Here is a 248,116-nt window from a genome sequence, read left to right on the forward strand (position 1 = left end):
CCCTTGAAGACAATGAAGAGACAGCCCCCCAAAACCAGAATGGATTGAAGGGGATCAAAAGGTACAAATTCCCAGGATAGTTAAGTCATAGGAATGTAATGTACAGCAAACACACCAACTGTAGTTAATAATACTGTATTGCATATTTTAAAGTTGCTAAGGGAGTAAATTTTAATAAGTTCTCATCACAAGAAAAAAATCTGAACTATGTATGGTGATGGATATTAACTAGACTTATTGCAGTGATTTTACAAAATAAAGACTGAATCATGTTGTACATGTGAAACTAATAGAATGTTGCATGTCAATTATATCTCAATGAAAACAAAAAAACACTGCTTCGGACTGTAATATTAAAAAATCTATTTGAAAATAACTTTTAATTGTAGTAATTCACCCCTCTGCACCGCCCCCTTGCATTGTAACAATTCAGTTTAAGGAAATATATCAATTCTTTAGAGTGATAATTATTACTGATTATCATTAGAGTGAAATTATCATTTCTAATTATTTCCAAGGTTATAAACTTCCTGAAGTTGGGTTCATACTTTCTACCCTTTGAGATTCCCTATATCATTAAGTATCATGATCTAAACATAAATGTTGGTTAAATTCAATTTCTGCATAAGTTGATAGCCTTTTATTTTCACCCTAAGAAAATAAAATTTATTAAGCTAAAAAGATAGTGTCTTTGAATTATTTTCAAAAATGTATTATGACTTCAAAAAAAAGCTCTTAGCAATAAAAAAGTTACATAGATACTAAACAATTATCTCAAGGTTCACTTTAGTTAAGAGGTAACTTTATATACGGATAAACTGTATATATTACCACATTTTCAAAAATAAAGAACTTGTATCAAATTGAATGTTAAAATAGAGTAATTAGAGATTGCCCTTAAAATTCTGAATTGTCTCCATTACAGGTATTTCATTAATTAACCCTTTATTCTTACCAGTAGAGGAGGTTAACAGTCAACATGTTATAATAATTCTCTTGCCACATGTAATACCATTGTGTATTGCACCAACTCAAGCAGTTGAATTAGGCCACACTGCCAGAAGAGCTAGAAAAGTACTGTTAACTTTAAAGTTAAAATACAAGTTGCTTTTTGTTAGGTAAGAAATATCAATGAGCAGTAAGAGCAAGGCCATCGTCTAGGAATCATATGACTACAGCATATGATATAAACAAGAGTGTACGTTCATTAGGTATCATAGGTATTCAATGATTCCAACAGTTAAAACAAGAGAGTATTCGATTAATATCAGTTCAGTTCAGTTCAGTCACTCAGTCGTCTCCAACTCTCTCTGACCCCATGAATCACAGCACACCAAGACTCCCTGTCCGTCACCAACTCCCAGAGTTTACTCAAACTCATGCCCATCGAGTCGGTGATGCCATCCAGCCAGCTCATCCTCTGTCGTCCTCCTCCTCCTGCCCCCAAGCCCTCGCAGCATCAGGATCTTTTCCAATGAGTCAACTCTTCGAATGAGGTGGCCAAAGTACTGGAGTTTCAGCTTCAGCATCAGTCCTTCCAATGAACACCCAGGACTGATCTCCTTTAGGATGGACTGGCTGGGTCTCCTTGAAGTCCAAGGGATTCTCAAGAGTCTTCTCCAACACCACAGTTCAAAAGCATCAATTTTTCGGCACTCAGTTTTCTTCACAGTCCAACTCTCATTAATATAGAGGTAAACAAAAATTTTAATCACCTTGTGACTAATGTTAATGACAGCAACAAAATCATGGTGTTTTCCATAGTAAATTTTTTTTTTTAAATCCTCAACAAAATCTTAGCCAACAAAATTCAACAGTACATACAAGAATTATGTACTTTGTGGTTCAAAACACAAGTATCAATTAGTGTAATACATCACAACATTAACAGAATGGGTAAAAATCACATGACCATCTTAATTGCTGCAGAAAAAGTGTTTGACAAAATTCAACATCTTTTCATGATAAAAAAACATTCAACAAACTGAACGGAAGGAAACTATAACAAAATAATAAAGGCCATACATGACAAGACCACAGATAACATCATACTCTGTGGTGGAAAACCAAAAGCTCTTCCTCTAAGATCTGGAAAAATTAAGGATGCCCACTTAAAAAATATTTATTGGATTGACTGATGTGGCTGCTTCTGGTCTTAGTGGCAGCAGGCAGGATCTTTCGCTGTAGTGCACAGGTTATTTGTGGTGACCAGGCTTTGTTGCTCTGTGGCATGTGAGGTCTTAGCTCCCTGACGAGCAATCAACCCCACATCCCCTGCATTGCAGGCAGATTCTTAACCACTGGGCCACCAGGGAAGTCCCAGGATGCCCGTTTTGGAGACTTCTAATCAAACAGTACTAGAAGTCCTAGCCAGAGCAATTACCTAAGGAAAAAAAAGTTAACCAAATTGGAAATAAACAAAATCTACTGGTAGACATAATCTTATACGTAGATGTGCCAAAAGACTACGCCCCACACCCACACGTTATAATTAGCAAATTTAGCAAAGTTGAATGATATAAAATTAATATGTAAAAATCTGTTGTATTTCTACGTGTTAACAATGAAAAATCCTAAAAGGGAATTAAGAAAACTATTCCATTTACAACTGTGTCAAAAAGAATAAAATACTTAGGACTAAAGTTATCCAAGGAGGTGAAAGAAAGACTTGTGCACTGGAAACTACACAAAGTTGATGAAAGAAGTTACAGAAGACAACATACAGAAAGACGTTATGAAGACAACATACAGAAAGACGTTATGTGTCTGTCCATAAATTGGAAGATTCTTAAGATGTCAATACTACCCAAAGTGACCTACCAAACCAATACAATCCCTATCAAAACCCCAATGATGTTGATTACAGAATAGTTCATTCTAAAATTCAAACAAAATTTCAAATGACCCCCAAATAGCCAAAACAGTCTAAAAAAAGAATTAAGTATAAGGACCCACATTTTCTGATTTAAAATTTTAATACAAAGCTACAGTAGTCAAAGTGGTGTACTGGCACAAAGACAGGCATACTGATAAGAGTCCAGAAAAAGACATAATAGACACACATGGTCAAATAATTGTTGACAAGGGTGCCAAGATCATTCAATGGGAATGGACAATATTTCCAACAAATGGTGTTTTAAAAACTAGATATTCACATGTGAAAAAAAAAAAAGGTGTATGCTTACCTTAAATCAAATGCAAGTTAACTCAAAATGGATCAAAGACCTAAATACAAGAGATAAAACTCTTATAAAAAAATGTAAGAAAAGCTTCATGATATCGGATCTGACAATTATTTCTCGGACACCACAGAAGAGCTGGCAATTAAAGAGGACACAAATAAACTGAACTACATCAAAGTTAAAATCAATTATGTGTCAGAGGGTACAACAGTGAAACTGCAACCCAAGAAATGGGGAAAAAATTGCAAATCTAATAAAGTTATCCAGAATACATAGAGAACTCTGACAACTCAACAAGGAAAAACTTACTTTTAAAATGGGCAAAGGATCTGAAAAGACATTTCTTTAAAGAAGATATCCAAAGCCCCCAAAAGAATACAAATGTTCAGTACTACTAATTATTAGGGAAATACAAATCAAAACTACAATATAATACAATCTCACATCTATTAGGATGGCTACTATCAAAAAAACAGAAAATAAGCGTTGGTGAGGATGTGGACAAATTGGTCCTGTTGGTGAGAATGTAAAACGATATAGCCATTATGGACAATAGTATGGCAGTTCTTCAAAAAATTAAACATAGAATTACCATATGATCCACCATTTTCACTTCTGGGTATATACTTGAAAAAACTGAAAGTAGGGTCTCAAAAGAAGTATTTGTATACTCATGTTCATGGCAGTATTATTCACAATGGCCAAAAGATGGAAGCAACCCAAGTGTCTGTCAACAAATGAGTTGACAAAAGGTGGTATATACAGACCATAGATTATTATTCAACCTTAAAATGAATGGTACAACATGGATGAACCTTGAGAACAGTATGCTAAGTGATCAAGTCAAAAAAAGTAATGTATGATTCCACTTACATGAGATACCCAGAGCAGCCAAAATTGGAGACAAAGTGGAATGGCGCTTGCCAGGCTAAGGGGAGAGTGGAGAAAGGAGTGACTGTCCAAAGGGTAGTTTCAGTTTTGCAAGCTGAGATTTCTGGAGATGGAAAGTAGTGATTGCTGCACAACAAAGTGAATACTGTATTGCCACCAACTGCATACTTAAAAACTGTCCTCTATGATGGCAAATTTTATGGGTATTTTACATATTCACACACAATTTCCCATGTTAAAATTAATCAATTAAAACTTGTTAACTGAAAAAATAAATGTGATTCTGCATCACTGCATCCATGTGGTCAAAGTTACCACTACCAACACGGGGACAAACTGAAGGTCCTTGTTTTGGAAAGAAATATGCTTAAGTATTTGGGGATCAAGAGACAAGCTGTAAGCAAGTTACACTTCTGTGATAAAGCAAACGTGGCAGAACATTATCACTTGCTGTACAGAGATGAAATGTATATGGGGTTTATTTTACCATTCTTGCAACATTATTGTAAATTGGAACTATTTCCAATTTAGAAAACAAGGCTATTCTTGACCAGTTTTGAGACTAAAATAAACCATGCAGCAATGGCCATTTTATACAGAAAATACTATTTTTTTGACATTTAAAATTTCTCAAGTATGATTATCACATTAACACCTGGCACCACACGAATTTTAACCCTAAATAGGTGAAATTTTTAGATGACTGGGATTTAACACTTTAAATGCTAGAATGGTACATCAATAGTTTTCAAGTCTTTTTAAAGTGCTACTTTACTTTTCTTGTTTAGAATTTTTAATGATCAAGGTCATCAACATCTGCTTCAGTAGATGGCTGTGCTTGTTCTCACAAGTGTTTCAGAGTATGATACAAAAATGACGCTGCAGATAATAGCTGTTCTCCCACCTCCACCTAGTGGTTAGTTATTACTTCTATCTTTACCTACCTTCTTTTTACAACAATCACATTTGTACTTTTAAATTTATTGAAAGGGTTTTATAAATGCACAAACTTCATATTTTGGTTGTTCAAGGACTTATATCAACAATCTCATGTGTTTCTGAATATCAAGTCAGATAACCCTTCCCCAATTTGTAACATAAGATTTCTATAATTAAAATAAATTATTCTTGCATTTAGTCATCTTGATTAATGAGATTTCTCACAAATAAGTCTGCAGAGACTATAAAAATGCCTTTAAAGTATCACAAAAATAGAACCATACAGCTGTAAGCTATACTATTCTCTATCTCAATTGCCTGGTTGCTCATCAGCAATTATAGTGATTTTCAACGTGTCCATGTTTCCTCTTAGATAGTACTTCTTAACCTTTTTTCAAATTGCAGGAAACCCCTTCCCCCAAGAAGAAAAGAAATTTAAACTAACTGAAATCAAGTCACTAAAAATTTCCTTAACAAGAGAAATACTAAGATGACTTTGTCAGTATTTTGTTTCAATCCCTACTAAGACATTGCCATTTGATTCTGACACTGACCAGCTGGAGTCAGAATCGGACTCCACAGGTTTAGGGTCTATCCTCCACACGTTACCCCCGTTTGAGATGTCTGAAAGTGGAGTCCTTCTCAACTTCTGACTACTTACAAATCTGGGGGTTCCCATAATTCCTGCACTTTCAAGAATTTGCCAAAATGATTCCCAGAACTCTGGAAAGCACTGCCCTTATAACTGGAAGTGAAAGTGAAGGTGGTCACTCAGTCGTGTCCGAATCTTTGCGACCCCATGGACTGTAGCCCACCAGGCTCCTCTGTGCGTGGGATTTTCCAGGCAAGAGTACTAGAGTGGGTTGCCATTTCCTTCTCCAGGTGATCTTCCCAACCCAGGGATCGAACCCGGGTCTCCCGCATTGTAGGCAGACGCTTTCACCGTCTAAGCCACCAGGGACGTCCTTATAATGAGTTTTATTATAAAGGATTCAAATGAGGATCAACCAAATGAAGACACATGGAAGATGCGGTAAGGTCTGGGAGGAAACGCAGAGCTTCTGCACCCTTTCTTTGTGGAATCAAGGCACATCGCCATTGCAGCACATCAGTGTTCACTAGTCAGGAAGCTCCACTGAGCCTCAGTGTTTCGAGTTTTTAACTGAGGCTTCATTATTTGGGCACGACTGATTACAACATGGGGCATTACAACTAGGTCAGGTCAATCTCCAGGGTCCCCACCCACCCACCATGGGGCCTGCCCCAAATTCCAACCCTCTGTGTGGTAGGTCCTTTCTGGTGACCAGTCCCCATCCTAGTTATCCAGGGGTCTACCATGACTCACCTCATTAGCAACACAAAGACATTCCTAGTACCCAGGAAATCCCAAGGGTCTTAAGAAGCGCACGGTGAGGAACACGGATGGAGGCCAAACCATACCGGAGTTGGAAGGTTGAACTCTGAAGGGTCAAACCACTGTAACAGCTGCAATTTTTCTTCACTCACCAAGAACCAATTTTCACCCCGGTAGAGAATGCACCCTTGAAGACAATGAAGAGACAGCCCCCCAAAACCAGAATGGAATTTTATTGTGTAAAGTTTATAGAAGTATGACTACTATTCTTCTGTACAAAGTGCACAACAAATGGTTTTAAATATAACTGAGAGAAATGTGAATCCTATGACATCTGATACAAGTTGAATCATTTACAGGTACACTAAAAAAGTTTTTAAAATATCGTCTTTCTCCAAAGAGTCCATAGCGCATTTCCTAAGAGTAGCGATGGGGAACCTCCCAGGCAGTCACAAGGGCATTTTATTGCCCTCGATGCTGATTTTTACTGCGTGTGCAGATCTGCTTTTTTTCCTGATGTCTGTGAACTTTCTCATCTGTTTATCCAGTCGACTGATACCCTTCTTGGAGGTCCCCTGAAACTAAGAGTGGGGTAAAAATTAAACAGCAAATTACTGATACATTCATACATTTAGTTTTGTTTTTAATCTTCTTTTATCTGAAAGTCATCAGACTGAAGAGTTCCCAGGTCTGGAATAACCAGAATAAGCTTTGGTGACCTCAGGAACAACAGAGCAAGTATACACAGCAGTGTCAGAAATGCGTATTAAGCTCTCTCAGAGAAGAATAATTTTGTTGTTATCTGTGCCGTATTTTTAAATTTCGCCTCAAGTCCACAGAAATTTGCTAGGAGAGAGAAACGGGGGAGGAATGAACCTAATTCATCAGATTACATTTTGACTGTATGCTTTTCCCTTTCAAACACCACATATGGAGGTGACCATTTGACATATACAAGTTCAAACAGTGTTGGCATAAAAAATTATGATCTTCTAAGGCAAGGAAAGTCATCGACAAAAAACCCTAAGCGTAACGAATGATATCAGAACTGCTAAGTGCTTGCTGGAGCTCTAGTTTCAGATTAGAAATAGTCAGGGTTCTATAACCCTGTGCAAATGATGCCCCTTGTCTGAATGACTTCCAGGACTGCTGGGAGAAGTGAATCAGGTAATAATAACAAATACAAGCACACAATCAGGGCTCAAAATAAACATCAGCTACTACTACTATTACTACTCCTTTGCAATCAGTTTGACACAAAAAGAAAAGTAAATTAAGTCTCTTGATCCAAGGGGCTTACTACTTCTTGCATTCTCTTTCTACTTGCCCTTTTATGGTTAAAGATTTGTTGTTAGGTAATTTCTTCTGTATTTTGAAAAGATTGTTAGGTCTTGAAAAAGTGTGGTCTCCAAGAAATTGACACTTTTAGGAAATGCTGAAAAGGTCTGCCATTTATGTTGGATCAGGGTAAACTCTTCTTGTTTGCTACAGTAATGCCAGCAATCCCAATCTTCATGAATGTTGAGTAGTTAAAAAGAGATGAGGTCTTTTAGTTCTTTTCCCTAGAAATTTACTACTGAATCACCTGTGAAGCTTAATCCAAAGAATGCTAAAATAAGGTAGAGACTAGGAAATACTTTAGGGCTGGTACTAGTGTGGTGAAGTTCTTTTGAGTTGGGGAACCCCTCCTAGGCTTATATCACCTTTAGATTTAGCTTCTACCTCAGATATAAGCAAGGATCTCTAATAAATCATTCTTAAATAAGAGCTACATTGATATCCATCCTAGATTTTCTATGTACATCCCAATTACAAATATTATATTAACATCAATTTTAGTATTTGGCACTAGCCCTGTGAAGGGGTGTAAAAATTCATTATCAGATGAGAAAGAACTATCGCCCTATGCAATACCCCAGATTTCTGGACAGTCCCAAGTATCTGACTTCCTTTCAGACAATGTGCTCCTATTTTCAGTATATGCAGTCAGTGCACACTGGAAGCCTTAGCTGCTCAGACCTCTGCCCACTGACCAACCCCCAGCAGCTCTACACATCAGCCTGGACTTCTTGTCCACTCCCAGCACATTCTGTAAGAATTTGAGCCCTCTAACCTCAGCAACTGGGACACACCAAGGCTGCACTGATCTACCCCTTGTTATAGATCATAAGATTCATAGCTGGCAAATGCCTGGTTACCCCAAGTCTGAAAATACACAAAACTGAGTACCTAGCATGTCAAATTCAGTAACTTCTCTCTTGATTTCTTAACCCTACACCCTAGGACAGTAAAACTGAATTGCTGCACCACTTTATCAGTGAAAAATCAAAAGTAGCCTAAAAGATTAGCAAGATAGGTTTGCTTTAAAAAATATGGTACAATCATATTATAATACAATATTTAGTCACTGAAGAAGGTTTACTCAAATGAATTTTTACCATGTTAAGTAAAACACAAACCTAACAAGGTATAAAAGAAAATGATCACAATTTTGTTTAAAAGTTAAAACACTACCACCACAACAAAAGAAACCCCAAACCAGTAATAATATGTTTATGCACACATATATATAAAGGATTAAAGAAATAACCCAGAATGTTAATATAAGGTGTGGTGGGATTACAAGTGACACTAAGTTTATTTGTGCTTTTTGTATTTAAAGATTTATATAAAAACATGCACTGCTTTGTCATTTAAATGTTATTTTAAAAGCATTCCATGGAATAAATTAGCATATAAACATACAATGTAGTTAGTGCAGGTTATTGATTTAGAAGTGAAAAATCAGAAACCATGAAGAATGAACAAATTATTAATATATTTTTACATGATAAACTTATGCAGCCATTACAAATGATAAATATATAAGGTGATTTAATGTGAGGAAGTGATCAAAATTATATAAATATAATTTTAATTATATTAAAATATCAATAGAAAACAAGGCAAAATTTTTGTCAAATTGCTTTTGAGTGGTGAGTGATTTTCCTTTTTATAATCTCAAAATTTTCTACAATTATAAGCAGGAAAAACTAAGTTTAAAACATTACTGAAAATACATGTAATACATCAAAATTGTTAACAGTGGTGCTTTACATGGAGGAAGAATAGAACTTTGGGGAAGGGGGTTTATTCTACAGTATATTTACTCATGTAATTTCAAAAATAAAATTACACTTAAAACAAAAAGAATTTCATGTGAAAGCCATTAGTTCACTCCAGTTTTTTCTTAGGAAGCATGTTTTCCAGTAACACTCATTAGTGTCTGTACAGTGTGAGAGCCTTGAGGGAGTATGTGAGGAATCTTAATAGGGAAACAGTGTCAGGACAATTTACTGAAATATAACATGGGAGGTGATGGTTTGTAGTTTAGTCGCTAAGTTGTGTCCGACTCTTGCAACCCCATGGACAGTAGCCTGCCAGACTCCTCTGTCCATGGGATTCTCCAGGCAAGAATACTGGAGTGGGTTGCCATTTCCTTCTCCAGGGGATCTTCCCAACCCAGGGATCAAACCCGGGTCACTTGCATTCCAGGCAGATCCTTTAACAACTGAGCTACGAGATCAGCTCCCAAAACATGCCTTATTATTATTTTTCGGATAGAGCTGTATAAGCCAGACAGGCCAAGATAAATAACAGTCCATTTTGATCTTGGGAATGTTGGACAAAGAAGAACTCTGAACTTCCCTCTCCTCATGCTGGTCATGTCTCAGTCTAGCAAGAGGCTGGGCTACCTCTTCCCACCTCCCCAACACCTACAGGGAGGGTGGGATCCAAACTATCAACACCAGCAGACAGGCACATGCCCTTCGAAAAAAGACAGGCCACTACGATTTTTCATTACATTTTTCTCTGCCCTATTGTAGATCCTGATTTTCTAAAATAAGTGTGCTGGGGAAGAAAATATAGTATGAAAGAGAAGAATAAAAGAAAGGAAGAGACAGTGAGAATAGCAAAGGTAAAGAAAAACAGGGGTGGTGGGGAGGAGAAGGAGGGATATCAAGGGAAACAGAAATAGAAGAGAAAAGGGAAAGAGGGGACGTCCCTGGTGGTTTTATGGTTAGTACTTCAGGTTTTCACTGCTGCTGCTAAGTCACTTCAGTCGTGTCTGACTCTGTGCGACCCCTTAGACAGCAGCCCACTAGGCTCCGCCGTCCCTGGGATTCTCCAGGCAAGAATACTGGAGTGGGCTGCCATTTCCTTCTCCAGTGCATTAAAGTGAAACGTGAAAGTGAAGTCGCTCAGTTGTGTCTGACTCTTCGCGACCCCATGTACTGCTGCCCACCAGGCTCCTCTGCCCATGGGATTTTTCAGGCAAGAATACTGGAGTGGGTTGCCATTGCCTTCTCCACAGGTTTTCACTGCCCGGGTTCAATTCCTGGTCAGAGAACTGAGACCCCACAAGGCACAAGGTCTGACCAAAAGGAGGGGTAGTGGGGAGAAAACAGGGAAGGAAGCAGAGATGAAAGAATTCTTAGCACAGAACCAGTGCTCTTCTACCCTTTATTTATTCTCAATAAAAAAGACTGTGTGCTTGGTCTTGATAGTAGCTTAATAGCAAAGTGAACGTGCAGGAAAGCGAGTGTGTCTGTGGAAACAGCTGCCCGAGCAGGGGTCACAGAGGGCAGAGAACACACTTAGACTCTCAACTGTCCACTGCAGCAGACTGCTGCTGGTAACCCGGGAGCACAGCAGGTCAGCGGGTCTGGCTTTGTGAATGCTCCAAAGTCGCCTTCATTTCGTATATCAGTTAAATTTATCTCCTAAGTATTCAGTGTCAGGATTTATGCAATGAGCCCTCAAAGGCAGGTTACTGAGCCACTGACAACAGGAAGCCACCTCCCTTCCACCTGGATGTTACTAACCAGCTTATATGCCTGTAAGGCAGACCAGCCACTCTGATTCTGGGCCCTGACAAAAACCTTTTTAATAAAAAGGGTACCAGGCAGAAAGACCAAAATATCTATCAGTGAGGTAATTATGTACTGGGGTACTGATAAAGGAAAGTGAAGTCGCTCAGTCGTGTCCAACTCTTAGCGACCCCATGGACTGCAGCCTACAAGGCTCCTCCATCCATGGGATCTGCCAGGCAAGAGTACTGGAGTGGGGTGCCATTGCCTTCTCCGACTGATAAAGGAAGGGAACCTCAAATCAATTTCTAAATATTCAGGACGACTAGAATGTCACTGGGTGCCTGGCTCGGTCATTATTTCAGAACTAAAGAGGTCCTGGCCTTTTCTGGTTAGGAAAGCACGCACACACTTGTTTCCACTCTAGCTGCTCAAGCCCATGCAGAGCATGCTTCCTTGGGGATACCTCCCAGGTAACGCTCTGGCAGGGCCCGGCCTACAGGGGCATCCTGTTGCCTTCAATGCTGAACTTGACAGCACGGTGCACTTTGCTGAGTCGTTTCTGTTCTGCAAATCTCCTCTTATGCTTTTCCAATCGGCTTAGGCCCTTTTTAAGAATACCAGGCTAGAAAGAGTAGTTTGAATGAAGAATAAAGAAAGATTACTGAGCAGCAATGAGGATCACCGAGTAGTATTTACAGTGATGGTGACAGTGTCTACCCTAAACACTTCATAACAGACTGACTTAAAAACAGCTAAACAGGAAGGGAGGGGTAGGCTGTAAAAGCAGCTGAGTTCTGTTTCTCAGGGTTCTAAAAAAAAAAAAAAAAGACTATATCAAAACACTCTAGCCTTCAAGGTTCAGTTGAAATAAAAGGAGTTAATATAAAGAAACTTCCCAACTGATAATGTTTCTTAAAATCTGAAGTAATGCTCACCAGTAATAATGGTCTTTATCTGGCTAGATAAAAGAGAAAATAGCTCTCTTCAAATTAGATAAACTTTTAAGAGCTGCTTAAGGGTTCTCAAACATGAAGTAAAAGACAGCAATCTGCATTTCAGATCCACCTTGCTGTCCCTGGACTGATTACTTACCCTGGATGATTCCATTTCCACATTCCACTTGGGCCTGACAACATAGTCCTTGTTCGAGGGCATGGGGACCCTTGCCCGGGCGCAGAATCCAGGATCTCCAGGTCTAAGAGCCCTAAGAATGGGAAGAAGAGCACACTGCTTATGCAGCCAGCCTTAGCTGGGCCCATGCCACTCATCTGCACATCTGTGTCAAACCTCCTCTGCCCTCCCCGAAGTCACCCCATCCACGTCCTGCTGTCTTAGATGGCTTCATCATCAGTCATACTGCTCTATCAATTGCTCAACTTTCCCCAAAACTTCCTCTGCAGGATTCCTTATCCCCTCTTCTCAGCTTCAGATATAATCGTGCCTCTCTCCTTTCTAAGGCTGGCTCCTCCATGAGGACTCTGAATCTCAATTTCTCTGGTCTAATGGAGTCACTTGCGTTCACTTGTGAGATGAAGTCAGGCAGTCAAAATGACCTCCCAAACTGAGTATGCCCATAAAGCGGTTTACATGCTTGTGCATATGCAACTCATACAGTAATCTTTTGGTCTGTTTCCTGTTTTGTTTAAAAAAAAAAAAAAAACTTGAGATACAGATTCACATGCAGTTTTAAGAATTAATACAGAGAGATCCAGTGTCTCTCTCAAAAAACAACATGCAAATCACTACAGCACACTATCACAAGCAGGATATTGATGCTGCTGTCACCCATCAACTTTTATTTACATTTTCCCGTTTTACTCGCACTCTTTAATCTCTGTGTATGTGTTTCTTCATAAGAAACCACCACACTATTTTCCAGAGTGGCTGTACCATTTTACCTGCAGCAGTGGATGAGTAATCTAGTTTTCATGCATCCTTGCCAGGATTTAATGGTGTCACATACAGTAACTTTCACATACAAATTTGAGAACTACCATGCTAGACTAAAGTGAGACTGCCATCCTTCCAAAGTAAAGCCTATTCAGTGTCTGGGAATTCGAATCTCTCAACTTTTAGGTAACTATCTCCACTGGTAAATGGAGATTGGATATGTGTGTATGTTGGGGTGGGGGGTGGAAGAGAAGGCTAAAAGATTCTAAACTGTTTCTATTCCCTTGTATGGTTTGCTCTATTCTTAAATATCAAGCTTCTATAACTTTCATATATGTGAATAGATTAACTGACTAGAAAATTTCCCACAACTCTTATTTCCCCCCTGAGGCCACTATCGGCAAACCTATCCACAAGTAAATGACACGTGCTCCCTCCAACTCACTTCCTGTTTTCCTTTTGTGATGTGGGTGCTGCGTAACTGCCAGCACTCACTGCACAGCCGCTCTGAAGTCTACTCTCCACCACAGCACCCTCCGGGGCAACCTTGTCCTTCTCTAGGTTCTCTTCCAATGTGTAGGATCAAAGCTCCTCACTGGCCTTTGGTGGCTACACGCCTTTTGAAAGCATTCAGTTTATTTTTTAATGCATTTAGGTGGTTTTTTTGTTTTGTTTTGTTGTACTGTGCCGCTTGCAAAATCTTAGTTCCCCAACCAGGGACTGAAGCCAGGTCACTACAGTGAAAGCACCGAGTCCTAACTACTGGACCACCAGGGAATTCCCTGTTCAGTTTATTTTTCACTCTGTTAATTTCATGATTCAACAATCTTTTCTAGGGAGATAAATATCAATGTCTCTAGCTCAAATTCCAGCTCTAGACCCAGGATATTTACAGGACTACCTCATTCACCTTCTATTTAATATGCTCAAGAAAAAACTCACCTATGACTTCACATCAACGCCTCTCCACTCTAGTGAAGGGTAACACCATCACCTCAGTTACTTAAGTTTAAAATTCTGGTTGGTATCTTCAACTCTAGCCAGCTCATCACCCACCAAGTCAACTCCTGGCAGTTTTGTGCCTGCGAATTCTCCTCAACTTTCTGCTTCTCCATTACAGTTTCAGTTGACCTGTATCACTACTTTCAGCTCTTCTGCCCTGCAACCCATCCCACAGCATGACACCAGGAGTGCATTCCAAATCAAATTTAACTTCACATCCACGCTCAGAAAAGTTTCTAGGAAACCAGAGAATTAAACATCCCTCATCTTGATTTAAAGCACTTCAGAGTTTGGTCAATATCTGCATTTCCAACCTTATCTTCCATGACTTCAGGCACTACAGTTACTGCCTGATCACTTCAACCTACTCAGTTCAGTTCAGTTGCTCAGTCATTTCCAACTCTTTGTGACCCCGTGGACTGCAACACACCAGGCTTCCCTGTCTATCACCAACTCCTGGAGCTTACTCAAACTCATGCCTATCGAGTTGGTTATGCCATCTAACCACTTCATCCTCTGTCGTCCCCTTCTCCTCCCACCCTCAATCTCGCAGAAATGAGTCAGTCCTTCGCATCAGGTGGCCAAAGTATTGGAGTTTCAGCTTCAACATCAGTCCTTCCAATGAATATTCAGGACTGATTTCCTTTAGGATGGACTGGTTGGATCTCCCTGCAGTCCAAAGGACTCTCAAGAGTCTTCTCCATCACCACAGTTTAAAAGCATCAATTCTGTGGTGCTCACCTTTCTTTATAGTCCAACTCTCACATCCATTCATGACTACTGGAAAAACCATGGCTTTAACTAGATAGATGGACCTTTGCTGGCAAAGTAATGCCTCTACTTTTTAATATGCTGTCTAGGTTGGTCATAGCTTTTCTTCCAAGGAGGAAGTGTCTTTTAATTTCATGGCTGCAGTCATCATCTGCAGTGATTTTGGAGCCCAAGAAAATAGTCTCTTCCTGTTTCCATGGTGTCCCCATCTGTTTGCCATGAAGTGATGCCATGATCTTAGTTTTCTGAATGTTGAGCTTTAGGCCAACTTTTTCACTCTCCTCTTTCACTTTCATCAAGAGGCTCTTCAGTTCTTCACTTTCTGCCATAAGGGTGGTGTCATTTGCATAGCTGAGGTTAATGATACTTCTCCCAGCGATCTTGATTCCAGCTTGTGTTTCATCCAGCCCAACGTTTCTCATGATGTACTCTGCATATAAGTTAAATGAGTAGGGTGACAATATACAGCCTTGACATACTTCTTTCCCTATTTGGAACCAGTCTGTTGTTCCATGTCCAGTTCTAACTGTTGTTTCCTGACCTGCATACAGGTTTCCCAGAAGGCAGGTCAGGTGGTCTGGTATTCCCATCTGTTGAAGAATCTTCCACAGTTTGGTGTGATCCACACAATCAAAGGCTTTGGCATAGTCAATGAAGCAGTAGATGTTTTTCTGGCACTCTCTTGCTTTTTTGATTATCCAGCGGATGTTGGCAATTTGATCTCTGGTTCCTCTGCCTTTTCTAAATCCAGCTTGAATATCTGGAAGTTCACGTACTGTTGAAGCCTAGCTTGGAGAATTTTGAGCATTACTTTGCTAGTACGTGAGATGAGTGCAATTGTGCAGTAGTTTGAACACTCTTTGGCATTGTCTTTCTTCGGGATTGGAATGAAAACTGACCTTTTCCAGTCCTGTGGCCACTGCTGAGTTTTCCAAATTTGCTGGCATATTGAGTATAGCACTTTCATAGCACCATCTTTTAGGATTTGAAATAGCTCAACTGGAATTCCATCACCTCCACTAGTTTTGTTCCTAGTGATGCTTCCTAAGGCCCACTTGACTTTGCATTTCAGGATGTCTGGCTCTAGGTGAGTGATTACACCATCATGGTTATCTGGGTCATGAAGATCTTTTTTGTATACTTCTGTGTATTCTTGCCACCTCTTCTTAATATCTTCTGCTTCTGTTAGGTCCATAGCATTTCTGTCCTTTACTGTGCCCATATTTGTATGAAATGTTCCCTGATATCTCTAATTTTCTCTAGTCTTTCCCATTCTGTTATTTTCCTCTATTTCTCTGCATTGATCACTGAGGAAAGCTTTTTTCTCTCTCCTTGCTATTCTTTGAAACTCTGCATTCAAATGGGTATATCTTTCCTTTTTTCCTTTGTCTTTAGCTTCTCTTCTTTGATCAGCTATTTGTAAGGCCTCCTCAGACAACCATTTTCCCTTTCGGCATTTCTTTTTCTTGGGATGGTCTTGATCACTGCCTCCTGTACAATGTCATGAACCTCCATCCATAGTTCTACAGTCACTCTGTCTATGATATCTAATCCCTTGAATCTATTTGTCACTTCCACTGTATAATCGTAAGGGATTTGATTCAGGTCACACCTGAATGATATAGTGCTTTTCTCTACTTTCTTCAATTTAAGTCTGAATTTGGCAATAAGGAGTTCATGATCTGAGCCACAGTCAGCTCCCGTCTTGTTTTTGCTGGCTGTATAGAGCTTCTCCATCTTTGGCTGCAAAGAATAGAATCAATCTGATTTTGGCTATTAACCATCCCTAAAATAGGCCTTAAGTGCTTACCCTACATCTTTGCTTAAGCTCTCCCCTTTGCCTCTGACTCCTCTAAAGACTTTGAGAGAATGGACTACTTTTAATATGATTCTGTATTTCTGGAGCCTAACACAGTTTATTATATAGCAAGTGGCAACAAAATCTTTACTCGAACTATTTTTCAATCTTCTTGTAGTCTCCAGAGCACCAATACAGTGTGGATATCCAATAAATGCTACACTAGAAATCATCCCCCACCACCCTGAACCATCATTTCATTTGCTATTTTTCTTAAGGCAGCAAGAACATTCACAATATCGTCTAAGAAGTAAATCAATACAAAAAAATCTTACTTTTCCTCTCCTGTCAGCACCTTTTCCAAATCTCTTCGGGGTGTCTGACCACCAGTGCTGGGAAAAAAGCAATTGATGAGATATTAGGAATGTTAGAACTTTACAATTAAGGGAAAAGAGCAAAGTGAAATATCAAACTCAGATCACAATTAGGTCCTTTATATTGGATCAGAGAAAATAATTCCTAATCTTAGTACTATTTATTTCAGTTATCATTTGCACATCAGGTTTCACTCACCTGTAATGATCTTGCTAGATGCAACTGTATCCAGTTTATGGATACAAATTTAACCAGTAATATCTTTCCCCCCTAAGAATCTGGAAAAGAGACTAAGAAAGTTGTTCCTGTAAGTGGTTGCAACAACAGAAGCAACCTCGAAAACGGTGGCAGACGTCAGATGCAACCAGAAAAGTCTTGGGGGGAGCAGGTGACAAGCTTCACTAGACACTACCCACATTTAAACTTAAATGGTATTATGAACTACAAGAGATAGCAAGCGGAAAGACAAACTCTTATCATCTTATGGGTTTCTTAATCATCTTTATTTACAGAAAGAAAAAACAACAACAGCAAAAACCCTGAGTTACCAGAGCAATAGTATTTACTTCACTTACTCATACCTGTTCCCTCATACCTGTTCATTCTTCGCCTTTGGGGCATCTGTTCTAGGTCTCTCTGCTCCCTTTCTTCTCTTGTCATTCCTTTGTAGTTTGAGGTAAGACCAAATATAGGCCGAGACCATTCATCTACAACAAAGGGAAATTAATTATTTAGTCAACAGAGTGGCATTCTTGAAATAATCACACCCTATGGTAATGTCATAGTCTAGGCATTCAGAATATTCTCTCCTTAAAGACACCATTATTTCAGGACCATTTATAGGATAAATGTCTATTTAAGTCTTCTGCCCATTTTCTGATTTTTTAAAAAATACTGAGTAGTATGAAGTGTTTGTATATTCTGGATATTAAGCCTTGTTGATCACATTGTTTACAAATACTGAAAACAGAAAATCTTTAAATTCTCTATGTTCTTATTCTAACCAAAAACAAGCTCCTTTATTACTTAGTTGTCAAAGTGGTTTAAACCTTTAAAAATTACCTTTTGATAGTGCAGACGTCGGACCTATATTCAAGCCTAAGAAAGCTGTTAACGAAAGTGCACACACAAAGATGTCCTACATGCACACTGTTTAGTCAGCAAAAGGCCAGAGGTGCCCTCTGATGTTTTTGTTCTTTTACTGCTGCATTATATGGACCTCCATGGTGGCTTGGAGAGTAAAGAATCTGCCTGCAATGCAGGAGACCTGGGTTCCATCCCTGGGTCAGGAAGATCCCCTGGAGAAGGGAGTGGCTATCCACTCCATATGCTGCTGCTGCTGCTAAGTCACTTCAGTCGTGTCTGACTCTATGTGACCCCATTGACGGCAGCCCACCAGGCTCCACCGTCCCTGGGATTCTCCAGGCAAGAACAATGGAGTGGGTTGCCATTTCCTTCTCCAATGCATGAAAGTGAAAAGTGAAAGTGAAGTTGGTCAGTTGTGTCTGATTCTTTGCGACCCCATGGACTGCAGCCCACCAGGTTCCTCCGTCCATGGGATTTTCCAGGTAAGAGTACTGCAGTGGGGTGCCATTGCCTTCTCCGACTGTATATGCTAGCGGTCCCAATCTTTTTGGCACCAGGGACCAGTTTTGTGGAAGACAATTTTTCCATGGACATGTATGTGCGTGTGATGGCTTTGGGATTGTTTAAAGTGCATTACATTTATTATGCCACTGCTAGTCTGACAGGAGGTAGAGCTCAGGTGGTAATGCAAGTGATAGGGAGTAGCTGTCAATACAAATGGAAGTTTTGTTTGCTCGCCAGTTGCTCACCTCCTGCTGTCTGATCTGGTTCCCCTGGTATACACTATCAAAACAATAAAGGACCTTTACAGAACACAGGTGTCATCAAACTAAGAAGGAAGGAAGGAGTCTCAGGGGGTCTATATCTCTTTAAAAACTGATATGCCTTCCCCATCTCTGGATTTAGAATCACTTGTAGTACATCATGGGTATCAGTAGGAACAGCCTGCTTCCCTCTGCCTAGGGCAAAAAGGTTGAAAACCACTGTATCAAAGCATCAAAAGTTTATTATTTAATAGGCAGTAAACTGCAGGTTAATAACAAGATGTCAATACTCCTCTAGTTTATTAAAAAAATTAAATTTCTTCTAAAAGTTTTTGATAATCTTAAAATAGCAATAGGCAAGTAACTACTGTATTCAGATATAAAGTAAAAGTGAAAGTGAAGTCGCTCAGTCCTCTCCGATTCTTTGTGACTCCATGGACTGTAGGCCACCAGGCTCCTCCATCCATGGAATTTTCCAGGCAAGAGTACTGGAGTGGGTTGCCATTTCCTTCTCCAATTCAGATATAAAAGTAGTTACTATTTCAATCTAGTCTTAAAAGTTTAAAAATCTTTCCAACACAAAGCACAGGAAGAATTAAGGAGGGGGATGAAGACACACACGGTGTTCAATATAGCAACTGATCAGATGAATTTCAGTTAAGACTTCTTGGGATTTCTCTGGTGTCATTAAGCAATGACACACAAAAGGCTTTGGAGATCGTTATAAAAGTGACAACAATAGCAGCAGCAGCTAACATTTCTTAAGGATTTACTGTATCCTAGGCACCATACCTTATATACATCTTGTCTAATCTTTAAGACAAACTAAATTAAATACACAGTTCTCTGTTTTAACAGAGGAAACCTGATTTACAGCTTAAATCACTAGCCCAAGCAGTAAGGCAGGTGGTAAACGGAAACCCAGGTATGACGGACTCTAGGGCCTATATTCCAATCTCCCTCTCTCTACATGCTCTTGATCCATAATTAGCAAATGCATTATTTTTTTTTTGTTATATACTGGGATAGCATACTTAAATATACTGAGAAGCATTTTAAGTCTAAGGATAAAAAGCTTGGTATCTATAGGAAGTTATCAAAAATTTTTCTACTTCATTTCAGACTCATTTTAAAAGAATACTGGTAAAAATATAGTTAGTTTATATATATATACATGTCTCTCTATAAACATAAACACAAGAAACAAAAAGCAAAATGTACATACTGATTAATTTCCCTGCCATGTCCTTGTTGGACCTTGATTCCTTGGGGTGTTTATAGAGATACATCACTGCTCGTCCAATCCCACTATGCTTCAGGGTCTCCTGGCTCACACTAGGTAGCTGGGGAACATAAACACATACACACATATTAATCATTAAGAAGCTGGGAGTCCTGTCAATCTACTCTAGTGGGCCTGCAACACCTGGTTCATTCATTCACAGCAGAACAAACGACAAAAAAGTTCTATTTTCAGTATCTATAGTCATTGAACACAAAGACATTCTGTGTTCCCATAAGGAGTTCAGAGTTCAGTACTACCACTGAGCTGAATTAAAACTTAACAGTGTGAGAAAGTGTAAACAAAGCATCCTCAGAGGTTGGCAGTTTAACAAATCGAGGGTCCTCTCAGGTCTCTGAACCAAACAGACCTACGTCTGAACCCACAGCCACTTGCTAGTTTTGTGACCTTAGACAAGTCATTGAACTTCTCTGAGTCTTAATTTCCTCATCTGTAAAATGGAGATAATACATCTATCCTGCAGGTTTGCTGTGAGGAATAAATGAACCTATACATTTAAAAAACATCTAGCACATAGTGGGTTACTCGGGAATTCCTTCAGAAGTTAAGCAGCTTGCCCAAGGTGTCACAGCCACATAAAGGTGGCTCAGACCAAGATTTAAAGGCACATCTGAGGCTGAAGTTGGTGCCCCTTCTACTTCAAGTGCCTCCCTAAAATACACCCACTACCATACTACTCTTCTCAGATATACCAAAGCTACTCCAAGATCTTTTCTCTTCAATACCATAGTCACAAGAAGTTTTAAAAGGCCTTCAAGTTCATTTTACTTGGTATGCTCCTAATAAACATACCTAATACAACTCTTCTGATAGGCTATGGCAGACAGAATACACAAATACAAAGTAAAATGCAGAGGTTATGATAATACAAGCCATGTCAAATAATCAATGAAGAGCAAACAAGTCAGATTATCTGCCTATCACCTCTTGCAGAATCCTCAGCAGCTCTTCTCGAATCTTCAGTGCTGGCAAACTCCTATCTGGTAGAGGGGAGAGCCATTCTTTGATGGCGGACATCACGCCACTGTCAATAAATGTTTCTTTAAGGTCCTGCCTAAAATAATAACAATAAAGGAAAAGAAGGTCAAGTCTATGAATACTGGTTCTACTGTAGCTTCCTTTGATTTTCTTATATATTTAGTGATGTTTCCAAAAACTGCGTTAAAAAAAAAATTACACATTTATTTACTGAGCACCTGTTCATAGATTTCAACAGCTCTATGAAATTTAGTTCCTATTTTCAAGAAACAGACATGATACGCAAGGAAAGATGATTTGTTAAAGATAACCCGTCACCCCCAACCCCCCAAAAAACACACCAAATTACACGAGGTAGGCTAATGCTGATATGAATGGTGCAGACAATAAGAATAATGAGTTTCAATTATCACCCTTAAAAAAATTATGTTGAACCTATGAGAATAGTGATCCTTAAACTGTTTCAAGTAATAGAGAACCCAGAATTTGCAGGCAGGAATACCACCACTCTCCCAGCAGAAAAAAATCACTATGAAATACTGATTACTATTCAAATCCCATTTTATGTACCAGATCAATTATGTTAACAGGGAACATGATATCATATATATGAAGTCTGGCACAGATAATTTTCTCTGTTGGCATAGAGGTGCCAATTTTCTAGTAGAAAGTCCTAGACCATGTGTCTGGCTAATTGGTGTACTAATACAAGGTAAAATTCATGATATAACATGATATAACAGGTTCAATACATCCTTCGAGTAGTCTTCCAGGATTTGCTCTGCTCTCAATCATTCTGGAAAAATAGACCAGTTTGTAGTGTATAAAGAAAAAATTAGTAGTTTCCAAGTTTTCTTTCATTAGCATCAGCTTGCTATTTGTTCTGTTTCTATCAGGCATAAAAGTTTAAGAAATATCTGTGAGAAAGTAATAATTTAGGAGATCCTATTCATTACTATTTTTCTGTAAATTGATAGAAGATGATCATTCTTTAATGTCTCTAGAACACCAATACATTGCGTGAATATCATTCCATTAAAAGGAAAGCTTTTTTTTAAGAAAAGAGAATACTTACTTCTTAAGGTGCATGACCACAGTAGGTAATAATGTTAATTTTTTCAGTGCTGGTTTTTTTTGATTATTCAACTGTCTGTCTTCCTATAGGAAGAAAAAGATTTTTCTAAAAAAAAGTAAAAAGAAAGCAATGGCTTTTTCTTTTTCACTTTTAAAAAAATTTATTTTTAATTGGAGGAAAACTACTTTACAACATTGTGTTGGTTTCTGCTATATATGAACATCAATCAGCCATAGATATACATATGTCCCCTCCCTCTTCCCACCCTATCCTGTTTCTCTAGGTTGTCACAGAACACTGGATTTGAGCTCCCTGAGTAATACAGCAAATTTCCACTGGCTATCTAATTTTGCATATGGTAATGTATATGTTTTAATACTACTCTCTCAATTCGTCCCACCCTCTCTTTCCCTCCATGCCCATAAGCCTTTTCTCTGTCTCAGCTGCTGCCCTGCAGATAGATTCATCGGTACCATCTTTTTAGATTCCATATACATGTGTTAATATACCATATTTGTCAGAGAGCAATTGTTAATATCAAATTATTAACACTATAATTCTAAGCTTTAGATATAACAAAGTAGCAATTTCTCTGAGACACTAGAGGTTTTCCTACAAGAACTACATATAGTAGAGGTATTTTGTAGAGCCAAAACCCACAAAATTGTTAGAATAATTAGTTTTAAGAACTACAAATCGAGAGTAACAATTTTAATTTAAAATACTGGCACAACTGTCAGATTTTCAGAGTTCATTCAATGTACAAATTATACATGGAAAAATTTAGTTTATCATCAAAAATAATATTCTGGCTATGCAGTTTGTAAGAAAAGAGTATGTTATTAAAAACGTTTAATCTTTGATATTTGGGTTTTTTTCCCTACTTTTTTTTTTGCCGCATTGCAAGGCTTATGGGAATCTAAAGCTTCATGAACAGGGACTGAAACCCAGGCCCTTGGCAACAAAATCTTGGTGTCCTAACCAATTTCCTCTGCTTTTTTAACTGTAGAAAATTTAAATTCTACAAACACAGAAAACAAAATTATACACTCCTGATACACACATTTCAACAATTAAACACACATGACCAATCTTGGCTTACTCATCTCTCTAGCTGCTTTCCCCTTCACCCTTGAGTTATTCTGGAACAAATCCTACACACATAGCAAAATACCTCAGCAAGTGCCTCTAAAAGAGCAGGATTTGTTTTTAATCATTGTATTTGGCCAATTTTTAAATTGGCTCAATTAAATTTGAGCACAATTTTAAAATGCAATGAATTAAATGTAATCTCTCAATCAGAGGCAAAAGCATGACACGAGTTAAAACCTACTATGCATAAATTTATAATTTTTTTGTATGTGAAGAAACATCACTTTGTGGCAAACTAGCCAAACCTGAGAACAAAATCATTCCTCCATTAAAAACGGCAAACCAGGGACTTCCCTAGCAGTCCAGATGTTAACATGCCATACTTCCAATGCAGAGGGTGCAGGTTTGAACCCTGGTTGAGGAATTACATACTATGTGGCCAAATAAATAGATAAAATAACAAAATATTATGAAAAAGGCAAACCAATTCAACCAAAAAGGCCCATTTTACTAAATACTCAAGTCTTCATTTTTTTCCCCTAAAACATACTACTAAAATTTTCCATGCTTAACATTTAAAACATTAAATGCTTATCTTAAAAAAATTAAGTAGATACTTATGTGTCTAATGTAAATGTAAATAAGCAAGAATTAAGCTTTTTTTTTTTTTTTTAAAGCAGGAATTCCCTGGTGGTCAAGTGGCTTGGACTTGGTGCTTTCACTGCCAAGGACATGAGTTCAATCCTTGGTTGGGGAACTCAGATCCTGCAAGCCACAAAGTGTGGCCAAAAAACAAAACAGGCTATATAACCAATTATGTGAGAGAAAGAAGGATGAAGCTGCAAGTGACTCACCTCAGCAGCTTCATTCATCTTGACAATCATGGCACTCACAACATCGTCAGCATCACTAATAAAAGTACCACCATCACGGTTACGTCTGCGCTTGCCACTCATGCTCTTTTTCCGCTGTAACATCATCTCAAAGTCTGACAGAAAGTCCATGCTAAGCAGTAACACAAAATCAAGTAAAATATAAATTCGCTTTTAAATACACATCTTCTTTTATGAGTTAAGAACCACCAATTTTTAAAACTCTAACTCAATGAAGTGCTACTTTTTTTTAAAGTACAAGTACTTTTAAAATTGTTTTCAACAGAACAAGTGATCATAAATTTTATGCTCAATTTTTCTACTATCCCAACTGTTACACATAAAACACATTTCAAATTTCAAGTTTTACCTGTCACTCCATGGTTTCATTTTAACTGCATTGCCTTTTGGGGGAAGGGAAAGAGTGGTGTTCAATCATCTAAATACTTCTGTCTTATACAGGAGTAACGAGGGAAAAAACTGCTGTTTCTTAGTAACAACAAATACATAATGTGTACTTCTCTCAAAACATAATATGACTGAGATAAAGATCAGTTCAGTTGAGTTCAGTCACTCAGTCATGTCCGACTCTTTGCGACCCCATGAACCGCAGCACGCCAGGCTTCCCCGTCTATCACCAACTCCTGGAGACCACCCAAATCCATGTCCATTGAGTCGGTGATGTCATCCAACCACCTCATCCTCTGTAGTCCCCTTCTCTTCCTACTCTCAATCTTTCCCAGCATCAGGGTCTTTTCCAATGAGTCAGCTCTTCTCAACAGGTGGCCAAAGTACTGGAGTTTCAGCTTCAACATCAGTCCTTCCAATGAACACCCAGGACTGATCTCCTTTAGGATGGACTGGTTGGATCTCCCTGCAGTCCAAGAGACTCTTAAGAGTCTTCTCCAACATCATAGTTCAAAAGCATCAATTCTTCGGCACTCAGCTTTCTTTATAGTCCAACTCTCACATCCATACATGACCACTGGAAAAACCATAGCCTTGACTAGACAGACTTTTGTTGGCAAAGTAACGTCTCTGCTTTTTAATGTGCTGTCTAGGTTGGTCATAACTTTCCTTTCAAGGAGTAAGCGTCTCTTAATTTCATGGCTGCAGTCACCATCTGCAGTGATTTGGGAGCCCAAAAAATAAAGTCTGCCACTGTTTCCACTGTCTCCTCATCTATTTGCCATGAAGTGATGGGACCAGATGCCATGATCTTAGTTTTCTGAATGTTGAGCTTTAAGCCAACTTTTTCACTCTCCTCTTTCACTTTCATCAAGAGGCTCTTTAGTTCTTCACTTTCTGGGTGGTGTCATTTGCATATCTGAGGTTATTGACATTTCTCCTGGCAATCTTGATTCCAGCTTGTGCTTCCTCCAGCCCAGCATTTCTCATGATGTACTCTGCATATAAGTTAAATAAGCAGAGTGACAATATACAGCCTTGACGTACTCCTTTTCCTGTGTGGAACCAGTCTGTTGTTCCATGTCCAGTTCTAACTGCTGCTTCCTGACCTGCATACAGGTTTCTCAAGAGGCAGGTCAGGTGGATAAAGATGGAAATATACAAATCTGCTAAGAGCCTCAAAAAGTCTTCCTAGCATTCAACTGAATCTTTACACTTAACAAGGGAACTAACATGCTCTCTGCCCTGATGCTGGGAAAGATTAAGGGCAGGAGGAAAAGAGGACGACAGAGGATGAGATGGTTGGATGGCATCACTGACTCAATGGACATGGGTTTGTGTGGACTCCGGGAATTGGTGATGAACAGGGAGGCCTGGCGTGCTGTGGTTCATGGAGTCGCAAAGAGTCAGACATGATTGAGTAACTGAAGTAAAATGATACGGTTTATATAATTTAATATCCAAAGGTACTGGAAACTCTCTCAGCTTAATTCTTGCATGTCACTAGGAATTAAGAAGAAAACTATCATTTAATATCGTGATACTGATATTACAGTATCATCTTTATAACCCTAACAGTAACTAACAAGTCTTTTCTATGTTTGGCACCTTTCAAGACACCAGATTTTTCTGCACAGATTCCAATCATCTCAACAAAAGTATGTGAAATACAATCAAGCAGTATTCTGTATCTAAAACTGTGCCCCCCCCCACTCCACCCCCCACCCCGGGATTCCTAAATCAGCTTTCTCTTTCTCAACGAACTTTTACCGGGCTACTTTTCAGACTGAAAAGTAAGTTGAGATATGAATTTAAAAAGCCTGACAACCAAATAGCTCCACAAAAATAGCTGAGCACCGGGCAAGTGAAAGAAAAATAACAAGTGCAAATAATTTTCAGGTAGCAACTGTATATAGAGAAGTAGACGGGAGAACAAAAATGCAAGATTCTTTCCTACACTTAATCAGGAACCAAAATAAGAAAAACAAAGTTTCTTAGTCTTCATCTCATTTTAAAAGTTCTCTTTAACAAAGTCCTTTAAAAAACAAATAAACTTACTGTTTTCCTCTCTTTATGTTATCATCAGAATCTGAATCTTCCGCTTCTTTTACCTGTGTTTCACTTTTTTCTTCTTCCAAATCTTCTTGGTTAAAACCCTAAATGCAGGGTAAGTTAGTCAGTTATCACAACCTCATTACAGATTCTTCCATGTAACTGCTTGCTCTTGGACACCAAAAAACATATAGCAAAAAAGCTCCCTCCCACCGTAGCCATTAGTGTTACTGGTTTTCTTGTCTCCTTCCAGAAACACTTATGCTTACAGAAGCACTTCTACTTACTACACTCTTTTATTATACACACTGAGTACAGAATACTGTTGTGCACATTTCACATCTAACAAAAGAATCTGGAGTCAAACTGATATTGGTATAAACTACCAAACAATCTCTGGCATACAGGGTAATATTCATTGAGTGAATTCTTTTGTTTTTCATTGGATTTGCTATTTTTCTACCATCTTGAACTATACTCTAAATTCATCTACTTTCATTCTCTCTAGCTTTAGTAATGAAAGTACTGACTTCTTTTTCAACATAAGAATTGTTTAACAAGTAAGTTTTAATTTTCTCTGGATGACAAGGGTGTTTTATTTGTTAATTTTGTTTCTGACTTTTAATTTCATTGCATTCAGAAAATGCTGGCTATGGTTTCTATGTTCAGCAGAAGTTTAAATTTTATTTGGAAATGCAAAGAACCAAGAAAAGTCAAGGCAACCTTTGAGAAAAACAAACTTGAAGGGCATAAAAAACCAAATATCAAGAGTTATGCATTAACAGTACAAGGACAGACCAATGGAACAGAAAAGATAATTCAGAAAAAGACTAGAAGACATATATACACACTTGATTTACGACAAAGATGTCACTACAGAGCACTGGAAGAGAATAATCTGGGTCAACTGGGGTGGGGGGGCGCAGAAATCTTGACTATCTCATACATATTGAGCTTGTTTGTTTTTTAGTCGCTGAGTCCTGTCTGACCCTTGCAACTCCATGGACTGCAGCCCACCAGGCACCTCCATCCATGGGATTTTCCAGGCAAAAACACTGGAGTGGGTTGCCAGTTCCTTCTCCAGGGGATCTTCCTGAACCAGGGATCTAACTTGTGTCTCCTGCATCCACAGGCAGATTCTTTACCACTGAACCACCAAGAAAGCCCACATACTGCACATAAAAACTCATTCTAGATAGACTATAAAAATTAAATGAATATCAATGTCTGACAAAACCCACTGAAAAATTAAAAAAAAAAAATTAAGTGAAAAGATAAGCAAGATTCTGAAGAATTACTCACAAGAATGTTTTTATAATCCTGGGAATAGGCAAAATTTTCCTATATTTCGAAAAACTTTCAACATAAAGCAAAAGATTGGTAAAGCGATTTACACTAAAAAACTTTTGCTCGTTAAAGACTCCATTAAGAAAGTGAAAAGGCAAGCCAATGAATAGAAGATATTTTTATCTTTTATAATATTCGAAGGGTTTCTCTATCTGGATTATATAAAAAGAGAAACTTCTCAGACTTCCCTGGTGGTAGAGCAGGTAAGAATCCGCCTGCCAATGCAGGGGACATGGGTTCAGTCCCTGGTCTGGGAAGATTCCGCATGCCACAGAGCAGCTAAGCCCATGCGCCAGAACTGCTGAGCCTGAGTGCTGCAACGACTGAAGCCTATGTGCCTAGAGCCTGTGCTCCCCAACAAGGGAAGCCACTGCGCTGAGAAGCCCACAAACCACAACCAGAGTAGCCCCTGTGCTCTGCAACGAGAGAAAGCCCCCATACGCTAACGGAGGTCCAGGACAAAAAAAATTTTAAATTAAAAAAAAGAGACTCTCTTCTATCTTTGGTGGTATTTTTTGGTCTGATGGTTCTACTGTTTACATTTCTTATAGAACTGTGCAATTGTCAATTTTTGCTTTGCATACACTATATGTATTTAAAGCCATGTTACTAAGCACATGGCTAAGTACAATTTTAAAACCTTTTTCCAATATAAAGTGACCCTCTTTATCTCAAACAATGGGTTTTGCCTTAAATTATACCTCTTTGATATTCATATAGTTACATCGGCTTTCTTGTGGTTAGTGTTCAGAGAGAGTATCCTTTTCCATTCTTTTATTTTCATTGTTTCTTTATCTTCTGTTTTGGATAAATTTTGAAATAAGTATATATATGCTCCTTTTAAAAATCTAGTCTTTTTAAATTTGCTCTTTAACTGGAGCACTTAATATATTTCAGTGTGATATTATCAAAGTTTATCTCTGCTATCTTACCATTTACTACTTTCTAACTGTCCTTCTGTTCCATATTTCCTTTATTTTTCTTTTTTGCCTTCTTTTGGATTGACTAGCTTTTATTATTTCATTTTTCCTTTCTATTAGGTTGAAAGTTTCACATTCCAATAGTATTTTTAGAGATTAAAATGTACATCCTGACTTACCAAAGACTACTTATCTATTTTTACATACCTTTGCAAAGACCTGTGAACATTTCAATTTCATGTAAATGCCCAACTTGTTACTACCATCATGTTTTAATTTTAAACACATTTTAAACCATACCAAACGTGACTTTGGCTTGCATGATCACTACCCATTTAGACTGAGCCACATGCTTTTGTTCCTTTTTTCCTTCCTGCATCCCTGACTTTCTGCCTGAGATACTCTTTCTGCGTTTATTATTTCTTTCAGTTGGCATTTTGATAAGATGAAATAAGGAGGGACTCTTCATTTTTGTAGAATACAAAAGAATCCTTAAGTTTTAGTTACTGGATTGTGTTACTTCCACTGACAAGTCAGGTACTAAAATAACTTGTGCCTCTCTGAGGGCTTCCCTGGTGGCTCAGACAGTAGAGAATCTGCCTGCAATGCAGGAGACCTGGATTGGGAAGATCCCCTGGAGAAGGGCATGGCAACCCACTCGTCTCTGAATGTACTGTCTACTGCCCTTTGGCTGCTTTCAAGACTTTCCTGCAATTTTATTGTGATGTATTTAGGGGCAGATTGGTTTGTATTTATCCTACTTGTAATCTGCAGAACTTCTAGACTCTATGATTTATGAATTGTTTCTTTAAATACTGCTTCTGATATACATACGTTTTTCCTTTCTCCTCCGAGGATTCCAATTCACCCTGTTAAACCTTCTCATTATGCTTTTTACATTTTCTACACTAATATCTCAGTATTTCATTCTACATAGTTCCTTCTAACTTACCTTCCAATTCACTCATTTTCTTGTCAAATGTCTACTCTTTTGTTAAACTCATCCACCAAGTTTTAAATTTCAGTTATTGTTATTTTCACAGTTTCAGAGTTTTTTTTTAATTAATTTATTTAACCACACTGCGTCCCAGTGTGGTTCATGGGATCCTTGCTGCATCACGCAGAATCTCTCCTTTCAGCCCACTGACTCTCCAGTAGTGGTGTATGGCTTCCAGAGTGTGCAGGCTCAGTAGTTGCGGCACACGGGCTTTAGCTGCTCTGCGGCATATGGGATCCCAGTTCCCTGAAAAGGGATCGAACCCTCATCCCCTGCACTGTAAGGTGAACGCTTAACCAGTGGACCACCAGGAAAGTCCCCAGAATTTCTACTTGATTCTTTTCCAAATATTTTTTAAAAACACATACACAACTATTTGCTCTAAGAAACTTTTTAATTTTTTATCTTGCTGAACATAGGTACTATCAAAAATTTCTATATCTAGAGCCCTTAGGTCTATTTCTACTGTCTGTTGCTACTACTGTTTGCTTTTAAATTGTTATGTGTGTATTATGTATTTGAAAAACTACAGAAATAATCTGAGGTCTATGATTATGTTAACTTTGTCCTGAAAGGTGTTTTTTTTTGCTTTTTTTTTTTTTTTAACGTTTTGGCATGAGGGATCTTAGTTCCCTAACCTGGGATAAAATCCAAGTCTTGTGTGGTGGAAACACAGTCTTAATCACTGGACTGCCAGGGAAGCCCCTGTTCTGAAAGGATTTCTGTTTGAATATATCAGGTTCCTGAGAGCCAGCCAATGGGCTAATCACTGTAATCAAACTTCTGAGACTGAGGTTCTCCATGTGCTAGATGACTCAAATGTAGCCTAAAATCTGAGCAAAGGCTATTTTAACTTCCAGTTCACCCCTAATCTTAGGAATCTCAATCCAGACCATGGGGTTTTCAGGGTCACCTAACCTCAGCAGGCCCTGACCTCAAAGTTTTGTCTCTTGAGCCTTGAGGCAACTGAAAATAAACTTACCCTTTCAGCCTAACTAGATGAATAGCCCAGAGAAAGCAATTCTAAATGCTGAGCTTACCTCTTTAAGGTTTCTACCTTTTGCTGGGTTTTACCTATTTTTAAGATGATGAGCAACTTTTTGAAACATTTTGTCTAGCTTTTGTAGTTGTCCTTAGCAGAAAGACAAATTACACTGCCTGCCATTGCTATAATTAGAAGTTCCATAACTACTGTGAATCTCTATCTTTAACATTATAAAGTGCCTTTCATTGTACTTTAATGTGTTACTTCCTGCCCTTAATACAATTTTGCCTGTTATATTCCTTTTATGTCTTTGTAGACCCTTTCATTTCACTTTTTGAATACCTTTTTTCTACATTATTCTGCTGGATACATCATAGTTGTTTGTTCTTACTTACTGGAATCTCTTAATAGAGACCCACTGCCATAAAAACAAAAAAAAAACATAAAGAGGAAATATTTCCATCTTATACTTACTGTAAATTCTTCCTCCTCCTCATCACCAGATTCTCCAAATATGTCTGCAATAAGATTTCTAGAAAAGAAATATAAACAATTTTCATTTGTTTTCTTCTCATTTGCATAGGAATCATGAAATCTTTTTCTACTAGGGTATAATTTACATATAGTAAAATAAGTAGGTCTCATATGTCCACTTCAATGGATTTTGACAAAAGCACACATTTATGTAACCCTTATCTTAACAGAACAACTCCATCTCCCAGAAAGTTCCTTTGTGACCCTTTGTAGTGAGTCCAATATATAAATATCCCAGAGGCAACCACCACTCTACCTACCATCAGATTAGTTTTGCCTGTTCTTGCACTTCATATAAGTGGAATTAGATAACATATCCCCTATACGTCTTTCACTTTTAAGATAGTATTTCTGAGACTCAACCATGCTGTAGCATGCAGCAGTAGCTGAGGAATTAAAATCCTACATCTCCCACAGCCATGCAATTAGGCAGGGTATACTGTATTATGCTTCAACACAGAATTTTAATGTAAGCTTAAAAAACTTGACACACTCCTCACTACCACCTTATATGAACCCTGGGAAGTTTAGGTTACACTGTCACTTACTCTTCTTCATTCCCTGACTCACTGTCACTCCCAAACAGGTCCTTCTCTTCATTTTTCTTATCAGACAGTTCTTTCCCCGCTTCTTCGTCACTGTCAGATGCTATCATCTTCTCTCTCTTGCCCGATTTGTCCGATATAACATCACTGTCAGAGTCATCTGCATCAGAGACAACACGACTCTTCTTTGCTGCTGTTGAAAAAGAAAACCATCATTAATCTTATTCACCATGGTCACTGCATTACTAAGTACAACAGGTGCTCTAAAATGGCAGTATGTGGCAAAAATCAAAGGTCTTATAACACACAGTTTAGAATTAAAAAAAACTTAAAGATTCACTCAAGAGTCATTTTACAATTAGGAAGACGTTAGGGAAAAAGAGGCAAAAAGATGAAGTTTTTCATCAAAATAAAGTGGGCATCAATAACTACCTTTCCTTTGGGGGAACAAAGAAAATAAGACTAGAATCTCTTCAATGCTGCCTAGTATTACCAGAACTCTTAAGGCTTGGATATTCTTTTGTGGAATCCCCGTTCCTCAATTATCCATCACTGCTAAATCTGGAATTTCAAACTGCACGTATGTTGCTCTTTTCCCTTCTCCTTTAATAACTGTCAGGTTATAAGGGAATGTCTTTTCCAAAGAAGATATTTCATAAAAAAGTAATCAAGTAGTAAAGATTGGAATACTCTGTGGAGACACCGAGTCTCTAAATAAGAGTACCTCACAAACTTCCCGGCATTCAATGATGTTTAACAAATGAAGACAGGTACCCGTGGGAGCTCAGTCACTGTATGGATGGGATGTAGGGCATTAGCTGTCAAAGAGACCCACGGCTAACTCTGGATACAGTTGAGTTTTCATGTAAACGTATTTCCTTGAACATTACCCTTTCTAGTAAAAAACAAACAAAAAATTTTCATGTAAACCTTTCATATTGCCATTGTCATGCAGTCTATCTTATCAACTTGAAGCAGTCAGAACTTAATACTGCTAAAACAATTCAAAGGAAATTTAATATTAAGACTTGCCAATGAGGGAATTTCCTGGTGTCCAGTGGTTAAGATGCTGCACTTTCATTGCCAAGGGCCTGAGTTCAATCCCTAGTCAGGGAACTAAGATCCCATAAGCCAGAACTATGCTTCATAGTTATAAGTTTAGACAATAAGTAAAACTACTGATAAACAGCCTAAAATAATTCCTTACATGCTTTCTCTTCATCATCACTATCAGAAAGTACAGCTGCTTTTCGCTTTGCTACTTTCTCCTCCTCCCCTTCTTTTTCTTCATCCTCATCACTGTCAATTTTGGCCCTTTTCGGTTCTTCCTCCTCACTGTCGGAACTGTTGAAGCGCTTCCTGTCTACATGGGCATCTGCAGGAAGGGAGTCATTCTGCACTTCTGTATCCTCTCCCTTATTCTCTCCATCACTGTCCTCATCAGACTCTGGTTTCTGTTTGTGTCTGGAGGCATCCTCAGTTTCTGAATCACTGGCAGGTCCCTTCTGAGGCTCCTCACTCTCAGAGTCACTGATTCGGGGTTTGGGAAGCTCCTCATTTTCAGAATCACTGGCCTGGTTCCTTGGGGGGTCCTCACTTTCCGAATCACTTATTCGGGGTTTGGGAAGCTCCTCATTTTCTGAGTCACTGGCTTGGTGCCGTGGGGGATCCTCACTTTCCGAATCGCTTATTCGGGGTTTGGGAAGCTCTTCATTTTCCGAGTCACTGGCTTGGTGTCTTGGCGGGTCCTCACTTTCTGAGTCACTGATTCGGGGTTTGGGAAGCTCCTCGTTTTCAGAGTCAGTGGCCTGAGTCCTCTGAGGTTCCTCACTTTCTGAGTCACTGATCCGAGGCTTGGGAAGCTCCTCACTTTCAGAATCACTAATTCGAGGTTTAGGGAGCTCTTCATTTTCAGAGTCACTGGCCTGGTGCCTCGGAGGTTCCTCACTCTCTGAGTCACTGACTTGAGGTTTGGGAGCACCTTCTGTTTCCGAGTCAGTGACAGGACTTTTGGGGAGCTCTTCAACTTCTGAATCACTGGCAGGAGGCTTCCTAATATCTTCACTTTCTGAGTCACTTGCATGCCCATTAAGCAGTTCCTCATTTTCAGAGTCACTCACAGGTAATTTCCTGGTCTCCTCACTTTCAGAGTCACTCCCATGGTGATTGACATCTTCATTTTCAGAATCACTGGCAGGAGGCTCTGCATGCTCTTCAGATTCAGAGTCACTGTCCTTTTGTCTCTGGAGTTCCTCACTTTCAGAGTCACTGGCATTAAGATTTGAGGGGTCATCATTGTCAGAGTCTGTCACCTGATGTCTTTTGTTGAGGCTATCTTCTCGATCACTAGGTTCATTCTGAAAAATCACGGGAGAAAAATTAGAAAAGTAAAAAAAAAAAAAGTTTGGTAGTAAAAATGTTCAATTTTTCAGCTATTTTTTAAAAAAATTTAGGAGTATGCCTACTTAAATGTAGAATTCTTGTACTATACCTATATAGAAACATCCCACTTTAAAAGAAGCCCACTGATCTGTGAAATGGCTAACACGGTTTAGACATCAAAATGAGGAAAGACAATCTGACTTCATGAAATCTGTAACGCATACCTACTCTACAGCACAGTTATATTTTGAAAAGCTAGATTAAAAAACAGCAACAAAAAATAAACCTTAACTTTCTCATATAATTCTAGTTCCTAAATAAATTCTTTAAATAAATATAGGCAAACATACATCCAAGTTCTTTTTTAAAAAGGAACATTCTTTGGTTTTATAAGGTTAAAGCTATTTTAAAGAAAAGAATTATAAAACTTTGCTTAAAGGGCCAAACTGTACATAGAGCACATTCTCCCAAGTCAATCTGAATAAATGGGGAGCAAGTAGCTCACAGAGCCAAGTATCAAGTCTTAGGTTCTCTCCTGATGGTTCGCTCCTCAGAACAAGGTTTTTCATGATAAGAAAACTGAGGTTTAGAGCAGTCTTGGTCATACATCCAAGTTACCCTGGCACAAAAATTTTAAGTTTTAGGGAAAACACTGACTAACCTAACAATACTAACATAACATCACGTGAAGTAATCTGAAAACCCTAGGGTATAAAGGTGATACAAGTATATTTTGGCTGTGCTTTTTTAAATGCAGAGAAAAATATATAAAACTAAATATATCAAAATACTAGCAACTAGAATGTGGGGAATTTTTTCCCTTCTAGTATCTGAACTCTCACTAATATGGTAATTAATATTCTGGCTTAAAAAGTAAAGTATTTCTGTGTTTGAGTTTTCCTCCTTAAAAATATGTTGAGCCAGTATTTTTCTTTATAATATATGATGAACATTACCTGGACTTACTTTAGCACAGATCAACTCTCAAGCAGCAAAGAAACAAAGTATAAGCCCACCATATCATGTGATGAAATAATTAAGTAGCAAGACAATTCAGTGACAAGATAAAAGGCTTATTTAATAAGCTTATAATATAAAAATTTGAGGGCTTTTCTCCCTCTGTATTTCACTGTCATCTTGACAGTAGAGTTCCAAAGATATAGTAACTGCTATAAATATATTCATTCAAATATAACACTATTCAAGAAATTTTTTAAAATCATAAACTTTTCAAATTTCCCAAAACTATTTTCCTTTTATTATCATGGGTCACTCACAGCATAGCACTGTATTCCTTGTCAGTCATACACCCTGTTACCCCAATAAAACTGGCATTTATCTATTAAATTAGGACAGAAGAAAAATAACAGAATTTTTTCATACCGTACAAGATATAGTACTCCATGTATTGCTAGAAGCTTACTTTTGGCTGTACTTCATAATTTAGTTTTTTATATTTTAAAAGAATATAGATGAAAAAATTAACTATCTAGAGTGTGACACCTAAGAAGGCAGGCGTTTTTTGGCCTGTTGTCTTCACTGAGAAGGCACACTCTGTGCTTCAGAACACAGAAGGGTGTCTGGTATACCCAAAATCATAGTAAGAATTTGTTGAATGAATAATAAGAATTAAATGTTAATAATTTAAAGTGAGGAATAATTACTCAATTAGTATTTGCTTCAATTCTACTATGTACAAGGTGCTAAGAATCAAGGCTGAACCTGTCTCAGTGCCTGACCTTAAGGAAATATTATCTAGTGAGCTGGCCAAATATATCATAACAATAGTATAATATACACTATTACAAAGGTGATAATCTGAAAGCTAGGAAGTGATTTATATGAAACTAAGCCATAAAAGGTGTGCAGACAACAGGTATTTAATTAATCTGTGATGACAGAGTTAAGAAGTTAACTACATTATTGAGGGTGGAAGGCAAAATATACAGGTACCAGCAGAGGTAACTAAAGCAGGAGGCAAAAGGGAAAATTGTTAACTGCCTTTTGGAATGGTTTCCATAACATACTTAAGACGTAACTCTAACAACATGATCTTGTGACTCAATTTATTTCAGCTGCAAACAACACAAATCATTTCAGGTTAACTCCAGAACAATCTTTCCAGAATCATCACGGGATGAATGGTTAAAAGCTCTAGAAGGGTAGGAACCAGGGCAGTTCAGAGAGCTCAGAAAGGAAACTCAAGGACCTTTCACTAGAGACTTAGCTCTCACCATTGATAAATTTTCGTGCCTTGGACCTCAATTTTAAGTTCCCAGAAGACATGATCTAACAGGTCATGGCAATAGAGGATGTCCTGACTCTGTGACTCAACGGGTTATAGCCAAAGCAGAGGTGCAGCGCTGGGAGACACTCCCAAAGAAAGGAGATGCCATGAACTGAGCAGTCATTCCAAAATGGATCTATTACACTTTATCCTGGACTTCCCAACCAAGGACATGACATGTAATAACAACTGTGAAACTTATATGAATTCTCATCAATTTTTGAGGAGATTTATAAGAACCTGAGTATTTACCCATCAGGTGTGGCACAATGGAGGAAAAGCAGGAAATCACTGCAGTAAGAAAGTACTGATTGATAGACTCAAGTTAGACAATGTACTTTGGTGAATACATTATAAGTCTTGGGAAAAGTATATTAGAAATTATATGATAAAACTTAGAAGTTATCAAAACAATATTAGAAAAACTTTAGACTGGTTTCAGCAATTAAATTGTAAAGTTAACCCAAAAAGTGCTTTTTAAAAGTCATATTTGATATCAACAAATAAACAGTGGGATTCCCAGGTGGCACAGAGGTAAAGAATCCACCTGCCAATGCAGGAGACACAGAGACGCGGCTTCAATCCTTGGGTCTGGAAGATCCCCTGGAACAGGAAATGGCAACCTACTACAGTATTCGTGCCTGGAGAATCCCACTGACAGAGGAGCCTAGTGGACTACAGTCCATAGAGTCGCAAAGAGTCAGACATGACTGAGCAACTCAGTGCACACACGTGCCATTTAAACACTTTCTTAATATAAAAAGAATCCCCAATTTTAACTCTCAGAGAAACTGAGCTCTCTGACAGTCCTTAGATGCTTTAGAGATGTCTATAACACCTCATATCCTGCTCTTAAAATCATTTACACTGTAGTTATAAACAACTACTGGTTACCCATAATGAATGACCTGGTCGTTCATCTCAGTAAATGGTAACAGATTCCTCAACGACCAGTGCCACAATATGCAGAGATGATTAACATTCTAAATTTAAAATAATTAATTAATTAAAATTATATAAAGCAAGTATCAATTTGTAAATTTCAAAGAAGTATAAGAATGTCAAATAGAAGTCCTTGAAAAGAACAAAAAAAAAAAAACTGAGGACAACTGTTTCCTCCTTATTAATTAAAAGAATTAAACTCAAAACAGTTGAACTTGCAAACTAACCCTTCATCATAAATTGGTAAAACATTCAACGCCAAGTCACATAGTAAATTCCATGAGGAAGTATTTACAGGAACATTTTCCAAAACATATTTCACTGGATCTCAGTTCAAGAAGATAAATTTTAAATCCTCATCATGGAGCTTTGACAATACATATCACTGTAAGAGTATAAGGAAGGATCTGAGAAATCCAGTTTTTATTACACAATGCTGTTAATCTAGTGTAACTCCCGAAGGGCTGCAAGGCTTTTGACTTTGTGAAACTCCAGCTTTACAGCAATCACACACATAATAAAATGAAGATATATACCTGAGTGTCTTTTGTCAAAAGCTGGTTGATCTTAGAATCAGTCAAAAACAAAAACACTTCTTCTGGGTACTAGAAAAAGAAAATGTCTACACAAAGTTTAGGAGTTTATAATGATGGGACTTTCCTGGTGACTCAATGGTAAAGAATCTGCCTGCCAATGCAGAAGACACAGGTTTGATCCCTGGTCTGGGAGGGTTCCACACGCCTCGGAGCAACTAAGCCTGTGTACAACTCCTGAGTCTCTGCTCTAAAGCCTGGGAGCCACAGTTACTGAAGCCGGCACCCCCTAGAGCCCGTACTCCACAAGAGAAGTCAGTGCGATAAGAAGCCTGCACACTCCAACCAGAAAGTAGCCCCTGCTGGCCACAACTAGAGAAAAGTCCACGTAGCAACGAAGACCCAGCACAGCCAAAAACAAATAAATAAATAAATAAAAATAAAAAGTTTATAATGATGAAGCAAACTTCCACCTACCTCTCCAGACTCGCTTCTGCCCTTTCACCAGCATCAACTCTATGCATTGCACCAGCAGTTCCCAAACTCTTGCATTAAGAATCACCTGGGAAGCTTTGGTGAAAACACAGATTTTTGTGCTTCTCATCTCCAGGTATTTAGACAGTAAATCTGGGGAAGGGGCCAAAGAATCTGCATTTTGACATCTAATCCAAGTGACTCTAACTACACATTAAAATTTTACTGCAGACACATGGAACTATAGACTTCACTACATTACTCCATGTTTTCACCTCACCTTATCCTTTTCATATCTCAACACAAGGTAAAAATACCCCCTTCCTGAAGCCTCTTTCATCCTTCTCTCTTAGGTAGAATGGATTTTGTGCAATATAATATGACAGTTCACAATGTGGACTTTAGAGTCTATTAAGATCTAGGCCATCTAGGCTCGTGGTCATCTTCTACTGTAAAATTTAGGGAAATTATCTTAATTTCCTAAAGTCCTCAATCTGACAGAGTCAGAAGTAGTATTTATAACTTAGAGGTCAGTCTATTCAGAGGACCAAATGCATGTAAAGCAATTAGCATGTGCCTATGAGCACTCACTATATGTTGCTAATCATCCATAACCAAATATTAATTATTAATTATAAGACATTCACCCTTGAAGACAGAGCTCAAATATATCATCTATGCAGGCTGAGCTGGTCAGTCATTCCTCCTTTCATGTCACCAGGGCATCCTGTGCATCTACCTCACTCAAAGGTGACTTTTTTACATTTATCTTCATAATATGAATGAACAAATGACCTTAAGATAAGAAACCATTTAAGAAAAGTAACCCAAAACCTATCTTTTACCTTCAGTAATACAAATAAAACAAACCCCACAAGATAATACTTAACAAAAAAGAACCAAAGCAAAATATGTTTTTCTCATTAATCTGGTAGACTCAAAGATAAAGGCTGAAACCTAACACAAAGAAAGGACGTGCAAATGGAATTGAAAGAAGTGCTAACAATTAGGGTAAACAAGGAGAGCAATGTCTAAAAAGAGTCTTATACTGGCTTCAATGTACTCCTCATGGGAATGCTTTCCTTACATTAGCACAACCTTTCTGTGGAAAGACCCAAATGATTGCAGACTGCTATCTCTTCTCAATGCAAGGTAAAGCTGGGGCTAATGGGGCTGTCACCAACTTCAACCAAAGATGGATACTCGTGCCCACTAGCTTCTGCCTACAGTCAGCAAAAAAGGAGAAGCCAGGCACCATTTCCAAACAACCTCTGTCTCAATAGCCCCATGCACTATTTTTTCCTGTGAGATACTCTAGAGGGGAATATTACTTTTCTATGTAGATAAAACCTACAAACTGGATTCTAAAATGCACATTACTTTCCATTTATTTTCTGTGGAACAAAAACCAGCTGATCACAATCCACAACTGATTTCATGCTGCTAAAGAGAATATTCAAATAAAACAACAAAAATTAGAACTGGCAACTAGTTGTGAGTAGGGTGCATTCATGCTCAAACTGCTTTATTTTAAAAACTGTGTTTATAAAGAAGTTAAACTGTCACTGTTTGCAGATGACATGAAGATTCTAAAGATGCTACCAGAAAACTACTAGAACTCATCAGTGAATGTGGTAAATTTGCAGGTTACAAAATTAATACTCAGAAAATCTGTTGCATTTCTATACATAAGAACGAAAGATCAGAAAGAGAAACCTCAAGCAGTGATTCTATTTATCACTGCATCAAAAAGAATGAAACACCTAGGAGTAAACCTACTTTCCAGCCATAATACTCACTCCTGAAACACAAGTCCTTCTCAGTTCTAGGCCTTTGAACCTGTGGTTCTCTCCAGCTAGGATTATCACCATCATCTCTAACCGGCTTCTCCATCTGGTAATGTCAGTCATTCCTCAGAGGCTACTTAGCCCACCCTTCCATCCTCCTACAGTCCTTTGTATGTGCCCTTTATGTGATTTTTAAATATATTTAGTTATTTGATGCATGCTAATAAAAACAGGTAACTATATAAAATGATGGGACAGTTATTCTAGCTATTGTCCTTTGATTTCAAATATTAATGTGCAAACACAGAAAAGTATATTAAAATCACCTTTAACAGCACAACCCAAAGATCACCATTATTCACATTTTTTACAAGGAATTTCCTCCCAATCTCTTCTCTGTGTGAATTTACTTTAAAACAGTAAATAAGGATCTAGAATCACACTGACTTCTCCCATTTCACAAAATATTTTTTTGGAAACAACTTTAATGGTTGCACTGCCATTCTTAGAAATGTTCTCTTTATACTTTAATTACTAACTGGTGGGCTACAGTCCAAGGGGTCGCAAAGAGTCTGACAGGACTGAGCGACTTCATTTTCACTTTCATTTTGTTGTATACTTATTGCTTCCTTTCTTATGTTTTCTATGCCTCATTTGTCCATTTCAGTGTTCTCAACCTGAGGGTGGTTCTGAGTCTTCCCCTAAGGAGGCATTTGTGAATGCAAAGGCCCTTAGGTTGGCAATGACTGGAGAGCATATGTTACTACCATTTATTTAATGCTTTGGAACCAAGATACTAAATGTCCTGCAATATAAAGGACTGCCTCTAAATGCCAACAGCTGGCTTACTCAGAATCATCTAATTACTAATTATCTAATTACTAATAACATTACCAATCATCATGTTTAGCACTGGCCAGCTCTCCGTGTAGGGGAGGCCACACCCACACACAATGAGATGAAAGAGCCAAAGGGCCCAGTAGAGACTGTGTTAATAGAGTAACAAGTAAAGCATCCTGGCTTCTTCTGGAATGTGAACCGGGAAACATAGCTTCAACCAAGTAGTAAAGAGAGGTAAAAATGAAGCTAAGTGAAAACTTCTGGTATGAAAATGAAAAGCTCTGCTAACCCACTCTACAGTGAAACCAGTTAGAAGCACTTAAAAACAACCATTCAAGGACTTCCCTGGGGGTTCAGTGGTTAAGACTCAGCACTTCCACTGCAGTAGGTGAGGGTTTGATCCCTGGGCAGGGAACTAATATCCTGTATGCCATGGGGTGTGGCCAAAAAAAGAAAATTGGAGAGGAAATAAAAAGACATACCTTTAAGTGTAAATAAAAACAACCATTCAAAGCCTCTGGAAATGGTACTAAAGACAAAGAGCAAATAAAGAAGCATCTATCCAAGATGGTCTACAAAAATTTGGTAAGAAAGGCAAAAACATCTGGTATTTGAACCAATACTACTCCTTACTTCCACCCTCAGAGATCAGCAAGAAAATGATTCTACTCCAGGCTGCTGCAGTCAAAAACAGGGTACTCTCTTCCTCTAGCTCCTGAGGGTGGGGCTTCTTCCCGGGAGAGGCATGATACCAGAGCTTCTCATTCTGCCTCCAGCTACCTGTTGTGTGGGTAAGTTCCCAGCAAGTGCAGCTGAAACTGGCGGCTGTCAATCACAGTACGAAGGCTCTACTGGGGGCAGAGCACACTAAGAATACCAGAGCCCTCAACACCTTTGCCCGAATTTGTGCCACAGTGGTTCCATGCCAAGAGAGGCAAGCCAGGAGCACTTCAGGTTGCTACCCAATTCCCATCCCACACTGAGAGTTCAGCTTCTAGAACTGGGATGTCACTCAGAGAGAAGCTTGCCATCTCCCTTTCCCTTCCCAAACTCCAGATCCCTGGCTCAGAGACTTTGCTTGGGGAAAAAACAGGCAGTAGGACTTCTCTGGTGGTCCAGGGATTTAAGAATTGGCCCACCGAATGCAAACTAGTACAGCCGCTATGGAGAACAGTGTGGAGATTTCTTTGAAAACGGAAATAGAACTGCCATATGACCCAGCAATGCTGCTCCTGGGCATACACACCGAGGAGACCAGATCTGAAAGAGACACGTGCACCCCAATGTTCATCGCAGCACTGTTTATAATAGCCAGGACATGGTAGCAACCTAGATGCCCATCAACAGATGAATGGATAAGGAAGCTGTTGCACATATACACCATGGAATATTACTCAGCCATTAAAAAGAATTCATTTGAATCAGTTCTAATGAGATGGATGAAACTGGAGCCCATCATACAGAGTGAAGTAAGCCAGAAAGATAAAGAACATTACAGCATACTAACACATATATATGGAATTTAGAAAGATGGTAACGATGGCCCTATATGCAGGGCAGAAAAAGAGACACAGAAGTACAGAACAGACTTTTGGACTCTGTGGGAGAAGGTGAGGGTGGGATGTTTCGAGAGAACAGCGTGTATATTATCTATAGTGAAACAGATCACCAGCCCAGGTGGGATGCATGAGACAAGTGCTCAGGCCTGGTGCGCTGGGAAGACCCAGAGGAATCGGGTGGAGACGGAGGTGGGAAGGGGGATCGGGATGGGGAATACATGTAACTCCATGGCTGATTCATATCAATGTATGACAAAACCCACTGCAATGTTGTGAAGTAATTAGCCTCCAAGTAATAAAAATAAATGGAAAAAAAAAAACCTAATATAAAAAATCCTTCCAATTATTTAGCAGTCTGATTGATTGTAAAATTGTCAATTTAAGAAATGAATAAATAAAATAATTAAAAAAAAAAAAAAAAAGAATTGGCCCACCAATGCTGGGGACACAGGTTTGATTCCTGGTCTGGGAAGATCCCACATGCTGCGGGACAACTAAGCTCAGACACAACCACTGAGCCTGTGTGCCTAGAGCCCACGCTCTGCAACGAGGTGCAAGCCACCAAAACGAGAAGCCCCTGCACTGCAACTAGAGAGCAGCCACCACTCGCCCCAACTAGAGAAAGCCTGCATGCAGAGACGAAGACCCAGCACAGCCATAAATACATAAATAATAGAAAGCAGGCAGTAAACCAGACAGCTTCTAATTTTTCCCCAAAGAAATCAAATGCATCTGTAGCCAAGCTTGGGGAAGTTCAGGCTAAGGCACTTCCACTGGAAGTTGTGGTGAAATGCACTTAGGAGGAGATTCAAAATATAAACTGCAGGCCAGCTACTTTGCAGGAGATAAGCAGATAATAATATAGGTGGGAGGAGTCAGACTAACTTGTTGAGCAATTTGTGCCATAGGCCAATGCTGAAAAAAACAGAGCCATTACTGGAGTTTTAACAGCTGATGATGGTCACAGAAAAAGGGAAAAAAGAGCCCTATTAATGCTACTATCATCCCAGGTGACAAGTCAGCATGTCCCAAATTGCACATCTGAGGATGCAACATCAGAGATTTAAAGCTGTGGGTGAGGAAATATAATCCACCCAGTCATTAAACAATTCAAAACATCCAGTTTCCAACAATAAATGAAAAGGCATGCAAAGAAACTGGAAAGTTGACCCATAATCAGGAAAAAAGCAGACAACAGAAACTGCCTGTGACAGCAACCAGATACCAGATTTATCAAAAAAGACTTCAAAGTGGCCATCTGTAAACATGCTTAAAGAAATAAAGGCATGATGACAATATCATATCAAGTACACAATATATATAGAAACAGAAATTTGATCACTTAAAACAACAACACAATAAGATTAACAACTGACTCCTCAATAGAGACAATGGAGGCCAGAAAGCAGTGGGATAACACATTCAAAGAGCTCAAAGAAAAACTGAGTATCTTTCAAAAACAAGTTAACACCAAAAAAAAAAAAAAAAAAAGAAAACTTTTCCAGATGACCAAAAGAGGAAAGAATCTGTCTAGCAGACCTACCGTACAACTGCTAAATGAAGTTCTTCAGGCTGAAAGCAAGTGACCTCAGTGAATCCACATGAAAAAAATAATAACCACCAGAAAAGGTAACTGTGTGATTATAAAATCTGTATTTTTTCCTTTCTTGATGTAACTGATTGAAACAACAGTGCATAAATATGTATACATTGTATTGCTGAACCTGCAATATATAAGAATATAATGTGCATTTTCCAATGACAGAGTAAAGAAGGTGGATGAGAACAAAGTTGTATTACATTAAGGAAAAACTTTAGCATGTACTTGAAGTTATCAGCTTAAAAGAGACTGGTATAAGATATTTTACATAAGCCTCAGGGTAAGCCACAAAGCAAAAAGGTGTAAGTAACCTTAGCATACTACTACAGAAAATCATCAAACCACAAAGGAAGAGAGCAGGAGAAAGAAAAAATGACAAAACAGTAAGAGAACAATGAACAAAATGGCAATAAGCCCCTAACTATCAATATTTACTTTAAACGTAAATGGACTCAGTTCTCCAACCAGAAGACAGAGTGGCTGAATGGATGGGAAAAAAACAAACTGAGCTATGTGCTGTCTACAAGAGACACTTAAGGTTTTAGGACACATGCAGGCTGAGGAAAAAAAGAGATGGAAAAAGATATTCCATGCAAATGGAAACCAAATGAAAGCACATGAAGCTATATTAGCTATATTTATAATAAGAGAAAACAGACTTTTAGCAAAAACTATAATAAGATACAAAGGAAATCAGTATATAATGATAAAAGAGTTACTCCAACAAGAGAATTTAACATTTGTAAATATTTATGCACCCAACATCACAGCACCTAAATATTAATATAGACCTGAATGAAAAAATAAGATATCAATGCAATAATTGTAGGGAACTTCAATCTCTCACTTTCAATAATGGACAGATCAGACAGAAAATCAATAAGGAAGTACTGGGCTTAAACCACATGTTAGACCAAATGCACTGAAGAGGCATTTATAGAACATTTCACTCAACAGAAGCAGTGTACACATTCTTCTCAAGTGTACATAGAACAAACTCCAGTATAAATCAGATGTTAGGGCACAAAATAAGTCCTAATAAATTCAAGAAGACTGAAATCATACTAAACATCTTTTCTGACCACAATGGTATGAAAGAAGCAATCAATTATGAGAAGAAAATAGAAAATTTCACAAATAGATGGAGATCAAACATCATGTTACTGAACAACCAGTGAGCCAAAGTAGAAATCAAAAAATATCTTTGAGACAAATGAAAATGGAAATACAATAAGCCAAAACTTATGGAAAACAGTAGAGCAGTTCTAAGAAGGAAGGTTACAATAGATGCCTACATTAAGCAAAAAGAAATAGCTTAAAAAACAACTTTACACCTCAAGGAACTGGAAAAAAAGAATAAATTAAGCCCAAGTAATTAGAAGAAAAGAAGTAAGAAAGATTAGAGCAAAGTTAAATGAAATACAGACTAAAAAGACAACAGAAAGATCAATAAAATTAAGACTTGTTTTTTAAAAAGATAAATAGGCAAACTTTTAGCCAGACTTACCAAGAGGGGAAAAAGAAAGAGGATGGAAAAAAGCTAAACTATAAAGGAAAGAAAAGGTGTCAACACTACAGTTGACACCACACAAATACAAAGGATCATAAAAACTAAAGAACTGTATACCAAGAAATTGGACAATCTATAAGAAACAAATTCCTAGACACATTCAAACTAAGACTGAATCAAGAAGAAACAGAAAATCTAAACAGATGGATTACCATGAAGAGACTGAATCAGTAATGAAAAATTTTCCAACATGGGAAAGTTCAGGATCAGATGGCTTCACTGATGAATTCTACCAGACATTTAGAAGAATTAATACCAGTCCTTCTCAAATGGTGCCAAATGAAGAGGAGGGAACATTTCCAAAATCATTTTATGAAACCAGCATTGCCCTGATACCAAAACCAGACAAGGACACAAGAAAAGAACATCACAGGCCAATATCCCTGATGAACATACATGTGAAAATTCTCAAAAAATTATTAGCAAACTAAATTCAGCAAGACATTAAAACAATCATACACTATGATCAAATGGGATTTTTTCCATGGATGCAAGGATGGCTCAATATCCACAAATTAATGCGACATACAATATTAACAAAATGAAAACTAAAAATCACATGATCATCTCGATGGCTGCAGAAAAAGAAAAAAAAGCAGACAAAATTTTACATCAATTAACGACAAAAAGTCTCAACAAACTGGGTAAACAGAGAATGTATCTCAACATAATAAGACCATGTGACAAGCCCACAGCCAACATCACACTCAATGGTGAAAAGCTGTAAGTTTTCCCTCTAAGATCAGGAAAAGACAAAAATGCCATCCCTCACCACTATTATACAACGCTGTATTGGAAGTCTTAGTAACTGGGCAAGAAAAAGAAATAAAAGGCATCCAAAACAGAAGCAACAGTGTCATTATTTGCAGATGACATAATATATAAAGAGAACCCTAACGACTCACCAGAAAACTGCTAGAACTAATCAGTGAGTTTGGTAAAGTTGTATGGTACAAATCAACATACAAAAAATCTGTTGCATTTCTTTACATTAAAAATGAACTATAAAACAGAAAAGATTAAGAAAGCAATCCCATTTATAACTGCATCCAAAAGAATGAAAAATCTAGGAATAAATTCAACCAACAAGGAGAGTACACTGAAAACTATGACACTGATGAAAGAAACTGAGGACACAAATAAAAAGAAAGTTAATCCATGCTCATGGATTGGAAAAATTGATATTGCTAAAACGACCATATTACCCAAAGCAAGCTACAGGGTCAATGCAATCCCTTTCAAAACTGCAATGGCATTTTTAACATAACTAGGAAAAAATAATCCTAAAATAAACCACAAAAGAACCTGAATAGTCAAAACCCTGAGAAAGAACAAAGCTGGAGATATCATATGCCCTGATCTCAAACTATATTATAATGCTACAACAGTCAGAACAGTACGGTACTGGCATAAAAAACAGACACACAGATCGACACAACAGAATAGAGAGCCCAGAAATTAACCAAAGCACCTATGGTCAAGTAATCTACAACAAATGGGTCAAGAACACACAGTGAGAAAGAACAGTCTCTTCAATGAATGATGTTGAGAAAACTGAACAGCTACATGCAAAAGAATCAAACTGGATTACTTTCACACCATATACAGTAATATTCTAAAAATCAATTAAAAACTTAAGTGTATAACCTAAATCCACAAAACTCCTAGAAGAAAACATATGTAGTGTACTCCTGACGCCAGTCTTAGCAATATTTTTTTGGACACATCTCCTCAGGGAAGGGAAACAAAAACAAAAATAAATAAATGGAACTATATCAAACAAATGGAACTATATCAAACTAAAAAGCTTTTGTACAGCAAAAGAAACTATCAACAAAACAAAAAGATTGCCTACTTAATGGGACAAAATATTTGCAAAAAACATATCTGTTAAGGGGTTAATTTCCAAAATACACAAAGAATTCACACAACTCAACATTAAGAAAACAAATAACCCAACAACAAAATGTGCAGAGGATCTAAATAGCTATTTGTCCAAAGAAGATATACAGATGGCCAACAAACACATGAAAAGACCACTCATCATCAGGGAAATGCACATGAAAACCACAGTATCAGTAGTATCACCTCACACCTGTCAGAAAGACTCTTATCAAAAAGACAAGAAATAACAAGTGTTGGCAAAGATGTGGAGGAAAGGGAACACCTCTGCACTGTTGGTAGGAATGTCAACTGGTGCAGCAACTGTGAAAAAAACAGGGCAACCAATTTAAATTCCTTTAACTGACAAAAGGATAAACAAAATGTGGTTTATCCAAAGAATGGACTACTACTGATCACAAGATGGAAAGAAATACTAACACATGCTACAGCTTGGATAAACATTGAAAGTACTAAGTGAAAGAAGTCGGTCATAAAAGACCACATGTTATATAATTCTATTCATATGAAATGTCCAAAATAAGGAGGGGCTGGGGGGTGGGAGCACAAGCTGGAATCAAGATTGCTGGGGGAAATACCAATAACCTCAGATGACACCACCCTTATGGCAGAAAGTGAGAAGAACTAAAAAGCCTCTTGATGAAAGTAAAAGAGGAGTGTGAAAAAGTTGGCTTAAAGCTCAACATTCAGAAAACTAACATCATGACATCCAGTCCCATCACTTTATGGAAAATAAATGGAGAAAGTGGAAACATTGGCTGACTTTATTTTCTTGGACTCCAAAATCACTGCAGAAGGTGACTGCAGCCAGGAAATAAAAAGACAGTTACTCCTTGGAAGAAAAGTTATGACCAACCTAGACAGCATATTAAAAAGCAGAGGCATTACTTTGCCAACAAAGGTCCGTCTAGTCAAGGCTATGGTTTTTCCAGTGGTCATGTATGGATGTGAGAGTTGGACTATAAAGAAAGCTGAGTGCAGAAGAATTGATGCTTTTGAATTGTGGTGTTGGAGAAGACTCTTGAAAGTCCCTTGGGCTGCAAGGAGATCCAACCAGTTCATTCTAAAGGAAACCAGTCCTGAACGTTCATTAGAAGGACTGATGTTGAAGCTGAAACTCCAATACTTTGGCCACCTGATGCAAAGAACTGACTCATTGGAAAAGCCCCTGATGTCGGGAAAGACTGAAGGCAGGGGAGAAGGGGACAACAAGAGAATGAGATGGTTGGATGGCATCACCGACTCAATGGACATGAGTTTGAGTAAACTCCGGGAGTCAGTGATGGACAGGGAGGCCTGGTGTGCTGCAGTCCGTGGGGTCGCAGAGTCGGACACGACTGAGCAACTGAACTGACTGACTAACTGGAAGGTGGGAGTGGTAAAGAGGTAACAGCTAAAGGGTTTCCTTTTGATGTGATTAAAATATTCTAAAAAGGACTATGTTGATGGCTATACTGCTGTGAATATACTAAAAATCACTGAATTGCACACTTTAAATGGGTGAATTGTATGGTATGTAAGTTTATCTCAATAAAGCTGTGTAGAAAAAAAGGTGTTATTTTTAAAGGTCAAATTTGACATATAAAAAAAATCCATGATGAACAAAGTATCAAAATTTAAACACTGGGATATGTATTACTTATTTTTCTTTGCTTCAGGCTCCAATATGGACCATTAAAGCACTGTTACTAATCCTGACTTTAAGATTTTGCTATTTTTTTCATCATACTGATTGTATTAAGTTTTAAAATATTATCTTGATCTTTTTCAACACTTTCCTTAGAGATCTAAAGAAACACATGCAGAGTGAGTACTACAGGTAAAATGAACTAAAAAACAAACAAAACCTTGCCTGTAAAACTCCAAAACCAAATGGGAAAAATATTATTTGGAAAATCATGTTGTGAGTACCATCTTGCACCAGGCAAAATAATGCCCCACAAAAGATGACCACAGAACATGTAAATATGCAAAAGCAAAGTATAGATGTAATTAAGGATAGGGAGATTATCCTGGATTACTTGAGTAGGCCCAATATATTATTAATTATAACGATCCTTATGCAGGGGAGGGAGGAAAGTCAGAGAAACAGACATATGAGGAAGTAAGCAAAGGTCTGAGAGATCTGAAGATGCTACAGTTCTAGCTTTGAAGATGGAAGCAGCCATATGCCAACCAGTGCAAGTGTCCCGTAGAGCTGGAGAAGGCAAGGAAGCAGATTCTCCCTCAGAGAAAGAACACAGCTCTAGTGAAACCCTATTTTAACCCAGTGAGATCCACTTTAGACTTCTGACCTCTGGAATTTTAAGAAACAAATCTCTGGGGTTATTTTTAGCCACTAAATTTGAATCCGGTTGTTATGGCAGCAGTAGAAAACTAATACACATCTTTCAAATTATGGGGCTATAATCTGGACCTCTTCATATAATGTAACTATACTTTTTCAAGGGTACAACTGCCACTCAAAACTACTAGTAATTAGGATAACCTTTCTGGAGGGGAAAATCTATGAAAAGCACAAAAGTATGTTCATGGCAGACTTCACTGACAATAGTTAGACAGTCTAAATGTTAACAATTAGGAAACTGTTGAATAAGTAATAGTTTATCCATGTTATGAAATATTAAGTAGCCATTAAAAATTACACTTAGTGAGAATCTTTAATGACATGGGGAAATACTTAAGTATTTAAAATCTTAAGTGAAGAGATAAAAATGTTATACAGACATGTAATATATATATATATATATTTCAAGTAACTTAAAACATATACATACATTCTATATAAGAATAAAAATGCAGGAGAAAAAATATAAAAAAGTTAATAGTCATTTCTGTGACAGGAGTATGCTGACTTTCTTTTTAAAATTTTCACATAATCTCTAAATTTACAACATGCATATTTATTTAGAATCCATCTCATTTAAAAAAAAAAGTAGTTGAAAAAAAGAAAGTGAACACTACATTTATAACACACTTATAACTGAAGCATGAAGCCATGAGTCAATCTCCTCATGCTGTTTTCCAAAATGGGAAATTAAGATGTTACACACTAAATATACTATAACAATGTTTATATTATCAAGTAATTTCTACCTATAAATTATATATTAATTAGAATTTAGTCTAAATGCTTAATAGTATACAAAAAACCAAAATGACACCAAAATAACTAAAAGATAAGCCCTCCTCCCACTTCTGATCTCATCTGCCCCATATTTACTCTACTGTAGCCACAATGGCTCCCACCTTAGATCTTTGTTAGGAGTGTTCATTCACTACATAGCCATGTAGCTATTCCTTCACCTCCTTTCATATCTTGATTCAAATGTCACTTTCTTAATGTACCTCCTTATTTAACACTAAAGCCTGCCCTGCATCCCGGCACCCTTCACTCATTCTTTCTTTCTTCCTTCTCCACAGCAGTTATCATCTTCTAACAAACTATAGAATTTTCTTTTTTTAAAGTATATTGTTTAATGTCTTTCTTTTGCTACTGGAAAACAAGAAAAAAAGGATTTTCGTGGCAGTAGAACCTCATTAAGTCACTCATATGTCAAAAGAGCCTGATACATAGCAGTTGCTCAATAAACATTTGTTGGATATATGGCTACACTAGAGATATATCAAAGGACAGAGTCAATAATACAATCTCTAACAATTGCATCTATTATTGCATGTAATAACCTAAAACTGGGCAATTTTCTGTGCATGTGTAGTTAAGCAAAATATATGGCATATTGGCCATCTTTATCATTCCTACTCTTCAGACTGTGTTTTACTGAAAACTTACAGCTAAATTTTTAAAAAAGCCTCAATTTTATTTTGTTAACATTGTGCAGTACAGACTGCATAACCAGGCAAGCAAATTAAAATGATACAAAGGTAATAGGTGATAACCCCCATAACTCTGTTTCCATTGGCATTTCTTCAGAGTACAAATCCTCACTGTCCCATTAAGACATCATTCTGGGAATGAGGAAGTCTAGTCAAATATCAAACACCTGACTTATTTTCTGAATCAATAAGCACAGTTGAGACTGCCTAATATCTAAAATGAGACTCAATCAGTACTTACTCCCTATGATTTCATAAGTAACCAGACTAGCCCTATTTATTTTTAAAGCAGTTCTCTATTATTTTTGAAGGGTTTGCAGCCTAGACCCTGTGACAGGGTCTCTACATCTCCTAAATAAAACAAGTTTCATAGAATAAGCAAGGGAAAAGCCTCCCCAAAGATGTTGTTTAGCCAATACCTCTGAATGACGTTCTACACTTCCAGTGTCTGATCCAGAGTGCTGCTCATTTACATCATCCTCAACGTCTGACCCTGAATCCCGTTCATCCTGTACTGGGGTAGCGCCACCATCATCTGCTTAAAAATAAAACAAAAACCCACTTAAGGAGTAAGATGGATGACATCCTCAACTGAAATGAACACAATAAATCAAGAATAAGGTAAGAGCAAAGGTCACCACTGATGAAGCATAACTAATTTGTGAACAAGTACAATACATACATAAATACTAACAGTCATAACCTGTACTGTTGACACATGTGGCAGTGAAAATATATCATTAAAGGAACGTGAAGCTTAAGAAATGCCACTAAGAACCAAGTCAACAAATTCTAAATAACTGTGTGCACTTTCAACTTTGTTAAAATAATGAAGTCTATTTTCTCCACAGCACTTACTTACCACCTACTAATGGACTACATGAGTTTCCAAGTTAATTTTGTTTAATGTGATTCTTTCCTCACTTGAATAGAAGTGCCAAAAGAGCAGAGATTCTAGTTCACTGATGAATCCCTGGAGTGGAGAACACTACCTGGTATAGTATTTGTTTATGAATGAAGAGCATACAGCATTCCATTCCAGAAATAGTGTATAAACTCCTGAAAGTAAAAGTATATACTACTATACTATTATAAAAAAAATTGCTACCTATCTTTAACCAATACTTTAAAAATACAAAGAAAAATTGTACTGAGAGGAATTTAGAGCTGTTGGAGGATACAGGAAGTCTTGGTTAAAAGTTTAATAAAAACAAAATTTAAAATATGAACCAGCTAACTACAGGGAAACCAAAAAACAAAAAAAGTTTAAGAATGAAATCACTATCATACTAGTGAACTATTCTACTCAGCTAAGGAGTATTGAATATACATATATTTAACCTTTTTATTATATGGTATATTAAAAAGCAGAGACATTATTTTGCCAACAAAGATCCATCTGGTCAAGGCTATGGTTTTTCCACTGGTCATGTATGGATGTGAGAGTCGGACTGTGAAGAAAGCTGAGTGCCAAAAAATTGATGCTTTTGAACTGTGGTGTTGGAGAAGACTCTTGAGAGTCCCTTGAACTGCAAGGAGATTCAACCAGTCCATCCTAAAGGAGATCAGTCCTGGGTGTTCACTGGAAGGACTGATGCTGAAGCTGAAACTCCAATACTTTGACCACCTCATGCGAAGAGTTGACTCATTGGAAAAGACCCTGATGTTGGGAGGGATTGGGGGCAGGAGGAGAAGGGGACGACAGAGGATGAGGTGGTTGGATGGCATCACGGACTCAAGGGACATGAGTTTGAGTAAACTCCAGGAGTTGGTGACGGACAGGGAGGCCTGGCGTGCTACGATTCATGGGGTCGCAAAGAGTCGGACACGACTGAACAACTTAACTGAATAAAAAAAAATTTGAAGTATAAAGAAAAGTTATGCTTCAACGGTCAGAATTGGGGTAAGGAGGGTCAGAAGAGGTTAAAACCCTGTCCTAGCATAATAGGAAATAATTACAGAATGCCTAAAAATGATGCAACAAGATAGCATAAGTTAGGAATACAGGGATAAACATCAAAAAAACGCTAAAAAAAAAAGTCAGGAAATTGCTAACTTTTCATGTCTTTCAGCATATTAAATTTAAAAACACAAATGAACTGACAACTATTTTGAAAACATGAGGAAAACGTTTAAAGCGAAACAGCAGAATATGTTTGGAAACGTGTTTGCAGTCACTGCTATTCGTCGTCATATATTAGAATCTATGTGAACGCAAAACAGAAAAGAAGGTAGTTATGCTTAGAAATTTATTTAAGCACTTCTGACAGACAATACTCACTGGAACTAGAACACAATAGGAAAGCAAAAGTAATGTTTTTATTCCCCATGAGGTTCTGCCTTATTCGTTTTGGGTTCCCCAGTGCCCAGCACTGCGTTAACAGAGTGGGGCCGCGTGTTTATAAACAGAAAAAGAAAGAACTTAAGGGAGGAGAAAGGGGAAAGATCTCAAGTTGAAGGAAAGGCACAAAAATCACTAGTAAGCCCCAGAGGTACACACCTTATTCTAAAATACGTATACAACTCAACTCCGATGTTTTCTTTAATGGGAGAAACTAGTTTGCAGGCGTAGTCAAACCAGTTTCAACTCCAAGTGAAAAGTCTAGGTAAGATCATGCACCCCCACTGAACAGCTAGCTCCCCGGGATTCTCGAAAATCACTCTCAACTGCTCAAACAAATTCCCTATCAAGAGAGGCCATTCCTAATACTTTGCACACAGTAAGCATTTGATATATACAAGGGGCTCCCAGTTCAGCAACATCCTTCGCCGATCTGAAAGACGGCTTTCCGTCCAGAATTCCCTCTCCAAGGTTCTAACTTCTGGGTCCGCAGCCGGGCTGCCAGCTCTCCCCGCTACGCCTCAGTCAACATCAGACTGAGTCCCGGGAGAGGTTTCTGGGGCTTCCTTCTCTTCCCCGCGGGAGTGCGTGGCCAAGCCCGATCGAGAAACCGCACCGCCCCCCAGCCCTGTCCCCTACGTCCCTGCCTCACCTGACTGGTCGCCGCTGTAATACTCCGAGTCCATCGCAGGCGGCTCTAGGCGGGGAGTGTCTGGGCCCCGCGCCGCCCCCGTCACTTCCTTGCCGGCGCTGTGACCACCGATAGCGCGGCCCGGGGCTCAGAGGCTCCCGCCCAACTGGAGCTTTGGGAGACTGCGGAGAGTAAGGCAGCAACGGCGGCAGACGCGCACACTTGGACCTACAAACGCCTGCAGAAAAGGCCGTACCCTGCTGGCGACCAAAGCGCGCGGGTCAGTGAGCTACTTCCCAGAAGCACCTCTGGGCCAAAATGGCGTCTGCCCCCACCCTCAAAAGAATGCAGTGCGCAGGCGCTGTCACATGACATCTGGCCAATGAGAAGACTCAACGGTATGACACACGGCATTGGCCGGAAAGGAAACTTGTGGGGAAATTGAGCGGGAGCCCCGACTGCAATTACAATCTTCTTGGAGGAATCTGGTCTGTTCCCCATGGAGATGAGTGTTACTTTATGGGTTCTCCGCCCGTGCTTTGTTTGAGTACCATCTGGAGTATTGTTCCGAAAAATGAAGACTCGCTAAAATTAAATTTTCCATCATACGGAAATTAACTATCGTTCCCATCAAGCAGCGACGCGCTTGATTCCCGCCCTTAGGACGGGAAGTGGCGCGTTTTCTTCTGGGACTTGTAGTTCGAAGCCTAGCGAGCTATGATGTGTTACTAAGTGACCTGATCAAAAGAGCCTCTTTTCAAGGCATTTTTCGTCCTTTCTTTTTAAAAAGTTACGACTTAATTTCCATCTTAAGAAACCATTTGGTTTACAATAGGAAGTACAGGTTTTTGCTTCCAGGAGGGTTCCCGGATGAAATCTTGCTGAAGTGAAACTGTTGAACTTCCCTTGAGCCCTACATGCTTGTGAGAAACAACAATGGTTGAGAAACTAGCATGTCAGAACGCGGACTTTAAAGAACCATCCCTCTTCCTATCTCTCAAGTAAAGGTTATTCTCCGCTCTTTTTCGTGAGACCTGTAAGACTTAGAGATGACCGCCTAGTTTACCCATGACAAGGCAGAAGACCTTTCCCCTTCCTTCTGAACCTGCTCAGATCTTGCAACTTTCTGTTCCTGACTTTGCCCCTCTAAAACTAGTGCTATGCTGTGCTTAGTCGCTCAGTCGTGTCTGACTCTTTGAGACTCCAGGCTCCCCTGTCCATGGGGATTCTCCAGACAAGAATACTGGAATGGGTTGCCATGCCCTCCTCTAGGGGATCTTCCCAGCCCAGGGATGGAACCCAGGTGTGCTAGCAGATTCTTTACCGTCTGAACCACCAGGGAAGCCCAAGAATACTAGAGTGGGTAGCCTATCCCTTCTCTAGGGGAACTTCATGACCCAGGAATTGAACAGAAGTCTCCTGCATTGCATGCAGATTTTTTTCCAGCTGAGCTACCAGGGAAGTCCCCAAATAACTAGATGCTGGAATAAACATTTTTCTGTTCTCGTTACTGTTTGAAACTTCTGACTGCAAATCAATCACAACTATAAAGCATCACACATTCCTTCCTAGGAAAGTCTCAGACAACCCCATGTCCCCTGTACTAGATACCCTGATCTTCATATCTGGTGTACTCTTCCTATTGCAATACCCTGACTAAAGTCGATTTTCTTGCTTTTTTTTGTCTTAAATGGAAAAGACAATATTACTGCCTTTAGATTGGAGGAAGTATAGGAAATATTCCCTAGGAGGTGTAGCCTTGCAGAAATAGGGCCTTTCGTTAGTTGGCAAAGCATACATCTTGGACTGGATTTCTAGGCATACCTAGCCTGCTATAAGGACCCATGCGGTGCCCTGAAAAGTCCACATTCTACCTTGGAGTTCAGATTTATGAATTTTATGATGTTAGCTATGTTATGCAGACAAGGCAATGGCAACTCACTCCAGTACTCTTGCCTGGAAAATTCCATGGATGGAGGAACCTGGGAGCAGTCCATGGAGTCGCTACAAGTTGGACACGACTGAGCAACTTCTCTTTCACTTCTCACTTTCATGCATTGGAGAAGGAAATGGCAACCCACTCCAGTGTTCTTGCCTGGAGAATCCCAGGGACAGAGGAGCCTGGTGGGCTGCCATCTATGGGCACAGAGTTGGACACGACTGAAGTGACTTAGCAGCAGCAGCAGCAGCTATGCTATGAATTCTCAGAATGTCATTAGTGAAACCACATCCCAGCTTTGATAATCCTGGAACCATTGTTAACCAGTCAGATTACTTTGCAGAACCCAGTTCTAGGCTACAGAAAAGGACATGGAAAGGAAGAGAGAGGGATGGTTTCTCTAGAAATTACCGTTTTCTTGCAAGAAAATTCATAGGCAGTCTTTCCCCTGTACATACAGTGGAAAATAGCTTTGAAGTCCCAGTATACCCCTTCAGCTGTAGGAATGACATCTTCTTAAGCTATTGTGAGAATTATAATAGCAAGGAATTAACAGTGCCTGGAACTAAAGGTAGAAAATTTAAAAATTCATTTCCTTCCATTTAGTAGAAAAGGGCCCAGGATCCACCTTTCTTCCAAAGAGATCAACCTCTCTTCTAAGAGGTTGTACCTGTGTAATAAGGTGAGTGAATAGGGTAGAAATCCAAGAAGAGAACCCACTGCAAATCCTGTCAATAAAGATCTTGTAGTTTCACCAACGTATACAACCAACAGCTATGAAAGTAATTGGGCTAAGCAATGCAATTACAAAAGGATAATGACTGAATTTTAACATAAAAATTCTAACTGTCCTGATGGTTTAGAGAATGGAGAAGTAGAAGCAGACTTAACAGAGCATAATGTGCAGAGAGTCAGAAGGCTGTAAGGAAAGTGTCAGATCTATGTTTTATACTCAAGAAGCCATTAACTTAGTGGGACAGGACAGGCTTTTTGAAACAAACCTAAGAGTCTTAGTTAAAGCATTGTGCTTGCAAATGCAAACACAGCTCCAGGAGAGTTTTCCAGAGCCCCATTCCACCAGGTGGCTGTCTTTCAGAGCCTCCAAAGGACAGATCTTGGAGCAGAACAGATAGGCTTTCTGAGTCTTGGTTGCCTTGCATTTTGAAGACCACCATCTCTCTCCACTCCTCGTTCCAGTCCCAGCACAGCTGGTGGTAGAGAGGCCACTCAGCAGGGAGGCTGTTTTTTCTAAGTATACTAAAGATAGAGAAGAGACATGAGAGACATGGGAGAAATGAGCTGTGGCAGTCCTGAACTCTGTTTCCCTTGACTGACAACCATGCAAGAATTATCCTTCCAGCCTTTTGAGATACTGCAACTTGCTGAATATTTCTGGGAGTGAAAAGTCATACAATATCAAGAGCAGCCTAGCAGTGGCAGAACTTCAGGCTTGGGGATCAGAAATCTGGGTTCTGTGTCAAGCTCTGAGCTTATTGTGTTAGATGAGGGAGTTGAATCAGATTTCAAGGCCCCTTGTTGTTGTTGTTGTTCAGTCTCTAAGTCATGTCTGACTCTTTGCAACCCCATGGACTGTAGCATGCCAGCTTTCCCTGTCCTTCACTATCTCCCAGACTTTGCTCCAACTCATCTCCATTAAGTCGGTGATGCTATCCAACCATCTCAATTTCTGTTGCCCCCCTTTCCTCCTGCCCTCCCATCAGGTGGCCAAAATATTGGAGCTTCAACATCAGTCCTTCAATGAATATTCAGGGTTGATTTCCTTTAGGATTGACTGGTCTGATCTCCTTGCTGTCCAAGAGACTCTCAAGAGTCTTCTCCAGTGCCACAATTTGAAAGCATCAACTCTTTGACACTCAGCCTTCTTTATGGTCCAACTCTCACATCCACATATAAGTCCTGGAAAAACTATAGCTTTGACTATACGGACATTTGCTGGCAAAGTGCTTTTTAATACACTGTCTAGGTTTGTCAAAGCTTTCCTTCCAATGGGCAAGTGTCTTAGTATCATGGCTGCAGTCACTGTCCACAGTGATTTTGGAGCCCAAGAAGATATCTGTCACTGTTTTCACTTTTCCCCCTTTTATTTGCCATGAAGTGATGGGACTGGATGCCATGCATGCTCTTAGTTTTTTGAGTATTGAGTTTTTAAGCCAGCTTTTTCATTTTCCTCTCTCACCCTCATCAAGAGACTCTTTAGCTTCTCTTCACTTTCTGCCACAAGAGTGGTGTCATCTGCATATCTGAGTCTGTTGATATTTCTCCTGGCAATCTTGATTCCAGCTTGTGATTCATCCAACCTGGCATTTTAATGGCATATTCTGCATAGACGTTAAATAAGCAGGGTGGCAATATATACCCCTGACGTAATCCTTTCCCAATTTTTAACCAGTCCATTGTTCCATGTCTAGTTCTAACTATTGCTTCTTGACGTGCATACAGATTTCTCAGGAAACAGATAAGGTGATTCAGTATGTCCATCTTTTTAAGAATTTTCCACAGTTTGTTGTGATCCACACAGTCAAAGGCTTAAGCATAGTCAGTGAAGCAGATCTTTTTTAGAATTCCTTTACTTTCTCTCTTATCCAATCAATGTAGGTAATTTGATCATGGATTCCTCCACCTTTTCTAAATCTAGCTACTACATCTGGAAATTCTTAGTTCACATTCTGCTGAAGCCTAGCTGAAAGGGATTTAAATGACATTACCTTGCTAGGGTGTGGAATAAGCACAGTTGTGTAGTAGTTTGAGCATTCTTTGACACTGCCTTTCTTTGAGATTGGAATGAAAACTGACCTTTTCCAGTCCTGTGGCCACTGCTGAGTTTTCCAAATTTGTTGACATACTGTATTTTAAGAGCACCATCTTTGGATTTGAAATAACTCAGCTGGAATTCCATCACCTCCACTAGCTTTGTTCGTGATAATGCTTCCTAAGGCCCACCTGACTTCACACTCCAGAATGTCTAGCTCTAGGTGAGTGACCACTATTTTCATTATTCTCTGTTTCATTATTATTTTATTATTCTCTGTGAGAGAAGCCGTCTCCAAGTCTGACCTGCCTTCTTGTGCTTGAGCCACTAGGGGTCCCTGCAGGTGAAGAAACAAATGAAACAAGTGCATTCTAAGCCTGCTTTCCCGCTCTCTGCAGTGTTCTCCCATCCCAGACTCACCACTCCCTAAGACACATGCAAGATTTGTCCTGTCACATCGCTCAGAATACTGAAAAGTTGGACCCACTTGAAAGCCCACGAGTAGTGGATAATGAATCATTAAATATCAATACCATGGCACACCACACCGCCACTAATACAATTTAATTGAACCTTTAGCCCTCACATGGAAGGATGGCCAGAATATATGAAATTAACAAAATAGTCATAGAGTACTGTAAATGGCAAAACTTTATGTGAACAACCAAAACCCCACCTAAGAATTCCCTAATAAAAATAGAGGGAAAAAAAAAACTTTCAGACAAAGATCGAAAAGCCAAAAGCCATAAAAGTCTGAAAATGTTGACTACACACAAAAAATTAAACATAATAGTAAAACAACTGTAAAAACATATGCTGGCAGAAACAACACACCATTAACAAAGCCAGAAGATAAATGACTAAGAATTTAAAAATTTTTTATTCAACTATCATAGAGCCTTCTCTATGTGGTTAAGAGAAGTGATTAAGACTTCACTTTCTAGGTGAAGTTCCATCCCTGGTCATGCAACTAAGATCCCACATGACTCCTGGCCAAAAAACCAAACCATGAAACAGAAGCAATATTGTAACAAATTCAATAAAAACTTTAAAAATGGTCCACATTACACTGGAGAAGACAATGGCAACACACTCCAATATTCTTGCCTGGGAAATCCCATAGACAGAGGAGCCTGGTGGGCTACATTTTAAATATGAATTTATTTTCCATTTTGTTACCTGGAACTTTTAAACCAGAGGGTAGACTTTGTATCATTTGATAAAAGGGAATTTCCTGGCTCAGGTCTTCAGTACTGTTCTGCTCTATTACTAACAGTACAGTACAGTACAATTCACTCAGTTGTAAATATCAACAGATCTATTACTAAGGATGATGTTTAACATTTCCGCTTGTGCTGAGCAAGAACCAGGTCAAAGTCAGGCCTCAGGCTGTTGAATTTAAATGTCTCATGATAAATAAGGTCCTACAGTGTAGCACCCGGAACTATATTCAGGATCTTGTGATAAACCATAATGGAAAAAAATATTAAAAAAAGAATGTCTATATGTTTATAACTGAGTCACTTTGTTCTACAGCAGAGATTGGTACAACTAAATCAGCTATACTTCAATAAAAAAATAAAATTAAGAAAAAAATGGTCCACATTAAAAAAATCTTTAAAAAATTTATAGAACAAAAGGTTAATCTCCTTTATGAATATAGAGACCCTAGAAATCAACAACTCAATAGAAAAAGACCAATAAACCAGTAGAAAAAAAATGGACAAAAGATATGACAATCCACAAAAAAAGAGAAAATATTAAGGGTTCTAAAATTCATAAAAGATATCCTAAAACAAGATCAAAGCAAATTAAAATTGTATTGAGATATTATTTTTCACTTCTCAGATTGCAAAAATCTGAGAGCATTCCACTGGTGAGGCCATGGAAGAAGAGGCCCTCTCCCAGGATACTGGTGGAAGTTTATTACAGCAGCCTTTACTTTCTTACTACTTGCCAGAAAGTAAGCTGACAATATTTATAAAAATTACAAATGCATATGCCCTTAGCCTAGTAATCGAACTTCAGAAAATGTATCCTACAAATACACGTGGCTATGTACAAATGATGTATCTACAAAATTACTTACTGCAGCACTAATTGAAAAATGCTGGAAATAACCTAAATATCAATCAGGAATGATCACAAAATTATGATACATCTGTACAATGGTATGTTGCATAGCCATAATGAAAAGCAAACTCTCTTACTGATACATAAAAAGATTTCTAAACTGTGAAAAAAGGCAAAGCGCAGAACAGAGTATGCTATCTCTTGTGAAAAGGGGAAGAAAACATATATTTGTTGTTGCTTTTAACTATGATTTTTTAATTTGAGATTGTATAGGAAACAAAGCATTGGTTTTCTGTTGAGGGAAGGAAGGACAAGGGAAAATGGTGCACATAAACTTCTAAGGTTGTTAAAAACATGAAACACGTAGTCTTGTTCCACATGATAACTTCTACTCAGCTCTGATTTTGTCATATTATACCTGTGAAATGGATAAGCAGAAGCCTCAATGGAGTCAGTAGGTCAGAAAGGGGAGTGCTAATGCTCTACCACTTCACATCGGTTACAGACCCAACAGAGAGAGAAGTATCTTTACATCTCCAAAAGGAAGAAGATTACTGCTCTACTACCCAGCAGGAGCTAGGAAGAATTTTTCCTGGGCTGGCAACCAACAGCCAGTGAGAAGCTGTTACAACTCAGCCAACGAAAAGCCCGTACACTGCAAATTAGAAGTTTCATTCAGTGGACTCTGTTTAACAGCCTCTCCCAGTGCCCCCTCCTCTATAAAGAAAATGGTCCTCTCTTTTGTTCTCTGGATATATCTGCAGTTCACCATAGATTGCATGTTGTGAACTGCAATTCTTTGCTGTTTCTGAATAAACCTTTTTTGCTGGTAAAATAACTGATTGTTTTAGATCAGCATATCAAATTGACTTCACACCCCACTAATGGGCTTACTACTCATAACCTGAAAACCAGAAGTGCCAGTCTCTAGTTGATCATGATGTGGAAGCTACCCAGATCAATTTGCTATGCTTGGGCTCCATCTCTAGGCCCAACGATCAGGCAGAGATATCTTCATGGATTCTGGTCTTGCTTTGTATAGAAACCATCTTTGTGTAGATGTGTGCCCTGTCCTGAGCACAGCCTCTTCAACACACAATTATGTATGTGGCTGAATAATTATTCAAATTACAAAAGGAAGGACGTCCCTGAAGGTCCAGTGGTTAAGGCTGTTCTCTCCCAATGTAGAAGCTGCAGGTTGAACCCCTGGCCAGGAAATGCCACATGCCATGCAGTCAAAATAAATAAATAAAGACTTAATCAACTTAAAAGAATTTTTTTTTAAGTTACAAAATGACTCTTTGTTTTTGTTTTGTTTTAGTTGGCTTTGGTTTTGGTTTGTGATAAGCATCACCTCTTTGGAAATGTGGGAGCTGAGACCGTCACTATGTCATAAAGGGGGTCAGCTGTGAAATCATGGTTGGACCAAGTGAACTTCACAGTCCTTTTTTAAGCTATTTTTTAATATTGTTAAAATATATATAACATAAAACTTGCCATTTTAAGTGTACAATTCATTATATTTATAATGTTACATGGCTGTCACCACTATTTCAAAAAATTTTCATCATCCCAAACAGAAACTCTGCACCCATTAAGCAGTAACGCTTCATTTTCTCTTACCCACAGCCCCTGGTAACTTCTAATCTGTTTTCTCGATGAATTTGCCTATTCTATATATTGCATACCATGTCTGCCCTTTTGTAACTGGTTTATTTCACTTAGCATATTTTCAGGGTTCATCCATGTTGTAGAATGTGTCAGAACTTCATTTTTAAGGGTTAAATAATATTCGATTGTCCATATATATGGATATCCATATTTATCCATATATACAAAGCACAGATATACTTTGTTTATCCATTCTTCTGTTGATGAACACTTGCATATTTGCCACCTTTTGGCTACTGTGAATAATACTTCTATGCAGATCAAAGTTGCCATACAAAAACAGCACACAAATGTTAGTTTTTTTCTGTACACTAGTAATGAACAATCTGAAAAGAAATTAAGAAAACAATTCTATTTATCAGAGCATCAAAAAGAATTAAATACTTAGGAATAAAGTTAACCAAAGAAGTGAAAGACTTGTGCACTGAAAATACAAACATCTCTAAAAACACAGAATATGTAAATAAAAAGATGCCTCACATACATGGACTGGGAGACGTAGTGGTAACACTGCCTCAAAACAATCTACAGATTCAATGCAATCCCTATCATAACCCCAACAGTACTTTTTTTTCCCCCAGAAATGGAGAAACCTGTCCTAGAATTCATATGCAATCACAAGGAAATCCTGAAGAGTCAAAACAACTTTGAATAAGAAAAAGTTGGGAGACTTTCACTTTCTGATTTCAAATTTTACTACAAACCTTCATTAATCAAAGCAGTGTGGTACTGGCATAAGGATAGACATATAGACCAATCGAATAGAACTGAGAATCCAGAAATAAATCTTCACATCTGCGGTCAACTGATCTTGACTAGGATGCCAAGACCATTCAGTGGAGAAAGAACAGTCCCTTCAACAAATGGTGACAGAAAACTGGACATCAACTTATCAAAACACTGGACCCTTATCTTAACAACATATACAAGAATTAATTAAAAATGGATCACAGATCTAGATGAAGAGCTAAAGCTATAAAACTTTTAGAAGTAAGCATACAAGCAAATCTACGTGCCTTAGAGTTAGTGATAGTTTCTTAAATATGACACCAAAGGCGTAGGTAACAAGAATAATAAAGTGAACTTCATAAAATGAAAAAGATCTGTACACCAAAGGAGCACTACCAAGAGAGTGGAAAGATGATCCATAGAAGAGAACATTTTTGCAAATCGTATAGCTGATAATTGCTTAATATTTAGGACATATGATGAACTCCTACAGTTCAGCAACAAGAAGACAAACAGCCCAATTTAAAAACAGGCAAAGGACTTGAATAGACATTACTCCAAAGATATACAAGTAGCCAATAAGCACATGAAAAGATGCTCAGCATGGCTGGTCATTAGAAAAACACAAATCAAAACCACAGTAGGACACCATGTCACATCAACTAAAATGGCTGTAATCAAAATAACAGAAACTAACAAGTGCTGGTGAGGATATAGTGAAATTGAAATCTTTGTACAGTTGCTAGTGGGACTTGTGCGTCCACTGTGAAAAAGTTTGGCCGTTCCTCAAAAAGTTAAACATAAGATTACCATATGACCCAACAAATCTACTCCTTGGTATGGATACCAAAGAATTGAAAGCAGAAACTCAAATGGACTCTTTGTCTTTTAAAACATTTTAGATTTTGGAATAATTTTAGATTTACAGAAAATTTGCAAAGAAGTTTAATTTCCATGTATCCCTCATCCAGTTCCCCCTAATATTAACAACCTATCTTACCATTTGTCATTACTTTTCTCAAAAGCCAGAAACTAACACCGATACATACATATTCTTAATTAAACTTAGTGAGAAATTTCATGGACAGAGGATCCTGGTAGGCTACAATCCATGGGGTTGCAAAAGAGCTGGACATGACCTAGTGACTAAACAACAACTCAAGAAGACTTTATTTAGATTTCAGCAGTTTTTCTACTAGTGTCTTCTCTTTGTCCTAGGACCCCAACCAGGATATATTATTGTATAGTCTCCTAAGTCCCCACTGGTCTATGACAGCTTCTCAAACTTCTCTTGTTTTTCATGATGTTGACAGTTTTGAGGCATCCTGGAAAAATGTTTTGTAGAATGTCCTTCAGTTTGGTTTGTCTGATGTTTTTCTCATGATTAGACTGGGATTGTGAGTTTGGGGGAAGAGTACCACAGAGATGAACTACTGTTCTCATCACAGACTGTGCATATAATGTATCTCAGGAAATGATAAATTTGATCACTTGGTATATTAGTTTGATAGGGATGCTGCACAAATACCACAGATTGGGCAGTCTAAACAACAGGGATTTATTCTATCACAGTTTTGGAAGTGGGAAGTTCAAGATCAATGTGGCAGTAGGGCTGGTTTCTTCTAAGGATTCTCTCCCTGGCTTGTAGGCAGCTGCCCTTCCCCTCTGTCACTGCTTCATCCCTCTTCATCTCTATGTCTTAACCTCCTAAGGACATCAGTCAGATTGGACTAAGCAAGGCTCTACCCTAATGACCTTGTTTAACCTTAATTACTAGTATTCTTGCCTGGAAAGTTCCATGGAAAGAGGAACCTGGCAGTTACAGTCTATGGGGCTGCAGAAAGTTGGACACAACTGAGTGTGCATGCACACACACACACAACCTTAATTATTACTTCTTTAAAGGTCCTATCTCCAAATGCAATTCCATAATGGGCTACCTCGAGACCCTAGACTTCCATTTGGCTCTAAAAGTCAGGATTTAAGAGGAGATACAAAGCTGGAAAGTTAATTATATTAAAAAAAAGACTTAGGAGAAGTTGGTAAAAGTAATCTCTGCTTTTGGGACTATGCAGGAAAAAAGGTTAGTTGTTTTTTTCCAGAACTAGTTTAAAGTAGCAGTGAGTTTTCCTGAATTATTTGACACCTTTTCCAGGGCTCCGGGTGGTAAAGACAGACAGCACTAAGAGCAAACCCTGCCCTGCCCTGCCCACAGAGCTGGCTTCCAGCTGGCCTGCAGTGGTGGGGGGTGACAATTCCTCTGCACCTGGCCAGCTTCAGGTACAAGCACAAATAAGATCAATACCAAGGTTCCCTGTCCAAAGCAGGCTGCAATTTAACTGGACATACAAGCTCACAGTCCTTTAACATCTATGGTTAAGATAGTATAATTATTGGGCACTCACTGAGTACTCAGGTTTCTAGGTGTGAATCCTAGCTCTGTCACTTTCTAACTTATGATGACCTTGCACAAATTGCTTTACCTCTCTGCGCCTAAACATCATCTATAAGCTGGGGGTAATAGTGATATTCATCTCATAAAGTTGTTATGAAATGAAATGTGTTTATGTATAAATAATGATTCCTGGGACATAATATATATATTAATTATTATCATTGTTGTTATTAGGAATTGTGAAGATACAAAAAACTGTAACATATGATTCTTGCCTTGAGAAACGTACCATCAATCAGGAAGTCCTACTCTGAAAAAAAATACATGCTAACAGGTAAGTTATGTGATGTGTGTAATGAGTGCCTTAGAAATTAAAAGGGGGGCAAGGCTAGAGTGGCAGTCAGGGACAAGTTCCTGGGAAGAGTGCTTGTGCTGGTGTTTGAAAGACAAAGGCAGATTTGGATGGCAGTGGGATTATGTTTTGAAGATGGTAGATTAACTGTTATAACAACAACAAATTTCAGTGACTTGAAATAAAAAATTTATTTCTTGTCCTTGTAAAGGGGTACTGGGGTCAGTGGTGGAACTCTGCACCCCAGAGTCATTCAGGAACCCAAGGTTTTTCCATATTGTGGCTCTACCACCCCCTAGGGCCCCAGAATCCACCAACAGAGAGGAAAAGAGACACTGTGCAGGCTAGCGCAGGAGGTTTAAATGGGGCAGGCTGGGAAGTGAAGCATATTACTCACCCTCATTCCATGGTTGATCCTAATCATGAGTGAGGCTGAAAACAGTATTCCAGCTGTGGAACCAGGAGAAAAAGAAACTGACCTTGGTGTACACAGAGCATTCCAATCAGTGGTAAGAAATCCATCCTAATGCTGCTGCTGCTGCTTCTTTTTTTCTTTAGAAATAAAGCTTTTAACAATGGGCCTCTCACCCTTAACCTTTTCCAAGAGCTGGACAAAGTGTTATCATCATTATCACAATCAGCATCATCAGCATCATTTAGCTGGTTTATTGAGTTGCCACGTAATCAGATTTTGCTGTTCCTTCCACTACTTCAACTCCCCAGGGCAATTATATTAGTCACCGGGATGCTATTGACTCTGGTCATGGGGCAGAGGTCCCCTTGTTTATGACCAGTAGCTGGACTTTAAGTTCCAGGGCCCAAGACCGAGATTTATTCACTGGACTGGATTTATTCACTGTTTTCCAGAGAGGAGAAAATGACATATTTTGTGCCCCTGTGGTCAGGTTACTCAAGATGACTGTTTTCTTGCTCTCTGTACATCCCCTGCTGGACCAGGGCCTCCTTCACCTACATCCTACTCATAGGACTGACCTTCCTACATATTTGCCACAGGCCCTGGTTAGTGATTGCTCTTATCAAAGAGGAAACAAGAGGCGTGTCCCTCTGCTGGTTTCCCTGGTAACTAATAAGTCAAACTGATGTCAATTTCACCCTATAACTGGCTGTCCTGTCCTGCCTGCTGTTAGCCACATCCAGTGGGGGTGTCGCTCAAGGACCTCGCTCTGACTCTGTCATCCATTAAACCATTGATATCGCTCTCACTGACTCCAAGCTCTTTCTTTGGTCTTAAAGCCAGGCAAGTGTGGGCCTTAGAGCAGGTTATAACACAACTGTGTCCCTCCTGTTGCCTAACCCTAACCCCAACCTTTGGACAAACCTCTGGGTGGGTCCTTCAGATGGGTTATGATAAAGCCCAATCAGAATGAGTCATTTCTCCTGGATAGAGTTAATGGACACCCCCCCACCCACCTCCAGACCATCAGGACTTGGGTTCTGAGATTTGCCCAGTCTCGTGATGGTGCTGATCCAGGGAGGATGCTGCACTAAGACTTCTCTGTTGATATAGGCATTTTCTTGGTGTGTCATAACGAAGATCCTCTAGGGAGCACCAGCCCCTTCCCTCTACCCTCTGTATCTTCTGAGCTGTATCTTTTTGCCATTCAAGGAGGCCAATTTTGGCATCACTTCTTCCAAGAAGCCATTCTGTCTAGCCCTTGCTGTCCTCATCTTTCTCCCAGCCTTAATTGTACTCGAACATATGAGCTATGTATTAGTTCTCAATGGGAGCTGATTTTCCCTTCTAGAGGACATTTGGTAATACTTGGAAGCAATTAATTGCACCACTGGGGGAGTGCACATAGTGAGAAGAGGCCAGGGATGCTGCTAAAAAAATACCACAGTGCCCAGGACAGCTCCTCCCAACACACCCATAAAGAATAATATAGTTTGAAGTGTCAATAATGCCAAAGTCAAGAAAGTCTGAACCACACAGATAGAATGTTTTCCATACTATGCACAGCTGTTTCCAGGGAAGCATTTAGGCTTGGTTTCTTCTCAGATAATTTTGTCCTAGGACATTGGTGATCACAGAAATTAAAGGATAAATTCTGTTTGGATCCTAGGCTAGGATGAGCAAATTGGAGAAGCACCTTCCCTGAAAATCTCTAAAAATGGATGTCTTATTCAAACTTGAGGGAGTCCAGGTTTGTTTGAAGGTTGGTGTGGTGTAATATAGTGCAGTGAGCCCTAGCCCTGGGAGTCAGGCAGACCTCCATTCAAATCTTGCCCTCACCACTTTTAGCCACATGACTTAAGCAAGTTTCTTAACTTCTTTGGTTTTAATTTCCTTACTATGAAAAGAGTTAGATAAGCACCTCTAATTTGTAGGGTTTTGATGAAAGTTGAATGAGTGGCATATGCCATGAACCCATTACATAGAAAGCAGTTATAAATGCTCATTTTCTTTGAGACGGAGAATTGTAAAACTCTGTAAACAGTAACTCAGTCACAGACGTCTGTGCTTACAGTTGTGCTATTTTTTAGTGTTAATGGATAACTTTGGCTTCGGTAGGCTGGATGAGAAGATTGGGGCCACTAGGAAACAAGCTGCTTCAGGTCGCTCTATGATGGGTTTGGCAGAGCTGAAATCAAATACTCTCTGTACATGGAACTCTTATATCTGCTCAGAGTCATATGACAGCTGGACATGGATATGGACATGTATACATATGGCCGAATCTCTTCACTGTTCCCCTAAAACTGTTACAACATTGTTTTTTTTTTAATTACAACATTGTTAGTTGGCTCTGCCCCAATACAAAATAAAAAGTTTATTAAAAAAAAGAAAAAAAGCAATGCTCACGGTGCTCTCTTTTAGTTGCTACGCAGATACTACAATGGGCTTGACCTTTGGACAGAATGGAATGGAACACAGGTTGTCTCATGGAAGCCTTTTGGTTCAAGTCAGAAACATATTTTTAAAGGTTAGCAGACTCTGCATCTTGAGGAAAATTGTGGAAGTAACAGTAGGCTGTGGGACAGTCAAGTCTGGCCACATGTGTGACAGGTAAGAGTTCTTAGGCTGCGGCAGGCTGAGTTCCCAGACTCTTTCCTTGATTCCCAGGACTTGGGGTGCCCTCAGCAACAGAAAACCCGAGGCTCTCAGAGGACTGCCCCTCAGGAGTTCCCTTTGAGCTCTACCAACTGATGCGGCAGTCGGACCAGGTCCTTGAAGTTTCCTGGACACTGTCTGCTTGGAGGGACCACTTGATGTGCTGCTCAAGAAAGGTTAGTGACCAAGCATTCAGGCCCCTTGTTTCAGTAAGTTCCCTTCTGGAATCTCCCTGTAATGACGTATTGCAAACAAAGCTGTGAGCACAGGTTCGTACACTGCAGTGTTCTGGGTGGTAGTGATGCCACCCCATGTCCATCCAGGGATGATGGTTACACAAATGACGACACATTTATAGCATGGACCACCATGTTGCCTTTTTTAAAAATTAATTTTTATTGGAGTATAGTTGATTTCTGCTTTATTGACTATGCCAAAGCCTTTGACTGTGTGGATCACATAAATTGTGGAAAATTCTGAAAGAGATGGGCATACCAGACCACCTGACCTGCCTCTTGAGAAACCTATCTGCAGGTCAGGAAGCAACAGTTAGAACTGGACATGGAACAACAGACTGGTTCCAAATAGGAAAAGGAGTATGTCAAGGCTGTATATTGTCACCCTTCTTATTTAACTCATATGCAGAGTACATCATGAGAAACGCTGGACTGGAGGAAGCACAATCTGGAATCAAGTTTGCCGGGAGAAATATCAATAACCTCAGATATACAGATGACACCACCCTTATGGCAGAAAGTGAAGAAGAACTAAAGAGCCTCCTGATGAAAGTGAAAGAGAAGAGTGAAAAAGTTGGCTTAAAGTTCAACATCCAGAAAACTAAGATCATGGCATCTGGTCCCATCACTTCATGGCAAATAGATGGGGAAACAGTGGCTGACTTTTTTTTTCTGGGCTTCAAAATCACTGCAGATGGTGATTGCAGCCATGAAATTGAAAGATGCTTACTCCTTGGAAGGAAAGTTATGACCAACCTAGACAGCATATTAAAAACCAGAGACATTACTTTGCCAACAAAGGTCCGTCTAGTCAAGGTTATGGTTTTTCCAGTAGTCATGTATGGATGGGACAGTTGGACTATAAAGAAAGCTGAGCACCAAAGAATTGATACTTTTGAACTGTGGTGTTGGAGAAGACTCTTGAGAGTCCCTTGGACTGCAAGGAGATCCAACTAGTCCATCCTAAAGGAGATCAGTCCTGGGTGTTCATTGGAAGGACTGATGTTGAAGCTGAAACTCCAATACTTTGGCCACTTGATGCAAAGAGCTGATTCATTTTAAAAGACCCTGATGTTGGGAAAGATGGAGGGCAGGAGGAGAAGGGGAAGACAGAGGATGAGATAGTTGGATGGCATCACCGACTCAGTGGACATGGGTTTGGGTGGACTCCGGGAGGTGGTGATGGACAGGGAGGCCTGGCGTGGTGCGGTTCATGGGGTTGCAAAGAGTCGGACATGACTGAGTGACTGAACTGAACTGAAGTTCAACTGAAGTTGCTTGTATTAAACTATATCTCCATAATGCACTTACTGATGCTATGGGATTCACCTCCTTGGATACAACTGAGCAACTTAGCTGAACTGAACTGAATAGTTGATTTACAATGTTGTGATTGTTTCTTTTATACAGCAAAGTGGGGCTTCCCAGGTGGCTCAGTGGTAAAGAATCCACCTGCCAGTGCAGGAGATGTGAGTTTGATCCCTGGGTGGGGAAGTTCCCCTGGAGAAAAAAGTGGGCACCCACTCCGGTATTTTTGCCTGGGAAATCCCATGGACAGAGGAGCCTGGCATGCTACAGTCCATAGGGTCAAAAATAGTTAAACATGACTGAAGCAACTTAGCACCCATGGAGTATGTCAATTACAGTCTCCCAACTTAATGCCCCCTCTCTTTGCCTGGTGGCTCAGCCGGAAAAGAATCTGCCTGCAATGCGGGAGACCTGGGTTTGATCCCTGGGTTGGGAAGATCTTCTGGAGAAGGGAATGACAACCCACCCCAGTATTCTTGCCTGGAGAATCCCATGGACAGAAGAGCCTGGTGGGCCACAGTACATGGGGTCACAAAGAGCAACCACTGAGCGACCAACATTTTGACTTTCATTTGTCCCTTAATAACTGTACGTTTGTTTTCTACATCTGTAACTCTATTTCTGTTTTGTAAATAAGTTCATTTGTACCATTTTTTTAGATTCTACATATAAGCAGTGTCATACGATATTTGTCTTTGACAATGCTGACTTGAAGACTCATGGTTAATATTTGCTATAGTGTAAGAAAATACTTATGATTTAATGTCAAATTATTTTTTTAAAAAGCAGAAGACAAGTCTGTAAGTATCCAAAATGTGTTTCTATCAAATTTTAAGACAGGCTCTGGAATAAAAAAGTCTTATGAATCATATTGTTCTACACAAATATTCTGTTCCACTATTTTTTTGGAAGAAGACAGTGGAATGAAGGCCACAAAGGACCCAGTCTGGTCTCAGGAGCCCCAAAGTAGGGGGCTCATCATTTCCAGGAGCTGCCAGGATTAGCAGCACCCATCCTGTGGGAGTGAAATGTTTCCCTTCTAAACCAGAAAAGCCACCTGCCACGAGAAACCCTCCCAAAGCAAGTGTTGACCCAGAAACTGGATGACGTTTTAGGGGCCAGGAAGCTATCCGGAGCCGGACAGAACGTGATCACAGCACGTTTGGGGAGTGGGTGGGAAGTTGATTGGATGCCTCAGAGCCCACGCTTCCTCCAAATGGCCCTTCCTAAGTCACCTCCCAATTCACTTTCCTACCTTTAGCATCTCCAACTCAATGGACATGAGTTTGAGCCAGCTCTAGAAGATGGTGAAGAACACGGAAGCCTGTCATGCCTCAGTCCATGGGGCTCAAAGAGTCAGACACGAATGAGAGACTGAACCTTTGTCCTGGGCTGGTTGGTTGTAAGGAACAGAAACTCCTTCAAGCTGTCTCAACAATGGAGTTTATAGCAGTAGGAAGCTAGGCTTCTGTGGAGCCCACAGCAGGACCCACAGAAATCTCAGATAGCAGGGGCCACTGCCTCTCTCCAGGGCTACATGATGTCTACCCCATGGCTCTTCAACTTTATCTTTTCGCTTCCACCAGCATTTGGTTCCCATCTCTCAAAGAGGCTCAAGGTCAGGGTTGGCCTCAGTCCTATTTAGAATATGATAGGGACTTCCTTGGTGATCCAGTGGCTAAGACTCTGTGCTCCCAATGAAGGGCGCCCGGATTCCACCCCTGGTCAGGGAACTAGATCCCACATGCTGTAACTGAAAGGTTGTTGTTGAACGATAAGACGCGGGATTCTTGGCCTCCGGAGGAGATGAATTCAATCCGGGGCCAGAGACGAGGCTGGATCGCTCAGAGCTTTTGTGTAATAAAGTTTTATTAAAGTATAAAGGAGATAGAGAAAGCTTCTGACATAGGCATCAGAAGGGGGCAAAAGAGTACCCAGAAGGGGGCAAAAGAGTACCCCCTTTGCTAGTGTTAGCAATGGAGTTATATACTCTCCAATGAATCCAAAGAATGTCTGGAGGTTGCAAAGACCTCACCAGACCCACTCCCATAATTTACATTTTAAGATAACAGAGTTGGCTAGAAGGTTTAATCCAAAGATTGTCCTCAGGCAGGATACATCCTTGTAAAGACCAGACCTACTCCCATAATTTATGTTTTAAGATGACAGAATTAGCCAGAGGGTTTAACCCAAAGACTGTCCTCAGGCAGGATACATTATTGTTATATAATCGTAAGGAATGTAGAGGAAAAAAAGTAAAAACGTTTGTCCTTTCTTCCTCCTTGAATATCCCAGACCTCTCTCTCCTTGGGGACCCCTAGACTTCTTATCAACCTGCCTAAGAAATGACTCTCATAACTACGGATCCCACACCCTACAACTAAGATTGAATGCAGCCAAATAAACAAACAAATATGACAGCTAGTTCCCACACCTCTGCCTGCCAAGTGCTGGGAAAGGGAAGGAACCCAATGGGCTCCTGCTGGGTCAATGATGAGTACCCCTGAGGCCTCTCCTCACCCAGGGAGTGTTGCAGTCAGCAGGCATCTCCCATGGACTCATTTCCCATCCACCTTCAAAGACCTCACTGTCACTTCCAGGGACTGCCTGTCCCCTCCAGCCTGGCCTCTCCCAGGGTGCACTGCTGCATGCTTTTTCCTTCCAAAGGATCTGTATTTGCCTTATCACAAAAATCCCCCTTTATTCAAGTCCCAGCACAAGTCAGCCCCCTCTGCTCCCAGGGACGGTACTGGGAATCTAGGTGCCCCAGTGGCCTTTAGCTCTGGTGCAAAGCTCTCTGGCCTCTCCTGTGTGTGCTCCCAACTAGGACAGGGGGTTTGGGAGTAGAACTCCTGCATAGGCAGCCTTGGAGTTCCTGTGATACCTGGAGAGATGCTCAGCTCCCTGGATGGATGGGCACCAGGGGATTTGTCTGGCTGTAGCAACAGGTGCACACAATCAAGTTCTCATGGCCCACAGAGACTGACGAAGAGGCCAGGGTTAAAGATTGGACTGCTCTGAGGCTCTGCTAGCTGGGGCCGCAGGAGCCCCGTGGGAGTGGGTGTGCCTGGAGCTCAGGGACAAAGTCCTGTCATAAATTACGCGGGCCCAGAGGACTCAGCCATTTCCTCTTGGGGCCCTTCCTCCTCTTCCTCCTCTTTCGTGCGCTCCGACACACCCAGAGCCCTGGCACTGGTTTCTGCCCAGCTTCTTTCAGAGGGCCTGGGTGGAAGGGAAGGCAAGCAACAAGACCCCTACCCTGACAAGGTAAGGGCACTTGCGGGGCCTTCTCCGTGGGCTGGTTGCCCCGAGCCTGCGTTCTGCCAGCTGGGAGGGTGGGAGGAGGGCCTTTGCGCAGGGGGTGGATTGGGAGTCACAGCCTTGGGAAGGCACGGCAGGGAACAAGATGAAGAGGAGGGAGCGCGAGAGCCCTTTCCAGAGCCTGGAACCCCAGCCCAGAGATCCATCCCAGCAGCTGCAGGGCTGCTAGGCCTGAGCAGGAGGAGGGGGTGTGGTGGGCCTCTGCTCTAGGAAGGTAGGTGCAAGAGTGGGGGGGGGCAGGTGTGGGGGCTGCCTTCTCCCAGCAGGGGGGCCTCAGGGGGCCTCAGGAGGTGTGGAGCCTCGGCCCCCAGGCCTGGGTACCTGGCAATGTCAGCCATGTCGTATGTGCCTTTTCCCCACACTTGGGGTGTTATTGCCTGTTTCATGGACGAGGAAACTGACGTCCATGAGAGATGAAGTGCCCACAGGAAGAAGCAAAGGGGGAATTGATGCCCAGGCCCAGACTGACCTGAGCTACCACCTACCTTCTTGGACAATTGTGGACCAGCGTGTTCATTACCTCTGATTAGCTTGCGCCCCAGAGTAAGGCAGGATCCTGCCTGCCAGGTCTCAAAGCCTCCCCTGGGTGGGGTGCTGGGCTGTGGCGGGATGGCGTTCTGAGAGGAGGAATACTCCCTGGCTCTCCCTCGAGCTGTCAGGGCTGTGGGCGCCGTCCTCACTTCTCACAGGAGGGAAACTGACACAGACACAGGCTGGGATGGGGCCCATCCTGAACCTCCTAGCCCCACAGCCAGGCCTTCCCCTCAGTCTCCACCCTTTAACTCTGGACTTAAACGTTGTTCAACCTGAACTCCATTCAGGGTTTTATTTTGAAGAAAACCAAAACTCTGTGCAGCTATTGACCTAGAGCACAAGCCCCCAAGGAAAGTTTGCTCACAGCCCCTCAGTTCAGTGTCACCCCTGCCTCTCTGAGCCCACTGAGAGCTGAACGCTGGCCCTCACTGCCTTCTCCCGGGAAGCTGTCCTTGTGGGTCTTGGGCCCTGCTGCACCCCCACTTCAAAACGCCTTACAGTGGGGGTGGGAGTTACAGCTCTATGTAAGGGTGACACAGCAGGGGTGCACATTTCCCAATTTCCCAGCTACTTTCTTATAATTGAGAGCTTTTCATGTCATATGAAGGCCCTTGCTTCTACATTCTCAGTCCCGGTGGCAAGCCCTCCAGGGAAGAACAGCAGGAATTATAGGACATTTTTCACAACAGAGGACATTGAGATGAAGGGTAAATCCTTCGCCCAAAGCCACTGGATATGACCACCTTGAGGGCACAGGTGGGACCTGCTCACAGTTTCTCTTGCCCCTGGAGGAGAGGAGGCCCTGGGCAGAGAGCTGTATGGAGGAGTGGAGTCATGAGTGACAAATAGAGGTTGGAACAAAGTCATGTTTTATAGTCGATTTTCATGTTACACTCTCTTGTCTTCCCCCTCAATTAATCAAGCAGCATGTGTCTCCTTTCTATACTATTGGGTGGGTGAGGTGAGGCTGTGCCAAAGAAAAGTCACCCACCTGGAGGCACAGACCTCAGGCATCAGGAAGTCAGAGGTGGAGGTTTCTGGGGCCCAGGATGGGTGGGGAAGGGGGAGGGACTGAAGCAGGCTGCGAAGGCAAGGATGGCTTGATGATGATGCTGGAGGGCTAGGATGCCCAGGCTGAGAAAAGAATATCCTGAAGATGCAGAGGAAAGAAAGTACAAGTCCAGCCTGGGCACTGCTGGCTCCTGGCAGGACCCTAGTGCAGGTGTAAGGAGGCTGCAGGAAATGCTCTTTCTGTGCTGAGAATGGCGTTCTCTTCCATACTGATACAGTAGCCACTGGCCACACAGGGCTACAGGGCCCTGAAAGTGCAGCCAGCATGCCTGGGGAATTTTAAATTTTAACTAAGACTAATTTAAATTTCAATGGCCACATGTGGCTGTGTGCTGTGCTGTGTTCAAAGTGTCTGACTCTTTGCAACCCCATGCACTGTAGCCTGCCAGGCTCCTCTGTCCATGAGATTCTCCAGGCAAGAAGACTGGAGTGGGTTGCCATTTCCTACGCTAGGGGATCTTCTCAACCTAGGGATAGAACCCGCGTCTCTTGCATCTCCTGCATTGGCAGATAGATTCTTTACCACTGCACCACCTGTGGCTAGTGGCTACCATTGTGGACCTCACAGGTCTAGAGAGCAGAGCATGTCAGACTTGGGAGAGAGGTGAAATGTAATAAACAAACAGAGCCAAACAAGCATGGGTTCAAATCCTGACATGGCCACTTACCAAGGGTGGCACCTGAAGCCTCAGCTTCTCCAACTGTCAGGTGGAACTACGTCACTTACCTTGCAGCATTATTGTACAGATTAAACTGATGAACTACTATTTGAAAACTCTAAGTATATTATGAGCCCCTACTCTGTTTTGGGGGCCAGGGATGGAGTGCTGAGGGGGTACAGAGAAAGCCCATGGCACAATGGGGTACTGGCATGTACATATGGATGCATCTGTCAAGTTCTCTCTCATCCATCTCCTGCCTTAATCAAAAGGTAAACAAGAGCCTTTTGAGATAGCTTACAGAGATACTTGTAACACAGAGGAATCAACATTGAAATGAGAAACCAAGATGAAGGAAAATTAAGGTAAATATGATGCAGCTGGAAAAAGTGTCATAAAAGGTTCCTGTCTATTTGCTAGACAAAGCTACCAAATGTATTCTGGGCTTTCTGGCAGATGATCAAAAATAAAATACAAGCAGTGACAAGAATAATAATGTCCTCAAGTTAAGAACATGACCATTTCTGAGAAGAAGCACTGATGAGATACCCGGAAGGGGATATCAAATGAAGAAATGCTATTGGTAAAAAAAAAAAAAAAAAGTAAATTCAGGAGGGCTTCTCAAGGGCCAACCCTGTTAAGATATCTCCAGACAGGCTGACAGCACCTTGCCAAAGTGAATCTCAAGAAAAGAAATGTTCTCTGGACAGGTATAAACAACGGGTTTCAATTCAGGGTGGTGAATGCCCTTCCTGAGGGCTGGCCAGGGTCTTCTGGGACCAGAGAGAGACAGATAATAGGTAGGGTGGCTGAGAACAGCATCAGGGAGGCTGCAAGGGGACTATTTTTTTTTTTAATGTTATTTTTATTTTAACACCTAAAATATTTTGTATTGGGGTATAGCCAATTAACAACATTGTGATAGTTTCAGGTGGACAGTGAAGGGACTCAGTCATACATATGCATGTATTCATTCACCCCCAAACCTCCCTACCATCCAGACTGGCACATAACTGGCACATTGAGCAGAGTTCCTTGTGCTGTACAATAGGTTTTTGTTGGTTATCCATTTTAAATACAGCAGTATGTACATGACCTTCTCAAAGTCCTTAACTATCTGCAAGGGGACTCTTAAGCCAGATCTGGAAGAGTGGGCTGGAGAGGCAGGGACTTCACCTATACCTGCAGGGACCCAGAGAACACCTGAACCCAGGTGTGAGAGGGGATGGGATAAACGTGGGGTTTTTGTTTGTTTTTTTATAGTTTTACATGTATTCCCCATCCCGATCCCCCCTCCCACCTCCCTCTCTATAAACGTGGTTTAATTCACTGACTCATGACTTTGCAGAGGACTGGCAGGCTTGGTGAGTTCCCCACAAGTGCACTGGCCCTCAAGAGTGGGAGCAGAGCCCTGCTGGGAAGAGAGATTCCCCTGAGAGCGACCCTTCAGCAGAGTCAGCCTGCCATCTCTGACTCCCTGGGAGGGAAGAGGACCCAGCCTCTGGGGGAGCCAGTTCTTGCATTGTCTCACACTGCAAGGGCTTTGGCAGTGGGGGTGGCCAGCCCCTGTGCCCACTAGAGGAAGATGGGAAAGAGGACTGAAACTTTATATCTTCACCCTGTGCCACCTGGGCAGAAGAGAAAGGCCCCTAAAAAGGACCCAGGAGGATCGTGTCTCCAGGTTGGGGCACCTCCATATACCTCCTGGGTGGCCAGTCACAGGTATTCCTGGCATCCTTCCATCAGCTCCTCCACGCCCCTCTGTCACTGAGCTTGGTGGCTGATCTTTGCAGGTAGTCATCACTGTGGGAAAGGGGTGGAACTGATTTCAGGCCCATGGACAATCCTGTGAACAGTAAAATAAATAACAAAAGCAATCTCTGGATGTGGAAAAACCCATCTCTCTCTGCTCCCTATCCCAATTCCCCTTCCAGGAAAAATCACTGTCAATGGCTTAACGTAATTACCTCTAAAAAGGATGTATCTTCCCAAAATATATCTTATATTTTAAAACAAAAATGGCAGTCTTGTGCTCATGCTCAGTCATGTCCGACTCTTTGTGACCCTATGGACCGTAGCCTACCCGACTCCTCTGTCCATGGGATTTTCCAGGCAAGAATATTGGAGTGGGTTGCCATTTCCTCCTCCAGGGGATCTTCCCGACCCAGGGATCAAACCTGAGTTGCCTGCGTCTCCTGCATTGCCAGGTGGACTTCTACTACTGAGCCATCTGGGAAGTCCATGGCAAAAATGGCATAATTGTATAAAATATAGCTTGTTTTTATTACACAGTCATATATCAATATGTATGTAGATGGAACTATATGAAACTGCTAATATTTGACTTTCTTAACTGTCTGGACTGGGTGGTCCAGCCCAGATTCCTTATCACCTGCTAGATGGTTCTGACTTCCACAGAGCAGTGGCCCTTTCTGCTTTCACCAGTCCATGCAGGCTTTGTTTTCCTTGGAGTGATGGATTCCATGCTAGGGACCTTAGGCTTGGGGTTGGAGGGGAGGAGTGGAGAATAGGCAGTATAGGCAGTTAGCTGGTGGCATAGCATACCTTTCAAGGTTCTCATTCTGTTAAACAATCCTTTCTGCCCCAAAATGCATGTATCCCTGCCTTGGGCAATGCTTTTTAGTCCTTCAGGAGAGGGCTCCTTCTGGACTGGCAGCTCATAGACCAGAGTCTCCATTTGGGTTTTGCCTTTTAGACCCCAATCTCCTGAAATATGCTCCCCACACCACCTAGCACACAGCCTCTTGCCTACTCTGGTCCTTTTTGGTCCCTGCAGCACTTTGATTTTCTCCCCAGGTCTACCTTCTCACTCACCTTTTAGCATTTCTTACCACTCCCCCTAAATACACTCCAGTTCAATGATGCCCCAGAAATGCATGTTGGTGGTGTGGCTTTAGACTTCCAAAAGCTCTGAGGAGGCCTTTGGGAACCAGCAGCTTATCCTTCTCCCCTCAAGTTATAGTCATCCCCATTCTGATTTTTAAGATTAGGCAGACCCTGGGTCCAGTGCAGGACACTGATCCCCACAGTCTCATATTGACCAGCCTCAGAGCTGGACAACGGGGCCTGAGCTAAGAAGAAACATCTCACTTCCAAAGGGCAGGGACTTGCAAATACTCCTGGGCTTCACCTTATAGGAAACCCCTTACCTGCCTTCCTGGGATGGGTGCCAGGCTGCTTCCATCCTCCTGGTAGCTATTCATCCACCCACCCATCCATCCATCCATCCACCCACTCACATCTATCCATACATCCATTCACCCATCCATCCTTCCTTCCATCCATCTCTTCATCCATCCATCCACTCATCCACACATTTATCCATACATCTAGCCATCCATCCATCCATCCATCATTCAGCAAACATTTTGTGAATTCTTTATGGAATGAGTGAGGCAAGGTTTTGCTCCTAAGTATCTCACAAATGTGGGAGAAACACATACAATGACACAAAAAGCAGAAGTAAGTGATGATACAGAAGGAGCTGCTGCATGTGAGATGTGTGTGCCTGTGTGTGAGTACATGTGTGCATGTATATGTGTTCCTAACTCATTTCGAATCAAGTACAGAGACATGGTACTTGACTCGGTCAGTCCCTCCCATCAGGAAGCTTCCATAAGCCTCTTACCCTTCTTCATCAGAGGGCAGATAGACTGAAAACCACAATCACAGGAAACTAACCAATCTGATCACATGGACCACAACCTTGTCTAACTCAGTGAAACTATGAGCCATACCATGTAGGGCCACCCAAGATGCATGGGTCATGGTGGATAGCTCTGACAAAATGTGGCCCACTGGAGAAGGGGATGGCAAACCACTTCAGTATTCTTGCCTTGAGAACCCCATGAACAGTTCAGTTCAGTTCAGTCGCTCAGTTGTATCCGACTCTTTGCAACCCCATGAATTGCAGCACACCAGGCCTCCCTGTCCATTACCACCTCCCGGAGTCCACCCAAACCCATGTCCATTGAGTCGGTGATGCCACCCAACCATCTCATCCTCTGTCATCCCCTTCTCCTCCTGCCCTCAATCTTTCCCAGCATCAGGGTTTTTCAAATGAGTCAGCTCTTCTCATCAGGTGGCCAAAGTATTGGAGTTTCAGCTTCAACATCAGTCCCTCCAATGAACACCCAGGACTGATCTCCTTTAGGATGGACTGGTTGGATCTCCTTGCAGTTCAAAGGACTCTCAAGAATCTTCTCCAAAGCCACAGTTCAACAGCAGCAATTCTTCAGCACTCAGCCTTCTTTATAGTTCAACCCTCAAATCCATACATGACTACTGGAAAAACCATAGCCTTGACTAGAAAAGGCAAAAAGATAAGACACTGAAAGCTGAATTCCCCAGGTCGATAGGTGCCCAATATGCTATTGGAGATGAGTGGAGAAATAACTCCAGAAAGAATGAAGAGACAGAGCCAAAGCAAAAACAGCATCCAGTTGTGGATGTGACTAGTGATGGAAGTAAAGTCCAATGCTGTAAAGAGCAATATTGCATAAGAACCTGGAATGTTAGGTCCATGAATCAAGGCAAATTGGAAGCAGTCAAACAGGAGATGGCAAGAGTGAATACTGATATTTTAGGAATCAGTGAACTAAAATGGAGTGGAATGGGTGAATTTAACTCAGATGACCATTATATCTACCACTGTGGGCAAGGCTCCCTTAGAAGAAATGGAGCAGCCATCATAGTCAACAAAAGAGTCCGAAATGCAGTACTTGGATGCAATCTCAAAAATGACAGAATGATCTCCGTTTGTTTCCAAGGCAAACCATTCAATATCACAGTAATTCAAGTCTATGTCCTGACCAGTAATGCTGAAGAAGCTGAAGTTGAATGATTCTATGAAGACGTACAAGACCTTCTAGAACTAACACCTAAAAAAGCTGTCCTTTTCATTATAGGGGACTGGAATGCAAAAGTAGGGAGTCAAATACCTGGACTAACAGGCAAATTTGTCCTTGGAGTACAGAATGAAGCAGGGCAAAGGGTAACAGAGTTTTGCCAAGAAAACACACTGGTCATAGCAAACACCCTCTTCCAACAACACAAAAGAAGACTACACATGGACATCACCAGATGGTCAACACTGAAATTAGATTGATTATGTTCTTTGCAGTCAAAGATGGAGAAGCTCTATACAGTCAGCAAAAACAAGACTGGGAGCTGACTGTGGCTCAGATTATGAACTCCTTATTACCAAATTCAGACTTAAATTGAAGAAAGTAGGGGAAACCACTAGATCATTCAGATATGACCTAAATCAAACCCCTTACGATTATACAGTGAAATGACAAATAGATTCAAGGGATTAAATCTGATAGATGGAGTGCCTGAAGAACTATGGACAGAGGTTCATGACATTGTACAGGAGGCAGGGATCAAGCCCATTCCCAAGGGAAAGAAATGCCGAAAGGCAAAATGATTGTCTAAGGAGGCCTTACAAATAGCTGTGAATAGAAGAGAAGCAAAAGGCAGAGGAGAAAAGGAAAGATATACCCATTTGAATGCAGAGTTCCAAAGAATAGCAAGGAGAGATAAGAAAGCCTTCCTCAGCAATAATGCAAAGAAATAGAGGAAAACAATAGAATGGGAAAGTATAGAGATCTCTTCAAGAAAATTAGAGATACCAAGGGAACATTTCATGCAAAGATGGACACAATAAAGGGCAGAAATGATATAGACCTAACAGAAGCAGAAGATATTAAGAAACAGTGGCAAGAATACACAGAAGTACTTCCCCTTCTCCTCCTGCCCTCCATCTTTCCCAACATCAGGGTCTTTTAAAATGAATCAGCTCTTTGCATCAAGTGGCCAAAGTATTGGAGTTTCAGCTTCAACATCAGTCCTTCCAATGAACACCCAGGACTGATCTCCTTTAGGATGGACTAGTTGGATCTCCTTGCAGTCCAAGGAACTCTCAAGAGTCTTCTCCAACACCACAGTTCAAAAGCATCAATTCTTCCTACCCAGTTCTGTGTATTAACAGACATAAAAAGAGAAACTGACAATACAATAATAGTTGTTGTTGTTCAATCCCTCAGTAATGTCTCTTTGCAACCCCATGGACTATAGCATCCCAGGCTTCCCTGTCCTTCACAATCTCCCAGAGCTTGCTCAAACTCATGCCCATTGAGTTAATGATGACATCCAACCATCTCATCCTCTGTCATCCCCTTCTCCTCCTGCCCTCAATCTTTCCCAGCATCAGGGTCTTTTCCAATGAGTCAGTTTTTCACATCAGGTGGCCAAAGTATTGGAATTTCAAATTCAGCATCAGTTCTTCCAATGAATATTCAGGACTGATTTCCTTTAGGATTGACTGGTTTGATCTCCTCGCAGTCCAAGGGACTCAAGAGTTTTCTCCAACACCATGGTTCAAAGCATCGCTTCTTTGGTGCTCAACTTTCTTTATGTTCCAACTCTCATATACATGACTACTGGAAAAACCATAGCTTTGACTATATAGATCTTTGTTGGCAAAGTAATGTCTCTGGTTTTTAATATGCTGTCTAGGTTGGTCATAACTTTTCTTCCAAAGAGCAAGCATCTTGATTTCATGGCTGCAGTCACCATCTGCAGTGATTTTGGAGCCCCCCAAAATAAAGTCTGTCATGCTTCCACTGTTTCCCCATCTATTTGCCATGAAGTGATGGGACCAGATGCCATGATCTTAGTTTTCTGAATGTTGAGTTTTCAGCCAACTTTTCACTCTCCTCTTTCACTTTCATCGAGAGGCTCTTTAGTTCTTCTTCACTTTCTGCCATAAGGATGGTGTCGTCTGCATATCTGAGGTTATTGATATTTCTCCCAGAGATCTTGGATCCAGCTTCATCCAGCCCAGTGTTTCTCATGATGTACTCTGCATATAAGTTAAATAAGCAGGCTGACAATATACAGCCTTGATGTACTCCTTTTCCTGTTTGGAACCAGTCTGTTGTTCCATGTCCAGTTCTAACTGTTGCTTCCTGACCTGCTTACAGATTTCTCAAGAGGCAGGTCAGGTGGTCTGGTATGCCCATCTCCTGAAGAATTTTCCACAGTTTGTTGTGGTCCACACAGTCAAAGGATTTGATATAGTTAACAAAGCAGAAGTAGATATTTTTCTGGAACTCCCTTCCTTTTTCAATGATCCAGCAGATGTTGGCAATTTGATCCCTGGTTCCTCTGCCTTTTCTAAAACCAGCTTGAACATCTGGAAGTTCACAGACTCTGTATCTTTCTTAGAGTTTTGGTCATACAGGAGTCTTCCTATTAGTCTCCAGTTAGTTTTCTGTGAGAATTTTCCCACACAAAGATGTATTTTTGGTGTGCTCATGGGGGGAGGTGAGTTTACTTTGCCATCTTGATTTGGACGCTCATCTCTTTTAATATAGTCTTTCAGCATTATAAGTTTCCTTCTAAGCAACTTCTCACTGCATTCCACAACTTTTAATACACTCTCATGTCTTCATTTTCTTTTAATTGAAAACACTTTAAGAATTTTTCTTGAGATTTTGATTTCTTTGTGTTTCTTAATCTCCAAATATTGGGGGATTTTCCAGCTATTTTGATTTATAGTTTAATTTCTTTGTGGTCTAAGAGCAGACATTATATGGGTTTTATTTTTTAAATTTGATCAAGAGTGTTTATGACCCAGAAGGTGTTCTATCTTGGTGAATGTTCCATGTGAACTTGAGAAGAAGGTATATTCTGTTTTTGTTAGATGAAGTATTCTATAAATCTCAATTAGATCCAGTTGACTAACAATCTTATTCATTTCAACTATCTCCTTGCTGATTTTATGCCTGCCAAATACATTAATTACTGATAAAAGCATGTTGAAGTCTCCAACTATAATATTGGATTTACCTTTTTCTCCTAGTAGGTTTTCCAGTTTTTGCCACATGTATTATGATGCCCTGTTATTAGGCACATACATGTTGGGTAACGTTATATCTTCTTTGGGAGTATGCCACTTTATTTTTATGTTATTCTTGTTTACATTCCTCATAATTGTCCTTGCCCTGAAGTCTACACTGTCTTAATTAAGTATAGCTACTCCAACTTTCTTTTGATTAGTTTTAACATGGTATATTTTTTCTCTGTCTATTTATCTTCAGTCTATCTCAGTCTTTATAGTGAGTTTCTTGTAGACAACATGTAGTTGGTAGCCTCACACTTTTAAAAGATGAAATCTTTGGATCTTAGCAATCATTCAGATATGAGGATTATAGGATGACTCAAATGTTTTCTTCAACAATTGATAATTTCATTCACTGAGATGAGAAATGAAAGGGAAAGAGCAGATTAGAAGACAGAGGAGATGTGTATTCATGTTGAGTTTGTTGTGCCCATGGCCTATCTGCTGGAGATGTCCAGGGATTAGCGTGTTGGTGGATCTAAAGTTCCAGGTAGAGATGAGGGTTAGAGACATTGAATTCAGTCAAGTGCTTTGATCCTGTCAGTGCCCCTGGGAAAGGGTGGGCATGCACAAGGGGAGTGGGCAGACTGAAAGAGAACAGAATAGGGACCACCAGTTTGATAGAATTCCTTGATTTCAATGACAGAGTCCAGATGACTTTGCTCAAATAACAAACTGCAAAAATGCAAACACAAAATTTCTGTCTTTGCTTCATCCCCTCTTGGCCTGCCAGGTTTATTCTCTCTTATCAGCTATTTTTGTGACACTAGGACCATATCCTCTGGCAGTTCTGGAACTATATTTCAAAACTTTGTGACTAGAGAGGAAAAACCATTCCCAGTTCCAATTCAGATCATTCCAGGGAAAGCCTGTGATTGGCCCTTGCTTGCCTCACACCCCATCTCTGAGGTACCATGATTCACGGTCCCTATCAGAAACATTTTGGGCAAAGGTAGGAGAATTTCCTGAAAAGAAAATAGAGAAAAGCATATCAGGCAGACTGAACGCATCAGCATCTCCTTCAGACACCAAGAGGTCAAAGTGAGGGGAAAGAGCCCTGGGAGGAGACTGAGGGGAACCCCAGAATAAAAGGAAGATGGGGAAATGCAGTCCTGAAGTCACAGGGGCGAGCTCAGGCAACAGGGCTTGGCTGAAAGATTCCTGGCACTAACTTGGGCAATGCTGTCCCTGGAGGGATCAGTGCAGTGTTGGTGGGTATGTACCTGCAACCCAAGGCTTGGGAAGGTGTGAAGGGTGAGAGAGTGGAGACAGGGCAACTGTTTCAGGCAGTTCAGCTATGGAACAGAAACAAGAGGAAAGCAATATCTGGAGGGGGTCAGGAGGCCAAGAAAATTCATTTTAAGATAATCAAAGCTTCAACTTGAAAATGTTGCTGACAAAGGGGTACTGTATTTATTTTCTGGTGGCATTATCGTGTCACTAAAGCAGGATTTTTGATTCATTAAAAAATTTTAAAGCAAAACAGAAGCTTAGATTTTAATCATATTTATAGGAGTTCTAAGTTTTGCTTTATAGAATTGCTTGTTTGCGTCAGCTGTCTCCTTCCCATCTCTACTCTTGGGGGAGATGGGAACAGGTCTGGAGTCCAAACACTTGTAATTTTGTATTCTGGTATCTATTCTCTGAGTACAAAATATTCCCTTCCTTGGTTAAGATTCCCGAATTTTTTTCTTTTATAATAAAAACAAACTCCGCCTTTGTCCCTAAAAAAAAAGATAGACAAAGCTTACATCTTTATGTAGGAAGGAAAAGTCAGAGTAGAAAGAAGTGAGAGAGGGGGGTGATTGTATTAGTTGTCTACTGCTGCATAACAAATTACTCCAAAATTTTGCAGCTTAAAATGACAAATATTTATTTTCCCACATAATTTCTGAAATCTAGGAGTGGCTTAGATGGGTGGTTCTGAGCCAGGAACCCTCATGAGTTTTTTTTTTTTGTTTGGTTGGTTGGTTTTTGCTGTTGTTGGCTGCACTAGGTCTTATTTGCAGCATGTAAGAGTTCTTTTTTTTTTTTTTTTTTTTGAGTTGCCACATGTGGGATCTAGTTCCCTGACAAGGATAAAACCAGGCCCACTGCACTGAGAGCACAGAGCCTTAGCTGTTGGACCTCCAGGGAAGGCTCCCTCATGAGACTTGTATTCTTTTTCTGGGGTTGCCATAACAAAATGCCACCGACTAGGCAGCTCAAGCAACAGACATTTCTGTCCTCACAATTCTGGAACTAGAAGTCCCCAACCAAAGACGCTGGGAGGGTTGGTTTTTCCCGAGGCCCCTCTCCTTGGCTATAGGCAGCTACCCTCTTGCTACTCTGTCCTCAGATGATCATCCCTTTGCACACACAGCTCTGGTATCTCTTTTTCTCCTTACAAGGATATCAGTCACATCGGATTACGCCCCACCCTAACAACTTCAGTTTAATTTCACCACCTCTTTAAAGGCCTTATCTTCAAATACAGTCCCATTGTGAGGCGCTGGGCTTAGGACTTCAACTTATGAACTTGAGAGGGGGAGTGGACACAATTCAACACTCAACAAGGCTGCAGTCAGGACACTGGCTGGAGCTCTGGTCATCTGAAGCCTTGATCAGGGCTGAAAGATATGCTTCCAAGATCACTGGCTGTTAACTAGAGACCTCCGTGGGGCTGCTTGCGTGTTCTCATGACATGGCAGCAAGTTTCCCCAGGCTGAGAAATCTTAGAAAGAACAAGGAGGAAGCCCCAAATCTTGGAAGCTATACTCTATCACTCCCATCTTATTCTATTTGTTAGAAGGAAGTCCCCAAGTCCACACCCATGGTAGGGAGAATGAATGAGTCTTCATCTGTGGAAGGGAGCAGAGTCAAAGAATATGTGGGCATATTTTCATCACCACAATAATCGATAAAGCAAAAGCCCTGATGGAGGTGGCCAGAGAGGGCAGGCTGCAAGGGTGAGTGTGGAGCTGTCAGAGGCCCCTTCCCTGGGCACCCCTTAGGTGCTCACAGGTATGGAAAAAGGCAGGGATTGAACAGAGCTGGAAGCCGAGGGTGACTTCTTTCTTTTTTCAATGATGCAGATCAAGGAGTTCTGCAGAGTGATTACTGAGAGGGAGCCTTGAATTTGGAAGGATTTTTTTTGCAGATAGAGCTGACTAGAGGCTACTCAAGGATCTCTAAGCATTTCTAAAGTCTTAGGGGAGGTACAAGTCATGAAATTTCCCTGGCCCCTTTTGTCAAGATGGTGAGACCCATCCTTGGAATGCTCAGCTCGGTGCTCGGACTTTGCAAGATGAGAGCAGGATACAACAGCAATCACAGGACAGGAGTGAATGTGGACAGAGGGGACCACAGAGTGTGCAGCTTCTTGTACCGCTTGTATTCCATTTATGGGTACCTACAAAACTACTCTGTTCCAAAAAAGATTTAAGTTCAGTTTCCAGGCTGGTTGAGATAGAAATGAAGCTAGGATAGCTGATACACTGGGGAGAAAAGCAACAGCCAAGGAGTTGTGATGAAATGAGGGAACAGTTGCCATTGGCAGAGGGCCTGGTGCTGGTCTGGGGTGGGGCGGGGGAGTGGCAGTTGGAGGATGTGGCCTCTGCAGTGGAAGCATGGAGTCCTAACCAGTAGACTGCCAGGGAACTCCTCGGAGGATGTGGCTTTTGGAGTGGAGAAGTTCTGGGTCATGGGAGGACCAGGGAAAGTTGTGGGAAGTGGAGGCAGTGGAGTCTGGGAGTCCAGGACACACGGCAGGTTCAGCCCCCAGGGATGGCAGGACTGGTGGGGAACACCTGTGGGGCAGATCCTGGAGGCTGGAGAGGGATGATGTCCATGGAGGTCAGGGGCATGGGTGAGGGCAAAGAGCGTGACAGAGCTGAAAAACACAGGTAGGCCTCAAACTCCTAGCTGGGGGGAGAAGTGAGGGACCTGGGCCACAGTAGGGAGTCAGAGGTAGAAAATGCCCCCTGCCTCTTCCCCACCTGCCACCTCACTGGGGTATGTGAGGTGGTAAGATGGACCAGCCTCTCTTTGAAAGAGCTGTAGCTCTTTCAAGGAATCTCAGTCTGATTATTGCCTTTTACTTTTTAGGTGCTCAACAAATGCTGGGAGGTATATATTGCCATAAACATGTTAATGCCCATGCACTAAGTAAAAAATGGAATGAGAAAATTCTTTGTTCAGCAGAACAAAGAGGCAAAGACTCTCTGTCACATTTACCCGTTGCCTACAACGGGACACTTTTCTCACCTCCCCACAACTGCTCAACCCAAACATGCTGACCTCGCATCCTCTGTACTTTTCCCTCTGCCTTTGCTAAAGTTACAGCATCTCTAGAGAATGCCCCTTTCTTTCCACTGTGAATTCTTGCTCATCTGACAAAGCCAACGTCAAAGGACACCCTCTCCAAGGGCTTTCTTCTCTGTTTCGCTGAACAGATATTTCCTAATTTCCTCCCAGGGGCGGGTCTGCATTACAGGAAGGGAGTATGTGACGAACAAAAAAGCCAGTCTCTGGGTCAGGATGAGAGGACAGGGCTGGTGGTGGGCAGGGGTTCTCCTGAGATCAGGGCTCCGCCTTCCCTCCCCGACTACGGGGCAGCTACTCAGGCCTGCCTGATGCTCCCTGGGTACCGGAAGCAGCCAGGTGCTGAGACAGGTTTGAAAGGAGGCAGGTCCAGACTGAATTTTCAGCTATGCTACTGATTAATGAGTCCCGTGAATGAAATGGGGGTATCAGTGTTTTGTGGGTGCATGAGGTTTAGATCAAGTATGTTGCATCTCAAGTTCTGGGGCTGGTTCCCTCAGCACTCCATGTGGTGTATGGTAATGACGGATGTTCACAGATGTCTGACCAGACACGGTTTGAGTTTCTGGGTGGCAGAGATGCTGTTCTGAGGATGTTCAGAACCACCCCACTCATTATGTTGAGCCCAGTGAGGAGTGCTAAATAGATGTTCAGTAAAGATGAGATAGGGCTTCCCTCGTGGCTCATCTGGTAAAGAATCCGCCCACGGTGCGGGACACCTAGGTTCCATCCCTGGGTTGGAAAGATCCCCTGGAGAAAGGAAAGGCTACCTGCTGCAGTATTCCGGCCTGGAGAATTCCATGGACTGTACAGTCCATGGGGTCACAAAGAGTCTGACATGACTGAGTGACTTTCACTTCACTTCAAAGATGAGATAGGAAGCGGGGCATTGGTGGTTCAGTGGTAGAATTCTCGCCTCCCAAAGATGAGATAGGACTGAAGAAACTGAGCAAGTCTCCTCTAACACTGGCCATGGGACTATGACGCATCCATCCATTCTTTCAGGAGTCCTTTCTTGGCCCCATGCCAGGCACTCAGGGCTACACTGATAAGCACTTGTGACACCTACCCACCAGGGCTCCAACTCATGGTCATGAAGACTGACATTTTGCTTTCTCTCTGCACACAGGCTGTTGGGAGCGGCTGCCTCAGGATGTCAGGGTTGAGACTGGTAAGAATTGCATCTCTTCCATCAAGGGGTTGTTCATGGGAGTTGCCAAACGCTGACTCAAACCACTCCCAAGGAAAGAAGAAGTAAGGCAATGTGACCTTGGAAGGAAAATACCAGACACAGGGAGTTTGAGGGAAAAGTCAAAGTCGCTCAGTCATGTCTGACTCTTTGCAACCCCAAGGACTGTACAGTCCATGGAAGTCTCCAGGCCAGAACACTGGAGTGGGTAACTGTTCCCTTCTCCAGGGGATCTTCCCAACCCAGGGATTGAACCCAGGTCTCACGAATTACAGGCAGATTCTTTACCAGTTGAACCACCAGACAGACTGTATTACCTAAAGAAAATGAGTTTGGCCAAACTTGGCCCTGGCAGGATGGCCATGTGCAGACAGTAATCCCTCACTTATACTCAGGGCTTAAAATGTGTTGACAAAACCCACTACTATATTTAAAATAGGTGTTCCACAAGGTTGTACTGTATAGCACAGTAAGATAAGATACTAAATATCTTGTAATAACTTATCATGGAAGAGAATGTAAAAAAAGAATTGTTGTTCAGCCACCAAGTTGGTCCAACTCTTTTTGACCCCATGGACTGCAACATGCCAGGCTTCCCTGCTCCTCACCATCTCCTAGACTTTGCCCAAGTTCATGGTCGTTTAATCGGTGATGCCATCCTACCATCTCATCTTCTGTCATCCTCTTCTGCCTTCAATCTTTCTCAGCATCAGGTCTTTCCCAGTGAGTCAGCTGTTTGCATCAGGTGGCCACAGTACTGAAGCTTCAGCTTCAGCATCTGTCCTTCCAATGAGTATTTAGGGTTGATTTCCTTTAAGACCGACTAGTTTGATCTCCTTGCTCTTGATCTCCAAGGGACTCTCAAGAGTCTTCTCCAGCACCACAGTTTGAAAGCATCAGTTCTTTGGTGCTCTACCTTCTTTATGGTCCAGTTCTCACATCTGTACACAAATATAAATGTGTGTGTGTGTGTGTGTGTGTGTGTATACACATAACTGAATCACTTTGCTACACATCTGAAATTAACATACCATTGTAAATCAAATGTATTTCAGTAAATTTTTTAAAAACAAAGTGAAAAATAAAAGAACCTAGAAAAAAATATCTTGACAACAGTATTTTTCATTTGTTGACTCCTCCATTTATCTAAATAAAGGCAGCCCAGAGCTACTTCTAGACCCATCTTTTCTCCTGTGGGAAGAAAAGACTGGTGGGTGGGCACATGGGACAAGGCATAGTGCGCATTTCAGCCAATGGCTGAAATAGCCAGCCCATCTCGGAAGACTGAGGATCAGGTCTCTTGGAAGTGGATTCTTTGTGTCTTTGAGATTCCTCATTGTGATTTCTGTCTCAGGCTAGGGCAGGAGCTCTTCTGCATCATGGGCAGAAGTCAGTTGTCAGGTATTTCTTATCACAAAGAGCAGTGAAGACCTAGATCCCTCTGCTTTCTGTAACTCATTCTCTATTTCTTTTTTAAAAATGTTATTTATTTATTTGACTGCACTGGGTCTTAGTTGAGGCACACAAGATCTTCGTTGCATCATGTGGGATCTTTACTTGTGTCATGCAGACTCTTAGTTGCAGTGTGTGGGATGTAGTTCCGTGGTCAGAAATGGAACCTGGGCCCCCTCCTTTGGAAGCTTGGAGTCTTAACTAGTGGACGACCAGGGAAGTCCCTCATGCTCTATTTCTTTTTTAAAAAAAATCATTTATTTATATATTATTTATTTTTGGCTGCGCTGGGTCTCCGTTGCTTTGTGCGGGCTTTTTTCCCCTCTAGTTGTGGTGGGCAGAGGCTATTCTTCATTGTGGTGCTTGAGCTTCCATTGTGGTGGCTTCTCTTGGTGCAGAGCACAGGCTCTAGGCAGGGGCTTCAGTGGTTGCAGCACGCGGACTCTAGAGTGTGGGCTCAGTAGTTGTGCTGCAGGGGCTTAGTGGCCCTGAGGCATGTGGAATCTTCCCAGGCCAAGGATTGAACCCTGTTGCAGTGGCAGGCAGATTCTTATCACTGTGCCACCAGTGAAGTCCCATCCTTTATTTCTTGATTCTCCATATAGACTTTACTTTTTTTTCCTGTAGCTAATAGCTTTTTCTTTACCTCTTCTTGCTCATTCTTTCCCTGATTCAGTTGCTTCTGCAGTCATCTTTTTCTTCCAGTGGAGTTCATAAAGAAGCTCTACTCTCTGCTCCTTGGTTTCTCATTTATTTCCTAGTAGAGCTTTGGCCAAATTGAGTGAATGAAAGTCCCATTACAGCTCTTTTGTTTATTCTTCTGGCTCATGTTGGGCTGACATCTTAAAATTCAGTATGAGTTGGAAATGGTCTCTCTCTCTTTTTCATCTCTGGTTAGTATCAAGCTTGTATGAGATGCCCATCATCTGTCTTTGATAATTTTCTCACTTTGGTGATTTCAGCAGCCGTTGCAGCAGCGCAGTGCAGTTTTCACACTGAAATTTCATCCTTGTAAGAAAACTTCTCCAGGTCTCTGAGGCTCCTGTTGTGATTCAGTTAGTTCACCAAAGCCAGTATGTTGTTCAGGCTGGTCCTCTATATCCTGTAGCAACTGTTTTTGCTGTTCTTTTTCATTTAGATTTCAGTTTTATACAGTTGTTATAGGCACACAGTTTAAAGAATCAGTCTCCCACTTCCTCTCCCAGAGAGATGACCACAACTCTCTGGGAGTTAATTCTTTGATGCCTCTCTCCATGTGGACAGGGCCACTTGAGTTTTTTATCCCAGGCATCATCTATTACTGATTTCCTACTGGGTGAGAAAAGCCTTAGCTCCTCACTCCTATCCTTGCCCACAGCACTCACAGTGTCTCTTTCTCCCCAAATTGCCAAATCCCAGCTTACAGGGTTTACTTCTTTTATGCTCCTCTCAAACCCAGCTTATGATCCTCTGGGGAAGGGTGGGAGAGGGATAGTTAGGGAGTTTGGGATTGGCATGTACACTCTGATATATTTCAAGTGGATAACCAGCAAGGACCTGATGTATGGTACAGAAAATTCTGCTCAATATTATGTAACAATCTAAATGGGAAAGGAATTTGAAAAAGAATAAATACATGTATAGGTATAGCTGAATCACTTTGTGATACATCTGAAACTAATACAACATTGTTAATCAACTATACACCAATATGAAAGAAAATTTTTTTTAAAAAAAGAAAATGTTCCTCTCAGTTGAGCCCTGAAATGTACTCTAAGTGCTAGACTGTAATTATCTTGTTCCCTATCTGCTTTGTTTTCTATGTACTTATCACAACATAACCGCCACCTCACCCTATCCCAGCCCAGCTTTCTCCCAGGTATGTCAACACCCTTGTAAAGTGATTCATCTGGGAGTTCAGTCACTGCCATCCTCAGGAGACGGTTTCTCCCAGAGCTGCTGACGCCATAGCTAAAGTCGTCTCTTCTACTCCTGAGACACACGTCTCAGGATCAGTCTCCTTCACAACCACCCCGGACAGGTCTTTTACCTCTCCTTTACCTGAGTCCCTTTTCTTGGACCCAAGCTTTTTTCCTTCTTGGTTTACTCCCTTGTTTTGATCAAGCACAACCTGTAATAGCTTCCTGAGATAGGATGCATATGAAGTAAATATTTTTAACAACTTGAACGTCTAAAACTATGTTTATTCACATTTGAATATCAGCTGTACATAGGATTCCATACTAGATACAATTTTCCCTGAAAATTGTGAAAACATGTACTCCTTCCGATTTCCAGCGTTGCTATGGAGAAGTTGGAAACCTTTCTAATTCTTGAGCTTTTGTATGAAATTTAATTTTTCCCTATGAAAGTTTTTGTGATCTTTTCCTTATCCCAAATATTTTGAAACTTCATGATTGTGTATGTTGGTGTGGACTTATATTCATTCTTGGTACTATTGACTGAAATTTGTCCCCTAATTATTTTTTCTAAAAGACTTATGAGAAAATATTCATCTTAAAAATATTTATATCTTCATATGGAAATGACAATTGGGCTGGGTAAAAAAAATTATTGGATTCTTTTTTCTATTTTTTTAATTATGGTAAAAAAAAATCACATTCAATTTTCCATCTGAACCATTTTTAAGTATACAGTTCAATATTGTTATATATATTCACAGTGTTGTGTGACAGATATGAGAACATTTTCATCTTGTGCACTTGAAGCTCTTCACTAATTAAACATGATTTTCCATCTGTTTTCCTCTAGCCCCTGCAACTGCCTTTCTACTCTCTGTTTGTGTGATTTTTAACTGCTTTAGACACTTTCTCTGAATGGAATCACACAGATTTGTCCTTCTGTGACTGGCTTCTCTTGCTTGGTATAATATCTTTGAGGTCCATCCACATTGTAGCATATGAGAGAATTTCCTCCCTTTTTAAGGCTGCATGCAATCTCAAAGTGAAGAGTTGACTCATTTGAAAAGACCCTGATGCTGGGACAGGTTGAAGGCGGGAGGAGAAGGGGACAACAGGATGAGATGGTTGGATGGCATCACCGACTCAATGGACATGGGTTTGGGTAAACTCCGGGAGTCGGTGATGCACAGGGAGGCCTGGAGTGCTGCGGTGCTTGGGGTCGCAAAGGGTCGGACACGACTAAGTGACTGAACTGAGCTGAACTGAACTAATATTCCATAGTGTATAGTATTTGCTGTGCTATATCATTTCACATAAGGTATTTGAGTATCTATGGATTTGGTATCTGCAGGGGCTTCTGCAATCAATCCCCTGAGGATTCTGAAGGATGACTGTATATTTTACATTTTTATTTGTTCATCCGCCAATGGACATTTGGGTTGCTTTCACCTCTTGGCTATTATGAATAATGCTGCAATTAACATAGAAATGCAAATATGTCTTTGAGATCCTGCTTTGAATTTCTTTGGAAATTTACCCAGAAGTGGAATTGCTGGATCATAATTCTATTTTTAGTGTATTGAGGAACCTTCATACTGTTTTCCCCAGTGGTGTCACCATTTTACATTTCCACCCACAATACAAGGGATCCGGTTTCTCTGCATCCTCAGGAGCATTTGTTGTTTTCTGTTCTTTTTATAATGGCCATTCTAAGAGCTGCATTCCTCTTTTCCTGAGGCCTTTGTAGGAGTTGTTCAGCCCTCATATATGACTTGAATTTGTCCTGAATTATTTCCTTATAAGAGAATTTGTCTTTTTATCTGCCTACCCCTCAAAAAATTAACTCTAGGATCAGTATCTGTCCTAGAGTTGATTTTCCTTTGTCATCATTTCAAAGAAATTATCATGTGTCTTCAACCCATAGATTCAAACCTTCATTAATTTCTGGAAAGTTGTCTTGAATTATATCTTTAAGTGATTTTTTTGTCTCCCCACCCCCCCCACCGTTTTTCTTCTTTGTGCACTTAAATTATTTGTATTTTCACCTGCCTTCAATATCTATGCTTTTCTGCCTAATCCTAATTTTTTTAATTTCTTTGTCATTTTGCTCACTTTTTTCTCCTGTCACCTGTGATCTTTACCCTGATTTTAGCAGTGCTTATTTCCCTGTTGTTGTTTCCAGTTTGCTTTCACTTCTGGCCCATGTTTACTTGTTTTCCTCCATTTCTCTTTTGAGCTCTGCCAATTCATGTCTCATCCTTTTTAGTTGTCTCAGTATCTAATATCTGAGCTCAGTAAATTTTTGGAAATCATGATGAAATACTTGGTTACAACTTTCCACTGTTCTGTGGCATTTTGTTTTCCCCTGGTAAGTGTTATTCACCTGCTCCTTTCCTCCTTTTACATTTCAGTGTCTTTGTGTGTAGACCTGTGCTTTTTCCTTTGGGATTACTCCTCTTTGAGTAGGGTGAGCTTTCTTGGATCAGAAAGAGGTTCATATGGGTTAATGCCATGTTGCAGGCCAGGAAGAAACCTAGTGAGATTTTAGTCTTTGCTTTCCCCTAGCCACTGGATTTGGGTACTAAAAGGCTATTCAAACAGCAGAGACTCTCTTTTTGCCCCTCATGGGGGACACTTCCCTGCAAAAACCAGGCCAGCGAAGCTTCCCTTGCCATCACCCATTAGCATCTTGACAAGAACTAGAAAGGCCTGGGGAGGGGTGGGTAGGAGAGAGGGAAGAAGAAAAATCATGAGGAGGAGGAGGAGGAGGAGGAGGAGGGGAAGCAGGGAGGACAAGGGAGGGAGAGCACATTCCAGTCACTTGGCATCTCTTGGTTGGAAGGGACAGCCCCCAGGGAGGTAAGCCTTGAGCAGGAAGGGGAAGGTGGAACATGGATCTGACCTCTCTGCCCTCCAGGGCGACCACGTGTGGCTGAACCCCACCTCTGCTGACAAGACCAGGGTGGCAATCGGGGGCATCATCAAAGAGACCAAGCCAGGCAAAGTTTTGGTTGAAGATGACGAGGGCAAGGTGAGTATGGCCACACAGTCCTCAGAGGCTCAGCCTTCTCAGCTCCTGTCCAGAACCCTGAGCCCCTCCCTTCTCTGGTGCTGCCCCCAACACCCGGGATTCTAGAACCCGAGTCTGGGAACCACGTGGCAGGAGAGACCAGGGGAGGCCTGTGTGTCTGTCTAGGGAACTGTCTCTATGGGGAAGAAGCAGGGGCCAGGTTGGAAGATGGAAAAATCAGACAATTAGGGGAGCAGGAGAGAGTGAAGTGGGAAAAGGGCTGGGGCAGAGAGGGGGAAGGGCCGGAAGCTTGTTTTCAAAGTAATGCAAGGTGAGCAGGAAGGACAAGAGAAGCGAGGGTGGGAGAGGTGCATGAGAAAGATGCCTGGAGGGGGGCCCCCAGCACATGAGGAGGGGAAGGAGACCCATCTCACATGAGCAAGGCAGCCCAGATAAGAGAGTAGGAAGCTCAGGATGACCTGTTGGGGAACCAACTCAGTCACCTGTCAGGCTGGGGAGGAGCAGGGGAGGGGCAGAGGGGAAGGACTTGAAGACTGGGGCCTCCAGTTGGTCACTGAAGTCCTCCCTGGACAGCCCTCTTTGCTGAAGGTCTGCAAAGTGAAGCATATAGAGACTTGGCCTCCAGGGAGAAAATTCTACAGTGTGACCTGTGAGTCCTATCTTATGGAAGCCAGTCAAATAATAACAATAATGTCTCCTATTTGCAAAATGACATAACATCATTTATTAAAAAAAACACTTGCACACTTTTATTTCAGCCATCTGTGAGACCCCAGCTGCAAGCTGCCCCGATCCCAATTGTAGCCATATCTAACTCCTGGCTCCACACACCTCTGACCCTGGTCTGAACTTCATGCTTAGCCCCAGTACACACTGACCCCTGGCCCTAGACACGTGCTGACTCCAGCCTTGGCTTGACTCAATCCTTTGACCTTCACCACAGACCAACCCTGGTCAGGTGTGGGCCACCAGGTCAGCTGGTCCATGGAGGACATGGAGGAGAGTTTGGCCCTCTCAGGAGAGCCTGTGCCCTTTGTTCCAGGAACACTGGATCCAAGCAGAGGACCTTGGCACCCTCAGCTCCATGCACCCCAATTCAGCTCAGGGCGTGGATGACATGATCCGCCTGGGGGACCTGAATGAGGCAGGCATGGTGCACAACCTCCTGATCCGCTACCAGCAGCACAAGATCTACGTGAGTCTCCCTTGGCCTTGTGTGCCCCCACGGCATGCTTGGGCCACACATGCTGACCTGGCTCGGGAAGCAAACCATGCCCATGCTCCACACGAGCAAGTGACCCTGAACTAAGGTCCAGGAGGACTCTGAGGGCTACGATGGTGGCCCAGCCTCACTGAGGCCCCTGTGGGAGGCAGCTGAAGACTTGCTCCATACATTCAGTCTAGTTTCATTGAGCCTCTTCTAAATACCAGTTCAGTTCAGTTCAGTCACTCAGTCGTGTCCAGTTCCTTGCGACCCCATGAACCGCAGCACGCCAAGCCTCCCTGTCTATCGCCAACTCCCGGAGTCCACCCAAACCCATGTCCATTGAGTCGGTGATGCCATCCAACCATCTCATCCTCTGTCGTCCCCTTCTCCTCCTGCCTTCAATCTTTCCCAGCATCAGGGTCTAAATACCAGACAGAGCGCTAAACATTAGCCACAATGTTAATGTTAGTGCTAAACAGAAGCCACTTCATTTAATGCTCTTGTGAAGGCATCCTCACCCAGGAGCTCTTGCTCTTGGTGAGCATCCTTTCCAGGTGAAGGATCTGAGCCGCCAAGAGTCTCATCTCTCAGCCCAGAATCAGTCCCCGCCTCCCTGCCAGAGTCAGCCATACCTGGCGCCCTTGCAGAGTGGCATCCGAAGTCGGCACTGATCCTCAGATTAGGGGCCACTAACCACCTCCTCCCTTCCCCAGACGTACACAGGCTCCATCCTGGTGTCGGTGAACCCGTTCCAGGTGCTGCCCCTCTACACCGTGGAGCAGGTGCAGCTGTACTACAAGCACCATGCGGGCGAGCTGCCGCCACATATCTTTGCCGTTGCCAACAGCTGCTACTTCAACATGAAGAAGAACAAGAGGGACCAGTGTTGCATTATCAGGTGAGGTTCTGGGTGGGCCACCCACCATTTCTGAGCGTCTCGTAAAGGAGGGAGCATCTCCTCTCCCCAAACCTCTCCAGACCAGCGTGTGACTTAGAGGCCCTGAATCAATGAGCTCCCCCTGCGTCTGGCACCTGTGGCCCCTCCACCCTGAAAGGTCCCTCCGAGGTGTCCTTCTTTCAGAGCCTACTCTTCTCCTATCATCAGGGACTGAACAGCCCCAGCCTTCTGTGAATGTTTTCTGAGACAAGGAAGAAACGTGGGGGTGGGTTGGTTTAGAAATGGGACCCAGGATAGGCACTTCAGGTGCAAGGATCAAACAGGTGAGATCCCTCAAAAACAACCTCAGGAGGACTTCCCTGGTGGTCCAGTGGTTAAGACCCCCTGCTTCTAAGGCAGGGGGCTTGGATCCAGCTGCTGGTTGGGGAACTAAGACCTCACATGCTGCTGCCAGAAATAAAAAACAAAAATGAAACAACTTTAGGCAGATCTCAGAGAGGATGGCTCTCAGGCTGCTGGACCCAGAAGGGATGTGTCCCTCTCCAAGTCCAGATGCTGATCCTAACTCAGAGAGAGACTCACTGCCTGGCCTGGCTTCTCTGCCTCCTGCCCTCCTGGTCCTCATGGAAGAGAGGCTGAGCAGGAAAGGAAGGGGTGAGGAAATGTGGCTCCAGGGCTCCTTGCTTGGGGCTCTAGTAAAGTCATCTCCTCATTCATTTGTTTATTCAGTCAAGATTCTGCTGTGTGCTCCGAATGTGTGTCCTTCTCTGTCCTAAGATGGCTAGACAGCGGCCAAGGAAAGGGACAAAAATCACTGCCTCGTGGAGCTTACATTCTAGAAGGGGAGACAGGCAATAGACAAATTGTTTTGGCAGATAATAAGAACTTTGAAGAAAAACACTGCAAGGAAAGAGGAAAGAGAGTAATGGGGTCACTGCCTTAGGTGGAAGGGCAGATTGGGTTCGCCTCTCTGAGGAGGGGCCATTGGAACAGAGATCAGGACGAGTTCCTACAGTGTAGGTTGTCCTATTTCATGTTCTCAGAAACTCTCTGAAGTAGATACTCCTATTCCTGTATTCCTGTTGGGGAGACCTCCCACCAGAGAGGTTGATATTCTCTCCTAGTGACACAGTTGTAAAGCAGAAACTTTAAACCCAGAGCTCTGTAAGAGGAGACAGGGAGGTGGCCTGGCCAGGAAGCTTCACCCCCAGGACCACAGGGCCGCAGAAGAGCCCAGAGCACCTGGGCCATGAGCGAGGCCCCCGAGTCCTCTGCCCTCAGCGTCATCTTCCCATGCAGGGGCGCCATGTGAAGCGTCACCCTTTATGTCACACCTTCACTTGTGTCAGAGAAGAGGAACACTTGTATCAAAACTTCTTAAAAACTTAATATTTTCAGATGAAAGCGTGTTTGTCTGGAGTTTGCTTCAGTATAGTACAAGAGGGATGTCCCTGGCAGTCCTGTGGTTTAGAATTTGTGCTCTCAATGCAGGGGCTGCAGGTGTGATTCCTGGTCAAGGAACTACCATCCTGCACAGTGTGGGGGAAAAAATTGTGCAGGGTGGGAATCAAGATTGGTCAGGAGTTGCAGCTGGGAATGGGACTCTAGGGGTTCATTAAGAAAACTGTAAAGTGCAGGAGTCCCCTGGGGATCTTGTGAAAATGCAGATTCTGGCTGAGTAGAGTAAGGGAGCCTTGACATTTGCATTTCCAATTAGGCAGCAGGCGCTGCTGGCATCTAGGCCATACTTTTATTAGCAGCATACTGCAGCATTCTGCCTTCATTTGTGATATTTGACATATCTGACATTTTCTATAATTTAAAAACGTTCATAAAAGCATTTCTCCCTTTATAATAATAATAGTGTTAATTACTGCAATCCTGAGTGTATGCTATGTGCCAAACATAAGTGTATTTTTCAATTTTAACACTCTGAGAAATTTTTATCTTTATACTGATTAATTATTTTATTGTTAAGGTTTAAAGCATGTAGTTTTATTTTGGTTTCCTCTTTAATTCATTATATTTTAGAAGAGTGCCTGTAATTTTTAAATATAAAAATACTTCCACCCTTTAACTCAATTTCTAATTTAATCACATTGTGATTAATATGTTCTATATGTTATTTACTCTGAAATACACTGACTTCTTTTACAACCCTATTACTTGGTCAACTCTGTGACTATTTTATGTCAGCTTCAAGACATTTACATGTTCTTTGTTAGCTCATGAGTCTATAAATAATTATTAGTTTGAGTTTATTAGTGCTTTTTATATATGCTTTAGATTTCTGATAAAAAAAATGTTTTAGAACCTCCTATTAGTTTCCACAAAGTTGGCTTTGTGTATTTGGAGGCTGTGTTATTAGGTGAATACAAATTTGTGATATTGATATTCAGGGAATGGTTTCTTTTATTATGTAATGCCCTATTTTTTCTATTAATGTTTTTTTCCTTGATATATTTTGTAGCAATATTTTCTCTATTTTTTGGTTATTTGTTTTTTTCCCAAACTCTGTGTGAGCATAGTGTTTTGGCTATTTTTTCTGATTACTATTTTATGGCATATATTAATGCTTTTTTTCTTCCAGTTTTATTGAGATATAATTGATATACAGTTAATTATAAGTTAAGTTTTGACATACAGTTAATTATAAGTTAAGTTTAAGGTGTATAGCATAATGAAGTGACATACATCATGGAATGATTATCACAAGAAGTTTAGTGAACATCCATCATCTCTTACAGATACAAAATTAAAGAAACAAAAATAAATGTTTTTCCTTGTGATAAGAATTCAGGATTTTCTCTCTTAACAACTTTCATATGTGATGTGCTAATTACATTTATCATGTTGTACTTTACATGATAAATGCTAGGTAGAGTATTTTGTGTTGTATGTTTTTCCTTCTACTACTTTAAATATATTGTGCAACTCCCTTCTGGTCTGCAGACTTTCTGCTGAAAAGTCAGCTGATAGCCTTTTGAGAGTTCCCTCGTACGTCACTGTTTTTCTCTTGCTGCTTTTAATATTTTCTCCTTGTCTTTAATTTTTGCTACTTTAACTACAATTTGTCTTGGTTGGGTCCTCATTGGTTGATCTTGATTGGGACTCTCTGTGTTTCTGTACTTGGATGTCAATTTCCTTTCCGAGATTGGGAAAACTTTTAGCTATTATGCCTTCAAATATGTTCTCTGCCCACTTTCTCTCCCTCTTCTCCTTTTGGGACCCCTATAAAGTGAACATTAGTATTCTTGATGTTGTTCCAGGAGTCTCTTAACCTGTCTTCATTTCTTTTCATTCTTTTTTTCTGTTGAGCATCAGTGAATTTCACTGCAGTTTCAGCTTGCTGGTCCATTTCTATATATCATCTGATCTAGTGCTGTTTCCTTCTCTTGTATTTTTTAATTTGGTTATTGTATTCCTCAGATCTGTTTGGTCTTCTTTATACACTCTAACTCTCTATTAAACTTCTTACTGTGTTCATGCATTTTTTCTGAGTTCTTTGAGCATCTTTACAGTCATTACCTTGAGCTCTGTCTCAGGCAGATTATTTGTCTCCACTTTACTTCGCTCCTCTGGAATTTTTTCTTGTTCTTCTGTTTGGGACACATTCTCCTGCTGCCTCCTTTTGTCTCATTTGATGTGTTTACTTCTGTGTATCTGTTAGGTTGGTTATGACTCCTGACTTTGGAGAAGTGGCCTCTTATAGGAGACAGCACAGTCTGACCACCAGAGCTCTGTGCTCTGGCGGTGCCCCCTATGTGAGGGACCTGGGTCATCCACTGTGGTGGGCTGACTACCAAAGGCGGTCTAGTAGGTTGCCAGGCCCTGCCTCATATGAAGGCTTCTGACAGCTGGCGAGGCCTTGTCACAAGGCTGCAGGCTGCAGGACCCTGAGGGATCCTGGGGCTAGTGGTGAGCAGGGCAGCGTTCTTGAATGGGTACTTGCCGGCCTGGGAATCCCAGATCCAGTGATGGCCCACTGACGGGCGGGGCCAGCTCCTGACATGGCTAGCTGCAGGGTCTGGCATGTCCCAAATCTAGCTTTGTCCTGTTGACGAGTAGGGCTGTGCCTTGGGGTGTCCTGGCGCTCGTGCTGGCTCACAGTAGCTAGAACTGGATTTCCAGGCTCTCTCAGAGCTGGTGTCAACCTGCTGGTAGGCAGGACCCAGGGGTTTTCAAGGTTGGTGTTGGCCTGATTATGGATGGGGACTGGAGTCCAGGGGGTTCTGAGGGTAGTGCCAGCTCACTGGAGGGTGAGGCTCTGTTCTGGGTCCTCTAGTGGACAGAGCCAGGTCCTGTCCAACGGTGTGCTCTGGGGTCTTAAGGCAGCAGGCCTGCTATGGGTGGAGCTGTGTCCTGGCCCTGCTCATTGCTTGGCATGTGGTGTCCCAGCACTGGTACCAACAGGCTGGTGGGCAGGGCTGAATCCAGGCTGAATAAGCTAGAGGGAGGATTCCACCCTGGCACTTTGGAGCACCAGTGTCCATGTGGTCAACAAGCTCCACAAGAAGGCTGCCCGCAGTGTCTGTGTCCCAGGGCGAGCTGCAGTTGCCTCCTGTCTCCAGGATGCTCACTAGGACCAGCAGGCAGGTCTGACCCAGGCTCCTTTCAAATCACTGCTTCTGCCCTGGGTCCTGGAGCATGTGAGATTTTATGTGCACCATTTACAAGTGGAGTCTCCATTTCCCACAGCCCTCTGGTTGTCCTGAAGGTAGGCCCCACCGACCCTCAAAGCTTCCTCACTCCTTGGGGAGAACCTGTGTGGTTACACTTCTCCCATTTGTGGGTCACCTACCAGGGGTATGTGTCTCGACTATACTGCATCTCTGCCCCTCCTCCGACTGTCTCCTTGTGACTCCTTCTTTTTTGCTGTTGTTTTTCTTTGTTTAAGTTGATATATTTTAACTGTGAGTTAAATATATTTTATCCTTTAAACATAATGCCATGTAACATTTAGTCCTGAGACAATGAAGTAAACATCTTTTGTTTGCTTTTTTGTTGTTGTTTTTGGTTTTTTAAATTTCTTGGAGTACAGTTGACTTACAATGTTGTGTTAGCTTCAGGTATACAGTGAAGTAATTCTCCATTCTTTCTCTGATTCTTTTCTCATATAGGTTATCATAGAATGTTGAGTACAGTTCCGTGCTATGGTTCTTTCTTTATGTATTATTTAAACATTTCTTTTCTGTTAGTCTTCCAGTTTTTGTCATCAATAATTTCTCTGTAAATATTTGTAACTTTGATGTGCTCATGGGAGGAGGTGAGCTCTGGGTCTTTACACATCACCATCTTGGCTAGTCCACTGACATAAGTAATTTTTAAAACTGTTTTTCATGTTTCACTATTATTAAATTAATATATATTCACCATGAAAATTTCCAAAATTTTCAGAAAAACAAATATTCTCAGAAAAAATATTGCTAGACATTTCTGGAAGAAAAGTCTTCCTCCACTCTCGTGGATAAATTTTACTTAATAGTACCTACATTTGGCACTTCACTTAACTAGTAAGCATTGCTCATGTTACTCCTCTGTGCAGACCTGTATTAAGCAGCTGCACAATATTCTCTGACTAGATGGACCACAATTTTCCACATTTATGTTACTTCCAATGTTCCACAACTGCAATGACAAAAAAATAATGCTTTAAAGAGCAGGAGGCATTTGGGGAGACAGCTTTTTCTGATTTTAAGATTCTTTCTTTAGACTAAAGGCAGGATAATTCTGAAGGGGTTTGCAACTATGCCAGATTGCTTTCCCAAAGGACTGATGCTATTTCCCTTCTGTCCAGCATGACCTTGCTGCTCACAGAGACAATGTTATATCAGGGCATGGCATCACCCAGTCTCGTTTATTCATCTACGGAGACTAAATACTGAGCCAGTGACCCTGAGATGAACCAGATGTCAGCAGGACTGTACAGTGGAGCAGAGGAGGAAAGATGAACACTCCAATAACTAGCAGAAAGTTAGCAGGGGATGTCAGGGAGAACGCAGTGCGATTTCTGCACAGTGAGAGAACACCTTGTTCAGACTGGCCCAGAAAGTGAACCTGTGGTGGGTTTGCAGGAGAGTCAAGAGATGTTGAAAAATAGTTGTTTCACTGACTGACATACCTGTATGCCTCTTGGCAGTGGCGAGTCTGGGGCAGGGAAGACAGAGGCCACCAAGCTCATCCTGCAGTTCCTGGCCACCATCAGTGGCCAGCATTCATGGATTGAGCAGCAGGTCCTGGAAGCCAACCCCATCCTGGAAGGTAAGCAGTCACCCACCATACCAGCCTCCGTCCCAGGCTGTGCAGGCTGGTACCTTCCTGCCAGCTGGTGCTTGTGGGGAAGGACAGGGTAAGCCATAAACTTTCAGCAACTTCTCAGGATTCCCCAGGACACAAAAGACAAGGATGGGGTGGATGGTAGTGTCGCGGCTCCCATGAAGCACAGAAAAGAAAGACTGATGGCCTTATTAGCTTTCACAGGTGTGTTTTCCACACACAGGATCTTAAGCATTCCTTTCAAAAAAGAATCCAAAATAAAATCAACTTGGGAAATTCTGGGAATGGATTATTGATACACAGAAGGATCCCAAATGTATTATGCTAATAAAAGTAGCCAGACCCTCTATTTTTTTCATTTACCTGTACAAGTGAGGATGTGTGCGCAAAAAGATCTTTCTTTATGCAGTCACATCATCAAACAGCTCTATGGAACGCACTTCAGATCATATTGCAACCCAAATGCCATCTGGTCTAACTTCCTTATCCACACCCTGGCTTGTGCCAGCTCTTGTCACTCTCCTTGCAAGCCTGCCCTCTCTAGCCTAGTCTCTGCCCCAGCCTGAGCAATATTTCTCAAATGCACCCAAACTCCCTCCCTCCCTGCTTCCCTCATTGCCCGTGGGACTAATTCTGAACTTCTTAGCTTCACGTTCAAGGTTCTTTGCTACTTGGCCCCACCTGGGAATGGTTCCATCCATCTTCCTCTGCTTTTCTCCTGTATCCTATGGTCCAGCCGAATTTCCCTTCCTGAAAGCACACTTCATGCTATCTCACCTCCTAACCTTTAACTGCACTTTGACTTCCTCTTAGCAAACTCTTGACAGGCACCACTGTCTGGTGTAAGCCTACCCATCCTTCAGTTCTGGACTTAGCTACCCTCTCTGAGAAACCTTCCCAGAAGATCTCACTAAAAATAAAATTTCTATCCTCTGCTCCCATCGTGGGCATCATCCTCTGGCCCTTAGCCTTTGGAAATGCCAAGACAATCCGAAATGACAACTCAAGCCGCTTCGGGAAGTACATTGACATCTACTTCAACTCCAGTGGGGTGATCGAGGGGGCACGCATCGAGCAGTTTCTCCTGGAAAAATCCCGGGTCTGCCGGCAGGTAAGGCCTCTGCCTACTACCCTGGCCCTGGGGAACCTCCCCTTGCTCTAGGATGGGAATCCGGGAGGCTTCCAAGAGAGTTCCTTTCCATCACTCTCATACCTCTCTCCCTCCTCCTGGGAACCCCACAGGCCTTATCTCACTGCCATTGAACCCTGGCCTGAGATGGGCCAGGGACCCCTAAAATTGGATAATGATGGTTCTTCCCCAATATTCAAGGAAATGATAGGATTTTCTGTTTTGAATTTTCCATCTATATAATTGTCTTCATTATTTGGTGTTTACTACTCCTCACCTCTATTAGAGTTAATTTTGAGGCCAGGTAAGTCCTCAACTGGAGGTGGGTATATCTTCAGATGTATTGGGGGCCCTGTCAGAAGGACCTAGATGACACTGTCCAAAAGACCACCTGGCCAGGAAATGAGGTGGCATATGGTTTGTTTTGTCGCATGGGGCCTCATACTCACAAGGACCCACATTTGGTTTAATGCTCTGTTGTCACCATCTTGAAATTCTTAATAACTTTTTTTTTTAATTTAATTTTTTTTTTATTAGTTGGAGGCTAATTACTTCACAACATTTTAGTGGGTTTTGTCATACATTGACAAGAATCAGCCATAGAGTTACGCGTATTCCCCATCCCGATCCCCCCTCCCACCTCCCTCTCTACCCGACTCCTCTGGGTCCTCCCAGTGCACCAGGCTTGAGCACTTGTCTCATGCATCCCACCTGGGCTGGTGATCTGTTTCACCATAGATAATATACATGCTGTTCTTTCAAAACATCCCACCCTTACCTTCTCCCACAGAGTTCAAAAGTCTGTTCTGTACTTCTGAGTCTCTTTTTCTTTTTTGCATATAGGGTTATTGTTACCATCTTTCTAAATTCCATATATATGTGTTAGTATGCTGTAATGTTCTTTATCTTTCTGGCTTACTTCACTCTGTATAATGGGCTCCAGTTTCGTCCATCTCATTAGAACTGATTCAAATGAATTCTTTTTAATGGCTGAGTAATATTCCATGGTGTATATGTACCACAGCTTCCTTATCCACTCATCTGCTGATGGGCATCTAGGTTGCTTCCATGTCCTGGCTTTGAAATTCATAATAACTTTTAGAGAGATTCTCCATGTTTTCATTTTGCACCGTGCCCCACAGATCAAGTAGACAGTTGTAGCTGACAAAGACCCCAAAGTATGACAGCCACATCAGCAGAGTTAACACAGCTTTGTTGGGGGTAGGATACTCCGCTCATGTAATGGTATAACCCCTAACACGTGTGAGTGTGCATAAGCATGCATGCACACACACACATGAAGTTTCAGAATGGGGACATGCCACTGAAGGGGCTGGAGATGTGTATGAGAACAGGCAGACACCTGGACACTGTGGCGAGCTGAAGGAGGAAGCTCACCTTCAGTGACCCCTACCTGCTGCCAGGTGTTTCCACTGTGTTATCTCATTAGATCTTCACAACAACAAGAGAGACAGGTCTCTTTGTCCCCATTGTATAGATGAGGAAACCGAGTCCAGGGTAACTTATCTAGGTTCCAGAACTAGTAGAAGATAGAATCTCTCAGACTCCAAAGTTTGCTCTCTCCAGAAGTTTATAGTTCTTCACATAGTGGTTGGTGAATTCACAGAATTTGGCCCTCATAGAGACATCCCAGAATGAACAGGAGACTTCTAAAGCAGATCAGAGACAAGTCCTGTCCGTGATAAGATTAAAAATTTTGCGGGGTGGGGAACTTCCCTTGTGGTCCGAAGGTTGGGACTTCATCTTCCAATATAGGGCATGCATGTTTGATCCCTGGTCAGAGAGCTAAGATCTCACATGCCTCGGGGCCAGAAAACGTATAACAGAAGCAATATCGTAATAAATTCAATACTTTTAGAATGGTCCATGTCAAAAAAATTTTTTTGGCGTGTAAGTGGGATCGCAGAGGCGGACATGACTGAAGCAATGGAGCATGCATGCACGCACTCTCAGTAAATGTACTAGTGATGTGTAGAAAGGACATCCAATGGTTCTGAGGGAGAAGAGGAGGTCGTCTGAGGAGTGGGAAGGTGGGGGAAGAGAAACTCCCCCTTTAACATTTTATACTTGGAATTGCCTGAATTTCACAACAGAGATGTGCTCATAAATAATGTTTAAAAATGCAGAAGACCCAGCTAGGTACACCTGTGGAAGTCAGGTCCCTGGGGGTCACCAAGTGATAGGAAGGCTTCGTCGTTGTTGTTGCTCAGTCGCTAAGTCATGTCTGACTCTTTCGAGACCCCACTAGACTCCTCTGTCCATGGGATTTCCCCGGCAAGAATACTGAGTGGGTTGCCATTTCCTTCTCCGGGGGTTCTTCCTGGAGGATCAAACCTGTGTCTCCCACATCTCTTGCATTAGCAGATAGATTCTTTGCCACTGAGTCACCAGTGAAGGCTTTACCTAGACTGTAGAGTCGGATTTTCTGAGTCAGAGAGCCTGGATCTGAATCCTGACACCTTGCTTTGCCTGTGACTCTGGACTGTGGGGGGCAGTCAGGCTACAGGAAAGTGCCAAGGAGTGACATTCTGGCCTCAGATGAGGACAGTGACCAGGCATGCTCATCCCTTGGGTCAATGCCAGAGCCCTGCTGGCTGGGGAGGAAGGAAACTGGGACAGGGCTGGGGCCGGGAGACAGTTCCGAGGACCCACAGCCTCAGGGAAGCTGCTTACAAGCTCCTGGAACTCCCTCCCTGCCAGGCCCCGGAGGAGCGGAACTACCACATCTTCTACTGCCTGCTCATGGGGATGAGCGCCGAGGAGAAGAAGCTGCTGTGCCTGGGGACGCCCTCGGAGTACCACTACCTCACCATGGTGAGGCTGTCTGCCCCCTCCCTGGCCCTCCTCCCCTCTCCCTTCCTGCCCCACCCCGCCTCCCCTTCCCACCTCTCCCTGCCCTGCCTCTTACAATGAGGAAGGAGTGAGAAGGGCCAGTTCTTGCTCGACGTTGGTTTACAGCCTCATAAAAGCCCAGACTCTGGGTAGGCCCCTGGGCGGGGACTGGGGGCTCCCTTTTCCCCTTCTCCACTCCACCCTTCTGTGTTTGGCATCCACTTTACAGCCATCAGAGGATTACTCTTGACCATCAGGGTCCTACCCTTGTCCTTGTGCTTCCTTGTTTTCCACAGAGCCTATAGTCCTGCCGCACAAGCCTCACCTTCCTTTGGTCCTAATGGACAGAGGGCTCCTGGCCACCCCGTAGCACCCCCCTCATTCCATCCCAGTCACCGTCCTCCTAGTTGCCCCGAGAACTTGAGCAGAGTTGTGTCCCCACGCCCGGAGCATTGCCAGACAATCAGTCTCACAAGTGGGGCTTGTGTTGTTGACAAGAGAATGAATGAGATCCAGCTCTTGACGCTCTCTCCTGCCTAACCCCTGTCTCCCCTGTCTCTGCCTGAGGCCTTCATCATCTCTTGCCTAGACCATGGTGCTACTTTCCTACTGGGTGCCCCTTCTCCGCAGACTTGACCCCCAATCTATCATCCACCCCACAGATCTCCCATACAGGGTGCCTGACAGACCGTATTCCTGATCACAGCTCTTTGCAAGTTCCTTGTGGCTCTTTGGCAAGGTTTCCAAGTCCCTCCAGATCCCACCGTCTGCCAGCCTCTCCTCCTCCACATGAGCCCAGCCTCTTTGCAACCTTCTTGCCTCCCATCTCACAGCCTAGCTCAAGCTGTTATCTGCCAAACCCTCCCTGTGCTGCTATAAAGCTCAACCTGTGGAACCAGCTCAGGTGCCTCCTCCGGGAAGCCTTTCCCCAGTTCCCAGGAGGGCTGGCCAAGCCCCCTTTTGTCTCAGCATCTGCAAAAGCCTATGACATAATCTTTCTGTCTCTTCTCCTGGATGCAGCAGCATGCAGAGCAGGGCCAGCTCTCTCCATTAATGAATTCCCAGTGAGTACCCCAGTAGGTACACACAGTGAGCCTTAGAAAGTGTTTGTTAAAAGAATTAACCCATGATATTCCCCCAAGAGACTGAGACAGGCATTACCATGGCTGGTTGACAAATAAGAGACTCAGAGAAACTGAATGACTTAGCTATGGGCACACAGCTATCAAGCTGCCATAGAGTTCTGGGTCTGTATCACCATAATTCTGCCTTTGGAAATGCCTTTGTGTATTTTATGAGCTTGGTCCTCCAGGTGGTCCCGTGGGACCCACCCAGAGCCAACGAAGTATCACTTACCAGGGGCCTTTGGCTGAGTCCCTGATACATCCCTGCCTTGCTGGCCCTACAATGGAGAAGGCCCCCAAAAGCTGATGTGTTCAATCTTTCAGGGGAACTGTACTTCCTGTGAGGGGCGCAATGATGCCAAGGACTATGCCCATGTCCGCTCGGCCATGAAGATCCTCATGTTCTCTGACTCTGAAAACTGGGACCTCAGCAAGCTGCTGGCCACTATTCTCCACCTGGGCAATGTGAAGTTCATGGGTAATGCTGTTTCCATCCAAAGTACACCCCTGAGGAGGAAGAATGGAGACTAGAGGAGGAAGAAATCCCTGTGGGTTCTCATCCAAAGGGCCCATCAGAGTCAAAATGTGTTGGAAAAGTACATTAGGAATTTTAGCTGTAATTTTAGAGGTCTTGTGGAGTTAGGGCAGAAGATGCCAAAGCTTAGGGCCCTCCAAAGGTGAAGACATTGATCAACCATCCCAAACATTTGGCTGGAAGCCCAAAGGGTAAACAAAGCCGTGCATGAAACTGCCAGCCATTTCTAAGCGTCCAGTTGGTCTGGAGACTCAAGTGCCCTGGCCTGTTTTGTTACTGCCCCAAGTGCCTGACAGAAATTACTGACAATCCTCTCTGGAAGAAAGCAACAGCAACACAGAAAGACAAAAAGATGGAAAATATAAAAGGGAAAATAGGAGACCTAGAAGATACAGTGAGAAGATATAGTATACATTTAATTAGAGTTCTAAAGGGAAAGAGAAACTGTGTGTGCAGCGTGGAAAGACAAAAAAGATGGAAAACAGGAACTTCCCTAGTGGTCCAGTGGCTAAGACTCCCTGTTACCAATCCAGGGTGTCCAGGTTCGATCCTGGGTCAGAGAACTAGATCTCACATGCTGCAACTAAGAGTTCACATGCCACAACTAAAGGACACGAATGCCATAACAAAGACCCAACGCAGCCAAATAATAAATAAGTAGATATTTTTTAAAAGATGGAAAATATAAAAGGCAGAGTAGGAGACCTCAAAGATAGAGTGAGAAGATGTAGAGTATGTTTAATTAGAGTTCTAAAAGAAAAGAGAGGGTTGGGAATTAAACAACACTTGAAGGGATTATGGCTGGCTCTAGATCTAATGAAAGACACCAACTCACACAGCAGTGGAAAAAAGACAGATTTTTCAATAAACTGTTCCAGAGCGATTGGGTATTCATGTAGAAAACATGAACCACTATCTCGGATCATATAAGGAAATCTACTCCAGCAAGCTGTAGCCGGGTGACCAAACCGGGCACTTCTGCCGGCAAAAAGTGGGTGCTGATAAGCAGGGGGCTTCAGGACATGGAACACTATCAAATGTGGTGTTGAGGAAATGAAACCAGGCAAAAGAAGGCAGAGAGCTCACACACAAAATTTAGACACAGATAAAATTAAGTGCTACAGGGCTTCGCTGGTGGCTCAGTGGTAAAGAATCTGCCTGCCAAAACAGGAGACTCATGTTCAATCCCCGATCTGGGAAGATCCCACGTGCTGTGGAGCAACTAAGCTACAACTGTAGAGCTTGTGCCCTAAAGCCCAGGAACAGCAGCAGCAGAAGCCCGCACACTGCAACTGGAGAGTGGCCTCCACTCTCTGCAATTAGAGAAAAAGCCAGTGCAGCAACCAAGACCCGGCACAGCAAAAAAGAGATAAATAAATTTTTTTAAATTAAATGCTACAGAGGAAGGCAGGTATTTAGATAACACATAAGTAAACAGGTAAAATTAAATGCAGTTTAGTGATTAAATCAGTGAGGGACAGGGAGGCCTGGCATGCTGTAGTCCATGGGGTCACAAAGAGTCAGACTTGACTGAGCAACTGAACAGCAACAGGGATCAACATATAGGTAGTAAAAAGACAAGAAAAACCAAGGAAGTGGTTTCTGTGGTGGTCAGGAAAATATTGCCTTCGGTGGAGGAGCTGGTCTGAGCAGGAAAGGTCCCAGCTGTTTGTGAAGCTCTGGGTTTGGCTTAAGTGGTTGCTTCAAAATGCTGACATAATAATTATCCGTTAGAACATACCTTTGGGTTTTATGCATTTCTTATCCATACGCTTTAGTTTACAATTTTTAAGTCTAAAGAAGAAAAAAAAAAAAAAAAGACAGAAACAGCTTTCTTTCCTCCCTGCAGCTCAGTGGCCCTAAAGGGAGGGACTCAAAGGGGAAGGATTGAACCAGTAGGTGGGTCAGGATACCTGCTGAGCTGGGCCCTGCTTCATCCTTTGCTGAATGAATGAACACACCTAGGTTTCTAAGGACAGCAGGGTGGATGGAATGAGACCAATGGGTCATCCTCTCCCTTGATAGACCCCAGCCGCCCCACCAGCACCAGACTTCTCCCTCCAACAGCTTCAAACTCCCCTTTGAGTCAGGATCTCAATCTGGGCAGAGGGGGACATACCCTATGAACAGTGGTTAGAATCAAAATGTTGATAGTCCCCAGAGAGGTCACGACTCTCAGAGGGGGCCTGGGAGAGGCAGTGCCCCTCACCCAGGAATGGTTGTCTCTGAGGCATGCATCTGGGACAGCCTCCCTGGGGCCTCTGTCCCATCCCTTCAGGCCACTTTGCCTCTCAGGGTCGTTGCTTCTCTCTGCAGCTGCGATCTTTGAGAACCTGGACTCCTCTGACGTGATGGAGACCCCTGCCTTTTCCACTGTGATGAAGTTACTGGAGGTAACTCTGCTCTCCTGTCCACCAGCCTCCTTTTTTTGTGAGCAGCCCCAGGGCCTGGGCTGAGAGCCCTTCCCAGTCTCCAGTTCCTGCCTCCCAGGCTCTCACTCACCCTCTCCCCTCCAACTTCCCTGTGGAGCACTGCAGGCCCTAGGGGTGGGAATTAGGTCCACGGAGATAATCATTAACGAAGTCCAGGAAATGTTCAGTTTGGCTTGAACATGTGTTTCTTGCCCTTTCCCCGACCTTCTTGCTCTTCTACTCAACTTTCTACCCCACCCATTCCCCAGGTTGTCCCCACTCAACCAATCTGAGGCCTTTACAGCAAGACATCCTTGCCTCATATCCTGGTCCCCAGGGCTTCTCCATGAGTTGTGCTCTTCTGGGCTGATGGAATGTACTCAGACCACTCACCCTGTGTGGTATTTTTGCTGTTGTTATTTTTTGGCTTTGCCACACTGCTGGCCCTGTAGGCATTTAGGCTGTGACCGCTGATACTTGTACTTTCTATATAACTTGCAATGCAGGAAGCTCAGGTTCCATCCCCGGGTCAGGAAGATCCCCTGGAGATGGAAATGGCAACCTACTCCAGTATTCTTGCCTAGAGAATTCCATGGGCAGAAGAGCCTGGTGGGTTATAGTCCATGGGGTTTCAAAGAGTTAGATGACTGAGTGACTGACACTTTCACTCTCACACAGCATGTGGGATCTTAGTTCTCCAGTGAGGGATGGAACCTGTGTCCCTTGCATTGCAAGCACAGAGTCTTAACTGCTGGACCACCAGGAAGTTTCCTCTGCACATTATTAAAGAGATCAAATAGAGCCTTGACTTGGAGGACAAGTGATGGGGCTTTGTAATCACACCCTACTAACAGATTCAGTGGGAAATTAATAGAATCAGAAGGGGAAAAAAGCCATCGCAATAGGTAGGTACATTTTGCTGCTAATGTTTTTCATGTGGTTGCAGGGTTCTTAGAAACCTTGGGGGTTTGCCAGCCAAGTCTTCTCTGTATGTGGGAGGGACTTCATCCAGACTCCTCTTGTTCATTTGGGCCTCCAGACTCCAGGCAGGAGTGACTTTGGTTGAGGTGTATTCAGATGTCAGTGGCCAGGCCTCAGAACCCTCCACGCCCACTGTTTTCCAGGGTCCACCCAATGGTGGGCCCAGTACAAGCAGGCCAGCACAAGACTGGTCAACCCAGCAGCCAGCATCCTCAGGGCCCATCCAGCTGGTGCATCCTTCCCTGACACTGATATCCCAGTGCTCAGACTGACCCTGGATCAGTCCTGCCCAGCATCCTGACTCTGGTCCTAGTCACAGGCATCTCCCATCCTCAGGCTTTGGGCATGGGATGTTTGGTCATGAGAGAGCATGTTGGCACCAGGCCCTCTCTATCAGCTGTGATGCCAGCCCCTACCTGCCTTCTAGGTGAAGGACCAGGCCCTCCGAGACTGTCTGATCAAGCACTCCATCACCATCCGCGGGGAGTTTGTCACCAGACCCCTGAACATCACTCAGGCTGCAGACCGGAGGGACGCCTTTGTCAAGGTGCAGAGTTGTGGGAGAAGGGGCCTACATGTCTATGTATTGAGTGTAGCTCCTTGCCTGGTGAGAGGACAGCAGGAAAGGGCAGAGAGCTGGGCAAGTCCTGACTCTGCCAGTCCCCTGTCTGGTGACCATGGGCTGCCCAGATTCTCCAGGGTGGTTTCTTGCCTTAAAGTAAGAGTGATCTCCCTCAGTAGGTCCAGTGCTTGTGGCCTTCCCAGATAAACTTGGAGAAAGCAGCAACCTTCCTCTCATGAATCAAAGCCTGTGGGTTCTACCCCATGTCTCTACAGGGCATCTATGGGCATCTCTTCCTGTGGATTGTCAAGAAGATCAATGCTGCAATTTTCACCCCACCTACCCAGGACCCCCAAAATGTGCAAAGGACAATCGGCCTCCTGGACATATTTGGTTTTGAAAACTTCCAGAAAAATAGGTATGGAGGTCCCTGCACCTGCTTTCAGAAAAATGAGAGATGAGCTAAGTCCTCCCTGAGCCAACTGGAGGGCAGCCATTCCTCTCCAGACTGGCTGGGAGCAGGGCCTCAACTCTGCTCACAGACACCAGGGTGAATGCCTCAGCAAGACTGTGTCCTTCCTCAGTGGGGCAGTTCACGCACATCCCCTGGCATCCACGAGCTGTCTAGGAAAGGCCATATAGCTAACAGCATCATGAGAGTCAGGCTGATACTCCAGCATTCATCACCCGTCTCAAGTTATCCACTCTTCTCACAAACTAGAATGAATTATCACATGTGGTTAAGGTGAAAGTGGAAATCAATAACACTAATGTGACTGCATCCTTAGGTGGGCTATCATAGTAGGTGATGGGGAAGGCAGGGGCTTTGTGGCCCATCCCCAATTTTTCAGTCTAACAAGGGTAAGGTGAGGCAGGACACTTCTGACCCAGTGTCCCAGCCTGGAGGCTGAAGAGCTGGAGAAATGAAGCAGGTCAGAAAAGTAATTCCCAGCTAAGACTGCGATGAAGACTGGGGTGGAAGTAGACAGAGGCAGCAAGGGGAGTCAGGCCCTGGAGCTAGATGAGGACAGGGGAAGTATCATCAAAGGGCCAGATGAGGAAAAAGGACGGGGGACAAGCAAGCAAGAAGTATCCTACATGTGCAACCTCGCTTACCAACGTGACCCTGGTTTATTTAAAGCCCTGGGTGAGACAGAGCCTGAGTCTAGCCCTACTACCAAATGGAATTCAGGTCTGCTCACCCAAAGCACAACAAAGCCAGTCTACTGATACCAGGTTGTGGTGAAGTAAAGCGTAGCACTTATTGCAGGAGAACAGGCAGCTCAAAATCCAAATTCCTTGATGGCTTTCAAGTAAAGTTTTTTAAAGGCAATTTTAGGGGTGAGAGTCACAGGGTACATGATCAACTTGTGGACTTTCTTCTCATTGGTTGGTGGTGAGGTAATGGGGTGATGTTTAGGGAATCTTAATCATCAGTGTTCTGGTTCCAACCAATCTGGGGTCTACATGCTTGTGACCAGCATGTGGTCACCATAGTCCACCTGGGCAGGGGGCCTTAGTTTCTGCAAAACAACTCAAAGAGATCCATTAAGTCGTATGCACATCTCTTGAGGAAGGACTAGGACTCTGTTTTATCACTGCACTACTGTTTCTTGACTGCATTGCTTCACTTCCTTAATTGATCTTGAGTCTGCTCTTAGGACTCAGAGATGTCATAGGAGACTAAAGCCTTTTGCTACAAATGGGGAACGAGGAGGGAGTTTTGTATCTAGGAGGGCCCCACAGGGTTCTACTTGGTTTCAGTCCCAAGTGGAGGTCTCTGGGCACTGTCAGAGGTGCCAAGGGGCTGTCCTGACCTTGGCATGCCCCTGCCCAAGGTCCTATCACCAACTGAAGGCTGAGAAGGCCCCTTGGTCAAGATGCAAGCCATTCTGAGTGCAAGCACATTGGGATTGCAGGCTCCTAGGATCAGCTCACAGTGGGCAGGTGGGATGGGGCAGGGCTGGGAGAACTCAGCCCAATATGACAGAAGCTCTAAGGAATAGTAAAGTAAAAAATGATTCCGATCATTGGTTTCTGGCCCTGAGAGGGGCAGCTGAGCAGACGGAGCATATCTTTGGCCACTGTGGAGGTGGATGAGTAGTTTATTTGGGGGGATCTGTCTATTTATTCAGGGACACTCTCCCCGCCCCCCACCCCCTGTGAAGGAGCCATAAGCTGGGTTTGTGGCAGGGCTGCAGTCTGGGGCCCACCTGAAGGAGCAGGGCCATGTCACTCAGCACCCAGTCGCTCACCCAACCTGCCTTTTGCAAGGGTGCACCGAGTACTCTTGTCAACTGAAAAAAAGTTCATGACCTAAAAGTTGAGACTTATGTTTTATTCAGCATACATTCCTAGAACTTCAAGCCCAGAAGACAGCATCTCAAATAATTCTAAGAAAAATGCTCTGAGGAGGCGAGGGTGGAGCCAGGATATATAGGAGTTTTTTGCAACAAAGGGAAGGTAGAATGTCAACAAATTATTGTTAATAAAAGAAAACTAGATATCTCAGGTTAAGGTATTTAGCACTTTTCTGTGCATGGAAAGATGCAAGAGTCTGGGTTCACTGAAATCATTCCTTTGATATGAATCTCAGATATCTGGGGCCAGCATTCTGTGTGTTCACATCCTGAGTTTCTTCAAGCTGTGAGTGGCTGCAATCTGATGGGACTTCCCCAATGGCTCAGCAGTAAAGAATCCACCTGCATGCAGGAGACATGGGTTCGATTCCTGGGTCAGGAAGATCCCCTAGAGGAGGAAATGGCAACCCACTCCAGTATTCTTGCCTGGAAAATCCCATGGACAGAGGAGCCTGGCAGGCTACAGGCCAAAGGATCTCAAAGAGCTGGGCATGACTGAGTGACTGTGCACACAGGCAGTCTGACGGCTGCTAGTAGGCCAGTAATCCTGGTCTCCATCCTGAGTTACCTCAGGGCCCATGCAGGGGTGGCTGCAATCGCTGATGGCTACAACATCACTCCACACTGTCCAGGCAGTGGGTTAACAGACCTGAACAATCAGTCTGAGGTACCATAAGGTTTTGCATAAATGGGCAACCCATCCTGAGGAAGAAATGCCTAAGTGAGACCCAAAGGATGAACCAAAAGAGCAGGTCAGAGAAAGGAGGGTCTCCATGTGTGAAGACTTAGAATGAGAGAAGGGCAGGGTGCCCTGTTGGAGAAGGAGGTGGCAACTCACTCCAGTATTCTAGCCTGGAGAATTTCATGGACAAGAGGAGCCTAGCAGGCTACAGTCCATGGGGTCACAAAGAGTCAGACACGGCTGAGCGACTATCATTCACAGGGTCCCCTGCGTCCATTCCCTGGCGGGGTTGGGCAGGCTTTCTACTGTATCACTGTCTGTCTGGATCCTGAAAATAATGGGAGCTCAGGTCCACAAGGATTCAAAGCAAGGGGAGAGCTGGCTAGGGGTGGAGATCAGATCTGCACATCCGAAAGCTCTGTCTAGTGGCCATGGAGAGTGGTTGGAGGGGTGAGGCTGGAGGCAGAGAGAGCCACGAGGCGGTTGTTACTGTGCTCCAGGTAGGAAAGAAGGGTGACCTGGATTAAGGGAGCAGCAGATCAGATGCTCTGTTGGAGAGAGCGAAGACCGGACTTTGACAACTGATTGGAATTGGGGAGGAGGGAGAGGTGTCAGCTATGATGGCCTGGTTTCTGACCTGAGCCAGGGGTGGTGAGTGGAGGGATCATTTCTAGAGGTGAAATGGAGCCCAGGAGGAAGAACAAGTGGGAGGATTGGGGGAGTGTGTCTGATTGATGCAAAGGAGCCCAGCCATCAATGACGAGTCTCCAGAAGCTCGTCTTACTACCAAAACCGCTTGCCCATGGGGCAGGGTAGCTACTGGACCCTTGGTCCCCCAGAGATTATCTCCATGTCAGGACAGGGTAACTTGGCAGAGGATCCTGCTGGGGACCCTTTGGAGTCAAAGTCAGGGCTTGATGCTAAGTGGAGCCTCCTCATTTCTCTGAATCTGTTTGCTGTGGGATGGAGGAGGGGAGGGAGACAGAGGCAGAGGAAGAGGGAGACTGTCTGTCAGCATGTACGGTGTTTGGGGGTGTGCTCTGTGGGTGCACATGTGTGGGGCTGTGTGCCAGGGGCTGGCTGCAGGGACAACCATGCCAACCTTGCCCCCCTGGGGCGGTGCTGCCCCTGCAGCTTCGAGCAGCTCTGCATCAACCTGGCCAACGAGCACCTCCAGCAGCTCTTTGTGCAGCACGTGTTCATGGTGGAGCAGGAGGAGTACCGCGCAGAGAGCATCGCCTGGGACTACATCCACTACACCGACAACCGACCCACCCTGGACCTGCTGGCCCTCAAGCCCATGAGCGTCATCTCCCTCCTGGATGAAGAGAGCCGCTTCCCACAGGTGTGCCCCTGGGCCTGCCACCCCTCAGGGAGAGACCCCATGCCTGGGAAACTCCACGGCTGCTGAAACCTCTGCCTGGGGGTTGACAGAATAGTCCCAGCCTTTCAGCCTTCCTCTCCTTCAAGGCTTGCCTCCTGGAGGAAGGCACCTGAGTCCACCCTCACTTCTACTCCTCCGCATAGATTATTTAGATTCAAGAACACACCCCCAAAGAGGGTTGGTTGAGCCTTGTGGGCCAAGGGCTGCACGGAGTGCAGGACAAGGCAACAGTTTCCTTCTTGCTTTGGGGGACTCTGCATGTCTCTGGGGAGATGGACTCTCACACGTAGTCAGTAAGAGCTCTGATCCAGAGAAGGGAGATGCTCTGCTCCCTGGGAAGGCTACAGCCAGCGAACTGGCATTCTCTTTTCCTGCCTCGGCCGTTGAGTGAGGGCACAAGCCCCTGCCCCCGACACATCTGCTTGCTGTCTGTAGAAAGGCTCTCAGTCATTCTGAACCCAGTTGCTTTGCCCTTTGAGAGAGCCCCTGAGACCTGGGGGTGTACCCAGTGGCTGGGCTCTGGGTCCTCGGCCCATAAGGCATCTGTTCTTCCAGGGGACAGATACCACCTTGCTGCAAAAACTGAAGAGTGTCCACGCTAACAACAAGGGCTTCCTACAGCCCAAGAACATCCACGATGCCCAATTTGGCATCGCCCACTTTGCTGGCGAGGTGCACTACCATGTAGAAGGTAGGTGAAGCTCCTCTCCACAGTCTCTTCCTTCCAAATCTGGAGCACCCCAGGGAGGCCATGGAAAGAAGGCTAGGTCATTTTACAGAGCCAGCAATGGGACAGAGGGAATGGAATGGACCAGGCATGTATGTTTGTGTTTTATTTTGTTGGTAATAGTTCTACTGAGAGATAACTCACATACTATAGAATTCACTCACTTGAAGTCTACAACTCAATGGTTTTTTAGTATATTCATAGAATTATGCAGCTGTTGCTACAATTTTAGAACATTTACATCACCCCTCAAAAGAAATCCCCATTAGGGGCTTCCCTGGCAGTCCAAAGGTTAAGACTCTATTCTTCTAATGCAGGGGCTTTCATTCAGAAAAACAAAAGGAACTCCTATTAGCAGTCATTCCTCATTGCTCCCCAATTCTCCCCAACCCCAGCAACTGCTTATTTCTGTCTCTATGGACTTGCCTGCTCTGGACATTTAACATAAATGGAATCATACGCCGTGTGGCCTTTGTGACTGGCTTCTTTCACCTGACATAGCGTTTTCAATGTGCATTCACACTGCAGCATGTTTCTGAGCTTGTTTCTGCCTACTGCAGTACCACCTTCCACAGCACAGATATGCCACTGTTTGTTTATCCCTTCATCAACTGATGGATACTTTTGGCCATTATGAGTAATGCTGCTATTAACACTCATGTACAAGTTTTTATGTGGACATATGTTTTCACTTCTTTTGGACACATACCTAACAGAGGAATTGCTGGATCCTTTGGTATTTCTATTTAACTTTTGGGATAAGCACCAAACTTTTTTTCAAAGTGGTTACACCATTTTACATTCCCATTAGCAATGTATGAAGTTGCCAATTCCTACAGCTCTTTACCAACACATGTTAATTGTTTTCTTTTTTTTTAATTGTAATTACCTTATCAGATACAGAATTTGCAAATATTTTCTCCTATTCTGTGGGATATCTTTTCGCTCTCTTGGTAGTGAAAGTGTATATGCTGAGAGAAGGCTGGGCATGTTTTTAAAGATTTTATTTGTCTGTTGATTGTGCTGGGTCTTCATTGCTGCATGTGGGCTTTCTCTGGCTGTGGCAAGCAGGGTGTCCTCTCTCCTTGTGGCGTGGTGTGAGGGCTTCTCAGTGTGGGGGCTTCTCTTGTTGCAGAGCTCAGGCTGTAGGGTGCAAGGGCTTCAGTGGTTGCAGCACGCAGGCTCAGCAGCTGTGGCCTGTGGACCCTAGAGCTCACAAGCCTCGGTAGTTGTGGCGCGTGTGTTTAATTGCTGCATAGCATGTGGGATCTCCCTGGACCAGGGATATAACTCATGTCTCCTGCATTGACAGGTGGATTCTTAACCACTTGGCCACCAGGGAAGTCCCAAGCATAGTTTTGATTGGAGAAATAAGGGGCTGAGGCGGTCAAGCTGCCGGTGTGCTTAGAAAAATGGGAGAGGTGGCCAGTGTGTGCTGCGATCGGGAAAATGAGGTGGAAAGCCATAGGTCACTCTGTGTGGCTTGTAAGGAGAACTGAGGCGCTACTGTGGTCTACTGGGAACTTGGAGTCAGGGATGCTCCAAGTCCACTTTTCAGGTGGAGGGACAAGGCAGTGGGAGAGGCTACTGTTTTCACACGGATGAAGGCAGGTGTCCAAGATCAGGGGATTATTTCTATTGGAGAAATGAGGGGGTAAGGGGGCTCCTTTGTAACTCCCACCAGATCCTGGCTTTGGGGCTTTTCCAAAAGCTGGGAGACCAGAGCTAGTGGGACTTCAGAATTCCAGAACACAAAGACACTGAGCACATCAACCTCCATGGGCTACTCAAGGCCAAGTTCTAGTTTTTGAAGTGATCTGAAACTTCCATGTATGCTAAGATTAAGGTAGTTTCTTTAGGCATTCGGAGTACAAAATTCTGTGAATGCTCCTTAAAACTGAGCCTGCTGGGTTTTTTTCAGTGCCCCACTATCTTCATGACTTAAGTCCTATTACTCTGTCTTTTGGCAGGATGGGGTGGGGGTAAGTTTGAGCCCAGGTGTGCCTCAATCATCCCCCCAAAAGCACCTGGGGCGGGGAGGCTCTGTCTAAGCCTGGAAGGGCCCAAGGTAACATCACGTGCCTGCTCGCCCCATCTGCAGAAGGCAGTCTTCCAGCACAGGGCTGGGAGAGGGGCTTATGTGCCAGCCTACTCTTCAGGTGGCCCTGGAGCCTGGCGAAGCAAGCTTGCTCTCACCACTCTCAGCTTGGTGAGGGTGGCTCGGTTCGAGCTCTTGGCCCAGTCTTCTCCTCTGACAGCACCTGCCGGCAGAGAGGGAATCAAGCTTCCTTCTTCCACCATTGACATGGCCTTCCCAGACCCCACACGAGGCTGTGCAGGCATGCACAGAGCACCCCACTAAAATGGGGTGACTTAAAGGGAGAAGACAAGTCAGAGTCGGGTGCTTGTGAGGTGCAGCCCTCAGTAGGCCCCCTGTCATCGTCTGACCTGGTTTTGAGAAGCAACCGTCCTCTAGTACCTTCTTCTTGCAGTTCTGTGCCCTGCCTCAGGCAGGTCCACTCTCTCCCACAGCGGGAGGGGAGACGTGCTATCCAGTCACCCCTAGACCCACACTGTCCACTGGCCAACATTCCTATAGCAAAGTTCCACAGAGAGGTACAAGAATGCATTTTATCACAGTTCCAAAGGCCAGGAGTCCAAGACAAATGTCAGCAGGACCGGTTCCTTCTGAAGTCTCTCTCTGGCATCTTTCTTGTTCCCGTGCATGTCTGTGTCCTAATCTCCTCTTCTTGTAGGACACTACTCCGACTGGATTAGGGCCCATCCTAACAGCCTCATTTTACCTTCATTATCTCCTCAAAGGCCCTCTCTCCACACACATTCTAAGGTACTATGGGTTAGGGCTTCAGCGTATGGATTTGGGGAGCAAACAGCTCAGCCCATACATGCTCCCCTCCCTAACTTCTAGAGGCTCACTCCTTAAGCTGGAGGAGCCTCTGGCTCTAGCACGTTGTTCCAAGGTCCCAGAGCAAGGTTGGTAGAAGGGCCTTGGGGCACCCAGGCCCTCAGGGTCTCCTTAATAAGCGACAGACATGCTTCATTCCCAAATCTCCTCTGTCCAGGCCCATGCATGTGTGTGCACACGTGTGTTCACTCAAGTGCTCATGTGTATGTGCACACACTGCCTGTGGGCACATGTTCAATTCCAAGACCAATGCAGTTTATGCTTATAATGAGGAAAGAAATATGTCTTAGGATCTCATAATCAGCAAGTCACCTACCCCTGCCCCCTATCCGTGAAGCCAGGAAGTCAAGTGGTGTTTAATTTCTTTCCTTTCCCCGTTTCGGGCTTCTAGGAAGAGTAAAACAGCTGTTGCCCCCCCTGGCTGGTTCCACAGGGACATGTGAAGCAGCTGCTCCCGCACAGACTGGCTGCTGGGCAATGGTGGGCCTCCCAGCAGGAGTGGCCAGGCCTTCCCGTCCAGATTGCAAGCCCCCTGGACGCAGCCAGGTTGCCAGACTTTCAGAAGTTATGGGGGTGGGCAGGCTTCTGCACTTTCTCCTTTCCCTTCTCTTCTGTTTTGACTCCTTTATGTAGACAAGCAGTTGGCTCAATCAGACTTGCCCAGGGTTCCCCAGAAATTCACAGCCCTGACGAGAATCCACGGGCACCACCCTCAGGGAGGTCTGAATGGACACTCCATCCGCTCTGCTGTTGGTGGGTTCCCAAGCGGACATGGCAGTGACAGCGGGGGCTGGGAGGGGAAGGGACTCGCTCCCACCCGTGGTCCACCCGGGGAGCTGCGGCTGATGGAACAGATGGGAAGGCCTCAGGCTTCCCTGAGCTGAATGACAGGGCCCAGGTGCAGGCCCACACAGGGCAGATGGGAGCCACGTGTGGGTCAGTAGGGCCTCCTGGAATAGATGATGCTTGAGCTGTCCTTGAAGCACAAGCCAGCATTATCCTGGAGGGCTTAGGAGGGAAGAACTCCTCAGAGATCTCTTGGGGGCCATAGGCCATCAGGAGAGGGGAGACCCCTGGGGTGGGGCACAGGTTCTAGGGAGGAGAGGAGACCCCCTGGGGTGGGGTGCAAGCTTGGATGAGGGAGTTTGGGGTGGGGATGGTGGGTTGTGGGGGCTGCAGGGTGTGGATGCGACATGACTTGGTGCTGAGCGGAGGCACTGGCTGCCAAGACGTGGGGAGATGGAGGCAGGCATGGTGGCCTCCTGCCTGCACCTCACCCTCCCCTCCCCAGTCTGAGCTGGCGGGGATTGGGGGGCTCTGCTTCGCCGCAGGCTTCCTGGAGAAGAATCGGGATGTGCTGAACAGGGACATCCTCGCCTTGGTCCACTCCTCCCAAAACAAGTTCCTGCGGGAGATATTCGGGCTGGAGTCCAAGGAAAGCAGGCGGGGCCCCGGGAGCCTCATCCGGGTGAAGGCGGGCAGCCAGCAATTCAAGGTGGGCTCTGGTGGCCCTGCTCTGCTCAGGGCCTGGGGGGCAGACAGGCCTGGAGAGGCCCCGCTGCCTGGGGTCTGGGGTCAGAGATTCTCAATTGGGGTGCAGAGGTAGTGAAAAGGGGGTGCGGTACTGTGGGGGTGGTGGCCAGGGGCAGGAGCACGGGACTCTGCTTGCTTCCCAGTGAGTAGTGGTCTCTGTAGGACTCACTGAGTTTGTTGATGTTATTTCTTTCTATATTGGTCTCTGTGTGTTTTATGGGGGGTGTGGAGTATGTGGTATATGCGTGCTTTGTGTGGTGTCTAGTATGTGTGTGTGGTATGTACAGTGTCCGTGCGTGTGTGTGTGATATGTGTGGGGTATATGTGTGTTTTGTGGGTGTGTGTGTTTGTGGGGGGGTATAGGTGTGTTTTGTGGGGGGGGGTGTGTGTAGATGGGGTGTGTGTGTGTGTGTAAGGTGTGGTGGCAACAGCCCTGGGCCAGCTGATCAGGGAGGAGGGAGCAGAGAGCCCCTGGCACTCCTCAGAGCAGCCTAGGACATCATGCAGGGTGGGGGTCTCCCTTCACCCCTTAACAGCAACTGTTCCAGAAAAGCCCTGTGAGCCATCTGAGGAGGAGCTCTCCCACCCCTGGGCCAGGAGATGAGGCTGGCACACTGGCACGGGAACTGTGGGTGCAGGCATAGGAACCCCCAGCCCCCTAATCCATGCTGTAGTCAGCTCTGGCCACACTGAGGTGCCCCACCCCCACCTCCACGGGAGCTCCTAACACTTTAGTGCCCAGGGCCCACAGCATGACCACACACAGAGCCAGCCAGAGAGGCACCAAGGAGCTATGAGGCTTATAGGAACTACCCAGGTCTGGAACCAGGTGGAGCTGAGCCAGACCCTCTGTCCTCATGGAGCCACACTGAACTCCACAGCTGAGGCCGGAGCACAGCCTGGTCCTGGCCCTCTGGGGCCTCCAAGGCTTGTCCACAGGTTTCACGGAGCAGGAACAGGAGGAAAATGCATTATTTTAAAACTGGGAGAATGCTGCCAATTGTTACTATACCTGCCAGGGATTCCATCCTATTCTCAGAGGCATTAAAGCATGAATTCGAGTCTCCAGACTGATGCAATTTGGCAGTACATATGCCAAATTGCTCAAGCGCATTTGACCTTGGAAAAAGTTTGATCAAGGAGCACACCCAAGATCAGTATGGAACAAAAACACACACTATTCTTAGCCCAAGGCTTTCCCGGTGGCTTAGTGATAAAGAATCCACCTGCAATGCCGGAGACACAGGAGACTCAGGTTCGATCCCTAGGTTGGGAAGATTCCCTGGAGGAGGGCATGGCCACCCACTCCAGTATTCTTGCCTGGGAAATCCCATGGACAGAGGAACCTGGTGGGCTACAGTCCATGGGTTCACAGAGTTGGACACAACTGAAATGACTGAACACACACTTACACACTCTTGGCCTGGGGCTTGGGTTTTTTGTTTTCTCTTGCATCCATTATTTTAATACATTTTTAAAAATCTGTATACATTTACAATAATGCTTACAATGTATAGTACATAACATTCAAAACAAGCATATAAAATCTACACAAAAACTGAAAAATGTAGAATGGCAAGGTAAAAATTAACATTGTCTCCTCACCCTGGTGCATCTCACTTTGGGGTCCCCACTCCTAGACAGGAGGCTTGCCCAGCTTTACTTGCCCACCTTTACTTACTTTACTGGGAACTGCAGGTTCCCATTATCTACAGGGTGCCTGCACACAGTAGGCACTTGGGGAACCTATGCTAAACGAATGGATGAGCGACTGGATGAATGTAGCCCTGCCCACCTGTGGGATCTCAGCAGAAGCCCTCTCTGTGCCATGGGTCAGCTGCGCCCTGGACTGAGCTCCACTTGTGCCCTGTGCTTCTGACTACAGTCTGTAGACTCCAGCAAGCAGCCCTCCACCTTGGCTGGCCAGTTCAAGCAGTCTCTGGACCAGCTGATGAAAATCCTGACCAATTGCCAGCCCTACTTCGTCCGTTGCATCAAACCTAATGACTACAAGAAGCCACTGGTAATGAGGGCAGTCTGGGGACCTGCACAGGACAAGGGGAGGTATCTAAGGGAATGAATCTGATGGCATCTGGAGTCATGTCACTCCCTTCACCAGTGCCTGGACAGCTTTAAAGCTATCTGCCCCCATTTTACAGCTGGAGACACTGAGGCAAGGTGGCCAGTCTAGACCATTTGAAGGTCAGTGACCTTCAAGGCTTTGGATCTCCCAGACCTCAACTGTCTTCACACTGCCATTTGCTTGCCATTGGCCAAGTGTGCTGCTTCTCTGAGCCTCAGTTTTCTCTTCCATAAATTCTGGATCTGCCGGCCTGCGGGGAGCAGCAAGGGTTGCACATGACTTGTGTGTGTGTGTGTGTGTGTCTGTGTGTGTGTGTGTCTGTGTGTGTGTGTGTCTGTGTGTGTGTGCCATATCTGCATAAGTAAACCACACTCCATAAAGGCAGCAACCAGTACTGTGATTTTAGAGGCTGACACCAACTACTGGTCACTGAGACCTGAGGCCATTAAACCCTTGGAAAGTGGCTTTATCTACTTATGTGCTGGGTGGGAGCCTGCTGCCTACCCAGTCCCTGGGATTCCAGCTGGGGAATCCCGCCCAGAAACTGCAAATTTAAAGGCTTCCAGACATGAGAAGATGCCATCTGAAAGGAGATAAAATGATTCTGAAAAAAAGTCTTATAAGAGAAAAAAAATATTAATTAATAAATTCCTTTTTTGAAAGTATAAAATTATATGAAATTCAGGCTGGCCCAGGAAATCCAGAATGCATCTTCCTTAAAGGCACAATGCACAGATGTTAGATAGTAACTGTGCTCCCAAAGGCCCTCTGCCACAGGTGAGGGCCTGAGAGTCATGCTCAGGTCTTGTGGGTGCCCCTGGCTGAAACCTCTGGGAGATGGCAGCTCCTTTGCAGGTATAGGGGAACCCAGGCTGAGGAGCCAGATGAGCTCAAGGTTGGAACTCTGGCTCTGCCACTTAAGAGCATGTCTCTGAGGCTCAGGCACCTCATCTTTAAATTGGAGCTAAGTACCCCCTCCAAATAGAGCTATTGTAAAGATTAAAGGATAAACAGCGGGTCCACCAGAAATACTAGACAAATGGAAGCTAACTAGTTGCCCAAAACTTCTGGGTGGTCCTTGACCCCAATAGCAGTTGCCTCGGTGGCCCTCCATGTTTCCAAGTGGATGACTGCCTGCTGGTAGGCTTGCCAGATTGGAGGGCATGCCCCTAGTCCACAGACATTCCTGGTTCCAGATGGAAGGGGCCCCTCTAGGGTGCCAGCCATGGCTGAGCCCCCATATGCTTGTGCAAAGCATTGTGACCAAACTCCTGTACAAATAGCTATCTCTGGAGGATGCAGAGACTAAATTGATTACAATATTTTCTGAGTCTAAGTAGGAAATGTACTTCTTCCTTCCACTAGAGTGGGAGGCATAATGGTGCCCCTGACGGAAGGATCTCAGGGGCAGTAGTCACCCCAACACTGGCAAGGTCAGGAGCAAACTGTGTTCTTTGGGATCACTGTTTGGGGGCAATTAACAATATTTTAAATGTGGCATATGCAAAAAAATGTTTCTATTCCTCATACTCTGCATATCCTTAAAATGAGGGAAATATTTGCTCTTCTTGTGGATGTCCTAGTTTGTATGTGATGGACTTTTATCTCCTTGGAAACACTTCCAGGACTTTTCAGTGACTCCAACCAAATAGCTCTTCAGAACAGAATTTTCATGAAACCAAGTGTTTGCTTCTTTCCCTGCCTTTGGGGACAGCGGCAGAGGTGGTGGCAGGTGGTTGGGAAGGGGGCGGCCCGTGCTCTCAGCCCCTCTCCCCTGCAACCGCAGCTCTTCGACCGTGAGCTGTGCATCCGGCAGCTGCGCTACTCGGGGATGATGGAGACCGTGCACATCCGCAAGACCGGCTTCCCCATCCGCTACTCATTCGAGGAGTTCTCACAGAGGTTCCGGGTCCTGCTGCCTAGTGCCGTGCACGCGGAGGTGAGTGTCCCCGCAGCCTGGCCGGCAGGCCCCAAAACACAGCGTGCACACCCTGGAAACCCGGGCGCCTCGGAGCGCCCCCAACCTCCCGGTTCCAAGAGGGCTCAGGGCCCCTTCTTGATGCCCAGGGGCCGAAGCTTTGAAATGACCCCTGTTTCTGCTTCCCTTCTTGGGAGGAGGCGCGCAGCTGAATATTTTGCTTCTAGCAGCAACCAAAGTTTAAAGCAAATACTCCCCTTTAGGGCAGAATGTCACAGAGGTGTGTGTGGCCAGGGAGCAGGAAGTCCGTCCTATCCTCCCCCCAAACACTCAGCCATCCTAAAGTTTGGGCTGCCCGTGTCCAAGGGCCACACTGAGACCCCACGGCCTTGGAAGCATCCTGGTCTCGTAATCCTCTGGACCCCATCCTTGGTCCAGGGCGCCGGGTGCTTGTGCCCTGGTGCCGTCACCCCTGACGGTGACTCCTGTGGGAGCAGAGAGACCCCGATCCCTCAGAAGCCCCTGAGGAGGGACCTCCGCCTCCTGTGTGACTCCACCGAGCCACTCCTGTTTCTTCTGGCAGCTCTGGAACAAGTTTCGTCAAATGACCCTGCGCATCGCCGAAAGGTGGCTGGGGACAGATAAAGAGTGGAAAATGGGAAAGACCAAGATCTTCCTGAAGGTGAGGGCCTGAAGCCTGTGTGGCTGGTCTGGTGCCCGTGGGCGCCTGCGCCATGCCTCGCCCCTGCCCTCAAAGGGCCCTGGTCTTAGAAAACCGTGCTAGGGGAAAGGGAGGCAAGGAGTCACCGAAAGAGCCCAGCCCAGCCTGTGAAAGCCCTGGCGGCTTCTTAGGGGAGGACGTTTAGGACAAGACCTAAGGAAACAGGCGGGCTGCCGCCAAGCTACTGAGCAAGAGCAAAAAGGGCCTGAGGGAGGTCTTCCACTGTCCCCCGGAGCAGTCTTTGCTGCCGGGAAGTCTGCAGTCAGTCCCGGGGAAGCCCCGCCTCTGCCTCCCTGGGGAGGCGGAGCTTCAGGGAAGGCGGCAGTGTGGACCTGCCCTCTGATAGCTCATCCTTGGCCGGGTGGGGCAAGCAGCACCACTCCCCACCTCCCACCTCCCTCTTCCCTCTCCATCACCTTACAGGGAGGCCCAAGGTCACAACTGAGGCAGCCCCCAGTTCCTGAGGCTGGCTTTCGGGCCCTCCAGGATTTTGAGTTGGGTCTAAGGGCGAGAGTGACAGTGTTTCCCAGCCCCTAGTGTAAGTGTTGGAGAAGGCAATGGCACCCCGCTCCAGTCCTCTTGCCTGGAAAATCCCATGGACGGAGGAGCCTGGTGGGCTGCAGTCCATGGGGTCGTTACAAGTCGGACACGGCTGAGCGACTTCACTTTCACTTTCCACTTTCATGCATTGGAGAAGGAAATGGCAACCCACTCCAGTGTTCTTGCCTGGAGAATCCCAGGGACGGGGGAGCCTGGTGGGCTGCCGTCTATGGGGTCGCACAGAGTCGGACACGACTGAAGCGACTTAGCAGCAGCAGTAGCAGTGTAAGTGTTTCAGCTGAACTTTGGGTAGCTCAGCAGGGTGAGGTGGAGGAACAAGAGAAGACCAGGGCCAGAATCAGGGCTCTGCCAGCCCACCTGGCACCACACCCCATCCCCACTGCCCCTTCCTGAGGCTTCCTCTGTCCTCTTACCCCCTGCCCACCAATCCTTGTCTATCCTCCCAGCCCCAGCTCTCCAGTGGGCCTATTGTCGATCCATCATTAGTTAGGCTAGAGCTGGGACTGTGGGGCTTAAAAAGGAAAGAAGAGGAGGGGCTTCAGACTCTACTGGGGCAGGTGACTCCACAGAGGGAAAAGGTCTGGGTAATCCCAGGGTGCTACCCAGTCGGGTGTGGTTTAAAACAGGGGTCCCCAACCTCTGGAATCTAATGCTTGATGATCTGAGGTGGAGCTGATGTAATAATAATAATAGAGATAAAGTGCACAATAAGTGTAATGCACTTGAATCATCCCAAAACCATCCCCCACCACTCAGTCCATGAAAAACCCAGTCCATGAAAATATTGTCTTTTCCATGAAACCAGTCCCTGGTGCCAAAAAGGTTGGGAAATGCTGGTTTGGAGAGTGGGGTCAGCGTGGACTCATGGCCTAGGAGGTGAAGAGACTGCCCGCCCCTCCATTCCTCCTTCTCCCTGGCTGCTCCATGAGGCCACAGACAGGAATCTAGTCCATCTCTACGTCCCCAGTACCAACCCACACATATACAAAGGGTCCCAGTACTTACTTGCTGTGAGATTGATGAAGGCAGGAAGTGCCACCAAGCCCGTGGCTTCTGCTCGTCACTTGCCAAAGGCCCATGATGCTTTCTGCTCTGCAAAGACAGTCCCTTCCTTCTGGACCTGGGATCCAGGGGGAGCATCAAGGTGAGCCTGGGAATGTCACCACTCAGGGATGAATACGGTCCGTCACCTCACACTGAATTCTCTGCAAAGTCTGGGGAAACATGTGAATATTGAAAGAAGCATGCTTGTGTATTACAGCTGAATGCATGTTTCACATGATTTTTAGGAAATAAAATACAGCTTCGGGGACAGTTTTTGCCCACCTCTTGGGTTCTCCAGAGCAGAAGTGAAATTTTCCAGATTGACTTAACAAGAAGAAAGAGCTAAAATAGGAAGTTCTTGGACTGAGGGGCTGGACTGTGGCTCTGGGCTCAGAGCCACATCAGTGGCAACTTGAGAGCAGGTCTTTCAACCTCATGTCTTTCAACCCCTGCCCACTCTCCCGGGAAGAGTCTGAGAGATTCTGACTTCTGGAGACAGAGCCCTGGCTGCAGGTAGGGGCTTGGAGGTGAGGCAGGGCAGTTATATGATGAGAACTCTTCTGTTCCAGGAAAACCAGGACACGCTGCTGGAGGTACAGAGGAGTCGGGCCCTGGACGAGGCTGCCATCAGAATCCAGAGAGTCCTGCGGGGCTACAAATACAGGTGCAGGCCCTTCCCCAAGCCCCTCCCCACCCACACATCCACACACTCTGTCCCCTGGGCAGGCCTGTACCCCTTAAACCAGGGTCATATGTTCCCTCTCATCTATCTCTGGGCGTAACTGAGGCAGAAGAGCTTTTGCAACCTCCTGACCAGGGACACTGCCGTCTGTGTTGGCAGAGAATTTCTAATACATGATTTGAATGTTTAGGGGTGAAGGGCAGAATCTACCAGTGTAGTTTCGACCGTATTTTGATTCTCCTTCAATTATCTTGGAAAACATATGGATTTGGGTTTATGAGGTGGTTGGTTTTGGAGGGAAGAAAAGAACCATCTTTGACTCAAGTCCCTGGTCAGTAAATAGGTAATGCTTGAATTTCAGCCCAGGTTCAGCAAATCAGCCGTATTACTGCCTCCCTTACCCTCACCATGTTCAGTGAAAGTGAAAGTTGCTCAGTCGTGTCCCACTTTTTGCGACCCCATGGACTATACAGTCCATGCAATTCTCCAGGCCAGAATACTGGAGTGGGTAGCTGTTTCATTCTCCAGGGGATCTTCCCAACCCAAGGATCAAACCCAGGTCTCCCGCATTGCAGGCAGATTCTTTAACAGCTGAGCCATCAGGGAAGCCCAAGGATACTGGAGTGGGTAGCCTGTCCCTTCTCCAGGGGACCCTCACCATGTTCAGAGGACTCTACAGATACCACGATGCTGTTCCCTGCTGTCCCACTGGCCTGTTACCAACCACAGGAAGGCGTGGAAACCCAGATAGGACAAAATAGGAGAAAGTGGCTGAGTCACAGGAATAGAGGCTGTGGGCACCTGTGAGAAGGGTCATGAGGCAGGGCAGTGTGGCTTGGAAGGCCATACAGGTGCAAGAGTCCCCAATGGTCTCCAGTGACATTGTGGGGGATGGACTGCCCATCAAGGATGACGTCCTGCTCAGCCTTTTCTGACACAATACAGATGAGGGTGGGAATCTAGGCTTTCCACTGGGCATTTTCTGGTGTAACTGGATGTGAGAGCCACAGTTGTTTAAATAGTGTTTCACTGGAGTAGACTGGTTATCATCTAAAAGTTTAGTGTCTTGCTAAACTGTCCCTTTTCTGGTCTTTTTACTACAGAGAGAAGGCTTTTCTTGGGGTTTTTTGGTCTGTTCCCATTGTCATTTCTGGATTTTCTACTTCTTCAGCTCCTAGTCTGGGGTTCATGAGACAAAAAGAAGCTCAGAGAAGTTACCACTGTCTGAGATCCTTAGCTTGTCTTCCTTCTCATCCTCCATCTTTCAGGGTCTTCTTCATATTTGTTTTAGGTATAATGTCTAAGGGTTTTTACTCATAGTTAGCAGGAGAGGTAAGGAAAAGTATATTTACTCCATCTACCCAGAAGTGATCACTATTGATAACTGCAGTGTTATTGCCGTTCTGGCCAGTGCAATTAGACAAGAAATTTTTTTAAAAGATAGAAATAGAAATCAGGGTTTCTCAACTTCAATACTATTGATATTTATTTTATTTATCTACTTATTTTTGGCTGTGCTGGATCTTCATTGCTACACACACACTTTCTCTAGTTGTGGTGAGTAGGGGCTACTCTCTGGTTGCAGTGCAAGGGCTTCTCATCTCACTGGCTTCTCTTGTTGCGGAACACAGGCTCTAGGGTGCATGAGCTTCAGTGGCTGTGGTTTGCTGGCTCCAGAACACAGCTCAGTGTTTGTGGCACATGGGCATAGTTGTCCCACAGTATGTGGAATCTTCCCAGACCAGGGATTGAATTGATGTCTCCTGCATTGCAAGATGGATTCTTAACCACTGGAACCCCAGGGAAGACCCACTACTGACATTTTGCTTGGATAACTTTTTGTTTTAGAGGGCTATCCTGGGCATGGTGGGATGTTTAGCAGCATCTAAACTCTACTTACTAAGATGCCAGTAGCATCCTTCTCCCCAACCTCCCAGTCATGGCAACCAAAAACGTGTCTAGACATTGCCAAATGAGCCTGGGGAGCAGAATCACCCCCAGCTGGTGAGGACCACTGGTACATCAGAAAAGAGACAAAATTTTCTTTAGACTATTCAGTTGTTTACTTTGGCCTTCTATTAAAATCATCATGTAAGTGTGTGTGCACATGCATTAAAAATATTATATGTGCAGACATATATTATTTGCCCATCAACAAAGATTCTGACTTAATTGGACTGGGCGGCACCCAGATATCAATAAATATTGAAGTTCTTCAGGAGATTTTTTTTCTTGTTTTTATCTCCCAGCTTTATTAAGGTGTAATTGACATACAATACCATATAAGTTTAAGGTGTACCACATAATACGGAGGCCTGGCGTGCTGCAGTCCACGGGATCACAAAGAGTCAGACATGACTGAGCAACTGAACAACGACAACATAATGATTTGACTTATATCATGAAACGATTACCACAGTAAGATTGTTGCTGTTGTTTAGTCACTAAGTCACATCCAACTCTTTTACAACCCCATGAATTGCAGCCTGCCAGGTTCCTCTGTCTATGGGATCTCCCAGGCAAGATTCCTGGAGTGGGTTGCCATTTTCTTCTCCAGGGGATCTTTCCAACCCAGAGACTGAACTCGAATCTCCTGCATTGGCAGGCAGATTCTTTACCGCTAGGTCACCAGAGTTATTATTGTATCCATCTTCTCATATAGATACAAAAACAGAAGAAACCTTTTTTTCCTTTTGATGACAATCTTTCTTAGGGTTTGATCTAACAACTCTCATATGTACCATAGAGCAGTGTTAACTCTAGTCACCATGTGAATTTCATCCCTAGCCCTTAGTTATAACTGGAAGTTTGCACATTTTGATCACCTTCATCTAAACCCCTCTGCCCCTACTTCCTGAGAGTGATTTTTAATATGATCAAGATCTACTGTTCTAAACCTAAGAAAATATCCTGAAAAATTATTAGAAGTGATAAGAAAACTCAGCTAAGTGTGGAAAGAAAGATGCAACCATATGCACCTCTGACTCTCCAGAGGCCAGGTTTCAGATCACCCCTCCGTTTTCAGCTCACTTCCCTTTCTGTTGGAGGAGGGCATGGCAGCCCATTCCAGCATTCTTGCCTGGAGAAAACCACAGGCAGAGGAGCCAGGCAGGCTCCAGGCCACGGGGTGGCACAGAGTCGGACACGACTAACGTGACTTAGCACTAGCACTTCCCCCCTGTGGAGGGAGCAGTCAGATGGCACTTGCCAGGCTGCCAGCGCCTAGGTGCTGCCCTAGGTTTGACCTGCTCCCAGAGAGGAGCTCTGGTACTAAGATTTCTGACCTGATTTCGGTAGACTCCTGGGCTAGTGGCCAGAGGAGGGGGCAAGGAATAAAAAGTTGGAAACCGGTTTTATACCTTCACAGATCTTTGGGGGTAATGAGGAAATTATTCCTCCTCATTCTAAAAACTGGACTGTCCTCAGAATTCCCTGGCAGTCCAGGGGTTAGAGCTACACACAGCCACTGCAGGGGGCACAGCTTTGATCCCTGATCAGGGAACCAAGGTCCCACTTGCTGCATAGCATGGCAAAAATAAATAAATAAAAGATAGAAGATAAATTTCATAAATAAATAACAGAAACTAGACTGTCCTCATTCACAAATTTATTTGTTGGCAGTAGATTTTTTTGTTTCTAACCTATCTTTCAGCCTATAATGTCTTCTGGAAAAGAAATATCACTTGTATTCATTTTTACCTGAATTTTGTTTTCTCTCTTCCCTTCAAAATCGGTTTCCCCCCACCCCCACCACTGATTTGCATTTCCCCTTCTAGGGAGGAGTTCCTGAGGCAGAGGCGGGCAGCTGTGACCCTCCAGGCCTGGTGGAGAGGCCACCACAGCCAGAGGAACTTCAAGCTGGTAAGAGAGCTCATGTGGGAGGCGGAGCCTGCAGGAGCAGGGGACACCTATCCAGTTAGAACAAACATGGACACTTGTTGACGAGTGTGAGACATTTATTTATGAATGTGAGCGCTGGGGCAAGGGGCACCACCGGTCACAAACCTCAGCACCCCACACTCTTCTTAGCAGCGTCAGGTCACGTGTTTGCAGGTTTCAAGTGTTCTCCTGCAAGATTTGAGGCATCTCCAGAGCTACAATGAGATGTCCTGCTCTGAAATGAGATGGTGGCTATTTTTTTCCCCCCCAATTTGCAGGCAGCAAAAGAAGTGAACAGATTGATTATTCTCTGTTTCAAGAACTTCTTCCAAATTTTTTCCTTGACCATAGGTACTGCTAATGAGTGTCTGCTAAGCAAACAAACCAGAGGCACCTGTAGCATGCCCTGCTGGGCCTCCTTGACTGCTTGCCTTGGTCATGGCCATGACTGTGGCTGAAACACGAAGATGGAAAGGCTACATGGGGCCTGTTGCTCTATGTGCATCATTTTATTTATTATTAAACCGACACTATATGTCATGGATCTGAGACAGAAAGAAATTAAGTCATTTTCCCAAGAGCATGCAGTCAGTAAGCTGCAGAGCTGGATCTGAGATGCAGGTCTGTGTGACTTGACGGTTATAAAATGAAGCACGACCCCACACAGACAGCACACAGCAGGGTTGGTCTTTGAAAAGCCAATAGAAGTCGGTCCAGAGACTCAGAGACCTCTGTGACCCAGAGTGTGTTTGCAGCATAGAAGTGGGTACTCATAGTTTATTTTTTCCTCTTTATTTTCAAGCTCCCTGTGAGGTGTTTGCTTGATGGAGCAGGCCAAAGGCCTCCGCCTAGGTTCACAGCCCCACAAGAGCTGACTGTACTTGGCTGCAGATGTGAAAAGCAGGACCTCTGCAATCCTGCCAACCATGTGACTTCCAGCCCCATTCTCTATCACTAGCCATCAGGAGACCATTCTACCATTTATGCCATTTTAAAGTACTTCTTTAGCACCAATTTCATGCCAGGCTCTGTTCTAACTGCTTTACAAGTATAACTCATTTAATCTGTTTGTGCTCATAAGTGAGCAAAATTTTAGCACGAGCACTTTGCCAAAAAGCATGTAACTGTAAAGCTAATTTGCGAGAATACCTTGCCTCTCACGCTCTGTCCCCTCCGGAAGCCTTTCTCTACTCTGTGCCCTGCGAGTCCCAGGCCCTCCTGAGGGTGTACACCCTTCTTGCCTCCACAGATCCTCCTGGGTTTTGAGCGTCTTCAGGCTATTGCCCGGAGTCATCTGCTGGCAAAGCAGTACCAGGCCCTGCGGCAGAGGATGGTCAAGCTGCAGGCCCTTTGCAGGGGCTACCTGGTGCGCCAGCAAGTCCAGGCCAAGAAGAGGGCTGTGGTGGTCATCCAGGCGCATGCCAGGGGCATGGCTGCTCGACGGAACTTCAAGCAGCAGAAAGTCAATGTAGGTGGTCACTGCCCTCTCGGGCAGGTGGGAGATGGCTGGGCCCAGATGAGGGAGGGCCGTCAGAAGGAGTGGGCAGCAATATAAGACCGTCATCAGACACTCCTGACCCCTCTGGGTCCAAAGTTACTACTGTAGTGGGCCCCCACCATCAGGCACACCCAGCTCATACCCTGGGTGCTGAGGATGCAGCCTGGGAGATGGATTATCTCAGTCTTATACCTGGAATCTGGAACTCGAGCTCTTTGGTCCCCTTCCTTTAGTTTTGGGATGATTTCTCAGCAGCACTGATCAGCCCACAGGAAGGCTCAGGAAACCAGGGTCAGCTGAGCTGTGGGAGGCCACAGATCCACAGAGGAGGGTGGAGGTGCCTGATTCTTGGGCGGGCCTGATTGCTTAGGGCAGAGAAATACCAAGAGGCAGGAGAGACGAGAGGGCAGGGGGCAAGCAAATGGCACTGAGATGTATATCCCTGCACTGTGACATTTCACCCGTGGGTGGTCCCATTCCCTCCATCCAGAGAGAAACCAAGAATCAACCTCACTCCTCAGAACTCACTCACTGGCAATGGTGATAAAGAAGGGGGGCTAGGATGAAATTCTCTCCTGCTCCATAGATAATATGAGTCCTCTGAGCACTGTACTGGTACAGTGGCCAGAGTAAGAAAGAGTGCAGAGCCTCAGACATGTCAGCAGATGCTCCTACACCTACATGGCCCCGGATGAGCAACAGACTGGGCAGGCCAGGGCCCTCTCCCAGGGGAGCCTCCTTGCTTTTAGTGAAGGGACCATGTCGGCCTGAGTGGGTTTTGCAGCTAGGTTCTGGGAATCTTGTGGGGTTTGGTGTGGTCCCATGTGGGGACAAGCAAGCATCTCCCTTCTTTACATTTTCTCTGAAACAAGAAGCCCAGGCTGGTTGATCTCCAGTCCCTCTAGCTATTGAAACCTAGGATTTTAAAGGGAAATGTATTGATTTGGACAAATACGGCAGCAGGTTTATTCAGCTCCGTAAGGGGCTTGCCCCAGCTGGGCTGGTGGTAACTGTGGCCCCACGGGGTGTCTGTGCAGGTGCCTCTGGTCATCCCAGCTGAAGAGCAGAAGAGCCCAAGCACTGTGCCCAAAAGGAAGCGTAAGTCCATCTACGACACCATCACCGACACAGAGATGGTGGAGCAGGTGTTTGGCTTCCTGCCTTCCCTGAGTGGTGGGCAGGATGGCCAGGCTACACCGCACATTGAGGTAAGATGGGCCCTGGCAGCCCAGCGTGGGATCTTGTGGGGTGCACCCAGTCCCAGCCCTCAGCCAACCTCTAGACTTTACTGAAAAGCCACCACTTGGCTTGGGGAGTGAGTTCTGTGGTCGTGGGCGAAAATGCAGAGAAAAGAGGAGGAAGGGTCTCTGTGGTCAGACCCTTTCAAGTTAAGGAGCTGTCTTACCTGCGAGACTTCCTAGAGCCTTTACTGTGCAAATGTTCTTGGGCTTTCAACTGAGCAGCGTTTCCCACCTGTATTTGGCCGCCATCACAGAGCATCTCATTGGCTGCTGCTCTGCAGAATGGGACCTGCGGGATTGAGGGTGGGGAGCAGAGCAGGAGGATTGGGCAGAGAGGCCAGCTCCAGGGCGGTCCTGTTGACTCTCACTGCATCCTTCCAGGTGCTCATGCCTGCTCCCCCAAGCTCCACCCACCCACAAACCATCTGTGTTGTGGGGGCAGCTGGGCACACCTCCCCTGGAGGAGCGCCTAAGGGAGGAGGCAGGAGGCAGCAAGGAGTGGGGGTGTCTGGGGAGCCAAGGTCTACAGGAAGAGGGCTCTGAGGGCAAGCTGCCAGGTACCTGGGGCTCTCACACCAAGGCCCATCCAGCACTTGGCAGCCCACCAGGGATGCACTGATGCATCCTGCCCACTGAGGGCGTGGGCAGGGGGAGGTCCCCAACACAAGGGGGAGTGGGTAATTCTGCACCCTGTCACTAACCAAGCAGGCCCTTCTTGGGGCTCTTTGGCCCCCCAAGATGCACACACTGGCAGATCACATCTGAGTGGAGAGTGGACCCTTGTCTCTGTCCCAGGATCTGAAAGAGATGACCCAGAAGCTGCCTGAGGTTGACCTAGACATGGTCCCCATGATGGAGGAGCCTGAGGATGACCTGGCCGAGTACACCTTCCCGAAGTTCGCCGTGACCTACTTCCAGAAATCAGCCAGCCACACCCACATCCGGCGGCCCCTCCGATACCCTCTGCTCTACCACGAGGATGACACTGACTGCTCGGTACCTGGTCCTGTGCTTTCTAGTGGCTCAGGCCTCCCGCTGATTCAGCGGGAGCAAGAAAGGGGCAGGACGCCATGGGCTCTATGCTGCATGGAGCTGGGTTCCAAGCAGGGGCTCTGTCTCCGTTTTCCCAGGCTGCCCTGGCTGTATGGAGCATCATCCTACGGTTCATGGGCGACCTTCCAGAGCCAGTGCTCTTCACCAGGAACACCCTGCGTGGCGGCTCAGTGATGCAGCAGATCCACAATGCCCTGGGCAAGGACAGCAGCACCCAGCCTCCCCAGCACAGCAGACCAGGACAGGTGCACCATGAGGGCGGCGCCAAGGGGAGACACCCTCCCAGTGTCCCCAGGCCCAGGGCCTGGAGAAGCTGGGCCAGAAAGGGGAGGTACAATGTGGAGTGAGGATCACCCCCTGGACCTAGGGGACCCTTAGGGTTTTCAGTCTTGAGTTGTACTTGGGAACTCATGAGTCAGGCATTATACCCAGGGCTTTGTGAATTATACAGTCATTATTAGAGAAGGTCCCCCAGGCGCCGAACGCTGGGTTTGATTTAGTCAAACTTGGTACTTAGTCACTCAGCTGTGTCTGACCCTTTGAGACACCATGGACTGTAGCCTGTCAGGTTCCTCTGTCCATGGGATTCTCTGGGTAAGAATACTGGAGTGGATAATCATTCCCTTCCCCAGGAGATCTTCCCAACTCAGGGATGGAACCCAGGTCTCCTGCATTGCAGGCAGGTTCTTTACTGTCTGAGCCACCTGGGAAGCCCGTCAGGATTCAAATGCATAGACCAGGAATAATAACAACAAATGTTACCGACTGTCAACATGCTGTGTGCTGGTTACTTTTCTTCAGTTAGTTTCCAGATGAGCCATCCCTACAAAGTAGGATTATTGAATTTATTGTAGCTAAAGAAACTGAGAAGTTAAGTGACTTGCCCCCAAATCACAGTGAATACATGTTACACAGCTGAGCTTTGAATCCACTCCACTGAATTCAAAGACCCAGCTGTTTACCCGTATTCTACCCTGCCCTCTGATGAAAGGCTGTTACATCCATTTTTGGTCAGAAGTCCTTCCTAAGGCCTCAGTTTCATGATGTCATCTTAGTGGAATTAACCAAGAATAGTTCAAAGGAATGACAGAGCAGTGACAGCACTTGGGCCCACCAGCAACAGGAGTCCCACAGCGGCCTGTAATTCTGACACCAGTTCCAATGTATATGGGTTTTTTCACTGAAAATTCTCAGCACCAGTTGGGTCTCCTAAAATTCAACTCAGGTTGGATACTATCTGCCTGGAGACAGTGTCCAATTCCACAGATGAAGGGCCTGGTCCTTCTAGATTACCCCCACTTTAATGCAAGTTCAGACTGGTCTTTATTTGCTGACCACCTGGCTTGAATCAGACATTCTCACACCTCCTCCTTGGGTTTGATTAATTTGCAAGAGCAGCTCAGAGAATTCAGAGTAACATTGTATTTACTAGCCTACTGGTTTATTATAAAGGATACAAGTCACTATAGCCAGATGAGAGACAAGGCATGAAATGCACAGGGACAAGATATGAAAAAGATTAAGAAACTTGCATGCCCTCTCCAGGTCCCACTCTTCCCAAATCTCCATGTGTTCACCAGCCTGGAAACTCTCTCACCCCTGTCCTTTTGGGTCCTTACAGGGGCCTCACTTCACAGATATGATTGAATAAATCACTGGCCATTGTGCCAGCTGAACTGTTTCATGCCCTTCCCCCTCCCCTTGACCACTAGCCACCAGCCCCCATCCTTCAGTTCAGTTCAGTTCAGTCGCTCAGTCATGTCTGACTCTTTGCCACCCAGTGGACTGCAGCACGCCAGGCTTCATCACCAACTGCAGCACGCCCTGTCCATCACCAACTCCCGGAGCTTACTCAAACTCATGTCCATTGAGTCAGTGATGCCATCCAGCCATCTCATCCTCTGTCGTCCCCTTCTCCTCCCAGCTTCAATCATTACCAGCATCAGGGTCTTTTCAAATGAGTCAGTTCTTCACCTCAGATGGCCAAAATATTGGAGTTTCAGCTTCAGCATCAGTCCTTCCAATGAATATTCAGGACTGATTTCCTTTAGGATGGACTGGTTGAATCTCCTTGCAGCCCAAGGGATGCTCAAGAGTATTCTCCAACACCACAATTCAAAAGCATCAATTCTTCAGCGCTCAGCTTTCTTTATAGTTCAACTCTCACATCCATATATGACTACTGGAAAAACCAAAGCTTTGCCCCCATCCTTAGGTGCTTTCTAAAAGTCACCTCATTAATATAAAAAGACATCTTTATCACAGGTGATTCCAAGGGTTTTAAGAGTTCTGTGCCAGCAATGGGGACAAAGACCAAGTATCTATTCCTTATTATAAACTGAAATATCACAGGCCCCCAAACATCAGGTGCTCAGATAGCAGAGCAACTGTACAGACATCTAAGTGGGTCTGCAGCCTGAGGTCACAAGGTCAAATCTGGTCCAGAGGTTACATGGAAGTTACCCAAGCTCAAGTCCTGACTCCCTGACCTCTAGAGATGTGAACTCTGCCTAGTGTAGTGGTCATCCATTGTTGTGCAACAAATGAACCCCTAGATGTGATGGCATGAGACAGCCCACATACCTCAGACACTTTTTGAGGATCAGGAGTGGCTTAGTTCGTTAGTTTGGGCTCCAGGTCTCTAATGAAGTTGCAGCCAAACTGTCACTTAAAGCTTGACCGGGTCCACAAGATCTGCCTCCGAATGGCTCCCTCACATAGCTGCTGGTGGGAGACCTCAGCTCTGGCCCCCGGGCCTCTCCACCGGGCTGCCTGAGTGTTCTCACCATTTGCTTCCTCCATGACGAGTGACTTAAGAGAGAAAGCAGGAAGGAAGCTTCATTGCCTGAGTGCCATAGTGGGTGAGAATGTCAGGAAGCAAGTGTCACTGGGGGTCACCTTGGAGGCTGGCCACCACTCAGGGAGGGGACATCGAGAGGTGGCCGAGCCACCGGCACCTCTGGAAGGTGGTTACAGCAAGCACTGGCTTCCCAGAGTCAGATCTCAAGCGTTCCTTCTTGCACGTTTATTAGGTGTGTGTGCCCCCAAGGAGGAGCAGTGGGCTTCGTGAGCCCTGCCCACCCTCGCTCACCGGCTAATGTATTTTAAACTTGGTCCCTGTGTGGCAAACCAGTTTTAGCCCAGCCAGAAGCCAGTGCCCACTTCCCAAGTGGCACTAGTGGCAAAGAGTCTGCCTGCCAGTGCAGGAGATGTAAGAGGCACAGGTTCGACCCCTGGGTCGAGAAGATCCCCTGGAGGAGGAAATGACACCGCCTCCAGGGTTCTTGCCTGGAAAATTCCATGAACAGACAAGCCTGGCAGGCTATACAGTCCATGCATGGGGCGGCAAAGAGTTGGACACAGCTGAGCAACTGAGCACACAGCATGCATACACGGAAGCCCGTGCCCAGCTCCAGACCTGGGCTCATTGCAGCCCAAGCCCAGTCCCACACTGAGCTCTGATTTTGGCAGCAACTTCTCATGACACCATCAGGACAGGCTGTGATCCCTGCCTACGGATGCCATCAGATCCTGATGGCTGGGAGTGGGCCCGGGCCGCAAAGTCTAGGCTTCTGATTCTCTAGCAAATCTCTGACCTTGCAGTGGGCAGAGTGTATTCCGGTTCATCCACCACGTTGTCACAGAGAATGACTGTAGCCTGCGGCTGTCCTGGGCACCTGCGTTCAGACCCAGCCCGCTTGGCTGGTGAGAGGTCCAGACTTTGGAAGCAGAGCAGTCCTGAGCCCTCACAGAGGACCGGGGTCTGGCTGAGTGGCTCCTGTCCAGGTCCTCACACCCTCTCGCCTGTTTCCCCGCCCAGCAGTGAGGATGGTAGTGCACACCCATCAGTGATGCAGGCTTGGTGGACATGAGAGAATGCACGGTGCTTTACAAGTCAGGTTGGGATAAGGCTCGGGAGCTAGAGACGAGCTCCACCCCAGGCAGATCTTGGGTTAGATTTGGAGGTGCTGCCCAGGCTTCACCTTCCCTCAGGGGCTCTCTCCCCCCACAGAGGCCAAGCCGCAGGGACAGAGGGACCAAGGACATCTCCTCCATGAAGCTGAAGCGATCCTCCTGGGTTACAGGCCAGGTAAGCCCAGGGCCAGGTGACCCAGGCTCGCTCCCAGCTCTGCTGCCCACTGGCCATCCTGCTTCAGTGTTCCAGGCTTTCACCCAGTTTCCTTCTTTGCAAATGGAAGCAATCTTAGTTGTCCTGACTGCCACCTTTGGGTTTCAAGGTGACCAGCCAGCTGAATATTGGAGAAGAGGCATTTGAAGAGGACGGCCCCACCGCAGACCGACCCATGTCCAACCTGGAGAAGGTGCAGTTCATTGTGGGCTACGCCATCTTGCGTCCTGGCCTCAGGTCAGTCCCCACCCCCATCGCGCCCCCTGAGAGCACAGCCGGTCACTAGCTCTGAGCCCAGGGCCCCATCCCTAACCTGCTCCCTACCCTGGAGCCTGCAGGCTGGCTCTCAGGACAGCAGACGTTACAACCACCAGGGGTTCTCTAATGCTCTGCATTAAAACCCCTGGGTAAAACAGTTTTAGGAAGACAAACTCATCATGGGTTGTTGATTCATCTTATAACCAGCCTTACTTCAAGACCCTGTAAATGGGCAAGTTCCTCATTTATTCTGTACATGTTTTGCTTTATATACAATTTGCTTTACAGAAATTGTGTTTTTTACAAGTTTTAAGAACTATGTATACTGCTTACAAAGACAGACTACTGTATTTCAGGGGTTCACATATTTTAAGTTATTACTAATACTTTTAACCAAATTCAAGGAATTAGTCATTATTTTTTTCAAATGTTTTTTTCTACTTCACTCTCTCTCTCTCTTTTCCTTTGAACTCTAATTAAATCTATAGAAGACTTTTATATTGTCTGTCACATCCCTAAAGGTCTGTTCATCGTGCTTTCTTTTTTCCCCTTCTGTTCTTTAGGTTAGATATTTTCTATTAATCTGTCTTCATATTCACTGATTTTTCTTTTGTCTTCCCCAGTCTGCTGTTATATCCATCCAATATTTTTTAAAATTTCCAATATTATATTTTCCAATTCTAGAGTTTGCACGTGACTCTTTTTTTAAAAAATGGTTTCTGTTTCCTTGCCAAGATTTCCTGTTTGTTCATTCACTATGAACATAATGTTCTTTATATCTTTGATCACAGTTATGGAAATTTTAAAACCTTTCCTGATAAATCAATATTTGGTTCATCTTGGGGTCAGTTTCCATTGACTGCCTTTTCTCTTGAGAATAGTCATGTTTTCCTGTCTCCTCATATGTCTGATACTTGATTATTATTTTCTCAGTAGCCTAGTACTTTTGGGTTGTTATCTTAGACACTTAGGGATGATATGTTTGAAGATTCTGGAATCTGTTACATTGTTCAAAGACTTTTCATTTTGGCAGGCAATTAATTCGGTTGGATTCAACTCTGTCTCCCTGTGGTAAGCAGCAGCTAGAATCCCCGTGTAGTTATTGTAGCCTTTGCTGTGCTTCCTGGAGTCTGCCTCAGACATGTGTAGATCAGGGGTGAGCCAGAGATTTAGGGAGATTTTATATACAAAATATAAGGCTCCTCCACTCCCCCAGAACCAGCCGCCAGCCTGGACTCCCAGCGCTCTGTGTCTTTCAGGGACGAAATTTACTGCCAGATCTGCAAGCAGCTCTCAGAGAACTACAAAACAAGCAGCCTGGCCCGGGGTTGGATCCTGCTTGGCTTGTGCCTGGGCTGCTTCCCGCCTTCCGAGAGGTTCATCAAGGTGGGGAGGGGCAGGGGCAGGAGCTGCGGGCGGGGGCAGCATGGGCCAGCCCGGGGCCCTGGAGCAGATGGAGAAGCCCCAGCCCGTGGCCTGGTTCTCCTGCTCCTGCAGGCCGGGATGGGCAGCAGTGCCTGGCCTTCTTTGGGCCTCAGTTTCACGTCTATGAAAGAGGATGCTTCTCTGGCCCCCGATCAGGATCTGCAGGGCCATCTCACCTGCGCTCTGTCACCAGAAGACAGTGAGGTGGTGGATGAAATGGGCATTGAAAAGACAAAAGTGTTTGAGGAATCAGCACCAACGAGAGGCTGGATGCAGCATCTCCCTCTAGGCCTTATAACGAACAAGAGAGGTGTTTTCAAGTGTTGGAGGCCCCAGGCTTCACGACTCTAATATACCTTTTGTTTCTGAATATAAAAGTAATATGTAGGGGGGACTTCCCTGTTGATCCAGTAGTTAGGAGTCTGCTCTTCCACTGCAGGGGGCACAGGTTCAATCTCTGGTTGGGGAACTAAGATCCCACATGCCTTGCAGCCAAGGGTGGAAAAAAAAGTAATGTGTAGGAAATGTAAAAAGTCTAAATAGAAAACAAAAGTCATCCTCACACCCAGAGGCAACTTGCATTACAGTTTCTGACCTTTTGTGGTGTGAAAGAGTCATACTTGTGATCACACAGAAAACAGTCTCACTATCTCTCATGCCTCCAGGGACAGCAGGAAGTCTGATCACCCTGGCCATCTGTCCTGGGCCATCTTTGACACCAGTAAATCATTCCAGGCTGCATCTTCTCAAAGAATCTCTCTGAGAGACGAAAAACTTTTCAACACCTTGTTTCAACATCTCATCGAACATATTTTGAACATTGGCTCTCCTGCAGCTTTCACTTATAAGCATCTTCTCAAGTCATAAACTGTCCCCAAATGGCAGCGCTAATGCCATTTATTAGTGTTCCTAATGCATATTCCACTTGTTGATGGACATTTAGGATCTATCTTCCAATTGCCCATCACCATTACCACCACTATGATTAAAAACTATATATCTACCTTTACTGAATTATTTTTACCTTTACCAAATTAGGTCAAAGAGTACACACATTTTAAAATTATGTACTATTTAAAACATATTGACAATGGCTCCTCAGAAATGTTGTGCAACTGATACTCCTCATAGTGTGACAGCCCCAATGTTAATGCATCTTTGCACCACTATTATCATTGTTAGCTTTTTTCCAGTTTTATTGAGATACTATTAACATATAACATTGTTCAAATGTAGGGTATACAGTGTTGTGATTTTATATAGGTGTATATTGTAAAATGATTGCCAAGTATTACATCCATCATCCATAATTACAATTAGTATCATATTCTAGAATCTGGACAGTAAGTAGAAAGTGGCCTCCGTTCTAAGTATCTTCATTGCCTTCCTCATCCACCAGTATCTGCTGAACTTCATCGGTCAAGGACCAGTCGGCTATGGGCCCTTCTGCGCTGAGCGCCTGAGACGCACCTGTGCCAATGGGGTGCGCACAGAGCCCCCCTCCTGGCTGGAGCTGCAGGTAAGGGCTGGAGGGGACGGGAGGCGGCCAGTGTGGGGTGGAGGCAGCCCCCATGACCCCTGCAGCACAGCTCATGGGGCTGCCAACAGGAAGTATGTGCTCTGGGCCCCTCCCCGCTCTTCTGGGCCAGTGGTCCCTGCGAGCCCCACCTGGGGTTCAACTTCCCCAGGCCCTGTATTGCAACCCCTGGGTCGGGAAGATCCCCTGGAGAAGGGAATGGCTACCCACTCCAGTGTACTTGCCTGGAGAATTTCACGGACAGAGGAGCTTGGCGGGATACAGTCCATGGGGTTGCAAAGAGTCAGACAGGACTGAGTAACTAACACTTTCTCTTTCACTTAGGGCCCTTCTAACTGAAGGGGAAAATCAGTCTTAGTTCCTTAGTTGCAGGGTGTGAGTGGCTGCTAACTGCCTAAAGCTTACCCCTCCCGAAGACACTTGCATTTTATATGGTCATCCAAGGTTGTCTGCCTAGGTGGCACTCTAGTTTGTGTTACCTGTGAGTTCTTGCAGGATCCTCAGGAACGGTACTTCAGACACAGGTGGGGTCTGGCCCCCACTGTACCCGTGGCTCCCGGAAGGCACTCACGCTGTATGCCCTGTGGTGCCCTATACCAGGACACAGAGAGCAGCTTCCACCAACCCTGTCCTGTCTCACTCTGCCACCAGCATCCACAGGACTTCCCTCCTCCTTCTTATCTTCCTGCTCTGCTCAGAAGCCGTGGAGTTGAAAGTGAACTTGCTACAGCTTTGTGGCCTGTGCTCAAGCCCTGCTATACAGAGAGTAACAGTGGCTTCCTCTGACCCAGAATGTTCCAGAGTCCACTCAGACACCTCTGAGAGCTTTTTGAGTTTCTGTGATCCTGAGTCACCCAATGTCGCCAAAGCTCAGGGAACTCATGTTAAAATGGGGCCTTCCAGTACAGGCCGCCTGCCCCACGGGCACGGTGCTTAAACAGCTCTTGCGCTGGCAGGCCCCTCAGTTCAGCAGCGATGTCTGTTGGCCAGGACTTCCTAAACGGCTAGCCGAGCTGGGCAGGGCTTCAGAAGGCCCTGGCTCCCAGAACCCAAGGGCATGCGCCAGCAGGGGCTGTGGGTTGGGGAGAGGGGCTGGTGGGCCGGCCTCCCATCGCAGAGTTCCAGGAGCTCCAGCGCAGACAGCTGAGCCGAGGGGCCTCCTGGGCAGAGGACCTGAGTCTTCGTCTGTCCCCAGGCTGTCAAGTCCAAGAAGCACATCCCAATCCATATCACCTTGGCGACTGGAGAGAACCTTACGGTCATGGTGGACTCAGCCTCAACGTCTCGGGAAGTCTGCCTGCACATCGCCCGCAAGCAGGGCCTCAGCGACCACCTGGGCTTTTCTCTGCAGGTCGCCGTGTACGACAAGGTACTGGCCAGGGGTCCCATCCACCGCCCGCCTCCTTCACACATGCAGGGCAGCACCAGCCCTTGTATCATGGCAGCCTGGGCACCACTCACCTTCCCGGCTGCCAAACACAGATGCGAACACAAACTCCCACTCACAGACGTGCCTCCTAACCAGGCAGCCTGCCTCCCTGGCCCAACACTCACACACTCAGCCTAGTATCTCACACACACACCTGGAAGGTCCCCTGCTGTGCCTACATCCTGCGCCAAGCCCCCCCACCCTGGGGAGCTCAGAATCCCATGCATCCATGTGGAGGTCACACCAGCACTGCCCCACCCTGAACCCCACATCGTCGCCCCACCCAGATGCCCTGATTCCCACGCTCAGAACCAGGTATACACATGCCAGTGAATCAAGGCATTCTAACCCAGTCACAGGGGCTTGAGCCTCCTATGAGAGGGCCCGGCAGGGGGAGAGTTCAGGGGTGTTTAGGGGTGAATGACAGGCCATGCCCAATGAGGAGGAGTCTGAAGGGTTCCTGTACTTTTGATGTCCACACCTCCACATGGGTATGGCAAAGGCAGGTGTCCCTGGGGAGCTGACACGCAGCAGTTACTCACCCCTGCCGCCCTGATTCTGGTCTCAGTTCTGGTCCCTGGGCAGCGGGCGTGACCACGTGATGGATGCCTTGGCCCAGTGTGAGCAACTGGCCCGGGAGAGGGGCGAGAGTGAGCGCCAGGCACCATGGCGCGTCTACTTCCGGAAGGAGTTCTTCACCCCGTGGCATGACTCCCAGGAGGACCCGGTCAGCACCCATCTCATTTACCGCCAAGTCCTCCATGGAGTCTGGTTTGGCGAGTACCCCTTCGAGAAGGTGAGGGGACCACAGCTCTCAGGGGACCACAGCTCTCAGGGCCCCAAAGACCCACCTCTCAGACAGCCTGGGGAAGGTCCCTGTTTCAGGGCAGGGACTTTGGGACGGCAAGGGCGACTGGGCTGTGGGCACCAGGCATGTCCCTGGGGAGGCCATGTGGACCGTGGAAGGCAGGAGGCTGAGGGAGAGGAGTGGGCCCAGATGCATCTGCGAGTACAGGTCCCTGAGGCCCTCTGGGAGCAGCTCTCCCTGCCCAGTAGCCTGCATCTCCTCCTCTAGCCACAGGTTCACTCAAGCTTCTGGGGTTTGAGGCACCTGCCGCTGGCAGCAAAGCCCACTCCCCACCCCCCCTTCAGCCCCAGGCCCACCTAGCCTCACCACAGAAGCTGCTTATGGAGCAGCAGGGCCTGTGGGTCAGGAACGCGGCCTTGGAACGTTAGGTCACCTCTCTGAGCCTCTGGAAGGCGCACTCACCAGAGCTTTCTGTGTGGTTGTGAGACCTCCTGGGCAATGCTGTGCCTGTTCAGCGGGTGCAGCCCTCCCTGGGCCTGAATCCAGAGGATACGCTGGGGATTGGAAACAACTGTGGCAGTCTTGGAGGCCTGCCTGGAGCAGGGCAGCAGGCAGGGAGAGGTGGGGGCAAAGGGGGCGTGGGGTCAGAGGGCAGGCAAATAGATGGCTGGGCAAGGTTTTGTCTCCTGGGAAAGAACAGGGCAGCCTGGTCTCTGTGGGGCTCCTGAAGCAGGGAACCTTCTGTGTGCTGGGCATGCTAGTGACTTACACAGGCTCCTGCCCGCAGGAATCCCAGCAGAGGCTCTGCAGGAATGATAGGGAGGTCACCTTTGCTCAGTGAGGGCTTGGGGAGTCAGGGTAAAAGCCTTGTCCACATGTGAAAGACAGGGAAACCTGGTGTCCTGCAGTCCACGGGGTCACAAAGAGTCAGACACGGCTCAGTGACTGAACAACAACACTCACCTTACTCAGACAGCAGTGCTGGGGCTCCACCCAGGCCCCAGAGCTCAATCCCACACACTCACTGGCTCACGAGGGCTGAACAAGGAGCATACAAGACACCCGCCTTGTCCTCCGGCTGGGCTGCTGGGAGACTCCAGCCTGCCAACAGGAGCACAGCCCGTGTTGGGCCCAGTCAGGGCACACAGGGGCTTTGCCATGTTGGAGAGCCACCTGGAAGCAGAGGTGGCTTCCAGGGGGAGAGTGGGCTCGCACATGCACACCCCACCCCAGCTCCCGCGTGTGTCCCTGGGCGGTGCAGGAGGAAGAGCTGGTGGAGCTGCTGGCCCAGCACTGCTACGTGCAGCTGGGTGCCTCGGCCGAGAGCCAGGCCATCCAGGAGTTGCTGCCTGGCTGTGTCCCCTCCAAGCTGTACCGGACCAAGACCCCAGAGAAGTGGGCCAGCCTGGTCACCACCGCCTACGCCAAGGTCAGCCTCCCAGAGCCTGTGCACTCTGGCGATGCAGCTCTTTTTGGGGGTGGTGGGCCCCTTGGTACATAGAGGGACTGGAGATCCCATTATGAGCCCCTACTCACTGAGGGGATGGAGACTAACCTCCCGGTCAGCATAGCCCTATGTCTTCAGGTTTAAACAATCTCGTTCAGGTTCGCCCCCCTCACAAGCTGGCGTCTAGGCTGGTCTGGGAGGCTCAGTCCTCCACTGGTCTCTACTGCAGGGCCAATGTGGGCCCTGGCTTTTGGGTGCAAGAAGGCATCCTCAGCTGCTGGCCGTGAGCACACCCTCACCTTGGCCCCAGTTCTGCCCTGGGCCTTCATGTCCCCTTGCTGGGCCCTGAATGCCCGGTGCTGGCCTGGACAGCAGGGAGGGCTGCCCCTCCTCCACCCCTGCTTGGTCAGCCTGCGCCAAGTGAAAGTGGTTCCTGGAGGCTCACAGCCTCTTCCCCGAGCAGACAGCCGTCTGACGTGGTCCCCCTGCTTCTTTTCCCCTCCCCACAGGGCTGTCCCAAACCACCCCTCCATCAGAGCCTCCCTCCTCACAGGCTGCTTTGCTGTGCAGTGTGTCCTGAGGGTGCAGAGTCATCTCTGAGGGGTGGTGGGCTCCGTGCTGCAGCTGCTGCTGCAGGAGAGCTGTGCATGGGGTGAGGGGGGTGGAAGGGGGGGGATAAAACCCTTTGGTTAATGCTTGTGTGTGTGTGTTAGTCACGCAGTTTTGTCCGACTCTTTAACACCCTATGGACTGTAGCCCGCTAGACTCCTCTGTCCGTGGAATTCTCCAGGCAATAATACTGAAGTGGGTAGCCATTTTCTTCTCCAAGGGATCTTCCCCACCCAGGGATCAAAGCCGGGTCTCCCGCTTTGCAGGCAGATTCTGTACCATCTGAGCCCCCAGGGAAGCCTTCCCCGGCTTCAATTACCCTGTTGCACTGGGAGCCAAGAAACAGCATGACAGGCAGTGGGCAGTCAAAGGCAGTGCAGTGCTGGTTTGTCAGGAGTTGACAGCCTAGCTGCAGGAGATGCGTCCTAGGTGCATGGCTCAGATGGCAGGGGTTGCCCATGTTCAGAGCGGGGCAGGGAGGATGACCAATGCAGTCTGCGTTCTGGTCACAGGAAAGGAGGTGCTCAGAGTGCTGTGCGTGTCTGCAGTGGGGGAATGCAGCTTGTTTTGTCCTGCTCTTCAGGAATCAGAGTGCACACCCTGAGGAAAGGCTCCAAGGAGCCCTGCAAGAGAGAAGCCCAATCGTTCTACCTAATATTTCTCATACAAGCTTGACCACAGAAGCTTTGTTCCCCAAAGTGGTCACTATCATTCCTTGGGGACAGTCCTTGAACAGGAATTTGGGGAAGCAAACCTTGTGGATTAGTTTTGTTGTTTCCCAGCCGGAGTGGATGTGTTTACAGGGGAGAGGCCATGGACTTTTTAGGGCTAGTACGAGGCAGAGGAGACAAGAGATGCACATGAACCCGAATGAACACGAGAAGAAGTGGCATCATCATTTTAGGAAAGGGGAGATAGGGTGAGAGTAAAGAATTAGGAAATTTACACCACTGTTTTTTTCCAAAGGGAGCATAAGTTTCACTGATTTTTTTTTCAGTAAACACTATAATGTGGACATTACCAAATAAACCGGAAAACAAGACAAACAGAAAGAAAAAAGGGAAATCACCAATAGTATCACATCAAAGAACTCATCCCTCTTAATGCTGTGGTACATATCCTTCTAGACTGCTTTGTTCACATGTATACAGTTGACATGTGCATATTATTGGAAGGCAAGAAACACACTTTTTAAAAAAAAATTTATTTTAATTGGAGGCTAATTACTTTACAATATTGTGGTGGTTTTTGCCATACATTGACATGAATCAGCCATGGGTGTACATATGTCCCCCATCCCGAACCCCCCTCACACCTCCCTCCCCATCCCACAGTGTCATCCCAGTGCATTGGCTTTGAGTGCCCTGTTTCATGCACTGAACTTGGGCTAGTCATCCATTTCCCATATGATAATATACATGTTTCAATGCTATTCTCTCAAATCATTCCACCCTCGGCTTCTCCCAGAGTCCAAAAGTCTGTTCTTTATGTCTGTGTCTCTTTTGCTGTCTCACATATAGGGTCATCGTTACTATCATTCTAAATTCCATATATGTGCATTAAAATACTGTATTGGTGTTTTTCTTTCTGACTTACTTCACTCTGTATAATAGGCTCCAGTTTCATTCACTTCATTAGAACTGATTCAAGTGCATTCTTTTTAATAGCTGAGTAATATTCCATTGTGTATATGTACCACTGCTTTCTTATCCATTCATATGCCGATGGACATCTAGGTTGCTTCCATGTCCTAGCTATTGTAAACAGTGCTGTGATGAACATTGGGGTACATGTGTCTCTTTCAATTCTGGTTTCCTCGGTGTGTATGCCCAGCTGTGGGATTGCTGGATTGTATGGCAGTTCTAGTCATAAGGGATTTGATTTGATTTAGGTCATACCTGAATGGTCTAGTGGTTTTCCCTACTTTCTTCAGTTTAAGTCTGAATTTGGCAATAAGGAGTTCATGATCTGAGCCACAGTCAGCTCCTGGTCTTGTTTTTGCTGACTGTATAGAGCTTCTCCATCTTTGACTGCAAAGAATATAATCAATCTGATTTCGGTGTTGACCATCTGGTGATGTCCATGTGTAGAGTCTTCTCTTATGTTGTTGGAAGAGGGTGTTTGCTATGACCAGTGAGTTGTCTTGGCAAAACTCTATTAGCCTTTGCCCTGCTTCATTCTGTACTCCAAGGCCAAATTTGCCTGTTACTCCAGGTGTTTCTTGACTTCCTACTTTTGCATTCCAGTCCCCTATAATGAAAATTATATCTTTTTTGGTGTTAGTTCTAAAAGGTCGTGTAGGTCTTCATAGAACCATTCAGCTTCAGCTTCTTCAACATTACTGGTTGGGGCACAGGCTTGGATTACTGTGATATTGAATGGTTTGCCTTGGAAACGAACAGAGATCATTCTGTCGTTTTTGAGATTGCATCCAAGTACTGCATTTCGGACTCTTTTGTTGACCATGATAGCTACTCCATTTCTTCTAAGGGATTCCTGCCCACAGTAGTAGATATAATGGTCATCTGAGTTAAATTCACCCATTCCAGTCCATTTTAGTTTGCTGATTTCTAGAATGTCGACATTCACTCTTGCCATCTCCTGTTTGACCACTTCCAATTTGCCTTGATTCATGGACCTAACATTCCAGGTTCCTATGCAATATTGCTCTTTACAGCATTGGACCTTGCTTCTATCACCAGTCACATCCATAACTGGGTATTGTTTTTGCCTTGGCTCCATCCCTTCATTCTTTCTGGAGTTATTTCTCCAGTGATCTCCATTAGCATACTGGGTACCTACCGACCTGGGGAGTTCCTCTTTCAGTATCCTATCATTTTGCCTTCTCATACTGTTCATGGGGTTCTCAAGGCAAGAATACTGAAGTGGTTTGCCATTCCCTTCTCCAGTGGACCACATTCTGTCAGACTCCACCATGACCCTACTGTTTTGGGTGGCCCCACATGGCATGGCTTAGTTTCATTGAGTTAGACATGACTGTGGTCCTGTGATCAGATTGGCTAGTTTTCTGTGATTATGGTTTTAGCGTGTCTGCCCTCTGGCAACACCTACCATCTTACTTGGGTTTCTCTTACCTCGGACGTGGGGTATCTCTTCACGGCTGCTCCAGCAAAGCACAGCCGCTGCTCCTTACCTTGGACGAGGGGTATATTCTCACAGCCGCCCCTCCTGACCTTGAATGTGGAGTAGTTTGTCTCAGCCCTCCTGCACCCCGCAGCAGCCACTCCTTGGGAGTGGGGTTGCTCCTCTCGGCCACAGCCCCTGCCCTCAGGCATGTGGTAGCTCCTCTCGACCGTCGCCCCTGACTTCGGAGGTGGGGTAGCTCCTCTCAGCCGCCGCTTAAATCAAATCCCTTATGACTATACAATGGAAGTGAGAAATAGATTTAAGGGACTAGATCTGATAGACAGAGAGCCTGATGAACTATGGATGGAGGTTCGTGACATTGTACAAGAGACAGAGATCAAGACCATCCCCATGGAAAAGAAATGCAAAAAGGCAAAATGGTTTTCTGAGGCGGCCTTACAAATAGCTGTGAAAAGAAGAGAAGTGAAAAGCAAAGGAGAAAAGGAAAGATATTCCCATTTGAATGCAGAGTTCCAATGAATAGCCAGGAGAGATAAGAATGCCTTCCTCAGTGATCAATGCAAAGAAATAGAGGAAAACAACAGAATGGGAAAGACTAGAGATCTCGTCAAGAAAATTAGAGATATCAACGGAACATTTCAGGCAAAAATGGGTTCGATAAAGGACAGAAATGGTATGGACCTAACAGAAGAAGAAGATATTAAGAAGAGGTGGCAAGAATACACAGAAGAACTGTACAAAAAAGATCTTCATGACCCAAATAATCACAATGGTGTTATCACTGACCTAGAGCCAGACATCCTGGAATGTGACGTCAAGTGGGCCTTAGAAAACATCACTACAAACAAAGCTAGTGGATGTGATGAAATTCCAGTTGTGTTATTTCAAATCCTGAAAGATGATGCTGTGAAAGTGCTACACTCAATATGCCAGCAAATTTGGAAAACTCAGCAGTGGCCACAGGACTGGAAAAGGTCAGTTTTCATTCCAATCCCTAAGAAAGGCAATCCCAAAGAATGCTCAAACTACCGCACAATTGCACTCATCTCACATGCTAGTAAAGTAATGCTCAAAATTCTCCAAGCCAGTCTTCAGCAATACGTGAACCGTGAACTTCCAGATGTTCAAGCTGGTTTTAGAAAAGGCAGAGGAACCAGAGATCAAATTGCCAATATCCGCTGGATCATTGAAAAAGCAAGAGAGTTCCAGAAAAACATCTATTTCTGCTTTATTGACAATGCCAAAACCTTCGATTATGTGGATTACAATAAACTGTGGAAAATTCTGAAAGAGATGGGAATTCCAGACCACCTGACCTGCCTCTTGAGAAGCCAGTATGCAGGTCAGGAAGCAACAGTTAGAACTGGACATGGAACAACAGACTGGTTCCATATAGGAAAAGGAGTACGTCAAGGCTGTATATTGTCACCCTGCTTATTTAGCTTATATGCAGAGTACATCATGAGAAACGCTGGGCTGAAAGAATCACAAGCTGGAATCAAGATTGCCGGGAGAAATATCAATAACCTCGGGTATGCAGATGACACCACCCTTATGGCAGAAAGCGAAGAAGAACTAAAAAGCCTCTTGATGAAAGTGAAGAGGAGAGTGAAAAAGTTGGCTTAAAGCTTAACATTCAGAAAACTAAGATCATGGCATCTGGTCCCATCACCTCATGGGAAATAGATGGGGAGACAGTGGAAACAGTGTCAGACTTTATTTTCTTAGGGGGCTCCAAAATCACTGCAGATGGTGATTGCAGCCATGAAATTAAAAGACGTTTACTCCTTGGAAGGAAAGTTATGACCAACCTAGATAGCATATTAAAAAGCAGAGACATTACTTTGCCAACAAAGGTCTGTCTAGTCAAGGCTATGGTTTTTCCAGTGGTCATGTATGGATGTGAGAGTTGGACTGTGAAGAAAGCTGAGTGCCGTAAAATTGATGCTTTTGAACTATGGTGTTGGAGAAGACTCTTGAGAGTCCCTTGGCCTGCAAGGAGATCTAACCAGTCCATCCTAAAGGAAATCAGTCCTGGGTGTTCATTGGAAGGACTGACACTGAAGCTGAAACTCCAGTACTTTGGCCACCTCATGCGAAGAGTTGACTCATTGGAAAAGACCCTGATGCTGGGAGGGATTGGGGGCAGGAGGAGGAGGGGACGACAGAGGATGAGATGACTGGATGGCATCACTGACTCGATGGGCATGAGTTTGAGTAAACTCCAGGAGTTGGTAATGGACAGGGAGGCCTGGCGTGCTGCAATTCATGTGGTCACAAAGAGTCGGACACGACTGAGTGACTGAACTGAACTGATGGCAATTCTATTTCCAGTTTTTAAGGAATCTCCACATTGTCCTCCATAGTGGCTGTACTAGTTTGCATTCCCACCAACAGTATAAGAGGGTTCCCTTTTTCCACACCCTCCCCAGCATTTATTGTTTGTAGACTTTTTGATAGCAGCCATTCTGACTGGCGTGAAATGGTACCTCACTGTGGTTTTGATTGGCATTTCTCTGATAATGAGTGATGTTGAGCATCTTTTCATGTGTTTGTTAGCCACTTGTATGTATTCTTTGGAGAAATGTCTGTTTAGTTCTTTGGTCCATTTTGTGATTGAGTCGTTTATTTTTCTGATGTTGAGCTGCATGAGCTTCTTGTATGTTTTTGAGATTAATTCTTTGTCATTTGCTTCATTTGCTATTATTTTCTCCCATTCTGAAGGCTGTCTTTTCACCTCACTTATAGTTTCTTTCATTGTGTAAAAGCTTTTGAGTTTAATTAGGTCCCATTTGTTTATTTTTGCTTTTATTTCCATTACTCTGGGAGGTGAGTCATAGAGGATCTTGCTGTGACTTATGTCAGAGAGTGTTTTGCCTATGTTTTTCTCTAGAAGTTTTATAGTTTCTGGTCTTACATTTAGACCTTTAATCCATTTTGAGTTTATTTTTGTGTATGGTATCAGAAGTGTCCTAGTTTCATTCTTTTACAGGTGGTTGACCAGTTTTCCCATGATCAGTTGTTAAAGAGATTGTCTTTTCTCCATTGCATATTCTTGCCTCCTTTGTCAAAGATAAGGTGTCCATAGGTGCGTGGATTCATCTCTGGGTTTTCTATTTGTTCTATTGATCTATATTTCTGTCTTTGTGCCAGTACCATACTGTGTTGATGACTGTAGCTTTGTATATAGTCTGAAGTCAGGCAGGTTGATTCCTCTAGTTTCATCCTCTTTCTCAAGATTGCTTTAGCTATTTGAGGTTTTTTTGTATTTCCATACAAATTATGAAATTATTTATTTTAGTTCTGTGAAAAATACTGTTGGTAGCTTGATAGGGATTGCATTGAATCTGTAGATTGCTTTGGATAGTATACTCATTTTCACTATATTGATTCTTCCAATCCATGAACCTGGTATATTTCTCCATCTATTTGTGTCATCTTTGATTTCTTTCATCAATGTTTTATAGTTTTCTATATATAGGTCTTTTGTTTCTTTAGGTAAATTTATTCCTAAGTATCTTATTATTTTCATTGCAATGGTGAATGGGATTGTTTCCTTAATTTCTCTTTCTGTTTTCTCATTGTTAGGAAACACACTTTTTTAAAAAATAAAAATGGGATCATCATTAGACAGTTTTCAACCTGCTTCTTCACTTTGCTTAGTAGTTTGGGCCCTTATTTCTGTGTCATTAAATACCAATCTGTTTTTAAGGGCTGAATAGTACTGTATTCATGAGCTACAATTCATTCACTGGTGAATTTTAAGGTCGTGTCCCATTTTCACTGTTAAAACAATGAAGTGAATCTCTTTGTAGATACAACTTTTATATGCTTGATGGTTATTTCATCAGGATCACTTTCTTTCTTTTTTTTTTTTTTATGATCAATTTCTTGAAAAGGGATTTCAGAGTGTACAAATGTTGGGTTTCCCAGGTGGTGCCAGTGGTAAAGACCCCGCCTGCCAATGCAGGAGACATAAGAGACATGAATTCAATCCCTAGGTTGGAAAGATTCCCTGGAGAAAGGCATGGCAACCCACTCCAATATTCTTGCCTGGAGAATTCCATGGACAGAGGAGCCCGGCAGGCTACAGTCCATAGGGTCGCAAAGAGTCAGACATGACTAAAGTGAATGAGCATGCATGAATGTTCTAAAATCCTTGATATGTGTTGCAAAGGGTCAAATCTCAGGATGTGTCTGTTTACATCCCCTGATTCAGTATATGAATGTTACCTAATCACCTTTTAAAGAAGGAACAAGAGAAATAACATTTTATCCAATAAACCATAACAGGAAAGCTCAATTGGATGTTACGGCCAGTGATATTACAGTTGGATGTTAACAGGTCTGTGGTGATGGGAAGAGCAAAGGGTGAAGGTCAGAGAGAGCCAAGGGTGAGGGAGGGAGGGAGGTGAGACAGGACTGGGGATGAGGATTGAGGTGAAGGTCCCTGAGAGACACCTCCCAAATGCATAGAAGAGAGGCAGAGTGCAGCACCAACAACACACAGACACAGGCACCAGCACAGGCCTTGAGCACAGAGCAACATGCAGCCCCAGGAGGCCGGTGTTGGTGAGAGCCAGTCGGAGCCCGCAGACACGTGCACGCACCCCTCATTGTCTCCCAGGCTTAGGCAGCGAGCAGCAGCCTGGCCCTCCAGCCCCTGGGAGCTCTGATTCTAAAGAAAGGATCAGAACCACCAGTGATGGGCCCTCCCCAGCCCACCAGAGTCCCTCACCTGACTCTCACTGACACTGGCCTGGCTTTAGGCAGCGACTTCACAGAATGATCCAGCAAATGAGCTCCCTGGGCAGTGGGTGAGGAGGTAGCTGGGGGATAAGTGATGGAGGTGACTCATCATCACAACCTCCGTGCAGGCACCCTACACCCAGAACCAGGCCAGGCCGCTGACCGTGCAGGAGCAGGTGGTGGACACTGCTTGCCTGAAGTGGCCACTGCTCTTCTCCCAGCTCTTTGAAGTCACCACACTCTCAGGTAATGGTGTCTGATGTGTAAGAGGGTGCCAGTGGGCCCCCACCCTGGACCAGCCCCGACTTCACACCCCTCTTTCCTTCTGCCAGGCCCCCGACTGCCCAAGACTCAACTGATCTTGGCTGTTAACTGGAAGGGTCTGTACTTCCTGGACCAGAAGGAGAAGGTGCTCCTGGAACTCTCTTTCATTGAGGTCATGAGTCTGATCACCAACAGGTGGGTGCTCCAAGGGAAGCCCCAAACCTCCATCTCCCCACAATCTTAGTCCTTGGGGCTCCAGGGGAGACAGGGAGAGGGGGAGACTGGCACACACTGCATCACACGTGTGGCATGATGGCCATTGGCTCAGGCCCCGCCATCCACTGTCCTGGGGCCAGCAATGGGTCTGCACACCACCGATTGCCCTCTCAGGCTTCCTCTAGAGCCCAGCTCCCCTGGAAAGAGGCACATAAGCTTGCAGCCTTCAAGGCTTCCATTCACTTATAGGTTCCTTCTCTTCTCACTGGTGGGTACTGCTCACGTGGAGGTGCCAGCAGTCCAGGAGAGGGAGCAAGGGACAGGCCTGTGTGTGCAGGGCATGGAAGAGAGTGAGGACCACCTTGCATGCCAGAAGTGCCCCAGACACCCCGCCTCCAGCTCTCATCTACTGAGAAGGGCTTCACACCCTTTTGGAAGGCCTGCCTGTGCCCTGCCAGAGCCCCGCCTTGGTTCAGACACACCCTAGTGTGGCATGACCATTATGGTTATTCCCAGTGTGTGCAGGGACCATTTACTGAGGTGGACTGTGCTAGGTGCTCTCTTCTATTCCAGTAAGTCCCCCCATCACCCCCACACTCTGCAGATGAATAAACAGAGGCGTGCAGAGGGTAGGTGCTTAGTTGCTCAGTCGTGTCTGACTCTTTGCGACCCCATGGACTGTAGCCCACCAGACTCCTGTGTCCATGGGATTTCCCAGACAAGAATACTGGAGTGGGTGGCCATGCCCTCCTTCAGGGGATCTTCCCTACCCAGGAATCAAACCAGGGTCTCCTGCGTTGCTGGCGGATTCTTTACCAGCTGAGCTACCAGGGAAGCCCACAGGGACTGGGTAGCTCACCCAAACTCACCCAGGCTGGCGCTCCATCTCAGCACCAACTTTCTTTGCAGTGGCCCCCTGGTGGCCCTGCATGCTAGCCACCGCCTTGCCTGCCCAGAGCTGACTCCACAACAGGCTTGGCACCACCACTGCCTTTGAAGCCCATAGAACAGGACCCTAAGCTCTGGCTCATCTGCCCACGTACACAGAAAGTCTGGGGCTAGGGCAGATCCATGCTCAGCCCCAGGCCCTGTATGGCTCCAGACACACTGGAGTTTCCTCATCTGTAAGAGGGCTTCATGGTGTGATGGTTGGCACTCCAAACTCTGTAACTTGGGCAGGTCACCCCCCTGAGGCTGTTGAGGGCTGACCCAGGGGGAGGGTGGGGCAGGCCTCTGGTCACATTGCCCCCTTTCCCCCTCAGGGAGGCCCAGGGTGGGCAGAGGCTGATGCTGTCCACGCTGCATGAAGAGGAGTATGAGTTCCGGTCCCCCAGCAGCGTGGCCGTCGCCGAGCTGGTGGCCATGTTTCTGGAGGGCTTGAAGGAGAGGTCCGTGTTCGCCATGGCCCTGCAGGACAGGAAGGCCACAGGTGCCCAGCCAGGCGGGGAGGGGGCACTGTGAGGGGCCACTCATGTGGCCGGTGGGAGGGCGGCTTGTTTGTGCCAGGTGCTGGTGGTCACAAAGCAGGCGGAGGGCAGGGACTCGAGCAGAGAGACGGAGAGAGGCCACAAAGTGCTCAGGGTCATCCATGGGCAAGGCCCTCACTTCTGCAAGATGAGGGCATTCAGGAGGGGTCTCAAATCCTCCAAAGTGAAGGGCACTGAGGGATGTCCCTCTTCTGAAAGCAAGGGAAGAGCCAGCCAGGTCAGCAGCCCATGCAGCGCACGTCATCCCCACTGCCACCCTCTTATCCAGTGTTGCAGACGAGGACTGGTGGCTCAGAGAAGGCAAGCAGCTTTTCCAGGGTCACATAGCTTGCGGGTGGGGATGGGGGCAGCGTGAGCCCTGGTGGTCTCATTGACAGCCGCAGCTTCCCTCAGCACAGCTGGAAACAGGCTTCAGAAAGTAGGGGGGCAGGGGAGGGCTGTGCACAGGGTCTTAACTGCCCTGGAAACATCAGCAGAAGCTTTGTCCCCATGGCCCATCCCATCCTCACAACCGCCCCAGGAGGGAGGGGTGATCGTATCCATCTTATAGCTGAGGAAACAGGCTCAGACAGGTCACTTAGCTCCTGGGCAGGCGTGGTAACAGCCTGCCGGCCCTCTGTTCCCTTGGTCCATCTGCCTCACGGCTCCCTGGCCACTTCCTGGTCAGGCCTCTGAGCAGGTCTCCCCAGCTTCTGCCTGCCCTGCTATGCCTGTCCAGGCTCCCCGAGTGCCTGAACTCGGGGAATCCCACCCCCAGTCACTCTCAGAGTGGCCGTGGGCCCCCTGCTCTGTGTCCCTGTTTCCTCCCCTGTCAGAGGGGACCACCCACAGGATGTTAGCAGGCCCTCTGGCCTCCACTGAACCCTGGGGAAACTGTCTTCTCTGTCTCTTTGTGTGTCCATGTGACCGTAGAGGATTCCACCCTCCTGCCCTTCAAGAAGGGGGACTTGCTGATCCTGACAAAGAAGCAGGGCCTGCTGGCCTCTGAGAACTGGACCCTGGCCCAGAACGACCGAACCGAGAAGACGGGGCTGGTGCCTACCTCCTGCCTATATGCCATCCCGACAGTCACCAAGCCCTCAGCCCAGCTGCTGGTAACCCACCTGCTCACCTGCCCTCAGCGGGGCACCCCTGGGCGCCTGGGGAAGAGGCTGAGATGCCAGGCCTGGGGTCCCAGCTCAGGCGCCCGAGCCCCACTCCCCAGAAAGCCTGGGCATCATGTCAGCCCTGCCAGCCCCGCCACCCCTCTGGGGGAGGCAGGAAGTGCTTGTGCAGTGAGTGGCTGGGACGTCACCTGGCACTCAGCAGGTGCTCAATCAGTGCGCGTCCCTCCATCCCTCCCACCAGGGAGCGTCCTAGGGGTAAACCCGTCTTGCCTCAATGTCGTTTAAAAACCCTGACCCAAGGGGGCTCAAGTCTCCCTACCCCTGACAACCACTCCACCCTAATCCCCAAGACCAGTGCTGCCCCTCCAAGGAGACAGGACAGGCCTCCCAAATGCATGTATTGAGTGCCAACTATGTGCTCTGCACCACAATACAGTACCAAACACAGTAGCATCTCCACCCTCAAGGAGCACTGGGACAAATGATGACTTGGTGGCAGGGGTACAGAGTGCCACAAGAAGCAGCACTGGTTGTTCCAGGAGCAAATTCTAGGATGGGGGCTTACTCTGTCCAGGAAGATTTCCCTGAGGGACAGATGCTTCCGTGACCAGGCCTGAAGGAGGTGGGTGGGCCAGGCCAGCAGAGCCAGGGTGAGAGATAGCCCTGAAGAGAAGTGCCCCAGGAGAGAGGAGCCTGGTGGGCCTGAGCACCCCCTGAAGAAAAAGGAAACAGGTTCAGAAACATTGAGTCACTGGTCCTGGGTTCCACAGCAGGTGACACAGGAGGGGTAGGTCCCAGCATGTCCAGCCCTGCAGCCCGGCCCCTCCCAAGTCTCTGAGGACACCTGGCCAGGAGGAGCCCGTCGGTGGGGCCTTCTGGACACTCATACCTATGCCCCACTCCACCCTCAGAGCTTGCTGGCCATGTCACCGGAGAAGCGGAAGCTGGCAGCCCAGGAGGGGAGGCCTACAGAGGCTCCCCTCGAGGAGCATCCTGAGGAGACCCTGCACACCCTGGAGGAATTCTCCTATAAATTTTTTAGGTGCCACCCTGCTTCATCCTGTGCCCCACCCTAACCAGCCCTTCTGTGCTCCCTGGGCAGGGAGGGGACCCTCTGACCCTGACATAACCAACCTGTTTCTTAGTGGAGTGCTGTGGGCACAGAGGGCATCCCCGTGGGGGCCCACCTGGAGTCCTGGGCTCTCTCTGCACTGTGTGTGCATGGCCCATGGTGGGTAGGAACAAGGAGCAGCACACACCCTGACCTTGGCCTCCATCCCCAACAGGGTCCCAGAGAAGGAGACCATCAGCAGAGCCGTGCTGCCCCTGGCTCGAGCCCGGGGGCAGCTGTGGGCCCACTCAGCCGAGCCCCTGAGGCAGCCGCTGCTCCGGCGTGTCCACGCCAATGCTGAACTGCGGGATGCCGCCTGTCAGATCTTCATTGATATCCTTTCCCGGCTGGCCTGCCCCAGCCCCACACCAAGCCTGTGGGGCCCCAGGGCCGGCCCACCCAAGGGCCAGGCCTCTCAGGCCCGGGGGCTGCTCCGGAGTCAGTGAGGTGCCCCAGGGTGGCGGGGATCAGCTCTGGGCCAGACTCAGGATCAGTGGTGACAGGCGCTTCTCCTTGACGGCCGCACCCATCCTCAGGTACATGGGTGACTACCCCTCTCGGCAGGCCTGGACCTCCCTGGAGCTCACCGACCAGATCTTCTCATCAGCCCTCCAGGAGGCCATCCTGCAGGACGAGGTTTATTGCCAGATCCTGAAGCAGCTGACGCACAACACCAAGAGGTCTGCGGGCAGCGGGGAGGGATGGAAGGCACAGCAGGCACAGGCCCCCTCAGCCCCCCCCGGGGTGTCCCCAGCCCCCACCTCGTAAAGGCAGCCTTCGCTGTAACACTGGGGTGGGGGGGTGTTGGGACTTCCTGCCCTGGGCCGTGCCGCTCCTACCCTGTGTCCTTCGTCACCTGGCCTCTCTAAACCTCAGTGCTCTCCTCCACAAAAGGGGCACGATAGCACTCCCTCTCCTTCTTGTGAGCGGGAAGGCTTTGATGGCGTTGACAGCAGGGCAGTGGCCTCCTCGCCCACGGCCTCAGGCAGGCCTCTGCTCACATGAAGAATCCTGCAAAGAGCCCCATCTCCCTGCAGTGCTGGGGGGCCTGGCCTCCAGGAGGGGCCCCTCCTGGGCTGACCTGTGCTGCCATCCACAGGTACAGTGAGGAGCGGGGCTGGCAGCTGCTGTGGCTCTGCACCGGCCTCTTCCCACCCAGCAAGGCGCTGCTGCCACACGCCCAGAAGTTCATAGACACGCGGAGAAGGAAGGTGCTGGCCCCCGACTGCAGCCGCCGCATCCAGAGGGTCCTGAGGTGAGCCTGCCAACTCCCAGGTGCCCCCGGAACATTGGTCTGGGAGTGCCGGGAGGTGTGGCCCACCAGTCTCCTGGGATCGTGTTCCAGTGGGCACACCCACCAGAGGAGCCAGACTCGGCTTCCTCTCTGAAGTGGTGTCAATTTGGGGAGACAGGGCCCGGTCCCAGCCACCGGGGGGGAGACACACAGTGAGGCCCAGGTGGGCTGCAGGGAGGCTGGAGGGGTTGGCAGGTTTCTGGCCATGAGTGGCCGCCTGGGTCATGAAGAGGCCCATACCCAGTGCCCAGCTATATGAAAATGAGAACACGACCCACCCTGCCCGCTGGTGCCCTGCCCAGCATGGCCCTCCCCCTACATGTGCTGTCAGAACCTCAGGGCTCCTGGGGGATGAGGCCAGGCTGGCCTCTGCCGCCTGCCATGGGCCACATGCCCGGCACCTCCTCAGGGCAGCTCCTCGTGCATGGTACGTAGCTGAGCTCAGAGGCTGGTGCGGGGCCAGGCCTGGGTGGGTGGTGGTGGCCCGGGCAGCGTGCACTTCGCTCCAGGACAGGGCCCCGGAAGCAGCCGCCGCACCAGGTGGAGGTGGAGGCTGCGGAGCAGAACATCTCCCGCATCTGCCACAAGGTCTACCTGCCCAACAATACGAGCGAGGTGAGCCTCCCCTCCCCACCCCCAACACAGCCAGAGCAAGGTACTTCCCCACTGGGGTCACTCTAGGAGAGCTGGGCGACGCCTCCGGACACAGCTGTCTGAGTGCAAATGGACCGCCTCCCCTTTGTGCTCTCCTAGCCCCTCTCCTGTGAAAATACAGCTCTGCTCTCACTGGCCCCCGCCAGCATGAACTGAGCGCTGGGCACCCTCAGGAGTTTCAGGTCATGCATGGGACAACTGGCCCTGGGGAGATTGTAGTATGGTGGGGATTCGGGATGTCCCAAAGGCATGGGGGGCCTTCCAGGCCAGGCACAGGAGTGAGGAGGCCAGGAGGCTGGGCAACAAGGCTGAATTCCAGGGCCTAGAGGCCCCTTGGGGCTTCCACCCAGCCCCGGGGCCACAGTGAGCAGGGATCCCGTGAGGTGCTTATGGATGGAACCCAGTTGGCTGTTGGGGACAGCGGACGAGACAGGTGGGAGATGGCAGTGCATGTGTGCGTGCTAAGTCACTTCAGTCATGTCTGACTCTGAGATCCCATGGACTGTAGCCTACCAGGCTCCTCTGTCCAAAGGATTCTCCAGGCAACAGTGCTGGAGTGGGTTGCCATCCCTGCCTCCAGCGGGAGACCCTTGGCTAAATGGCAGCAGTGGAGGGAGGGGAAGTGGGGGTTGGTGACCACACGGCCCTCTCCAAGTGGACTGTGGCCTGGAGATGGCAGAACCCATGATGGGAAGTTCCCAGTCTGGCTGCAGACTCTCAGAGCAAGTTGAAAAAGCCAGGCCTCTTGGGTACCCCAAGACAGAGAGCCCTGTGACAAAACAGTGCACACATCTGGCCAGGTTTCTAGAGGGGTAGTCTCACCCTTCTCAGGACAGGGCACGCCCAGCCTTAGCCAGCAGGGTTCAGAGGCTTATCCAGAGCTGAGCCAAGTCCTGAGGTGGTCACGGGCTGCCCCTCTGCAGATGCTGGAGGTGGGTGCCAACACCCGGGTGCGGGACGCTTGTGACAGCATCGCCGCCCGGCTACAGCTTGCCTCCTGGGAGGGCTGCAGCCTCTTCATCAAGATCGCAGACAAGGTGTGTGGCCCACCGGCCAAGGGGCGGGAGGGAAGGCGGTTAAAGCAGGTGGGAGTCTCCCACCTGCACTGGGCCAGCCCCCGCCGGGGTACACAGGCACACAGGTGAGAGGAGTCACAGAGCCCCGGTGTGACACCTGGCCTCCTGCACACCTGTCTGCCTGTCCCCTCCTCTCCACCTGCCCCAGGTCATCAGCCAGAAGGAGGGAGACTTCTTCTTTGACTCCCTGTGGCACGTGTCCGACTGGGTAAAGAAGAACAAGCCCCAGAAGGAAGGTGAGAAGGCTCTGGGAGCCAGGCTGGGGCCACAAACGAGGGTGTTGCTGGGATCTGAGGTGGAGCAGGACTTGTCCACCTCCTGGGCCGGGGTCAGACAGCTCCCCTGGACCCTCACTCATGGCTCATCCCCATTCATTCATTCATTCTCCTCAGGTCCCCTGGCTCATGGGTATGGCCAGGCAGTGAGGCCCTGCCCTGAGAACTCTACTAGCTCGAGCAGGGGCTGGGCACGGGGCAGGCCTGGAACACATGGCCGGACTTTGGGGTGATGAAGGGTGCACAGGGGCAGAAGGGAGTCTGACCCCACAGGGAGATCCAGGAGTGCCTATTCATCTTGAAGGCTGAGGAAGGGCTCGGGGCCAGGGAGAAAGAGGCATGGAGGCTTTCCAAAGGGGAGGTCATGGTAGCAGACACAGCAGCGATGTGGGAGGGCCAAGTGGCAGGGCGTAGGAGTGGGTGTAAGGCCTCAGAGCCCGCCTGGCCAGGGACAGGCTCTGTGCTCACTGCTGCCCCTGCCCAGGGGCCACTGTGACAATCCCCTATCAGGTATATTTCATGCGGAAACTGTGGCTCAACGTGGCCCCTGGGAGAGATGTGAAGGCAGACACCATCCTTCATTACCACCAGGTACCCGGCTGCCCCTGCTGCCACACCTGCCCTCAGACTGGGGCATGGCCTCTTTGCCCAGGGCCACCCACCTCCCGCCCAGGGCCTCGTGGCCGGTCAGGGTTCTGGAGCCAGGAGCAGAGGGAGAGCAGTGCCCTGGGACAGTGGCACCTGCAGACAGTAGCTGTACCCTCACCTGCAACAGGCCTGCCAGGGAGGGGAGGGCCAGAGGGTCCCGAGCCCGTGAAGTGCTAGGCCTTGCCCTGAAGGGGTGGAGCAGGCCCAGCTCTGCAGCGAGGTGTTGGGGAGCCCTGCCCGCGCTCAGTCACCTTCCCTCTGCTGGAAACCTAACCCTGAGGACCTTATTTCTCTGCAGGCTCTGTTCCCTAGATTCTACTCGGCTACCACCTGAGCACAAAGCTGGGGGTGGCAGGAGCCTAAAGTCCAGCTTTTCCTTCACCCAGGAGCTGCCCAAGTACCTGCGTGGGTTCCACAAGTGTTCAAGGGAGGATGCCATCCACTTGGCCGGCCTCATCTACAAGGCCAGATTTGGTGATGACCGGTCCCAGCTAGCCAGCATCCCCAAGATCCTGCGGGAACTCGTGCCTGAGAACCTCACGCGCCTAATGTCCTCGGAGGAATGGAAGAAGGTCCTTGTTGGGGGGTGGAGAGGGGGCCCTTGGCTGCTGCCCCTGTAGGGGTCCTGCCCACGTGTGGCTGTGGGAGGGTGGACTGGGTCTGCCACCCACGGCCTCAGGCAGCAGCCGTTGTTCTGGCCGGAGCCTCAGGGCCTCATGTGGTGGCCCAGCCAGGCTGTGGTCTCCACTGAGACCTCACTGGCCCTGGCTTTCCCTAGAACATCCTCCTGGCCTGCAACAAGCACAAGGACAAGACAGTGGAGGAGGCCAAGGTGGCCTTCCTGAAGTGGATCTGCCGGTGGCCCACCTTCGGGTCTGCCTTCTTCGAGGTGAAGGTAGGTTGCACCCCAGACCCGCTGTCCTGGCCAATCAGGCCCCACACAGCTCTGGCCCCAGCAGCCTGAGCTTCTCCTGCAGACAGGCCACAGGCAGGGCCACGGCCAGGTCTGGGAGAGCATGTATGTGTGCGTGCGTCTCAAGGAGGGGCTGTGATCCCTGTGACGCCCTCCCTCCCCAGCAAACCTCGGAGCCCGCCCACCCGGACATCATCCTCATTGCCATCAACCGGCACGGGGTCCTGCTCATCCACCCCAAGACCAAGGTAGCAGAGGGCCCTGGCAGGGCCAGGGAGGCCCCTGTGCAGGGAGGCTGGGCTTCCGTCCTCCTATACATTGGCCCTGGGCTCTGGAGGATCCTGGGCAGTTCAGATCCGGGGCCCCTCAAGCCTCCTGGGCTTTGGCTGGCTCTCACCCACCCACCTGCTGTGGCCCCAGGACCTGCTCACCACCTACCCCTTCACCAAGATCGCCAGCTGGAGCAGCGGCAGTACCTACTTCCACATGGTGCTGGGGGGCCTGGGCCGGGGCAGCCGCCTGCTGTGTGAGACCTCTCTGGTGAGCTCCAGGCCCGGGGGGCCTTCCGGGGGCCCCAGGTCCCTTTTCCCAGCCCAGACGCGAAGCACCCAGAGGCTCTGGACACTAGGTCTCCCACACCTTTGACCCCCTGATGCCACCGAGTGAGTTGCTCATGGGAGAGCCCAGCTCCCACGCCTGGCATGGACAGGCCAGGCTGGGCTGGTGGAGGACTCGATGGAGGTGCAATGCGGGGAGGGTGGGGCGTGTCACTCAGGGGCATCGAGGCCTGGCAGGGGGCTCTGTGGTCCTAGGATGAGGACTCGGGGCCCAGACACAGTCCTGCTTCTCTCGTCACCATGTCTGCCTGGGGTGTCACTGAGGCAGAAGCTGGGCCCCCAAGCCCTGATCCACACCCTGCCTAACTGTACCCCACCTTCCCCTAATGCAGGGCTACAAGATGGATGATCTGCTGACCTCGTACGTGCAGCGGCTGATAAGCACCGTGAACCAGCAGCGGGGGCCCCGCAGCTCAGTCCCAAGCCACCCGTAGCAGCAGGGTCCTCTGGCCCACTCAGCCGCCCTCCACAGTCTGGGGTCCCTGTGGGGCTCACCCAGGGCCCTCCTCTGGGCCCGAAGCCTGTCCTCTCCCCAGAATGGCCCCTCCCACCCTTTGGCACCCCAGTGGGTCCCTCCCCTGGGTGTTGACTGTAAGTGGCAAAGGCAGGCGCCCTGGGCAGCACCGGGAGTCGTAGGCCTCACAACTGATGGGTGGATGATGAGAGGACCCCCTAGAAATGTTCAATAAAAGTTCATGGAGCACTGGGGAGTGTGTCAGTGAGAGAAGAGGGTTGCGGGTTAGATGGGCCAGAGATCCAGGAGGTGCTAGCCAGGAAAAGTTCCTTCTGTAAAAAGCAAAAAGCACTATGACCCCCCAGGGACAGGGAGGACAGCTTCATCCTCAGAGAATGACTTCTGTCGTGTCTCACCTTTCCTTCCACCTCCTTCCCTTCCTGCTTCTCAGACTGGGAAGGGACTCCCTATGGGCCCCTTGGCACAGCTTTCCTCCTTCCCCATCAGGACACTGGGCACGGGAGGCTGCCAGGGGGTTCTGCTGGAGGAGCTGTGGGCCCCTCTCCCCACACGGAGGGAGGATCAGCATGCAGGGCCTTGGGGCCTGGGCTCACCCTGGACCCCCAGCCGGCCTGTCCCCCGACTCCACCCACGGGGCCAGCTCTCAAGGACTGAGGGTCTCTGCTGACCTTTTCTCCAGGCCCTGTTGCAGCCTGGCCCTGGGATGCCTATCCAGTCTGGTCTTTGTCTTTCTCACGCTGCAGCAGCACGTCCACCCTGATGCCACAAACCACACAGGCCCTGGGGTGGTGTAAAGAAGCCTTCATTCGTTGTGCGAGTGTAATGTCCTTCTTGGAGGGCAGGAATGAGCCACCCATTGGAGCCCACCACCTCCTGGCTCCAGACTGCACCCAGGGAATCAGCATGCGCCCCCGAGGCGGGGTGCGCCGGGCCCCTCCAGCTGCTGTGTAGGGTGAAGTGCAAGACATGCCGGCCTGGTCTGGGTACTGGGATCCTCCTTGACTGAGTAAGCACGTGGTGGGGGAGAGGACAGTTCACCAGAGGCCCCCCACCCACGTGGCCTAGGGCCCAGGGCGGCTGCCTGGCTGGGGGCTCCATCTGTGCCATGTGGGGCAGAGGCTGGCTGAGCTGCCATGAGGCCTCTGCAGGGATGGGACAGGTCAGGGCAGGCTGAGTCAGGTGACACCGGCCCCTATCTGTTCCTGGCCCTGGAGGACCTTGGGCCGAAACTGTGGATGTGGACCTGTCATAGGCTCACCACACCCAGGCCCCTGCCCCATGGCCTCGTGGAGGGAGAGGAGGATGCTCGAAGGTGGAGGGGAGGAGGAGGGATGCTGAGCAGAGAGACAGGAGCGAGATGCGGCAGGTTCAGGGAGCCGAAGCGGGGAGTGAAGCCTCGGGCAGCAGAAGAGCGACGCGCAGGAAGCGGCCCGGGGGCAGGCCTCTCAGGCAGTGGGGAGGCCCGAGGACTTGGGCTGTGCCCTGCGGGCAGCCAGCTCCGACAGCTTCTTCAGCCGTTTCTTCAGCTCCAGCGGGAACTTCTCGTAGCACCGCTTACACACGGGCTTCATGTCGAACTCCACAAACTTGTTCCTGGGGAGGATGAGCAGTGGTCGGGAGGGAGGGGGTCTCCTCTGGGCCCCAGCCTGGAGCACACCGCCTCCCACACAGCAGCCTGTCGCCCGCCCTGGGCGTGACTTTGTGGCCAAAGGTCACGGTAGACCTCTGGAGGTAGGAGATGCGAGGTAGGAGGCCTCCAGGCCTCCCTTTCTGCCTAGAGACAGCCAACTCCAACAGGAGTCCCCAACAGGCTCCAGGAGCGGGAAGGGGAGGAGGCGGACACTGTGTGGGTCTACACCCACTGTGGCTCTGCTCCTGCCTGGGGGCAGGGGGTGCTGCGGTGAGGGGTGGGTGCACCACTTACTTCAGGGTGAGACGGCTGTTACAGGTGGAACAGGAGAAGCAGTGCACGCACCAGGCCTTGTTGAGGGCTGACACCACTGTGAGGGGCAGACGCAGGCTCAGTGACCCCACAGGTCAGCCACAGGGCCCCCTGTGCACAGGGGGGCCAGCCGGGCACACGGCTGCAGGGCCCACAAGCCCAGATCGCGCAGGGGACAGGGGCTGGGGCAGGAAGCGGGCACAGGGACGGGGCCTCACCATCACCCTCGATCACGTGGCTGCAAGTGTAGCAGACATCCCCAAAGAGCTGTGGACAGAGCAGGGGGTTACACACGTGCGGGGGTTCATGCCCCTGGCCCTGGCCAGGGGGGTCGCCCCACCCCGCCCCAAAGGGCAGTTCCTGACATCTACCCGGGCCTCTCGGGCCTCCAAGGCCTCCTGGACTAGGGCACAGGCTTGGGCCTGAGGGCTCGTCAGAATCACCACCCCCCAAGATGGAGGTGGTGATGCTGCCCCCTCTAAGGCCCCTCTGCTGCCCTGGCGTCCTGGGGAGTGCGGTCAGGGCGGGAAGCCCATTCTCTGCGCAGTTTTGCTGGGCCTGGTAGGAGGCAGGGGGGCTGCGGCACATGTCACCCCGAGAGCCCAGGACTTCACATGCCATCTCACTCAGTCCCTGCGACAGGCCTGGCCACGGGGCACATTTCCCAAATGGGGACACTGAGGTCACAGGGGCTGCCCAGGTGCCGAGACACTCAGCTCATAGGCCTGGGGCACAGCCCCCACTCAGCACCCACCACGGGGCTCCCAGGGGAGGAGGCTGCCCCACACCCTCTCCGGCCAGCCCGCCCTGCCTGGCACCCGCTGCCCTGCCTCAGCCCGCACCTGGTTGTAGTGGGTCTCACAGTAGGCCAGGCCCTTCTTCTCATAATGCCGGTGCCCCAGGAACGGCTTCTCACACTTGGCGCAGACAAAGTGCTGGGGAGGGGGGCGAGGGGCGGCAATGGCAGAGTTGGGGCAGCAGCCACGTCCCCAGGAGACAGCCCAGAGGCTGACGGGGTCGGGGGCTCGCAGGACCCACAGAAGGGCCGTGGGGCCGACACCTCCGTGAGTTGCCCCTGCTTAGCAGACCTCACTCCTCGCTACTAGGCACCTGCAGCCCAAGGGCTCAGGTGCCGGCGGGGCGCCTGCAGCACAGAGGGCTGCACTCCTGCGGACTCCTCTGTCTCCACAAGCCCAGAGTCACCGGACACGGCTTCCCATTCGGGAGGCTTCTGGGTGTGATGACTCACCTTCCCATGGGGGACTGGGGGCCAGGGGCCACATCAGGACCCTCACGGAGGGGCCACCCAAGGCAGAGCCTGGGGGACGCAGAGCTGGCCTGGCCACAGGCTTGCATGCCTCTCTTCCAGGCAGTGAGTGTAAGTGCCGGAGCCCCCAGCGGAGGCCTGGAGACCTAGTGGGGCACGCCGGACCATCTTGCCCGCAGGTGGGCTGAGCTCACAGTTTGCACAGCTGTACACACAGCCACTTCCATCAGCCACAATCCCACAGGGCGCCCCAGAGCAATGTCCCCAAGGTGTTCTCATGACCTTGGAATCTTCTAGAAGGCCAGGGAAGGGAGGAAGGGTGGGGGTGTCTCAGGACTTTGGCATCCTCTAGAAGGCCAGGAAGGAAAGGACACCTCGGGGGCGGTGTGCCTGCTTGGCCCTGCTCTGTGCCCTCAGGTCTCTGGGTCCTATGGACTGACCCGCCCCCAGCCAGGGGCCAGGAAGGGCAGCACCCAAGAGGAAGGTCGGTTCTGGGAGGGAGTGTGGAGGGGTTGCAGCAAGGCCAGACTTTGGCTGTGAACATGAGCTGGGGCCCCCTGCAGTCCGCTGTCCACACCAGCCTTGCTCACCTCCACGTGCCACTGCTTGCCCAGCGCATTGACCACCCGGCCCTCAATGGGCCGGCGGCAGGCCCCGCAGATGGGGACCCCCATCTTGTCGTGGCAGGGCAGGCAGTAGAGCTCGCCCTTCAGCTCCCGGGCCTCTGCGGTCAGCTCCTTCCTGGAAGACAGCACAGAGCCCCCAGTGACGGCACTGCCCAGCTCCCGCCCCTCCAGACCCAAGGCAGCAGCTTCTGAACAGCCCCCCACCCCAGTTCTGTCCCTGCAGAGCCCCTCAGGCAGGCGTTGCTTTCATCTCTGCTCTCTTTGGAGATTTCCTGTGCCCCAGACAGGCCCCAGGGCATGGGATTCCAGCTTGGCCCTCGCAGAAGGAGGCCTCTGTTTGGCACAGAGCTGTTCCCGGCCCCTCCGCCCCTAGATCAGACTGGGCATCTGGGACAGACCCGGGGGTGGGGGGGCCCTGCAGCCTCTCCTTCCTCTCTCGTCCCTCGTGCATCTCTGAGTCTCCAGTCCTCCCTGAACGGAGCCCCAAAGAGAGGAGTCTCCTGCATGGTTGCCCTCGGGTCCCCATTCTACCTGCCCCTGCACCCCACTCTCCCGTTGCCCCTCTGCCCACCTGGTCCTCCTCTCCAGCCCCATCACTGCCCTGGGGGGCTGTCCCACCTCCACCCAGCTCTCCCCCTACCCGCAGTGGGTGCAGCTGAAGTGGTCAGGGTGGTAGGCGTCATTCTTGAACATGAGGGGCTGCTCGTCGATGACCAGGTGGCAGCGCTGACAGATGTACTTGCCCAGGCCCTTGGCCTTCTCGCGGTTGTGACAGGGTCGGCACAGGTGTCTGTGGGGAGTGAGGCAGGTGTGAGGAACACAGCCTCCCCTCCGCAGCGCCCCCAGGCAGCTGGGCCACCTCCCTGGAGAAGACATCCCCGAACACCGAAGACAAAGGTCCATCTAGTCAAAGCTGTGGTTTTTCCAGTGGTGATGTATGGATGTGAGAGCTGGACCATAAAGAAGGCTGAGCACCAAAGAATTGATGCTTTCAAACTGGTGTTGGAGAAGACTCTTGAGAGTCCCTTGGACTGCAAGGAGATCAAACCAGTCAACCCTAAAGAAAATCAATACATTGGAAGGGCTGAAGCTGACTCATTAGAAAAGACCCTGATGCTGGGAAAGATTGAACGCAGAGGAAGGGGGGACAACAGAGGATGAGATGGTTGGATGGCATCACCGACTCGATGGACATGAGTTTGAGCAAGCTCTGGGAGTTGGTGAAGGGCAGGGAGGCCTGGCGTGCTGCAGTCCATGGGGTCACAAAGAGTCGGACACGACTGAGCGACTGAACAACAACACCACCCTCACCCCTACAGCCTGAACAAATGCCGGGAAGCCTTGGGGGTTCAGCCCAGTGTCCCAGAACAGCCAACCAACAATCCTGCTGCTGGGAAGGCCACAGGTGAGCCCTCTAAGAGGAGCACAGGACAAAGAGCAGAAGGAAACACGGCGGCAAGTTGGTGCTGATGTCTTTGGACGCAAGGCAAACATGCTGTTTTTCTTCTTTATGCTTTTTCTGAGCCTAGGACATCATGTGGACAAGAACAGCTCAAAAATGCACTTTATTTTTCAAATATCTTTCAACACACAGGAGTAACTGTACAGTGTGTTACCAGCCCACTGTGCCCAGTCAAGGAGCCAAGGAGTGCCAGGCCCGTCGGGCACTCAGGATCTGCTTCCTCAGGGGTCCTCCCAACAAAGAGGAACCCGGACGTCTACAGGCTTGCTCTGTCTCCAAAGATAAGCACGGTTGTGCCAGATGGAGCCCCCCAGACCTAGGAACTGTCATTACAGAGTCTTTTTTGTAAAGACCTCTGAGTAATTTCTGATGGTACTTTCTCCTCTGGGCAACAGCTGCGGTCTCTACTGAGAGAAATCAACATGGTTTCTGTTTCCTTGGGCCTCACAGGCGGCAGGAATTTAGATTCAGTGTCCCGGGCAAAGATGCATTAATACAAAGGCCCCAGTGCCCTGCTCCCATCCCCCACCTGCCACCTGATCTGCCAGTGCTGTCCGCATCTGGGCCTTCCTGCCCCCCCTTTTCCAGGCCCCCAACCCCTCCCACCAGCCTCCTGCCCACCTGATACCAGTGTTGGCCTCTTTTAGAGGCAGATCAAGTAAAGAATCTGCCTGCCAATGCAGGAGATGTAGAAGACTTGGGTTTGATCCCTGGGTTAGGAAGATCCCCTGGAGGGGGCAATGGCAACCCACTCCAGTATTTCCAGTCTGGGAAATCCACGGACACAGGAGCCTGGCGGGCTACAGTCCATGGGGTCACAAAGAGTCTGACACAACTGAGCATCTAAGCACACACAGGGAGTCTTCTTAAAAGATTAACTCTCAGACTCAGGACACGCCGCTCCCACGCCACACACCCCCCACCCCCGCCAGGCAGGTGTGGTACGCAGATCCTAGATGCCAGGGCAGCGAACTCCCTGCCCTTGACCGTAGCATTGGCCACTGCATTTGGATTTGGACTGCCCTCTGCTTGCCCCGAGTGTGTCTTATCTCCCCAGGGCTGAAGGACAAGGGCCCAAAGGAGTGCCCAGCAGCCACCTGCTAAGCTGTGAAAAGGCTCCCAGCTGTACTCCTCTGAAGCCTGGGTGCCCCGCACAAAGCAGAGGCTCAGGATGCATCTTCTGATGCGTGAGTACATGAATAACTGTGAACAACAGAAAGGGGAGGACAGCAGGTGTCATCTCCCCAAGACCTGACGGCTACTGAGACTGGAAGGCCGTCTCCTGGCCCGGGACCCCTGGCTCCCTCTATCTGCCCAGGGCCCACAGTTGTGGCCTGGGCTCTAGTCTCCATCTCCTGGGCAAGGCTTTGCCCCCCTCCCCCGCAAGGTCCCTGAAACCCAGTGGGCTCTCCCCACCCCACTCTCCCTAAGACACCCTGTGCCCAGCCCCATCCCAGGTCTCCTGCCACAGCAGAGCCTCCCCACGCCACACCTGCCACCTGCTATGTCTCTGTCTCAGAGAGTGTTTATTCCCCACAGCTCCTCTCCAATTCTGATGCCTCCTCTTAGCAGCAGGACAACATTCAACCCATATGGAAAGATTTTTGCCTCAAAGTTTACTGAAATGAGCACAACTCCTCAAACTCTGGTTGCAACACTCAGTGCTCTTAAAACCACTGTCATCAATCATCCAACAACAGACATCTGCACTCAGGGAAGCCAGCCAGATTCCCATGCTTCAAGCCACCATGAGCCAGTTCTCCCAGACAGCTACCTTGGGCCACAGTGGGGAGGGAGCCTCACACCCCACCAGCTCCGGGTCAAGACAGAACTGAGGAACCCTGCTCTCTCAGAGGACCCCCAGATGAGAAATATCTTTTCAACAGACCTGATCCCAGTACCAAATCTAAGGACAACCTGCAGAATTTTTCCAAGGTAGAATGAAGATGGAACCTAGGAATTCTACCATTGAGGTGCAGCAGAAGAGAACAAGACAAAACACATACACATGCAGCCTAAATTTTAGAGTGACACATGCTTGAGTCCGAATCCTAGCTCACTGGTTTGTGGCTGGCCGGTCAGGTCACCTCTCTGAGCCTCAGTTTCCTCATCTGTAAAATGGGCAGTAATCCCAAGTGCACAGGACTGTGTGAAAGAGCACATTTCAGAGAGTACCTGTGGGAGGTTCCTCCCAGTGACAGCATGTATATCTTTAAACATCTTAACTAAAAAGTTGTAAAGTCTTTTGAAACTAGAAACAGTGGTCTGGTGCCCTGTGCTACTGGGTGTACCATTTTGGGAAAGACAGAGAGAAACAACTTTGCTGGAGTAGCCACTGTCAACATCCAAACAGCCACCCCCCAGACTCCCAGAGGAGCCTTGGAGGAGCAGTAGGGGGCAGGCAGCAGTGGCTCTCTTCCCAGGCCTCCTGTCCAGAGGAGGAGCCCGCACAGACGAGGGCCAGGCCTCCGGGTCCCCACAGGCACAGACAGCGCCCCATTATGAGGCAGCCTGCAGCTGGGCCCTGCTGGAGATAAAGGCCATGATTTATTCCGCACACCCAAAGGGGGCCTCATTATACAGGGCAGGACACAAGGACCCTACAGCAAGTGTCCTGAAAGAATCCCCTCTCATTTGACCAAACAAGACTCCTCGGTCTCCCACCCTTCCCCATTCACGAGACCCCTGCTCTGCTGATGGCCAGTGCAGGCTTGGGCGCCCAGGCCCGTTGTCATGGCAACCAGCCCCTCCCTGGCCCCCTCCCCGTGGTAGGAAATTACCCTGTTCTGAAACATCCTGTTGTCTGTCAGTCCCAGCCAAGACCCCCACCCAGCCGGCGCCCACTCCACGGCTTCGTAGATAGTCACACACTCAGCTTCTGTGATGCTCGGCGACCCAGCTGGGGGCCGAGGCGGGGGGGCCGAGGAGGCGGGGGAGCTGGGACACACTGGAATATTCACAGCCCAGTGGCAGCAGAGGCAGCCAGAGGAGTGGCCCGCCACACAGGGGACCCCTCAGGAATGAAGCAGCCTTTCAGGGCCCGAGGGGGTGCAGCCTCCCTGCCTCTCCTTAAATAGCCAGCCGGCCTCTACCACAGCCACACGGAGCCACCACCCACCCACAGGCCGCAGCCCACCTGCTGCCCCAGACCCGCTGTGAGAGGTAAGGGCAGGGGTGGGGAGCAGGGTCGGGGGCACGGGCAGCAAGCGCGGGCCCAGCCGAGGCAGAACAGGGTAATCTCAGCCATCTCGCTTCAACCTACTTATCGAGGCCTCCCTGGTCTGAATTAGAGCAGCCCATGGGCGGTGCTCCTGTCTCACTGCGGGGGCTTTTAAAGGAAGAGTGGGTGCCCAGGCTGTGGCCCCAGGGCTGCAGCGACAGTCCCTGCACTCTTCTCCTCTAGTCAGGGCACCTGGACGGACCCAATGAGGAGGCAGGAGGGACAGGTGCCGGCGACACCGAGAGACCGCCTGCCACCTCAGCCTCCTCCCACTGCACGCCCACCCACGTCCCCTCCAGAGGCCGAGCCCTGCACCTGCTCCATGGTCGGGGTCCGCACGCCCCCCAGTCGCCCTGCCCCGAGCACAGTGAGAGGTCGAGAGACCGTTAGAGCAGGTATTTCTAGGGACACGTGGAGAGGAGCAGGAGCCCCCCCAGACCCACTGCAAAACCAGCATCAAAACTTGTAATGCAGGGGCAGGGTGGAGAAACCGCAACAAGCCTGACACAGCCTGAAAGCATTCTGAAATCAAGTCTGCAAATCAAGTCTGCACCCAGAGAGAGCATGGTGCATGCGGCCTTTAGTGGTGGGGTTCAGAAGGCCCTGGGCAGGAGCAGAAAGCCGGGTGCCAGGCAGCCCACAGGGTGACCCCTGTGCACACGTAGGGCGCCACGCTCAGTCCACTGCTCTACTGCCACCATTTGGAAAGTCTTGCTTCTTGAACAAAGGGTGGTGCAAACTGTGTCGCTGTTCCTGGGGCCAGGCCCCCGGGAGAGGCACTGAGCCTGGGAGAAAGCTCCACACAAGCCTTGGAAGCAGGGACCCATCAGCCCCTGGAGGAAAAGCAGGTGGAGGTGTTGGCTGTCACTGCTGGGTCTTCTGGATCTGGCTTCCTACTCCTGGGCTATTGCCCTGGCCAAATGACCCTGGACAAGTTAGCTGATGCTGAACCTCCATGTCCTCATCTGTAAAATGAGGCAGCAGACATCTGCCCCTGAGGACTCGTGGGCAGTGCCCAGACAGGCCTGCCTCACGCTGGGCAGAGAAGACGGTCAGTACCTGTGAGCAGACCTCATAGAGGGGCTGGGTGATGACTGTACCACCAGTGGGGTGGGCAGAGTCTGGGCGTCAGGGTAGCTCAGAGTGGAGGGTATCCAGCTCAGCCCCTCCCCAGCCCCATCAAGACACCTCCCTTACTTGGCCTCCAGGCCTCCCCCACTTCCCCCACTGCCTCAGGTCACACACACTTGGGAGCAACAAGAAATAATCTCTGTATTAGAATTTTAGGGAATCTGAACCACTCTGGGTCAAGGAGAGATTTGGGCAGGGGGACATCTCTGGATCCCTTCAATAATCAGAAGGTGGCGTGATCAGGCGAGAGCCTCCGCTGGCTTGAGAATGACTGGCCAGATGCTCACTGCCCCTGACTTCCTCCTGCTCAGCCAGCCCTGGGGCAGCGGGGGTGCCTGGGGGTGCCCAGGGACCCCAGTGGTGGCTGATGAGGCATGACGCAGAGGGTCAAGCTGCTGCCTGGCCTGACAGCTCCTCACACCCGCACTGCCCTCCTGCCCTCCTAGCTGCCCAAGTCTGAACCGCTGGCCCTGCTCCGTCTACGTCAGGAACCCACACCTGGGGATGGCGCCAGCCACCAGTGCTAACGTCCCCGAGCTCCCGGAGCACCTGTCAGTCCCCGCCAGGACTGTTATCTTGGTCACTAAAAGGAGAGGACCCCAGGACAGGAGAAGGTCCTCTGTGCCCCAGGTCCTCTGTGGCTTGTGTGTGCAACTGCGGCTCCTGGCTCCATTCCCGCTGCTCCTGTGAGCGCCCTCTCCTGCCCCCTCTGCAGTCCACAGGCGGGGAGTGGGGCTGCTGGGAGGTGGGATCCAGGGGAGCTCCTGAAGCTGCACTGTAGGCAGAGGTGCCCTAAGCTGAAACCCCAGGCCAGGAGAAGAGACTGGCAGCCACCTCCCCAGCCCTCCACGGGGCTGCGGGCCGCGTGGGGTCTGCCTTCTCCTGCCCACATCCGTCCAAGGCCTGGGGGAGGCGGGGCGTTCAGACCTTTCCTCTCCTTTGTGAATCTCCTGAGCCAACCAAAATCAAAATGGGAAATCTGTTACTCTGTCTGTTGGGGAGGGACCACCAGTGACCCACTCAGAACTGGGGTCACCAGACAGAAACAGCTTGTTTCTGAGGCCAGCAGGGCTCTGAGCCATGGCCCCTGGTTTACGCTGAGGGTAAACCAGGCGGGCAAGGCTGGGCAGAGACAGGCCACCTCCCTGGGTCCTGGCCTCTCTGGGGCTGCAGATCTTGGCCAGAACACCCTGGCCAGTCTCTCCACCTCTGGGACATATGGCTCTTCCTCTCCTGGAAAAGAATCTGTCTCCTGATAGTTAAAGTGACCCCATGGACTGTAGCCTATGAGCTTCCTCCATCCATGGAATTTTCTAGGCAAGAATACTGGAGTGGTTTGCCATTTCCTTCTCCAGGAGACCTTCCCCACCCAGGGATCAAACCAGGGTCTCCCGCATTGCAAGCAGATGCTTTTACTGTCTGAGCCACCACGGAAGCTCTAGTTAAACTACTCCAGGTAGTAAAACACCCACTGCAGGCCTGGGCCCACAGGCTTTCTAAGACACAAGTCTCCGCCCACTAACATGCCCAAAGCAGGGCTGGTGGCTGAGTTCGAAAAGCTCAAGACTTTGGGATGCTGGCCCAGACGGCCTTTGAGTGCTGTAGACAGAACAGGACACCGCATTCCTTATGAGGCCCTCCCGTGGCTGGTGCTGGGAGCACTGGGGAACCCAGTGGACAGGCGGGTCAGGGAGGCTGAGCAGGGCTCACCTGATGCTGAGGAGGAGTCGGCCGAGCCCCCCACACCGGGCTCTCAGGACGAGGTGCCCCACCCATGAGAAGCAAGGCTCAGGGGGCTCATGCACCCCACCGGTCAGACAGCACACAGGGGGGAGGGACAGAAGATGCGGGCCCCTCCCTCAGTCCCCACCCCCACCAGGGCCTCAGACAGACAGACAGGTCACCATGCTCTCTCTCTCCCTACGATACTGCCTCCATACCCCAGGCCTGAGAGGTGACCCCAGGGCTCTGCCCAGACTTCCCCATGCTCTACAGGGACACAGCTGCATGGTGGGGAGCCGACCCCGGTAGTAGTTTGGCACCCGGGCCTGGTTTTGGTTTTGCTTTCTGTGGCTTTCCAAAGCAGGGGGTGCAAGTTCAGTCCCTGGTCAGGGAGCTAAGATCCCACATGCCTTGAGGTTTAACAAAAAAAAATCAAAATATAAAACAGAAAGGGTTTCATCCCTGGGTGGAGAAGAACCCCTGGAGAAGGGCATGGCAACCCACTCCAGTATTCTTGCCCAGAGAATTCCATGGACTCTGACTACAGTCCATGGGATCGCAAAGAGTTGGACATGACTGTGACACTTGCCCACCCCCAGTTGGACAGAGGAGGTGCCCTGTAGCCCCCGAGGCAATGCCGAGCATGGAACAGCCTATCCAGGGGTTGGGGTCAACAGGTACTAGAGGCTTCCAAGAGCTCATGTCTGCAGAGGGTGATGCCTCGCCTGTCCCAGGCTCTCTGAAGCTGGCCTGTCTGCTTGTTCCCTCCAGGATCAGTGCCTCTGCCTCTGGCTGAAGCATGAACGGCCTTGAGGAGGCCTCCCCAGGTATACTGGCCAACTCCTCCCTGGCCCCTATGGAGCAATGTGGCCAAGAGACGCCCCTGGAAAACGTGCTGTTCGCCTCTTTCTACCTCCTGGATTTCATCCTCGCTTTTGTGGGCAACGCCCTGGCCCTGTGGCTCTTCATCCGGGATCACAAGTCCGGCACCCCGGCCAACGTGTTCCTGATGCACCTGGCCGTGGCCGACCTGTCCTGCGTGCTGGTCCTCCCCACCCGCCTGGTCTACCACTTCTCAGGGAATCACTGGCCCTTTGGGGAGATTCCGTGCCGGCTCACGGGCTTCCTCTTCTACCTCAACATGTATGCCAGCATCTACTTCCTCACCTGCATCAGCGCTGACCGCTTCCTGGCCATCGTGCACCCCGTCAAGTCCCTCAAGCTCCGCAGGCCGCTCCACGCCCACCTGGCCTGCGCCTTCCTCTGGGTGGTGGTGGCCGTGGCCATGGCCCCGCTGCTGGTGAGCCCGCAGACCGTACGGACCAACCACACGGTGGTCTGCCTGCAGCTCTACAGGGAAAAGGCTTCCCAGCACGCCCTGGCGTCCCTGGCCGTGGCCTTCACCTTCCCATTCGTCACCACGGTCACCTGCTACCTGCTGATCATCCGCAGCCTGCGGCAGGGCCCGCGCGTGGAGCGGCGCCTCAAGAACAAGGCGGTGCGCATGATCGCGGCGGTGCTGGCCATCTTCCTGGTCTGCTTCGTGCCGTACCACGTCCACCGCTCCGTCTACGTCCTGCGCTACCGCGGCCAGCGCACCTCGTGCGCCGCCCAGCGCGCGCTGGCGCTCGGCAACCGCATCACCTCCTGCCTCACCAGCCTCAACGGCGCGCTCGACCCCGTCATGTACTTCTTCGTGGCCGAGAAGTTCCGCGATGCCCTGCGCAGCCTGCTGTGCGGCAAGCGGCTCCCAGGGCTACCCCCCAGTGCCGACGGGAGGACCAACGAGAGCTCGCTGAGCGCCAGGTCGGAGCTGTGAGCCTGGGCCCCGCCCCCTCCCCAACCCCACAGGGACCACCCCGCAGACCCACCGAGGAGGAGTCCACCTCCCCTGAGAAAAGAAACCGAAACCCCAGCCGGTCACCATCACCCGCATCCAGGCCCGAACTCGTCACCCAGTGCCGAGTCCCGTCTTGGCTGTCTGCAGTCCCTGGTGAGGCAGCGCGAAGGGCCCAGACGGCCACTTCTCTGCGGGTACGGGACTGATCCTGCTCATTCACAGCCACTAGACACTCAGTGACTTGGACACACACACACACCCCCCCCCCCTCCGCAGAGGAACATTCCTGAACAACGAGCGTCTTTCTTTCCAAAGTGCCCCCTGCGAGGCTCTCGGCCTCCTTCTCACAACAGAACCACATGGCGGCGAAGCTTGGCAGAGAGAACACAGGAGACAGAGGGGAACGGCCTGCCACAAGGCGGGCACGGGTGGGGGCAGGGCTCGGTGGAGGGTCAGGAGAAGGTGTCTAAAGATTTCCTCTCAAGTGCAAGGTGCTTTGAGTTCCCTTCGTGGCACCTTTCCCAAAGGCCCCTGCATTTAGGGGACACAGGCGGTACATGAGAGCCGAACACTGTAAGCACATTTCAGGGTGATCTCCAGGTGACGTCCAGCAACACAGGGCTTGTGGGACACGTCAGCTCTCTGTCCCTCCTGGCACACACAGACCTGCATGTGCTGACAATCCCCAGCGCTTCTTGGCAGCTGCCCCGTCCCTTTTGAGTCCTGGAGGAGCACAGACCATGGGTGGGCCATCACGGGGAGCCCACCTTTGTCACTGCTGGGTGGGGGGAGCACGCAGCCTGGCCCATGAATCTATCTCCCACTAACCCAGACCCCGCAGGGGCAGGATCCTACTCCTCCCCAAAAGGCCTTCACCTGGCTGGCCAAGCTGTGAGGTGTTTTGCTTAGTGGTTGGCCTGTATGTCCCTCACGGGTCCTTTTATGTACTTGGTTATACTGATCATAAGGGCTTCCCTGGTGGCTCAGTTGGTAAAGAATCTGCTTGCAATGCAGAAGACTGCCTGCAATGTAGGAAACCCACATTCGATCCCTGGATCAGGAAGATCCCCTTGAGAAGGAAATGGCAACCCGCTCCAGGATTCTTGCCTGGGAAATCCCATGGACAGAGGAGCCTGGCAGGCTACAGTCCAGGTCACAAAGAGTTGGACACAACTGAAGCAACTTAGCATGCATGTATACTGATCATAAACAGAACTGTACTTTAATAACTGAAAGTTATTCTGTTTGGTTAACGCAACTCCCTCCCCAGAACTTCTCTTCCTTCCAGCCCAAGAATGGCAAAGTGGCGGCACAGGCAGCAGTGTGGACTGTGCTTCTGCTGGCCCCACAGCCGGCCCACCCCGCACAGACTCTGCCGTTCTGCCTTGTGGGTTTCAGAGTGCCGACCTGGGCTGCAGGGTTCCCCACCTGGCTGTCACCACAGTAATACTTTATTTTCCCGAACAAGTCCAGCCTTTTCTGGGTTTTTCCAGCAAACACGAGAGCAGGAGTCCCTGCGTGAGCTGCAGCTTAGGCCCACACCTGGCAGGTGACCTCAGGGAGCAGCTCGGGACCCCTGCTGCACTGTCTGCCCCCCATGGCCCCTCACATCAGCACTCAACACTCAGGTGCCTAGTGAGCACCCTGCAGACACCAGGATGAACAGCACACGTCTCTGCTGGAGAAGACAGATGGACAAGGTCACTACAGCGGCGTTAGGAAGTGGGGCTCCGAGAGAGCAAGACATGGTGACCAGCGCCCAGACAGGGGAGCAAGCGGGGGGCAGACAACTGAGGTGTTGCTAACGAGGCAGGTGTGTGAGGCCTGATTGCCAGCAGAGGAGAAACTCAAAGTTGGCTGGTTGGGTTCTGTGGCATTTGGGATGCCTGCCAGACACTGTGGAGATGGCATGTGGGCAATGGGGTATTCTGAGGGAGAGGTCTAGGGTGGAGGCCTACATCTGGATTGCCCAGCAGAGACCCACCATTTGGGCCAAATGCAAAGCCCCAAAGGAGCCCGCCATAGAGAGATGGGTGGAGGAAGGGGAATGGAGCCAGGAGAGGGACAGCACAGCCATGAGGCAGGAGACCACCAGAACATGGACTCCTGGGCGCCCGGAGAGAAGCGGGAGTGGCAGTGAAGGCTGCAGGAGCCCTGAGCAGCTTGGGCAGTGGGGAGTAGATGGAGGAACCGGCTGGGTGCCGGGAAGGGCTGCAGGGAGTCACCGTGGAGCGAAGGCTGACAGGGTGCTTTGAACCAGGGGGCCACCATGCCTGAGCCATTAGAAATGGACCAGCGATTCAGAGCTGTGAGCCCTGCTGGAGGAGCAGGGAGTGAGCAGGGCTTTGGATGCAGGGACACAGCCCCCGCTGTGACAAGGGAGGGGAGCACAGGTGCAGGGCAGGGGAGGTCAGGGCAAGGGAGGGGGAAGGGAGGTCCTGGCTGTGGGGGAGGGGGTGCAGGAACAGTGAGGGGCAGGGAGGGGGAGGAGAAAAGAGCAGGTCTTTGTGAAAGGTGACAGCTTGGCCTGCTAAGGGAGCCCGGGCCTGAATTTTGGAGCACCTTTGGGTCCCAGCTGAGCGCTTTCCCCCCAGCAGTACAGGTGGGGTCTGAGGACAGGGGGGACAGCTGCAGCCTGGATGCCCAGGCAGGCAGGAGCCTAACTCACAGCTCCTCATCCTCGCATTGCACCAACAGCTCCCACTTCGGCCCCCTGCCTCCTGGCTGTCTACCGTCAGCCTGCTCCCAAGAGCAGCCCTGAGCCTGGGGTGGCCCTGATTCCTCACCCCTCACTCTCCAGCCCCCATCCTCACCCATAAACCAGATAGAGTTCTCCTGCCTGCCTCACAGGGATGGCAGGGGTGGCAGTCCCATTGGCAGCCCGAATCGCCTGGACCAGGCCTGGGCCTGTGGTGAGGCCCGTCTCACCTGCCTGCGTTCTTCACAAAGCCCAGGTCAGCCAGCTCCACATCACACAGCTCACAGCGGAAGCATCCAGGGTGCCAGTTGTTGTTCATGGCCTTGATGACGCGGCCAATGATGAATTCGCCTGCAGGAGAGAGGTCCTGCTGGACTTGTGCCCTCCCCCTCCAGAGTTCCTCCACACCGGAGCCCACCTGGCTCTGCCTGGCCCCAGGGCGCCCTTCCCAGAGCTTGGGAAGGTGATGAGCACAGGGTCCGAAGGCCACTGCTCAGAGAGACAGGGCTCCCTGCTCTCCCATCCCCGCTTCCCAGGCATCGTGGAAGCCTTACCGCAGGACCCGCAGCATGGAGCAAACAGCATCTGGAAGTCATGCTCGCAGTACTTCCGACCTTCGAACTGCAAATGGGGCCAGCAGAGAAAGGACAAGGAAGGCACTGTCATCCTCTGAGCTGCACTGGTCGGTGGGGTGAGGACCTGCCCTTGGGGAGGCTGGATAAGCACCCTAGTTTGTATACCTGCTACCACCACAGGAAGCATGGGTGGGGGACTTCCTGGAGAAGGTGATAAGGAGTGGAAAGATGGAAGGGGATGGGGGTCCTCAGAAGAGGGATTTCCACACAGGGAGCAGTCAGCGCAAGGCCTGAGGGCGGGACGGGATTGCTCTGTCTGACTTGGGGAGAGTGCAGAGTGAGGGACCTTGAGGAAGCTGGCAACTCGGCAAGGCTGGCCCCTCAAAGGGCCACCACTGTTTACTGAAGATCTTGGCCTTATTGGTCCCAGGGGCAGGCTTAGGGCTCGGGGTGGATGTTAATGCCAGGAAGCCCAGGGATCAAGGTTGAATTCTGTGTGTCCCTTGGCCCTGTTTAGTGTGTGAGAGGTCCACTCCCCCAGGGGCCACAAAAGATCTAGGGAAGGGACCCAGAAGAAGAAGCACAGGAATGGGGTGCAACAGAGCACCCCGAGTCCTGCATGATGTCCCCATCTGTCTGGGCAAGGAGGACCCTTGCACTGGCCCCAAGCGTGGCCAACACCTACCTCTGCCTTCTCCTCCCTTGACGATTTTATCTGGTTTTCCCCTGTTCCCTAAGAGTGTCTTATTAAGCTGCACCTGGCTAGAGCCCTACCCAGCAGGGGCAGCGGGAATTTAAATCATCATAGGCACATCCATAGAGCCCTGTACCACTCCACCCCTTCACCCCACCTCCACCACCGGCCAGCAATTCTCAGGAGGCACCGTGGGGAACAGCAGCTCCTGTTCAGCAGGCAGACCACACACCTCCAAGCCGTCTGTCAGCCAATCCCCTCAGCTTCAAAATCCAGCCAGCCTCTGAGCATTGCCATGGTGTGGCCTGAGGCAGCCTGGCAATATTTGCCAATTTCTGTGGTGTAAATATTCCCACCGTGGTCAATTTGAAGCTACCAAAATGATGCTGACGTGGAACTGAGAAGAGATGTCAGCAGCCACCACGGTACTGCGTTTCCAGCACACAAGCACAGTAACAGGTAGTGAAACGGGATAAAACAATTAGGAAGTGATGAGTTTTGAGTATCTGCTACTTTTATCTCATTGTATGTATACATCATTCAACTTTTAATAATGACTGTATTTAGCAACCAGCCTGCAGGATCGCTGAAAATTTAACAATCTGCTCTTGGGGCCGAGGGCAGCTCAGCCCTTCCCTTCCATCTGGATTACCGAAGAAATAACTGGTCCCATCTGTTCTCCTAGCTTCTGTCCCCACCCCTGCACACTCTCTCCTCCACACAGCAAGCAGAGAGGCCCTTTTCTACTGTCAGACAGACAGTACGGGTCCTGCCCCTCCCAGGATGAAGCCTAAGGCCCCATGAAGGCCCGCAGAGTTAAACAATTCTGCCTGCCCTCCCTCATCTTCTGCCGCCCCCTCTCATTTCCTCTGCTTCCATCACACCAGCCTCCTACTGCTCCAAAACCCACACACCCCAACCTCAGGGCCTTTGCGCTTGCTGTCCCCTCTGCTGAGAGCTCTTCCTGCAGGTACACACATGCTCCCTCACCTCGATCAGGTCTGCTTCAGACGTTACCTCCCTGCTCAGCACCCCCCCGCCCAGGATTCCTTATAACCTGAGTACTCAGCAGCATCAGGTATATGTTGGTTATGTTTACTGTCTGACCTCGGGGTCTCCCAGAGATGACAGGAGGAACAGTGACTCCTTCAGCAGCACGCACACCAGGAGAGCACTGTTCACAGAGGTGAGGGCTGGGCCCCCGCGGGGTGGCCAGCAAGGTCCTGGACTGGTAGGAGCACCACTCGGCCCAAGGCCCGGCACGTCTGCCAGTCTGGCACTGGAGGACCATGGCCAGACGAGGCCTGCAGGCTGCCAGAGGGCAGACCCCGAGCTGGGCCAGGGACTTGGGCTCCGGGAAGCAGGGGCAAGGGTCAGGGAGCACGCTCACCTCGTAGAAGAGCCCCTCGGGGAAGGGTCGGAAGCACTGCGCGCACACGAAGCAGTGCTCGTGGTACAGCTCTCCGTTGCTGTTGACAATCCGCTCAGCAGGGGCGAAGCGCGCCTGGCAGCGCTGGCACACGGCGTTGGCCAAGGCGCTGGACATGTTGCTGCAGGAGAAAGGAACAGAGGTCAGGACCCGCGGGCCACACGCGAGGGACACACCTTCTGGGGCGGAGCACAGCACCATCCTCACCCCAGGCTGGCCTTGGCACTGAGGAGTCTCAACATGCAGTCGGTCCACGCTGCCCCACACCAGCCTGGGTCACCCCGTGTGGCTGTCACCCACCCCTGTGGCCACCGTGTGCCAAGGATACGCCAGGTGCCAGTGTGTGCCAGGACGCAGTGGCCTTCCCAGATGACACCTCTGAGAGCCCTGCCCAGCATCTCCAGCTCACAGATGGACAGGCAGAGGCCTGGAGAGAGTGACCCCCTGAGGGCCACAGTGGGCAGAGGCAAAGCCGAGATTATAACTAGTCCCTCACCCTGGAGCCCGTCTCTCCCCATACGCTGCAGCCCCCAGTGCCCTCTATGTAGGGTCAGGCACAGGGCAGGCCATTGCTGGGCTCATGCCAGTCAGAGCAGTCAGGGCTCCAGTCCAGGCCCTCACTCGTGGTGCAGCAGGGGCTGGCCCTCACTCTCTAAGCCCAGGCGCCCAGCCAGAGAAGGACCCTAATCATGGCCATGACCGTGTGTTCTGGCCTTTAGATGACGGACACACAAGCTCTCTGCAGGGTGCGCGGCCCACTGGAGGCTTGCAAAGGACAGTGTTGTGGTTGTCCTTGTCACTGACCTGGTCCCCAAGCTACTCAGTCATGGTGCTGGGCCATCTCTCAAGGCATCAGGGACACCCGGGAACCCTCCTGTGCCTCCTGTCTTCCGCTCAGGGAACCAGAGTGTCTCGGGTACAGAGCATCATCTAGGCACAGGGGAGCAGCTTGGGATTCACACACTTATTTCATCCCCGAGGCCACCCTGCTTTTTAAGGCTCAGAGAGATTGAGTAACTTGAGCAAACTCACAGAGCAGATGACAAAGTCCAAATGTGAACTCAGGCTGAATCGATTGCAATGGCTCTTTCCCCTGCGCCACGAGTTAGATTCATCCCTGCCTCACCCCCCTCCAAACACAAAACCACCCTACCAGGGAGAAGGTGAGACTGTGAATATTTGGGAATGGGAGCAGGATGGGGAGCGACTCTCCTCATCCATGTGGGCAACTGCTGTCCCTGGGGCAAGCGATGGCTGTCCTTACGGGAGGCGTGAAAGCCAAACTGAACTCCAGGGGACATCGCCACAGAGACACACGCTGGCTCCAGCCTAGGGCCTCGGCTCAGACAGGAGGAGGAACCTGGCGGTCAGCCACAAGAGCCTCTACAAATTCCCAGCACCCTAATGCCCGCGACCTTGACTGCAAGGTGGCAAACAGACTTTGTCTCTTGTCAACTCCAGTGGGTTGTTGGTGGCTGCCGGGAAGGGTGGGCACAGAAGGGAGGGTAGGCTCAGCAAGGAGGATACAACCAATCGGCCGTGTCATATAGACTCGTGCAGTGGCACAGCCCGTCTTTGGAGGACGTCTTTCCAGCCGGCTCCGCCTCCCGCCCTGCTGAACCCCACCCTTCTCTCAGGGCTGCAGCACTCAGAAGTCTCAAGTGACACGGCTTGTGCTGGAGTCCCAGGCAGGAGGAGCCCGGAGGCGGGTGAGGGCTCTGCCTCTCAGGTGTAGACTGTGGACGGTGGGTCCAGCAAAAGGTGGCTGCCACAGACACAAGGGGAGCTGGGCTGGGGCATCCAGGCAGAACTTCCTCTCTGCTCTGCCAGAGGGACCCTCACGGCAGGAGAAGGGCCAGAAGACTCTTCAGCAAGCCCTGTCAGGCAAGCAGACCTCCGTCTGCCCTCAGGTATAGTTGGGGGACCAAAACCACCTCCCATGTCCACATTTAGGCCAAAGGGGCGAGGAAGCAGGACAGAGGCAGGAGGGCTTGGGCAGAGCCCAAGTCGACAGGGAGGCTCTGCACGCAGCGGCCACCACCTTCATTTCCAGCTCACTGCTGGTCACCATAGAGGAACAGACAGGGCACGGATTGATCACCCAGGCCCCCAGGAGCTGGGCTGGACTCTGTCAACACAGGCACAGTTTCCTGTCCCAAGGACACCGTGAACCTGGAGGCCTTGTCTTCCCAAAACATACACCCAAGGTAGCTGGGAGGAAGTTCCAATGCCTTGCCATGAACAAGACCTTGGCGGATCTTGGAGAAGTCAGAAATCAACAGGAAATCCTGTGACTCTGGGCCTGGAATTCCCCACCCAAAGAACTCAGAAAATGCAACCAAAACATGTATTCAAGTCCAGCCCCCGGCTTTCAGATTGTTCCAGACATCTGGACCCTGACCAAGTGAACGCGCAGCAGGCCCATCACAAGTTTTCCCCTACAGAGCCCCGGCCTCGCCCCAGGGCAGACATTCAGAGACAGCATCTCCACATGATGGGTACAGCAGCTGGCCCCTAAGAGAGCGGCTGACTTTGCACTGTGCCTGGGTCTACCCTGGCTTGGGCCCTAGGAGGCTCAGGTCAACAATTTTGCTGTCTGTCCCCTACACGCCTCTCAGGTAGGTGGGGCATGGGGGAGACCACCTACCTCCCGCCCCGCTGGTTGCCCCAGACTTTCATGTCTGCATCCCCACAGTCCTTGCTTGGGAAGAAAGCACTCCAACCCACTGACCAAAGACAGGGGATGAACAGACTAGCCCACGTGCCCTATAACTGGATCACAGCCCCATCAGAGACGATGCCAGCTGTCTCCTGCAGGAGGCAGTCGCTCCGGGCTCAACCCCATGTGTTTAAATCCTGACAGCTCTAGCCACCAGTTGTGCCCCTGGAGAAAGGTACCAGCTCCCTGCGGCCTTGTTTCCTCATCCACGAGGAGGTAGCCAGAGAAGCAGGAACTGCCCCTCAGAACTGAAGTAAAGAACTTGCTGCCTACAACAGACAGCACGCGGAGCACAGGGCCAGGCAGGCCAAGCACTGGATGAAAGAGCTGTTGTTTCCAGCGGCCCAGGGACCTACCGCCCAGCCCAGCAGTGCTCCCTGCAAGACGGCAAAGGAGGGAGGCAGGCATTCCATGTCCTCCCTCACATTCTGCCTGAGAGCGGGGAACACAGTCTGCTCAGTTAACATCAGGGAGACACCACCGCCCCACCAGCACCTAGAAGCCAACCCCCTTGCTGGGGGCAGGGTGCAGGGGGCGGGCATGGAGACTCACCCACAGATGTGCACACTGCCTAAGATGAGCTGGGGCAGCCAGTGGGGCCAGAGGTAGGTGCTCACCCCACCCTGTCCCCCTCTCCAATGCTCCCCAGCATCCTCAAACACTGTCAGTCTTATACCCAACATAAAAGAATTTGATGCAAGACATCTGGAGCTCTAGCCTAGGGTGTGGTGGGCAGAGTCCTTTCTGAGCCAAGTCCTCATGAGAGGAGGTTGCTGGTTCCAGATAAGGAAAGTGACCTACCAAGAGGGTCAGAAACCTGCTGAGGTCACACGGGATTGGATCTGTGCTCTCTTGTCCCCTCAGCTCCTGGTGGCATCATCACGCAGGCACAACCATTCAAAACTCTGTTTTTCCTACAACCTCAGACCAACCTCCATTGCAGCCTCCCACCCACCCAACCTTAGGAAGCCAGCGAAAGGGCCTGGGCGCAGGCAGGGCCAGCCATAGGGGACTTTCCATACTCAAGGGTGAGTCAGTGTTGGTGAGGCCAGGTCACAAGCCAGAAACTCAAGGCAATAGGAAGCTTAGGCAATAGGAAGGTTAGCATATGAACATGCGTGCATGCGTGCATGTGTGGGCCATTCCTGATGCCTGATCTTCACGATCAGCCCTGTCCTCCTTGCCTCTTAGACCAAGTTCTTGTGCTGCATTCATACTATGAAACCAGCCTCCACAAAGGCCTCTGGCCCATCAGCACCCTGTCACCCACTCCCTGCCCCACGGCTCCCTCCACTCACATCTAGGGTCATCCAGAGACCAACCGGTGAGGGTTCCTGTTCACTCGGGGACATCACTTGGCCTCCCAAGCCCTGAGTTCCCACCGGAGCAGTGGGCTTATCCAGTTCCTGCCCTGGTGTGGCGCTTGGTGAGAGCCCTGCGACACTGGTGCAGACACAAGTCCGGCTGTAGCAGGAGTCGCGCGGGTGCATCTGCTTCCCACGCCCCATGCAACAGCCTCCCGCTTGCCGTGTTCTCACCCCCGGATGTCTCTGAGGGCTCACTCCCCTCCCACGCACCCCCAAGGGCTCTGTTGTCACCACTGAGCATCAGCCTCTAAACCTCTTCTCCCCGGGTCCTTCAGGTACCCCACCTCTGTGACTGCTGCTCTGCCTCATCCCTAAATCCCTACCCCCTTCCTCTCAACTTTCAAATCCTCCCCCACACTCTGTGCCCAAACCCCGGGGTTCCCACCTGCTGCTTTGATGCAAAAGACAACAAACCCACAGCCCCCACTGCTCTCTTACCCCAATTTCTAGATCTTTCCACCCAGATGGCCCCTGAGATGCTGCAAAATCAAGGAGTCCAGGACCCGCTCCCCCAGCCCCACTCTCACTCGGAGGGCTCCACTATCTATGTGCCCTTCAGACTCTCTCCACCCCAGATTAACTCATCCTCAGAGACACCTTGAGGTCCATCCTGAGCCCCAGAGGCTCCCGCTCCCAGTGCCAAAGGAAGCGTTCATCATTGGTCTAGCCCAGCATTTCTCCCCAGGATAGAGCAGTTCAGGCTTTTGAGTCAGTTCAACCTGGCTTCAAGTCACTGCTTAGCCCCTTTTATAGATGAGTGATGTCCAGCAGTTTCCTTGACCGCTCAGTTCCATCCGCTAGAAAGCAGCCAAAAAGTTTGGAGGAGCCTGAAAGCGGTAGTGGCGGTTACTTCGACAACTTATCTGAGCGCCCCATCCTCAGCGCCCTGCCCAAGAGTGCTGATCCCAGATCAGTAACGCCGGCTGGATGAAGCCGCGCCTCGCCCCCACTCTGACCGCCAAGCCAGGCGCTGTCCCCACGCCCGGGCTGCGGGCAGCCGGGCGGCCGCCGCCGTCGGAAGGGCCAGGCGGGGTGTCCGAGGAAAGGCCCGCGGCCGCAGCTTTCCGGCCATTGTCCCCCGTGCCCCTGCCCTGCCCCCCGGGCCACCTACCCTGGCGCCGCGGGCGGCGGGCTCTGCCGGTGCTGGCGCCGCCGGTACAGCCCCGACGCGGCGAGCGCGCCCAGCCGGGTGGCCATGGCACGGGCCTCCCTCCCTCCTGCCGCCCGCTCCGCCGGGTCGAGGGACCCCAGCCTCGGAGGGCAGGTGCGGCGGCGGGCAGCCACGAACGACCGGACACCGCGGCCAGGCACCCACCCCTCTGCACCGGAGCTCACGTTACGCACTGCGATCTCCAAAGGGCAGCGGAGTCAACTCCAAATAGAAAGGATATTGTTCCCGCCGCGGGGGCAGCGCAGTGAAAGCTGAGGCTAGCAGGATTGGGTCTGGGCTGGGGAGGGGACACGCTGGGAAGATCCCAACCAGCACAGAGGTGAGTCCACAGCGGCAGGGCAGGCTGCCTAGAGATCCCCGGCTGCCAGGAGCCTCCGAGGAAATCCTAGGCCCCCTGAACACGCTGACGATGGTATGTCCTCCTCTGAGGAGGGCAGTATGGACCTGAGCCAGCTTAGGAATCCTGCAGTCAAGAAGCTGATGAGGGATTCACACATGTGCCACTTTCTGCCTTGGTCCCTTCCCTGAGAAAGTGCAGCCACCTAGGAGACCCAGGAGACCCAGCAACCCTGATAGCTCAGCTGGTAAAGAATCTGCCTGCAATGCAGGAGACCCCAGTTCAATTCCTGGATCAGAAAGATCCTCTGGAGGAGGGATGGGCTCCTTATTCCAGTGTTCTTGGGCTTCCCTGATGGATCAGACGGCGAAGAATCTGCCTGCCATGTGGCAGACGTGGGTTGGATCCCTGGGTTGGGAAAATCCCCTGGAGGAGGACATGGCAACCCACTACAGTATTCTTGCCTGGGAAATCCCTTGGACAGAGGAGCCTGGTGGGGTACAATCCATGGTTGCAGAGTTGGACACGACCGAGCGAACTAGGCACAGCACAGGAGACCCAGACCAGGGCAGCCTAGTCCCTGGACCTGGCCAACAAATAACCATCCAGTCCAAAAGAAGTTCACACAGCCAAAATCTAGAGGGCATGCAGTCTCCCAGTTCTTCACGGAGCGCAGAAGCAGCAGGATCTGATGGAAGACCCCCAGGAAGACATGGTTTCCATGCATTTCTACCTAAAGATATTTATTGGTGGGGCTACTGTGATCTATGTGCAAACACCCATGACCAGCATCTGAACTGTGGCCACTGAGAGCCAAGGAAGAACCATGATCAGCATTTAATAAGGATCCACAGCACTCACAGAAATCTATCACAGTGATTCCATTTCCCTGAAAAACCTCTCTAGTGAGGTCAGAAAGCATGAGCAGTACCTTCCCCTGCCTTCCATCATTCCAGACAGCAGGATGCCGGTCTTCTGACACTGGGGAAGGAGGAGACTTTAAAGGGGATCCACCAGCACTCAGATGCCAGGCCTACACATCAAAGAACGAACATCACCCCTTAAATTCAAACTCAAGGGAACAAGTGCTCACTAACCACTCTGGGAGTCAACACCCAAACACAGCCAGGTGACTACAATCATTGTGTGCAGTACAGTTTGTCAATACACCGTGATTCCAAAGGTACCAAGCACTGATCAATTCAATAAATATTTTCTTAAAGGTGGCACCAGGGGCTAAAAGGGCATAGAGAAGCTGAGCCTGGAGCCAACAAGTAGAAGGGTCACCTCCTGCCTTCTGATTTAGAGCTGAATGCTTAAGAAAGCTAGGGTATAGAGTTTTCTTAGGGCAGCTTCAAGTTGATGGCCCAGGACCTAGGCCCCTCAACCTGAGTCGTATGGAAATTCTGATCTCTAGAGCCCAGAGCTCTGAGCCAGAGTCACAGTTACATTTAGTGAGAGAACACGTCCACAATGGTGGATAGACCTGGGAGGGAGGCTATAGCCACAACTGTTTTGCACATCATTATTTTAAATGAAGTTCTAGTCCAAGATTACCAAACACTAATTGATTCAACAACTATTTACTGTAAAAGGAGCACCAGAGGCTAGAAATTGAGAGAAGTTTAGTGACTGAATGAGTCCAAATCCCAAATCTCTGCATAGCCTTGTTTTCCAATTGTGCAGCCTCTCTTGCAGGGTGAGGGTGCCAGTCATGCAGGCCTCCCTGTCCAGCATTCTGGCTCCAGAGAACAGAGTTGCGAAAACATAGCAAAAATGATGTCAGCAAAAATGGCAGAATAAGGACCTCTGAAAGTCTGTCCTTCCGTAAAATCAATGAAGGATTTCCTTGGTGGCTCAGCAGTAAAGAATTGCTGGCCAATGCAGGAGACAGGGGTTCAATCCCTGGATTGGGACAATCCCCTGAGGAAGGAAATGGCAACCCACTCCAGTATCCTTGTCTGAGAAATCCCATGGACAGAGGAGCCTGGCAGGCTACAGTCCATGGGGTCGCAAAGTGTCAGACACAACTTAGGGACTAAACAACAACAAAAGCAATGAAAAAACTAGCAAAAACTGTCAGAGCCACCTTTTTCAGAACTCTATAAATTAACTAAAGACTTGCAGTAACCAGACAGCAAAAAAAAAGAAAGGAAAACAGCTGAGAAGACATATGGATAACCAAAAGGATGACATGAAAATATGCTCAATATATTATAATCATAATCATTAAGAAAATGCAAGTCAAAACCTCAATGAGATATCACCTCTCACCTGTCAGAATGGCTATTACCAAGAAGACAAGAAATAACAAGTATTGGTGAGGATGTGGGAAAAAAGGAACCTTTGCATACTGTTCAAGGGAATGTAAATTGATGCAGCCACCATGGAAACAGTATAGACTTTCCTCAAAAAAAATTAAAAATAGAACTACAATATGATCCGCCAGTTCCACTTCTGGGTATTTACCTGAAGGAAACAAAAACACTAATTTGAAAAGATACACACACACCCCTATGTTCATTGCAGCATTATTAACAAAAGCCAAGGTATGGAAACAACCTGAAGTGTTCATTGATGGATGAATGGAAAAAGCAGATGTGGTATGTAAATGAAATGGAATACTATTTGGCCATTAAAAAGAACAAAGGGACTTCCCTGGTGCTTCAGCGGTTAAGAATCCACCTGCCAACACAGGGAGCATGGGTTTGATCCCTGGCCCAGGAGGGTTCCACATGCCGCAGAGTAAGTAAGCCTGCAAGCCACAACCACTGAGCCCTCGAGCTGCAACTACTGAAGCCCCTGGGCCTAGAACCATGCTCTGCAACAAGAAGCCACCACAATAAGAAGCTTGCACACCGCAGTGAAGAGCACCCCTCTCTCCCCAAAACGAGAGAAAGCCCCTGAGCAGCAATGAAGACTCAGTGCAGCAAAAAAAAAATGAATGAAATCTTGCCATATGCAACAGTATGGATGAAACTTGAGGGTATTATGCTAAGTGAAATAAGTCAGAGAAAGAAAAATACTGCATGATCACACTTACATGTGGAATTTTATCTTTTTATTTATTTATTTTTACATATGGAATTTTAAAAATTAAAGCCCAGGTCAGACACAGAGAATAGATTGATGGCTACCAGAGGTGGGGGATGGGAAGTGGCCAGAATGGGTGAAGGGAATCAACAGTACAAAATTCCACTTGTAAGATAAATAAGTCATGGGGATGTAATGTACGGCAGGGTGACTATAGTTAATAATACTGTATTTTGTATTTGAAAGTTGCTAAGAGAATAAAATTTAAAAGTCCTCATCACTCGGGATGGGGAATACATGTAACTATATGGCTGATTCATGTCAATGTATGACAAAACCCACTGAAATGTTGTAAAGTGATTGGCCTCCAACTAATAAAATAATATTAAAAAAAAAAAAAAAAAAAAAAAAAAAAAAAAGTCCTCATCACAAGGAAAAAAATTTTATAATTATGGTGTCAGGTGCTAACTAGACTTACTGTGGTGATCAATTCACAATATATACAAATATAAAATCATTATATTGCACATTTTCTAAAATTAATATTATATCGCAATAAAAATAGATAAGCTAAAAAATAACTGGGAGGGAAAAAAAGCAAAAAAAAAAAAAAAAAAGCTGAATCTTGGTAAGAACACTTTTATGGTATTTTAATTTATCTTAGTACCTTAATCTCCAATTCCTAACTCCAGAGCTGCCCAGAAAAGTAACTGCCAACATTCCCAGTAATGGGGGAGAAGAGGGCTGAATTTCTTTCAAGGCTTCATTCCCAAAAGAATGACCTGGTCTTCCCTTGAAGACCACACTTGAAGGCTTTTCTTTATGTGACCTCAGTTGTACCAACCTAGTGCTGAAAGCCTCACCTAGGGATAGTTTTTCAAATATATTATGATCATAAACACCTATGGTATCATTGTAACATACAGTGGATAACAGTTGGGCAAACAGATGACTAACTTAAAGAAGCTTAAAAGGGAAAACCAAGGAATTAGATGTACTTAGGAGCTCTGAAAAGAACTGACATATCCCTGGGAATGTAGAAAGCCATGCACATGCCCAAGGCTGTGTGATGCTCAGGAGAGCCCTGAGAAGGTCCCAACTCTCACTTCTGACAGGTCCTGTTAGCTCTGTGCAGCAGGAAGTGAGAACTAAGGCGGAGTTGTAAAACACCTGGTTGGACGTTGAAATGTGCCTGAAACTACATTCAGAGCCTTCAGTAAAAGCTGGGAGACACTGATTTTGTCAACTACAAATTTTGGCACTTGCGACAAGCACTTGCCACCTACCTCTCAGTTCAGTTCAGTCGCTCAGTCGTCTCCGACTGTTTGCGACCCCATGAATCACAACTCTTCCCATGAGGGGGCCAAAGTACTGGAGTTTCAGCTTCAGCATCAGTCCTTCCAATGAACACCCAGGACTGATCTCCTTTAGGGTGGACTGATTGGATCTCCCTTGGAGTCCAACGGACTCTCAAAAGTCTCCTCCATCACCATAGTTCAAAAGCATCAATTTTTTGGCGCTTAGCTTTCTTCACAGTCCAACTCTCATGTCCATGCATGACCATTGGAAAAACCATAGCCTTGACTAGACAGACCTTTGTTGGCAAAGTAATGTCTCTGCTTTTAATATGCTATCTAGGTTGGTCATAACTTTCCTTCTAAGGAGTAAGCATCTTTTAATTTCATGGCTGCAGTCACCATCTGCAGTGATTTTGGAGCCAAAAAAATAAAATAAAATAAAGTCTGACACTGTTTCCACTGTCTCCCCATCTATTTCCCATGAGGTGATGGGACCAGATGCCATGATCTTAGTTTTCTGAATGTTAAGCCTTAAGCCAACTTTTTCACTCTTCTCTTTCACTTTCATCAAGAGGCTTTTTAGTTCCTCTTCACTTTCTGCCATAAGTGTGGTGTCATCTGCATATCTGAGGTTATTGATATTTCTCCTGGCACTCTAGATTCCAGCTTGTGCTTCTTCCAGCCCAGTGTTTCTCATGATGTACTCTGCATATAAGTGAAATAAGCAGGGTGACAATATACAGCCTTGATGTACTCCTTTTCCTATTTGGAACCAGTCTGTTGTTCCATGTCCAGTTCTAACTGTTGCTTCCTGACCTGCATACAGGTTTCTCAAGAGGCAGGTCAGGTGGTCTGGTATTCCCATCTCTTTCAGAATTTTCCACAGTTTATTGTGATTCACACAGTCAAAGGCTTTGGCATAGTCAATAAAGCAGAAATATATGTTTTTCTGGAACTCTCTTGCTTTTTAAATGATCCAGTGGATATTGGCAACTTGATCTCTGGTTCCTCTGCCTTTTCTAAAACCAGCTTGAACATCTGGAAGTTCATGGTTCACGTATTGCTGAAGCCTGGCTTGGAGAATTTTGAGCATTACTTTACTAGTGCATGATATGAATGCAATTGTGCGGTAGTTTGAGCATTCTTTGCAATTGCCTTTCTTAGGGGTTGGAATGAAAACTGACCTTTTCCAGTCCTGTGGCCACTGCTGAGTTTTCCAAATTTGCTGGCATATTGAGTGCAGCACTTTCACAGCATCATCTTTCAGGATTTGAAATAGTTCAACTGGAATGCCATCACATCCACTAGTTTTGTTTGTAGTGATGCTTTCTAAGGCCCACTTGACGTCACATTCCAGGATGTCTGGCTCTAGGTCAGTGATCACACCATTATGATTATCTGTGTCGTGAAGATCTTTTTTGTACAGTTCTTCTGTGTATTCTTGCCACTTCTTCTTAATATCTTCTGCTTCTGTTAGGTCCATACCATTTCTGTTCTTTATCGAATCCATCTTTGTGTGAAATGTTCCCTTGACATCTCTAATTTTCTTGAAGAGATTTCTAGTCTTTCCCATTCTGTTCTTTTCCTCTATTTCTTTGCATTGAGGAGGCCTTACAAATAGCTGTGAGAAGAAGAGAAGTGAAAAGCAAAGGAGGAAAGGAAAGATATTCCCATTTGAATGCAGAGTTCCAAAGAATAGCCAGGAGAGATAAGAAAGCCTTCCTCAGAGATCAATGCAAAGAAATAGAGGAAAACAACAGAAATAGACAAGGTAATCCTAAAATTCACATGGAAATAAATGCAAGGAACTCAGAATAGTTATTGAAAGCAACTTGAAGAGGAACAAAACCAGAGGACTCACGTTTTCCAATCTTCTAACTTACTACTGAGTTACAGTAATCAAAACAGTAAGGTACTAGCATAAGGACAGACAGATAGATCAATAGAATAGGATTGAGAATTCAGAAATAATCCCACACATCCATGGTCAACTGATTTTTTAAAATTTATTTATTTATTTTAATTGGAGGCTAATTACTTCACAATATTGTAGTGGTTTTTGCCATACATTGACATGAATCAGCCATGGGTGTACATGTGTCCCCCATCCTGAAACCCTCTCCCTCCCCATCCCATCCCTCAGGGTTGTCCCAGTGCACCAGCTTTGAGTGCCCTGTTTCATGCATCGAACTTGGGCTGGTCATCTATTTCACATATGGTTATACGCATGTTTCAATGCTGTTCTCTCAAATCCCACCCTTGCCTTCTCCCACAGAGTCCAAAAGTCTGTTCTTTACATCTGTGTCTCTTTTGCTGTTTCACAAATAGAGTCATCACTACTATTTTTCTAAATTCCATATATATGTGTTAATATACTGTATTGGTGTTTTTATTTCTGACTTACTTCACTCTGTATAATAGGCTCCAGTTTCATCCACCTCATTAGAACTGATTCAAATGTGTTCTTTTTAATAGCTAAGTAATATTCCATGGTGTATATGTACCACAACTTTCTTATCCATTTGTCTGCTGATGGACATCTAGGTTGCTTCCATGTCCTGGCTACTGTAAACAGTGCTGTGATGAACATTGGAGTACATGTGTCTCTTTCAGATCTGGTTTCCTCAGTGTGTATGCCCAGGAGTGGGATTGCTGTGTCATATGGCAGTTCTATTTCCAGTTTTCTAAGGAATCTCCACACTGTTCTCCATATTGGCTGTACTAGTTTGCATTCCCACCAACAGTGTAAGAGGGTTCCCTCTTCTCCACACCCTCTCCAGCATTTATTGTTTGTAGACTTTTGGATAGCAGCTATTCTCACTGGCATGAGATGGAACCTCACTGTGGTTTTTATCTGCATTTCTCTGATAATGAGTGATGTTGAGCATCTTTTCATGTGTTTGTTGGCCATCTGTATGTCTTCTTTGGAGAAATGTCTGTTTAGTTCTTTGGCCCATTTTTTTGATTGGGTTGTTTATTTTTCTGGTATTGAACTGCACGAGCTGCTTGTATATTTTTAAGATTAATTCTTTGTCATTTGCTTCATTTGCTGTTGTTTTCTCCCATTCTTAAGGCTGCCTTTTCGCCTTGCTTAGAGTTTCTTTCATTGTGCAAAAGCTTTTAAGTTTAATTAGGTCCCATTTGTTTATTTTTGCTTTTATTTCCATTACTCTGGGAGGTGGGTCATAGAGTATCCTGTTGTGATTCCACATAGAGTATCCTGTGTGTCAGAGAGTGTTTTGCCTATGTTTTCCTCTAGGAGTTTTATAGCTTCTGGTCTTACATTTAGATCTTTAATCTATTTTGAGTTTATTTTTGTGTATGGTGTTAGAAAGTGTTCTAGTTTCATTCTTTTACAGGTGGTTGACCAGCCTTCCCAGCACCACTTGTTAAAGAGATTGTCTTTTCTCCGTTGTATATTCTTGCCTCCTTTGTCAAAGATAAGGTATCCATAGGTGCATGGATTTATCTCTGGACTTTCTATTTGTTCCATTGATCTATATTTCTGTCTTTGTGTCAGTACCATACTGTCTATATGACTGTAGCTTCTTAGTATAGTCTGAAGTCAGGCAGGTTGATTCCTCCAGTTCCATTCTTCTTTCTCAATTGCTTTGGCTATTTGAGGTTTTTTGTATTTCCATACAAATTATGAAATTATTTGTTCTAGTTCTCTGAAAAATACCATTGGTAGCTTGATAGCGGTTGCATTGAATCTATAGATTGCTTTGGGTAGTATGCTCATTTTCACTATATTGATTGTTTCCAATCCAAGAACGTGGTATATTTCTCCATCTATTTGTGTCATGTTTGATTTCTTTCATCAGTCTTTTATAGTTTTCTATATATAGGTCTTTTGTTTCTTTAGGTAGATTTATTCCTAAGTATTTTATTATTTTCATTGCAATGGTGAATGGGACTCTTTCCTTAATTTATCTTTCTGTTTTCTCATTGTTAGTGTAGAGGAATGCAAGGGATTTCTGTGTGTTAATTCTATATCCTGCAACTTTACTATATTCATTGATTAGCTCTAGTAATCAATGGTAGTGTCTTTAGGGTTTTCTATGTAGAGGATCATGTCATCTGCAAACAGTGAGAGTTTTACTTTTTCTTTTCCAATACGGAGTCCTTTTATTTCTTTTTCTTCTCTGATTGCTGTGGCTAAAATTTCCAAAAATATGTTGAATAGTAGTGGTGAGAGTGGGCACCCTGGTCTTGTTCCTGACTTTAAGGGAAATGCTTTCAATTTTCCACCATTGAGGATAATGTTTGCTCTGGGTTTATCATATATGACTTTTATGATGGGTCAACTGACTTTTGACAAGCCTGCCAAGACAATTCAATGATAAAAGAATAGTCTTGTCAACAAATGACCACTGAATAGCCACATGCAAAAGAATGATTTTAAACCTCTACTTCAGGTCATATATAAAAACTGATTCATAAAATACAAAAATAAAAACTGACTCATGTACGGAAAACTGAAATATTAAAGAGTTAACACTAAAAACTCCAGAGAAAAAAATATATGTGTGTAAATATCTATAAATTAGGTATGTTTCCTAGATATGACACCAAAAACTCAAGCAATCAAAAATAAATAAATAGGGACTTGCTGGTTAATCATCTGCCTTGCAATGTGGGGAATGCAGGTTCCATCCCTGGTAGGGGAAGTAAGATCCCACATGCTGCAGAGAAACTAAACCCATGAGTCAAAATAGAGAGTTCACACACATCAGCAAAAGATCCCAGAGCTGCAACTGAGACTCTAGGCAGCCAAATAAATAAATAGGACTTCACCAAAATTTAGAGCCTTTGTGTATTTAAGGACACTACCAGGAAAATGAAGACCACCCACAGCAGAAAGTATTTGCAAATAATATATCTGATAAATATCTAGTATCCAGAATACATGAACTCTTACAATCCAGCAATAAAAAGAACCCAATTTTAAAACAGGCACAGAATTTGACTAGACATTTCTCCAGATAAGATAAACATGAGCCAATAAGCTCCTGAGAAAGTGGCCAAGATCACAAGTCACTAGGGAAATAAAAGTCAAAACCATAATGTGGTATCACTTTACACCTACGAAAACAGATAACGATAAGTGGAGAAAACGGAACTCTCAGACATTCTTGATGTGAATGTAAAATTGATGCAGTTACTTGGAAAACAGCTTGACAATTCCTCAGTTTAACATAAAGTTATTACAGGACCCCAAAATTCCACTGCTAGGCATATTCTCCAGATAGAAAATATATGTAGGAATATTCACAGCAGCATTTATTCATAAGAGCCAAAAGTGGAAACAAAATTTCCACCACAAATGAATTATACAGATAAAATGTGATTTATCCATATAAGGGCATATTATTTGGTCAAAAAAGGAACAAAGTACTGATTCATACAACAATGTAAATGAACCTTGAAAACATTATGCTAAATGAAAGAAGCTAGGCAGGAAAAAAAAAAAAGAGGCCACCTAATGTATGGCTCCATTTATATGATACATCCAGAACAGACAAACCTGTAGAGACAGAAAGCAGACTAGTGATTGCCAGGGGCTGGGGGAAGAAGGGATTAGCTGCAAATGGATTTCTTTTGGGAGTGATGAAAATATTCAGAATTAGTGGTGATGGTTGCACAACCTGGTAAATATACTGTAAACCACTGACCTGCACACTCTGATAGTGAATTTCATGGTATGGGATTCATATCTCAAATGTTAAAGCAGCACACACATAGGGAAGAATGCAACTATGCTGCTTACTAAGAGACAAGGGCCCCAGAAGCAGCAGGAAGCTGGGAGGCGGGGTTGCTATCTCTTTCCGGGTGGTGAGTGCCATCCCCAAGGCAGCCAGTGATACAACCACAGCCTCTCTGCCAAAGCCAGTCTCATTGGGGGGCTGAAGACAACTTGCCCAGATCCTTTGGCATGGCTGAGATGAATGATAATTTCAACCTTCTTACCCCACAGGACATTTTGAGTGATTATATTTTCTTACTGTGCATATATGTTTGGTTTTATATACACATATATGAGACATCTCATCTTAGTGAGATACAGTCATCTCACATGAGCATCTCATTAAGATCATCTTATTAGGTCATCTCGAATAAACAGTCATCATCCAAAATTCAGAAGATCTGAATAAACAGAACAAGAAGGACTGTTCAGGTGCCTCCCTCTGCTCCCCTCCCTCCCTCCCCCCTCACCCCCCAGCAGAAATGATGCCCTAAGGATGGTTTGAGTGTGACTGCATGTAGTCGGTGGGAGCAGAGAGCGGCCATGTGACTGAAGAGGTAGGTCAGCCGCTGTGCAGCAAAAGCCCAGTCCCTCCCCAAGCAGTATGCCAGCTCACAAGTGTTGAGTGCTCAGTTCTCAGGAATTCTGGGAACTGGTTCGCATCACCTTGGTAGCTTGAAGTGAGCCCAAGTAAGAGGTGTTACAGCACGGAACTGCGAACACCCTATAGATCAGACCCCATAGCACTCCCATGGCCAGCCAGAGAGGGGAGTCTCCACCAGAAGAAGAAAAGGGAGGAGGTGAGGGCCCTGGGCGGGGCACCCCCATCAGGCCCAGTCTGGGGCTCAGGGCCCAGCTGCACATCCACTGTCACCTGCTTCACACTTTGCTTAAACCCCTGAGTCCATCACAGCCCCATGTGCTGTCCCAGCGGCTCTGGCTGCCACCCTAGCTGCTCCTTGGCAGGTTCCTCTGGGTATATTCCTGGGAAGGGTGGGGAACATCTGGGAGCACAGGTGGGGGGATGTGGTGGACAGGGGGAGGGGGCTGCCAGGTGTGAGGACAGGGATCCAGCAGCTCCACTCTGCACTGTACCAAGCATGGGGCCCAGCTGTGAGCTAGCAGCCTCTGTGGTTCTCAGTCATGTGGTAGGTGGGACTCCCCTCCAATAGGCCAAGCCACCGAGTCACAGCTGTGCGCACCGTGCCCCAGACTCTCTCCCGAGGACAGTGGCTGACAGGTCAGGTCCCTGGGCAGAGAGGTAACCCGCCCAAGGGTGGAAAACGTTGACATCAAAGGTCCCTTCAACTGGGACAAAGACACAGTGTTTTTAAGTCCAGAGTTCTCGGGGCTGCAGCCAGGGCTGAGCCTCTTCCCACAGCATGGAGGCTCCCTAAATAACCACGCCCACGTCCCAGGCTCACTCACTCTTCTGGTCTAGCTCAGCCCTCTCCTGGGCTACAGGCCCTCACGTCCAGTCTCAGGGTTTCCACCAAGACTTACTGCCACTCTCTAAATGCTTCATGGCCCAACTAGCTCTGTGTCCGCTCCCACACCTGCCCCCACAAACTGGGCACCTGCCCTGGGTCCAAACTCCCCCTCCCAGGCCCCCTGAATGCCCCTCCTCCTCTCTAGCCCCATGGCTGCCAAGGAGAGGCTTCATCTCCTTCCCTGTCTCTTCCTCAGCAATCCCTTTGCTAAACAGTACTCGGAGGAGTAGTTCCAAAGTGCCCAGGCACGCAGGTCACTCCAGGTCACTTCAGCGGCTCCCCCACTGACCTCCCTCTTGTCTTGCCTGCTTGGAGGGCGGGGCTTTACACCGTTGGCAGGGAGAGCCCAGAAGGTGCAGAAGTATACACAAGGAGAGCGTAATTTCCAAAAATCAGTCTGGTCTTGGCAGTAAGGGATGATGTGGGGAAAACCAGCATCCAGGTGTGAGAACTGCCCTGGCATCTCATGGGGGTAGTGGATGTGAGAGGGCATGGTGTCATCAAACAGAATGAAAATGAAACTCCACAGCTTCTGGAACGGGAAAAACCTCACCCACCCCAAAGACTGGTCAGGTGTCCATTCCTCTGCCAGGCTGGCCCCTAAGACTGTGTGTGGAAGAGGGGTCAGCCAGACCTGGCATGGGTGCTACCTGTGGTAGGCCAGCTTCAAAGGAGGATGGGGACATGGGCTCACAGACCACTCACAGCTCATGAAAAACAAAAGAGCAGAAGAATACCCAAGAAAAGAAAACCACCAAAATGTTACTGAGGGCATTTCTGAAGAGTGGAACCACAGGCTATTTTCTTTCTTCCTTTCTTTCTTTTAATGTTTCTATTCCCTCTTTGTTTCTGGGTTTTTCCTAGTGAGGGAATGAAAGTATTAGTTGCTCAGTCATGTCCAACTCTTTGCAACCTCAGTGAACTGTAGCCCACCAGGCTCCTCTGTCCAGGGAATTCTTCAGGCAGGAATACTGGAGTGGATAGCCACTCCCTTCTCCAGGGGATCTTCCTGACCCAGGGATAGAACCCGGATCTCCCACATTGCAGGCAGATTCTTTACTGTCTAAGGCACCAGGGGAGCCCCTAACTCTCTAAGATGAGCAGTTTTACTTTTAACCCAACTCAGTGTTTTCCAAGGCTCACTGCAGTCCCTGTGTCATTTGATGACTAGCATCTTTCGGGCTCAGGGTGCCCACTGGAGCTGGGCAGCAGCTGGAGCAGGCTGGCCCCTGTTCCCACCCTTGGCTGCATTCCCAGCTTCTCTTGCTGGGCTGTCCTCTGGCCAAGCTGATTCCCCCCGCCCCTTTCCCTGGAAGACCCCCGGGCTTCAGGGGGGGAAAGAATTCCTGCTGAGGGAACAGAGGTGTGTCTGGGTTTCTGCCTCTCCCCACCCCAGGGCATCAGAGCTGAAGCTACTATGGAAGCTGACATCCTGCAACCTGGCCTTACACAATCTCCGCTGTGCCTGGAAAACCACCTGTCACGCATCCCAGCCCCACATCAACACCCGTCTGTCGCTGCTCCTGATTCTGTCCCTGTTCTCTCTCCCTTTTTTCCTCGGGAGCTTACAGGGTGGGGAATGAGGCAGCTGGCAGGGGTGCCCTGCGAGGGACAGGAAGGCAAGGGCACACTCGGCAGGGTGACCACTGGGAGCGGGCTTTGTCGGCAGACCTGGGCTGGGGCGGGAGGTCTGGGACGTGGGCAGTAAACCGCATGTGAGGCACAGGACTCCCCAGAAAACAGGATCTGTGCTGGCTCCTGGGACTGCCCTAGGACTCCAGGTCATAGCCTTCATGGTGATCTGTGTGACCCTGAAGGCTGGATGACTGCCCTGCACATCACCTAAGTTTTGTGGCCACCTCTCTGCCCTCTGTGGCTGCTCCCCATTTCTGGGTACTGCCTCTCCAAGCTCCTTTCCCCAGCAAAGCCACGGGGTCCCCTCCAGCCTCCAGCTCTAAGTCAAGGGGGTCATAAAGAAGAGCATCCTCCTCCAAGGGCTTGGCTAAAAGGGGGCCCGTGGGCCTCAGAGACCAGCCCCTCCCACCCCTGAGTCATGCATGTGTACCCAGCCAGGTTCCAGAAAGGGCTGCGGGGGCCAGCACTGGCCAGACACTGGTGGACGTGTGACTGGCCTGGTGAGTCACTTGGCCTGTGGGGCGTCAGTCATCTCATCTGTGAAATGGCCACAAGGGATAAAAAAGTGGAAACCGGGCCAGGCCTGGGGGAGTTTCTCGGGTTCAACCCATCCCTGTGCAGCCTGTGTTTGGGGGCAGGTCTGGCTAGGTCCCCAGGCCGACCGTTTACCATTTTTACCACCCCCATCTTACAGAGCAGGAAACAGAGGCTCCAGAGGTGAGCTGTCACCAGGATCACCCAGCTAGCGGACGGGGAAGCCGGTGGGAGCCGACCGCCTGGGTTTTGACGCCGTGCCTTTCTGTTGGTAGTGACCTTGAGCAAGTCCCTGGCCCCTCGGAGCGCTGGTTCTCGGGAGCAGGGGGCGGGTGTTGTAATGGCTCCAACGTCCGAGAAAGGACAGACCCTTCACCTGCCGCTGCCCGGGCCGGCGAGAGGGCTGGACGCGCGGGAGCGGGGCGGTCGTCCCTGACCTGACCAGCGCTGCCACCCGGGGAGGGGTAGAGGTGGAGGGGCCGGGGCCTGGTGAGGCCGGGGTGCCCGCAGGGGTCTGGGCTGGCCGGGGTCCTGCCCCGCAGCCCCGCCCAGCCTGGCGCCCCAGGCGCCCCCTCCCCGGCCCACGGCGCCCACCACCCAGGGGCGCGGGGAAGGGCAGTTACCTTCCAGTCATGATGGCAGCTGCGCACGCCGAACCCGGGCCGCCTCGGGACCCCTGAGCCGCCGCCGCCGCAGCTAGCCAAGCGCCCGCCGGCAGGTCCGCGCCCAGAGCGAGGAGACGCCCAAAAAAGGCCGGAGCCGCTCCGCCGGCCGCCCGCCCCGCCCAGCCCGCCGAGCCGGAGGTGGGGGCTCGCTCTGGAGCGCAGGGTGGGGTGGGCCCGCCGTGCCCAGGAGGTGGGGGTGCGGGAGGCGGGGGCGAGGCGGTGGGCACAGTGCGCTGGAGGGCGGGGAGGGGGCGCCGCGCCACCCGCGCAGCCTCGCCTCTGGGGACACCCGAACACGGCCTGCGGAGCGCGCGGGTCACGTCCTCCCCGCCGGCTTCACTTGCCACCTCCCGGATTCCCGGCATAGCTTTCCTTTAAAAGGGAGTGAAGTTAAAATAAACACGAACAAGCCCCCTCGCCCCGCGGGGGCGCCCCGCCCGGAGCTTCCCCCGCCCCGGCTGTCCCTGGCTGCCCTGGAACGCGAACACGTGCGGGGGAGGGAGCAACGGGGGAGAGATGCTGAAGCCACCTCCTCGCTGGCCCCCAACCCCGAGTCCCCGCTGCGGCCCCGGGCAGGAGAAGGGGTCACCTTCACGCTTTAATTCTGCAGACAGACGTAACTGCACACCGACTCCCTCCCGGGGCACTGGGGACTCCCAGTCCACGAAGTCCCGTTTCCAGGAAAGTCAAGGTCGAGGAGCGCGCCCTTTGAGTCAGGAGCCTGATTCTGCATACTTACAAGGCCAGTGCCCTCCCACGGAGATACCCAAGTCATCCGAGTCTGTGAGCAGCCCCCTAACCTAGCAGAAGTTACTCTATAAAAAGATGAACCAAACGCAGAAGTTGAGGAGAACCAAGGAAAGCTAGAGAGGAGTCATTAAACTGACCTGTAGAAATATAAAAATTTAGGGAACATATTCTGAATAAAAGTGTGAAATAAACAAAACCTTTACTCCACCTAAAGGCAGAAATTTCTAGCGAGGCAGTGGAGTGTAGCTCATAATTCAAGGCAGCCCAAATACCACTACTGGGATGAAACTGAGCAGCCTGGTCTGTTAAACCAACTGAACATTGCCTTATTTCTTGGAAACAGACAAAAACTATCTAGAAATGGCCATGCCAAGTAGCAACCCACAAATAAACAGTGGAATTCAGAGCGATGAATTGATAGTAACGTGCAGCATTATACCTGCAGAGCAAGTTTGGAAAAGGCACCTGTTCCTAAGTAGCTGATATCTTGAAACTATTGCAGTTTGCAGTTCTTTTTGCAAATGTGTCTTGGCTGATTCTGATTAACTGCAATTTGATGATTAAGTGAAAAGTATGGATGCTTTCTTGGGTCATCCGCCTGTTGATAGAGAAATGCTTTTTGTAATTGCCGACACAGAGACGCAAATGTGTTGGAAGCTGTGCACCAGCAAGGGACTGGATGCTTAATCAAATGTTGGGGTTTTGTGGGAACCAAAGGGGATGAAAAGTAGAGAGCAGAACACTAAAGGGACCTGCTCCCTACCTGGGGATCCCATGCCTGCCCTCCAGCCTTCTAGCCCCCTTTCGTATGGTCACTGAGCAGGAGGAGATCCACCTGGGGCCAAACCAGAGCTCTCTGCTGCTCACCTGTCACTCAGAGTGCCTCTTCCCTGGGCCAGGGCAAACTCAGCAAGAACTGGGTGGCGACTGTGCCATCATTCAGCCCTGATAGGGAGATGGAGCCTCAAGAAGCTGTCTGCCAGCCTCCTACAGTGCTGCTACAGGTCAGATTTGCAGGAAAGAGCTAGCAGTTGCCTGGCAATGATTATTCAGATGTTGAATCACTCATCACTTCTTCATTCAAGACTATTTATGGTTTATGAGCACTGGGGGTTCAGCTGTGAACAAGAGGACCTGGGCCAGGTTCTCACTGAGTTTAGCTGGGGTGCAGGACAAACTGCAAGCAAATAAATAAATACGGTTTCAGTCAGGAACAGTATTGCAAAGAAAAGGCAGGGTACAGGGCTGCTTTAGAGTGGAGAGGCAAGTGGCGGTGACGACTGAATGAGGAAAAAAGTTAGCAAGTGCGGGGGCCTTGAGGCCATCAAGAAGGTGATTAGGAGAATAGGGGGGTGGGGCGTCGGAAATAAGGGACAGGGCGGGGCCAGAGCCCAGACTCGGAGTCTGAGCGCCGGACACAACACTCTGACACCAGCGTGGGTGAATCTCCAGACATTACTTGGAGAGAAACCTTAAGCGAAAGAGGCCTGTTCCATTATTTGAAGCTCCTTGAGGTAGCCACAATTCTCAATTTTTTCCACCACCAATTAGTTTTTCTGCTGTAGTCAATCGCTCACTGGAGTCTGACTCTGCGACCCCGTGGACTCAGGTGGAATTCTCCAGGAAAAATGCTAGAGTTGGTTGCCATTTCCTTCTCCACGGGATCTTCCCCATCCAGGAATTGAACCCACATCACCAGGGAAGACCGGGTATCTCAGCATTCGTGGTAAAATTCTTTGAGCTTTGCTGAATGCTTGACTGGGATGTTTGTGGCAGGTGTGGATGTGATTTCTATTAGAGTCCAGATGATTGCCAGGTTTTCTTTCTCTCCTGCTTGTTGGCAATGTGGCAGGACAGCTGGGGCAGGTCAGATGAGGGGTATGTAACACTGAAGAGCCTTTTGGGCATCCCAGGGAAGGTAGTAGGGTGCCATAAACCTGGAACTCAGCGAGGTCCCATCTCCGCAAAGATGTGGATGGTTTTGTGCAGATAGGGTTTCAACCTTGGGGCTCATGAGGTCACTGAAGGTGTCTGTGCTGAGTCAGAAGCCCTCTAAGGATGAGAGGTCAGGGGTCCCAGTGAGGGAGGGAAGCCAGGTTGTGAAGGTGGGGGTGAGGTGTCACAGAAGCCCAGAGAGCACGACTACTCTCTGCTCCCTTGTGCAAGCTGCTTCGGGTGTAGGTCAGGGAGGGACCTGGGTTTGGTGTCAGGAGGAGACCCATGGGAGTGAGGAAATAAGCTGGAAGGATAAGGCATGCGTGGGTTCTAAGTCGCTTCAGTTATGTCTGACTCTTTGCGACCCTATGGACCGTAGCGCTCCGGGCTCCTCTGTCCGTGGGGTTCTCCAGGCAAGGTTCCTGGAGAGGGTTGCCATGCCCTCCTCCAGGAGATCTTCCTGACCCCGGGACTGAACCCGAATCTCTTCTGTCTCCTGCATTGGCAGGCAGGGTCTTTACCACTAGCACCACCTGGGTAAGGGGGGCCCTGCAGCGCCCTCTCCCAGGGTCCTGTGGTCCTGCGGATGGCGCTCCCTGGGGTGGGGAACACCGCAGCCGATGCGGGCAGTGGAGGTGGCAGAGAATTTTATAACTGCTTGGAGAAATCCTGCTCTGAAGAGAGCAGGGAAGTGGGCAGTTGTCCTGTGAGGGAGGGAGGAGGAAAGGGTGCAGATTGGAGGCTGGGGTTTGACAGGGAGAGAGCTGATGACACTCAGAAGTGAGGATTGAATCACCCATTGCATGTGATGATTCAGAGCAGGACAGATGAGGCTCTGGGATGTCAGAGGTCGAGGCTGGGCCACAGAGCAAGCAGTGGACGACATGACAGCTGTCCTAGCGGAGACCGGGAGGGGCAGGCCCCGTGACATCTGGGTCTCAGGCTCTCTGTGAGCACCCCCATCCCAGAGGATTTCCTGGGCTGCCCCACACCACCCTCTCGCTCCCCACTCCCGCCCACTGCCACAGCTGAGCTAACTCAGTTCCCTGGAGGTCCAGTGGCAGACGGAGAGGGAGGCGGTCCTGGGGGCCAAAGGAGGGGCTGGACCTCCCTGGACCAGCATGGCCATGGCAGCAGCAGTGAGAACTGGCCTCCAGGTGCCTTGAGCAAACGGCCTTTTCCCCAGAGCCACATGGGGGTTTGGTGTGGGTGGAGAAGGAGGTCTCAGGTTCCCCTCAGGAGCAGGGTGCCTTCCCAGCAGGCAGGACCAGTGTCATGCCCACTTAATAGTGGCCCATGTGATGTGAGGGCCCCAGGGGCTCCCCCTCCCTGGAACTGCTCTGGGCATTTCCCTGTCAGGGTATTGGGGATGGTCCAACACTGAGCCTCGTAGAGTAGGGATGCATAACTCAAATCAGCCAGCTGCCTCAAGCCTGAAGTTTGTTCTGAAGAGGCCTGTGAGAATCCCTGGGGAAGGGCAGGGAAGCACCTGGCCTGTTCCAGTGGGAGCCTCTCCCCAGGCAGAGAAACAAACAGTGGGCAGCCACACCCACTTCTCACACCCACCTCTGTGCAACCACACACACCAGGACATCTGTCATTTTAACAAATGCATATTTCTTTTTGGCTGTGCCACGCAGCATGCAAGATCTTAGTTTCCCTGCCAGAGATCAAACCCACGCCTTCTGCAATGGAAGTAATGGAGTTCTGACCATAGGGAATTCCTAAGTTTTTCTATTTTAAAATGTGAGCATGCCCTCAGAACACAGTGGCTGACCAGCACAAAATGTACTTACTTACTTCTTGGACCATGCAGAACTCAGTGAAAGAAGCTGGTGGTATCATAACCCACTAGTTCTTTTAACACTTGTAGAAAAACAAAGTTACTTAGTCGCTAAGTCATGTCCGACTCTTTTGTGACCCCCATGGATATAGCCCACCAGGCTCCTCTGTCCATGGAATTTTCCAGGCAAGAATACTGGAGTGGGTTGCCATTTCCTTCTCCAGGGGATCTTCTCGACCCAGGGGATCTTTCCAACCCAGGGATCAAACCCACATCTCTTACATCTCCTGCAATGGCAGAGCAGATTCTTTACCACTGAGACCCAGAGATGTTTTTCAATGTAAAGAAAACACAGGACCTTTATTCAGAGTCTAGTTTACTCAGGGGTGGAGCTGAGCCAAGAAGCTTTACCACTCATGGCTCTGCTTCCTTTCCAAAGACTGCCTGCCTTGAACTTTGAAGAGAGAAATATATTTCACTCTTACCTTAGCTCTGGGACAGACTGCACTCAACTCCCAGGTTTGGACCAAGAGTGGCCAAGTTTGGACCAAGAATGCCTCTAGCTGGCATTCAGCAAAGCCACATTTTTGCACCTCAAAGCATCCTGGCCTCAGTTACCCAACAAGAAACCACCTGTGCACAGTGACCACAGAGTTCTTCACCAGCCTCCCCTGCTTCCACCTTTCTTCCACACGTTAAGGTTTGCACTGCTTCCCCTTTCTCATGAGGACAACCACTCATTAACCTTCCCACTGGAGCATCTCCAGCCTGTGTCTAGAACAAAGATCAGGTGCTCCCCACCCTCACCCCCAACCTGTCCAGACTTGCAGGAGGCCCAGCATCCAGACAGGATGAGCTCAGCATCCCCGCTGCAGCTGGTCCTTTACCCCAACTGTAGCATGACCACTTAGAAGCCATAGAGACAATGGCGGGGAGAACCAGGGCTGGGCCCCATGCACATCTTGAGAGCGACAAACACCACTCAATGGGCACTGTGAAACATCCCTACCTCAGAGGGCTGAGTTGCCCCTCGGCCTCCTCCTGCTGCTTCCTGACCCGAGTGGAGTGCTGCCAGTCACTTCTCTGGGGAACAGCAGCTGCCCGGCCCTCTTGGCACAGCCACGTGGAGAAGCCTGGGCAGCGGCTGGGAGTGTCCAGCCACCACCAGGTACCCAGGCATTTTGGCCCATTTGTCCCTGGACAGGAGGCTGGGCTAGAGCTGGAGGTGGAGCCAGAGGCCCTTGAGGGTCCAGAGAGGATGGAGGAAGCCAAGGAAGGAAGGGCCAGCCTCCCTGGGGAGGTGCCTGCTGGGCGGGCCATTGAAAGTCTATTCCCCTGCAGGCCAGGAGCCAGGGCTGCAGGACAAACGGAGCAACAGCTGCCCTCTGAAATTGGAGGAGCCAGCAAAGGTACAGAAGCCAGGGTGGCCTCCACGTGCAGCCACTAAACTGAGCGTTTGCTAAACTGGGTTCATGAGCCCCTGGGAAGCCTGATGCTTAGAGCAGGTACACTCCCTAAAGCTGCCCCCTTCGAGGACATGAGAAGAGAGAATCTGCAATCACTTGGAGTAACCTAAGTAAAGTTACTAAGACACCTCCCATAATTTTCTGCTATAAAAACTTCATGTACCGGGAACTGCCCAGAGGCAGAAAGAAGAAAACTTACCTTGAGCTGCATTACCCAAGATGAGAAGGACACTTTGGTTCCAGTCTTATTTGGGTGGAGTTATTTTGTGATCCCTTTGCAGTTATTTTGTGATCCTTTTGCAGAGTTATCTTGTGATCCTTTTGTGTTCCCAATCCCACGTTCTGTTTCTTCATGGCAGACGTCCGCACTGTTTGGCTGCCCCGCTGTCCAGCGCTGAGCATTCGTCACACTGTGTGGTACAAAAATGCTGCCCTGGGATCTCCCTGGACTTGTGCTGCTTGCGAGGGGTGGGTCAGCATTCATGTGTGCGATGTGCACGACTTTTATGAGGATAACTGGTTTTCATTTTTCAGTCAAATGTTACACACCTCAAGGTTGGAACCATCTAACTTTTACACAACACAGCACCCAACAGAGGGCTGGCCTGATACAGAGCAGGCACTCAGCTATTCACTAGAACCAGTGATGTTATGCAGTATTGCTGTGTTGTTTAGAATGACTTGTCTTCATGGTATAAATGTGCTATACACCAGAATGTAAATTCTCCAAGGATAAACTCCTGCCTTGTTCACTGCTCTATCCCTTGAACCAAGGGCAGGGTTCTACTCAGATAAGCTGCTCAGTAGTTAGATTAACACTATTTTGAATATTCTTGGTAAGTTTTGTACATACATGATAAGCTGCCTAATAGTAAACTGCGTATCACACTCCTGTCGCTGGAAGCATCTCAGATACCATTTTACTCAACACATAAATTCCTGAACTGAATTTGTATAAATTAAAAAGTGTACTTACACCTAAGTGAATCTGTAATTTGAAGATGTCTTGATAGAAAGTATTTTTTAAAAACTGGAATCTGTTTGAAAATGCAGTTGATGCTCAAATTCATCTTACATATGCTGGATTTTCATAGCGGTTCACTGGTCTGAGATTTGCCCCAAGAGAAGCAGGTCTGGGAACACTCCCCCCTTCCCCGCTCTGGATAAGGCACAGTAACTTTGACCAGCACTAATGTTGCTTCACTGACTGACCAGCTACAGGGAGGGGCAAGGCCTCTGACCAGTGCTATGCAGAGAAACTGTAATTCCACCTGCACGTCTATCAGTTAGGTTTGAGTCCATTAATGTGGGGTAGCATGAGGGCAAAGCAGAAGTCAACTGTACATCTTTTTCCCTAGGGCCACCCAAAAGAGGTCCATATGAAGGCACTTGGAACCCAAGGATTCTGCTGGGCAAGAAGGGTGCAGACACCTGGAGGGAAAAGATGTAGGGAAAAGCCTGCATCTAATGGTTACTCTGAGGCTTATAAATGTCGTATCAAGTGGACAAATCCATGCTCTTAAGAGCAGTGTGGCTTAGTGACTTGAAGAGTACAGACCACAGAATCAGGCGACATGGGTTCAAATACTGTCTGGCACTAACTAACCATATGATGGACAACTGCTTCCCTGCCCTGGGCCTCAGTCTCCTCATCTATAAACAGGGTTAATAACAATAATCCTAATAGAGATGTCATGGGGATTAAATAAACCCATAAGTGGAAGTGATTCTCCAAAGTATTGAGGATACCAAACATACTTAGGTAGCCTGGATATACCGAGGTATACCAAGGATACTTTTATTTATGTGGGTCATGTCCATCAATATTTACCATATTAAAAATGAAAATGAAAGTTTGTGATTAGTTACCAATTCATTTAAAATCAATAAGAACATTATTACATATTAACACAATATATGTTTATAAAAACTATGTTTTCCAAGACAAAAAATAATCACTAAGACTTCTATGCTCAACCAAGATGAAGTAGCAGGAACCAGACAAAATATGTAAAACAAGAGACAAAATATATGAAATAACTGTTTTCCAGAAACGGAACAGCAGGTAGCAAAGGATGGTGATCCATAGCGGACAGGAGAACAGACCAGTGGACAGGGGTTTCCCCAGCTTATTGCCTGGAGCGTGCTCCCAAACCCATGCCAGGAGAAGAGGAACCCAAGCAGAGCTGAGAGTATTCCCATAGAGATGGAGTGGAGAGCCCAGGGGGAGCTGGACCCTGGGGAGGAGAAGGCTGCACAGACAGAGGACTCTGAGGTCAGAGGGTCCCCTTCAAGTACCCAGCTGAGTGCTGACAAGCACATGCATGTGAGAAACAGCTCCTTTGGGTAGGTGGGGGGAGGAAACACCCAAAAGAGTACACAGAATCAGTGCCTGGCATCCACATGGGGCCAAGAGGACTGCCGATTCCCAGCAGCCAGATTGAGAAATCCCAGGATGGAGGAGGGTAAACTACCCACACTGAACATGGAGAGTTACACTGACAACAATGCAGAGCCCCCTAGGAGCCTGTAACACTATCACAACATGGTAAAATACTGACACTAGTAGACCATGATAAGTTATGTATATGCAACTTTTTAGAGCAAGTACTAAAACATCTATACAAAGAGATACACCAAAGAACACTATAGATGAAGCAACATGGAATTCTAAAAAAACATTCAAGGGTTACATAGAGAAGCAGGATTAAAAGGAATGATACATACACAATTTGGACATATCTCAAGAGCATTTTTCTGAGTGGGAAAAAAAGCCAGTCTTAAAAGATACCATACTGTGTGATTCATATAACAACTTTGAAATTAAAAAATGCACATAAAAGCTATGACAAACCTAGACAGCATATTAAAAAGCAGAGACATTACTTTGCCAACAAAGGTCTGTATGATCAAAGCTATGGTTTTTCCAGTAATCATGTATGGATGTGAGAGTTGGACCATAAGGAAAGCTGAGCACCAAACAATTGATGCTTTCAAACTGTGGTGTTAGAGAAGACTCTTGAAAATCCATTGGACTGCAAGGAGATCAAATCAGTCAATCTTGAAGGAAATCAACCCTGAATATTCATTGGAAGGACTGATGCTGAAGATGAAGCTTCAATATTTTGGCCACATGATGCAAGGAGTCAACTCACTGGAAAAGACCCTGATGCTGGGAAAGATTGAAGGCAGGAAGAGAAGGGGACAACAGAGGATGAAGGGGTTGGACGGCATCACCAACGCAATGGACAGGAGTCTGAGCAAGCTTCAGGAGATGGTGAAGGACAGGGAAGTCTGGCTCACTGCAGTTCATGGGGTATCAAAGAGTTGGACAGGACTGAGCAACTGACCAATAACAACAAGCTTTAGGAATGGTTGGAGAGAGTGTATATGGAAAGACTAGAGATCTCTTCAAGAAAATTAGAGATACCAAGGGAACATTTCATGCAAAGATGGGCTCAATAAAGGACAGAAATGGTATGGACCTAACAGAAGAAGAAGATGTTAAGAAGAGGTGGCAAGAATACACAGAAGAACTCTGCAAAAAGGATCTTCACAACCCAGAAAATCACGATGGTGTGATCACTCACACTCACCTAGAGCCAGACATCCTGAAATGTGAAGTCAAGTGGGCCTGAGGAAGCCTCACTATGAACAAAGCTAGTGGAGGTGATGGAATTGTAGTTGGGCTATTTCAAATCCTGAAAGATGATGTGGTGAAAGTGCTGCACTCAATATGCCAGCAAATTTGGAAAATTCAGCAGTGGCCACAGGACTGGAAAAGGTCAGTTTTCATTCCAATCCCTAAGAAAGGCAATTGCAAAGAATGTTCAAAGTACCGCACAATTGCATTCATCTCACACGCTAGTAAAGTAATGCTCAAAATTCTCCAAGCCAGGCTTCAGCAATACGTGAACCATGAACTTCCAGATGTTCAAGCTGGTTTTAAAAAAGGCAGAGGAACCAGAGATCAAATTGTCGACATCCACTGGATCATCAAAAAAGCAAGAGAGTTCCAGAAAAACATCTACTTCTGCTTCATTGACTACACTAAAGCCTTTTACTGTGTGATCACAATGAACTGTAGGAAACTCTTAAAGAGATGGGAATACCAGACCACCTTATCTGTCTCTTGAGAAACCCGTATGCAGGTCAGGAAGCAACAGTTAGAATCAGATATGAAACAACAGACTGGTTCCAAATAGGAAAAGGAGTACATCAAGGCTGTATATTGTCACCCTGCTTATTTCACTTACATGCAGAGTACATCATGAGAAATGTCGGACTAAATGAATCACAAGCTGGAATCAAGATTGCCTGCAGAAATATCAATAACCTCAGATATGCAGGTGACACCACTCTTATGGCAGAAAGTGAAGAAGAACAAAAGAGCCTCCTGATGAAAGTGAAAGAGGAGAGTGAAAAAGCTGGCTTAAAGCTCAACATTCAGAAAACTAAGATCATGGCATCCAGTCTCATCACTTCACAGCAAATAGATGGGGAAACAGTGGAAACAGTGGCTGACTTTATTTTTTTGGACTCCAAAATCACTGCAGATGGTGACTGCAGCCATGAAGTTGAAAGACACTTGCTCCTTGTAAGGAAGGTTATGACCAACCTAGACAGCATATTAAAAAGCAGAGACATTACTTTGTCAACAAAGGTCCATCTGGTCAAGGCTATGGTTTTTCCAGTAGTCATGTATGGATGTGAGAGTTGGGCTATAAAGCTGAGCACTGAATAATTGATGCTTTTGAACTGTGGTGTTAGAGAAGACTTTTGAGAGTCCCTTGGACTGCAAGGAGATCCAACCAGTCCATCCTAAAGGAGATCAGTCCTGGGTGTTCACTGGAAGGACTGATGCTGAAGCTGAAACTCCAATACTTTGGCCACCTGATGCGAAGAGTTGACTCATTTGAAAAGACCCTGATGCTGGTGGGGATTGCAGGCAGGAGGAGAAGTGGCCGACAGAAGATGAGATGGTTGGATGGCATCACCGACTTAATGGACATAGGTTAGAGTGGACTCCAGGAGTTGGTAATGGAGAGGGAGGCCTGGCGTGCTGCGGTTCATGGGGTCACAAAGAGTCGGACATGACTGAGCGACTGAACTGAACTGAAGTGTGACTGTAAAGGAGTTTTCTGATCAATTATCATGAGTTGTGTCTTCGTTTATCTAGATTTTATTTAATTTCATTTAACAATGTTTATAGTTTTCAGTGAACAAGTCTTGCGCTTCTTTAGTTTATTCCAAAGTATTTCGTTCTTTTGGATATGATTGCAAATGTAATTGCCTTCCTAATTTCCTTTTCAGATATTTTATTGTTAGTGTATAGAAATACAATTAAAATTTGTATACTGATCTTGTATTCTATAATCCTGTTGAACTTGTGTTTTAATCGTCAAATTTTCACAGGGGATTTCTTAAGTTTTTCCACATACTAGATGTCATCTGCAAACAGAGAAAGTTTTACTTCTTCCCTTCCAATCTTGATGCTTTTTATTTTTCTTGCCTATTTTCTCTGACTGGAACCTCCAGTACACTGCTGAATAGAAAATTTGTTCTTGCTGTTAGCCTGAAAGTATAGTCTTTCTCCATGAAATATATTAGCTCTTATAAGCTAATGTAAACCTCCTTTATCATGTTGAGCAATTTCTGTGCCATCTTTAGTTGTTTATGTTTTATCATGGAGGGGTGGTTGGATTTTGTCAAATGTTTTTCCTATATCTATTGAAAGGATTTTTGTTCTTTATTCTATTAATGTGGTGCATTACATTGATGTTCATATTTTATTCCAAGCTTACATTCCTGGGATAAATTCTACTTAATTATGGTGTGTAATCCACTGTATATATTCCCGGATTTGGTTTGCTAATAATCAATTGAGAATTTGTTTGTATGCTCAGTCGTGTCCAACTCTTTGTGACCCCATGGACTATATGGCCCATCCAAACCAGAATACTGGAGTGGGTGGCCTTTCCCTTATCCAGGGGATCTTCCCAATCCAGGGATGGAACCCGGGTCTGCTACATTGCAGGTGGATTCTTTACTGAGATACCAGGGAAGCCCTTATATAGTCATGAGATATTGGCCTATAGTTTTCTTGGTGCTGTCTTTCTCTGGTGTTAGTACCAAGTACCTGATCTCGTGGTAAGAGTTGGGAAGTGTTCCCTCCTCTTTTATTTTTGGAAGAACTTGCAAAGACTTTGGTGCTGTCTTCTTTAAACATCTGGTAGAATTCTCCTGTGAAACTTCTGGTCCTGGGTTTTCCTTTGTGGATAGTTTTTGTTTGTTTGTGGTTTTTTGCCATATAGCAGCTTTTTTGAGATAAAATTCATATGCCATAAAGTTCACCCACTTAAAATGTACAGTTCAATTATTTATACTATACTACTCAGAGCTGTGCAGCCATCACCACAGCAAATTTTTTTAATTAATTATTTTAATTTTTACTTTTGGGCTCCACTGTGTAGCATGTGGGATCTTAGTTCCCCAACCAGGAATGGAAATCATGCCCCCTGCATTGGAAGTATGGAGTTTTAACCACTGGACCAAGGAAGTCCCCATGACCAATTTTAGAACATTTTATCACCTCAGAAAGAAATCCCAAAGATAGGAGGAAATAACTTGCAAAGACACTTGGGACTATGACATCTGGATGAAGAGAATTGATTGATTAATCACAGATCTCAGCTCCTCCTTGTCATTGTCTGATACAGATAGGTACTGTCTAAAATTAACTTGTGCATAATGAGAACCTACTATACAGCACAGGGAACCCAACCCAGTGCTCTGTGGTGACCTAAATGGGAAAGAAATTTTTAAAAAGAGGGCATATATGTATACATGCGGAGAAGGCCATGGCAACCCACTCCAGTACTCTTGCCTGGAAAATCCCATGGGTGGAGGAGCCTGGTAGGCTGCAGTCCATGGGGTTGCTAAGAGTCGGACACAACTGAGCGACTTCACTTTCACTTTTCACTTTCATGCATTGGAGAAGGAAATGGCAACCCACTCCAGTGTTCGTGCCTGGAGAATCCCAGGGATGGGGGAGCCTGGTGGGCTGCCGTCTATGGGCTCGCACAGAGTCGGACACGACTGAAGCGACTTAGCAGCAGCAGCATGTATACATGTGGCTGATTCACTTTGTTGTCCAGCAGGAAATAACACAAAATTGTAAAGCAATCCATTAAAGTAATAATAAATACAGTAATAATAAATACACAACCTTGGAAGGAAAGCTATGACAAATCTAGAAAGTGTATTAAAAAGCAGAGACGTTACTTTGCCAACAAAGGTCCATCTAGTCAAAGCTATAGTTTTTCCAGTAGTCACATACAGACAGATGTGAGAGTTGGACCATAAAAAAGGTTGAGTGCCAAAGAACTGATGCTTTTGAATTGTAGTGTTGGACTCTTGAGGGTCCCTTGGACTGCAAGGAGATCCTAAAGAAACTCCTAAAGAAATCAACCCTAAATGTTCATTGGAAGGACTGATGCTGAAGCTAAAGCTCCAATACTTTTGCCACCTGATGCAAAGAGCCAACTCATTGGAAAAGACCCTGATTCTGGGAAAGACTGAAGGCAAAAGGAGACGAGGAGGGCAGAGGATGAGATGATTAGATAGCATCACCGACTCAATGGACACGAATTTGAGCAAACTCCCAGAGATAGTGGAAGACACAGGAACATAGTGTGCTACAGTCCATAGGGTCACAAAGAGTCAGACATGGCTTAGTGACTGATAGCAACAATCTGTGGGAAGTGGCATCTCCTGGTTTGTTTTTTTTTAATATTTACTTATTTATTTGGTTGCATAGGGTCTTAGTTGTGGCATGTGAATTCTTCATTGCAACCTGTGGGTTCAGATGTTGCAGTGCCCTGGCTTAGTTGCTCCTTGGCATGTAACATCAGTTTCCTGACCAGGGATCAAACCCATGTCGCCTGCATTGCAAAGCAGATTCTTAATGACTGGACCACCAAGGAAGTCTCTCATTGTGGTATTAATGTGCATTTTCCTGATGATGAGCATCTTTTCAAGACATTATTGGCCATTCATATACCTTCTTTAGAGAGATATCTACCCAAATACTTCATTCATTCTAAGATTGGACTATTTGTCTAAGTGTTCTTCATATAGTCTAGACACAAGTCCCTTATCATTTTTTTCTCTTGTTATGCTTTCTCTTGCGTGCTTTAGGTGTTATATCCAAGAATCTTTGTCCAATCCAAGCTCAAGAAGATTTACACTTATGTTTTCTTCTAAGAAAAGTTTTAAAGTTTTCTTCTAAGAAAACTTTAAAGTTTTAGATCTTACATTTCAGTCCTTTATCCATCTTGAGTTAAATTTTATATGCGGTATGAGAGGGGTCCAACTACATACACTCTTTTGCTGTCAGACATCTGGTGGTCCCAGGACCATTTGTTGAAAAAACTCTTATTTCCCCCATCGAGTTATCTTGGCATCTTTGCTGAAAATCACCTGACCACAAATGTATGAGTTTATTTCTGGGTTCTTAGTTCTGTTCCTTTGATGTGTCTGTCTTTATGCCAGTAACATACTCTTAATTACTGTAGCTTCACAGTAAGTTCTGAAATTTGGAAGTGTGAATCTTCCAATGTTGTTCTTCTTTTGCTAGGTTATTTTGATTATTCTGGGTCTCAGATTTCCATATAAATTTTAGAATCAACTTTGTCAATTTTGGTAAATTACTCAGCTCTTGCTTTGACGGGAATTGTATTGAATCTATAGATCAATTTGGGCGATATTGCCATTTTAACCATATTAGGTCTTCTAATCCATGAACGTAGTTGTCTTTCCATTTGTTTAGATATTATTTCAGTGAAGTTTTATAGTTTTTCATGTATCTTGCACTTTGGTTAAATTTATTCCAAAGTATTTTTGTGCTACTTTAAATGTAATTGTGGGGTAACAATTTACAGATTGTTTCTTGCTAGTTTATAGAAACAGTTGATTTTGGATAGGAAGGCCATATTTAGAAAATGAAAAACAAGAGCTAAACCAAATTTTAATTTCAGACAAACAACAAATTCTTTTAATATAAGTATGCCCCAAATATTGCATGGAACATACTTATTCCAAAACACTAATTATTGCTTATCTGACATTCAAATCCAGCAACCAGAGCATCCCATATTTCATCTGTAGGCAACCCTGCATCTGGCAAAATAAACCAGGAGGCTCTGGACAGGGCACTGAGGCCCAGCATAAGATGGGGAATTTATGAAAGACTACGAGAGTGAAAAATGAAACCCCCAGCACCTTCCCCCTCTCTGCTCCCAGAGCCCTGGTTGGAGGGTCTGCACCTTATCCACATCATGTCCACTAAAAGATTTCAGAGGGAAAAAAAATGAGAAAACATGCACAAGGAATCTGACATCAGAATGGCTTCAGACTTCTCAACAGCACTGGTGACAAGTTTGAAACCCAAACTGGATTTCTGTATAGCAACCAGACTTTACATAAGGGTGAAAGCAGAATAAAGACATTTCAGTCACATGGGGTCCCAAGGGCACTGCCTTAGGATGCTCTGGAGGAAGTGAAGTATCTACCCAAACCAGGGAACCAACCAGGAAAGAGGAGGATGAGTGTCTGAGAAAGGAGACATGAAGGGCCCTCCCAGGTGAGGAGTAGCCCCAGGAGGTCAGGTAAGGCGCAGGCCTGCAGGGTGCCTGTCCAAAGGAGCAAGAGGCAAATCTAAAGAAACAAGAAGCAGAAACACTTAAGACATGATCTGATTTTATCGTACTGTGTGGAGAGGTCTGACAGAACTTGTCAAAGAACACAGAGATAACTTAGCACTTACAAAGCACTTATAAAATCAAACAAGTGAAAATATATGAGCTGTTACTAGAAAAGAAAAAAGAACCTTAGAAGAGAGGTGGCATCATAACACACTGTTTGCTTAGCGGTGAGTGGTGTGTATACAGTCATTATGAAATCAGCACTGAACTGAATAATTACCAGAACTGTTACACAGCCACACTGGGATTGTGAAGGGATCGGGGAGGGGATGTGTGGGGAAGTGTAAGAAAGAACCTGATCTGCAACGACAGGGACTCAGAAAGTGTCTAATGTTAAAAATCAAGTTATGAGCATGTTATATGGAGATGAACACCAGAAGAAAAAGGTAAACGAGTTGATAATGGTTGCCTTTGAGAGGAACAGTGTGGAGTGAGGGCACGCGATTGCCTTTCATTTTAAGACGTGGTGTTTTCAAATCTGTACATGTATTACTACCATCAAAATAAAGTCACTACCTTACACATTAATCAGAAGCTAACTCAAGGTGGATCATAGGCTTAGATGTAAGTGCTAAAGCTATACAAGTTCTAGAACCAAACATCAGAAAAAATTTGGGGGACCTTGTATTAGACAAAGATTTCTTAGATGTGACACCAAAAGCACAATCCATTAAAAAAAAAAAAAAAAAACTTGACAAACTGGACTTCATCAAAATGAAGAACTTATGCGCTTCAAAAGGCACTGTTGGGACTTACCTGGCAGTGCAGCCAGTGATTGAGACTCTGAGTTTCCAGTGCAGGAGGTGAGGCTTCAGGTCCTGGTTGGAGAAAATTTCACATACTGTGTAGTGCAGCCTTTAACAAAAGACACTGTTTAGAGAGTAAAAAGCCAAGCCAAAGACTAGGAGAAAATAACTACAATATTATCGGTCGGATAAAGGATCTTTAGCTGGAACTTATAAAGAACTCTCAAATCTCTGCAATAGGAAAATCCAAACTACTCCCTTTTCTAAAGTTTTTTTTAATAGTTCTATTTATTTATTTATTTACTTGCACCAGGTCTCTGTTGCTGTGCCGGCTTTGCTCCAGTTTCTGGGCACTGGTTTCTCCGCGTGGTGTTTCTCTTGCTGAGGAGCACAGGGCTGCCGCGGGCTCAGGGCTGAGATGGCTGTGGACGCGGGCGCAGGCGTGCGGCTCCTGGGCTCTGGAGCACAGGCTGAGCAGCTGTGGGCCTCGTTGCCCCTTGGCATGTGGGAGGTTCCAGATCAGGGATCGAACCTCTGTCTCCTGTGTTGGCAGGCAGACTCCTTACCACTGAGCCACAAGGGCAGCCCTCCTATTTTTAAACGGGCAAGCATTTTAAAAGACATATTGGATGGCACATATGCACATGAAAAGAGTCTCAATATCGTTAGTCATTAGGAAAAGATAATTTAAAACCACAATAAAATACCACATTAGAATGACTAAATTTTTTTTTATTTTTTTGCTGCACTGCAAGGCTTGTGTGATCCTAGTTCCCTCTCCAGGAATCGAATTTGGAACCACCACAGTGAAAGCGCTGAGTCCTAACCACTGAACCACCAGGGAATTCTTAAGAATGATTATAATTTTTATAAGAAATTGACATGACCAACTGCTGATGAGGATGCAGAGCAACATCATTGGTGGGGTCACAAAAGGAAAACAATTTTGCAGTGAAGCCTATGACCCAGCAATCTCGCTCCCAGAAATTTACCCAAGAAAAGCAAACACTTAGTTTCCTTCAACTTGCACACAAATGTTTAAAGTGGTTTTTCTCATAATTACCCAAAACCTGAAGCACTCCAAATGTCCTTCACTTGGAGAATGAATTACTGTACAATGAAGCACTACTCTGCCCCGAACAGGTTTGAACTATGGACATTCCTACAACATGGATAAATCTCAAAGGCATTGCCCTGAGTGGAACGAGCCAGTGATAAAGCCTGCACACTACATGATTCCATTGATATGACTTAATAGATAAGATAAAACTGTGGGGAACAGAAAACATATCCGTGGTTGACAGGAGCTGGGAGTGGGGGAGGGGCCAACCACAAAGGGCCACAAAGGGAAGTAGGGATTATGAAACTTCCGTGTCTGGATTGTGGTGGTGGCCACAGGACTGTACAGATTTGTCAAAATTTGCAGAACTGGGGGAGGTCTCGAAACTGGGAGTCACACAAGAAGTCTGTGAAGGCACTGAGGGTCTCTGTCGCGGTTTTGGATGTGATGACCCAAGTCTAGACACATGCACACATCTTTCATGCTATATACTTTACTTGGGGTAAGCTATACCTGCTTTAGCCTCCTTTGCAGCTATGTGTGACAATGGATTGAATTCTGGCCTGAAAGATACACATGGAAGTTGCCTGTGCAATTTCTAGAGAGGGTCTTTAAAGGAAGGAATGAGTCTTCCCCTTCCTTCATCCTGTTGACTGGAATGTAGATACATTCTACATTCTGCTGGCACTTGAGCAGCCATATTGGACGATGAGGAGTCACACGTGGCAGGGCAATAATGTAGAAAAAGCCTGGCTTTCTGAGACCATGGAGCCTGGCAGCATCCCCGGAATGGATACTTCTGGACTCCTTGAAAGTGACAGAAATGAAGTGCCTGAGCAGTTGTGATTTAGGGTTTTCTGTAACAAGCAGCCAAACCTAATCATAAGTGATACAAACACCATGGAGGACGAGTGAGCAACAGACAGGAGAGTTTTGAAGTCTGTGGAGGGTGGACTGGACAGGACCATCCAGGAGGAAGGAAGGGCAGTTACTGAGCGATGTGTTTGTTCTGGCAGAGGACACTGTGCCCAAACAAGGGCAGTGAGGATGGGGACAGGCCAGAAGACACTGAGGGGCTCGGTACTGAATGTGGACATGATAACCGCAGCAGAGCAATGAGAGGGGTTCAAATTTCTGAGCCTTTCCCCCATCTGTGCTTAGTCTAGTTTCACTTGCTCACAGAAGGCCGGGGCAGAGGCCGCGCACCCTGCACTTCAGTGCAGAGCTCCTAGGAAGAAATGGCCCCGTAAACACCTCAACTCTATGCGCCACATGCAGAGACGCCAGAGACACCAGATGTGGGTGGTTTCAGCATTACTAATTCAGGAGATTGCTTAGCAAGCCAATGGTTAGGACTCCAAGCTTTCACTGCCATGGCCAGGTTCAATCCCTGGTTGTGGAACTAAGAGCCCGCAAGTCGTGCGTCACAGCCAAACAAAAATACTTCAAAAATTACTAATTCAGTCTCTTTATTTGATATGTGTCTATTCAGATTTTCTACATTTCCTTGAGTCAGTTTCTACTGTGTTTCTATGAATTTGTCTGTTTCATCTGGATTATCTAATTTATGGGCATAGAACTGTTCATAATACTCTCTTATAATCTTTTTATTTCTGTAAACTTGATAGTGATTCTTTTCTTTCATTTCAGATTTTAGTTATGTGTGTCGGGGTGTGGTTGGTTTTTGTTTTGTTTTTTTGTCAGTTTGGGTAGAGGTTTACCAGTTTTGTCGATCTCTTCAAAGAACCAACTTTTATTTAATTGATTTTTCTCCCATTCCCTATTTATTTCCACTCTCCTATTTTGTTTCCTTCCTTCTGCTTGCATTGGGTTTAGTTTGCTCACGTTTCTAATTTCATAAGGTGAAAAGTTAGGTTATTGATTTGAGATCTTTCTTCTTTTTTAATATATAATTTGACAGGTATAAATTTCCCTCTCAGAAAACTAAGATCATGGCATCTGGTCCCATCACTTCTTGGCAAATAGATGGGGAAGCAATGGAAATAGTGAGAGACTTTATTTTGGGGGGCTCCAAAGTCACTGCAGATGATGACTGCAGCCATGAAATTACAACACGCTTGCTCCTTGGCAGAAAAGCTATGGCCAACCTAGACAGCTTACTAAAAAGCGGAGACATTACTTTGCCAACAAAGGTCCATCTAGTCAAAGCTATGGTTTTTCCAATAGTCAAGTATGGATGTGACAGTTGGACTATAAAAAAAGCTGAGCACCAAAGAACTGATGTTTTTGAACTGTGGTGTTGGAGAAGACTCTTGAGAGTCCCTTGGACTGCAAGCAGATTCCCAGTCTGTTCTAAGGGAAATCAATTCATTGGAAGGACTGATGCTGAAGCTGAAACTCCGATACTTTGGTCACCTGATGCGAAGAACTGGCTCATTTGAAAAGGCCCTGATGCTGGGAAAGATTGAAGGCGGGAGGAGAAGGGGACAACAGAGGATGAAATGATTGGATGGCATCACCGACTCCATGGACATTAATTTGTGTAAACTCCGGGAGTTGGTGATGGAAAGGGAGGCCTGGCGTGCTGCAGTCCATGGGGTCGCAAAGAGTCAGACACAACTGAACGACTGAACTGACTGAAATTTCCCTCTGAACACGACTTTTTCTTCATCCTACAAGTTTTTGCTTATTTCTCTTCATTTTCATTCATCTCAACATATTTTCTAGTTTCCTTTGTGATTTATTCCTTGACCCTTTTGTTTTTTAGGACTATGTTTATTTCCACATATTTGTAAATTTCCTAAATTTCCTTCTGGTATGGAGTTCTCATTTCATTCCATGTGGTTAGAGAAATTATTTTCTATGATACCAGTCACCTTACATGTTTTGAGATTTGTTTTATTGGCCTAGCATATGATCTATCCTGGAGAACGTTACATGTGCCCATGCAAAGAATGTATATTTTGCTGCTGTTGGGTTGAGTGATCTATAGATGTCTCCTTCCCTTCTCCGGTATTATTGTTATACGTATTGTTGTTCAGTCACTCAGTCATGTCCAACTCTTTGCGACCCCACAGACTGCAGCACACCAGTCTTTCCCGTCCTTCACCATCTCTGTGAGTTTGCTCAAAATCATGTCCATTGAGTCGGTGATGACATCCAGCCATCTGATCCTCTGTCCCCTTCTCTTCCCATCTTCAGTCTTTTTCAAGCAATCTTTCCCAGCATTAGGGTCTCTTTCAGTGAGTTGGCTCTTCTCATCAAGTGGCCAAAGTATTGGAGCTTCAGCTTCAGCATCAGTCCTTCCAATGAATATTCAGGGTTGATTTTCTTTAGGATTGACTAGTTTGATCTCCATGCTGTCCAAGGGACTCTCAGGAGTCATTTCCAACACCACAGTTCAAAAACATCAACTCTTCACCATTCAGCCTTCTTTATGGTCCAACTCTCACATCCATATACGACTACTGGAAAACCCGTAGCTTTGACTAAATGGACCTTTGTTGGCAAAGTAATGTCGCTGCTTTTTAATATGCTGTTTAGGTTTGTCATAGCTTTCCTTCCAAGGAGGAAGCCTTTTAATTCATGACTTTAATTCATGACCTTTTAATTCAAGACTTTAATTCATGACCTTTTAATCCATGACTTCATGGCTGTAGTCACAGTCTGCAGTGATTTTGTAGGCCAAGAAAATAAAGCCTGTCACTGTTTCCATTGCTTCCCCATCTAATTGCCACAAAGTGATGGGACCAGATGCCATGATCTTTGTTCATATATATATATAAAATATATATATGGAGACTATATATATTACTTCCATATAGATTATAAACCCAACAATACATTCTTATAGGCCTACTTTACATAATCTTCTGTCTTGAAGAACCTGTGAGATGAAAGCGGAAACTCTATATATTTATAGAGTTTGTTACACTAAATTTCTTTTTTACCATGTCTGATTCTTCTGGTGGATGTGAGTTATCACTACCTTACCCCAAAACAGTTTTGCTCTCACCTCCCTCCTTTGTACTATTATTGTCAGAAAACATTTTGATAAAATGTTGACACATATTATGTTTCTATAAGTGAAAATTCTAACAATACAGTTATATGCACACTTCCTAGATAATTATTTTTTAAACAAGAGAATAAAGGAGGGAAAATGTGCAATTACACTGTCTTTTGTAATTATGCACCTTTACCAACACTTTTTTAAAAATATAGATTTGAATTACTCTCTTGTGTTGTTTGCTTTTAGTCTGAAGAATTTATTTCAGCATTGTAAGTCAGGCTTGCTAGCAATGTATCTTCTCAGCTTCCCTTCATTTTGAAATGTCTTTATTTTTGAAAAATAATTTTGCTGAATATAGAATTCTTGGTTGACAGGTTTTTACTTTAAGCACTGCTGACCTCCACTGTTTCTGATGAGATGTCAGCTATTAATCTTATATGTAATGAATTGTTTTCCTCTTACTGCTTTTTAAGATTTTCTCTTTATCTTTGACTTTCAGTGTTGTTAACTGTGATATATTTCAGTGTGAATCTCTTTATATTTATCCTAGTTGAACTTCCTCATGCTTCTTGGACATACAGATTAATTTCTACCAACAAATTTGGGAAAATTTCAGTCAAGACTCCTAATAATTTTATGCCCCCTTTTCTCCATTATGCATATGTTGGTGCACTTAATAGTGTCTCACATTTTTTTGTGGCTCTAATTATTTTTCTTCTTGTTCTTCCTCTGTCTTTCAGATTACATAATCTCTATTGAATCTGTCTTCAAGTTCACTGGTTCTTTCTTCTGCCAACTCAAATTTGTAGAAATCCCCAATGAATTTTTTCATTTTGATTACTGTACCAGAATTTTCATCTCCAGAATTTTTTAAAAATAACTTCTCTTTCTTGATATTCTCTATCTTATGAGGCAAGGTCATCAGCTGTTTTTGTTTTTTGTCATAAGGCATGGTTTGCAGGATCTTAGTTCCCCAACCAGGGACTGAACCTGGTCCATGGCAGTGAAAGCACTGAGTACTAAACACTGGACTGCTAGGGAATTCCCAAGTTTTCTTTTCTTTTTTTTTTTAAGATTTATTTTTGGCTGTGCTGGTTCTTTGTTGCAGTGAGCAACGGTTACTCTTCATTGCAGTGCAAGGGCTTCTTATTGCAGTGACTTCTCTTGTTCCCAAGCATGGGCCTAGTTGTCCCATTGCATGTGGGATCTTCCCACACTCATGTCCCCTCACTGGCAGGCATAGTCTTAACCACTAGACCACCAGGGAAGACCTTTTAAAAATTCTTTGAATGTGATTTCCTTTAGTTCTTTGAGAATACTTATAATGGCTGCTTCTTGTGCGTGTCATGTATTATTGCTTTTTGTGTGTCAAATTGATTTTGTTGAAAACTGGATGCTTTAGATATCATGCAACCCTGGATACTATTCTCTTTATCCCTCAGGAATTGATGTTGTTGTTCGCTTGGTCATTTATTTGTTCAGTTACTTGCTAAACTAACTCTGTAACGTCTATGTCGCCTGCAGTGTAAAACTTCTGAAGTCCTTATTCAGATTTTGTTTTGTTTTTATATTTTAATCTGGCTTCCCAGGGGTCACCCCTGAGTCAGCATAAGCCACTTATTGGTCAAAGATTGTACTTACGCCCCCTTGAACAGTTAATATTTTTACACTTTACCATTGAATGTATGTATTGTTCGGACGCTGCAATTACAGTTTGAGGATTTTTTCCTTGGTCTACGTTCAGCCAGAGACCAGTAGCTTGGAATGTCCATCTCTTACCCCCTGAAGAATGTTCAGCTTTGGCCATGCAGTCTTCCAAACTCCGTTATGCTAAATCTTGACTTCCTAGGCATCCCCTCTGCATTAGAGTAGCTTATTGTACAACAACTACCGTTGTTTCAGAACTTCTGCGTAAGGCCCTCATGCCAGTGAGGCTTCCACATTTTGCTTAGTTTTTGTGCAGACTGGAAAGTGTTTCCAAGTCTGCTCACATCCTGCTGTGATTGCTCCTAAGTGGTTTCCCTCTAAGCCTAATGTTTGTATAACAGAATTCCTGACACCCATGGTTGACTGTAACCCCAGGAGCATTTTTCTTGGCTGTCTCCTTCCTTGGTTTTCTCTATCAAATATCTGGCTGCTCTACCATTTTGCTTATTGCTATTAGTATCACGGAGCTGAGTCCCCACTTAATTGCTTTCAACCAAAATCACCCTTGTTTTAAACAGCACTCTTAACATGGAATCTTCCACCCTCTGCTCTGAATAAAATCAGTCCCCTCAGACAGAGCAGGGAGTTCTTAGAGCTTACAGACTGACTCTCCCCTGGACAGAATCTGTGCACCTTTGCACAGGATCTAGGTTTAGGGATAGCAACCCACTTATCTTAGAATCAACACATCTTCTATAAAAGTGGGCTCCTGGTCTTCTTGGGTTGCCCCTCTTGGTATGGAATCTCTCCTCTGTAAGCAATTTTGGGTGTGCACTGGGAGTGGGGAATGAGGTCCCAGGATTCTCAGCCTGCTCATCTAGAGTAGATCTTCTGGTCCACAGGTAGAGTCTGGGTGGAATCCCTCTGCTTTCTGGTTGCACCAAATATGGTGCCTGAAGTAGAGTTTCTATAAGATGGAGTTGGCGGGGGAGGGAGTGTGTTTTAGCTCAGTTGCCAAAGAAATCTTGGTGAGATTTAGGTTTTCTTGAATGAATGTCTGTTTGCTGTATGCCCTTAGGACAGTTTCCAGAGACTTTTGTTTTTAATAATTTTTCCAGTTAAAGGTTGTTGGGGAGAGTCCACCTGCCTTCACTCCAACATTCTGGAAATAGATTCACTTCTGTGATTTTTTTATTGACTTTTCATCCAGCAATATTGAATGCACAGGCTTTATCGGTCTCTCAGTATGTACTTCTCAGGTCAAAGCTGCCTGATAACTTAACCTGAGGGTATGCTCTAGCAGTTTTTAGTACCTAATTTTAAAAGCTGGGAGAAATAAGATTTGTCTTTCAAATATTTAAATTGTTCAGTTCCTTTAAGTTCTAATAAGTTGTTGGTCTGAAAGTGATAATGCAACTTAACTGGCACTGTTGGAAGATGTTCTACTGCATGAGTGAGTGAAAGTCACTCAGTCATGTCCGACTCTGGAATCCTCCAGGCCAGAATACTGGAGTGGGTAGCCTAGGGATCAAACCCAGGTCTCCCACATTGCAGGCAGATTCTCTACAAGCTGAGCCACCAGGAAGGCCTGATCTACTGCATAAGATGTAACAAATTAAAACTTTAACACTGTGGAAGACAAAATGTGCTGGATAATTAAAGAGATGAGTCTATTCAGCCTTTTGGACTAGGGAAAAGTGTTCATTAATGAGGAATTTCTCAAAGTAGTAGAAGGGGGTCTGGGACTTTACAGAGGCAGATAAACAAAAGAGTCATGAGAAAGGGTGGAGGGGGGTCCAGTCTGCAATCACAGGGTGGTCCTTCACAGTTAGCTGTCTCCCAGAACACTAGAGGGTCAGAAATTTCTCAATCATCACTGCTCTCCAGGAGCACAGATTTCAAATAAAATTCAATGTGGCTATTCCCTCAAATGCCAGTTGTTGAACTCAGAGGCAATGATAAACCTCCTGTGTAGGTGAAGAGGGGACCAAGTGATTGTATGTCAGGCATTTGTTGGTGTCATTTTGTAAAACCAGTTGAACCATCTTTTGGAAGCTGGTGGCAAAGATCAGTTGTTTTGGGGTCCTAGAGATCAGACACCTTAAAAGAGGGGAGCCTAAATGCAAAAGGGGAATGTTAATACAGAAACTGTGTTAAAGAGCTGCAAGTTGAACCTGCAAGTATCTAGTACAGTGGATTCCAAGAAATCAGTGGAAGAAAATCTTTCAGCTATGCAGCAGCCCAGCTTGTTCAGTTTCTTAACACCCCCTTACTAGATGTCAATGTTCTTGGTGATGGTGTTGACAATCTTGGTTGCCTCCATGTAGGACATGTGTGACACAAGCCTTTGCCCACCTGTCCTGGGAAATCCAGTTCATAAAGGGTCTCCTGCAGTGGTGAGTCCTTCCAGATTTGTAACAAGTCATCAGGCTTCAGTGCATAGGATCTCGCCAGAACCTGGGGAGATGGTCGGGTGACCCAGAGATCCAACAGAGATCTGGCTGTTCAGGTTTTAGCCTTGGTGATGTTAAGTCAGGTAGAAAAGAGGAAAACTGGAAACATTCATTTGGAAGGTTGTGGCCAGATATTCATGCAAACTGAGAACACCGAAAATATAGTAAGGTTGACAGTTTGGGAAAGGAAGCCGGATCCAGTTCAGTGTGCAAGTAGGTGTCAAAACTGATTCTTCTACAGTGTTGAGGAGGTCAATTAAATGTCCACCTGGTGAGACAAGGTTTGCACCTCCATCGGTTACCTGCAATTTACAAAGGAGGTGCAAAGTGGCTCAAAGACAAGGAACAGGGCTAGAATCGGAATACCTAGAAGAATGCACTGTGCATAGTTTTCTATTGAAACACAATTTTTTTCCATTGAGTCTCCAATTTCAAAGATAGACTGATTTTGCCCGTGAAATAAGACTAGTCTTATTAGATCTGGCCTGGTGTTTTCACAGGTGCAGCAAGACTTCCATAAGCCTTCCTGAGTTTACTGGTAAGTTTTCATAAAGAATCTCAGGTTACACTTTTCAGGCCTTCTCTAGTTGTGATGAGCAGAGGCTTTGGATGCATGGCTTCTCACTGAGGTGGCTTCTCTTGTGTGAAGCACAGGCTGTAGGTACATGGGCTTCAGTAGATGCATGTGTGCTTAGTAGCTGCTTGCAGGCTCTAGAGCACGACCTCAGTAGTTGTGGTGCATGGGTTTCAGTTGCTCTGCGTCCTGTGTAATCTTCAAGGACCAGAGATCGAACTTGTGTCCCCTGCATTGGCAGGTGGATTCTTATCCACTGTACCACCAGGACTGCACTTTTAAAAGCCTCTTGAGTCAGTTCTCTATGGAGGAGACAAGCACTCACCAAGTCATGAAATGAATATAAAACCCTCGTTCTGTTAAATAGGACTAGATGCTAAGGGGGCAAATCCAAAGGGGATTTGAACTAATTGGGGCTGCCAAGGAAGGATTTTCCGTGGAAGTTGCAACTGAGCTGAGATCTAAGTGAGTCTGAGAAGGGGAGAGCACAGTGTTTCAGACATGGGAACAGCATGTACAGAAGTGTGATGGCCCATCCTCACTAGAGGGACTTGTGTTCTTCTCCCAAAGAACATTGTAGAACTCATGAGAGTCTGAAGAACTTGTTCAGCTCAAATTCTCAATACATCATGGAGTAGCCGAATGAGTAAATCAATAAATCAAGGCCTTAGCTGAGCTGAGGTGTGGGAGCCCTGATTTTGAGGTGCACTAAGGCAGCAGACTAAGAAAGGAGGAGAGGAAAGATGGAAAGATGAGCTCAGTATCCTACTTAGATCTGGGAAAACAAGGCTCTGGGCTTGGTGTGGCAGAGGACCCTCAAATCACAAATATAGACGATACTTAACAAGTTTTTAAGTGCCAGCAGGCCCTTCTGGCACCACACATTCATGCTTGCGACTGCCACTCGTTAGCAATTGCATCCAAATGCTATGAAGTATTATTGGTTATGCTACCTGGCAACTAGATGGACATTGAATGTCAGAGATGCAAACAGTTTTATTTTTGTAAAAATGTTTAATAAGATTAATTAAAATTTCAAATATTAAAATAAAAAATAAATAAATAAAATCCTCTTGAGGCTAGAAAACCAAGTGAAGAATTTGCCACCTCACCTGCAGTACCTATAGACTTAGGTGAATTCCTTTCTTCTCAAGGCTCCCAAGATATCTTAAGTTTTCTGAGCCTTCCAGAAAGTGACCTTCCTCACTCACTTGTAAAGCTAGGGGACCTGTAAGCCAGGAACCAGGCTAGTGTTTCAAATGTTTTTTAAGTATTGGTTCCATAAAGTCAACCTTAGCTTCTTAAAAGTGTCTGGTCATATCTGATTAAATGATCATCATTCTCAAACATGATATTTCAAGCAACACTTAGGTTCTATAACCAATATTTCCAGCTATATTATATGAGGAAGACAGAATCCTATTGAATTTATAATAACTCACATTGCTATTAAAATAAGAGAACTCAGTAAGAGTTTCTGAATTCTGGAGGGGTCAGGTAGGAAGAATAAGATTATCATTTTATAAATTGCATGTTTCTGTTTATTAACTAATAATCCACTATATTGTTGTGAGTTATAGATAACTTAGAAGAACAGAGGAAGTAGTTCCTTATACATCAGATAATTTTCAAAAGTTAAAGACTGGATGAGACTTCATTACCAGAACAGTGCAACTGACAAGGAAATCTGGTAATTTCTGCAGCATCCAAAACAAGATAATTAAGTGAACATCCCTACCACTTAGATAAAATAATTATACACATTATTAACCCTATTTCCAAAGAAGAATAAACAGGAAGAAATTATTTGTGATTTTCCAGGTATCCTTGTAGAAATTCAAAGACAATTTTAGGTGTAAAAGATACCTTGAAGGAATGTCATTCTCAAATACAACATTCTCAGTGAGATCTTGGAATTTTGTAATTTTTATTTCATTATACATTTAGGATTCAATATTGAGAACATAAAAATCAAAGCTATCAGATTTAAACACTTACAATAGGAATCAAATCATGGGTGCCTGAGAAACCAATGTTTGGCCATTCATTTCAAAGTGACAATAAGACAAAAAAATAAACATAGATGGCAATATGATTGCAAAGAATCTCTCTCATGCTCAGTTGCTAAGTCATGTCTCGACACTTTGTGACCCCATGGACTGTACAGTCCGCCAGATTCCTCTGTCCATGGGATTTTCCAGACAAGAATACTGGGAGTGCAGAGTCTTAGCCCCTGAACCAAGAGGTAAGTCCCTGGAGTCCCTTTTATAAGAGCACTAATCTTTTCCATGAGTTAGTAGTTAGTAGTTAAGTCATTTAGTCATGTCCAACTCTTTGCGACCCCGTGGACTGTAGCCCACCAGGCTCCTCCGTCCATGGGATTCTCCAGGCAAGAATAATGGAGTGGGTTGCCATTTCCTTCTCCAAAACCTCCTCCCAAAAGCCCTACCTGCTAACACCATCATCTCTAGAAGACAGGATTTCAACATATGTATTTTAGGGGGTGGATTTCAGACCACAACACTGGGTGTTCACATGGTCAGAACTAATTTCATAATATCACTAAGATATCATTAATGTGCAGCATGGTCACTGTTGCTATCGTCAAATGAATCAATGAGTAAGCATGTCAAAGTTTTTTAAATTTCCAAAACAGGAAATGTCAGTAGTTATAAGCACGGAGAAAGGTTTTGGAGTCCTCAATAAGCTTGAAGAGTACAGAAAGGGGATAGAGACTAAAAAACAACAAACAAATACTTCTTTAGGATAAAACTACTGTTTTCCTTGAAAAATAGATGTATGTACTCAGTTGAGTTTCTCCCACTTGATCTAAACTACATATTAATGATAACTTTTACCAAAGCAACTAAGTTCAGTTCAGAGGTAATCGGGAGGACAGCTGTGTACTGTCTGAGGCACACCAGCTGTCACAGACTGGCAGAGTCCACGAGGAGACACAGGACAGGTGGGCAGGGCCTCACGCCTCACACAGTGTGGGAGACGGTGGGTGTGACCACACTCACTGCAGACGCAGAGACACAGTCCCCCACAGCAATCAGAAATAGGAAGCAAAATAATGGAAAATCTGGGCAATTCCCTCTCAGTCCCGTGGTTAAGACACAGCTCTTTCTCTGCTGGGGCCCAGGTTCAGTCCCTACTCAGGGACCTAAGGTCCCACAAGCTGTGAGAGAAGGAAGGATGAAAGGAGTACAAAATTTAAATGCTTAGTAACAATGTTTCAGCATTCTCTTATTAAGTGATGATCTAGGTATTTTTGCTTAACTAATACAATATACTCTAAGTCCAAGGATTTAAGTTACCTAAACATCTTGGCAATTATCTTCAAGAAAAATAATTACTGTTGAAATAAAGTTTGTCAGTATAATGATTTGGTTAAATACAAACATGTGTTTTATAATCTTAAACAGTTAACATAAGTAATGCTAGCTTATTTGATCACTAAACTTATATAAATTTAAGAAATATATACCCAAGTAGAATAAAAATGTAAGCACTTAATGGTCAGAGAAGACATAGCTGTTTTTATTAAACCAAAAATATTAAACTAGTCTCATTGCCTAAATAGTGTGAACTTATTCTTAAAACATTTGAGTTAATTTCAGCAAGAATCCATTCCGTTCTTTGAAAGTATTAGAAGTTCAGTTTCCTTAACTTCTGGGAATTTTAAGAATATTACATCTATAAGGTGCTTATTTATTTCTAAGTCAATCAAACTAGAGCTCCTTGAATTTAAGCAATTTCATAATATAACTTGGCAATACCACCCAGACAGGAAAACATTACACGCAATGAGAATTCACAGCCTTTCTGAATGACAGACACAGACCAACAACTTAGAGCTGCCACTCTGCCATCTCAGCCCTGGACACCAGTCATTACAGATTAGCAGAGACCACCAGTCCACACCAAAGCACTGTTCTCTTCCCAGGACATATAAAACTTTAATTCATAAGCTCAAAGCAGATGAACAGGAAAGAGTAACAAACTAGACTCCCTGCCCCCTTTCACCGAACAGAGACAAGATCTCTATATCCCAAATGGTCAGACCAGGAAATCTAACAAATCCAGCACCAGGTACCAGGCAAGCGCTGAAAAAGAATCAAAACGGAATCCTCCCCATGCTGGGGATGGACACGAGTTTAGAGAACAGGAGAAGTCAGGTGCACATTGGTCCCAGATCTATGGACCGGAGTGAAGAGCCTCCTCACCAGGGTGAAGGAGCAGGGATCCGAGCACAAGCTTGGCTCCTAAACAAGTCATGGCACTGCTACTGTCAAAGACAAAATGCACTGACATCTAAGGAGGTGGTTTTACTTGGGCTGTTGTGCTGGGGTGACTGCTCATTAATGAGGAATGCCTCAAAGAGGAAAGGCTCTGGGGTATTACAGAGGCAAATGGTGGAGGAGGGGTCATGGTGATGAGGGGTCTGTGTCTCAGACATAAAAACTGGATGTGAGACCTGGGGATTTCTCAACCATCACTGCTTCCAGGAGCACAGGGCCAAGTCAACACTCAAACATTTTTAAAGCTGACTTCCCTTGTGGCTCAGTAGTAAAGAATCTGCCTGCCAGGATCTTCTATGACCCACCTCCCAGAGTAATGGAAATAAAAGCAAAAATAAACAAATGGGACCTAATTAAACGTAAAAGCTTTTGCACAACAAAGGAAACTATAAGCAAGGTGAAAAGACAGCCTTCAGAATGGGAGAAAATAATAGCAAATGAAGCAAATGACAAAGAATTAATCTCAAAAATATACAAGCAGCTCATGAAGCTCAATAAGCGACCCAATCAAAAAATGGGCCAAAGAATTAAACAGACATTTCTCCAAAGAAGCCATACAGATGGCTAACAAACACATGAAAAGATGCTCAACATCACTCATTAGCAGAGAAATGCAAATCAAAACCACAATGCGGTACCATCTCACACCAGTCAGAATAGCTGCTATCAAAAAGTCTACAAACAATAAATGCTGGAGAGGGTGTGGAGAAAAGGGAACCCTCTTATGCTGTTGGTGGGAATGCAAACTAGTACAGCCACTATGGAGAACAGTGTGGAGATTCCTTAAAAAACTGGAAATAGAACTGCCATATGACCCAGCAATCCCACTGATGGGCATGCACACCAAGGAAACCAGAACTGAAAGAGACACGTGCACCCCAATGTTCATCACAGTACTGTTTACAAGCTAAGACATGGAAACAACCTAGACGTCCACCGGCAGACGAATGGATGAGAAAGCAGTGGTATATATTCACAATGGAATATTACTCAGCCATTAAAAAGAATGCATTTGAATCAGTTCTAATGAGGTGGATGAAACTGGAGCCTATTATACAGAGTGAAGTAAGCCAGAAAGAAAAACACCAATACAGTATTTTAATGCATATATATGGAATTTAGAAAGATGTTAACGATGACCCTATATGCGAGACAGCAAAAGAGACACAGATGTAAAGAACAGACCTTTTGGACTCTGTGGGAGAGGGCGAGGGTGGGATGATATGGGAGAATGGCATTGAAACATGTAAATTATCATATGTGAAATGAATCACCAGTCCAGGTTTGATGCATGAGACAGGGTGCTTGGGGCTGGTGCACTGGGAAGACCCAGAGGGATGGGATGGGGAGGGAGGTGGGAGGGGGGTTCAGGAGGGGGAACACATGTACACCCATGGCTGATTCATGTCAATGTATGGCAAAAACCACTACAATACTGTAAAGTAATTAGCTTCCAATTAAAATAAATTAAAAAAAAAGAATCTGCCTGCCAGTGCAGGAAATATGGGTTTGATTCCCAATCCAGGAGGACCCCACATGTTTGGAGCAACTAGGTCAGTATGCCACTTTGAGACTGGGCTCCAGAGCCCACGAGCCACAGCTACTGCGTCCATGAGCTGCGGCTGCTGAAGCCTGCAGAGCCTAGAGCCCATGCTCCACAAGGGAAGCCACCGCAGTGAGAAGCCTGCGCACTGCAGCCAGAGTAGCCCCTGCCTGCCCCAGCGCGAGAGAAGCCTGCACAGCAGTGAAGACCCAGCAGCCAAGAATAAACAGCTTTTTTTTAATATTGCAAAACAAGTAAATAATTGGTAGGTACTTGTTTCTTCTTTCCACTTAGGTTCAAGGAAATCACCAGGATTTCACAGACTATTAATTAGACAATAATGTGACTGGTGTACCAGAAGAGACTTAGGGAGAGCACAGGGCAAGTTCTGAGACAGACAAGGGCACAGCGCGAGGCCCGGGACACACAGGGGCACAGGGCAGCCAGGGACACACGGGAGCACGGGGCGAGGCCCGGGACACACGGGAGCACGGGGCGAGGCCCGGGACACACGGGAGCACGGGGCGAGGCCCAGGATACACGGGAGCACGGGGCGAGGCCCGGGACAGACAGAGCACGGGGCCAGGGACACACGGGAGCACGGGGCGAGGCCCGGGACACACGGGAGCACGGCATAAGTCCTGGGGCACACGGGAGCACACCTCCTCAGACAAACTGAGTCAACTGCCCTAAAGTCACACATTCACACATCACAGCAGTCACCTTAGAAAATCCTAGCACACACACAAACGCACCCCTCCCATGAGCCGCTTTCCTGGGAAGACTCCCGAGGCCCTGCAGAGTGCGCCCTCCCCTGGCCCCTTGCTCCAGTCACTGGGCGTTCCTCTGCTCCTGGCTGGGCCACACGTCCTCCACCTCTGGGCCCCAGACTTGTCCCAGCCAGGCTACCCCTCATCCTGTCGGTGGGGGTGACATTCTTGGTCCCTGGCACCCTATGCTCTCAGGCCCCGACACAGATGACTCTGCTTCCTCTGCACCCACCGGGTCTGAGGCAGGGGGAGGGCTGTGGCCCCTTCCAGGGAACCAGCCCCCACTTCACCCTGGGGTCCTGAGTGAGAAGTGAGCCAAGGTCTAGTTTGGGGATCAGTAGGTGGGGGGAGAAGTGAGTCCTCTGCTGGACTGCAGTCAGACCAATCTACGAAGGACAAGTAAGAGGTCCTGATGAATCTTTTAACAACAAGAATTTGGCACGGTGTGGCCACAGAAAGGCAGCAGTGCCCAAGGAAGCAGCACAGGGATGTGTGTCTCAGGTTAAGCAAGCTGGGCGTACAGAGCCCTGCTCAACAGTGAGACACCCTACGATGGGCCCTCATGACGTATGAGGAGCTCCTGTGTAAGTCTGCCTGACTGCCCAGGAAGCTGGAGGAGACAGCCCAAGGAAAGGACCCCGACTCGGGCAGCCCCATGCTGGAGCAGCAGTGAGGCCTGCAGAGCTGAGCTGAGAAGCCACGGGGTCCTCAGGTCAGACTGCTCCGCCAGAGCCCCCCGGAGAGGATCAGCCAACCCCGCCAAGACACCTGCACTTTTATCAACGCCTGACCCCACAGGCACCACTGGTGTCCCCTGAGCATGTACACACACACGTGCTGTGTGTGTGCTAAGTCACTTCAGTCGTGTCTGACTCTTCAGGACCCTATGTACTATAGTCCGCCAGGCTGCCCTGTCCATGGGATTCTCCAGGTGAGAATACTGCAGTGCGTTGCCATGCCCTCATCCAGGGGGTCTTCCTGATCCAGGGATCAAACCCACATCTCCTTACTACTAGCACCACCTGGGAAGAACCCCCCTATCACGATGCTAACCAAATGCCCATGTTTCTAACATGCTCCAAGCACTCCAATATAGAAGCCATTGGCCACACGTGGCTCTCATGAACACAATTATATGATGATGTTATAATTTTAAATATTATGTATAATATGTGTAAAGTTTAGTGTATTATAAATTGCAATTCATTACAAATAATGAATTAATTAAAATTTAAAATGAGGTTCTTAGCATCAAAACATGTATATTATCTATGGTGAAACAGATCACCAGCCCAGGTTGGATGCATGAGACAAGTGCTCGGGCCTGTTGCACTGGGAGGACCCAGAGGGATCGGGTGGAGGGAGGTGGGAGGGGGGATCGGGATGGGGAACACATGTAAATCCATGGCTGATTCAAGTCAATGTATGACAAAAACCACTACAATATTGTAAAGTAGTTAGCCTCCAACTAATAAAAATAAATGGAAAAAAAATAAAAAATAAACTAGTTAAACAAAAATAAATAAATAAATAAAATAAAAAATAAAATAAAATGAGGTTCTTCTATCTCACCAGCCACCAGTCAGGCTGTTCACAGTTACATGTGGCTAGTGGCTCCAGAAATGAACATTCACCAAGAACTCCCCATTTTCAAGCCAGTGAACTTATTGCTGGACTCTGGCTAGACTCCCTGCCCTATGCACTCTTTGCCCATAAATACAGCCCAAACATACAACAGACTCCCTTGTAACTGCTAGTTTGATTTTCCCCAAATGCAATTCCTCTGCTGTTCCTAAATAAGTTCAACTTCTAGTAAGTTGAGCTTGCCTCAATTTACCCCTTTATTTATATTGACACAAGTGAGATAACAAATTGCAACGAATTTTGAAAAAGCATATTGAAACCAAGCAAGATCTTTCCTGGAACAGACCTCCCCATGTCTCCCAGCTCTTATTTGTAGAAAAGCTTCAGCCTTCCAGGTTTTCCCCAAGTTCCAAAGAGCAAATATAATCAGAGAAATGAGAAAATGCAGAAACAAAGGAAAGGAATCAAGCAAGACAAAACAATAAGTTTAACAATTAAAAAGGCTGAGAACCTTTAGTTCTTCCTCAAGGGATGTAGATAATACCCTGAGCCATTTCCTTGAGTTGTTTTGCAATCACTAAGACCCCCACCAGGTGGAAGAAGTCAGCTGCATGCTCATCACCACCAAGAAGACCCCCAAACCAGTAGGAACCAGAAGGTTGTTGACTGTACTGACATAAGAAGAAAAACACACACACACACACACACAATGTGAGAGTTTTAAGTTTTATTTGGGGCAAAATAAGGACTACAGCCTGGGAATAGTTTCTCGGAGCTATTGGATCTCAGAACTCTGAGGATCACCTATCTAGATCATCTCTAATTCCTGAGACTGGCGGGATTGGGTGGGCAGGGAGAGACATAAAAAAATCTTTGTAAGAGTTCTGGTCTTAAGGCACAAGAAGAGAAAATCAAGTTTCCCTGGTAGGACTTGTTTCCTCAGGGTCAGAATTCTTAAGTTTTTTTCCTTCAAGCTAGTTTTCCTTACCCTTTGGGAATTAAACAGAAGTTCGTTAACCTTCCACTGACATTGTGTACTTAATTGGTGCAACTGAAGGTTCATAATTTTCATAGATAACCCTTTTCCTTCCTTTTTAAAAAATGTTTATTTATTCATTTACTTTTGGCTGCTCTGGGTCTTTGTTGCTGCGTGTGGGCTTTCTTGGGTTGAAAAACATATTCCAAATGTTATTTACAACTAGTGAGTTTTACATTGTGATATGTGATTCACGACTAACTTTAGAAAATGAAGCTATGAGATCTCTCCTTGTGTTTGTCTATATGTTTACCTATGCATTATCATTGTTTTTACCTCTGTATGGGATTACCAAATTAATTCACAAGTGAGCTCTATTTAACTGGATTAAAGGAAATTAAAGGCTTATATAAATTCTAAAAAAAAATAACAGAGGAAGTAACTGGCCACAATTAATTTCAAGTTCACATAAACTGGGAAATATCCAGCATTAAATTAATACCTGGAATACAGACATGACTTTAGAGTCATCAACATTAAGTATAGTACTTTTACTGCACCTAGATTTACGTTAAATAGAATCTTGTAATATCCATAGCAAATTTGTCAGCAAATAATGTAACTTGATGTGAAGAAACTTTTAAAGAAATAAAATGTGAGATAAGAGCTTTTAGATACTCTATTAAGAATAATTATGCTTTATAAATGTTTATCTAAAACACTCTTTCCAGATTCTGGTAACTTGAAATTCTAGAGATGTGCTAAAATAAATTAACTGATGGAAGCTTACTGAATAGCTTAATGACTGATAGAAGCTTACATCATCTCCAAATAAAAGATACTGAAACATTGATTATTGAACATTGGCTTCCTTTTACATAAAAACAAAAAAGTATTTAGGGCTATTAATGAGTATGTCTGGTGCCATGTTCTTTAGAAGAAAGCAAATGTGTTTAGGCATTATCACTGGTATTTATGTTCCCCAAACTACAGAATGCTGATATAAATATCAGTTCATAATTGCTTACTTCTTAGTTTTCACAAGAAACTGAGGTTTTAAGAGCTGAGGATTCTACCATAAGACCCAGCAATCCCACTACCGGGCATATACCCTGAGAAAACCACAATTCAAAAGGACACATGTGCCACCCCCACCCCCTGTTCATTGTAGCACTGTTTACAATAGCCAGGAAATGGCAGCAACCTAGATGTCCAATGACAGATGCATGGATAAAGATGTGGTACATACATACAATGGAGTATTACTCAAACACTGAAAGAAACAAAATAAGAGTCATTTGTAGAGATGCGGATGGACCTAGGGTCTGTCACAGAGTGAAGACGAAAAACCAAATATCGTATATTAATGCATATATGTGGAATCTAGAAAAATGATACAGATGAACCTTTTTTCACGGCAAAAACAGAGACACAGAGAATGGACATGGGGTAGGAGGAAGAGGCGGGTGGGACAAGTTGAGAGATGGGGATTGACATATATACACTACCAGGAGTAAACTAGCTAGCAGGAAGCTGCTATAATGCCCACGAAGCTCAGCTCAGTGGTCTGTGATGACCCAAGTAGGTGGGATAGCAGTGTGGTGGGAGGAGGTCTAAGAGGTAATATAAATCAATACAGTAATTAGCTTTATTGTACAGCAGAAACTAACACAACATTTTAAAGGAATTATAGTCCAATCTAAAGAAGAAAAAACCCCTGAGAATTCTAATTTTTAAATGTAATTAAAGCTAATAGAAAAAATATTTTTGTATACAGTAGCAAAGTATACTTTCGGTATATTTTCAGTAAAGAAGACATGAGGAATGAAATTGCATTTTATTAAGGAACAAATAAGTAGGTCTGACTCAGAGCTGGCTGTTTCTGAATGGAAAAATAAAGTGATAGATACAGAAAGTGATAAAAAGCTTTGTGGAATGTGGACCCCGCACAAAGAGTTCTGTGTATGGTCAGGACTAACGTATAAATTCATCTAAGTAAATAAATTTTTAAAGTGGGTGCTAAACTTGAATTTGGCTTAGCTTTTCTCTCTTGTTAAGAGGACAAGTTTTCTTAAGATGTTGAACTGCCTTGGATAATAGATTTTAAGCTTCTTTACCTTTTAAGTGATTTGTTCTGTGTTTGCCTTTGAAGTCTTTTATTGTTATTAACACTTTGGCTAAGTGAATAACTACTGTTTCACAGTGAACTATGATCCTATCTGACTGAGTGTTCTAAACCCTTTTGATATAGTTTTTTTTGACAAAACTTTCTAAATCAAAGTTAAATGAAGTCCTTTGATCTCTAGCTAACTTTAGGATGCTTCAAAGGGCCCCTCACACATCCCAAAGAGATATATTAAACAGTTTCATTTAGTATGTTAAATTACATAGGAAGCATTGTCAAATGCTTAATAAATCTTACAGGGTATGGTGAATATTAATATATAGGTATTCTAGAAATAATATAAATTCCTAAATTCTGATGTGGCCTATAAAATATTGTTATAAATCTAGTTACTATCTTTAAGTGGTGTATGTTACAATAGTAACCAATTTAGTCAATTGGACTGCATTGTAATCAGAGTTTAAACATGTCTTAAATCTTCTGTCATAGACAGTTATGGTTTTATTCTTTTGCCTCTGCAAAAATGCTTCCTCCTCAAGAACATTTATAGAAAGTGTTTTTGGATAAGTAAAAGCTTCTGACTTTCAGACCATAATGCTGAACTTCATAAGAAATTAAAGAGTTTCAGTGAAAAATCTGATGGCTTCATAAAAAGTTAACAAAAGCACTGAGTGAATTGGTGAATAGGGTTACAATTTTTATGGTTTCTATCTGAAAAATTACAGGCTGGAATCTGTGTTTTCCAAGTGTAAGGAAAACCTTCCCCTTTAATTATGACTTACAGTAATTTGGTAAATTATACCTTTGCAAGAGGAAAACAATAGAATATGAAAGACTAGAGATCTCTTCAAGAAAATTAAGAGATACCAAGGGAATATTTCATGCAAAGATGGGCTCAATAAAGGACAGAAATGGTATGGACCTAACTGAAGCAGAAGATATTAAGAAGAGTTGGCAAGAATACACAGAACTGTACAAAAAAGATCTTCACGACCCAGATAATCATGATGGTGTGATCACTCACCTAGAGCCAGACATTCTGGAATGTGAAGTCAAGTGGGCCTTAGAAAGCATCACTACAAACAAAGCTAGTGGAAGAGATGGAATTCCAGTTGAGCTATTTCAAATCCTGAAAGATGATGGGGTGAAAGTGCTGCACTCAATATGCCAGCAAATTTGGAAAACTCAGCAGTGGCCACAGGACTGGAAGAGGTCAGTTTTCATTCCAGTCCCAAAGAAAGGCAATGCCAAAGAATGCTCGAACTACCACACAATTGCACTCATCTCACACGCTAGTAAAGTAATGCTCAAAATTCTCCAAGCCAGGCTTCAGCAATACGTGAACTGTGAACTTCCAGATGTTCAAGCTGGTTTTAGAAAAGGCAGAGGAACCAAAGATCAAATTGCCAACATCCACTGGATCATCAAAAAAGCAAGAGAGTTCCAGAAAAACATCTATTTCTGTTTTATTGACTACATCAAAGCCTTTGACTGTGTGGATCACACCAAACTGTGGAAAATCCTGAGAGAGATGGGAATACCAGACCACCTGATCTGCTTCTTGAGAAACCTGTAGGCAGGTCAAGAACCAAGTGTTAGAACTGGACATGGACCAACAGACTGGTTCCAAACCAGGAAAGGAGTATGTCAAGGCTGCATATTGTCACCCTGCTTATGCATTATACATCATGAGAAACGCTGGGCTGGATGAAGCACAAGCTGGAATCAAGATTACCAGAAGGAATATCAGTAACCTCAGATATGCAGATGACGCCACCCTTATGGCAGAAAGCGAAGAACTGAAGAGCCTCTTGATGTAAGTAGAAGTCGAGAGTGAAAAAGCTGGCTTAAAGCTCAACATTCAGAAAACTAAGATCATGGTATCCAGTCCCATCACTTCGTGGCAAATAAATGGGGAAACAATGGAAACAGTGACAGACTTTATTTTTTCGGGCTCCAATTACCACACATGGTGACTGCAGCCATGAAATTAGAAGACGCTTGCTCCTTGGAAGAAAAGCTATGACCAACCTAGACAGCATATTAAAAAGCAGAGACATTACTTCACAAACAAAGGTCTGTCTAGTCAAAGCTATGATTTTTCCAGTAGTCATGTGTGGATGTGAGAGTTGGACCATAAAGAAAGCTGAGTGGTGAAGAATTGATGCTTTTGAATGGTGGTGTTGGAGAAGACTCTTGAGAGTCCCTTGGACTGCAAGGAGATCCAACCAGTCAATCCTAAAGGAGATCAGTCCTGAATATTCATTGGAAGGACTAATGCTGAAGCTGAAACTCCAATACTTTGGCCACCTGATGCAAAGAACTGACTCATTGGACGAGACTCAGATGCTGGGAAAGATTGAAGGCAGGAGGAGAAGGGGATGAAAGAGGACGAGATGGTTGGATGCTATCACCAACTTGATAGACATGACTTTAAGTAAGCTCTGGGTTTGGTGATGGACAGGGAAACCTGGTGTGCTGCAGTCCATGGGGTTGCAAAGAATCGGACACGACTGAGGGACCAAACTGAAATAAACTGAACCAGGCTACTAGCCTACCAAATTCTGATGTCTCTATGATGAGAAAAGTGGGTGCTAGAAAACCACATGATACTTGACATCTTTCAGCAGCTCAGTGAGGCACTTGTGCCATAACTCAAACTGAATCCTATACTTGATGAATCTTCTTACACATTTAATGAATCATATGAGAAATCACATTTCTGCCTTAAGTGACCCACTTCCTCATCTTGATGATCTCTTAAAAAACTGACTTGGCATGGGAAGTTCTTGGCTTAAATATTTACTTCTAACTCTTATTAATGTATTAACTATATTATATTTTGCCTGTTTTACAAGATTATTGTTCCTTATATTACCAAATGTGTGACTGAGCTTCCAACAAATATAATGCTGACTAGGCAACTGGAAGCAACTGATCAAATATATGGTTCTATATGAGATCAATTACTATAAAAGTGTGATTCTTGATACAGGAAGATGCTACAGAGGGAATTTTTTTCCTGGACTATAACAGACTAGCCAGACAGATAGTTCAGCATTACCTTTAGCTATTGTTTATAAGACCTAGCCCAGTAATAGCATATTGAATGGCCTTTCAGCAAAATCTCTGCGAGACCTGGGAATGAGCCTTGCTAGCACCAGCAGACAAAATGGTCATAAAGTGCCTCTCAAAGCATGATCAAATTTATGACCATGAGGTGGCCCTGTCAACTACAAAATGGCACCTGCCATGGGTAATTGCCATCTACCTCCACAAGGATTAAACCAGTTGCTGCTGCAGCTGCTGATTTCCAACACTCCCTGAAAGGAGTTCAGGGTGGAGAGCAGATATGAGGCAGGCTATGCTCTGGGAAAAATTGGCTGAACAGGTCTTCAGGTAGATATTTTCAGGAGCCAATTTTATGAGCCCAATTCTTGTGTCTTCTCATATCTAGAAAAGCACTCAAATTGTGACAACTGCTCATGACTAGCACAGACCTTTTGAAAAAAAAAAAAAAAAAAATGT

At 46.3% G+C, this 248,116-nt stretch overlaps 4 protein-coding genes across 17 annotated transcripts; 2 read left to right on the forward strand and 2 right to left on the reverse strand.

Annotated features, from left to right (window-relative positions):
* Window positions 1-253: 253 nt before the first annotated feature.
* Window positions 254-55,138, reverse strand: IWS1 (interacts with SUPT6H, CTD assembly factor 1). Of its 11 annotated transcripts, none has more exons than XR_010662526.1 (16): window positions 54,720-55,136; window positions 52,146-52,264; window positions 38,161-38,229; window positions 33,221-34,370; window positions 32,017-32,203; window positions 31,409-31,466; window positions 26,692-26,789; window positions 24,208-24,358; window positions 22,262-22,344; window positions 21,133-21,262; window positions 20,131-20,248; window positions 17,651-17,762; window positions 17,016-17,072; window positions 12,312-12,423; window positions 4,056-6,947; window positions 255-3,225 (listed from the first exon to the last, which is right to left on the reverse strand). XR_010662526.1 is itself a non-coding variant. In XM_065931965.1 (16 exons), exons 1-15 carry the CDS (start codon window positions 54,751-54,753, stop codon window positions 11,713-11,715), a joined length of 2,607 nt encoding a protein of 868 aa, XP_065788037.1. In that variant the 5' UTR covers window positions 54,754-55,136; the 3' UTR covers window positions 6,809-6,947; window positions 11,683-11,712. The 11 variants fall into 11 exon arrangements, 6 of the variants coding, with proteins under 6 accessions (XP_065788036.1, XP_065788039.1, XP_065788038.1 ...); XM_065931965.1 differs by lacking the exon at window positions 255-3,225 and adding an exon at window positions 11,683-11,841 and having other exon boundaries at window positions 6,809-6,947; XM_065931964.1 differs by having other exon boundaries at window positions 254-6,947.
* A 19,260-nt stretch (window positions 55,139-74,398) lies between these two features.
* Window positions 74,399-169,193, forward strand: MYO7B (myosin VIIB). Its single transcript, XM_065931974.1, has 48 exons — window positions 74,399-74,511; window positions 90,188-90,229; window positions 96,518-96,631; window positions 97,674-97,826; window positions 98,552-98,736; window positions 104,876-104,997; window positions 105,981-106,123; window positions 108,863-108,976; window positions 110,443-110,596; window positions 112,970-113,046; window positions 114,473-114,592; window positions 114,883-115,025; window positions 118,784-118,994; window positions 119,589-119,724; window positions 124,018-124,181; window positions 126,105-126,242; window positions 128,089-128,241; window positions 128,804-128,902; window positions 131,116-131,210; window positions 135,005-135,089; window positions 136,357-136,575; window positions 137,643-137,813; window positions 138,642-138,842; window positions 138,977-139,144; window positions 142,912-142,989; window positions 143,138-143,265; window positions 144,546-144,672; window positions 146,111-146,230; window positions 147,444-147,617; window positions 148,246-148,473; window positions 149,747-149,914; window positions 158,527-158,644; window positions 158,731-158,857; window positions 160,141-160,307; window positions 161,278-161,459; window positions 162,383-162,513; window positions 162,758-162,915; window positions 163,109-163,262; window positions 163,682-163,837; window positions 164,386-164,491; window positions 165,454-165,567; window positions 165,755-165,842; window positions 166,366-166,472; window positions 166,916-167,101; window positions 167,308-167,424; window positions 167,607-167,690; window positions 167,863-167,982; window positions 168,392-169,193. The coding sequence occupies exons 2-48, from the start codon at window positions 90,212-90,214 to the stop codon at window positions 168,491-168,493; spliced, it is 6,423 nt and encodes a 2,140-aa protein (XP_065788046.1). The 5' UTR covers window positions 74,399-74,511; window positions 90,188-90,211; the 3' UTR covers window positions 168,494-169,193.
* Window positions 169,194-169,320: 127 nt separating this feature from the next.
* Window positions 169,321-212,764, reverse strand: LIMS2 (LIM zinc finger domain containing 2). Of its 4 annotated transcripts, none has more exons than XM_065931973.1 (10): window positions 212,613-212,764; window positions 187,102-187,261; window positions 184,997-185,063; window positions 184,673-184,793; window positions 173,010-173,159; window positions 172,334-172,484; window positions 171,319-171,411; window positions 170,695-170,743; window positions 170,459-170,534; window positions 169,321-170,127 (listed from the first exon to the last, which is right to left on the reverse strand). In XM_065931973.1, exons 2-10 carry the CDS (start codon window positions 187,255-187,257, stop codon window positions 169,980-169,982), a joined length of 1,011 nt encoding a protein of 336 aa, XP_065788045.1. In that variant the 5' UTR covers window positions 187,258-187,261; window positions 212,613-212,764; the 3' UTR covers window positions 169,321-169,979. The 4 variants fall into 4 exon arrangements, with proteins under 4 accessions (XP_065788045.1, XP_065788042.1, XP_065788043.1 ...); XM_065931970.1 differs by lacking the exon at window positions 212,613-212,764 and adding an exon at window positions 207,094-207,456; XM_065931971.1 differs by lacking the exon at window positions 212,613-212,764 and adding an exon at window positions 192,338-192,552.
* Window positions 180,704-181,723, forward strand: GPR17 (G protein-coupled receptor 17). The gene has a single exon (XM_065927954.1). The coding sequence runs from the start codon at window positions 180,704-180,706 to the stop codon at window positions 181,721-181,723; it is 1,020 nt and encodes a 339-aa protein (XP_065784026.1).
* Window positions 212,765-248,116: the final 35,352 nt, after the last annotated feature.

The sequence above is a fragment of the Muntiacus reevesi genome, chromosome 3 (assembly GCF_963930625.1).
Source record: "Muntiacus reevesi chromosome 3, mMunRee1.1, whole genome shotgun sequence".
Lineage (NCBI taxonomy): Eukaryota > Metazoa > Chordata > Mammalia > Artiodactyla > Cervidae > Muntiacus > Muntiacus reevesi.

Bases quoted from the DNA above. Each gene is read 5' to 3' on its own strand.
- IWS1 (XM_065931964.1), bottom strand. From the start codon at position 54,753: ATGGACTCGGAGTATTACAGCGGCGACCAGTCAG. The intron at 38,230-52,145 runs GTATTGGCTAAA...TTCTTTTTCTAG, and splicing joins GTGTAGAACGTCATTCAGAG to TACCCAGAAGAAGTGTTTTT. The intron at 31,467-32,016 runs GTAAGTGACAGT...TTTCTTTTCTAG, and splicing joins GAGTCAGGGAATGAAGAAGA to AAATCTTATTGCAGACATAT.
- MYO7B (XM_065931974.1), top strand. The intron at 96,632-97,673 runs GTGAGTATGGCC...CCTTTGTTCCAG, and splicing joins TTGAAGATGACGAGGGCAAG to GAACACTGGATCCAAGCAGA. The intron at 163,263-163,681 runs GTCTGCGGGCAG...TGCCATCCACAG, and splicing joins CTGACGCACAACACCAAGAG to GTACAGTGAGGAGCGGGGCT.
- GPR17 (XM_065927954.1), top strand. From the start codon at position 180,704: ATGAACGGCCTTGAGGAGGCCTCCCCAGGTATACTGGCCAACTCCTCC.
- LIMS2 (XM_065931971.1), bottom strand. From the start codon at position 192,423: ATGGCCACCCGGCTGGGCGCGCTCGCCGCGTCGGGGCTGTACCGGCGG. The intron at 185,064-187,101 runs GTGAGCGTGCTC...CCCCATTTGCAG, and splicing joins CCGAGGGGCTCTTCTACGAG to TTCGAAGGTCGGAAGTACTG. The intron at 184,794-184,996 runs GTAAGGCTTCCA...TCTCTCCTGCAG, and splicing joins TCCATGCTGCGGGTCCTGCG to GCGAATTCATCATTGGCCGC.